The sequence below is a fragment of the Peromyscus maniculatus genome, chromosome 20 (assembly GCF_049852395.1).
Source record: "Peromyscus maniculatus bairdii isolate BWxNUB_F1_BW_parent chromosome 20, HU_Pman_BW_mat_3.1, whole genome shotgun sequence".
NCBI classification, from domain to species: domain Eukaryota; kingdom Metazoa; phylum Chordata; class Mammalia; order Rodentia; family Cricetidae; genus Peromyscus; species Peromyscus maniculatus.
Window position 1 is genome coordinate 57,011,671 of NC_134871.1, and position 288,358 is coordinate 57,300,028.

The 288,358-nt window shown below is 49.3% G+C and overlaps 1 protein-coding gene across 4 annotated transcripts; it reads left to right on the plus strand.

Annotated features, from left to right (window-relative positions):
- Positions 1-1,755: 1,755 nt before the first annotated feature.
- On the plus strand, positions 1,756-214,558 carry Tafa5 (TAFA chemokine like family member 5). 4 transcript variants are annotated; one of them, XM_042265520.2, is made up of 5 exons: positions 1,756-2,037; positions 138,347-138,496; positions 182,010-182,137; positions 198,097-198,138; positions 212,477-214,558. In XM_042265520.2, exons 1-4 carry the CDS (start codon positions 1,926-1,928, stop codon positions 198,133-198,135), a joined length of 429 nt encoding a protein of 142 aa, XP_042121454.1. In that variant the 5' UTR covers positions 1,756-1,925; the 3' UTR covers positions 198,136-198,138; positions 212,477-214,558. The 4 variants fall into 4 exon arrangements, with proteins under 4 accessions (XP_042121454.1, XP_042121458.1, XP_006986141.1 ...); XM_042265523.2 differs by lacking the exon at positions 1,756-2,037 and adding an exon at positions 78,640-78,862; XM_042265524.2 differs by lacking the exon at positions 198,097-198,138 and having other exon boundaries at positions 1,764-2,037.
- Positions 214,559-288,358: the final 73,800 nt, after the last annotated feature.

The window sequence follows — 288,358 nt, forward strand, 5'->3', positions numbered from 1 at the left end:
ACACCCCCTTGGTGGACATGATCATATTATAGAGAGAACATTGTCGGGGGCTGGGTGATCTTAGTGTGAAGCCTGCCTCAGTTCAATAGCACTGGTTTGTAAGTGTGTTTGCTTGTGAAAGGAAGTACTTGCACTTTCTCTGCATGTGTGTGTAGGTGGTCTTGTGGCTTGTGTAACTGTATGTGCATTCATGTGGAGGTGTGGCCATGGGACATGTATGCATACAGATGCATGTGTGTGGAGTGCAGTGATGTGTTATATATGTGTGTATATGTAAGTGCTTTGTATATGTGCATGCACATGTGTGCTGTATATGGCATTTATGTATCTGAATGTGTGTGTTTATATGTGCATATATGTGGAGGTGTATGTGGCCAGGTAGCATGCATATTCATGTTGGTGCCTTGTACATGTACATGTGGGGGGGGGAGGCCTGTGGCCCTGTGATGACATGTATAAATAGGCATACATGTGGGTTATGTGCATACAGGCCTGTGGCATGCATGTATGTGGAGTGTGTGTTTGTGGAATATCTTCATGCAGCCATATGGTGTGCATGTGTGCATGTACATGAGATCTAGCTGTGCATGTGGAGTACATGCATGTGTGCATTGCATGTAGGGCCTGGGTACCTGTCTTCCCTTAGCCCCTTGTTAGCTTTATCTACTTCCTAGTCCCTTTAAAATGCCACACTGGAGCAAGGTGCATGGTGAGAAGCTCATGCTGGGGACCACCTAGTTAGTGACTTGTGGGGTAAGGTCTCCCTTTCTAACAAAGGCCAATGAACCCCAAACTGTGGGTTTTATTAGCGTGTCCACTGATGTGTAGGAAGGCAAGGAGAGGAAATCTCATGGCCATGTACCCACAGGGCCATCTGGGAAACACCTGGATTTATGAGTCACCTCCTGGGCGTCAAGGGGCTTACTAGGAAAGGTGGAAAAGTGACTTCACCCAACTCAGCTGGTTTACAGGTACAAACCTCTTCCACAATGACAGGAAACGCACAGCAGAGAAGCCATAACCATTGCTGCCCTCCTCAGAAAACCGGCTCAGTGACTTTGCCCTACACATACTCTGGAAGATGGAGGAGGAGAGCAGGCACCAGGAACCAGAGCTTAGGTAAAGGCTGAAGTGCACTCTGGACAAGGAAGTGTTTCTGGGCAGATGTAAAGGAATGTCTTAGGGTGGACGCTAGAGTCCACAGGGTGGCAAGCTCTGGAGTAAGGGCAGGGCAAGTGCCCCCAGATGCTCCCTGGTGGGCCTAGAACATCAATGCACACCCTGGAGCCCTGGTGCTGGACACAAGTGGGCAACAGGCTCAACGCAGCATCCTTTGCTTGATCTAAACTCTGGGTTCACTCTCCCGATCCATACCAAACAAGGTCTGTGACCCCAGGGCCTTTGGTGGAAGACTCTGGGAGGGTCCCAAGTCCACAAACTTCCCTCTGGCCCTGTGGGTCCTGCGCACCCAGGGTCCAGGAGGCTATGGGTACGCTGGGCCGTCTCTGTCGCCATCCAGAGGCCCGGCTGGGGCTCGCCGTCCCCTCTGCCCGCCTCCCTCTCCAGTCCCGGGCCAGTGCGGGGCCCCGTCACGCCGGGCACGCGCTCCAGGCGCGCCCCTCGCACTGGTGACGGGGCGCGCCGAGCCGGGACGCGCAGCGACGCCCAGAGCCGCGGGCTGGCGTCCCCGGGCGGGCGAGCACGGGCGCGGGCGGCGCGGGCGCGGGCGCGACGCGGGGCGGGCGGCGCGGGGCGCAGTGGGCCGGGGCCCGGGCGCGGCGGCGGCAAAGGAGCACGGGGACGAGGAGGAGGACGAGGAGGAGGATGGCACGCGCGGGGCCCGCACGTGGAGGCCGGCGCGGGGGCGCGGGCAGGGCCGGCTGCTGAGACGCGCTGCTGCCCCCCGCGCGGGCACCGCGGCTTCAATGGCGCCATCGCCCAGGACCAGCAGCCGGCAAGATGCGACCGCCCTGCCCAGCATGTCCTCAACTTTTTGGGCGTTCATGATCCTGGCCAGCCTGCTCATCGCTTACTGCAGTGAGTACCGTGCACCCGGGCCCCAAACGGGCCTCAGATCCCCGGCTCGGCCCCTGCCCCAGCCCCGGCGGGGCGGCCCGCGTCGGTGCAGAGTTGCGAGCGCGTGGCGCGCGGTCCCGGGTCCTGGCCGCTGCTCCGCTGGCCCGGGAGGGCTGGGTGCAGGCAGCTCCGGGTTCCAGGCACTCCGCCGCCGGGCACACCAGCCCGAGCGTGCTTCCGCGGACTCGCCAGCAGGGCCGGCGTCAGGCCCAAGCCGGCACGGCGCGTCCCTGCGCGGCGGTGCCCGCTGCCTGCTGCCCGCCGTGCGGTCGCCGCTCTGACCCAAGCTGGCGACCGAGCGGAACTGCGCGCGCTGAGCTTCCCGCCGGCGACACTCCCTCCGGGGACTTGTGGGGACGCGGCAGCCGAGCCCGAGCGGGACTCCTCCGGCGGGAGCGCGGCTTGGGTTCCGACGCGTGGCGGAGCTTCTGCCTTGCTGGGAAGCGGGCTCGCCAGACGCTTTCTGTAAAAGGAGAAGTAAGGGGACGGATGCCACTGGAGGGGAGGGCCCGCTACCGCTACGAGGGTGGTTTGGAGGAATGAATTGGCGACCCAGTGGGTCTGGCGAGGGCTGCAGAGGGAGGTGCGGGTTGGTCGGTGCCTGGTACTGGGCGCTGGAGCTGGGTTGGGCTGGGAGCCGGACGGTGAGTGGTGGTAGGTCGCATCTGGGAAACGATTATCTGAGTCCTGTACGTACAGATTTGGGGCTGGTGTAGGGTGGGAAGGCATTGTCCTGGCTGGTGCCTGGTGCCTGGTGCCTGGTGCCTGTTGGTAGCTGGTGGGGTGGGTGGAGGCTGGTTAGCGTCCCGGGCACAGGCTCCAGCAGGGATGGGAGCTTGCCTGGTTACTGATTCTTGCCTTCCCGTCGTCTCTGCGGACAGGAAGAACTAGTGCCAGGGAACACCTGTCATGGAAAATTGCCACAGGCAAGGAGGGGTGGTGATGAAAAAAATATGGATTCTTTACAAAATTAAAATAAAATAAAAGGCCACCATCAAGCGATTCCTCCCACTCCCCCCCCCCCCCCCCCAGCCATCACTAGAGCCTGGGGCCTCCTCTCGCCCAATTCCAGCTCCTCCTGTCTCTGTAATGAGATTGCAGCAGCCTCGGAGACTCAAGTTATGATCAAATTTGTCGTCAGAGTCCTGGGACAACTCTGCTTTGAGGATAGCTTAACCCCCAGCATGGAGGCGTCTTGGGGGAAAGTCAAGTAGACCCAGAGCGGTAATTGCCCCAGTTGTTTCAACCAGTCTGCGTCCCCCTGTGTTGCTGTGGCACCTCCCACTGAGGATCAGCAAGCAAGAGGATGGCTGCTGGTAGCGGTCTAACCTGGTTGCCCTAGCTGCCCTAGGAAAGGAGTATGATGATGTGAGCCACAAGAGACTGCCCATTGCTCAGCCTTCTGCAGCCTGCTGGCTACTTTCAGGGGCTTCCCCGGGTACCCTTGAGCCTTGCTTTCTTAGTGATACGGGAGGAGTCAGGTAAACTCCAGAACTGGACAGGGGCTGCCAGATGGAACGCACTTTCCCGGTGCTATCCCCCAAATGGCCCATTCAGCAGTCTTCGTGTGTGTTGGGGAGTGGGGGTGGGGGGTGGGGCACAGGGAGCTGAAATCTGGAGCTGGCTGTACTTCCTGGGCAGGTTCTGTTAACAGTATCCTTGGGTCAGCATGAGAGTCCAGAGCTACAGACTGGGTCGGTAGAGGCAGTTCTGCCAGTGGGGAAAAGGACAGCTGTCCACTGCTGCTAAGTGAATGACAACCCAGCTCTTGACCAACACTCTGCACTTCAGCATGCCACCAAGCTGTACCTTGTATCCACTCACAGCCAGTATAGCCTCTGTCCCTCGTCTTCCAGCCCGCAGTGTGAATCAAAAACGTGTCCTTACTTCTTCATCCCCTTGATCTGACTGGAGGGGACGGAGTCTCATACACGCAGAGAAGGGGCAGGAGAGTCAGCTTCACCCTCCTCTGTCTTTAGCAGGCCTCCCTTCCATCCTGAAAGTTCGTTCTCTGCTACAAGGGCAATTGGTAAGAATGTCTTATCCAGAAGAGCCTTTTAATAGCAGAGCTTTGAGCAGCCACATTTTGATGGCTGTTTCCATCTCCTCGTAATGGAATAATTGACAGTAAGCTAACGTTTTTCAGACACACCCCATTACACCAGAAATGCAGTTGGAGAAATTAAAACATTTCTCTAAAATACAATATAACATCATGATAATTTATAGCTGGGAACTGCAATCCTGGGGGGAAAAGAATATTCCATTTTTCTTAGCATGGAAAATGATAATTAAATAGTTCCTGTGATTTCCAGCCTCTCGTTCAACATATCTAGGATGAAGGATAGTTAGCATCCTTGTGTGCAAGATGTTTCAGTAAGGACTTTTATTACCCTAAGCGTCTTTTTGTTACAGAGCAGATACATTTGGGAAGCTGCTTGTCCATCTTTTAGGGCTCGGGGATGTAGCCTATGGTGTGTATGTTTCTCTGTAACACACATGGTGCTCACTTCCTGGCACTAATCTGAGGAAACTGGATTATTTCCTGGCCTGGTTTCTGTTGGGGGGTTCAACAGCTCTTGCCCATTGGATGTCCTTTGCTAGGCGCTTGAGATTCATATTAAGGAGGTGGGCTCCACCCTCTGGCTAGAGAAAGACCTGCAGTCCACCAATTAGGCTGGTTGCTATGGTGACTCAGCCTTGTCATTTTTCAGGGATTGGGGAAGAATTGCCAGGAAGAGAGAGAGAGAGAGAAAGAGAGAGAGAGAGAGAGAGAGAGAGAGAGAGAGAGAGAGAGAGAGAGAGAGAGAGAGAGAGAGTCGTCAGTCAGTCCCCCGTGAGGCTGCCTTTAAAATGGGTGTTCTAGTTCGTGTGTGCTCAACGTTACTTGTAAGGTCCACTTCGTAAGCAAGCACCCAGCGTGCTTACCAAGGGCTCCCGGCAAAGTTAGGTGACAGCTGTTGTGAGGAAGGGGCAAGCGCTTTATTCTGGGGCTTGGGAAACTCCTCAGAGTGTGGTTTGGAAGGGCTGGCGTGTTTGAATTGCTCCAGTGTGTGGAGCAGGAAGGTCAGCCGGCCAGACGCCGCTGTTGAATGAGGTAGGACCTGGGGCTGGTGTGCCGTGTACCATGCTTGCACCAAAGAGTTCTTCTTTCCACACTGGCTTGTGCCGTGTTGGGGGATAATAACAACAAGGAGCGTGGAGAAAATGATGAGCTTTGTGACACCGAGCCTTGACTTTGGTGCTTGGGCGCAGCAGTGTTCAGTTCTGGAATAAAGGAGACCGCTTTAGCATAGACGGCAAGTTCCGTCTTCAGAGCCGCGTGGTGGACAGACGCTCTTGGCATGTAAATGCCGTAAGAATGGCCTCATTTCAGAGCACCGGGGAGTCCAGTGGAGGAGAGGCATGGGGGCTGCCTGTTTAACATAGTTTTGTTTTGTTTTTCCAAACAAATCCTGTTAAAATTGAATTGTGCCGTTCAGTTAAATCTCACGGCCGCAGCTGCGAATAGAAGAAATTACAAACAAGTTTTGAATTGTTTTTAATCCATTAGAATACTAACGGACCGTAGGCACTTTGATGGTCCCCAACATGCATTTCCTTTACAAATACAATTTGTGGCATATTTAGTGGAGATGACAATGTGCTGTATTCCTGCTGATCAAATGTGGCTTCTGGAGTTCTCAAAAATACCAGAGGCTTCAGGAAGTGATGCCTTTCAGGAGTCAGTCAGGTGCTTGCATTCTCTCTCTCTCTCTCTCTCTCTCTCTCTCTCTCTCTCTCTCTCTCTCTTTCTCTCTTTCCCCTCTCCCCCTCCCTGTTTTTTTGTTTATTGTTTTTTTTTTTTGATGAATGTCCTAGGGTGAAATGTGCTTTTCTTTCAGCCACGTAATATAATGGTAAACCATTTTCCCTAGCTGCATTCAGAGCCCCAGGAGGAAGGAGGCAGAGGCTGTTTGCCTCCTCCGAGGGTTTTCTGTTTAGAAACCTGCAAGGAGCGACTTGGACTTGACTATCCATCTCCTTCTTTTCAGAACCAGGGCTGCTCCTGGGCAGAGGGTCTGGACCACCTCTGTCCTTCCCCCAACCTCTCCTTGAGGCCAGTGTCTGCTGCCTTCTTTACACTTCCACACTGGGCTGGCTTCTTGCTCCCACCAAACGTGAGCTATCTGGACTTCAGTGAGGTCAGAGGCAACCGGAACCCGAAGAGAGCTTGACTAGATAACACTCCTCCCTGCTAAATTTTCAGACCTGGACCTGCTTCTACACCCAGGGCATAAAATATGTAGATCAACTTTTGTGGCGTGAAAGTACTTTCAGGTGACTTTATGGGCGTAATTATGGGGGAATGTTATGATAATGCCGCAGTAGAAGAGGGGAAAAAAAGCAAAACATTAAAATCCCCATTTCTTTATATAGCTCGGCAGCTGCCTCTTTAAAAGACCTCATTTTTGCTTTAAAACTTGGTGTGCTGGAGTTAATGACCTCTACAGATTGCCACCTGTCACCCAGGCCTACAGTGATGCCCAGCCCCTGAGATCAGTGTAGGAGTGGATGAGCAGCACCCTGGCTAGAATCTGGGCCTGGCTGATGAGGGCTCCCAGCTGCTTCTAGGTTTGTGTCACCAGCCACTGACTCAAGGCCTGTGAGGGCCAGGAGCTGAACTGGTTGGCATTCCACCTTCCTTCCTAAAGGCTCACTTCCATTTACCAGTACCTCTGAGCTGCCTCGGGGATTTCTGTGAACTGGGGTTTCTATGCAGGTCCCTGGCATCCCCCTGAATGTCACTGACTCCTCCTCCCTTCCGATGTCTCTGCTCCAGAGTGCACCAGCTAAATATGAAATAGTGTGAGCTGTCCTGGAGCTGAGCTATCCTGGCTTAGACTTAGCGTTGGCAGGGAGTCTGGGTGACTGTTCTGGGAGGTAAGTGGGGCTCCTTTGGGACCTTGCCCTTCCACATCCTGGGAATCCAAGCCCCAACTTAGCAGACTCTGCCATTGAGGATGGTGGATGGCAGGACTCCTTTGTTACTCTGTGGTTTGTCTCCCCTTTGCAAAAGACCACCTGTCCCTGGACTCACCTTCCAGGCTTCACAAGGGAGGCCAGAGTGGTGTGTGAAGCTGGAAGTGAAACCTCTGGCATGTGTGTTTAGTGTGTGCTGGGAAACTTCAGGCCTGTGCCAGGCTGTGGAGGACAGAAGTAGACGAGATGACTGCTGTCCTAGAGCTGACATCACTGTGGGGAAGGCAGGCAGTCTACACAGAGGAGAGACTGGAGAGCGTTAGGAGAGGCTCTCTGTCTACCACTGCATTCTCTAGGATCCTTGGGCTGTCTCTTCTCACCACCCACCACCCTGCACTGGGCACAGAGGTGCCACCCCATCCATGTTGGGGTTAACCAGTGGCCCCTCACAGTCAGCCTACTTGTTTGGGCTTTGTTTGCAGAGCAAGAGACAGGGAGGGCTATGACAAGCAGATGGGGCAAGCTAGTCCTCAGGGTCCCTGATGTCAAGAGGATTGTCACAAGGAATAGGATGTCCAGAGTGAAGGACCAGTTGATCATGGCTGTGGGGCGTGGGTGCTGTTCTCTGAATGCGTATGAAACAAAACACAGAACGCTCATCCTGTACTCCTGTTGAGGCAGGAGAATCTGATTCCAAGTTCAAGGTCAACCCAGACAACTTAGTGAGATCCTGACTCATAATAAAGAGGTCTAGGGATTCACAGCTCAGGGGTAGAGTGTTTGCTTAGCACAGCACAAGGCCTTGATTTCTATCGCTCCATTGCAAAGAAAACCACAAACCACAAAGAAGTCAACCCCTCAGATAGGCTGTAACAAGCTGCTTGTGTTTCTCTTTCATGCTGTGGAAGACACACAGACAGACAGACAGACACACACACACACACACACACACACATATACACATACAGAGCCACCCACTGCTACTCTCCCAGTCATATCCTGGAGCCTGAGTCTGTTTGCTAAGTCTGTCTGAGTCTTTCTGCATCCCTTGCGATCTTGGGATGCAGGGATTCGGGGTGCGCGTTGCTGGTCTACCTGATTATAAGTCTTGGCTCCTTCTCAGATGGCCATCTCTTTTAACTCTCCCCAGGCCTAGAGCTCCCCAACAAGTGGTCCCACTCACAGGAAGCCTTGCCTGTTAGTTCCTGAGGCCCTGTCCCTCTCTTCTCCCCAGTTTCTCCAAACAGCTCTTCCTCCTTTATGCTTGGGGTCACCCTTGCTCGGTGTAGAAAGAATAAACAGCTTTTTCCCAGAACGCTGCAGGTGCTTCACTGCCTTCTGCCGATGTTTGCAAAGCTAGAAAAGTCCAGAGAAGGTGCCATTTCTACCTCACCACAGCCGGTAAGCTGGAGGGAAGCGATTGAAGTAACTGGATAGTCCTGCATCAGGATCAGCTCTTATCTTTCTATGGCTTGGGAAGGACGGGAAGGACTGGATGACCCTGTTGATAAGTGGGTGTGTCTGTAGAGCAGAGAGCTCGGCCACAGGACTAAGGGTGGTGCTGAGGTGTAGCAATGGGATCTCGGGACTGGGGTGGACAGGGGGAGAGAGGCTGGAGACTGAAAACAGGCGCTGGCTGGAGCAAAGAGCCATTGCCTTCTGCAAAGGGACCGAGCCTTTCAGATCCCTGAAGACCCATGGTTCTGACAGTTTTATTGAAAGGAAAGCAAATGGTGGCATTCCTGTCCTGTGCTCACTCTTTTAAAAAGTGTACCTGGGGGTAGAGGGGGCCTTCTCAGGGTGCCAGAATACAAGACTCTTCACCCTCAGGTGAGTTCCTCATTTGCTTAGCTCTAACAATCAGCATATCCTTGTCATCTCCGAGGACTTTTCTTTGCTCTGTTCTCACTCTGAGTCAGTTTCTCAAGGGCATCTTAGACACCTGGACCATCTCAGTGCACTGGAGGGTATGAACAGCATTCCCCACCCCTGACACACACTTCCATAGCCCTACCCTTTCCTAGTTGTGCTGACCAAAGGTGGCCCCAGCCACTTGTCCCTTGGAGACTGGATGCTCACGAGTTTCCTGCCTGTCAGTCCCCAGTGGACAGGAATGTGCAGGCATCTCTCAGCTTGTGCGATTGAGACTTCAGAGTTCTGGACTACTGACTGACAAGGGGTGAGGCTGAGAACCCTTCTGAGCTGCACAGCCTGTTTGGGGTCCAAGGGTGTCCCACTGCAGGGACCTGGTAGGGCTTTCTTCTGCCTAGAAGGCTTGTGTGGGCTTTGTGGATGCTGTGAGGCCTCTTCCTGGCTGCCTGTGCTGTTGGAACCACTTTCTGCTACAGGGAAGGTGTCTCCACACGTTCCCTCAGCTGCTATTTTCCAGAGCTGGGACCAGCGCGTTTTGAAGGTTGCTTGCAGCCTCTTTTCCGAGTCTTCATTTTCCGTAGCTATCACACATGAAGCCATAGCGCTGATGGTGGTGAAGCCATTTAGAGGCAATCAAACATCCCGGGTCCAGCGTAGTGACAGAGAAGCCCATTAACCCTTCTTCATCCACCCACTTGCTTAATTATGCTCTTCTCTCTTGGAGGCAGCCCAGTTCCCATGTGTGATTTCACAGTGTTCTGGGGTGTCTAGAGCCCGTCCTTTTCTCTGTGGGAAGTTCTGACCCTGTTTGTGAAAGCTTGGCTGCTTCGTTTCAGTGTCTGGGAAGCTGTGGCCTGAGACTACATTGTGGGGATGGAGAGTAGGCGTGGTTCTGTTCCAGTCTGCCCCTACTTCAGCCCCAGGTCACTCTGCCCTGGGTAAGTGCAGCCTCCTTCAGGTGCTCCCCAGGGACTCAGACCCATTCATACCTGAGTATCTTCTCTCTGCCAATATGCTCTTTTCTTGTGGACACTTGGGTTGGGATTTCTATGTTTCTGTATTTCAAAGGCAAACATGACCCTTTCTGGTTTCCTATCATACATGGGATGGCCACATATGTCCCATGGGAGAACTGAGATGTGTGTTCTGGTGTGGTGACCAGCACCCCCCACACACACACTCACAGTCACCTGCAGTCCCCAGATCATCTACCAGAACTGTATATCTCTGCCTCATGTGTCCCATGGGAGAACTGAGATGTGTCCCGATGTTGTGACCAGCTTCACACACACACACACTCACTCACTCACTCACTCACTCACTCACTCACTCACTCACTCACTCACAGTTACCTTTAGTCCCTCTATCATCTGAGGGAACTGCACATCCCAGCTCTTCCTCCTCGATAGGGTGTAATAAACAAAATCTGTCTTCTCGGTCTCCAACCGCAGTAGCCTCTGGAGACCCCAGGTTGATAGAACAAGGGGAGACAAAGGCTGGACTGTTCTTATAGATCCCTCAAGGTTCGTCTGTTAATCTGTCCTTCGCCCAGCAAGGCAAGGAACTGTGAGTGTGGCCCAAGAGAGGGCACCGTGAAAGCCAGTTAGGAGGCAGTAGAGATAGACCCCGGGGCTCTTGATCCTCTGCACTAGGCCTTCCAGGGTCAGTGTGACTTGACTACTGTGTGTCCTTTGTTCATGTCACACCCCAAGCAAGGGTCTACCTTCCTTCTTTGGGTCCTGGTTCCCTTGCTTGAAATGGATGGTAGTAACTGACCTCCAGGGCTGAGATTTTACCATGGGTGGATTGGAGATCTCTCACTTGGACCTACAGAGTCTGTCTGCAGCCTCAGAATCAAGGTGGAAGGCCACAGTATGCAGCCACGAGACCCCCCCCCCCATACTCTGGCATTCTCCCTTGTCCTTGACCAACACAAGGCCTGTAGTGACAGCTGCTTACTTTTGGCTTTAGCCATGTCGCCTATGGGAATGTACCTGTCATTCACTCAGTGAAGCCGATTATTTCCCAATAAATATCTCTGCTGTGTTTCACTTTGATGATTCAAAATGAGCTCCAGAGGACATGGCAGGTATCTCCGGAGGATCCTGGCCATCCACGGATCTCCAAGTTTGTTGTTGAGGTGGGCATGCCTGGAAGACTGGTGGTGGCTGGCTGGATTATGGGCTCTATGCCTGCAAGATTGACATGTGAATCATAGAGTTCTCAGCTGGTTCCTATCTACCCTTGACCACCTCGTTGGCAACAGTATACAGCGGCACACCTCAGAACCCTCCTAGGGGCTTCCTTATGCCATCAGGGATGAGGGAAGGCAGTTGAAGCCCGGGCCCGTGTATATAGGCTGAGGTGTATCTGGTGCCTGAAGCATTTGCAGTGAGAAGACTTGCTGGAGTGATAGATGCTTAAGGTCATGCTGGGGACAGCCCAGAACGTCAGTCTCATTGTTACTTGGTTAAAAGATGGCTCTTTCCTTAAGTGGCACTGTCCCCTGTCACCCACACTCGGACATTCCCTCATCCCAGGTCAGCTAACCTAGAGTCTCAGAACAGCTGGTTCACTCCCTTCACATGTCTTGAGCTGAAGGAGGTTTCTGTTCTGGGCACGGCCACTCTGAGCTCTCCGAGGAGCTCAGGTCCGGGCCCTGCCTGGGAAGGCAAAGGCAAGGCCCGTACAGCACAGGCTTTCCAGGGCATCTTCATGCCCTTCAATTGTACTCACCACCTCTGTACCAGCCCCAGCCCCCTGTGGTGCTCAGCAGAAATGGAAAGACGAGGACAGCCATGTCTGCTGCTCTCAGGAAGCTCCCGTTTCCAGGCAGCACAAGGTTTGGGGTGGAGAGGAGAGGGTTTTAAAGGTGGAGGGACTTCCAGGGTAAGCTCTGTTGGCCTCACAGTCTTGTCTCTGCCACTGAAGCATCTTAGAGACACAGTGTGTGTCTGGTGGGAGGTGCTTTCCTATTAGACTCAGAGCGAGGCTGTGGATGAGCTGAACTGTCCGCCCATCAGAAGTGTAGATAAACAAAGTTGAAGGTGCTTCCAGCCTCTACCCGGGAACCCCCATGAGTCCCAGAACATCTGATGAAGTGGGGGATGGGAACTGAGTTCATTGAGGAACCTAGAAGGGCCTCCTTTCTCTATCCTCAGAGGCCGTGTGTGTGTGTGTGTGTGTGTGTGTGTGTAAGGGCTGGGTTGGGTGGAACATTTCTTGATTCTCTCTGCTCGCCTTCCAGGCATCCCAGCCAGCATACCTGGTACCTATGCACCGTACCCCAGCTGGTAGATGGCTTCTGAGGAATTTCTCAGGAAACAGAATTGAGGCAGTGCAGATGTATGTTCTAGAGTCTGAGGACTTTGGGACACCCTGTTAATTTCACTGAATGACCTCATCCACCATATGTTTTGGATCTTGAGCTTCGAATGGGAATGGGAGGGACTATGAACCCCATAGAAGCCTTTTCTAGTCTCATCACTGACAGCCATGACCCAAGAGTTATCTGCCTTCTGAAGTTAGGAAGGGCCATGCCTATGTTTTGTCCATGAATTCTTTTCTTCATTTCAAAAGCCACTGGGTAGCAAGACAACAGAGGAATGTTTTTTTCTGGCCTGACTGACCTAAGAATAGATTTTAAAACCCTGTTAATGTTTGGGCTGCTATGAAACATCCAGACTGAGTCAGAAAGGAATAGATGTGGCTTGTCTTGTATCTGCCATGCATTTGATTATATTGAACACCCAAGTAAGCCAATTTAGAGGAGCCTCAAAGCCTGGAGCCTGAATCTGGGTGGCTCATTTTATGGGATATTGGAGCAGTCTTTGGAGGTTTCCAGAGGCTCTTTGCTATGCTGTTTTTTTTTTTTTTTTTTATCAGATAAAATGCTAACAACTCCAAAGGATTCTTAAATGCTGCGTGGCCCCATGCTAGTGGCCTTCCATCCAGAGAAATACTTTTACTATGGTTTAAATGACATCTCTCCTGTAGCATTTTGCCACGTGATGGCATATCCTAAATCAAGTGAAATGGGTTCATTAATTGGTGCTAATTTATGTTTCTCAGCTCCCATGCTATGGTGGCTGAAAGAGCCAGGCAGAGTCGTCTGTAGCCTGAGGCATAGCTGTCCCCACTCTTTTTGCCCCTCTCCTCACTGGCTCATTTCTGGGAAGGACCTGCTGGCTGGGTGTGGAGAGATGAGTAGGAGGCTTGCTCTGTTTCCCACCAATTGTCTCCATTTGTGAGGGACATGGGGGCTTGGCCTGGGCAAAGCTCTCAGCTTCTGTGGGACTGATGATGTGTAGAATTCTATCCTTGGTGAAACACCTTTGAGTCTGAAACTCCACACGAAGCTAAGTGTGTGGAAACTCCAGTTACAGACCCTGAAGACAGATGTCTTCCCTCTGGGAACCTAAGGGACCCACTGGGGTTGATTCTGAATGGGGGACTTGACTGCTGGAGCTGTTGTAGATAATGAAGTTGGAGAAGTTTCTGAAGGCCAGAGCTTGGAATCCTGAGCTCCCTGGACTAAGAAAATCACCCTAACAGGTGAGTACATGCACTGGGACTTTGGAATTGTGTGATCAGCAGATTCAATGGCTCTGGCATTTTTCCTGTTTCAAGACGTGGGCTACTGTCCCATAGAGAGGTGGAGTTTCTCTCAGGAGACCACATTTGGGTCCGAATCCAGGCTCTTCCTGAGCACAGCAACATACTCTCTCGCTTCTATTTTTGCCCTGATGTTCCAGAATGGAGCAGAAGCCATTTGTAAAGGCACTTGGAAAGCCTCGGAGTCTTCACTGAGTGTCAGGACATTGAACTGAACCTCAGTCATCAACCTCTCCTCAGGTAGCTATGTGGCTTCTCTGGAATCCAGAAGTAGCCAGAATGCTCTGAGAGATGAGAGCACACCGTGTCAGGTGACCTGGAACACATGGGACAATGGCTCCGGAGGACAGATCCAGGACTGGCTGATCCTATGCTGAACAGAACAGCGGTGCAGGTGGGGGGAACCAGCCTGCCCATGGTTTCTCTATTCTTACCACATGAAGTGTATGTTGTAACTAAACAAACATGAATTAAACAAACAAACAAAAAAAACCCTGCCCTTTTGTAAAAAAAACCCCTAAGTGCCTGCCAGCATCCAGCTGTTCCTGGGGAATGTGACTCAGGGGTTCCCGTTCTCACCTGCCGCCATTGCCACACTGATTGTGGAAGCTGGATTTGCTTTCTGCTGTGTCCTTACCTGGACTTCTACCTGGCTTGTATGTACATGTGACTCTCTCTGTTGACCGAGCACCTCCATCTTGGCGTCTGAAGCCTCTGTCTAGGACCTACAAGGGAGGCTGTCTGCAAATTTTAACAGTATCCACAGTCTGAGGCTGTGGGCCCTGAGTGTATGCTTCAGTTAAAACCAATGCAGTAGCATGTACCCATGCACGATCCTTCACCAGGAGGTCACAGAGATCACTGGCACGTAGAACACATCTTGGAAGACGTGACAGCTGCCACTCAATGATAGAGCATGAGGTGGGATTTGAGGAGACGTGGACAGGGTCAAGAGGGAAGTCCACTTACCTCTCTGATGATCGACAGGAATGGGAACAAAGACCTTGAGAGAAAAGGCAGCTGGGCTGGTGTGGTGTGATGTGGGGCTTGGGAGCCTCTGAGCTCAGCTTACCTAAGCAAAACTCCCTGAGAAGCCCTGGCTCCCAGGTCACAGCCCAGGAAGACCTAGAGTCCATTCAGTCCTTTCCCCATCTTTTCTACTCATAAAACACGTGTTAGCTGTAGACTGTGTGGAGTGCTCTACATCTGCACACAAGGCTAAGAATCCTCAGCTTTTCATGTTCAGAAAACCCAGAGCCCCTCCACCCTACAGTGTGGTACACCAGTGATGGGTCTTGGCTATGTCCTCTCTAGGTGGGCCATGTGGCTCAACAAGACACATCAGCATTGCCTGGCTGACAGGTACTTGCAGTTCCCGAGGGAAAGACTCTTGTAGAAGGTCCACTCATTTGCTGCTGCTTCTTCTGGAGAGCATTGCAGGGCTTTTCGAAGTTTCAGGACTTGACCTCTAACGCCATGTGTTGGACCAGGAAACACCCTGTCTGACATCATCACCATGCTCAGGGTATGTCATTGGGTTAGGCCAGCTTCACTGCTGTGACAATACCGTAGTCCCCAGGGACCCACCCATTCTCACCAGAATCCTTTGATTTCAGTAAGTGTCTATGTTTTCAATTTCTTGTTGCAAACAGATGGTACCAGCCACTGTATGTATTTCACTGCAGTGACCCTCCCGGTGGGAGGCTAGAAGCCTGAATCCGCTTTCTATACACAGAGAAGCGGAGCGTCATAGAGAATCACTGTGGTGCCCTTTAATCTCTGTGTGAGATGTTGGGTTTTGAACACTCAGAACCCTCACCTCCACATCAGGCAAGGATGATAGCCTTTGGTCAACACCATGTTCCTAAGCTACAAAGTGTCTCTTCATTTCTGTTTTACAGCCACCCCTTTCTCTGGCAAAGTTTGGCAGACCCAGAAACCCTTGTGGCAACACCCTTACACCCTGCCAGGGTGAGGAACGGAAACTTTGTGTTTCAGTTGCTGTTATGAGGAGGCTCTTCCTGCCTCAGGAAGCCAGGGACAGCCTAAGAGGAGGGGGCTGACATGTGGGTGGTACATCACCCCTGTTCAGGTGAAGTTGGCTCTCCATGGGTAAAGGGCACCTGACAGTTGCAGGTGCTGAATAGTCTCAGAGAGGGAGAGCAGCATTCATGAGCATCCCCAGGCTGGTGGCCAAAGACTGGGCCCCAGGATGCAGAGAAGATAGGAGGGCTTCAGGGAGGTGATGCCACGGAAGGAAGCCAGGACTCCGGCTGTGATTTGGAGAAAGTGACCCCCACAAACTGTATGTTCTGTGTGTCTGTGTTTGTGAAGCCCATCTGCAGACCATCTGACAGACCCAGGCAGCAAGGTGGTTGGAGCCTGTCGAGGTGCCGTGTGGGAGGGATGCCTCTTTGTGGATGATGTGGGTTGAGGCATCCCTATCCCTTTCATGTGTCTTGGCCACACTACAGTATAGAATAATGAATAATGTCCTTCACTGTGCTTACAGACAAGTGGTAATTTCCAAGAGACTTTTAAGTAGAACTCAGGGCAAATAAAATCTGAAACTAAGACTCCCTGGGTGCAGACTGGCAGGGAGACCAGAAGGTAGGCCAGGGGGCCAGCCTGTGCTCACTCTTGCTGCAGAGGCAGCATGGTGGCTTTCAGCAAGCACTCTCCCCTGGCCTAGTACTAGCCACACACAGGGGGCTTCTTGGAGAGGAAGTAGTATTGGGCCTGGGTCCCCGCAGGACCAGCATGCATCCAGCAACATGCTTGTAGGGGGAGACCATGTTCCTTTGGTTCAGGTTGTATTTCATTTAGAGGGGTGGCTTTGCTTCTGGGCAGCATTCAGTACCAGCTATGTATGGGATTGGGAAATAGTGGGATTGAGAGAGTGTAATACACTCATTCCTCCTACAGCATGGCCAGAGCCACTGTGAACTTCCTGAGACTGGGTGGTTCACTCTGGTGCAGGCTGAATCCCTGAGTTGGTATGACTCATGTCTGCTGTATGCCCTGGTGCCCTGGCCTTGGGCCGAGTGCAGAAAGAGTGACCCGTGTATTGCGTGTTCCCTGCAGGCTCCCGTTTGCTCTGGATGTGGCCCTTCAGTGATGCTGATGCCTTTTGGAGAAGTCTGTTTGGGCTGTTTCCTTCCTTGGGACCAGAGCTTCCTGCTAAGATGAAGCTGGAGCTATCTATCAGGGTTCACAATACAATGGCCTCAGCTTGGGTGAGGTTTCCCAGCTGCCTAACTGGACAAAGGAGAGAAGGGATAGGGCTGAGCTCTTTTTCTGTTCTTAGAGCCTTTCATGCATTTCTGTGAAAAGGTCCCATGTGTCCGTCTTTCTGTTTGTTTCTCTGGGATGCCAGCTCCCGATCCTGAGGCCAGTTGCCGTGTGGTACAGCAGAAGGGGGCAGGGCAAGGGAATCTAGTGCTGGCCACTAGCTGCCACCCATTCCTGTGTGCAAATGGAGGAAATGCGCACACACTCCCCCTGAAATTCCACACTGAGAAATTTTCATCTCAATTAATGTAACAATAAGTTTTTGCAGGCTGCGGCAGTGGGCACTGGTAAAGTAAATGACACCTTCTTGGCACCTCACGTTGGTGAGAAGGCCAACTGATTATTTTTATATTACAATCCCCAGGCGTTGTCAAATTGATTAATAAATTCACTGAAGAGCTGTTAACTCTTAATAAATTCAATTTCAGTATTTGGGGGATGACTTTGTTATGACCTTTGAGTCTTGACGCTCTGCTGTGTGGGCATCGGCATGGGCTTCACATCCTGGGTAGTGGCCACAGGCTCTCCTCTGGACCTGCCTAAATGTAGGGAGAATGTCTATTAGCTATGTTCCAGTAGACGTGGTCTTGGGTGTACTGAGGTGACATGTTGGGTTCTTTGGAAGGCAAAGCAGAATAGGAAATGTCCACTGGCCACATGGTTCTCATGGTCTTTTCATGACTTAAAGTGTCCCAGAGTGTTCAAGTCACAGTCACAAGACTGTAATTCTGGGCTGACCCTTTTGTGGCATCTCTAAACTCAAAAACTGCAAGGCTTACACTTTAGTTGCCGTTTTGATGGTGAAACCATAGTGGCCCAATGCTGGATGAACCGTGGGCCTCCCTTCCAGGCCAACCTCTGTTAGTGACCTTTCTGCAGGAAGAGACAGAGGTTCCAGCAGGCTAGTGCAGAATTAGGTCGTCATCACGCAACCAGGGCATCAGGCAGACCCCAGCAACTGTAGATCCCTGTCCCAAGTCATTGTTGCCCTGCGCTTGGCCATATCTACTCTGCCACTCACTTTGATTCTATGCCCAGGGTTCCTCACTCCTTCCACCTGTCTCATCTTTCCTCCGGGTCACCTCTGTTCCACCCTGGTGGTCTTCTTCTTCTTCTTCTTCTTCTTCTTCTTCTTCTTCTTCTTCTTCTTCTTCTTCTTCTTCTTCTTCTTCTTCTTCTTCATCATCCTCTTCTTCTTCCTCCTCCTCCTCCCCCCTCCTCCTACTTCTTCTTCTTTTTGTTTTTCAAGACAGGGTTTCTCTGTGTAGCTTTGGCACCTTCCCTGGAACTGACTCTGTAGACCAGGTTGGCCTTGAACCCAGAGATCCGCCTGGCTCTGCTTCCCGCGTGCTGGGATTAAAGGTGTGCACCACCACCGCCCAGCTCCTGCTGACCTTTCAACAACCAATTCCAAGGCCTCAGTGTAGAGCCTTGGCCCTTCCTAGCTCTAGGGTCTCTCCCACTGTCTCCCCACACCTGGCCAGTACTCCATGGATGCATCCTTATGGCCTGGCAGGAGTTCTCTACACTTGCAGAACGTCCTATCTCTCAGTAGCAACTGAGCACTGCCTCCTGATTATGTGGGAGCGTCTTCCCTGGAGGACTGGGAGTCTGGCCTTGGAACCGGCACAGACACAGGACACTCTGCTGCCAGCCCCTTAGGTGTGTCTGTGGATGACACAAGGCATAGGGTAGTGGCCATGCAGATCCCAGCAGAGGAGGGGACATCTAGAGCCACTCTTCTGAAAAAAAAAAAGTTGTCATTTCAACCAGATGGGAGACTTTCTGGGCTCCTTACCTCAATTCCAACCAGAGCCATCTGGGCATCGCTTTGGTCTTTATGGATAGGTGTCCCTCCTCCAGGTAGGTTCACCTCCACCCTGCCAGGTCAGAGGGAAACCAAGGAGGCTACCTTCGGACCCCAGACTTTCCCTGTGTGATCGCCTAGCAGCACCACCACCCAGCTACCTCCAGCCTTGACCTCTTATCAGTCAGGAGACAGAAACCCAGTGACATAGGGCTTCACAGCCCGCCTTCTGATTGGCCCCGCAACATTCCTGCCGTTAACTTTATGGTGCACTACCCAAGGACTAATTAAACCAGATGGCGGTAAAACTCTAGTAGAAGCACAGAGACACTTTTACATTTAAGTTGATCAAAATTAGGTAGAACGGCATATGCTGGTGGAGATTGAGAATTTTTTAACTACATATTAATGGCCTCGCTTAATACCCTCCTGGAGAGCTTAGCACAGCCTGGGCCCATGGCACCACACACGTCACATCTTCCTGTCCTTGTCACCCAGCCGCGTGGTTGTGGTGCAATTTAAGCAAGTGGAATATTCTCCACAGACATCCTCAAAGTATCCTGGGGCATTAACTGCTGAGCGGAAGGGGAACATGCCCCACTCGCTGTCAGTGCTGGGGATGCCACCAGAGAGGCCATATCCATGGTGATGGGACCCCGTGACTTTGTAGAGTGAAGCCCACTGGCTTTAAGCCTTTGAAATGCTTTGGCACCTCAGATTTGTCCCTATGTCTGAGGTCAGGGGCTAGGGGCAGGGACAGTGCTGAAGTTCACAGTGTCTCCCATGTCAGATGGAGGAGGATTTCCTGTGGGTTGATGGCTGGGTCCATGTTGGAATTTACCTTCTAGGTGGAGTATGCCTCCCAGCCTGGGGAAGTGTGGTTACCTGTCTAGGCCTGCTCAACCCAGAAGATAAGACCCCCCACCCCCACCCCCCACACTTACAGAGAGATCCAGCTGTTCCTATAGCCTCACTGAGTTAGGTTCATTTGAGATGAATTTGTCCTAGTGCAACTCACCACTGCTACATGTTTTTTTAGAGGCATTTGGTCTAGCCATCCCCTATGTGACCATGGCTTACAAGTCCTCAAATGTCCTCCTTACCTCAAAAGAAAACTGTGCTGTGAGATGGTCACTCCTCTGTCCCTCTGCCCTAGAAACCCCAAAGGTTACAAGTGTTATGAGAGAGACCCCCCTAGATCTGGCATGTGGGACTTCTACCTCATGGCCCCTCCCTACATCATGGAAGGTAGCTAGTCTCTGACCCATATGTGTCTACATGTGTGTGGGGTGGTGCTCTAGTCCCAGGAAATGGACTCCCAAGTTGGCTTCATCTTCTAGGCCCACACTTCTTTCAGAGATAGGCTCTTTGGCCAGTTGACAGGGCATCCATAGCCATGTTGTTCACACCAGGAGGTACCCAGTGGAGGCCAGAACCTTAGACCACAGGCTTCCAGGCCGGTATAGTGTGCTGCCTGTGGCAGGTATTAATGGAAGTGACTTTTCCAACTCCTTCCAGGCCCTCTGCCCTTCCTCTTCTGCTACTTCTGCGCCCTCTGAGACCCATAGTGTGAGTCTGGATCTGAGAGGATGTCCCAGAAGCCAACTCTGGGTAGGCCCGGGCCCAGAGCATGCTCAGTGCGGACTAGGAAGCTTGTGTCTGCTCTGTCCAGCACACACGCACGCGCACGCACGCACACACACACACACACACACACACACACACACACACACACACACACACGCACATATTTGGAACTGCTGATCACTGGCTTGGCCCTGAGCTATCACAGGCCTTGAACTGTGTCCCAGGAAGAGGACAGGCCTATACTCAGGGAGCTTCAGAACCCAGTCCAATTTGTGCTGCCTTGTCCTGCTAACTCCCTGTCCCTATGTCCCGTGGCTACGATGAAGCCAGATAGTGTGATTTCCAGGGCCAGGCTCTCTGCTTGGGTGCCCAAGAGGCCTACGGTCTCCCCCATCCCTTCCTTCTGTGTGTTCCTCTCTCTGCTGTCCTCCTGGGCAGGCGAGATGGGGGTGAATGCTGGCAAAGGCCCACCCTGTTTTCCAGTCCAGTGACGCTGGCATGTGACAGCATGGGGGCAGTCCCATGAAAAGCCCCTTTGTCTCTTCTCACTAATTAAGAAATAGCAGCAGGCCTCAAGGGAGCCGGGCCCTGAGTCCTCTCTGGATGCCAGCCCTGGTCCTAGGGCTAGCAGCACAGCCAATGGTCGACTTCATGGAAGACCCCAGCCTAAGCCCCACCCCTTTGATGGCCAGTGCATCCTGAGTAGGTCTGTAAGACCTTTTGATTCTTGAGGGTCCATGGAGTGAAATAATGCTGGAGACTATCAGGACATTTGCCACCCAGGACAGGCCTGCACTCCTCCTGGGCTGTCACTGAGACTTTTAGTTCGTATCTGAACTGGGAGCAGTAGCCTCTGGGCCCTCACTGCTCACATGATGGGGCAGAGAACTAGGTAGACGAGCTGCCAGTATTGGACCCAGGACCTTTTCACTCTATCTGGATGCTTTATCCACACCCCGCCCCCTTAATCTGACGAGTCATCCCTCAGAGAATGAGATGGGGTGTCCTCTCATCTTCTCTCGTAAATCAGGTTCCGCGTACAGCCTTGGGAAGAAGCCGTGACTCACAGTGGCTCTCATATGTTCCCCCATGGCTGGATACACTCCAATCCTGTATCACAGGCATAGCTGTCTCTCCTAGAGCTGGGCTCCAGCTTAGTGGAGCTCCTGATGGAAAACTAGGTAGGTCCTCCAGTAGAAAAGGAACACCCCAGGGACGTCACATTGAGCAGGCCTCTGGCCTCTGGTTTACGTTCCCACACTTTGAAGGGGACAACCATGCTAGGACAGGCAGATGCTGTATGTCTCCCCGTTTTTGTCCTCCAGGAAGCTGGGCACACTCACAAGCAGGACAGACGGTAGAGCAGGGCTTTCTCAGTGTGACAAAGGTGTCAGGTTCCCACTAACACCTATCCCCACAGAGGGAGGACCTGTGGTCCCCAGGGCAAGCCAGCTCCTCCTACCAGCTCCTCCTGGACCCTGTGCAGGCAGCAGGCTCCAGTAGCTGACCCCAAGCAGGGAGCCATAGGGAAGTTTAAATTTGAAAATTAACATGGAATCAAAAGAGACAGAGTAATTTTTCATCCTGCTTGAGAGGTTATTTGCTTTCTCAACCGATGCTTAGTGTACTGATACATGATGTCAAAAGGTAAATGATTTTAAACCAGATTCAATTTAAATTTCATTACATATTTGTAAGAGATAGAGGCCCCAAGAATCCCTCGCCTTCTCTTTGAGCATCTTTCACTTTTAATAACTCCGGTGCCTAATACCCTAATCTATTTATTACACAACCGTGAAGAGGGGCCTGCTCCTAGGGAGCGGACTCCATGAGCCTCTGAGAAGGCCTTGTCTCTGAGGTGACCCCAGGACTGGGGGTGGGGGGTGGGGACTCTCCTGCTGGCAAGCCCATCTCCTCATTGGTCCTGGAGACGCACGTGCCATTCCAGGTGAATAGGGAGAGACATCTTCCACAGAAGCCGACTGGGGTGTGATACCTTCACCAAAGCAGACTGGAGCTTTTGAGATGGCTCAGTGGAAAGAGGTGTGTGCCTCTAAACCTGGCAACCCAAATTCAGTCCCTGGCTCCCTCATGGCAGAAAGAGAGAGCTGTCTTCAATGTGTTATCCTTTGAACTCCTTATGGGTGCCATGCAAGGCATGTACATGCACACAACACACTTAACAAAGACACACACACACACACACACACACACACACACACACACACACACACACACAAATCAAAACATGTAAATGAAGACAAAACAAAAAAAGAAGTTGGGGGTGTGGTGCCCTGTGTCCTGCTGTGTCAGGGACCGTGAGGGGACATTTGGGGAAGGCTCCTGTGATGGCTCACACATAGGGAAAGATGGGGAGTTACGAAGCTGCATTTGTGGGAGGATGTCCTGTGACAGGAAGTCTTTAGCAGCAGAGTAAGGGGCTGTCTAACTTGGCCAGGAGGGATGGGCAAGCTGGTGATAGGTAGAAGGCGGCCAGGGTACCTCAGAATCCGAGCACAAGCAGAGAGCCTGGGACAGGTCAAGGGTAGATTCCCCTCTTATTCCCAGAACGTGCCAACACTCTTTTCCTATGGCTCTAGGGTCTTAGGTATGGAGATAGTCCACCAAATAGGTCCAGTACTGCTTTCAGGCTGTGGTCTCTAAACATCCCACTGGCTAGGAGTGGGAAAGACCTAGAACTGAGGCCGGGATGGAGATGAGAGTGCCATTCCCCAGAAATGTTTGTCTACGTGGAGGAGGTGCATGTATGAGTGCATGGGTGGAATTCTCTTTTGAAATCTATTGCTGAGTGCATCTTCCCATTCTGGCCCTAAGAGTGCAGGATCCAGGCACCTCAAGAGCTGCAGAGTTTCTTCTGCCTTCTTCCTGCGCCTGCCTCCACTTTTACGTTCCCAGCGGGGAGTCGCTCTTAAATGCACATCTGGACACTTTCAGAACACAAAGCCAGCACCCTCAGGGAGTCCTTCTCTCCGATTTCGGGCTTGTTTTATTTCACAACATTAAACAGTGAGGAATGGAAGGTTCTAGATCATAGTGCAGAGACCTTTGAGGTTTGGTAACCTCACTTTTGCCAGGCATAGAGCTGGCTTCTTCTCTGGCTTTTTAGCTCTCCTTTATGCCTGCCCCCTATCTCCTTTCCTCTTGCTTTCTGCAGTGCTGATGATATTGTTTGTTCTCGGTGCCACACGAAAAAAGCACAAGATAATCACCCAGGCATTAGTCATCATTAAGCTGGTGATAAAAACAAAGCAAAACAAAACAAAACAAAAAAAAATCTGAAGCGCTGTTTCCAGGATGGGCGTTGTGTCTGCAATGAATGGTGTTTATTACGAATGTGGGTTCGGGGTATCCATCACCGCCAGAGGCACCCAGACGAAGGAGGCGTGCTGCAAACAGGTCTATCCATTAGGCGCTCAACATGACTACGTGGGGTTCAATCACCATGTGTAGTGGCCCAGTCTTGGTTGGGTTTGTTCTTAAAACATGGTGTTCCTGTCTGGAAGATTGAGGGGATGGGGAGAGGCCAGGCTGGACTCTGTCAAGGCAGAGTCCCCTTGAAGCTCTTCCTGGAGGACTTTAGTTTGGACTCTGCTAAATCCCTCTTTGTGCCAGCTCAAGACTCTCGGCTGGGCTCTTCAGTTAGACCTGGCTACCTGCTGCTCCAGGAGCAGGGAGGCCTGGCATAGGAAGCTGAAAGCCTTAATTTCTCTTATTCCTGAAGTCCCGGGGCTCCTGGAGCCAGGATCTGCATTTACCCCAGAACCTCCATCCAGGAACACACCGTAGGGTCTTGACTCAGCCACCTCTGGCTTTGCCCACTGCCCCAGGGTCCAAGAGACAGACTACTTCCCTTCCCCATTTTTAGCTATTCCAATCCTACTACCAAGGTGATTTAGAGGGACCTGCCCCCAGTAGTTGAAAACAAACCAGGGTTGTAAGCAAGGCCAAGCAGGGCATGGATGCAAGTCCATGCCTGGGAAGACTGATGGGTTAAGGCTTGGCATTGTCTTTGATGATAGCCCCAGCTACTGGGCACTGGGCCTGCAGTTCCGCAGCCCACGCACATTCCCCACCTGCTCCTCTCAGCCAGGCAGCCTTTGATGTGCGTTAGGGTGAGTGAATGGGAAGATGAAGCGATGCCGTGTGAGCCGTTTTCATTGTCACTGTGTTATTTTAGTCCACACTGGCTGCTTTTCCTGGAATCTCACTATGCCCCTCTGTGTCTCCTGTTTCCCTCTCCCAGGAGATAGCCCGGCTAGTTCTGGCGCTGAGGTGTGGACATTCATCTTTGCGCAGTGTTGTCTCGAAGGCTTGTGTGGAGACGGCATCTTGAGGTGGTGGTGGGGGTCCAGCTGGGTGGGCCCTCTGTCATTTTGAGTGGAGAGGAAGCTCAGCTGTAAGCACAGTCCTCTGGAGCTCCGTGTGCCCACAGGGAGTTGACCAAGATGTCCCTGCCCCATGTCCCTGGACCATGATGGCATTATCCCAGCATCCTCTGCCATCTGGAAGCCTGGACCATGCCTTCTGGACATCTGAGGATTAGAACAGGATTCCCTCTGCTTCTATGTAGCTCATGAGACTTCATTCTATGAGTATCAACTCTAGAGGATAGCCAGAACCCATGCCTGCATGCCCATTCACACATTCTTGCTCCCACTCTCCCTGAGGTCAGAAAAGCAGCACTTGGTGGCTGGTGGTTAATTCTATAGGGGATCCAGCTCTGGCACACAAGCCACCCAAACAAGATGAGTCTTTGCCTTATTCCCGGGCTCTGGGTGCACTGTATGTCTTGGAGCATGTCTCTGCTATGGTGACTCCAGCACCCTTACCCAGGAGGGTAAGTGGGCTGCACACCTATGTACCACTCCAGGGGCCAGGCCTCTGTGTGCCTATTCCTTGGAGACTCTGGATTCTGGGACTTCATTCCTCCCAGTGGCCTTCTAGGCTCATGGTTCCCCACCTGGGACAGATTGGAATTTAGAAGGAATAGAGGCAAAGAGAGAGGTCCTGCTGCCAGGGACCAGAAACCTGTTTTCCTAGAGTGTTGCAGGTGAAGAAGGTCGCTGTCCCATCTTCCCATCCAGGGGTCTACAGAGCTTCTCATTCACCCTGTGCTTCCTGAAGCTGAAGGAGGACCCTGCCCCGCCTCTTCACACAGCAATCTGCAGAGTTTCCCATTCACATGGCTTCTAGCATGCACCAGGGTCCTGAATATTCCCTTGACTTGATTCTTTCCCAACAGCGTGGGAGGTGGGATAGATGTGCCTCCTTCACCCAGGGTCTTGATGCTGCCTTGAGTGGGAGCATGTATGTGTGTGGGGAAATAGATGGACCAGGTTTGTGCTGGCCTACACTGTCACCTAGCTCTTAAGTGGGCACTTACTTACTCTTCGTGAGATTTGTGGATAAATGCCTACTCTTCTCAGAGATGGCTAGATATGCTGCACTTACTACAACCTCCTCTGCTTGGGAGCATGTCTTTTCCTTTGCTTCTCATTCATGACTTGGTTCCCATGTCCAACTGTGGCAGTTGGAGGAACATGTGGAAAGTAATTCCCATGGACTCAGTGCGACACTTCCATGATAGTCAGTGTCAGGATGGAGCCCATGGATCCTCTGGTTGAATGAGTTAGTGTCATAGTGCGGAGTGGCATGGAGCCACAGAGAGGCCTGTTGGATCAGAATGGAACTAACTCCGCAGGAAACAAAGTTGTCAGGGGCCCCTTTGTCCCTTCTTTTGGCCCAAAAGGAGGAGTGTGTGGGCTAAGAGAGAGGCTCAGACTTTGGACACCAGAATGTGGGCTCACACGATCCTCATATGACCATCAGGAGAAGCCCTGGCAGGATTTCTTCCTCCTCAGGACCCATCTGAGAGCCAGGGAAACAGATCTTTCCATAGGTAAGTGCCCTGTCCACCTCCCTGTCCTCCCCGTATCTTCATCATCACACTAATCATCATCACTGTCCTCTTCATGATCATTGGCCATCACCATCATCACTATCATTTTCATCTTCATCATCAACACCATCACAGCTGTCGTCTTCTTTTTTGTCATCTCCAACATCCTCATCATGGCTCTCTTCACCGTCACCATCACTGTCTTCATCATTATAACCATCGCCATCCTTGGCATCATCTTCTTAATTATCATCATCGTCGTTGTCGTCATCATCATTATCATCATCATCATAACCACCATCTTCATTATCACACATCATCACTTCCTTGCCATCATCTCCATGTCATCACCATCATCTTCCTTGCCATCACTATCATCATTTTCATCATGACATCAGCATCACCACCATCCTTTGGTTTACTGTCATCACTATCACCTTCATTATCATCAGCTTCATCTTCTTCGTGTCATCACCTTTTGTGTGTCACCCCTGTCATTGCTTTCCTCCTATGATCTTCACTACCGTCATTTGCTTCACTGCCATCATCATCATCATCATCACCTTTGTGATCATCACCTTCATCATCTTCATCACATTCATCTTCTCTGTCATCATTATCGTTTTCATCTGTCTTTTGCTTCTCTGCCATCACCATCACTTTCATGATCATCACCGTCATCTTCTTAACTCTCCTCATGACTGTAATTATCTCCATCAGGACCAGCATCTTCATTTAACCATCATCAGAGCACCTAGAGTGTTCACTTACGAGATCCAGGGAACAGAGAATGCAGGGGGAGTCCAGATCGAGTCCTTCCACTGCTCTCAAAGTCTCTTCTCATCAAGCTGAGGGCCATGACCGTTTGCTACTGTTGATCTACTTCTGTAGGAAGGGTCCTTTTTAGAGTAATGAAAAGGAATTCTTCAAGTTCTCTTAGGCTCCTGTGAGCAAGACACAGATTACCCCAACCTCCAAATAGTCCCTCCACTCTCCCTCTGCAGTCAAGCCCCATGGCAGGCCCTGGTGGCCACTAGTTTTGTCTGTATGGACATTGTACCTAGGGAACCTGGTTCTGGATCATTGATTCTGCTTCTCTCACTCAGCCTGGCATATCTGAGGTTTACTGGATGTTTCCTGAGTCCATCTCTCTTCCTTTCTCAGGCTGGTGCAGATTTTTTTTTTTAATCTATTCCACTATCAGAAGACATCTGCGCTGCTTCTAGTTTGGGTTGATTATGAGTAAAGCTGCTGTAAACACTTGTGTATGTGTTTTAGTGAGAATATACGCTTCCATTTCTCCAGGGATTGTATTTTTTAGATCTGTGAAATCAACAGCCCAGTGCAGAGTCACAAGGTGCTCTGTGGGTGGTGGGAACCAGTCTCTTGCTGAAATTTTCATACATAACCTGTGTGGAGAGTGGGGAAGGTGGAACTGTGATTCCCACGGTGGTTGGTGAACCTCCTAAAGCACCAGGTCCTCAGGGACGAGGTTGCTGCCGCTGGTAGCAGCAACAGTGAAGCCAGGCTTCTTCCACTTCCTAGGATCTGCATATCTGTTCACACTAATGGAGATATTTAGATAGGAACTCAAACTGGCTGATAAAGCTTTCCCGTGGTGACCCAGGCCCCACCGTGGTTTGTAGGAGAGCCTACCCCTGGAGGCATGAGGAGACCAAGGTGGCAGGCTCAGCTGGAGGTCAGCCTGTTGTCGATACAAGATGTCCCTGTGACCGTGTCTGTAATTTGAGCACTGTAGGACCTATCTTTAGTGAGGGGCAAACTTCATTTTTAGGGAGTGACTAGTCGGATCATTGTTCTGAAATGAACAGATATACCCCAGACAGCTTAGAGGTAACCCCTGTGCAGAGCTGCATCCTACCCAGCCTCAGGGGCTCCTGTGATGTCCACTTGGATATCCCCTGTGGACAGCTCACCGGTGAACCTGTGCAGAGTTAGACTCTACCCAGCCTCAGGGGCTCCTGTGATGCCATTTTAGATATCTCTGCTCTAGAGACATTTCTCTAGTACTTCCCAGGCCAAAAGAACTAGAATCTAGTGTAGGTAACCAGGTAGGTCAGAGCAAGAAGCTCAAGAACCCAGACACTGCCTCTCCGTTTGTGTTCTTGGCCCCGGCCACTTACTGTCCTAACACTACCCCAGCCCCCTGCCCTTCCTCCTCCTCCCTTCCCTCCAGCCTCTGGGCCTCTCTACTGTTTCTCTACCCACAGATGACATGCATGTCCTGGCTGATCTTACCCTGAGGCCAGCCGCCCTGACACGTATGGCTTTCTCCTTCCCAGGGGTCTGACTCTGTCAACTGCCTGCCTTTCCTCTTCTGTGGAATTTGTCTACTAACATCCTCCATCCGCTAGGTTGTTCTGTTGAGAGGCAGCGAGTGTCCATGAGCATTGTAGATCCATGTTCTCTGTTGCAGCTACTCACCCCTGCGGTGGAGTGAGATGATGGCCACAGATGGTACAGCAGCCAGTGAGCTGTGCTGTCAAGAGGGGTTGTCACAGGCTTACACTGTGACCTTATTCAGGAACACATATGGTCACACACGTCGTAATGAGCTGACCTTATGACGGTGTGAAAGTGACACACATTCAGTACTGACTGTACTTGGGACTTGAGTTTCGCTTCTTCCGGGCTGGTGGTACATGGCACTTGCAGCATTCTTTCTATAGAGCAGGCAGTGGCCTGGAGCCTCAGCTCTCATTCAGCAGTTTGTTCTAGAGGCTTCTACCTGCCTTGGGAAGCACAGTTTCATAACTTTTGAGCCCAGCCCAGGCACAAGCCAGTCCTCAGCCTTGTTCATTATAGAAGTGTTGGGGGATGGTCAGTAAAGACTCTAGGACTCTAGGTCAGTTGTGGCAACTCCTGCAACTGACAGACACCTGTATTCACTTCCATTGAGTGACAGATGATGAAATGTAGCTCTTGAGCCTGAGTCAGTGGCCCTGTGTGAGACCTCCTGCATCTCCTCACATTCTATGTCCCACCCCAGCACATGGACTGTCCAGTGGTCCCAGAGGAGATGTCCCTATGTTTCTTTCTGGTCTGAAGTTAAGGGCTCTTCTCTCTGGACAAGGAAGTGACTATTCTGGAGCCTGGGCTCCTGGGCTCCTGGGCTCCTGGGCTCCTTATACGTATCCACAGCCAACAGAATGGCTTTTCCCTTCCTCTCTTTCTTCCCCTCATATCTCAGTCTCTGAGGCTATTCCCACTTTTTATTTTATTTTATTTTATTTTTTTGCTTTGTTCTGCTCTGGTGGGCAAGGTCCCTAGCCTCCTCATTTTCCCATAGAAGCTGCTTTGGCTGTGGGAGGGGAGAGATTCTCAGTCCCAAGAGCAGGCAGTCCTGCCCCTCTGGGTGATTTCTTTTCTGACGCTGGCTGTCTTGGAGCTTAGTAGTTCCTGCCCTCAGAGGATTCTGGGCAAGTGTGGGCCAGCACAAGTGAGTGCAGGGATGGGGAGGAAATGTGAGGACTTATGTCTGTGTGCCCAACTAGGTGTCTCTGTCTTGCCCTCAGTGACTATCCTGATGACCCACTAGGGAAGGCCCATCAGTCCTGTGAGGCCCCAGGCCCTGTCCTGGTGGCATTTCATGAGGCCCCGGAGATGGTTGGTGATCCTTCTTCCCATATCTTGGTTTCGGTGGTCCTTGAAGGGCCTTCGAACACAGTTCAGGGATCTGTGGTCTGCTACCTGGAGGAGAAGACATGGCTGCTAATGCCTTCCCCAGTGACGCTACAGGCCAGTGCTAGGTGAGCCACCAACTTGGGGGGACTCATTCACCAGCTTGAGGGTGGCCCCTTTTGCTACCTCCTGAGTCTCCAGGTAAGGCTTCCCCTTGCATCTGCAATGGTAGTCAGGGGATTCTGGTTGTAGCGTAAGGTGTGCATACCTGTGAATGTGAGCCTGTGTGTATGTGTACATGTGTATGCCTGTGTGTGTATGACGAGGATTCCTGTTCCTGGTAGTCATTGGGAGGATAAGGGCACCAGGAGGGCATGGCCACAGCCATGCAGGACACACACTCAGGTTCTGGCAATGCAGGTTTGATGGACTTCTGCTCCCGGTGTGTCCTCTTGTTGACCAGTGGCAGTTGCTGTCCCCAGCCTCACTTAGGCAGTCTCACTGTCAGGCGGCCTGAGGGGCACCTCCTGTGGCCTCATACCGGTACTCTTGGCAAGATGGTAGTGGGCCTGTCCTAACTGGATTCAGCCTCGTCTCCTGTTCCCGCATTGGTTTCCTCCCAGTGTGGCCCACTGTGGCCCACTCTTGAGCTGCATTGTCTATGCCTGTGGTTGGTTTCCTGCAGCCATTGCCAGGGGACCTACACATCCCGTACTGACCCACGTACCCCATACTGACCCAGTATCATCAGCTGACTCCAAAATGCTTTTTGTGGGGAGGACGGAGCAGGATCAGGTGCCACCTTAACATCTTGTGCTCAGTGCCAAGGCCTGTGCCCTTGGAGACCAGGACATGCCAAATGTGGGTGCTCTTGTTTACCTCTCACCTTGGTACAGTGTGTCACATGGACCATCACTGCCGGGAGCTCCTGCGGGCACATCCTTATTGTTCCCTTCTTCCTGGTCCTTATAGGAAAGACAATGTCCCTTGAATACATCTGCATGCTGATCACGCTGTCATTATGTATCTGGGAGTTTTTATCGTGAGAAGAATGAGATAATCATGTTGGTATATACTGAATAGACTTAAAAAGATTGCAAGACGACACTTTCATTGGAAGAAGGGAATTAGTTTAAAAATATGCTGTCAAAATATGTTGTTCTAAATGCTGAGTTGATGGTTCTTTTGTTTTGCTTTGTTTCTTGGATGTGTCATTAGAAAAAATTAACAATGACATCGACCGTGAGATGGGACTGCCGTCCTCTGAAAGGGGGAAGATATGAAGTTGTCCTTGTGATCTTAAAAAAAAAATGGTTTCTTTGACTTTAAATATTATCTCTCTCATTATGAGGCCCATCATAACTTTGGTTGTTTCCGTTCTGTGAAAGTCAGAGGCATGCACTTGAAGAAACCTGGTACCATGTGGTAACCCAGCCCCAGAACCCCTCAGCAGGGTCCCTGGCCTCCTCATTCTCCCACAGAAGCTGGTTCAACTGTGAATGTGAGCATGTGTGCATGTGTACATGTGTATGCCTGTGTGTACATGACAACACTTACACACAGGCACATACATGCACATACTAACATAGACACACTCTCACACATGCTCAAGCAGTCAAGGTTCATACACATATGGTTACATGAACATACAATATATACTAGTGCGTACTCATAGGTATGTGCTATGTACATATGTACATATGCATAAACTTACAGCAGCCCATACACATGCAAGGTGTATATGCACACCATCACATGACAGTCACAGGCACATAGGCACACACATTCATAAGCACCTGTGTGTGCCTGTGCAGGGTGTATGTTGTGTGTACATGCATGTCCTCACATGAGTGAGCGTGTATACGTTTGTGTGTATGTACATTTATATGCTTGTGTGTGCTGAATGTAGAGAAGGCTCAAACACAGCACCAGCTTGCTTGGATCTATTCTGTCAAGACTCCACACCTGCATCTACTTGCCCTAAGTAGTGGCCTTCAGCCTCTGCCCCTTAACCCTTGCCAGCTGAGGACACTCTCCATGTGGCTGCTGCCTCCAGTATGAAAACACACACAGAAGAAGAACGTGGGGGGGGGGGGATACTTGGTTTTCCTTCCGGAAATGGGCCATGTGAAGGGTGAGATTTGAGAAGAAGTAGCTGTATACCCCCCTACCCCACCCCTCTTTCCTGCCTCCCTACGGCCACCTGCCCTCCATCTGTGTCCCACCACTGTCATCTCTGAAGACCCTGGGGAGGCTCAGCCTGGTCAGTCTGGGTTCTTTTGACTTTCTCACCATCGCTGATTAGCTGTGGTATCTGGAGCGTGAGTCAGAAGGTAACCGTGGGAGCTGGGAGTGTGGGGCTCTCCCTGAATTGGGATAGCAGCCTGGGGACGTTTACTGCTTCTACTCAAATCTTTTTTTTTTCTGGAATATGCGCAGTTCCAAGTACAAGTGTGGTAGGTCCCCTTGTGGAAAATCTTCTCTGATCTGCGCTGGTGTCTGCTGGCACCGCCTGAATTTTCTGACCGCTAGCCATGCTCTTCTTGGACCACAGGCTCTGGGCCTCTGATTGCTTAGTAGTATACGGTGGAGGCAAGACTGAAGCCAGCATTCCCTTGAGACCCAGGTGGGTAGAAGAGAATAGAGGTGGTGAGAGCTGGCCCTGGGCACTACACCCGTGCAGTCCTCCTGACTGCGCGTCCCCCCTTTCTTGCCGTGACCTTGAGTGGGCTCTAAGGATGCTGTGGTGACAGCGTACTGACGAGAATGCTAAATTAAAAATGCTTAGAGCCACCAAGACAGAGACCCTGTTTCCTCTCTGGCTGATGACATGGGAGATTTCACTGGGAGTGTGCTAAGGGACGGTTACCGTGAGTCCCCAGGGCAGAGGAAGGGAGACTGTACTCAGTGTGCCTTCCTGACTCCTGATGCCATCTTGTGAATAGCTGAGCTATCCCGGGGGGGGGGGGCTTCCTCAGTTCTCCGGGCATTACAGGATAGCCCCCACCCCACCCTGGTTAGCTTATAGAGCCTAGGAAAGAAGTTAGGGACCCTACACTCAGTCTGTACTGGCTCTGAAACTGGAGCCAGTCCCTGACTGCACGTTCGTTCATTCATTCGTTCGTTTGTTCGTTGGTTCATTCGTTCGTTCGTTCGTTCGTTCGTTCTCCTGAAGGGTCCTGTCTAAGCCACTGCTGGTTCAATCATAGGGTGGGGACTGCTCAGAGCTGACACTGTGCCAGTGCCCCTGAGATGGGACCATGGCAGGTGGTGCCTGAGGCGGTTACATAACTGGTAGTTAACTTGTGATGTGTCAGGTCAACGTGGGTGCATTGTGGGTCCTTGTGATGAGCCAGCCCTTCTGACTGACAGCTGGTACCTGCCAGAGAGTCCCGGGGAGAGGGGGGGGTCTGTGGCAGAGCTCTGGGTTAAGTTTGGACCTCAACAGCAGACTGAGACCTCACCAGGTGTCTCACACACACTTGGAGGGTATCTGCACTTAACCTGTTTAGAAGTTTCTCAGCGATTCTGAGGTGAGGTGACCATGCAGGAGATGAAGTCTACAGCCAAGAAAATAGAGTGGCCATGTGGGAAGGTGAAGCGTGTAGGCTGGAGACAAGTTACATATCTGTGAGAGGATGTAGCCAGCCAGCTAAGGTGACATGTCCGGGAGGTTGTGTCCATGTGAGAGATGAAACACCTGAAAAGGAGACTATGCTAGTTACTTGTCCCTTTCTGTGACAAAATCACCAACAAGAAGAAACTGATGGGAGAAAGGGCTTATTGTGGCTCACAGTCTGAGGTGCAGTCCAAGGTGCAGACCCTATCAAGAAGTGGTCATGGTGGGAGTCATGTGGCAGCTTGTCGTATCCCATGCACGGTCAGGAAGCAGAGGGAGATGAATGTTAGCACTCAACTTACGTTCTTCTTCGAATTCAGTCCAGGACCACAGACCATGGAAGGGTGACACCCACACACAATCTTCACACCTCAGTTAACCCAGTCTAGGAACTCTCTCACAGACACGCCCACAGGCCCGTCTCATGGGTGATTCTAGATACAAACGGTCAAATTGGCGATCACATTAGCCGTCACAGAGGTGACACATCAAAGCAGGAGATGGGACTTTTTTTTCCCCCCACAGCATGGTCTTTGACAGGATTGGAGTCAATGTCCATGCGGGAATGGTGTTAAGCATGGGGGCAGGAATAGGTCTACGTGTGTCTCACTGCTGCCCAGTTCTGTTCGGTGAATGGCGAGGTAGATGTCACCATTCTGTCACAGTGAGCGGTCCAAGTGAGTGCTGGACCAGCTGGGCCAGCTGCTCTTCCCTGGGGACTCTTAGACCACATCTGATCCCTAGTGTGGCCATGGACCCTGCACTTCTTGGACACTGTCAGGCAGTAGTTCTCTGACTTCCCTCCTGGGCTGATGGACCTGCACAGCTGGCTTGGTCACCATGGTGACGTGAGGAGGAAGAGGTGGGAGGCGGGGTTCCATCTACATTTTTGCCTGCAGAACAAATTTAGCCCGAGTCTCCTTGCTCCTGTGACATCTACACACATCCTCTGACAAATGGGGCAATCAAGGGGCTTTGTGCTGCCGCCTGGTGCTGCCGCCTTCCTGAGGAAATGCAGGGCTGAGCAAGCCTCCACAGCCAGCTGGGCCTGGTCAGCAGAGCCTGGAACCAAGTGGAACCCCAGCAAGAAACCCCTAGCTGAGCACTGGAACGCCCTCCTGGGAGGGGCATTCTGTAAGAGTGCTCTCAGTTCCCTCCTAAGCAGAGGAGCTAGGGGGTCAGAGCCCAGTGTGTCTTGCCTCTGTTTTACAGACAGACAGAAACAGACCAATGGGACAGGAAAGTTAGGGCTACCCCTCAGTGGCTGCTGCCCTTACTTCTTCCTGAGGCCACTGGCAGTGGGTCCCCATCCTTCCTGCCCAGTTGTTTTTAATCACTGGGACCTACTATTTGAGCTAGGTAGCAGGGTTATCTTGTTCAGCTTGCCATAGACCAGACTTTAGGGACCCCAGCAGAGCAATGCCCCGGGAGATGGCCTTGGCCAAGTGAGGAGCACCACTTTCCATGCTCCTGGATATAAGATTATGTCTTCTGGGGTTCCTAGTGAAAACAGGCCCAAGTTTCATGGTGTCCCGAGTGTGCCCAGTGGCTGGTCATTGCAGGAAGTCAGCCCGAGTGTGGCCTGATGTATGTAAGGATGATGCAGAGTGTTTGTATCCCAGGAGTATGGTTTCCTGTGAGACACAGTGTCTGCCTCTCATGGCCCTTTTGGCCTTTCTAGAGGTCACATCTGTAGTAGTAGGGCCACAAGAGCACATTCAGGTATCTTGAGTGACGGGGTCTGGGGCATCCATTGGTGGCTCTGCAGAGAGTGTGAAGAGGAGCCTGGGGCAGAGGAAAGATGAGGGGACTTGCTCTTGGCCCCTCTCTGGAGTTCACACTGAAAAGTACTTTTTTTCCTAGTCTAGTCTTCAGTCTCTGCAGGGGTCCTCCGCTGGCATGGGACCTGAGAGCCTATGGTCCCTGAGACGACCACACACCAGGGACCCAGGCAGCAGGGGCTCTGGGCTGGATGCTCAGGACTGACTGGAAGTGGCAGGCCTGTATCTCATAGCTGAGCCCTGTGCTGGATGCTGGTCCAGACTCCACCTCCTCACACTTGCAGGTGTGAGGTGACAGTGTCCCCTGAGGGCCTGGAGCCTGCAAACCATAGCCGCTGGTGGCGGGGAACGGGGAGGTAGAGAAGGATAAGGCTGTCTGGGACAGGGCGAGGACTGTGCTCCGTGCCCCAAGAAGGCAGCGTTGGAGAGGTGCCCCTGAAGTGGGGGGTAGGTAGCACAGAGAGCTCAGTGGATCCGTGGGTGGGTAAGTGGGAGAATGGATAGATGGATGGAGAGAGGCGTGGGTGGGCGGGTGGGTGGATGTGGGACCAGCCCTGCCCTGGTGATTGCGCTTCTGGGTTTGAGGCTAACAGGCCAAGCTTCTTGTCTCCAGGGTACCTCACTACTAGGCTAGGACAGTAGAGGGCAACTCCCTCCTGAGTTCTCCCTCCCCTCCCGCCAAGAATTCCCCAGCCTTCTGGTAGCTGCAAGAGGGAGTTTCCTTGTCTTCTTAGCAGATGAATACTCCCTTGGAGGATTTCTCTACAGAGATTATGCAAATGTCTGTGAAGTCTTGGGGCCTGCCTGCTAAGAGCTCTGTAGAGATTACAGGGACAGGAATCCAATCTTTACAGTATTTACTCCCTTTTATTTACTCTGTACATTTCCAGCAGCTCTAACAGCTGCAGGAGGGCCCCTGCCACCCCTCCCCAGTCTTTTACACAAAGCTCACATTTTGGAAATGGATTCCCCAGAGACCCTCTGTCAAGGGGGACATAGACTGGCTGGGCTTGACAGGAAGTTAGGTCTGTCAGGGAGATGAAATGGAATTGGGTGACCCCTGGAGAGGGAGCAGAGGAAGGGGTAAGTATGGGCTGGTTGCTGGGCTGGTCACCAAAGGCTAGGCACCAGCCCTTTACCAGCTCCTTTACCCCAGCCAATGTGACTGAGCCAAGAGGGCCCCTCAAGAATATTGTGAAAGTCCTGCCTTGTCCCCAGTTTTGACTTCCCCTCCCCACCCTGGACTGTCCCTTTCTGTTGGCTGAGGCTCTGTGCTCTGTGGGTCTCTGACTCCACAGTTCCAGCAGTACAAGGTGCTCCAGAAGGTTACTACAGCTAGACTGTCCTCCTTGCGGGAAGGTTCTGACTTTGTATATAAAACTGACCCAGAAGTAGGAACATGTTTAAGGTTTGAGGGAAAAATAACAGGTCCATTCTGTGTATATGAAGTATAAGAGTATATCTTGTGTTACCACACAAAGAAATGCATGCACACTGCTGTCCAATGGAGCCTTACACATATGTCTGTAAGATGGTCACTTATGACCGATATGTGCATCACAGATAGAAGGAACCCATTGACCTGTCAGTCATCTAGGAGTGATGTCAGATTTTTCATATTCCGTGGGTATGCTTGTGTCAGGGTGGGGCATGATACGTGTACACATGCACAAAGTCTGTGCGGATACATGCATATGAGTGTATGCTCACCTCACACAACCACAGACATGTGCACACATGAGGAACACTTACAAATGAATACTTAGGCACTCACAAATATATTCTGTATCTCTCATTTTTTTTCTTCTCTCCTTCTTCTCTACTTCCTGGCAAAACCCCCACGGAGAAGGATCTGCTGCTGTCTGATCCAGGCTAAGATGGTGCCAGTAGTGTGTCTCACAATACCGTCTTCCAAGCCAAATAGCCACCATCTTCTTGAGATCATCCGTGTCTCCTTGCTAGAGTCTATCACGGTCTGGCCTGTGAATGGTTGGCATTCCCTCCCGTTAGGAGGGGGTTGAGAAGGTCACTGGGCTCTTTACATGAGCTCTGCTCACTTCTCCCTGCCACTTGTATTCAATTTTGCCTTGAGTTCTGGGTAGAGTTCTAGAGCATTTAGTCTGGGGGGGAGACAATGGTGGCTATGGAGAAGCCTTCATCCATCCTGGGCTGCTTTGGGGTCACCCACACCCCTGCCAGTAACCCCTCACCTACACTCTGTAAGTCCGGTAAACCCATTGGTTCCCCAGGGGGGAATCTCTGGTGGAATCACACTTTGGTTTGCCATTAGGACCTTAGAAGGAGCACATAGACATTCATGTCTCCCCCAGGGAGAGAATTTTAGCAACCACCAGCATTATTTCTGAACTTCCAATCGGTTTTCTTCTGAAACTAACTTGGCAGAGGCAGCTGTCCATATGTAGGTGTGGGACTGTTTCTTGGTGTGTCCCCCACAGTCCCCCCCCCACAGGCCCTCACACGCACTCTCGTGCATGCACACGCACGTACACATTCCAGTTAATTAGACAGGGCTTGGAAACCCACCACCGCTGGCTCCGGGTGAATGCCAGCAGCACTGGGTTTTGTGCAACCACAGAGGGAGGATTGTCTGTCAGAGGGCTTTCTATCCCCCAGGCCAGGAAACGAGTGGATTCCCTTTGTTCACCCACAAGTTCTATGTCCGTCAGAGAGACGCGCCCACAGTGAGCGTGGTCCTTTGAGTGAGCAGCGTGTCAGCATGGGAGTGGTGCCGGTAACGAGCGAACACCACCCGGCGAGGCGGACATACGGCTGCTTGCCGCCCCAGACGTGCTGTCAGGGATTCGTGGCAGAGCTTGTTTTGCCAAACGCCGCACTGTGGAGGAACACGGACTCCAGCCTGCTTATCAAAATCTGACATTTCAAAATAGCCTGAGGGTTTTTTAACTATTGGGTTTCCATGTCAACTGGGTGTCTGGCTTCATCTGCCGCCTGGCTTCCGGCCTGGGTGTCCCTTCACCATGGAGAGGACAGAGTGTCTTTGTGTGTTGGCAGCTGAGGGCCACAGGCTGCAGCGCACACACGCTCACCATCCCTCTCTCCAGCCTCTGGAATGATTTGTCCCGTGCATAGAGGAGTTTCCTCTGAAAGGGGGCTGTGCAAGGATGTCCTGGAAATGGAGAAGCAGATCAGGGGCCAGGGCAGGCCTGGACATTGAACAGAACACCCCTGCTAGGTCTGTCTTTCTCTTCTGAGGAACCTTGGCGCTGGTGGTGGCCGCCAGAGGAGATGCCACCCCAGAGTGAAGCCCATTTGGCCTCCATTCTAACAGGGCCCAAGAGCCCTTGTAGGCTGGAGCCAAGTGACGCATTATGTAGACAGGAGGTAGGGATGCTGTGGTCTGCCTTCAGTCCCTGACTGTTCCTTCTGATGCTAAATGTTAGGGTTATGAAGGAAGGTTGCTACCAGCCCCATGGCCCAGTCCCCCAGGGACCTGAGAAGTCGAGGGCCCCTTCAGCCTCAGAGTACTTCTAGATAAGAGTGGAAAGTGACAGAGGTGTGTCTGGTGGGTGGGTGCCAGATAGCAGTCAGTTTTGGGGAGGAGGATAAGGGCTCCAGCACAGCCCAGTACTGAAGATAGCAGACCCTAAGGCTGGGCCCTCTGGATTTCAGGCATTGGTCTGAGAAGGTCTGCCAGACCTTCTGTGAGGACTGGGCAGTTTTTAGCTCCTTATGTGCATGAAATAAATAGCCACAACCTCCTACTTGCAGAGGGCTGGCACACACCCTGGTCCCTGTAGTCATGGACCCCTCCTCCTTAGATTACCCCGAGACTTAGTAGCTAGCTCACTCCTGGGACAGATTCCAGGCTGCTGGCTAAATGCTTTAACACTGAACATGATCCCTGAAGAGAGATGGTTGCAGGAACATCCTGGGGTACATTAAGGACCTTTGTTTTGAGAAGACTGTCAAGTAGGTGTGCTTTGGAAGCTGTTAAGGAGTTGATGGAGTCAGGACAACAGCTGGTGTGGTTGTCCTTCCATCTCTGCTAGGTCACTGATAGGTCTGAATATAGTGATCTAGGACTTGGGTAGACAGGGTCCCACCAACTGCATGGCAGTGATGCTTCCTTCTTCGGGGTTCCAGAGGGGCATCTGTGGTCTCCAGGCCCCATTTTCTGGATTGCTAGGCTTTGAAAAATGTGTTTGGCGATCTCGTAACAAAGGAGGATGTGTTAGGTCACAGACACGGGTGTGGCCTTCAAAGGATTGAGGGACTGAAGGTTGGACCAGGCACTCAAGCTAGCAGTTCAGGGACCAAGTTTCCAGGTATTTGGGACAGTTAGACCCTGATTGGTAGAATCTCCTTCCATTGAACTCTTTGAAATACCTAGTAGTGTCTGTGGTGTGTTGTGACCAAAGATAGAATCATGGCCTAAGTCAGCGTGACAATCAGCCAGTGGGCCTGCTACAGTGACATTGGTTATCTTTTTTTTTTTTTTTTTTTTGTTTTTTGTTTTTTTGTTTTTTTTTGGTTTTTATTATTATTATTATTATTATTATTTTACAACACCATTCAGTTCAACACAATAGCCACAGAATCCCCTGTTCTCCCCCTCTCGCCCACCCCTCCCCCCAGCCCACCCCCCATTCCCACCTCCTCCAGATCAAGGTCTCCCCCGAGGACCGGGGTTGACCTGGTAGACTCAGTCCAGGCAGGTCCATTCCCCCCTCCCAGACCGAGCCAAGTGTCCCTGCATAAGTCCCAGGATTCAAACAGCCAACTCATGCAACGAGCCCAGGACCTGGCACCAATGCGCAGCTGCCTCCCAAACAGATCAAGCCAAATGACTGTCTCAACCGTTCAGGTGGCCTGATCCAGTTGGGGGCCCCTCAGCCTTTGGTTCATAGATCCTGTGCTTCCATTCATTTGGTTATTTGTCCCGGTGCTTTATCCAACCTTGGCTTCAACAATTCTCGCTCATATAAACCCTCTTCTTACTCACTAATTAGACTCCCAGTGCTTCACCAGGGGCCCAGCCGTGGGTGTCTGCCTTCAGATTCCTCAGTCCTTGGATGGGGTTTATGGCACCACTATCTGGGTGTCTGGCCATCCCATCACCAGAGTAGGTCGGTTCCTGCCGTCTCGAGACCATTGCCAGCAGTCTTTTGAGGGGGTATCTTTGTGGATCTCCGTGGGCCTCCCTAGCTCTCTGCCTCCTCCCCTTCTCACCTTCTCATGTGGTCTTCATTTACCATGGTCTCCTATTCCTTGTTCTCCCTCTCTTTTCTTGATCCAGCTAGGATCTCCCACTCTTTCCCTCGACTGTCGCCCTTCATTGTTCCCACTCATGACCAGGCTATTCATGTAGATCTCGTCCATTTCTCCGTGTCTTTTGACATTGGTTATCTTACTTGTAGATCTCAAGGTTTGCAGAGCTAGGCTCCATACAGCTGGACAGTGGGCTCAGGTGTACTTTGTATCTCTCCACCGGCTCTTTGCTCATGTCCTCCTGACATGGTCTTGTCATGGTGCATTCCAGGCATCTAAGACACCAAACTGGAACCCCCCAGGCTCAGTCAAGAGTGCCTGAAGGATGCTCACCTACCACATGTCCTTTGTGAGGACAAGACCGGACTGACTGGCATTAGACAGGGAAGAAAAGAATGTCTTCTCATGGTGTGTGAAATAGAGACCACTAAGGAGGGATGGGATAATGCTAGGCAGTAATCTGGTCCACACCCTGGAGCATGGAGACCCGAATGCATCTATAAGGAAGCTGTCAGGATAGGGTCCCTCATATTTCTTGCTTTCTTATGTCTGTTTTCTTTAGGTCTCATAAAATCTGCGTTAGGTTTATATTTTAAATGTGAGTAATATATAGGTATATATATATATTAACATATATATGTGAGTTTATGTTTTAAATGTGAATAAATTATACACACATATATATTTGTTTATACAACACACATATATTTACACACACACACACACACACACACACACACACACACACACGAGTCAGGAAGGAAGGAGGCAAGTGTGTAGATTTGGAGACCTCTAGGCCAGAGACATTGCCTTCCTTCTTTCCCAGCTCTGATCCAGCCAGGCTGAATTCTACTGAGAAAAATACCCCAGGGCCTTCTGCTGACCTGCTGAGTAATTGCCATTTTCAGACCTTGCTTTCTCGGTAAATAATGACATTTCTCATCTCACGGAGGATGCTGGCTGTATGGAAATGAAGATAAGGTCAGTTCAGCCAGGGCCCTGGAGAGGAGGCCAGAAAGACCCTGGTGGGCTCCCAAATTGGTTTATTTGCCAGATAATCGGAGACGAAGAAGACTCCGTAATAGGACATGGGTTTCTTTGTAGACCTCATCTCTGTAGGGGGAGCGTGGTCCAGGCTCTCACGGATTCTCAGGCAGAAAAAGCTCTTTGATTTCCCTCTTGGCACCTGGAATGAAACAAAGAGAATTACTGTGTTGACTTTTCCTAAGACGAAGTTACCTTTACGTGTGTGTTAGTTTATCAGCTTGGCTTTTCTTTTCCATCTGGATGCATTCTAAAGCAGGCAGAGTTGACGAGAGGCTTGCATGCGTCGAGTGGCTATCAGGAATACTACCTAAGTATCTGGGGGTGGGGGCATAGCAGCTTGGTGCTCCTGCAGCCTGATGGCACCCATGCCCAGAGAGCACCTGCTTGTGGCAGAGGAAATGGTGAACAAGTCTGTGAGCAGGCCATAGGCCTCTGTAACCAGCTGCCACCACGGGATTACAATAGGGGCCTGGTGCAGCAGGCCAACTTCAGGGATCAGCTAGTCAAGAAAGGTCACTTCTAGGAAGTGGCATTTTAGTTGAGCCTGAACCACAAGAAGAGAGGTAGAGACTCTTCCAAGCCCCAAACTTCCAAACAGCTGTGACTGGACAGGCCTGAGTCAGAGTAGGTTGGGGGATGGAGGCAGGGTGGTGCCTAACCTGGAGCTCCAATCCTCTTGATCTGAGCTGATGCTAGGAGAGAAGGAACAGGGCCAGTCAGCCTTTGGGTGACCTTGGATCTGTTGACTAGTGCCTTTGGGTCTTCTCCAGCCCAGGCTGGCCTCCCTGGCATACTGACTCTCCTAGAATCTGAGCTCCAGGAATCCATAGCTCCTGAGAGATTCTGTTTTGAATGACAGCTTGACACAATCCAGTATAGCAGTGAGGAGGTAGGTCTCTCGGTTCTGTCACAGAGAAAAACATTCAGAACTAGGTCGACTGCTAGCCCCTAGCCTAGTCTCTGTCCTGCCATGCCTTTCCTGGGCTGGCATCTTTTCCATGCCCATTCACCCTCTAGTGCCAGGCTGTGTCTGTGCCCTCCCTGTACTGGAGACAGCCCTGAGTCATGGCCTGGCTGTGGAGACTGAGGTGCTTCTCTGGCTGGAGCAGTATGTGTCTAAAAGGTGACCTTTTGTCATTGCGACAAGAGACAGCATGTCGGGAGCAAGCAGTACCCCATACCGTGGCTGTGGTAGGTTGGGAATGAGGAAGTGTTGTTACTGAACTAGAAAGCCTGACAAGCGTCAGGAGAACTGGGAACGGAGCTGCCAAGCTTGGGAGACTCTCTACAGGCCACTAGTTTCAGGTCACTTGGAGCCAGATACTTCACTCCATTGAGGAAGTCAAGCAGCACCCAGCCCCTCTGCCCCATGCCCTTTTGTCTGAATGAGATGCTTACACTATTGACCCATAGGTCTCTTACAGCTCCAGCCAGGAGAGTCCCAGCATGAGGAGGAGCACCACAGCAGACTTGTCCCCGGGTTTGCATTTGGTCACCTCAGATGTACCCTTCATACTGTTCTGAACCCCACCCCAGCTAGGTTTTTATTCTTTGGGGGCCTTTCCAACCAAGTTACTGTGCTGAAATCCTTTCATTAACTCAATTGCTTCTTCTTCTCTTTAAAAACGTATTTGATCTTTCATGATTTAATACTTATCTGCAGTGTACTTTGATCATAATCCCCCATTAGCCTCTCATCCACTTCCCACTGAACCCCTCCTTTCCAAAAAACCCCTATGTACTCTCAGGTCTTTTGTGCGTGTGTGTCTCACTGCATCTAATTAGAGTTGCCTGTATGAGGATTGGAGGGGGTTATACACTTGAGCAAGGCATCTTCCAGCAGCTACATCACTGAAGACAATGACTCCCTCGTCCCCTAGTGAATATTAACTGCCTTAGCCCCTCTGGGAGGGGTGGGGCCTCGTGAATGACATGCCTCCTCCTTGATAGGGAGCAGATGGGTGGGAACTTGTGCAGACAGAGTCCATGGGGACAGCAGTTCTAGATATCTAGAAGACAAGTGTTTTGTAGCGCTCCTTCCCAGTCTCTCGCTCTTAGATTCTTTCCACGGCTTCCTCTGCCAGGCTCGTGACCTTTGGATGGATGTGATACAGGTGTCTCATTCAGGAGTGAGCTCTTAGCAGACGTTCACTCTCAGCACTTGGACCAGTTACAAGTCTCTGCGTTAACCAGTGCTCGCTACAAACAATTCTCTCTCTCCCCATGATACAACTCAGAACTTGGTCACCAGTGAACCACGGGACAGGTGGCCTCAGCCTTTGCTTCAGATGTCTAGAAAGATGGTCTACAGGGCTCCATGTCTGATATTTGTTTTCCTGGTCAGGCCATTTTCAACCTCAGTGACCAAAGCAGCCTTTTTACCAAAAGCTAGCCAGGTAGCTCCTCTCCTGAGGCGGGCTCTGCATGCCCTTATGCAGTGCTGGAATCGGGGAACCTGCAGTGGCGCTCACAGAAGGGAAGCAGAGACCCCAGGCATGGGACGTTGCCAAGAATATTTGGTATAGATGAGGCTCCAGGAGTGTGAGTCCAAACTGCAGCACTGTCAGCAAGTTTTGCCACCCCGAGACTCTGTGTGACTAAAGACCTGTCTTCAGGGACCCAATGACCCCAGGACCCTGTTCCACTGGGGTCATGTCTACAGGGACACCTACCTCAAGGCCCATAGGACACCTTGTCTTTGTCTATCCTCCAGAGGTGGACCCTAGTGAGCAGGCAGTGAGTGGGGGTGACCTACCCAGGAGTGTGCAGAGAGGAGAGTAGTGTGCTCTGCATCACACCCAGCCCTTGATCGTCCCTCTCTGGTACAAAACCTGCCCCGAGAAGCTCTCAGATCCCGTTCCCTGCATGGGCTTCTCTGAAAACCAGGATCTGTGAAGCATCAGTGTTTACTGCCAACCCATCAGCCAAGTGCATCCTTTCCTGGGGCAGAGGTTGGGCCCCAGTCAATTTTTTGTAATAACATTTGTGGAACGTAAAGACAAAAACCTTCATAAAAAGATCATAAAATATAATCATACCTATGAAACTGGCTGGAGTGGAGGGGAGGTGACCTTTCGGGCCATTCTCTGGAGAAAATGTCACCCAGAAGAGTGGGCTATGAGAGCTTCCATCATGGGGCAGCTTCCCCCTGGGCTGTCAGCCACCCTTCTGAGAAAGAAAAGGAGCTGAATGGTGCCTGGAGCAGGGCCTTTCTTAACATGGTCTGAATGAGGAATAGGGAAGCTAGTGTAGCCCAGCTGGTCAGGAAGAGCCCCAGACACCTTGGTCTGCTTGCAGGCCAGACTTGGCGGGGGGAGCATTCACATTTATGGAGGCCTCATAATAGCCTGCAAGCAGATCTGGAGGTGCAGGAAATAAGAACAAGGATCCTGCATGGCCACCCAGACTCATTCATGCCAGTGAGTCTGATAATAGCTATGTGGTCAACACCTGCACCACGTGTGTGTTCCATAAGACATACTGGGTGTTCTCCAGATCCCAGGAGCTCCTAAGTGCACTATACATATCAGATCCATCATCCAGGGCATGTGATGGCCTCCAGGCTGGGGACACCAGGACCATCAATGTGCCAGTGGATCACATGGCTTTCTATGATGCCTTAATGTCCTCTACTGTCTGAGAACATCAATCCCTGGACCTGGTCTTTTCCAGGTCATTTGACCTAAAGGTAAAATGAACTCTGCGGCCTCTCAACAATGGCTGAGATCACAGCACCCTGTCCTGTCTCTGCCCTGCTGCAAACCTGGAGCATTGCAATAACTCCAAGTTATTTGCGCATTTTATCTGAGGAAGGCCAAACCAGTGTGTCCACTGGGGACTGTCTCAGGTTCCTTTCCTCATGCCTAGGCCAATTCTAGGCTTGTCGGGGCCTCCATCAGATCTCAGTCGAGCAGACATCTGACAAGGCTTTGCATTATTGAAATATGCAGACCTCTGCACCGAATGCTAATTTGGGCTTTATTCAAATGAGCAGTGGCACCAAGAGGGTGGGAATAGTGTTAATTACATTAGCACCATGCCAGCTTTCTCCTGGGGCTGGAGAGGAGCAGGCACCAGCTGTGTGAGGTGGCTTGCATTTTGTACACACTTTTCGAAAGTCCTAGTGCACACTAAACAGTAGCTTTAAGGGTTTACCGGGTCCTGTGAGCTGCCTGCGGATGAGAACCTGTGTGCATATCAGTCTCCTATCTGGGCCATGGGGAGACCTCAGTGAGAACGTTACGACGTACCTACTTTTACTATCTTCAAGGGCCAGCAAGACGCAACTAAGAGTAGGAAGAGTCTGCAAAGAAGATAAACTTAGTGTTCTATGTCGCAGTCTGGTTGGAGGAGCATGGAGAATACTGGAGGAGCCTGCCCAATCAGGGCTGAAGTTCTGAAGGTCCCTTCCCTGCCTTCAGGTCCTGCATAGTCAGAAGTGGGGTGAAGCCCCCAGGACCTTCCCTCACATAGGGCAAGGGGCATTCGGTACTTTCCTCAGTGGGAGCGTCAGCCCGCCTAGCCCCAGAGTTTTGTCAACAAAAGGGAGAATGTTCAAAGAAATGATTGCAGTCACCTCCAAATGCACCTCCCGTGTTGCTGTGCTTCACGCCCCAAAGAGACTGAGTTTGTAGACCCCACCTTCAGATGCTTCCTTTTCCACCAGCCTTTCCCTCTGCCTACTAAACCCACCTTCCCAATATAACCGTGGCTTTCATTTTGCCTAATGTCCTGGGGCTCTGACTTCTTTTCTCTGAATTTCCTGATAGACAACTTGTCCAAATGCTTGGGGGGCCCTGTCTCGGCAAGGATTGCATGTCTCACTGGGTAGGTGTGTGGCCACTATTCGACAATCTTTGTAGAATGCAGTTGGGCATAGCGGAGTGTCCTGTGTTGATGGTGGGCTCCCAGATTACTCTGATCCAGACTTGTGTGTGCTTGTGGGGCAGATCAGGGCCAGGTCCTGGTGGGCTTCCAACTGGAAAAGGATCTCTGTAGACTGGAGAAGGAAAAGTAGGGAGCCTCATGAGATACGCCCAAGAAGAGAGTAAGGGGGAAGTATCTCATTGTCAGCAGACATCACCAAGTCTTAAAGACTAGCAGCACTTAGTCACTATGAGTAAGTGAATGAGAGAGCTAGGGGACGTGCATGAGTGCATGCCTCATGCTGTGCACTGGCCAGATTCTCCACTTAGCACCATCATGCTCCAGGATCCAAACTACCAGCAATACTTGGCCAGCGGAGTTCTCCCGAGGCTCCTGGTGGCTGGTGGGTAGATGGTGGGATGTAGCCTCTAGAGTGAGTGGAAAACCTTTAGTTTCCCTGGGTAAAATGTACCCTCAGTGAGCCTCACCTGGGCAGTGCTCACTCCTGGGTCTTACAGTCCTGAGTTCTCACAGGAAGTCCTTGCTGAGCATCTGTGACTTCCTCCCTGGTGCTCCTGGCAGATCACACATGGCTTCCTCTGAACAGCCTGTGCACTCCCTGGGCCTAGGCATGCAGAGTCACCAGGCTTGAATCAGGATTGCCCATGTAAATACATGTTTTCAGCAAACGCATTCTAGACACAGGATTATCTGGAGATCTGTTGGTTATTTGGGGAATACTGCTTGGCCTCCAGGAACCAGGGAGGAGGGAACTAGGTCCTTTGTCTTCATGAATTTACCAGCACATCTACATCCATGGTACCAGGGAGGCAGAGGCAGTGTTTATTATAGAACAGGTCACTGATGGAAAGAGCCAGGGCTTATAATCGTGTAGGCCAGGTGGTCCCAAGTCCTCATTCTGTGGTCAGCCTCATACATACACCAAGCACACATGACCAACAGTCAGAGGTCCACCAGGAAGTCTTAGGAGACACAACCGTGGTGCCTGCTAGTGAGTTCTGGAAACCTCTGGCTCCAACTGTGTGTGCAGAAAGACCGCACCATCTGCCATGAAATGCAATCTCTGATGGCAGTAGGTTGCTCCTGTAGGCTGCCCTGACTCAATTCAACAAGAATTGAAAGTCGCCAGTTGGCCAGACTCAGTCTTCATCTTGTTTGAAGGGTTTGTTTTTCCAGACTCCGTCCAAGTCTGTTTAAATCCACCCAAAGAGGAGCTAAGTTTGATAAATAAAAGAAGATTAAAAATGGTAGAGAAAAATGTGTTCCCCCCCACCACAGCTCCCAAGAGAGTACTGCCAAAATTGAAGTGTAGAAACAAAAATAGAAATGATCAAAATGTCTGATGGTATCTATATTTTCCAATGAAAAGGCAGAGGCAGCCTGCCGCAGAACTAGTTGAGGGGGGGATCCATGAGCCTAGCGGCTGACCTCATCTCCCAGAGTACGCGAGAGGCAGGTTGGAGTCCACCACCTCCTCCTCTGGTAGTCTCATGGGTCACCCTCCACAAGTGGTGGTGGTGCTGCTGTGTGGTTCATCAAGGGGGTCCCTGAGATTGTTCAGGGGGCCTGTTGGGCCTTGTGGATTGGAACTGCCAAGGGATTCCCTGGGGTGCTGAGGTTCCCTGTAACTGAGCCCATCCTTGGGAGGGAATTGGTGGAATCCTGGCCCACAGTGTTCACTTAATGCTGAGCCTGGAGCCTCTGTCCTGGATAAGAAGCAGGGAAAGAGGTGTGTGTGCTTGGCACAGGGATCGGCCAGCATAGAGCCCTGGGACAGCTGTGCTGAAAGAAAGGTGCCGAGCCGGCAGCTCAGTCAAGCCTGGGCCTCGCAGAAGGCTCCCAAATGGTCGCACATGGGTGATGTGAGGTGATTTAATTTTTAACACAGCCTCTGAGCCGGTGACCCGCAGAACCAGCCTTGGAAGCAGTGTCGCCAAGAGACATGGCTAAAAGTCCTGCTCTCTGGTGTTGCCCACACCTTTGGAGCTGGGGGCTCAGGCTCCCTTGTCAGAGCCATCATTCAAAGGGCTGCCTGAGCTTCTGCCCCATTCCTCTGTCCATTCGTATGTGTGCAAGTGCATGTATGCATGCATATGCATGGGTGTGAATGCGTGTGTGTATGTTTACATGTGTGCTCTACATGTATATGTATATGTGAATGTATACATATATGGTGTGTGTGTGTGCGTGTGTGTGTGTGTGTGTGTGTGTGTGTGTGTGTGTGTGTGTGTGCATGTGCACTGGCTGGCACATGCATGTGTGTTTCTCATGCACATTCCAATGTCCGAGAGGCAGGAACACTGATTCTTCAATGCTGGTAGACTAGGCCAGATGGCAGGAGAGTGCTGGGTCTAGACTCTGCCTCTTCATAAAGTCCCTACAACATTCCTGTTCCTAGTAACACTTGGAATTTTGACCTTTGACTCACTGCCAAGTCTGAGGATAGTCAAGAAGATAGATGGCTAACAGTGTCCTGTGCCATCATGCTCCCCAAAGTTCCCCTGGCGCTCCCACCAACAGGAGCCATGACCTTGAACATGACTTGCCGGGTTTAAGTCATCATGAGCTTGCTTGGATTCTTTCTGTCTGTGTGTGTTTTAAATTAAGCACCAAGAGCAGCTCTTCCTGCAAGATGCTGGATCCACACACCAGAAGGCCCTCTGTGGCTGTGGTCAGCTGGGGGCCTCGGCTGAGGTTTTCTGATTCAGCTATGAAAGAACTAGCCCTGGTCTGCACTCCAGGCTTCGGGGCATGAGTGTGGGTTACAATGGGCTCAGACTGTGGGATGTGTTCACGGCTGTACCTCGCAGAGCAGGCACAGCCTCAGAAGCCACCCCTCCCTGTTCCTACCTGACACCAGAAGTCTGACTGCCTGCAGCTGGCCGCGTGCCAGGGCCTTGTATTGGGGTGTCTGCCTTGTTTTGTTGCTGTGGTAAAATACCATGACTGAAAGCAACTTACAGAAGAAAGAGTTTATTTTGGCTTATGGCTTCTTACGGCTTCTGGGCTATGATGGAAAGGAAGGTATGGCCACAGGCGGCAAGAGCAGGAAGCTGAGATGTCCTACCTCCAGCCATAAACAAGGAACAGAGAGGACAAACTGAAAGTGGGGCTTTAATTCCCAGAGCCTGCCCTAGTGACCTGTGTCCTCTAGCAAGGCTCCGTATCCAAGAAGTCCCATAACCTCTCCAAACAGCACCACCAACTGGGAGCCAAGCGTTCGGATACCTCAGCCTATGAGGGAGATCCATCATTCAGCCCACCACAGCCACCATTCATGGGTGGGAGTAAGTATGCTTTCCATACTCAGCCAGTATTCACACCTCTTCCCTCTCTGCCCCTTTACTCCGTGTCCCACAACACCGGGCAGATAGCAGGTACTTGTTAAATGCCGGTAAAAACCAGTTCAAATCGTTTTCACCAAGTTCTTTGCCTCTCTGAAACGTGAGGATGCGGTGCCACGATACCCATGTTGCAAAGAGCTGACTGCTCCGAGAGTCTTTTTGGAAAGTAAATAGACCCAAGGAAGGGCTTTCAGATGTCAAGTACAGATCTGTTGGCCGGAAGTGACGCAGTCAGACGACTCATTGCAGACCCTCTTCGAAACAGAAGTACTGAAAGCAGACACTTCACTTGTTTTCTCATCTGGATCCAACATGATTCTCCCAGCTAGGAGCATTGTCCGTGGTCCCCATGCTTTGCTTCTGTTCTTTTCATTCCAACGATGAGGATAAAAGATGGTGTTATCTGCGAGTGGTAGATTATACAGCCCTGGTCCGATGCTTATACCCACCCCTAGTCAACATGTTTGACTAGCCTGGTCCCTCATCAAATGCCAAGAGTGACCTGGATTTGAGAGACGCTGAGACCCACTGGCAGAGCAGGAGGAGTGCTCTATCCCAGATCCATGCTAATCTGAACTTTGGTTCAGGGAGTGATTCTGCATGCATTTCAGAAGTGGCCCTGCTTTGAATTTAAATATCATTCATCTATTCATGCGGTGGCATTTGGAGAAGGGGACAGGATGGCAATGCCGAGCTGGATGCAGAAACTCCACAGAGGCAGAGGCAAGTACAGGTGCCTCTCGGGGATTCAGTGGCTCTTGGCCAGCCCTGCTGGTTCCATCCATCCCTCTGACAGGGGTGTGGCCAGGCCACAGACGAAAGCTTGGGGGCTCAGGCAGCCTAGATTAGCTTCCATCTGCACCTTAACTACAGAGGCTCTGAGCATTGGCCAGAGCTGCACCTGTGTGCGTGTTAAGGCGAGATACCGGCCCTGCCCAGGTAGGGGGGCTGCTCACTGTGACAATTCATGGGGCCAAGTCCCCACTGGAGTACCGCACACTCTCAACGACTCGCTCTCGTAGCTGGTGTTCACTGACAACCCACTCTGCCCTGGGCATGGATCCAAGTGATTTGTATACAGTGACTCATCCTTCACAACGCCCCCCCCCCCCCCGTCAGGTGCCACCGTGGCCCCTCTTTTCCAAGCAGGAGCTGAGTCACAGAGCATTTAAACAGTTTAGCACGTGAAACAGCCAGCGTGTGACGGAAGCTGGCAACTTGGCTTCTGGGCCGTGGGGATACCTGCGGGGTGGGGTACTCATCTGCGACTGTACTTTCTCTATGATGCCATTCCCCACCCAGTGCCACCTCACCTGTGGGCCTACCCTGTCCTCTTGTGCAGTCTTCTGGGAACAAGATGCTCTGAGAGTTGAGGGCCTCTCCCTAGCCGGATGTGGGGGATGGGGAAGCTAGAGGATAGGGAGAATGGTGCACTTGCTCTCTGCCCTAACACTTGGGCTGAATAACTGCAAGGTTACTTTATGCCTTTCCCTTGAGCTGCGCATTGTAACCACCCAAGAACTTGACTGCCACTTAGGAGCTGTTCAGTGACCACTGTGTGAGTGAAGGAAGCCAGGAGCGGAGACTTCCCCACAGGTCTCCTGAGGCTTCAGGATTGGATAAAGCCCTCAAAAAAAATTGCTAGAAGGAAGTTAGTGGCCGTTGAAGGTAGAACAAGCTCCACCCAAGAAGACTTGAGCACCAGTTTATTATTCTTTCTGGGTAGTCATCAGAGAGATGGGCTGCAGATCGGCTCGGAGCAGGGCTGGCTAGAACCCGGGAGTTGAAGGCAGCTTCTCAGGCCTTGTAGATGTAGCCAGGAGCCCTCACTTGTGAAGGGAGTGTGTTCAGGCCAAGGTCTCCAGCATGTGGAAGTCATGGCCAAACACTCCTTTCTCCGGCAGATTCCTAGAGTATGCTCCAGTAGGGGGCAGTATGCTGGCTCCTAGTGGCTCATACTGTTATTTCTGAAGTGGCCAGAGTCCAGTGTGTCCATAAATAGATCAGGTGAAGGCTGAGTTTTAGCCTTTGGGACATCATAACAGATCGGAAGGAAGGACATTAGGAGAAGGAGGGACAGAGAAAGACAGAGGGAAGTGGTCTTGGGTCTTGGGTTATTGCTATGATAAAACACTGTGACCTGAAGCAACGTGGGGAGGAAAGGGTTTATTTCACCTTAGAGTTCTACATCACAGTCCACCACTTAGGGAAGTCAGAGCAGGGCAGGGAACTGGAGGCAGGGGCTGATGCCGAGGCCTATGGAAAAGTGCTGCTTACTGCCTTGTCCCTCATGGCTTGCTCGGCCTGATTTCTTAAAGCACCCAAGGCCACCTGCCCAGGGGTGACACCACCCACGGTGAGCTGGGCCCTCCCACATCAATCATCAGTCAAGAAAATGCACCAGAGATCAATCTGGTGGGGGCATTTTCTCAAATGAAGTTCCTTCCAAAATGACTATAGTTTGTGTCAGATTGACCCAAAACTAGCCAATACAGAAGCAGGGGATACAGGAGTATGTAAGGGTCCCTAAACAAAAGGCTGTACCAATCAAACCATGACAATGCCAGCTACACCTCCAGGCTACCCCTCTCCCAGGGCATCTAAAACAAGGACTATTGGCCAGTCAGTGTCTTTCAAACTTGATCAACATGTTGAAAAGCTGACCTCAGTTCTCCTCTTGTGTTCACAGAAGATTCCTTGGTCCTTTTGTGGAGATGAGACAGAGCTGGGATCCAAGGGGAGAGAGCCATCCGCCAGGCCAGTGACTAGTCAAGCCAGTGGTGTAGCATATCTGGCCAAGACAAGGTGTAGGCATGGGAGAGACAGGTTCCACACAAGCCAACCTTGAAGGCCAGAGGCATGCAGAGGCTAGGGTGTTGGCTGGTGCTTCTAGGATAGCAAGGGATTGTTAGCTCTGCCTGTTTCTATGGTTGCTTCTCACCCTTGGCTTCCCAGGAGAAAAATCTGAAGTCTTGTCTGTGTCTTGGGGCAATTGGAGCCTGGTTAATTAGGGATGCCTGACCTGCTGCTGGTTGGAGGCAGGTAGGGGGCCATTGGTTACAGGGTGGGAGGGTAAACCCAGCCCTGTCTCCCTCCCTGAAAGCAAGGTAAGGAGGGTGAGGCTGGACCAAGGATGGAGTACATGGGTATCAAAGGACTAACGGAAACTTGTAGTCAGACCTCCAGTCCTAATCAAAGCTTGTGCCCTTTCCCCACCCACCCCACAGTTCCCGTCACCTCCCAGGCCTGATTGCCTAGGATCTCTTAGTATGCCAGACCCTGTGTCTCAGGGAGGTGAGATGGCTTTCCTAGGGCCACCCTGGAGGCAGGGTGTGGGACCTGGGTGTGCTAGGTCCTGGACCAGGGCTCCTTTCTCTAACTGATGAATGATTTGTTTAACCAGTGTCTCACTTCTGGACCAGGTGTCTCAAGACTACAAATGCAGCGTTTACCCAGAACAGTGTGGTTCAACCACTGCTGTGTCACCAAGGCTGGGGCAGAACAAGATGTCATGACAGTCACTGTCCTGAATTCCAGCCAATTCATTCTTCCACAGTCATGAGGTTGGTTGCTGTGGAGACCTTCCATCCATAGGCTACTCCGAGGACCCCAGTCCCTGCCGGGTCATCCCTATTCATACACTCTCACACTAACAACACTCTCTGCGAACAGGGTGAGTTCTAAACCTGTGGTGTCTGCAGAGCAGATGTGGCAGGCAGGACTGTGGCTTTTACTTGCATGACCACACTGCTTACCGGTGAGCCACCATCCTACCGTCAGTGGTTGATTTGGCCTGGATGGGACTGTTCCTGGGTATTCTGGTGACAAATGAGTCTGAGAAGTTAAGCACACACTGGATGAAAGTTTAACATCCAAGTCCCCAAAGGTCTGACCTTGGCTGGGTGGCCCTCTCAGCCTCCGTGCCAGGCCATACCATCTCCATAGCCTGGTGGAAATGATGGGTAAATGGAAGGGGTTCACAGGGTTGGGCAGCATGCTCACTAGCTTCCCATGCTCAGGATGGAGAGCCAAACCTCCTTGGTTGTATGACATTTTGTTGATGTTCTGACAAATAAAGCTTGCCTGGAAATCAGAGGGCGGAGCTAGCCACTAGGTAACCATAGAGGCCAGGCAGTGGTGGCACACACCTTTAGTCCCAGCACTTGGGAGGAGGAAGCAGGAAGATCAGGAGTTCAAGGCCATCCTGTGCTACACAAGATTGAACCAGTCTAAAAGAGAAAAGAGCCTGGTGGTGGTGGTGGTGGTGGTGGTGGTGGTGGTGGTGGTGGTGGTGGTGGTGGTGGTGGTGGTGGTGGTACACGCCTTTAATCCCAGCACTAGTGAGTTGCTTTCGGTCTGGGAATTCGTAGAGGTAAGAAGTTTCTAGTGGCTGCTGCTCTGCTTCTCTGATCTTTCGGCTTTCACCCTTGATGTCTGACTCTGGGTTTTCATTGTTAAGACTAATTAGGATCACACTTCACTCCTTGATACTCGAGTGGAGACCATGGGGCTGATGTCCTGTTTCCCCTTGGCTATGGATGAGTGTGGCCTGGTCCGGAGCAGCCGCGGGTTGTACAGCTTCCTTGTGCTCTGCAGTGTCTGGAGTGACGTGTGGAAGGGAGGTACAGGGGGCAGTAACGCCTCCCATGAGTGCTCCTTTTTCTGAAGACTCTTGTCCCCTGGGAACTGGCCTCGTATCACTGCTTGCCTAGCCTGCTGCGGGTGGTGTGGCAGTGGGGTGGGGTGTTGGCAGCAGCGTTGCCAAGCCCAAGAGAAGGGACAGAGGGGCTGTGGCCAGCCACAGGCAGCACAGGCCCAGCAGGGCAGCTATTGTTCCCTGGAGAGGCCTTGGTTCTGTCCCAATGCCTTTCCACCCAGGCTCTGTCCTCTTTGTCCCCAGGCTCTGCTCTGTCGCCCCTCTGCAAGTCCGTGCGCTTCCCATGCACCATGCGTGCATATTGGGAACAGAAGAGACCCCTGATGGGTTCTGGCTACTATAGGCCTCTTATTGCTTATCAGTGGCACAGGGTCCTCACTTGTCTTCATGCTACTCCCCCCTGTCATCCCTGGAGGGAGACTGTTTGGGGGGAAAGCTGAGAACCCATTTTAAGGAGGAAAAAGATGCCTTAGGATACCCACAGAGTGGCCTATTTACAAATAAATCCTTTAAGATTTAGCTAGCTACTGAACCCTAGGACCAACTCTAGTTCATCATGGGGTGTACGTGTAAAAACACACCTGTGCTGATCCCCAAAGGTCCAGAGAGACTGTAGCCTCCTCTGTTCAGGTGGAGAATACTGCCTTCCCAGGCCAGAGCCTGGAGCCCTCTGTGCTGCTCTGGACTAATTGGATCAATCATCCAAAAACCCCTCAAGGGGCTCTTGAGTCCCAGGCAGATGGGGACAACCCTTATGAGGGTCTCCCATAGATTAACTCAGCTTACTTGAGTCATTGATTTTGTCAAGGTCCGTTCATCATGCTGGTGTCTGGAAAAACCTTAAATAAATATTTATCATTCTCAGAGGGACCTGGCATCCAGGGACGGAACAGACAGTTCTCCTGGAACTCCCGAAGGCTGGCCATATGAAGGGAAGAGCTCTGTTGCACTCTGGCCCAGATCTGGGATGCCCACAGGTGCTCACCATTGATGGGGTCCCTATCAAAAATTCCAGAGACTAAGGCCTGCCTGGGACTACCTAAGTGTTGTTGGTTCATTGATTTACCCACCCATCCAGCCGTCTGTCCATCCGTCCGTCATCTGTCCCTCCCTTCTTCCCTCTCTCCCTCTCTTCTCCCTTCCCCCTCTGTTCTTCTCCCCCTTGTTCTCCTTTTCTCTTCACACCCTCTCTACCCACAACTCTCCATCATTGCTCTACTGGGGTATAAAGGAATCTGTGGGTATAACCCAGGAGGAAACCTCAACTGAAAAACTGCAGGTCCATCTGCCCCATGGGAAAGACTCAGTCAACAGATGCAGACCCATGTCTGCCTCCTGGATCGTTGCTGTCACTGCCTGATAAGCTACTCTGGTAGCCTGCATCCCACTTCTGCCCAGCTCTACTCCTGTCCTAACTGGCCTCCTGAAGACTGCTTGTCTGCATGATCTGGGGGAATCGCTTACTCCTCACCTGCATCCCTACCCCTTCAGACGCTCTTGTATGTCATCTCTCTTCTTGGGATATGAAAACATACCCTTGCCCCCAGCTCAGGCCTACGCCCTGGCTGCCCCCACCGTCCTCTTGTTCAGAGTTGCTTTTATTAGAGCCTTCTTCCCTAGTCTTCCTCTTGGCTGGTGGTGCAGCCTGAGACCACCCTGACGAGGGTCACCCCTGCTCTTACCTGACTCCGCTTATTCATGTGGTGCTTCCCTGTCTGATGAGGCTCTAACACACGGCTGGTGCATGTCTTCCCTGCCCTGGCTGGACTGAGACGTTCAAGACATCACAGGACCTCGTCTGAAGCTGAACACATGTAAGGTTCTTGGAAGGCGTAAGGGATTGGGAGGGATAGTGAGAGGACCAGATTAGCTTCCCTCCCCAGCACGCCCAGGGAATGCAGTAAAGAAGTTTGGATTGTATAGAAGATTTTGTCTAGGAGTTGAGCCAGTAAGATGGTTGGAGAAGACAGGTAGAGAAATCCTGAGGAGGAGTTTGTGCATGGATGTGGTAGGGTGTAGGTTGGAGCTCATGGTTTGGGGACCATTAGGCAGGAGAGAGGCATACTGAACAAGTGAGAGGCAGATACAGAAGAAAGGTTAGAGGTCAATCCTGAGGTACTTCTGTTTTGTACTAAGAGCTGGAAGGATTCCTGGAAAGGGTTAGAACAAGCCAATGAACAGGAAGACATAACTCACAGCCCCCCTGTGCTTGATACCAGAGTGGGCATTTTCCATGCTGTCCCAAGTCCTTCATGTGACTACATACTGTAAGCCTGCCTGTCTCCCTTTGCCTGGGCATGATGGGAAGACTAGCACTCTAGAAGCTTCCTAAGGTTGCCTTCCAGCCCAGGCCAATCTGGTACTCTGTCCAAGGTGTGCATTGGCCATCCATGTCTACCTGACATGGGCTGCAGCAGACTCCTGGCTTCCCTACCATGCACTTGCAGTCGGCCATGGGCTTCTCTTCTCCAGAGGGAGTGTAGACGTCAGAGAAGTTAGCACCAGTGGATGGCTTGTCCTCCTGCGTGGAACACACATGCCCCACTCCCGGCCTACAGTCTCTGTCCAGTGCGGACCATCCTGCTTGCTCCCACACCCAGTGTGAGCATCAGAGCAGACAGGGAAATTCCTCCAACGTGCAAATGAGGAGCAAAAGGCAGCTTCCTTTTCATCCAGTCTCAGCTCCTGGATTGCAGCTCAGAGGGGTTCACCTCCCACCTGGGCTTTGGGGGGGACCAGAGCGGCTTTGAAGAGTTGTAAAGGAGGCCCAGTGAGGCAGCTTCTTGGGGGGGGGTACTCCTTAGGGCCTGGGGTGTGCTTTGAAGGTGCAGAGCTTTGACTACCTTATTCCATCATTTTCTTTCCATTAATAAAACTTGGGATAGGAAAGAAATTAACACGATTCAACACTGACAGCTGAGCTTTCCCATTTTCTCCTCACTCTGAGAGGCTTTTTTTCTTTTTTCTTTTTTGGAAAAAAATCAAAATGAGTTGTGATTAATACAGTACATATTAAAACTTTTAACCTGGTACCTTTGTAAAGTAAAAAATGTTCCCAACATATTACATTTTTAATCACATGAGTTAATTACTCTTTAGGGAGGCTCTGAAAGTTCTGGAAAGGAGGGCATTGCGGATTTCAAAGAATGAGACAGAAACTGTCATTTTAATGAGAATGCAAATGAGGATCTTTAAGGTTCAATGAAGGTCACAGCAGCTTAATCATCAAATTACTATGGTCATTTATTGCCAGTAACAAATGAATATTAAAAGCTATTGTTTTAACAGATTAGACCTCCAAATTATTATTATTCCAAAATTTCCCAGGTGCCTGAATATAATTTAAGAATTATTAATGTTGGGACTCTCTTCAGACCTGCCGGCTTCTCTCCAGGGGTGTTAGTCCTGGAAAGCTATGGGCATCTCTAGTCCCAGATATCAACGCCAGGCTCTTCTCTATAGTCTTAGACACTGTGGCTACGTCTGTCTACCCAGAAGAGTACCCAGAGGTACTCTGCTGGCCTCTCACAGTGTCCTATTCTGTGTCCTCAGGAGTGCCTTAAGAATGCCCCATTGTGTAGCACAGCCAGTGAGGAGGTGGGAACAGAAGGATGCTGAAGACACCCTCAGCATCTGCAAGAGCAGGGCACAGGGCCATCCACCACAGAGCCGTTGTGTCCTGGCCGGCTCCTGTCACACTCACTTCTGTTGTTCTGTGACAGACCCAGGCCTGGCATACTGAAGGCTTTGTGGTGCCAACTGTAGGGAGGGATAAGTGAGTGTGTGTCACATGACTTTGCTGGGGGTGACAATAAGAAGCATCAAGTCACTCCATATAGGAAAGGCACCAAAAGACCAAAGAAAGGATTCTGCCTGAATCCTGCTTGGTGAACCAGTGACTAGGGTTATTTTCAGGAACATGAGTAGCTTAAAGACAGCTACAGCACTTGGAAGTCCCCAAACCCATCAATTCCTTCCCTTTCAAATACTCTCAAGCAGGAGTGGAGCCTTGTGATGGACTCCTGAACATCTTGTGGTCCCCTTGTGATGAATGTCATTTGATCTCATGAGGGTCTCCCGCAGGTCGTCACAGTGGCTGGAATTCGGGATTGAAATGGCTACAATAGTCACATTCATCTCAGAGGAAACAGCTACACCACAGTGCAGGGCTGGTACAAGGTGACTGCATCTCCAAGCTGTGTGGTACAGCCATTCTCACCTCATGGCCTTGGATCTCAAAGCAAGCTCTGCCTCTCTCCTAGCACAGCAGGTGGATCCTTTTGTATGTCTGGTGCCCAGCAGGGGCTCAGACCCTCCACCGGAGGACATCAGGTGCAAAGATGCTGATCCCCTAGGGAGATCCCTTTCTGGCTCTTCTCAGTTATCCTTCAGCTCTACACAGTGGATCCTCAAGTAGGAATGTATCTTTAGAAATTAAGATCATTACAAGAAGAGAGAGGAAACTTAACATCAGACACCCTGGTGTTAGCTAGAGTGTGTGCCTGCCCTTCTCAATGTCAGCACCCTGGAGTGTGAGGCCTTTGGCAGCCAAGCTGTGCCCATCCTTATCTCCAAGGTGCAGGGGATAGGAGAGCTGCTGCTGACTGAGGGTTCCTTTCGGGGTATCTGGGAGATGAGTATGCTTTGGCCTGGCTAGAGGTTGCACACATCCCCGGCACCTCTTGGGAATAGTGGCTCCCAACCAAGGCTCTGGCAGATAGATGAACACATACATATCAGGCATAAAGACTAAGACCCTCTGCTTTCCTCTCCCATCCTTCCCTGCGGGGGTATCCTCGCCTTAGGGCATGGGAGTTCACTGACAAAATTGGGATCCAGGGTCTTAACCAAAATTTTCTGAGGCCCAGTCCTGCTGGCAGAGAAGAGAAACTATCTTGGTTTTAGCAAGCACTTGAGCCATGGGGGCTTGAGACCTAGCTGTAGGCACAGGGGCATGAGTTGTTTTTTTGTTTTGTTTTGTTTTGTTTTTTTGTTTCCTGGCAAATGGGAAATGCGGTGTGGTGGAGAGGTGAGTCCCTGTCTCTAGGAAAGTACTCATTTCCTCCCCTTCCATGCCAGCCTCTCCCACTGAGCTATCCCTCTGGGGTTCTCCAGACTCCCAGGACTGTGCCATTATCACTGCCTCTGCATCCTCCACACCACAGGGAAAAGTAATTAAATGTAATAGATGCTGAGGCTTCCAAAATTGCATTATTTAGGCGCTGCTTGTACACACACACACACACACACACACACAGAGGCTTGCTAAGCTGCAGATAATTAATAGATTTATTTAAATCAGCCTCCGCCATCTGTATTCAGCAAGGATGAGTGCTTGCTTCTCAGGCCAGCCCACGTTGGAACACCTCAGCCTTGTGAGAGAAGCTGGGAACCCCGAGAGGAGCGGGTAATGCTAAAGCTCCAGGCTAGGGCACCGAACAGGTGTGATGTGGTGGAACCAAAGATACCAAAAAAAAAAGAGTTCCTACAGGGAGACCTGCTATGGGAGTGGGGCAGACAGGGCCATGGAGATGCACAGGCTGGCCTAGGGACATACCCCACAGGTAGACACAAGAGAGGCAAGATGCTCCTACCCTTTTGTATCAGTCCTTGAGGCCAGTGGCCCTGACCCTGTACCACCCGAGGGACTCTGCCTTTGGCATTTGACTTGAACCTAGGCTGTGGTTCTCTGTCCTACCATACACCTCTTCTCTCTTCCCAGAGTGCAGAGACACTTCCTGGTGCTGGTAGCTGCATGGGCGGGGGGGGGGGGAACGGGCAAGAGGTCCCAAGTCATGGTCAGCCAGATGCCAGTTAGATGCCTGGGAATAGTCATCCTACTGAGAGGGAGGTGGCTCTGCAGTGGGCGTGGGGACCCTGGCTGAACCATAGACTGGCAAAAAAAAAAAGTGTTAGCGATTTTGGGTGTGCCACTGGGGACCCAGCTCCGTCCTTGTATCTGGAAGGGAACAGCTGACTCATTGTGATAGATCCTAGCTGTGGAGTCCATAATCATCTCTGTTGGAAGAATCCTAAGGGGTAAAGTGCAGTGTCACAGTTGGGAGCGCTCCTGGACTTTGGGACTGATCACATCATGGGTAGCTGAGTTCTACTCTTGCTTGCAGGGCCCCTCAGAGTGGACTGACAGAATCTGACAGGAGGAGTTTCTATCAGAGGCCCTCCCCCAGTCATTCCAAAGCTGAGCTCCAGCTCTGTCTTCACAGAGCATGCAGCCAGTGGGGGTTTCCTGCACGTGAGGCAAACGTATGAGCGACAGGGAGGATGATGAAGGATGTGAGTTCTAGTTTTGCTCGATTCCCAAGTTCTGGAAAATTGGGGTGTCCTGGTAAAGGAGGTTATGCCCCCGAAGGAGGGACAGCTTTGTGCCTGTCACAGTGTCGCAGGTGGGGGAGCCCATACAGAAAAACGTTTCTCTCTCAGACAGAACTGGGGCCTCAGGCTCAGGTTCTCCTGTGAAAATTTTAAGAGCATGTTCTACTCCCCACCCCTGCCAAGGTTGCCAGAGGAACTGGGCCCTTGGAAGTGGGTGGAGAAGGCAGTGTCTGCCGTGTGCTGTTGCCGTGGCTGCATAGCCCCCTCATTCAGCACGGCTTCTTCGTGTGGTCATCCTTGTGGTTGCTCCTCAAGGCACACAAAACCGCAGGTTTGGGTCCAGTGCCTGAACGTGGCCAGGATGGAGTGGGGCTGCTTCCTTGTCCCCTTGGTGTGAACCTTTAAAAGCTGGAGTGACCTACTAGACCTTCCGTGTCCCTACAGACATGTCTATGGAGACAGCCGGGCCTGCCTCTCTGTCTCTTATCCACTCTTGGTTATGCCTTACAGAACAAGATCATAGGGCCCATTGTGCATAGGGGCAGTTACTTCTCCTGGATTCCATAGGAAAGCCAGCTCCAAGCACAGTCAGGGCCCTTCCAATGTGAGTGCTGGGGATAGGGAGGCTCCCAAGACCCAGCCAAAGGCAGAAACAGGAAGGCACAGTGGGGCAATGGAGACCAGGGTCCCCTCCTCAGAGCCCTGCTCAGACTCACCAGGCAGCTCCTGAGACTTCAGCTGGCTTCCCTCTGGACTTCCATGGGTTTCTTGGGGAAGTTGATGTGACAAGCTCCACAGCTCACTTAAGGATGGCTCGTGGAATCCTGGCTTCACCCACATTCCCTCCCCGCTTGGTCCTTGAATTAAAGGAGAAAGTGACACTGGGTTTATTCCTGGACAGAAGAAAAACTGTCGCTTCTAAAGCCCGGCATACCCATCACGTGTACACACACTTGGCAGAGCCTATGGAAGGAGGGACAGGAGCCCTGGGTCTGGGGACTCATGCTTTGTGACATCACCAGTATTTAGGGTAAATTATGGGCCAATTATGTATCCCTGTCAAAGGCATGTGCCACAGCCTTGCATTCAAGTACTTAAGACTTGGAGTATGTCTGAAGAGGGTCTCTAACAGGGGTGATTAGGGTACCATGAGGTCATTAGTCATTGGCTAATTCAGTATGGCTGGTGACCTTGGAAGATGAGATTGGAACAGGGCCAGTCCTGCGGGAGATGATCTTGAAGGACACAAGAAGAGCCAGGGAGAGGGGGCTCTTTTGACCAGCCTGCCTCACTCCTTGCTCTGGGATGTCCAGCCTCCTGTGATAGAAGAGAATAAATTTCTGTTTAGCTTCAGCTGCCTCTCTGTGATGTTTCACCATGGCCAAAACCCACCCAAGGAAGAAGCATAAGGGGCCTTGATCATGGAGCTTGAATTCCGGGAGGTCTCCTGAATTAATGCCTGCTCACTCAACTTCACCCAGCCCTCCAAGGTCATGGCCACTCACAGTCACTCCTAGATGCCAGGCACCATGGCTGCTCTCAAACAAATGGATCACCTCCAAATCCATAGCAGGGGTCTAGTCTCCATGGTCCCCCTCTAGGGGGAACTGTTCCTAGCAGGAGTCCTTGTTGCTTATGGGAAGGGTGACCTCCATTTCCCTCCATGCCTTTGCTGGATTCTGCACATCAGGAGGCTAAGTTCAGACTCTCGGGAGCAGGGAAGGTGACAGGAACTCCCAGATGGATAAGGAGCTGGCCTGTGCCGATTCGTTCGCATTCAGCACCACGGTCGCAACATCCCAATATAGTCATTATTGCGTTTTCGCTTTCTGTAGCCGCATTATAATGTGAGCTTATGTTCAATTTGCTGGGAGCCAGCAAATCGTCGCCTGCTTTTTCTCAGCACACACTCATTTGCTGCGTGCCCTAGGTGTTTCTTAAAGTCTAGGTTTTACACATAGACAAATTAAATCTTGTTTTTGAATGTGTCCCTCTCCAGAACCGACATAATGTGTTTTAATAGCCGCCGCACCTCTCGGGGCTTGGAGCTCACGATCATCTGCATTTTCAAGCAGCACATTACTTACAGGGACATGTCCTCGATGCCAGTAATGAACCCAGTGAATGGAGTGGGGTCTATGCAGGGCCTCGCCACTTCTCCTGCCCCTGCTCCTTGGAGGGTGGTATCAGTCAGAGCTCTCCTTTTGTTCTCTGCATTTTTTTTTTATTCATTCCACTGACAACCGAATATGTCTTCGTATCTTGCCCATGGGGCACCCTCAGGCAGGAGAGGGACAGTGTCAGCAGGTGCATGCAGGTGACAAAGGCCATACCAGCGAGTAAACCAGGATGAGGGTGTGGTGGGGTGGGCAGGAACCAGCTCATGAGAATGGGAGGGTAGTGGTTCCTGGACCAGAAACATGCAGATGCCTACTGTGTAAGATGGAAAGGAGTAGAGACATTCTGTGTTCAGTTGGCTACTCACCTGCTAGGATCCCAGGGGATACCAGGAGCAGGTGCTATTGATGGAATTATATCCCCACCAAATTAATCTGCCGAAGCCTTAACTAGAAAGTGATGGTGGTCAGAGGTGAGCCCTAAGAGGTGATTCTGGTCACATGGCAGGCCCTGATAGTGGGGCCAGTACCCTAAAAAGGAAATGTGAGAACACTTCTATAAGCTCTGTTTCTACCATGTGAACACAAAGAATGGCAAGGGTACTTCTGAAATTCAAGCAGAGAGCCTCTCCAGGGCCACGGCCAGAATTTTGATGTTGGCTGTTAGATCTTCATGGTTATTGGTGGCCTGGCAATAGCATCCAAGCTGACATGGACAGTGAGCATTTCTGCTGTCTCCCTTGCACCAAGACAACAGAGCTCAGATGTTGTGACAATTGTGAGGTGGCTGTGACATAAGCCTACAGGTGTGAAGACATCTGAGGAGGTCATCCATGAGCATGTGATCCAAGGCCTTTCCCAGGGAACCTGGGGCTTCCATACCCACTGGGTCACTCTTTCTGGACTTGATCTTACAGAAGCTCTGCGTGGACGTGGGCTTGACCACGGAGGATACAGACTTCCTCTTACCTTCATCTTCTTCAGAGTCATCCATTTCCGGCGTGGCAGCCTTGTGTAATGAGATAACTCATGTGGCAGAAGCAGGGAATCACAGGGGATGCCATGGGGAGCCATGGGGCTTACAGTGACACAAGACACGTCACCTGTCCCATCAGGAAAGCCAATGGGCCACCTGACCAAGAGGGTCACTGAGCTAATGACATCACACGAGTGGGACCTTCTTCCTTCTCCATATTTCTGGGATGTGTTCATGGCAAATCTGCCCACCACACCTGTCTACAACATCTTTTCTGTTTTAAAGAGAAATCCACCCAGCCTATGACAGATCCAACTGAGGACACATAGAACACAAAGCTTTTCCTTCATCTGGGCTGAGTCTCCTCACTCCTGCCCCACCCTGCGCCCCCCCCCCCCCCATCCCCTGTCTTTCCTCCTGACTCCCTGTACCTTTGCAGATTGTAATGTCCTGGGGCCTCTCCAGGGGAGGAGGCTGTCCCAGAAGTATGCAGGCTGCTGGCCTGGGAATGTGGGAAGCCTCAGCTTCTCCCCAAGTAGGTGGAAGCCAGATGTTTCTAGACGCAATAGTGGCTGAAAGTAAACTCAAGCCTGTTGTTCCTAACCGATCTGCTCTCTTGGGGCCAGGACACTTTACAGTTTCCTAACCAGTCACCCTTAATCTTCCATCCCCCCCACCCAGTATCTCCCCAGTGTCAGGACTGAGATGATTGACTCCTCTGCCAGTGGGGTATAATTGCAACCCACAGACCACATCCCTGTTAGAAAGTTCTGGATGCTAGCGGGCAGGAGTGAATTACTTTTGCAAGCTGAGATCCCCCATGGACTTTAAAATCAATAAGCTATTTCTGACGCTCAGGACAGAGGTGCGCGGTGGACTTGAGCTCCGACCTCCTTGGGAAGTGGATGTTCTCACGGCTGCTCAGGACTGATCTAACTGTCCACCTTCTGGGAGAAAGTGACACGGGGCCAAAGTCATTTCCATCTGTTGCTGCATGGTATGGGAGGGGCCCAAGGACAGTGGCACAGGCCATAGCTCTTATATCCAGACAGGCTCGAGAACTTGAGCTCTCTATGCCTTAGTTTCACGTCCTGGGGGATGACTGATTATGTGTGCTATGTCCTCTGCTAGTTCCTCTCATATAGTGAACCCCAAAAGATGTCAGTGATACAAACCACCATGCCTGCTGACTCCAGTCTCCTCCTAGAGAAGGGAGCCACAGGATGACTAGGGAGCAGCTCCACAGACCTGGCATGGCAGCCCGTGACACAGAGGGGACAGCCTTTCCAGTAGACCTGTGTCTTGGGAGGCAACACCAGGATTCCATTCCCATGAGGAACCCAGTGGTAGGGCTTCAGGACCCTCTAGAGTCTGCTGATAGAGCCCTTGTCCCGACATGCTTTTCCAAGGCTCTCAGAGGTCTCCCACTGCAGGACCTGGTTAAGTAGGTGAGGGTGATTGGGACCTGGTCCTCTACACTGCTTTTCTTGAGCACATACCAGCCACAGAGAAGGGAAATCCTTGTAAACATAGGAGATGCTCCTGGACCTGGTGACCTTTGCTGCTTTGATCCCCCTCCTGAGCTTGGGGATGTCTGGGTGCATGACAGACTGGAAGCTAGAGCAGCTCCTACACCAGACACCGGACCCATATACTCCCCTGCAGCCAAGTGTTGGCCCTTCACCTTCAGCCATTTCCCTGCCCTTCAGCCAGCAGTACAGCCGCCTCTCCTCGGTTCTTTACCCAGCCTTTGCATGGGTCCTGTGGGCCCTGCAGGCAGGTCGCCCACCACTATCCCTGGGTTTATCACATTTCTCCATGGGGACAACAGTGGGCATCTGTGCTAGAAGGAAAATGGGCTCTGAATGCCTGGCTTCACAAGTGGTTTGGGGCTCAGCACTGAATCCATAGGGGATGGGAGAAGCTGGCTTTGGCTGTGTGCAAGGGATCTCTTCATGTGAGATGGAGATGATATCCTCACTGGTCCTGAAAACTAAGTGCTAGTTCCCAAAGGAAATTGGCAGCAGCCTTTCAGGAAAGGTTCGTGTTCTTGCAAGATGGGAAGGGTGTCAGAGGCATGGAGCTACTGGAGCTACAGATGCTGGAGTCTTAGTCTTACAGGCTATATCCTTCAGACCCATCTGAACTGCATTCCCTCTAGAAGGGGTGGCTGGCTGCCTTCCTCAAATAACTACATGTCATGTGTGCAACTCACCAAGCAGGGTGGTAAGTGACAGAAGCTCCAATGGCCATGGGGTTGATCTCAATGGCATGGCGACTCTTCCCTGCTTCTTCTATGCCTGCTTAGCCTGACCTTTCCGCAGAGCCGAATGGGACTGCTCTCATGTTCCCTGGCTAGCAGAGTAGGTGGCTCTCCCAGTTATTAGTGTGGGTCTCAAGGCCCAGGAACCAGCATAAAGAACTCCAATGCCCTTGTAGGCAGCAGTGCATCGGGTGAGGATGCTGCCCCAGTTTCAGGAGTGGATAAAGCTCATTTCCCTGTGACATTTAAAGAAAGAATTTTTTTAAACCTAGAGCCACTGGTTCTTATCCCTTTGCTTAGCTACACCTACCTATTTGCACCCACTTTGGATAGAATCTACTGACATCCCCTTCATAAGTAGCTTTTAGGCATCTGCTGAGAAGCCTTGCTACTCCCAAGTTCTTGCTTCTGAGCTCTCATCTGCTACCTGAGAGCTCTGCCTCTCTCCCAGTCTCTGAAGGGTTTCCAGGGCCTGGCCCCATCCAAACCTGAGATCAGCCCTTAGGAAACTGCAAATTGCCCTTTCCACAGAGCTTGCCCTGCTAGGCAAAAATTGCCCCAAGCACTGTCCACTTGAGGTTGTAGTCTTAGTTTGGCAGGTGTATTATTTCAAGAGTGCTCCTTTCCTAGGTAAAGCCAGGGAAGGTGAATGGATGGGTGGGAGGGTAGATTGATGATGGATAGATAGAAGGGTTGGTGGAGGATGTATAGAAGGGTACATGGAAAGGTGAGTAGATGGGTAGATGGGTTAGTGCATTGATGGGTCTTGTGTGATTGCTAGAGAGATATGAGCAAACAGCTGCTCACCCCAGGCAGTGTCAACCATAGTCCAAAAATGAAAAAAAATTTCACTCAAGCCTAGCTTCTTGAGCCAATGAATTTCCTGGAGTTGCTTACAGGAGAACGAGCAACTCAAGAGTATCTGCATCATCCCAGTATAGGTGATAACCCATGAAAACTACATCCCTGGAGATACTGACCCAACTTGATTATCCACATCATCCCAGCACAGGTGATAACCCATGAAAACTACATCCCTAGAGATACCAACCCAACTTGATTATCCGCATCATCCCAGCACAGGAGATAACCCATGAAAACGACATCTCTGGAGATACCGGCCCAACTTGCAGGCAGCTCCACCAGAGTGTCTCCTTTTCCCCTGGTGATTGTTTGCTGTTTATATAATTTTCTGAGCTTGCTGGGCCTTCCTAAATTTCCTTAGCTTCCCGAGCTTTATGGATCTCCCATTTCCCTCCAGGAGGGAATGATTCAATTCAGATGGAAAAGGCAAGTTACAAAACACTGAGTGCATGTATGAATGAATGGATGGGTGGATGTATGGATGGATGAATGGATAGATAAATGGACCGATTGACAGTTGTGTTAATGGAGGGTAGATGGATTGGTGGACTGGTAGATGGATTGATGGATGGTGGATTGGCAACAAATAGGTGTGTTGTTGGATGAATAAATGGATTGGTAGATAGACAGTTGTGTTATGGATGGTAGATAGATTTGTGGAATTTGTAGATAGGTGAATGGATGGATAGAAGATGAATGAATGTTTAGATTGATAGGTAACAGATAGGTAGTGGATAAATGAGTAGTTGGGTTGGTAGATGGATAGATGGAATGATTGATCAATGAATACATGGTTGGTAAATGGACAGGTAGGTGGATGAATAGGTGAATGAGAAGAGGTCTGTAGGGACTTATGAAGACGTTTTGACTTCTTCTGAGAAGAGCACAATCTGCCCAATAGACTCAGCTTTGTCCTAGCCTTTTCTCCCTCCCCACCCTCAGGTGACCTGAAACTCCCTATATATTCCAAGCTGGCCTTGAGCTCACAGAGATCTGCCTGACTCTCCCTCCTAAGTGCTGGGATCACAGTGTGTTATGCCATGCCCAGCTCCAGCCTCTTCTTGTTAGCTTTAATCAGATTCTAAGCTCCTTTGTCCCAGTTTTCTCAGGATGAGGGGACCCTTGGCAGCAGGAGGTTGTATTGAGTACATGATGGAGGGAGTCTGTGAATATTATGCCCAGACTATGGGCTCTTCTGTCCCTCCATAATCTGGTACATTTAATGTCTGAGTTTCTGCAGCCCTGTTGCTCTGAGGCACATGTTCTATCTACTCACTGTGGCCTAGAGATTTATGCTTAGGCCTATTAGGTATGAATAGGCCGAGTTTATTCTTCTGCTGCCTTGTACACCACCTTGTACCCAACCTTTCCCATGGAAGAGTACTGTGTTGTTTCCAAGGCTTTGTTTGCTATCTGTGTGGGGAGGACTTTGCTTTTTTTGGGCCTGGCAGCTTCTGCACTCATGGTTCCAACCTCTCCAATTGTGTGACATTTCCTCAAGACATTTGAATGGGAAACAATTTTTATTAAAAAGCAAGCTGAACCGTACCTTGGCCACGTGTCCTGTTTTCTGTCTATCTAGACCGCAAGTGCTGATGGGAGCTCCCCATGTGTACACGTCTGTTCTGAGGACCAGGGTCACCATGGACCAAGTGGCTTCCTTTGAGCCTTAAGAAAAAAATGCTTTGAAAAGACAATCCGTACTTTGGTCAAAAGGGATCTATTGGGTCGAAATGTAATGTGAGCTCTTGTGCAGAGAGCAGATAAGCATTCTCAGGAGAGCAAGTGGGAGTGGCCATGGGTCTGGGCTAAAAGCACCACTGACACTGGCATGATAGGCTGGCTGGAGACAGAGAAAAGCAGGCAGCCTTAGGAGAGAAGGGCATGTGTGTCTTCTACGATGCCTCTTCCCAAACCCTCCACCTGCTTCACACTCCCAATCATCCCTGGTTGATGGCTTTCCTTGAGCAAAATGCTACACATGTGGTTAGAACTGAAGACAATCCAGATCTGGAGTCGGGAGCAGGTGTTCCATGTGCATATGTCTGTGCAGTCTCAGGATGAGTGTTGAACAGAGGGCCAGCTTGAACAGGACACAGACAGGTCGAAGTGTGAGCAGAGACGGTAGGATTCAGCCATGGGAGCTTTCCAAAGGCTGGGGTGCCCAACACACTGTGAACAGCATGTGGATGAGCCCGGCATGTGGATGTCCAGACGATGGCGCATTCGGGTCACACCGCCTCCATTTTCTGAAGACATAAGTGGGACTGCAGAAGAAACAGGAGAGTGCAAGTCCCAAGCTTTTGCCCGCAGGCAGCTGTCTTCAGCTGGGGGTGAAGCCTCTAGGTCTGCTGGTACCAGCTAGCAGCTGACCAGCATGGGACATCATACACTCTCCTCTCTCCAAACTGCAGGCCTCTCCTCCCTCTCCTTCAGCTGTTATCTTTTTCTCTTCCCCTCTTCCTCTCTTCTGCTGGAGGGAGACTCTGGAACTTACCCTGGGGGATCAAGGGCTGTTCACAGATCAGAGCAAGCCATGCTAGAGACTCATCCTTAGGCAGAAGGAACAGGAGCTCAGACAAAGGTCCCTGGTTTGGGTGACTCCACACCATTGCTGCCTGGGACATGCTTTAGATCCTCAGTAACAGTGTGCCTAGAAACCTCTCTTGGGATAGGACACTGCCTCCTATACTTAGGCAAAATGGAAAGAAAGGATGAAAGCGCACTTTGAAGCTGATGGCCTGGTCTCTTCCTGCAGTAGCCAGAATGCCAGTGATGAGTCTTAGGTGGGACTGGGGTGACCAGACAGTGACATTCCCAGTGCCAGGTCAGACATCTCTGGTCCCATGGACCTTCCAGCACCTCTTCAGCTGAGCACCAGGGAGAGTGCTCACTTTTCTGTCTGGGTAGTAGAGGACAGGTAGATGGAGGACATCCTCCCACTCTTGGGCGGAGCCAATGAGGCACAGTCTGTTCTGAACCCAGAGATAACCACGAAGGGGAACAGGGCTAGAGAACAGCTTGGGCTGGGGGCTGCACGCTTGAGTCTTTGCTGGACGTGGGGATAGATACCTCCATCTTAAGGTTCTCAGCTTTTATACCCCTGAAGTGAGCTACTGAGAACTCAGTGAGGCGGTAGTGACTCTGGAGGGATCTCCGAGGTGGAATACAGCAGACATGTAGACCCTGGGTGGAGGCTCATATTCTTGATCCTGAAGGGTTTAGTGGGACACCCAATGGTGAGTTACTGTCTCTCCCAGGCTTGCTTGGGAATGGTGGGCAAGATGGTGGCAGGGCTAGTCAGTGCCAAGAAACCTGCCTTGGGACAGGTGATTTTTAAATGCTCCGTGGACTGTGTCTCATACCTGTGTTTGTAGCAACAATTGGAGGAGTGTTCCAGCTATCACCAAAACTTACGTGTCCTCTTGAGGGATATGCTGGGTACCTAAATAGAGATAACTCTGAGCTAGCTGGAGGCTGTACTGGTGGTGCCCACCACTTGGACGTTGGTAAAAGCTGTGTGGCAAGGCTTTTCATTTTAGACAGCTGGCTGTATGATGTCTGCCGGGCCTTCTCAGGTCTAGACCTAGCTACTTGGGGGATGCCTCCTAAGTGGAGCTAGAGTGAGGCGGATTTGTGCTTGTTCTTTCTCAGGCAGAAAAATGAAGCCCTAGCCTGGGTTTGGGTATGAATAGAACTGAGTGTAGTGCTGGGCTTAGTGCTAAGTACCAAGCTCAATCAGGGTGAGGTCTGTCTTAGTATGATGACCTGAAGGCTTCACCAAGTAACACCTGGAGGCTGAATGGAGAAACTCCCTGTGCTGAGGGCTCAGTGCCCAGGGGTGGGGTGGGATGGGGGCTCTGCTGAAACCCGCCTGGTGTAGCATCCCTATCTTTTCTCTGAAGGAGATGCTAAGACTTGCTGCATGCCTGCTTGTTCAGCGGCAGGGGACCTGAGTACCAAACTAGATGTATACTGGAGAAAGGATGTTGCATTCTTCACCCTCCAACACTAGCAATATGACTGGGGAGACTTCTGGAAAGAACATTTCCAAGGAGGATAGAGTAGGGGACTTTGGGCATTCACTTGGGCGGGTGACGGGGCTAACTAACATCTGATCATGCTGCATGAGCCCTGCTCCTGAGCGATGGGGAATATGCAAGAGACCTCCCTCACCTCAGCAGTCTCACTGACTATACTATACGGAGACTTCATTTCTGGGTCTGGCTCCAGCCTTTCTTGGGATGTGCAGTACTTCATTCTTTATTGTACCAAAATTTCTGACAAAAACAATTAAGGGAAGATCAGGTTAATTTTGACTGACAGTTTAAGGGTGTAGTCCATCATAGCAAGGGGGTGTGAAAATATCTGGACACACTGTCTGTAGACAGGAAGCGGAGAGGAGAGAATGTGGTTCTTAGCTGGCATCCTCATTTCCCCTTCTCATTCAGTAGAAGACACAGTCCACGTTCAGGATGGGTCATTCATTCCTCCTCATTTAAACCTCTCAGGAAACACACTCCCAGAGGTATGTCTCCTAGGTGGCCCCAGATGCAGCCTAGTTGACAAAATTAACCCTTACAGGGGAAGATTGAGAGCTCAGAGAAAGTCCTATCAAGCTGTAAGAAATGGCGTATTTTAGAGCGAAGCCTTTCATTTCACTGTTTAATAGAATAATAAGCAAAACCAAGATACTGGCTTCTTTAAGTTCAAAGCCACCTGGGAAGGCCTTCTCAGCAAAGCAGTGTTTGATTTTGATTGGTCACGGGTATTATACCAAGTGTGACTACATAACTATCAGATCAGGGTATTGGCACGTCCAGCACCCCAGACGCTCCCATTTCTTTGTTCTGGGAACACCCCAAATCCTCCCATCCAGCTTTTTTGAAATGCACAGTGCCCCAACTTCATCTGACCCCACCTCACTCTGTCACAGTTCATCTGATCTCCCTGCTTCTGCCCGTGGCTTTGTACCCAGCCTGCCTTCACCCTGTCTGTTTTCTCCTGTTGTTGTGGGCACACTTCACTAGCTACTTCTGTGAGGTCAACTTTATTATACTCAAATGATCGGTAAGGACCATGTTTTTCTCGGCACCTAAGTGATTTCACTTGGTATAGTTTCCTCCAGCCCCATTCATTTTGTTCCAAATGTCAGGATCTTTTTCAAGGATGAGTAGTATTACATCACCTATATCAATATTTAATACTTGTATTAATGCACTGATATATGTATAATAGTATACAATTTTCTCTCATACACATGCACACACACACACAAACACAAACACAAACACACACACCATTCTTCCTTGATCTCTTAATCCGTACATGAAACATGCTAAATCTGAATCCTGGCTGTTGTGAACAGGGCCCCAGACACATAAGCATGTCAACATCTCCTCCGTCAGCTGATGTCTTTCCTTTGGATATGGACTCTGAAGTGGGACAGCTGGATCCTACAGAAGGTATGTGTTCCGTCTGAGGTTCCTTCATAGTGGTCTCCATAATGGCTGCACTAGCACACAGTCTTGAGATAAAATTTAAACTACAAGAACTGAACCATGTCCCTCCCTTCCTCCCCAAAGGTGTATTGGGGGTTTAGCCAGCCTGAAGGTGGACCTAGATACCACAGATGGAAAAACAGTCCTGGCGGATGGGTATCTAAGCCAGGTTCCTGGTAATGGGTGTTCTTTGCCTGTGTGCTCCATCTATCGAATGGTATTGGGGATAGCAGGTGTGTATAAGTGGGAGTTGACTTCCTCCCCACCCACCTTGCCCACCGTGGTTGTTGAGATACCATGTTTCTAGAACATTTTGGGTGAAAGAAGGGTGCAGAAATGTCCCTGGATTTTTGTTTAGTGCCAACAGTGGGCAATGGGCCACGACTTTCTTGCTTTTTGTGCATGCTGGCCTTCCCCTAATTCTGAGAAAGACACCCCCACACACACACCCAGTGCCAAGGAGATCGGGAGTGGGTGGAAGGATAGGGAAGGTACAAGGAATGATTATCCTACTGATGCCAACACCCTGTGGTTGAGATGCAAGGTCACAGGGAAGACCATGGTCTCCAGGTAATGTGTCTTTGAAAATATCTGAGTGGCTTTCTAGAGAAAGCATAGTGGCACACACATGTATAGACATAAGAGGGATGCACAATGACCTCTCTCCAACACAAACAGTAGCCACAGCTGTGCACATAGGAATATACCTAGACATGTGTGCACATATGAACACGAAGCTAAATGTTTGTGCATATTTGGTACACACATATACATGTGAGCACACACAGACACTGTGACTGCATACCTGTAGACATGCTTATAGGTAAAGATGCACATACTAATGAACACATGGCTCATAAGCTGCTTGTAAGCATATGTATACCTCCACATCAACCTAGATAGCCTGCTGGGCAGGAGCAACCCAGCTTCTTGTGTTCCATCCTCTGGATGTCTTCATTGGTCCCTTGTTCATACAAGGCCTGGACCTCTCAGAGGCTCATTATGTGCTGCTGAGTGGCTAAGCTGATACATCCTTTCCACTTTGAGGTTGCAGCACTTGCTGGGGAATTAGGTATGTGTCTTTTTCTTATCCAACCCTGCTCACTGAAGGCAGCGCCCTGCTGAAGTCTGCCTTCCTCATTTTTTTCCCATGTGACCTGCTGCCCCCCAATTTCCTGGCCTGTGTCCATGGCTGCCTCTCAAAGACAGCCTAGATCTCTTCTCTTCTCACCCTGCCTTTCCCTGGCTCTCTGGACAACTTGGTGTCCAAGTCACACCCACTTTTTCATTCATTCATTCATTCATTCATTCATTCATTCATTCATCCACTCATTCATTCATATATGTGTACTAATATGTTGTGTTGTATACACGGTGTGTAGTGTGTGTGTGGTGCATACACATAAGTGTGCAGGTGTGCATACCCATGTGTGTGCATGCCCATATGTGCAAATGTCAAGGCCAGAGCAGGATGCTGGGTGTCCTCTTCTATTCCTCTCCATCATATTGCCTTGAGAAAGGGTTTCTCAGTGAATCGGAAGCTGACTATCCCGGCAAATCCACCTGTCTGTGCTTCCAAACATGCTGGGCATTCAAATTTAGATCCCTTTGCTTGTAGAGCAAGTGCTGATACTCACTGAGCGGTCCCCACCGCCTCCGAGCACAGGAATCTTAATGATCGAAGTTTAGGACTCTACATTTAGAGAGCTGCTGGGATTTCTCTGAGATCTGTCTGCAAGCTGGTTTTCAGACTTGTATAGAAGCAGGGGCTTTCCAGTCCTGTTCCATCTGTGGAGCTTCCCACAGAAAATGCCAGTGACCCGAACCATAGAGAGAAAGAGAGAGGCGTGGTATTTTACTGTGAAGAGTTTGCCGCTTGAAGGAGATTCTTCCCAATTTCAGGGCCCAGCGCATCTTCGTGCAGGACTCCTCTGCATCTCAAAAGTCTCCTGGTTATTTTTTCTTCCTTGTAATTCCTTCCTCTGCTGGAGGCTGGGTCAGCTTTCCCTGTGGGGTGTGGGTGGAATGGATCCTCTGGCAGCCTTTAGTGATAGGACGCACTCTGCGGACAGAGGGGCTGGTCAGCACCTTGGTGCCTTGTCTTTTCCCACCAGCACAGGAGGACACTATTCTGCTCTCAAGGGAAAGGCAGCAATCTTGAAGAAAAGCCCATTGTCAGCTCACCTCAGATTTGGTGGGTCAGAACTGACTCACTCTTCTGTTTGATTTTACAGGGTTTCATGGCTGCTTGGCTCTGGGTCTGCCCATCAGATTGGTTTAGAATATAGCAAGCCCTTCCGTTTCTTACAACTTCCTCCCCTTGGTTCTTTTTTTCTGACTTCATACTTTCTAATAGGAAGCTTGGACATCTGAGTGTACAGTGAGGGGACAGAATGAAGTGACTGGTCAGGAGACTGCCTGTGTTCTCTGTAAATAGAGTGTGGGTATGCAGATAGGCTCCTTTGGAAGTGGGCATGGAGTCCAGGGGCAAGCGGCTTCTCCCAGAATGGACTGGCCTGATGAATTTCACATCCAGGGCACTGTGGTGCCCAGACATTTAGGCTGGTTTGCATTGAGGTCCTCCCTCCATTCCACCCCACTCCACACCAGTTATGAATGCAGCCCTGACTTTCCAGGAGGGGAGAGGTCATGGGCGTGATTGGCTAACTGTTGGAGTCTATGGGACCTGTCTTAGAATAGCATAAACATACGCAAGATTACTAAGAAAACCAATTATATTAAATGCAGTTATCAAATGGAAAAGAAAAAAAAACATTTTGATACAAGGGTATGTTTGCATCTTTATTAAAGCATTACATAAACGCCTAGCTTTAGAATGACTGTAATTTGAAATAATGGTGAACATAAGCAATGTACTATGATAGCCATAGATCTGTAACTTGATATGAAAATACCTGTGATTTCTGTTGGTGACAAAGTCACGGTTACAGCTAAACTATTGTGTTTACTGCCCACATGCCTAATTGAAGGCAATGTTCATTTTTTTTTTTATTTTTGCCTAGAGGCATGTAAAATAAAACACTCCCTTCCCCTCACCAGGGTTCCCATACCTCAGGCATATGGCATGTGGAGACTGTCCCCTCTTTGGACAGCACCACATAGTCTATTCAGGTAACTGTCCTGGCAGCAGCCGATACTGGGGTACAGAGCCTCACCCACATGAGCCTTTGGTGATGCAGCTCTTTGGCTAAGTACCCTTCCATCAGCTGGCTGGATGGGCCCCTTGAATGGTGCCAACTCTTTGGCATCCCAAGTGCTGTGGCTGGAGGAAGGAACAATCCTCATGACCCCTCTCTTCTGCCCAGACCTCAGCACCAGGATTTCCCTGGCTTTCAAGCTCTTGATCTACATTCTCAGCACTGCCACAGTCTTATGATTTTTTTTAAAGGGTCTTTTCCTTTATGTCCACTGCCCTGGTCTGGTGTCCTCCCCTCCTGGGGGCCTGCAATGGTTTCCTTTACCCGGCTGCTGTCTTAAGCTGAATGCCCAATGGGCTCCCCTGTCTGCACCGTTCACCTGCTCTTCCGGGTGCTAGACACAGGCTCTCTGCTTTTCACCTGTGGTTTCTGTGAAGGGCACCAGCAGCGCTGCCTGCCAGCCCAGTAGGAAAGCTTGGCACCTGGGGAAGGATGCCCTGGTCCTTAAACTTGGAGATACACACACTCTATCCAGTGGGAATGAATTCATCCGTGGGCCATGCATCTCTTTTGGGAACTTTCTTTCCATTTTATACATTCAGTTTCCAGAGAGACCCTTCAAAGGGTTAGTTCTTTTTAGATAGTGAACAGTGTTCAGGATTTCAATTGATGTGCACCTGATTGGGGACAGGGCAAATGTCAGGGGTGGGTGGGCCTTCTTTCCTGGTTGCCGTCTCTTTGGGGCCAAGTCTGTGTGCGTGATGAGCACCTGCCAGACTCAGAGCCCTCTGAGGCGGAGCACACTGTTCCAGGTGAGGTGTGTAGACCAGCGACCTTGGTGGAGGTCAGACTTCCTAAGACGGACAGGGCAGGATCCTGAGGCTGCCGCAAGGACGGCTTTGCTGGAAGATGTGTAGGAGGACATAAGTGAGTGGGGTGGGGGCAATTATTTGATGAAGGGGCTCCAGGGAACTGTACAAGAGAATGGCCAGTCTCTTCCATGGCAGATCCTGAATTGTTTAGTTGCTTGGTTGGGGGTGGGAGGGAAGCTCTGACTAACTCCTATCTCTCCGAGCTGTCTTCTGGGGTGGGAGAGGGGTGTTGGCAGCCAGAGAGACAAATTGCTTCCCAACAGCTCCTCCTCTGCCCAGGTGTGGGCATAGTAGTCTGGTCAGGCAGACAGCATCAAGTTTGGTGGCCAGTCTGCTTTACCTTTAATGGTGCTGGCCACCCTGCGACTGCAGACCTCAGTTTCCCCAAACGCACCCTAATAAAGTTCGATCTATCTGACCTCTAAGAGCCCTTCAGAACTGGCCTCTTTCCTTGCATATCACCTACTCACTTGTGCAGAGAGAAAGCTGCCTCTATGTGAAGCAGGTGAGCCCCAGACGTCAGCCAGTCCCCACCCCTGAACGACACACAGACCAAACACGGGCCCCTGATTCTTACCCGAAGCTCTGAACTGGGCATTTGAAACTCGATTCAGACAAAAGTGCTTTCAGGCCTACCGTGCTGGTCCTGCTGCGGTTAGCATGGAGGGACCCTCTAAAAAGGACAGCACTGCCTCCAGCTCTGGGCCTCCAGATACAAATACCGCTCGGCTCTTCCTTGCGGAAGAATGGAGGCGGCGGCAGGGAAATGCCTGCTAGCTTCTTCTGGGGCAGGCTGTGGGCATCCGCCGTGCCTGTGCTATTGGGTGTCCCGCAGCTGGCTGGAGGCGGGCGCACAGGAGGCCCAGGATGCAATGTGGTGATGGGGAAGGGAGTACTGTTTCCAAACCCCACGGAGCCGCCTATGGAGAGCAGCCTCCTCTAAACTCATCTAGCTGCTCAGTCAGCCCGCCCGCCGGTCCTCTTTCTGGTTCTGCATTCTTCCGAGGACCTGGGGTAGGAACGGGTTGGGGGCTGGGCTCGCTCTTCCCCCACTCAGCGGAGCCAACCCGGCCGCTCTGCAGTGAGGCCCCAGTGCACCTAGGTGGAGCCCGACCCGCAGTTTTCTGCTGGACCAGCCCCACCTGACCCGCCGGTACGCCAGACGGGGGCGCTGCAGGGCGGCCGGGTCCCCGGGGTCCCCTCCGCGGCCCAGTGCGCATCGGCAGCTCGGCGGCCCCGGCGCTGCACAGACGGCGGCAGGCGCGGGCCAGAGTCCGAGGCAGCGCGGCCTGGCCGCCTGGGCCGACCGAGACCCACGCCGCGCTCCCGTTCCCGCCGCAGCTCGCAAAGACGCCGAGCCGAGTGGCGGGCGCGCGCCACCAGCACCGGAGCAGCGGCGTCCCGCGGGCGGCGAGGCGCGCAGCGTCTCCGGCCCCACCTGTCGGCGCGGCCACCCTCAGCGTCGCCCCCGGCGTCCCCAGCCAGCGCGGGCGGCTCGCGGCAACGCTGGGCCCGGCCTCGTCCCGGCTGCGGCGGCGGAGGCGCGTTCTCCTGGCTAGGTGCGGAGGCCGGCACCGTCCCGGGCAAGAGGACCGGCCCGGCGGCTCTGGGCCGTGCAAGTTGGACTGCGGCGGACTCGGCCCGGCCGCGCGGGCGCCAACGGCGGCGATGGTGCTGCAGCTCCGCGAACGGTGCGCAGCCCCGGCCCTGAGGCTGGCCCTGCGCGGCGGTGGCAGCGGCGGCGGAGCGGCCCCCTAAGCCCCCCGCCGGAGCAAGAGCGGGCAGCGGCGGCGGCGGAGCCTGAGAAGGCGGCGGCGGCAGAGCAGCGGAGGAAGGCGACGCGGATTTCTGGCGCGGGGCGACAGGCGACCAGCGCCGGGGCCGCGCCGGACCCCCCAAGCCCGCCGGGCCGTTGCGCAATCCGCGGCCGGTCTGGGCCCTGCTGGCGGCGCGGCTCCGGGGGCGGCGGCGGGGCTGATTCATGGGGCCGCGGCGGCCAGTCCCCCGCGCCCGGGCCCCCGGCGCCCCGCAGCGCGCGATGGTGGCCGAGTGGCCGGAGTGGCGGCCGCCGCGGCCCGAGACTTTCTGCTAACCTCCCCGCCCCCGCCCGCCCCCTCCCCGGCGCCCTCCCTCGCGCCGTCCCCTCCCCCTGCCCAAAAGACACAGATCGCCTCCCGGAGTGGCGCCTCCAGTCGCGGCGGAGCGCGGCGTTGGCGGTGGATGGAGGGCGCGATCGGGCGGCCGCGGCGGCTGCACCCAGCGGGGCGCTGATGCGGCGCCTGGACCTTCGCTGCGCGACTTCGGGGGCGTCGGCCGAGTTGGCACTCCGCGATGCAGCTCCTGAAGGCGCTCTGGGCACTCGCAGGGGCCGCGCTCTGCTGCTTCCTGGTCCTGGTGATTCACGCGCAGTTCCTCAAAGAAGGTAATTGTCCCCGGCGCGCGAGGTCCCCGCACTGCTCGCGGCGGTCCCTGCGCGTGATTCTGCTTCCAGCACCTTCCACCGCTGCCAGCGTGGTGGGCCGAGGCTATGCGGGGCCGGAGTGGCCAGTGGCGCGAGCCTTCTCGGAGCCCAGCGCTGGATCTGCCTCCCCTGGGCCCATCGGGGCTCAGGGGCGGCGCGGGTTAGGCGCGAGCCCGAGAGTGCTGGGGCCTGGCCAGCTCCGGTGTAGTCCCGGAGCCCGGGCTTATGCCCAGGCTGCAGTTGTCATCCCCTGCCCCGCAAGGCTCGGTGGCAGTTGCGCCTACCCGCATGCCATCGACCCTCGGTAGGTGGCACCAGCGCTCCACTTTGGTAGCCTGGCTGAAGCCAGTGCTGAGCAGGCCAGGACTGAATGGATTGGGGGCTGGGGAAGGAAAGGTGTCAAGGGGTGAGGACTGCAAAACTGCGCCCATGTCCCAGGCTGCTTTCCGTGCTGGGTCGGGTACCCGCCAGACTCAGGCTAAGTAGGCAGAATTCAACACGATAATGCCTAAGCCACTTAAGTTCTGGTTCCTTTGCCCTCCTGGTCCCCTCTAGATTGCAGTTGTCCCATCCAGTTCTGGAGAGTCTGTTGAGACTTGTGTGGTACACATTGGACTCTTGTGGTCACACTGACCCTTGGAGAATCCTTCCTTTGGCTTAGTTGGTGAGCACTGGCAGGCAGCAAATGGTGGACAGACACTCTGTTGGAAACTTCCTGCCCTTTGGTAGCTCCTCTTGGTCTTGGTGCCTCTCGGATCAGCCTGCTCTGGTGGCATCCTCTGTAGGTGATTGCTGGTGCCCTTGTCCATAGGCCATGCCTGCCCTGGCTAGCACTCCTCTAGGTCGGCAGGGAACACTGAGCCCTGGAAAGTGCTAGTGCAGATTCCTACAACTGTTCTCACTTAGCTCCAGGTTCCTGAGGAAGACGGGTTTACAACATTCTGCAGCTTAACCTGCCTAACTAGTGAGCCCCTGGACACTGGGAGCTCCCTGGATTCCAGGGAGCACTCATAGTCTCCTGAACATTGTTCCCCCTTGATTTCAGGTGCCGCTTTGTAGAAACTAACTAGGTTTTGCTGCAGGCAGGTGAGCCTGCTCAGCTGGAGCTCCCAGACCCTTCTTGGAGTTGGAGGCCAGTCTTCCCTCAAGCTTAGGCAACTTACTTCATGAGTGGGCAGTTCTGCCATTGACTGCTATTGAGATAACTCTTTCTTGCAAATATGAGTCATTTCCTTCAGACACCCCCCACCCAAGAGAGCTGTCCTCACCTAGTGTCCTCTGCCAGGCAGCTGTGTGTGTGTGTGTGTGTGTGTGTGTGTGTGTGTGTGTGTGTGTGTGTGTGTGTGTGTGTGTGTAGCGAGGGGAGGGTTGGGGACCACCGCATGGTTCACCCCAGACCCAAGCCATGGGGTTCTTATACTTTAAGACCTTGTTTGGGCCACAAATTCTTTTCCAAAGCTTTCCACTGCTTCTTTCTTGCTTGGGGGTATTCATCTTCGGAAAGAGCATGGATGTTAAGGTTCCATGGCTCCTCTGAGTTAATCTAGCCTGTTGTAGTAGTAAGCAGCAAGTTACAGCTTACTACAAAGAGATCCTGGTCATTTGGAGTCATGTGACCCAGGGGATGGGCCCATTCTGTCTTGCCTGGTGGGAATAAACTAGTCACAGAGTCTTCTAAGCTATTAGATTCTGTCTTTTGGTCAAAAGGGAAGTAAGTCCCTGTGTCCCTGGTGGCCGGGTGTGAGGTCACACAGGCAGGATGCATTGGCACCTGTGTTCTGAAGTGGAGGGGGATGTTCCCTGAGGGTGGATTTGCAGGGCAGCCCTTTATAGAAGCCTGGGCATCTGGTGTGGATAGACATGTGCGTGTTGTGGCAGACGGCAGAGTGAAAGAGGAGTTTGTATATGCTGACCATGGGTCATTGGACCCAAGGCACAGTGTCTTGGAGGCTGCTCTTGAGGAAAAGCCCAAGTGTTTACCCTGCCCTTTGGGGACTTGTGAGCCCCCCTGTTGTCCACCCTGAGTTGTTTGCTTCTATGACCCTGGATCCCAGTGCCCTTTGCTGTTTCCTTCTGTCACAAAGGTCAGGGCTGGCATTCCTGTCCTTGTTTGCATGGTTGTTTTTGGTCTCTGGCACCCGAAGCAGGAGCCTCAGGATAGGCCTCAGGGTGTTCAGTGAGAGACTGGAGACCATGGTTCCCAGAGGAGGCACTGGGCCCTTCTGGGAGGATTGGACTGCAGACTGAAATCCGCTACGAGAGAGAGAGCTAGGCAGCTTGGACAATTGTTACTTGTTGCCTGGGGATGGAGTGGGAAAGAGCTGTATAAATAGCCATTTCCACAAATCTGGGTCCCCCCCCCCAGGGGTGAAGAATGAGGGGCCCAGGGAACCGTTTTTCCACACTTTGCCTTTTGTGTGGAGATACAGGCTACCCCGTGGCTAATCCATCCCGCTCTGGCTGGCCTGTCTCGCAGAGATTGCTCAGATGAATAGGGCTGTGGACCCGGAGAGAGGAGAATTGTGCCCCTAATTGCAGCCCTGGTTTGTCCAGTTTCTGTAAGAACCAGTCTTGCCCACCATGCCTACTCAGTGGTGGCAGCCGGAGGGCTGGGGGCCGGTGAGTGTAGCTAAAGCATGGGGTTCAGGTATCATCAGGGTGCCCTAACTACCCTGCTCAAGGGTCATCATCCCTGCTTGTTTGTGCTCTCTGGCTTCTTAGAGTGAGAGCAGGTCAGGGCAAGGGTGATGCAGTGTCAGGAACCCTGCTTGGCTCCAGCTGCCTCATGGGAGCAGAACGAATGTGGGATGGAAGGAGGAGGGAACAGGAGGCGATGCCCACAGTTCCTTATTTATGTGGGACTCTGGACATGGAGCTAGGGTCACAGCTGGGATTATAAACATCCTTAAAATCTTAGAAGTACCTGGGCCAGGGCACAGCAGTACAAACTGGTTTGGATACTTACCAGTATAGGAAGACAGTAACAGTCCAGTGAGACCTGGATTTCTGGCCTTTGGGGGTCCAAAGGCTACAGGACTGGGATTTAGCCCACAAGCCCTTTTGTCTGGAGGAGACATCCCTGTGTGTCTCCATTAGCTGTGGATTTTAGGTTTATCTCTCTGTCCTTGTAAATCCTTTTGATGGCTGGGCAAGTGTTGCATGAACTGAGCATGCCATTAAAAAAAAAAACCTCTCGGATTAATATCGAGAGCTTGTGGGTGAGCTGAGTGCGTGTGGCCCGGCTGCACGAGCACAGTGTCCCAGCATCTTAATTCCCAGGAACATAGAGTCGCCTCACCCAATGTTATCTTCCTCAGCAGCTCTGAGGGATGGCTGTTGATTGAGCAAATAGGATCCAACTTTAATTTATTTAGTTAGCTCACTACTTTGGAAGTCGCGCACATCCTGTGAGCCTGCATGGTGTGGCCAGGCTGAAAGGGGACACACTTAAAACCCTGTGCAGGCAGGCATTGGTACTCAGTTGTGTCTCAGTAGAGTTCACTAATTAGCACCATCAATGCAAGACCTACAGCCATCCCAGGACACTTGTCCATCTGTGACATTGACCAGTTTATTTACTTTTATTTTTAGGATGTGTGTGCGTGCGTGTATGCGTGCGTGTGTGTGTGTGTGTGTGTGTGTGTGTGTGTGTGTGTGTGTGTGTGTGTGTGCATATGTGTGTGTGTGTGTGTGTGTGTGTGTGTGTGTGTGTATGTTCATAGGTACCTGTGCTTGAAGAGGCAGAGGTCAACCTTGGGTATCCACCACCTTTTCCTTGAGACATGGTCTCTCACTGGCTTGGAACTCACTGACAAACTAGGCTGACTGGCCCATGAGCCCCAGGGACCATCCTATCTTTCTCTCCAGCACTGGGGCTACAAGCCACAATACCAAGCCCAGGTTTTAAATTGATTTATTTGTTTGCCTGTTGATTTCATGGTTTCTGAAGATCAAACTCAGGCCCTCACATTCACAAGGCAAATACTTTACCAACTGCCCCATTTTCCCAGTTGTGGACCATCTTTTAAAAACTGGACAAAGAATTCAAACAACATAACAATTGCTGGCCCTAAGAAATCATTAGAAAAAGTATTCATTGAGGGGGATGGACAGATTCTCAGTTGTTAAGTGCACTGGTTGCTCTTGCAGAGAACCTGGGACCTATAACTCCAGTTCTAGAGAATCTGATGCTCTCTTCTGGCCTCCATGGGGACCAGGCATACCCCACATGGCAAACACACATACATTCAGGCATAATGTTCATACAATAAAAATTTATATGTATAAAATTTATATATATATAATTGAATTTTAAAAGTTTAGCATGCCTGTTACAAATACTTGTGTCCCTGGAGAGGCTGTGGCAGTGGGTGGGGACTGGTGGGGACCACTGGGGTTGGGTAGGGGCTTGAGGCTGTTAGAAGAACCTGGCTGTTCTTGGTAGAGGCTGAGCTGTGCTCAGCCCCTCCATAGATTCTGAGATGTACTGAAGAGGTGAAGACTGAGTGTTTCAGGAAAGGTTTTTTTGCAGACCTGTGTCCTCCTAAGTTCCCACAGCTGGGCTGGATCTCCTACCCTCTGCTCCATGGCTCAGGGCTGCATGCAGAGAGAGGGCCTCAGCTTTTCCTGGGGACCTCAGGTATGTGATGGGACAGGGCTTGCGCCTTCCCTGTACCCAAGGTCTGTTTCTCCCTAGCCTTCCTGTATGCTTTACTGAGAGGCCGAGGAAATGGATGGCAGCTCGGGAGGGGTGGGATTGGAAAAGTGTTAAAAATAACCAGCAGCTCCTTTATCATCATTTACGATCACTTCTTGTGTCACGTGGCACCTAAATAAAACCCACACTCACCATAATGGGATTCTCACCGGCTGAATGTCTGACAACTGTAAAAGTTAAAACAGGAAGGAGTTGGTCATGGCGTTGGCTGCGCACTGGCTCTCCATAGCTTGCCAGAATCGGGAGTCTGGAGTCTGAATTTCCTGGTTCTGTAGCACAGGGCCAGGAGGGAGACCGTTGAGAGACAGGTGGCCATAGAGATGAGCTGTGCTAGGGTATCTGACCACACTGGCCACATCTGAACACAAGCTTGGAGCCTAGCTGCATAACCACATGACTGGTCTTCCCTGTGCATCTTGGGAAACCCCACCTTCTATCTTGCTCCGGCGTTAAGCTTGGTATTAGAAAGCCAGGTCCAGTCCTTGACTCTGGTGAACTGGCTGCTTGTTCAGCCCAGGTGGTAGGTATGTAGAATGTGTGTATATATGGTATTAATATCTGTGTGCACAGGGTGTCAGAGTGGGTGGCCTTAGGATGTCCACCGCTGACCTTTTAATAAGTGAGGTGTTTGTGTTTATGCATATGACTATATCTTAATTAAATACCGAGATGTTTATACGGTTGTATGTAATTTGCATAAGCATATAAATTCATGAACATGTATTATGAACTTGATTAAAAATACAGCTGGGTAATGAGGGTGATGGTGGGGGCCGTTCCCTCTCTGTGTTTAGCCGCAAGTGGATCCACGGGTACTGTTGAAATGCCTATGGCCTCCTGTGGCCTGAGCATCCATGAAAAACTCACAGGACCACAGGTCTGCCTGTGACACTGATGTCAGCTATCATTCTGTTTGCTGAGGCCCCATGTGATCTCCTTTTTCCATCCACAGGCCCCATCTGGCCTTTGTCGCAGACCCTGCCCCAAAGACTTGTCTTTACCTTTCTCTTGGATATCATGTGCGGCTTAATTCACCCTTGTCCATGAGGCATGATGCTGTACCACCCGACTATACACAGGCACTACACACACTTCATGTATACAAACCAAGAACACACAACACATATACACAGATTATGCATACCGTAATACGTCAAATGTACCACATAAACTCATGATCCATATTCACACATTCTGTTCTGTCACAGGACATATACATGTATATCCCATATTAACACCATATGTACTCATACTACCCACACACAGTGTATATATTCATGACATACAGCTACACTACATATGAGCACATATCACACATACATAAACTGCAGACTATATAAGCAAGCATATGTAAAGTTAACACACACCATGTATTAATACCTCATACACATGTAGCCTAGCTATATACATAATATATTGCCGTATCTTACACATACATGCCACATATAGACATAGTATATTAATACCTTATACACATGTAATGCCCCACACAACATAGGCACACATGCCATATATAAACCATGCACATAGAACATATACATACACCAGATAAGCACAACACATAAACACTGAACACACACTATATATGCATATCACATGTATATATCATACATACTGAATGTGTATGTATAACATACAGCAAATACACAAACATATCACACTCCCCACATACATACACATGCTATATATGTCGTCCTTGTACGCATACGGATACACTACAAACACATGTATGAATACTTCACATTTACATGCATGCTATACTTCACACATACGTTCATGTCCACACAGCATATACATTGTAGCAGCAGGGCATACACACTGGGCATACTACACAGATACTATACAAACAACATCTGTACATACTTTCCACAGACAGAACACATAAAAATACAGACTATAGGCACATCCATGTAAAACACATATATACCATGTGCCATACATAATACTATACCACATACTTCACAGACACATGCCACATTCCATTCATAATCAACATAAACACACACACACATGCATTTTATACAAGCATGTCACATGTGAAAACACCATACACATATCCTACACAAACCCACACCACACATGCAAATACATACTGCACACACATCCCATACAAACATAGGCAACACAAACACACACACACACCACACACACACACACACACACACACACACACACACACACACACACATCCCACACAAAAACACACCACGCTTGCAGACCCCATGTGTTCTACCTTCAGTGTTCCCATCTAGAGCAAGGATGGTAGAAGACGGACCCAGCCAAGGCATGTATTTGCTGCTGCTGCCCGTTCTGTCCCTGGCACCTAGCAACCAGGTCTTCCCAGGACATCCTGCATACCACAGAGGCTAGGCTGTGTCCAGAGGATGGGCAGACGGTATTTTCACAGATGAAGAGAGGCGTGTGGCTTCGTGAGAACAAAAGGCAGGCATTGGGTTCCTGAGTCTGGGCCAGAAGATCAATGGAAGACAAACTCGGTGGCCGCTGGGAAGCATGGCAGACAGGTGGTGCATAAAGTAACTCACGCCCTTTTAGGAAAGCAGGCAACCACGCCACAACGGTCCTGGCTCCAGCTGTTCCTCCTGGGTCCCTTTTGCTCCTGTCTTCTTCAAGTTGGGTGAATGCTCGAGCATCTATGGGAAGGCCTGACCCTGCCTCTGTCTCCTCTTAGCACTGTGATTGGCTGGCTGTGACCTGTGTCCTCCCTGGTCGTGTGTGTGTGTGTGTGTGTGTGTGTGTGTGTGTGTGTGTGTGTGTCCTTTAAGAGTGACAAATTTCCACAATGTCATCTATAGAGAGAGGATTCCTGTGAAGAAGGTGAACCCCTGGGATCGGTATGAGGGGCAGGTGGCCGGGAGTGACTACACAGGTTCACTGCCACACTGGTCCACTTCAGAACTGGGGCCACACCTGGGGTCTGGGGCACACGAAGGAACTAGAGCAGATGTGAGCGTTGGCCTCGTGAGGATGATGGGGACACCCTGTTCTTACGCTCACTTACTTTGGCTCTTAGGGAGGGTTTGTGAGGGAGTACACCTAGTGAACTGGGCGATGGAAACCACAGACCTCCTCCTCCACGAGGCTGGTGACCTGGTTACTAAGTGTCAAGGTGACAGCAAGGGCCACATCCATGTGGGTAGTGCTGCAAACACCATGCAGTGTTTATAGGTGAAGGACAGAGGGAGGGAGGGAGGGAGGGAGGGAGGGAGGGGGGGGAGGGGGGGAGGGAGGGAGGGAGGGAGGGAGGGAGGGTAGGAGGGAGGGAGGGAGGGAGGTCAGCCACCTGTGCTTGGCATTGGCTGCCCTGAGGTTGCCCTGCTCCCTGGATGGACCTTGTTCTAAATTCAAGGGTAGGCTTTGTCTGGAAGCTCACTCTGTGCCTCCGTGGAGATGACAAACCAGAGATACTGTCACCTTCAGGGAAGGACACGCAAATATTGGCAGTCTGGAGGAAGTGGCATCCCTCAGGAAGGCTTGACTTTTCTGGATGGTGCCTGCATCCTGCTCATCCTGGTGGCTGGCCCTGGCACCGCTGGATGCCTTCTTGAAGCCCCATCTAGAATCCACTGTACACAGCTGGCAACCTTCACAATTCCCAAGTGATCTTAGACCTTTCCTTCAGCAAACAGCCACTTGATTGGAACAGTGTGGCAAGAAGTGGGAAGCCAGACCCACCATACACATCTTGAGCCCCATCTCACAGTCATCTGAGTTCACTGCCGCAGACAGACTCCGAGGTCCCCATCTTTTAGAGAAAGTTTACCAGTGGGTCATATCAGGCTGGCTACCTTAGAGTAGCCATGTGACTAGACATGTGACTGATTGCATGTGATAATCAGTGTGACTGGAAAACAGAGGAAGACCTTGGGGCAGGGATGTCCCTAGTCACTTTCAGCGCCCTGCTCATCTGTCTCCTGCTCCTGAGGACAGGGCACATGCAGACATGGGTCTAGATCGGGTAATAGGACACAACTTTCAAACTATTCCAGTCCACCCACATGAGGACGACTACAGGCAGATCCTTGAGGAGATGCACCAGCTGTGTGCTGCTGTTTTTATGTCAACTTGTCACAAGTTAGAGTCATCTGAGAAGAGGGAACACCAGTTGAGAAAACGCCCCCACTAGATTGGCCTGCGGGCAAGCTTGTAGTGCGTCTTGTTGACTGATGATTGATGTGGAAGGGCCTGGCTTTTGTAGGCAGTGCTATCCCTGGGCTGGTGGTCCCTGGTGATATAAAAAGTCAGGCTGAGCAAGCCACACGGGGGTAAGCCTATAAGCAGGACTCCTGTGGCCTCTGCATCAGCTCCTGCCTCCAGGTTCCTATCTCTCTTGAGTCCTTGCTCTGACTTCCCTCAGTGATGGACTATGACCTTAAAGTTGTAAGAGGAAATAACCCTTTCCTCCCCAAGCTGTTATAATCATGGTGTTTTATCATAGCAATAGAAACCATAGCTAAGATGGGAACTGTACCGGGAGTAGGGTATTGCTGTGATTGGACCTGTCTTTTTGGGAGAAATTATGGGAGTATTTTGGCCTAGGAAAGTCATTGAGTTCTCAGAGCTTAATGAGAAGTTGTAGGATCTTGGAAGATAATGCTGAGAACAGTGCAAATGATGGAGGCCTGACTTGTAAAGTTTCAGAAGGAAGCAAAGACTCTACCAGGGCCATTTGTGTGATATTTTGAATTAAGAATTTGTGGTTCTGGTCATCTGGGGATGAAGAATCAGCTTGTGACTAAAAAAAGATCAGTATCATTGAGGCAGAGTCTTCTGAAAAGTGTTTCCTCAGAGTCAGCACATAGAGGGTAGGCCCAGAGGTGGCCAAAATCATACCTCATGCTGACAGCCAAACTTGGCAATGCATAAGAGTCTCCCGAGTGGAACCAATTTGGAAGAGGTCAAAGAGAGCTCAAAGTGAGACTTGACACCATGAGAAGCCAGGACAGGCTATTTGGGAATGTGAAGCCTTAAATGCAGGGCACTCCCCAGGATTGACAGACTCATGAAGAGAAGTTGAGGCTTGGCACCATGTGGAAGAGTGAGTTCCTGAAGAGAGGCCAGGGATGGTTACTGAGGAAGGAGAATCCCAGTTGCAGAGCCCCCAGTGTCTTTGGAGATGCTGGTACTATGGGATGACTGCCAAGGAGAAGAGTAGCCACAGAGTGGAGCTGGCCTGGGAGAAAAGCTGTGTGGGCTATAGAGGGCAGAGTTGGAGAAGTGACCCAAGCTCTATGGGGGAGCCCAGAAGAGAACTGACCCTGAACTGTTGGACTTTGGGTTTTGTTTTTGTTTTTTTTTTTTGGTTTTTGGTTTTTGTTTTTTTGTTTTTTTGGTTTTTGTTGTTGTTGTTTTTGTTTTGTTTTGTTTTTTTATTTGATTGTGACTGTGCCCTGATTCTTCCCTCTTAGAGTAAGGAAGTAAGTAACTTATTTTCATTCTTACAGAAGCCCCCAGTCAAGAGGTTTTGGAATTTTAGAGAAATTTTGGATATTTTAGAGAAACTTTGACCTTTGAAGGGAACCAGGCATTTTTAAAGAGGCTCAATATTTAAAGTATTTTAATTATTAAAGATTCCCAGACTTGTAAAAGTTGGAATGTTTTCCACTACGATACTATTAATATTGAGGTCTTAGTTGTGTTTCAACAGTGTTTGTGTGTCAAGTTGACGAGGGGTCAACTGTGCTGACTAGTTTGATGTTAACATAACAAAAGCTAGAGTCATTTTGAAAGAGGGGACTTCGGTTGAGAAAAGGCCCCCACCAGAGTGGCCTGCGGGCAAGCCTGTGGTACAGCTTCTTGATCTGATGATTGATATGGGAGGCCCCACTCATATCAACCGAGCGGTGCCACCCCTGGGCTGATGGCCCTAGGTGCTAAAAGAAAGTAGATGGAGCAAGCCAGTGAGCAGCATTCCTCCATGGGCTCTGCTTCAGTTCGCGCCTCTCTTTCCTGTTCTGATGTGGCTTAGTGATAGGGCGAGTTATAAGATGAAACAAACCTTTTCCTCCCCAAGTTGTTTATGGTCATGGTGGTTTGCCACAGTAATGGAAGCCCACACTAAGACCAGTAGTGTCTAGTGCTGTCACTATTCGCTCTCTTGATGTTTCTCTTGCCCAGACTTGTGTGTTGTCCTCTTCGTTGTGTGTGGCTCTTCAGAGAATAGAGAGGCCAGGTTTGTCAAGGAACAGCCTCTGCTGACAAGGAGCTGCCAACCCACCCCCAGTCTGGTGCAGCCATTGCTCCCAGGAGCTGCGAGTTGGCTATGGCAGGAGAGTACACAGGAGCTTACCCCTGCCATAATATGCCTTCTCTGTGGGACAGAGGACCCATTAGGTCCCGTTTTCTCATGCAGCTCCTGGGCTCCAGTGCAGCAGGGACAACTGTGGTAGGCCATCCAGGTGTGGGTCTCAGTGCATTGGGGGACTTCCACCTTAGGCCTCAGGACAGCGTTGCCTGTTAACTTAAGCTGAGCATCATCAGCTCCAGGTCCATCGCATGGAGTCCCAGAGGGCCTGGATGTGAATGATGTCAGCAAGAATGGCCCTAGAAGCAACTGGTCCCCTTCCTTGAGGGGCCTTTTTGTACAGTCAGGTGGCAAACCTGCTTCTGGGGTGTCCTCACCCCTAGGGCCTTTGTGTTTGTACTTTTACAGTCTGATCTGGGTGTCATGGTTCTCTGGAACCAAAGTGTGCAGAGGGAGCTTCAGCCTGCCTGCTTCCTGGCTCCTTGAGTTTCTCAAAGGTCGACCTTCCTTCCTAGCACAGCCTTATGGGGGTTGTAATGAGGCTTCAGGCATCCATTCCTTCCCTGGTTGTTAGGCTCTAGGAGGGAGGCTGATAGGCTGGACTTCTGGGGTCTCCTTGAGCAAGCTCTGTCTGCTCACTGGGGACCCCTGAGGGATGCAGGATCAATTTGTAGGAATCAGTTGGCTGCAGGGTCAATATTTGCCTTGAAGTAAGGGTGGGGTCATCTCTGCAGTGACAGAGAGGTGAGGCATAGTTCTGGGGGTGCTGAGCATGCACGTAGGTCTGGCAGGTGACCAAAGTGATGGCTCTTTTAGCTGTCACCTCCTTTAGTCCTCAACCCACCTTCAAAGCGACTGACTGTTTCGAGACTGCCCTTGAGGAAACTCCAGGACAGAGGCCCAGAGTCTTGGCCACAGCTCCAGAGGTATGAACTTGAAACTCAGGCAAGGGCCAGGTAACTATGCCAGGGCCCTTTCTAGACCTGCTTCTGATGCGGTAGACCTTTGGCTGTGTGCCATGAAAGATTACCGGCGTGATTGGGATGTGCCTGCAAGACATAGGGCCCACCAGAAGTGTCAAGAGGGTAGGAAATCCACCTACAAAGGAAATCCGACTCCTTGACCTTGAGGTGGGACTCAAATTGAGTCGTTGTGAGCAGCTGCAGAGTGATTCAGGTGCTGAGGCTGGCTTCCGGATAATGGTCTCTGGCTCTGGCATGAGGGAGCAGAAGAAGGAACAATATTGTTTCCCTCTGTGCTGCCCCCTGGCTGTTCCTCTCTTTGTCTTTGTTCCATCTCAGGCAACAGAGGGCCTGGTCTGTCTAGAAGCTCTAAGTTGGGGCAAATAAGCTATCCTCTAGGACAAGGCCCAGAGACTATAGGTAGACTTGTCCCCCCGGATCGTCCTTCATGGAGCCTGCTGGGCCCACGTGATCTTTCCAGGTATATTTAGAAGAGGTCATTCGGCCTTTAAAATACACTTTTCAAAGCCAGCTCCTGCTTTAGAGAAGGTAGATTTTATTAGCTAATTCCCTCCTTTCAAGGGAGCACAGAGGCAGTGAAGCAGGCCCTCCGATTCGCCTCGTTGATAAAGCCTGAGCCCTCATAAATAACTCCATCTTCACAGAGACCCAGAATGCATCCTCAGACCTCCTGTCCCTAGGGAACACCTGCACAGTAACAGCGTTTCCTTCCTTCTGCCTGTTGCCGTGGGAACAGCCTTACTAGACATGTCAGGTTCCTTTTAGTGTGCAAGTATTGAGTGCTTACTGTATGCAGGTTCCTGTTGCACAATTTTTAAATCGTCTTACAATAAAAACCCGGGAACCTGATATTGGGATAAATGCTGAAAGATCAGAGAGACAAAGAAACAGCTACTTTTTATCTTGCCAACTCCACAAATCCTCTGACTGAATGCCTCTGAGTCCTCAGCTGAAAGGGTGCCAACCGAAAAGGCCCCCAGCCAAAAAGGCCTTAGTTCCTGTCTCCTCAAGCCTTATATACCTTCCTCTGTCCAGCCATATCACTTTCTTCCTAGTGCTGGGATTAAAGGTGTGTGTGTGTGTGTGTGTGTGTGTGCTTCCCAAATACTGGTAGCAAAGGCATGAGATCTCAAGTGCTGGGATTAAAGGCGTGTGACTCCCAAGTACTGGGATTAAAGGCGTGTGCCACCACTGCCGGGCTCTGTTTCTCTTGTAGACTGAGTCAATCTTGTGTAGTCCAGGGTGGCTTTGAACTCAGAGATCCAGACGGATCTCTGCCTCCCGAGTGCTAGGATTAAAGGTGTGTACCACCACTGCCTGACCTCTATGTCTAATCCAGTGGCTTGTTCTGCCCTCTGATCCTCAGGCAAGTTTATTAGGGTACATAATATATCACCACAGGCTCCGGATGTATGTTGAGGGAAGGCATTGAGGGTGACTGGCCAGGGTTCCTGGGATACATGTGGAAGGGTGGAAGAGAAGGAGAAACTGTACTCTGAGAACAGGATGGCTTGAGGGGTCAGTGACTGGTTGGTTCTCAAACAGGGGAGCCCAGGAACTCAGTGTCCCTTTGTTTGGTTAAAGGTAGATGTGTCTAAAATCCAAAAGAAGCCCTTGTATAGACGACCCCCACCCACCACCGCCAAATGTACACACAGATAACACTCATGTAGACATAGTCTGTAGTGGGTAGCCATTCCAGCTTGGATCTGGAAGTTCCAACCCCCATTGAGACTCTGGCAACTGCCACGCCTATGAGGCGGGGCAAGGGGAGGCGCCTGGGGACCCGAGAGCTGGATGGGCCAGCGCTCTCTCTGTGCACTCGCTCGATGCCGGGACGCAGGATGGTGAAAGGTGGATTGTGCAGAGCTCCGGAGAACACCGCTGGATTGCAATACACCTTCCCCAGACCCTGCGACCTACCCATTACTTAATTTGTGAGTTACGCCCTTAAATAAATATCCTTTTAACTACGTGGAGTGGCCAAAATAATTTCTCCAACATCTGGCGCCCAACGTGGGGCTTGAACCCACGACCCTGAGATTAAGAGTCTCATGCTCTACCGACTGAGCTAGTAATTTCTCCAACAATAGTCATCGGAAGAGACGCATGAAGCCAGAAGCAATGTCTGGGGGGGACATGCTGCAGAGAGCACTGTCCCCTGGAGCCTGTGGGGGAAGCATTTCTCTGCACACACCTCATCTTAGATCAGGCCTTAGATATCCAAGGCAAAAATGTCTTGTTTTACACAAGGGGTTTGTGGGAAATTGTGGGCTGGATTCAAGAAACAGTGGCAGCATGCACAAATAATGGAGGGATCCTAAGTTCTAAGAGCTACAGTTCACCCGTGTGTGTGTGTGTGTGTGTGTGTGTGTGTGTGTGTGTGTGTCTGTGTCTGTGTAGGTGGTATGTATGTGTGTGTACGTATATATTTGTGTGTTGTGTATAGGTGTGTGTGGTGTATGTGTGGTGTGTGTATGATGTGTGTGTGTTGTGTAGGTGTGTGTGGTGTATCTGTGTATGTATATATGTGGTGTGTTTGTGTATATGGTGTGTTTGTGTGTGTACGCATGTGTATGTGATGTGTATGTCTGTGTGGGGGGATTGTATGAGTGGTGGTGTGTGTGTGGTATGTAGATGTAGTGTGTGTGTGGTATATGTGTGTGTGGTGTGAGATGTGTGTAGTGGATATGTGGTGTGTGTGTGTGTATGTGTGGTATGGGGGATGTGTCTGTGAGAGATGTGTGGTGTGTACGTGATGTGGGGGGGATGTGTGGTGTGTGGGATGTGTGTGTTTGTATGTGTGGTATGTGTGTATATGTGGTGTGTTTTATGTGTGCTCACATGCATGCTCTGAGCAGGATGGCTCATGGGTCAGGTCAGGGCCTGATCCATTTCCTCTTCTGCACCTCCTGGAAATCCTGACAGGGGAAATGCTTTATCTTCATAAAGGTGAAGGTATGGCTTCCTGATATGGAGATGGAACTCAACAGGAGTGACCTCTTGATTTGGGGCTTCAGGCAGAAGCTGGTGTTCCCATCAGGTTGGGTTGGGTTGGGAAATCCAGAAAATCCTGACATCCCTCCACACACAAATTCAGCCTCCTCTCAAATCAAGGGCGCATACTGTTGTTAGCCTGAAAGAGGGTTTTACACGGGATGCAGATGGCATTTTTCATTTTAATGGCATGAGTTTACTTTTATGGCTGCCTTCTATTTATGGAATGGCGCTGGCTCTATTTACAGGGTGATGGAAAGTGTCTTTTTCATAGTAAATTGATGCATGGACATGGCGAAGTCCCTGGTCACAGGGTGCGTGGGACTTGTTGGAAGAACATGGTTATTTGGCACCTACTAAATGCCTCTGCTCAGAATGGACTGAGCCAAGGTGGACAGAACAGAGGAGCCATGGTTTGATGTGGTAGACAGCAGGTCTTTGGCTGGAGGCAGTAGGTAATCTGAAAAGTGTTGAATAGGTATATGGAGGTCAACGTGGACCGTGGCATGAGGAGGTATGCTCCAGCCATAGCAAGCCTTCAGGATGAACTGATATCAAAGATACCTCCATACCATGGGAGACTAATAGATAAGGACTCTACAAGTACCTTCTGGAATGGAAAGGGGCATGTCCTGCTGTGGTGACAAATGGCTACAAACCAGGCAGCTTGAAAAACTAATCTACCCTCTTGCAGGTTGGAGGTCAGACATTTGAAATCCAAGTGTCAGCAGAGTGGGCCCTTCTAGGGGATCCTGTGCAAAGCTCTTGTAGGCCTCTTTCTTGGCTTTTGTTGACTGCCAGCAGCCACACATCTTCCTAGCTCCTGGCTGCATCTCTGCAGTCTCTGTCCTTTATTTCCATGACAAGGACATCAGTTATGGCTCTTAGGTCCCATTCAGTCTATGTTGGTCTCATCTCTAGATGCGATACTGTATTACAAAGAGAGCTGGATTCCAGGGTTGGGTGGACACATCTTTGAGGCTACTCTTTAGCCCACCATGTGGGAATATGAGGAAATTGTGCCTGTAGCTCGGGCCCCAGTCTGCTCTGGGGTCCCAGTAACATATGTAACCACTTTTCACCATAGGAGATTCAAGGCTGTCTTGTGAGGCCGGGTGGGGACTTTTACCTGCATATGCCTAGTGTCCCCTAAGTCTGATCCTGGCCTCGGGTCTTCTGCAATTTTCTGGCCACGGATGAGGTCATTTCTGTATGCTCTGGGCCTGCTAAATGGACTGACTACTCTATTCACAGGCCCAGGACAGTGCTTCTGGGAGCCTGGGACCCCAGGAGCCCATATCCATTTGGAAGCTTGTTTTCCCCCCGTTCTTGTTTTCTTTTTATTTTTCAAATCACCTTGCAAAAAGCAGCCTGACATTTGTATCCTGCTTCCCCACAGGCATTTCTGATTCCAATTGGACGAGACTGTGGCCAATTTAGGAGTTACTTGGTGTGTTATTAAAAATGTGTTCCTAATGCTTATTCTCTTTATTTGTGATTTATTCTTCATTCATTAATTCTCATTAATTGAAAGTGAGATAGTTCTCTTTTCCATTAAGCCGGCAGCCTGGCAGCGAGAACTAAGCATTTGGTGGTGTGTGAGTTATTTTCCATTATCTCAGGAAAGTCTGTGAGTGGGGAAGGAGGAGGTGGTTCCTGCAGCCCAAGGTCAATGTTCTAGAGTGACTACTGCCATCCACAGGGCTCTGGAAGTAGCGGGTGGTGCCTGGGGTTCTGAGTTGGGCCAGCCCTACCCTGGTCTTCCCTTCTTAGTCATGGATCCCCATCCCTCCTTTCTGCTTCTTAATTTCCTTTCCTGTTCTTGTGATAAAATACTCATACAAAAGCAATTTAAGGAGGAAAGGGTTTACTTAACCCACATTTCCATGTTATAGTCCGAAGTCAGCAGAGAGCAGTGGATGTGTGCATGCTGGTGCTCAGCACCCTCTCTGTCCTTAAACAGTCCAGGATCATCAAGCCTAGGGGATGGTGCTGCCCATAGGAGATGGATCTTCTCATGCCACTTCATATCTTTAAGATAATCAGTCACAGATATTCTGAGAGGCTCTTTTTTCCCCCATGTGATTCTAGATTGTGTCAAGTTGACAGAACTCCATCACACAGCTGTATTTGACCTCCAGGTTTCACAGAAGGGTGGAAGACGGGGTGGTAGAGAGAAAACCATCGCTCCTGAGGACTCTGATCAATATTGTGATCTTGAACTGTTATCAGGAGACACAGGCAATGGAGTATCCAGTTCATCATGATATTTAATGTGGGGTACCGGGTCTGAGGGTCCTCAGAGTTGGCTAGGGTGGAGGGAATGGCTCACAGGAGGATGGCCCCATCGGCAGCTGTGGGAATTATGATGTCCCTGTGAAACCTAGGTGAGAATGACAAGTAGTATCAGGACCTTGGGTGGGCATGTCCATAACCAGTGTTGCATGGAAGCTGTCTGTCACCCTCTCCCTGAGTGATCTCCTTGCTAATTCCAGCCTGGGTGTCTGATTCACATCACTCGTGGCCCATAGTGTGTAAGGCGTGGCTTTGGATCCTGTGGCCCTTTTTGCTTATCGGGTGAAATAAAGTGCTTCTGAAATGTTATTTCCTTTTCCTGTCTTAGTACATTGGCTGAGGCTTTCATTCAGAACAGCTATGAGAAGCCCCTAGATTATGAAGACAGAAGTGGTTGCCCTGTGGGCAGTGCCTGCATCTCATAAGGTCCAATCCTTGCTGGCTAGCAGCTTAGTTGGTTTTGAAGCTCCCCTCCCCCGCCCACACACATGCCAAGCCCGGTGTCCCTGGATATTCTGCTATCCTGATTGATCAGCTGTCTTGTACATGCATCTAGCCTTTGCATCCTTGTTGTGGCATCCAGAGGCCTCTGGAGAGAGCAGTGGGATGGATGGATGTGATGATGCTGCAATTTCATAGTCTTTGTTTCTTCATTATCTGCCTCAGGTGTGACAAAAGAAGGATGGGCAAGTGCTTAGTTGAATGAGTGGTGGATGGGTGGATAGATCTGTGGATAGAGAGATGAGTGGATGAATGGGTGGGTGAGTGGTAGATGGATGAATGGATGAGTAGATAAATGGATGGGTGGATGGATGAATGAGTCAATGTATGGTTGGTTGGTTGGTTGGATGAATGTGAAGATGTTTGGATGGGTGGGTTGATGGGTGTAAAGATGAGTGGATGGGTAGGTTAGTGGATAAGTGAATGAATGGATAGATGGATGGATGGATGGATGGATGGATGGATGGATGGATGGATGGATATAAGGATGGATAGGTTGATGTGAGGATAGATGGATGGGTGAAACCCTCAGTGCAGAGCTGTGGCTGCCATGCTCTCATATTCTGTCTTGCCTCTGAGACCTAAGAGATAGTTGACGGATGTAGTGGAGCTTGCCCCTCCCCCCACATTTGCCTTTTATTTGCCCAGAGCAGCCCTTGTGACTCTCCTATCCCATGAACACTATGTGGACTATATCATCTGAGGGTCTCTGTGAGACTTTCTGTTACTGGTCTATACTGGTAAGCACAGCTCCCATTGGATGACTCTGGGAATCAGCATTTCTACAGGTCCCATGGGCCTTGTGAGCCCTGAGTCGCATTTTTGAGTTACTCTGAGCATGACTGCAACTTTGTCCAGCTCAGTGCAGGGAGCCCTCAAGGTAGGCAGTTCCCTTTTCATCTTCTCAGGGTGTTGCACCCACAGGGCCTGGGGAAGCTCTGCCATCTTGGCTCTGACCTCAGGAGCACCTTATGCCTTTCTTCCCTCCATCCCCTGAGTGAATTCCATCTCAGCACGTGTATCCACTGGATTCCACAGATGCGTCTGCTAGTGGCTGGGCTGTCCTTGTCACCTTGCAGAAGTCTGAAGAAGTCAACCTGCATGTTCGATAGGTTGGCACACACTGCCAGCAGCTGGCAGAGTCTTGCCAAGCACCTTTCTGGACTCAGCTTAGTCTTGACAGGGCCTGTAGCTGCAGTGTCCCAGGGGTCATGCAAGGATCATGCCGAGCGCATGCAGGGCTCCAGGGGCTGCAGGGACTGGACAGGGATTGTGAAGACTGGAGGAGCAACTGCTGAAGCCACAGTAAGGAACAGCCACAAATGTCAGTATAAGAGAGCATCCCAGTGTGAAGTCTGGGAACAGGGTTGCTCGGCACCCATTCTGTGGGGGATGAGGCTCCTCTAGGGGCTGGTTCCCACCAGCCGTGGCGGTCCCCACATGCTGTTTAATTAGTGCCTGCACGGGGCCATGCTAACATTAATGTGCTCTAAATCCTTTCAGAATTGGGATTTTTCTCAACTACGGCTGAGTTGCAAGCTGAATAAATTAAAACTTCTCTTACATGAGATCTTGTAGCCTTATTAAGTGGCAAGATTATGCAAAAAAAATCGTTAAGTATGATAATGCATCTTTGGGCGTGATTTGTAGCAGGACATTCATTATCTCTCACTCGGCTCTGTTTAAGCTCTGTTACAGGGGAATTAGTGGTATTACTGTTTAAATCTTAACTTTTGTGTTACGCAGGCATGTTCCAAAGCTTTGAAACGTAGCTGAAAGCCGTGCCTGGATCTCGCAGGTTTTAAGAGAGTGAGCGGGAGGGTTTCAAAGCTGGGATCATCTGGAGAAATCATTCCTGCCCTACCAGTGGCTTCCATCTAATTAAAAACACGTTGCTTTCTTGAGAGTTAGACAGATGGAGTTGTATCGCGGAGCAGGGGGGAAGGGGGAGGGGGAAGAGATGCTGTTTCAGAGGCCCAGGGCCCACTGTCTGTTTCTAGTGGCCTCACTGACTAAAGGGCTCTGGGCCAGAAGGACAAGTGGCCAGGTGTCTGCCCTGCCGGCCTTTGCTAACTTACATGCTCTTTAAGATTCATACAGTCTCTCTCTGCACTGCCCCTCAGTTTCCCATCTTAAGCAAAGAGCCTGAGTTTGGTACATTTGTTAAAACTGATATGCCTGTGCTTATGTTGGGGTACTCTCCTGGTAAGGTATATTCTATGAGTTTGGACACACTTGTTAAGCTGTGTGCCCACCATAACCATCTCATGCAGAGCCATCTCTGCCCTGAGACTCCCCTTTGCTCCATACCCCATCCCTGAGATGTTCCCTCTCATTCCTCCACCGGTTTATGGGTGAGGGGCAGCAGCCCCCACATATGGTTCCTCTCTGCTGTGCTTCCCACTGTGGCACCTGGTTGGCACCATTGTCCCTGCCCCCATCATTTCCCCTGAAATTCTCAGGGGACTGGCTGCAGACAAACTGAGGTATGCAGGCCAAGCTATTTCCTCTGGGAATGTAGAACCTGTCATGGAGGAGGAGAGTCTGGGCTGACTGGAGAGCAGCTCAGAGTTGGGCCCCAGGCAGAACCCAGTTGAAGGGATCTTGGCTGTTCAGACATGTAAGACGGAAGATGGGTCACTTGACCTGGACAGCAGTGAGGTAGATGCAGGAGTTCCTGGGATGAGGGATCCTTGGGAGAGAGAGGGGTGGACAGAAAACAGGGAATGAAGAGAAAAACAATGACAGAAACAACAACTAGCCCCTGTGACGTGCAGGGTACACACAGAAAGAACTCTGTGGGACAGGTGGTAGCAGGCCTGGGTCCAGTGAAGGTCTCTGCTGGCCAAACTCCTTTGGCTCAGTTGGCTTGGCCTTGGTTCTGACAGCCTTCCACTGCCTGGCTGAGACCCACCCACATTATGGAGAGCCGTCTGCCTTGCCTGTGTGGAGTTGACCGATTTGAATGTCAAACCTATTCATAAAACATTCACACAGAAACATCAAAACAAAGACCGGATACCTGAGCACTATGGCTTGGCCGATTGAGACGTAAACTCGCCATACTGTTTCATAAAGAGGGCAGTGGTGGAAGGCTAGCACTGTGGCGGCCCCTGATGTCAAGGCATGAGGCTCCTCACAGCCCCTCTGAGTGCCAGCAATGGGAGATTGGCCATGCAGGAGCCTGGCAGTGGCCTGGTTTTCAGACAGCTGTATGATGGTCACTCAGGCCAGCAGGGTGTCCTGAGCTGATGGGTTCCCCAGGTTACAGGGTCCTCTCTCTACCTTCCCACACTCCCAGCATGGGTTTCTCACACCTGCCAACTCTTCAGATGTTAAGCCTTTCTCTAGCATTTCACTGCAGCACAGAGAGCAAACCTAGGCACAGCTACCATGACAAGGCAGACTTGGGTCCCATCCTGGCCTCCGCCTGTCCTTACAATTGGCTGGCTGGGACCCAGGGGCTGTACCCCTCTGTCTGGCTCCATCTTTGAATGTCTGAGAAGCCAGAGATAGCTTTTATTATAAAAGATGAACTCATACCCTCCAAGTAGGGAACCTGTGATAGAACAGAGTGTTTAACACTGAGACCTCTCTGGACATCCCCTTTCTGTACCGGTGTTCCTCCCATCCAAAATTCCTGGGACCTCTTACAGGAGTTTTATGTGGGTCAAGGGCCAGGATGTGATTAAAATATTGTCATGGTGACTAGCTCCAGGTCTGACGCCTTGCTTCCTTGGAGCTGAGCCATGGGATTGGAGTCCCACCTTCTTGCCTAGTTGGATCTCTTCTGACCAGCCCTGTCCGGGGGACATCTGGTTCTAGCCTCCTTGCCCCTCTCTGGCAATGCAGAGGATACGTGGGTGAGGAATGGGACACACAGAGAGAGTATCTGTTGCTTGTCTTATTTCAAGGGCCATGAGACTTATTATGGCCAGGCTAGCTTGTATACTCAGCAGAGATAGGACAGACTGGACATGGGATTTCATTAGCCACACAGCAAGGCAGGAGTCATCATCATCCTTCTGCCTCTTGAGTAGAGTTGGGTTGGGGCTATGGCTGTGTACCCCAATGTTTCTGGGATGGCATGCAGACATAAAAGGGAAGGTCTGTTCTCATGGGCAGCTCCTGGTAGGATTCCCCTGAGAAGACATAGTCACTACCCTTCTTAGACACTACCACATCTCCTAAGCCCTCGACTTGAGAGAAAGAGAGAGAGAGAGAGAGAGAGAGAGAGAGAGAGAGAGAGAGAGAGAGAGAGAGAGAGAGAGAGAGAGGAGGTGCCATGATCAGAATGCAGGCCACTGGGGAAAGAGGCACTGTGACTCAAAACACAGACCACCAGCTGCCATCCAGATCAGGCCTTCTGCCTGCATTCCCTTCGGGCCTTGCGCTTGTGGCTTTCTTTCTGTCACTTGATTTTTCCTATTTGGGAGTGGCTCCCTTTTGTCTCCCTATTTCTGCCACTGTTTGCGATCCCAGTGAAAATGAGGAAGCAGGGGATGAATGGACAGAGGGTGGTACCTCCTGAGCACCTCGGGCATCATGTCCTCTGCACCGTTATTTGTCACAGTTGGCTTCTCCCCCACACTACCTACCCTGTGAAACCCAAAACAACAGTGATGGCAAACCAGATGTTGCCAGTGGGCAGGGCAGCACAGAGGCCTCACCTACCTAAACAGTCAGCACAGATATACCACTTCCATTGTAGAAGTGTCCTCAAAATAACCCCCCTCCCTGTGTGTGTGTGTGTGTGTGTGTGTGTGTGTGTGTGTGTGTACGTGCATAGATGTGTTCTTGAGTGTGTGTGTGTGTATTTGCATGTGGGTTCTCGTGTGCACAAATGTGCAGTTGCTTGTGTGAACATTAATGGTCAGAGGTTGCTGCTGAGTGTCTCCTTCAGTTACTCTCTACCTTATGTTTAGAGAGATGTCTTTCATTGGGACCTGAGGCTTGCAGATTTGCTAAGAAGTCTAGCAAGGCTTTGGGATCTGTTTCCACTTCCCCAGGACTGAGATTACTGGTGTACATTGCCACACCCAGCCTTTTATACAGGGGCCGGGGGTCCAAACTGAGGTCCGTTTAAATGTGGGGCAGGCACTTTACTGACTGGGCCACCTTCCCAGCCTCTGTTTTTGGTGTTTTAAAGCATATGTGTTAGTGTACATGCGTGCTTCTGTGCAAGTCTTTTAAAGGCATCTTGACACACACATTTGTGTTTACATGCCTGTGTTTGAACAGGTTCCACACCGAAAGTAAGTGAGACTTTTACTGTTACACAGTTCAAGAGATGCCTGGCAACATTCCATGGAAATGCCCCAACACCTGGTTGTCCGATTCAGGACCAGTTGCCCTATGGATATGTGTATCTTCTCTACCCACCAGCTTTGGGTGTGCTAAGTCAATAGCACACAGTGAGCTCTGTGGACCACTTAACCTGTCCCCACACTCAGAACGGTGGAGTGACTTCATGAAAGACACATATTGACTCAGAGATCCTGGTGCCCATGCCAAGCCAGTGTTTCAAGAGCCTGCATGGTGCACTGGCCTGCTACTGTCTTCGGCATGGTCTGTCCATCTCTGGTGCCCATGTTGCCAACATGTTCCCCATCAGTAGGACCTGAATGCCTGGAAACTGTTACTCCCAAAATGCATTATTGAGGATCAGCCACTCAGCTCTGAGTCTTGGCTTCTCAGATGCCCCTTCCCCACAACCGGTGACATTACAGAGCAGCTGCAGCCCCACTGAGTTAGGCAGAGGGCCATGATCTTTGAGATATCCCACATGTCTGAGCTGGAGTCCCGACATAGGGTCATGCCAGCTTTTGGACAGACACATGCATATTGTTGCAGGATTAGTGTTGTTCTGTGTGCTTAGACTTGTGGGTCTGGATCAGCAGTGGTGGGGAACAACAAAGAGATGAGTCCTCCATAGTTAGCTTTTATAGAAGATCCTCAGCCTGGACCTACTTCCTTGTCCAGGCTACCCTGACACTGCAGGAGTCCTTCAAGCAGATGTATGTCTGTGTCTGGGTTTGATTCTAATGCCTCCACTCACTACATGGTTGACCTTGAGGCAGGGCCTGTTCCTTTGTTGTCTCTGATCCCTGCCATAAGTCTGGGAGTTATGGGAATCCCTTGGCAGATTGTTTGTTCTTTGGTCTTGTCAATAGCCTAAGGTTAGTCTCTCTTTTCCCTCCTCTAATTCCCTCCCAGGAGGAGAACCTGCAGAAAGTTGAGGGCCCTAGGCAGGCTGGAGATCCCTATGGAAGGGATGCATAGGAAATACATTTGTTTGGAATGAAAGAGCTATCTGGACTTGGCCTAGATCAGTGGTTCTCAACCTGTGCGTCATGACCCCCTTGGGGGTCAAATGACTTTTTCACAGCGGTTGCATATCAGATATCCTGCAGATCAGCTAGTTACATTATGATTCATAGCAGTAGCAAAATTACAGTTATAAAGTAGCAACAGAATAATTTTATGGTTGGGGTTACCATGAACTGTATTAAAAGTTCACAGCATTAATAAGGTTTAGAACTACTGAAAAATAGCATGTTTTCCTGTTAGTCCATGAGGTCACAATGATGTTGGTCATGAGGGAGATGATTATGACAGTGATTGTATGATTGTGATGGACATAGTGATGGTGATAATGTGGATAGTGAAATTTGTAGTAGTGGTGATATTGATGGCAATGATGGTTATCTTGATGGTGATGTTGGTGAAAGAGATGGTGATGATAATCATAGTGATTGTTTTGTTGATGATACTTGTAGTGATGATGTTGATGGTGCTTATAGTGATGGTAGTTATAGTGGTGATGCTGATGGTGATGATGATGGTGACAAAAATGGCATTGGTGGTCATATTGATAGTGATAGTGGTGATATCACTGTTGGTAATGATAGTAGTGGTGATGATGGTAATGATAGTGTAGGTGATGCTAATAATCATGACGACGATGATAACAGTAATGATAGCATAGGTGTTGGTGGCCATGATGATGATACTCACAATGTTGATGGCAATGGTGGTGAGGGTAATGATAGCATCAGTGTTGGTAGTGATGATGGTGATAATCGTGATGATAAGGTCAATGGTGGTGAAAGAGTAGGTAATGGTGACGATGAGTATCATGATGCTGATGGCAATCATGTCCATGATATAGATGGTGATGATAGTGTGGGTGATGGAGATATGATGGTTTTAGTGGAGATAAATATGGTAATGGTGGTGTGGAACTGGAGAGGAGTGAGTTTTAATCCATTATACTTACCATCTCCTCTGTGCCTAAGAATATTTTGAGGCTGGAGGCAGGCGTCTTACATATAAGACATTTTTTAAGGCTTAAGAGGTAATATACTTGCCCCACATCCAAATCCAGGAGATGATACACCCCCATATCTGAACTTGAGCAGAACTACTTCCAAAATTAGGACCGATCTCTCACCCAAGATCTCACAGGGCTAAGTGATCAGCTGTCTGGCTGGTCACCCGTGTTCCCACATTACCACCTGGGGTAGAGGTGGCACTAATTTGGGGCTGTAAGGTCAGACTCAAGGAGCCCAGGGTCCAGTGAGAGTCCTCCATTCACAGTGTTCCACAGCATGGAGGGATACCATTTCTCCCTGGTGGAACATGAGCTTGGCATACTTAGGGCAGGGAGTGGAAGGAGTGGGCAGTAATGATGGGATGACTCAGCCCAGCGAGCCTGATGAGTCAGCGCAAGGTGAGACCCTAAGGACTCTTGTTCCTTGTGTGACAGCAGGTGTGCCCTCCTTGGGAGCCACCTTGAGTATCAGTTACAAGGGCTCTTCTCTACTCCACCATCTGAAGGGCACTTGAGTTCTTCATACCAAAACCTTTAAAATTACTAGGAATCCCAAAACTGGAGAACTGTCCTTGGGACAGAATGAGCAGGAGAGGTAAAGACAAGTGTCTAGGGAAGGACTGTGGGACCATCAGAGATTAGGAACATTCCAGGTGCTGCTTGGACATCTCAGGGTTCACCTAGGAAAATGCCCTATGTCCCCAGAACACCAACAAACCTGGGAAGATTGCTGATGTGTCAAGGACCGAAGGAAATGCACTTGCTCAACACGGGGTGGTCCAGCACCTCTCTGAGTGTGCCTGCTGATGTGAACATGAACATTCCCATCAAGACCTTTTAAGAAGAGTTGCAAGGCGTTGCCGCAAAACTCGTAGCAGCTGCCAGGGCAGTGGGGTTGTGATGTCATTGATTTCCTTTCCTCTTTGTGTCCCTTCCTTGTGTATACAGCTGACTGATAGACATGGTAGCACATTGTGAGGAGGTGCATGTGCTGCTGATGCTCTTTGTGGTAGGATCAGCTCTCCCCTCATCCAGGAGTAGTGACTATCATGACGTATCTGTGCAGTTTCCCTCTGCCCAGCTCCTACCCTGTGGGATGAACACAGTGGAGACTGGGGCTCTGGAGTATGGAGAGATGCAGTGTTAGAATCACCATTATGTTCTCAGTGTCACGGAGAGATGCAGTGTTGGAATCACCATTGCCCTAGTATGTCCTCAGTGTCATGGGGAGATGCAATGTTGGAATCACCATTATGTTCTCAGTGTCACAGAGAGATGCAGTGTTGGAATCACCATTGCTCTATTTTGTCCTCAGTGTCATAGAGAGATGCAATGCTGGAATCATCATTGCCCTATTGTGTCCTCAGTGTCACGGGGTAGATTCAGCCCAGGCTCCTGATCACGAGGAGGGAGCTGTGTCCTCACATTCTATGGTCCTTTGTCCAGCCTCAGGAGTAAGGTTTTGCCCTATTACTGAAAGGCAGGTACAACATGGTACTCAGCCTACATAAGGTCACCCAGGGTACAGACTAGGGTGCTTGCCCATTCCTGTATAACCCACAGGCTATGTTCAGTACATCAGAAGAAAAAGAAACTTCAGTTCTTAGTTAAAAAAAAAAAAAAAAAAAAAAACCTGTGTGTTACACTTCTGCCCCTCTCTGGACATCCCAGATATTCCAGGGAGGGCCATTAGGCTAAATCCTTGAAAGAGTGTGTCAGTCTCCTTTGGAGGACCCTGCCCCTCCCTGGACTCCAAGGGATGTGGAATGTGTAGGACAGGGAAGGGCTTGTCAGAGCTTGTCAGTTCAGGGCTGAATCTTAAGGACAGCCGTATCGTGTGCAGGGAACTGTACAGACTGTGTCCAGAGGGTAGAAGGTCCTACTCACAGCCCCAGGGCTATAGAACCTAGCATCTTCATGAACTCTTGCCTACCATCACGGCTGATTCTTTTTCTTCTCTGCTCTAAAGTCAGTCAATGTTACTATGACTTTGAAAAATCTAGAAACTTCTCAGCAGAAGCCATCAATATACCATTGTTGTAGAGTGGTCATAGACACCTTGACTGGGTCTCTGCCTCTTTCTTCCATTCTTTCTTTTTCTGAGTTTCTGTGAAATTGAATGCTGTGCTAGAATAGTTTTCCTGTTGTCTTTCTGTACTAACCAGCACAAAACACAATTAGATCATGTCCCAGATCCTCCTAACAAGAGAACTATCTGTGTCCCTCTTAGATGGAGAAGCTGACTCATGCCCTTTTCTATGGCTAACCTGGTTAGTGGCCCACCCATGGCCCCTTGTGAAGGACCTCTGTCTGTCAGGCTTCCCTCTAGCTTTTGGTAGCTCTAGACATCTCTTGACCAATCTCAGTGTCCATTCATGCAAAGCTGTGTTCCCTCTGTTGCTGTGTTCCATGTAAGGTTACCAGTGATGCTAATTTAAGATCCTGGTGACCTCATCCTAACTTGACTACATTCAGGCATGTACTACATTCTGCTGTGTTGGGGCTTCAGTATATAAATCGGGGGAGGGTGTGCACAGTCCAATCCATGCACTGGAGGGGAATCTTTGGGTTAGGATGGAGCATCAGAAGTTCAATTTGGGGTCAACTGAGTAGTATCTAAACAGGAAAGCCTGCCTATGTTTGGTGGCTACACGGGCCTCCCAACTTTCCTGGAGAGAGGCGCCCCTGAGGAGATCCTAAAGACAAAGCTAGAGCCTTCTCCTACAGCAGCACACCCATCCCCACTCTCACTTCCTTTTATTTATTTGTTTGTTTGTTTGTTGTCTTTATGGTGCCAGGCCTTTGGCTTCGCCTTTTGTGGGAATTCATTGCTTCATGTTTATGTGATCCCATTCTCACACCACATCAGTGAATGAGCAAGTGCAGATGGGTTAGATGGATCTCAAAGGAATCAAATGAGCATCCTGCCAAGGGTCAAGAGCAGGCAGGCCTACCAGAGCAAGTCGAGTCGTCCTTACAGGGGCACTTGGGTCAGAGTGACTTTACAGGTGGGGTCCACTCTCAGCCCAAGTCCTGCCTGCTGGCAGCTTCCATCAGCAAGTGTTTTGTGAAGATGGCAGGAGAAAGGAATGAGCAAAACTACCAAGCTTGCACTCTCCCTTCTCTCCCTGTTGGGGTCAGCACGTGGTTCTCGTGTTCTGGGGTCTCCCGTGTGCATGAATGAAGCTCCGCTAACTGCTGACAGCCAGGCCCTAGCATACTTTCTCCAGTTCTTTCTCCTTCACGTTGGCACACTGTCCTGTGCTACATCTCTCACACTCGGCTTTTTCGTTGTTGCTATGTATCAGAATCTCCCCATTCACTATTGTGAGTAGATAGCTCTCAGCTCCAGTTCAGATAGACGTTGCAGCTTCTGGAAGTCTCCATTATCACTATTACGATTTTTGCCTTAGAATTTGTCCTTGGGAATCTATGACTTGATATGCCCAGTTGGGCAGGGTTTGTAGTACGCACTGCCCTGGTCTTGTGGGTCAGAGGCCTCCTACACGGTGATCTTCCTTTCTCACTAGGGCTCACAGGAGGCTGTGCTGTCACCTACTACTCCCGTTGTGTGTTCCCCAAGACTGTCAAGACTGTCTGTGTGGTGTCCTGATTGCGTCAACGTGTGACAGACGCCATGGGTTCACTGGTAGGGCGTGTTGGGATCCCTCTCCACTCCTTCCTTCTCCTTTCTCTTCCTCCCCTCTTCTGACTCATTCTACAGCAAACCATCTGCAAGCTTCTTCCATGGGTGGACATCCAGGCATTAGGTCCATTAGAGGTGGCAAGTCCCCCACCCTAGAACAAGGCAGAGCAACTGCCTGTATGTGGGAGCTAGCGAGGCGAAGAGTGTACCCCAGTGGTTCTCAACCTTCCTAATGCTGTGACCCTTTAATACAGTTCCTCATGTTGTGGTGACCCCCAGCCATACAACTATTTTTTTTGCTACTTCATAACTGTAATTTTGTTACTATTATGAATCATAATATAAATATTTGATATGTAGGATATCTGCTCTGCAACCCCTATGAAAGGGTTTTACGCTCTCCCCAAAGGGGTTGTGACCCACAAGTTGAGAACCTCTGGACTACTCTGTGATGAAGCAGGGCATAGGGTACTGGAGGATCTGAGACCCACATCAAGTGCCTGACTTGATGAAATGGTTGGGCCTCAGTCATCAGCCCTATCTGCCCAGGAGCCCTGGGACTCTGAGTCAGTGCTTGGTGTCCCCAGCCCAGTGAATCACTCTGGTAGAGTTAATCACACGGATTACACTGCCCAGCACAGAACAGTAATTAAAATTGTGTGAATCAGAGCAAGGCTGTGGACTGAGGCAGGCACCTCTGGTCGGCAGGTCACCACCTCCTGCCACTGTGGGGGAATGTGTCACCAAGGCCCTGATGGAAGAGGCCACATTTGATGGGAATAGATGGAACTGTGCCTCTCTGTATGCCTGCTGTGATTAGAGGAGCTCATGGAATGCAGGGGGGCTGGGAGCCACAGAGGGTAGCTAACCTATCAGCGCTAAGTGCAGGGAGCTTGCAATGGGCCTACTCACCATACCCTTACTGAGTAGTGTGTGTGAGCATGTTCCAAGATGCAGGCTGCTCTGGACTGTTTCTAAACTTGTTCCTGTTCAAGGCCTCCTGAGATTCCAGCCAAAGACCTGTGCCCCCTTGAACCTGTATGGCCCTGCTATAAACTCTGAAATTATTGTTGTTACTGATGAGGCATGCTGTAGGCCTGAGAAAGCATGAAAGCATCTCTACCAGTCAGTTTCTGTAGCTCATGTTCCCTCCTGTTGAGGGTCTTTTCCAGAACACACAAAGGCCTTGCATGGGAGAAAGCCTGCCACGCTGTCTTTGTTCTGAATGAGGATCACAGACCAGTTGTCTGCCTTTCCTGAGGTATCAGCAGAGTTACACTGGGGGCAGTAGAAATCCCACTTCCCAGGGTGAAAGGCAGTATGCAGACTTGCTTCAGGGTCCCAGCTTTGTGGGTCAGGTCAAGACTCACAGATTGTAGAGAGGAAGGTCAGGGGTGGCCTGCCCCTTTGTGGGGTCTCATCTGACCTTTCTCACTGAGTCTCTGCTCTTTGAGCTGTGGTTCACTCTGGCCTGCCCACACTGGCTCACTCTGGTTCACTCTGGATACCCTGACACTGAGGGGACTTATGCTTTAGGATCACCTCTCTCTGTCATACCTACTTCCCGTGGCTGCGGCCTGCTAAGCATATCGAGCAGGCCTCTGTACACTTGACATAGGACATGTGGAGTGGGCCTCTGTGCACAAACTAGCTAGTGGCCTCTATACAGTCCCCCTGGCTTGCAGACTGTCAGACATGTGCGGTGGTCACACTCCTGAAGACTGCTTTATAGCAACTTAGACCAAGGGGCAAAGGGAAAATTTGAACAGGGGGTTCCTTATACCCCCATGAGGGAAAGCCTCATGGTGTGGCAGAGTGAGGAGCATATACAAGAAGCAGTGGGTACCAGCACCAGAGTCTCCTCCAAGAAGCACCCCCCCCAGACTATCAGAGATTGCACAGGTTATGAGGCTGGCATCCCAAGTGTACCACTTCAAGAATCACTAAGGTTTGGACTCACAGAGCCTGTCTCTCTTGGAATGCTAGACGAAAGGGAAATTGGGAGGCTAGGCAGCAGAAGCTATTCTGGAATCCAGGCCACCGGTTTGTGGCCTCACGCTTCTCTGTGCCTTGGTTTCTCCACTTAATGCTCCCTTCTTCACACAGTGAATTTTGTGTTAGGGTGGTTGGCGGGGCATCCCAGGGAACTCTGGTATCCAACTCTCTACCATTTGCTGGAGCTGCCCAGGCTTTCAAAGGTGGCCCTTCCGGCAACACCTGGCCCAGCTGAGTGGGTCTTAAGTCCTTAGGTCCATTGTGAGGACTCTTCAGTAGCCTGTTTCAGAAAAGAGAAGGTCTGGGCAGCCTTAGAACTTTGCCAATCTCATTCCCATTATGTAACTCTAGGTTCATTGTAGTAGCCACATCTGGCACTGATTCCAGTGGTCAGACAATGTTTTTGTTTGTTTGTTTGTTTGTTGTTTTTTGTTTTTTGCTGGCGTGGGTGGGTTGGGAGATGCCTATGCTGGTGGCCAGTGTGATGTGAAGCCAGGAGATGGCCCTGTGCCTTGTGCAAGAGGCTGCCTCCTTCCTCCTGCTTGGGAGGCCAGGGCAGCTGAGCACCAGGCATCTGTTTGCCCCTTGCGTTAACGATTTGTAATCTTTATGGGAACAAATCCCCGGGCCGAAAACAGGCGTGACTTACAGTGCACTCTCACAGAAGCATATTGTTGCTTATTTGCATCTTAATGTGTAATCAAAAGCAAGAGTATAAAATTCACGGCAGGCCAATCATGTTTTACAGTCCGCGTAAATCTTGGGAAACTTGAAGGGGGATTAAATCGTACCCTGCCTTCCAGCCAGCGCTGGCAGTTCCAGTGTGTGCCCGTGTCACGGGATGTCACCTGCAGCTTTGCCAGCAGCCAGGTCCTGTGCATGAGCCTCCCAGTCCCCTTGTGCAACAGGCGCGTGGTACAGATCTCAGGCGGCTGTCACTCCACAGGAAAGGTATCATATCCCCCGTGTCTGCCCTGCCCATGTATCTCTGTCTCTGTGTCCCTACTAGCTACATCCGTGACTGACAGCTCACTTGCCTATCTCCTCTGACTGCCCTGAAAACTTCTCCTGGATGCAGCATCTCCTGCTGTTTTCAGGTCCACGAGCTAAGGTCCCCGATCTAGGCACTCCAGGACTCAGGGGTGCCTGGTTAGCTCTTATAGCCATGTCAGTGGACAGAGGACGGCCAAAATGAGCTCAGATAGTGGCCCTCCGCAGCCAGAACCATCACTCACCCTCAGATTTCCACTATGAAAATCCTATTGGAATTATTTTTGAGAATTTCATATATGGATACTGTATGTATATCATTTCTATTTCATCTTCTCTGAAATCCTTGCATGCCTCTCAACTCCATCTCAAATTCATGACCTCTTCTTTTATTATTTTTATATATAAATATATACGTATGTAAATATAAATATAACCTGCTGATCCCATTTTGTTTTGCTCATATGTATGTGTGTTTAGGGTTGATTGCTCATCCCTGGAGAAAATTGATTCCCCCCTTAGCAGCCATTATTTGCCTATCCTCTTCATCTAGGGGGAAGCCTTCTGAAATTTCACCTACATTGTCAAGTTAAATTGTGTTGTCATTGGGCAGGTCTTGTTTAGGCAACCATATTGTTGAGATTTCATTGGTGCAACTTCCCCGTCATATATAGACAACACTATCTTCCTGGTCCTCTGGCTCTTATAGTCTTTCTGACACACTAAGAAATTCTTATGGGAACACAGTCATGGAGAAAATAGCATCCCCCACAGGCATCTGCCCATGTGATAACCTCATGGAGGAATTCCACAGCCTTTGAACTGTTGCTGGACTTGCTTGCTTTCAATGCACTGACACAGGTACATTCATAGACACACGTGTGGCACTTTTACATGTCTACATACAGTTAGTTACTCATTCTCCATAGATAACCATATTGAAGAGACCCACTTGCCCCCATTTGTTGGAGAACTTTGGTTTTCAAAACTAATGTCCCTGATGGCACCTACTGAGTCCCAGGCAGAACCGAGGACTCCAGGGCAGGAGAGCAACTGCCTCAGGCCCCTCAGCCATGCCAAGGGAATCCTGGCAAGATGGAAGCCTGAGTTTGTACCTGGCTTCCTCTGCCCCGGTGTTTTATGAGACCACTCAGCTGTAGATAGGCTTTAGGTGAGCATGCCTGAGATCGCATATGCTCCGTGTGTCCTCCAGAAATCCAGGGGTGGGCTGTCTTTGTCTTTCTGCAAACAAGTACTGCCTCTGTACAGCAGGGCTGAGTGGGCTGTGTAGTCACCCATGCTGTGCTTGAGGATGCACACAGTGTGTGGGATGTGGTACATATGGGAATGCAGGATCCTATGGTTATCACAACAGGCCATGGTCCCCTGTGGCCTCATGGGGAATGTAGGCACTATACATGGGTAGATCCCCTGTGGGTGAAGGCTCAGCCTCATGGAGAAGGCAGGCACTGTGCATGGATGGGTCTCCTGTGGGTGAAAGCATGACCTTGTCAAGAAGATACGTGAATGCCTCCCTAACCTGGGGGAATCACCGCATTTTAAATATTCATCTTCTGGCTTACAAGCAAAACCACCAACGCAGTTCTGGGAAGTTTAGATTAAAAACCGTGTGTCTCCCAGCTGCCCCCCTGCAGTTGGAGGCCCCGCTGCACCTCAGGCCAGGCTGTGCTGCGTGGGGTGGACAGGTGCGTGTGTTTCCCCTGGTGACGGAGCTGCCGGGAGGAAGATGGAGATGGTGATTAGAGCGTGGAGTTTGGCACGTCTTCACACTGTACCCTGCTGCTGACGGCACACATGGAAATCGCTCTGGTTTGACTTGTGAGAGGAGGAGGATAGGGTGGCATGCCTGCCTGCAAGAGAAGGCACTGACGACAGTAGTAGCTGCCTCAGCTCATCCCAGTTGGCCCTGGACTGTTCTTCATCGGCCCTGCTGACCTCCTGAGCGGCTTCCATGGCTGTCTCTGAAGGGACTCGCGTCTCTTTCTGGTTTCACTCGGTGCCGTTACAAATGAATCCCATTAGTCACCCAGTGATCTGCCTTCAGTGTATAAGGACAGTCCCCACAGCTGCTCCTGGGACCCTTTCCTCCTGCAGGATGCTATCCTGCTGAGACATTTCCGAGGTTCACTCTTGAACTCAGTGCAGGAACTTCAAGGACATGGGCCTGCCTCATTCCTGCAACCCCCTTCCCTCATTCATCATTGGGAGCCCTAGAAACAGGCCTAGGACAAAAGATGGGTACCTGGGAGTCACTGGGATCCTTGGGCACTGAGGACGGCAGCTGCTCAAGAGTGGCAGGGGCATGGCTGCCTGGGAAGGGTGTCCTGCTGTCTGGGGCATCAGTCAGAGCAAGAAGAGAGGGCTGCTGGCTCTGGGCAGAAAGGCCAGCACTGTCATGGTAATTTTTGTTGACATACCACCTATGAGGAGCAACTGTTTCTTTTCCTGTTACTGGGACAGACTACCCTGACAAAATCGACATTTTTTTGTTTTGTTTTACAGTTCCCGGGGGATGGTCTATCATGGTGAGGAAGGCGTGGCAGTAGGCAGGGAAGGTGACTATCTTTGGGACACCGGCATCTCGCCACCATCTGTAGTAAAGGTGGTTGTTTACTTGGCCGAGAGACAAACGTTACAGTATTCCAGAAGTGTTGATTGTTGTGGTCACTCTGTGTGGCTCTTCCTGTAGATTCTGAGTGTGATCAGCCAAGTGATACACCACCCCGAATAATCAGCCCACATCCTGACCTCTGACCTCCCACGGATGTGGTCTTACACTAGGTAAGAACTAGTGTGGGGGACTAGGCTGGGGACTTTGCAGCAGTCACTCTTGGGAAGGGAGCTATATGGGTGGTCCCAAATGCAGTCACGGGGTCCTTGTCAAAGGGGCACAGGAAGGTCCAAGGAGAAAAGGACAGGACAGAAGGCAAGGAGGGAGTTGTTAGGTGAGGACGCAGCAGCCCTTGGGTGTCTTCCTATGAAAAGCAGGACACAGATTTTATCTGCGTCTTCCTCCAGGAGCCAGACCCAACACCTCCGATTCAAGAACTTCAGATCTGTGAGGGAGGGACTTGCTCCATCCCACAGGCTCCAGCTGTGGCCACTGTCTGTGCAGCTATAGGAAGTGCGCACACTGTGACTCTGTAGAAGGGGAACCAGTAAGTCTCTAAATGTTTCTTCTAGCCCAGTGACCTGTCACTGTCACCCTCACGCTGGTCCAGCGACTGGCAAGCCAATCACAAAACTTCAACATGAAACGAGTTGCCCACAGCACACCTACTGTAGCCGTGGCTCCCCAGGCTCTTTCATGGGAGCCTGGGGATTCAGATTTAGCCCTGCTCTTCTGGTCAGTGTTTGGAGTGTCTAGGAGTGTTTGGCAGTGTGCCTCCAGGGACTACCTGGCATCAAGACCTCCTCCATCCCACAGCATACTTGGAGGCACAGGTCCCCCTGGGTCCAGTGCATCCTCATGCATGCTCCCTGGTGAGCAGCCTTTATGGGTCTTCCATCATCCATATTAAGAGCACTGCCCAGTGCTATGACCCATATCCACTTCTCAGCTAGGCTATCAGTGGCAATTGTCAAGCAACAGAGCCAACACCTGAAGAGTTGTATCATAGCATCTGGTGAACCACCAAGTTGTGTGCAAAGGGAACCAGCATTGGACACACTGGGCTTGTATCTCAGGAGAGGTACTCTCTGAGTTCTTTCAGGGATGTGGTCAAAGCAGGTCCGGTGTGTCCATCATTGGGATCTGGAGGGTGCACAGTCTCTAGATGTCTCTCTATGGGGGTCCTGTCCCTTTTGGGCCTTCCATGAGTAGAGTCACCTTTCCAGGACCCAAATACAACTGTGTGGGCACACACCATATATGCACACCCATCTTCTCCAAGACGTCATCATTAGCTTAGAGGGATGGATGAGCTAGAAACAGACTGTTTACATAGTTTTGAAACAAGAGACCTCGTAAATACTTTATTGGAAGGAGCTTAGGATTTAGTTGCTTATAAAGTTGGCCTGGATGGCTCTGCCTGGCATCAAGTGACAGGCTGGCATGGCTTCATGTTTGTCATTCCTAATCAGGCAGTTTGACACCCTCATGGAGGCTGGGAGGCCCTTGTGGCACAGTGTGGAAGGATTCTTGCGGCTCCGTGGGGTGTCTCACAGAGCCTCTGGCCACCAGGGAAGAGGCAGATGGCTAGTGTAGGGCATCGGATGGCCGAACAGGGAGGACCTCTAATGATCTCTCTCTCATTCACTTCTTTCCCACGGAACCCCCAGCAGCCTGTAGTGACTAGCCAAGGGGAAAAGTCTCAGCTGTTCATTGATTTTGAAGAGGCTGGTCTTCTCTGGGCCAGCCATGTCGTCTCCTCCTTTACAGATGTAGCCAGGGGTTGCCAGCTGTGCCAATGCTTCAGGATCCAGGCCTTCTAATTCCCTTGGTCATGGAGGTGCCACAAGGAGATGTTCAGCTCCTGTAGGAAGGAACTGAGGCAACTCCAGACTTGAGGCCCTGATCAGGGAAGCTGATCAGAAAGAAGGAAGGCATGGTCACTGTTTCTGTCCCTTTCTATATCCAGGTCACACCTGCCTTTGCTACCATTTTACACAGGTGTGTTTCTTCGCTCTCACACCTGTCCCCAGGCTGCATGCAGCAGTGTGGGTTTTGACCTATAGCCTCCACACGGCCCAGTCGTCACTAGACCCAAACACTGGGGCCAAGGTTCTAGAACTTTCTGTCCAAATGGGTTCAGACCAGTCGTGCAGGCTCCACACCACATACCACTGGACTCCACCACATCCCTTCTACCTCTGGCTGACCTGAAGTTCCATCTTCTACCCCCATACTGATTAGTGCAGGGAATCCTAGACCCCAGCTTCTTCCCGGGAGATGAACTACATGCTGGTAGGAGGTGATATGCCTCCTGTGGTTGTTGGTGCATCTGAATATTTCAGTCTAGGTTTTAGGAAGCTAGGAATTGAGATTGCTGGTAAAGTGCTAAAAGGAATACAGTGTTGGGGCCAAAGGACAAATGCTCCTTTATCCAGCAGCCTCTGCCCTGGCAGGCTCGGACGTGGCTGCTGCTAATGGCAAACCATGTAAGAAGGGCCTGTAACTTAACCATGCTCCTGGGCAGTGGGTAACAGGATAGTTTTCTTTTCCCTCTTTGACTGATGAGTGGCCCAGGACTGCAAGTAGCAGGCTATGATGAGCTGCATCTCTGTGTCTTCACTAGTCCATGGGTACACCGCCCATCCTCCACTTTCTCTCCCAGCAGGTCCCAGGTTGGTGCATGTTCCCACCTTGTTGGTCTGTCTGGTCACCTCACATATTCTCCTGTGTTCCACAGCCCCCAGCATCTGCACACAGTTCCGGGCCCCAGACCTCATTTGCATCTCCGGCTTCATCTCTGGAGCTCTGTGAGCCCCTCATCATCAGAGCTCTGTCTTGCCTGGAGCTTTCCTTTCCTTCCCACATGTATGCAAATCAATGCACATATTTTGACTTCATTATCTCAAAATGGCCCAGTTTGGAGTTGGACTTCTCTGATCCTCATGGAATCTGGGAGGTGGTTTGTAATCAGTTAGTTCTGCAGCAGCCGCCTCCTCAGAGAAGGAAGGGAACACTTTTCCCTTATTCTCTTGTTTTTGTTATTTTATTTTATTTTTTTGCTAAGAACAATTTAACTTGATCTCCAAATGTGAGTTCCAAAGCCTGTGTTTGCTTTCTGGTGAGTGTTCTCAGCTCCAATGTGTGTCCCAAAGCTTACAAGGGATGCTGGCTTGGTCTCTAGGGGGCAAGACTCTTTTCCATGGGTGTCTTGGATCCTGCAGGGCTGGAATCCTGTTCCCACATATGGTTCTTTATTCAGCTTCTATTTCAGGACACTTACACCATATTAGGTCCAACTTCAGGATACACAGAAGTGAATGTGGAATGGCCTCAGTACTTGAGTGCTTGATGGTCAGCTATTGCTCCTTCTATCCACTGGCCCGACTATTCTTCTAGCTTTGTGTCTTTGCTGGCTCACAAGCAGTATGAGAACTTTCCTCTTTATCTGCTTATCCTTTCCATAATTGTGCTAAACTGTACAGATTTATCCAGCCAGCCAGCCATTGATCTATCTACTTACCCAGATATCTGTTACCCATTCACAAATTTATCTATTCATTCATTTATCTAGTCATCCATTCTTTCTTCTATCCATCCATATATCTGCTACCTACTCATCTATTTGTCTATACACTTATCCAGCTATCTACTATCCATTCACACACTTATCCATCCATCATCCATGCATCCATCCATCTTTCTATTTGCCTGCCCTCCCACTCATCCATTCATTTGCCCTCCCATCCATCCAAGCATCCTTCATGCATGAGTCCTGTATCCACTTGTGGTTGCTATGTTCCATTGATGACAGCTGCTGAGAGCAGTGGTCCCTGAGGTGGGCTGTCACACCCACCTGCATGATGGGATGGCATTGAATGATGATGGCTTTCAGGATTAGAATCTTCTGAAGCCCTACTAGCTATTCTGCTCGAAAAGCCTTTCCTACCATCATCAACTCTCACTGCTCCAGAAATCAGGAGATACTTGGCTGCAGTGACTGGCAGCTTACACATGGGATGAGACCAGTACACCTACAATGGCTGTGTCCTGTCGCTTTTGTGTTTAAAAAAACTATACCATACTTGTATTATTTTTGGTTGACCTGAGGAACATGCCCCCCACCCCACCCCACCCCCACACACATGCACACATAGGGAATTATTGGATTGTCTTGAATGATTGAAGGTGAGGAAGCCCTGCAATATCTGTATGTATGCTGAAAAGTCAGAGAACTTTGTAGTTGCTTAGGAGGTTGCAGGAACCTCAGAGCATGGTACAGCCTCCGAGGCTGAAGGGCTTCACCCTCCCTGGAGTTGTTGAGTGTCCGTCCGTGCTCAAGAGCTGAAAGAGCCAGGGTCTGATGTCCATGGACAATGGTGAGACTTGCAGGCCCTTGGTTGGCTTCCCCCTTTTTCCATTTTTTTCCGCCCCAGTCCTCGGTCTGTTGGATGGTCCCTCTCCCAGCTGCTGATCCACATGCCAGCAGTCTTCTAGAATGTCCTCACAGACCCACCAGGTACACAGGTGACTGATCGCCAGTCAAGTTGACAGCTGAGATTAAGCATCATAGAGCTCTGATTAAAGGAAAAAAAATGGCTCTGATTGTGACTCTGCAACGGGGGAGCTGGAGTTTAACCTAATATAGTGACAAGTGGGGCTTACAGGATTAGGGAGCACATGGACACTGAGAGGGTCCTGGATGGCTATAAGGTGGGAGAAGAAAGTCTTTGATGGACATCAAGGATGTGGGAAGTGTGCGTGAAATGAGTGTATTCATCCAGTGTCTGTTACTAACAGGAAATACCTGAGACTGTGTGCACAAAAGGGGCTTATTCATCGCACAGTCTTAGAGACTGAAAACACAAAGATTGCTGTCATCTGATGAGCCTCATGGCATTGAATCATCATGGAAGCACATACAATAGGTCTTATAATGACACATGGAGCCAGAGAGGAACCGGAGGCCTGGTCCCCTCCTCTGTATTGGCTCACTTTTGTGCCAAGTAGCTCCAATTACATGAGAATTGCTTTAGTTCCCTTCAAGGGTCTCTCCTTCATGACCTACCCACTTCCCACAATGCACCACCACCTCTTAAAGACTCTTGCTTCCAAACCACCACATTGGGAATCAGCTTCCCACCCATGAGCACACCACCCAGCCTGGGGCATTGGCTCTGTGGGGTGCAGAGCTGACACTGGGCTGGGCAGGCTGAGGCTGAGGCCTTGCTAAGGGAGATCCAGGATCTCCCTGGATCTAATCAGAGCTTGATGCTGTGAGGCTGTGGTTATGGCTTTCTAGAGCAGTGGCTCTCAACCTCCCCAATGATGCGACCCGTGGACACAGTTCCTCATGTCACGGTGACCCCCCCAATCATAAGATTATCTGTTGGTAATTCATAACTATAATTTCGCTACTCTTAGGAATCATAATGTAAATATCTGATGTGCATAGTAGCTGATATGCAACCTCTGTGAAAGGGTTGTTCGAACCCCCAAGAGGGAGTCGCAACCCTCAGGTTGAGAACCTCTGATCTAGAGGCTGGCTCTTCCATAGGCCATGTCTTGGAGCAGATAAGAAAGGCTGAGCAGATGGCACTGCTGTTTCCATCCTGTGAGCTGCCTGGCCATCCCAGGATGAGGTGGGCAGGGTCTGGTCTGATGTCTTAAACTGGACAATGATCTGAGCTGGAGTCTGGCTGCCTTACTTTAATGCTAGCAACAGGTGCAGAGAGAGGACCTGTGAGTACCTCTGCACACTCTCGGCTCCATTCCTTGCTGTGCTCATTAACAGAAGGTCTCATCTCCAGACTGCCCTCCCAGTGTCTCCCTAATTACCCCAGCAGAAGGTAAGCCCAGCTCCATGGAAACATGTTGCGGAAGCTATGTGGGGTGGCCAAGGTGAGCTCAGACTGCAGCTGTCACCTTTGACCTTGAAAGAAGCTCAGATAGTACAAGAAGGGTTCCTTGTTTTTATTTATTAACGTGTGTGTGTGTGTGTGTGTGTGTGTGTGTGTGTGTGTGTGTGTGTGTGTGTGTGTTACAAAGCCATATCAGCTCCCTGGAAGCCTTTTGAATGGATCTACAATGTCTGCTATAAGCTAGTCATGGGCAGTATCCCCATGGACTTGGTGTGTGTGTGTGTGTGTGTGTGTGTGTGTGTGTGTGTGTGTGTGTGTGTGTGTCTGTGTGTGTGTCTGTGTCTGTCTGTCTGTCTGTCTGTGTCTGTGTGTGTGTCTGTGTCTGTGTGTTACATAGCCTCATTAGCTTCCTGGCAGCCTGTTGCATGGATCTACAAAGTCTGCTATGAGCTAGTCATGGGCAGCAGCCCACCGGATGTGGGTATGACTGGCCCTGCCTTTTGAGCAGAGGTGTCTCATCCAGGACTCCTGGTGCATAGGAGAAGGGAAATGGGCCTTTTGTTGCTAAGCACACAGCTGATGTGAAATTCCCAAGGCTCAGCATATTTCCTGGAAAGCCAGAGACAGGTGTGAAGAAGGAACAGGCCAGCGGGCCCGTGCATGCCCCATTTAACCGCATCGGATGCTGGCACAGGCCCCGCAAGGCATCCGCTGTGCTCCCCAGCATGTGCACCACAGAGGCCATCATCCTGCATGTCGTTGTGGATTTTTCAATGAGCTTATTCCTTCTTCGGAAAAGTTTGAGGTTTATAGAGAAATTGTGGAGATATTTCAAAAAGCCCCATGTGTCCCACACTGAAGCCCTGGCCAGCAGTCAGCAGTGCAAAATCCTGACCTTGGTGTGGCACGTGTGTTGCCTTGGAAGGAAAAACACCAGCGTGTTGTAATTTTCTAAGTTCTGAATCCTCATTCCTTATCTGGTGTCCTCGTGTGTTTGGATCCCACTGAGAGCACCATCCAGTGTTTCACCATCCTGTCCTGTTGGCTCCTGGGAACTGTGAGCCTCCAGGATATCCTGATGGCCATGACCTTGGCAACTGTGGTGTACTGGTCAGAGCTTTGGTAAAGTCTTCTATGGTTAGTCCGCATCTAGTGTTTTCCCTTGTGGTTGGACTGGGGTTCTAGGGTGTTGACAAGAAGAGGGTTGGACTAGTTTTGCCCCACATACATTCCGTATGAGCTAGTTGACTTGACTCCCTGCACAAAGCCCTGCTTGCCGGGCTTCTGCACCAGGGAGCTTCTCTTTTCCATCCCACCGTTTGCTCTGTGTGGGGAAGTCACCAGGTAGTCTCACTGGAGGTGATGTTGGCCTGGCAAGGGTGTGAGTGTCTACAGAGGATGTGGATTCTGCAAGGAAGACGTCATCCCATCCCTGTGTTGATTGATTAACTTATATAGAGCAATGTGGCATCATGCATCTTGGATCTTTGAGTGTGTGTGTGTGTGTGTGTGTGTGTGTGTGTGTGTGTGTGTGTGTAAATTTATTTACTTTATAATATATAAATCTTTGGTCTTGAGAGTCTGTCCTGCGGCTCCTGGATCCCCTGATACATTCACCACAGTTCTACTCAATCTTCCAAACATTTCTTGACTTTGGGGACAACCAGGTCTCTGGGTTTCTCTTCCGGTTTTTCTGCCCTTCTCCTACACACAGCCACTTTGCAAGAGTTCATGTTCCCTTCCCTTGTAGAGGAGCATTGAAGCCAGAGGGGTAGGAGCCCTACTGCTGATGGAGTGTCACCACCTCTCAGCCCTCTCAGCTGCCAGAAGAAGGAACCTGTCTGATACACGTCTGTGTGACTGTTTGCATCCACATCACACAAATATGACCTCACCCTGCCCACTCTGATTCTAACCTGTCACCACCAGGACCATCCTGTCCCTTCCTCTCGCCTCTCTGCCACCTCCCACTCCTGTACAGAAGGCTGCCTCCCACTGCCGCCATCCACTTATCCAATTGTGTCTTCAAGTATGCACACGCAGGGGTGTCAGACCAGTAGTGTGTCCCCATGGAAACGGTTCTGTCGGGCCAGCTCATTTGCCCCCAGTCTCACAGGCTCCGCTGGCTTCCAGTGTGGCTTTGTCATGGAGGTGGCTCTGTGCACCACGTGAGTCCTACTGTCTTCCTCAGCCTACTCGGCGATGTGAGTCTGGGCACGTCCCCAGTGCAGTGCTGTGTGTCCCCATTGCAGTGCTACACAGGAGTCACACAGTCCCCACCCTCGGTGGATTCTGCCTCTTCCTCCCTCCTTCTGTGCACCAAGCCTGTGGTGACCACTCATAGTTTGGCCTTTTCTGTGGCTGTGCCCTTTGAGGAACGTCATACAGTCAGACTCCTGTGGTCCGTGGCTTTCTCCCATGGCCACCCTCATGTAGAGACAGATTCGTGGCTCCTCTGTGCCCTCTTTTGGGTCTATAGCTCTGCTCCCTTTACTATCAAGCAATGTTACTCAGAAGGACTGATCCCCAGGTTGTTTTTTGGTTTTTGTTTGTGTTTTTTTAATGAACTTTGCCTGAGATCCACCTCCATGGTTCCAGTGTGAGAAATTATGGGCAAATCTGCTCTAAATGTTTATATACTCTCTCTCTCTCTCTCTGTGTGTGTGTGTGTGTGTACCCAGAACTTTCCGCATCAATTGGCTAAGTCCCTAGGGGCGTGGTCTTGTCTGGTGGGAGAATCTCGCTCCGTCAAAGCTGCCAACAGTCTTCCAAGTGGCTGCACCACTCTGTGTTCCCAGCAGCTGTGGCTGAGGACTCCTCTGCTCCACACTCTGCCTGGCATTTGGTATTTGGGGAGGACTTGGAATTTTTCCATTCTAATCGGTATGTGGTGGTTTGATGTTTCCTGGTGGCTCGTTTGCCACTTGGGGTGAGGTGTCTGTTGCAATCCTTTGTCTGCTGTGTTTGATCTCTCGCTCTGGCATTTTAAAGGCTTCCTTGGAATATCTTGGACACGCATCATCATCAGCTTCGTGGTTTGCAGATATCATCCCCCTGTCTCAGCTGGTCTTTTCATTCCTCCTCACAGCATCTCTGCAGAGCAGATGTTTCTGTGTTAGCAAAGTCTAATTTGTCACATTTTCTTCTTTCAAGGATCTTGAATTTGGTGTTTTATCTAAAAACTTGTCACCAAATCCAATCTCGCACAGACTTTTTTTTTCCTCCTGTGTTACTTCTAGAAGTTTCACGTTAATGTGTTTTATATTTAGGTTTCTTATGCATTTTGAATTTCTCTGTGAAAAGTATAAGGTCTGTGTCTGGATTCAGTGTTTCTCTTTTTCTGTCCCCGGGCTCATAGCTGCCTGAGCTTGTGGTTGACAGCCCTGTTTCTCACGGGCTTACCCTCACACCTTGGTGGAAGACCTTTCCCAAAGGGCTGCAGGGTCCTCGATGTGAGCAGATCAATCCACCCTCTCTTCCCAGGCCATGGTCTTGGAGATTCTGTTTCTTTTCATCTGCAGGACACGGGTGGGCTAGAAGGCTGGCTTTTCCACCAGCTGAAGAAAGTCCACCAAGGAGTCTGATAGTGCTTCAGTTCTCCAAAACTGGCCAAGCCTCCTACACTTGTGGACTCCCCAAACAGAGAATTTGCCACAGCTTCCCAACTTCTGGCCCCTGGCTGCTTATGCTGAACAGCTGTTGGCTCTAAGTACAGAGGCAGCCTCACCAGCAGAAGAATATGTGAGAAAGCATGTTCCCAGAAACAGAACACAGGCTAGACAGGTACCTGGCTGCTGGCTTCCCCTGCGGGGTTACCAGTGGTTTTCCGAAAACCCTTGTCTCAACCTTGAACATGGCATGCTCCCATTGTGGCGCTCTGAGAATAAGGAGGGTAGGAGGCAGAGCAGAATTGAAACAAAGTGGGTACTGAAGTGAGACTTTTCTGTGACCTGAGACCCCCCAAAATGCCACCTCCCACAAAGCTCCTCCCTATGCTTATCCAGCATGGGGGTGACAGGACTCCGAAAGCATTTCTGCTGTGCAGCTTAACACAGAGGCCATAACAGGCAAGAGGAGGAAAAGCCAGATGACTGGGTGCTGCTGCCGCCCATTAGCCCTGTCAAGCCTGGATGCATGGGCCCCGGATTCTGGAGCTGGAACCTATGCCACGTGCTCCCAGGTGCATGGGCTAGCCTTCCTCTTTCCACTGCATAGGCAGGAAAACCAGGGCTTCAGTATGGTAGGTGCCTCAGCCACAGTGGGAGACATGATGCTGGCCAAGGTCCTTTGCTGTGCTGGCAGGGAGGGAGGGCAGTGAGTGACAGGCCCCACTGGGGTCTGGCCTGAAGTCCTTTGAGGGGTCCTCAGGATCAAGGACCACCTGGGAAGCGACACAGTGCGCAGGAGAGTGATGGGACCACTGCCATTGTATGTTATCATGTTAGTTTCTACAGTGGCCTGGGCAAAACTCCTTATGATGCGGGGATGTCCAAGCTACAGGGATGCCCGCAGGGTCTGTTTGTAGCGGGCCTTCCCAAGCCACCTCTAGGTCCTGCAGATGTCTGGATCCTTACCCTCTGCCTCCAGAGAATGTCCCTTTACCTTCCCTCTTCTGGGATCCTGGGCCCTGCCCAATCTGCCTCAGGCCAACTGTCCTCTGTTCAGAGTCCCCTGCTTCCCCTACTGCCTGTGTGTGGTTATGAAATGCCATCAGTGAAAACAATATAGCCACAGCATCTTCCCCTGCCCAACAGCCAGACAGTGACATTGGAGGAAGTGTCCCCAGCTGGCCTGTCAAGCATAGTGGACAGGAAGAGAGGATCCCCCGTCCCTTCCTGGAACCAGAAACCGAGCCAGAGACAAGAACGAGGGCTAACATTTCTAGTTCATCAGCAGGGCATTGCTTTCTCAGACAGATACCCATTGCTGGAAACAGCCCCCACCGCGGCTGGCATCTTCAGGAACTGTCAGACACATTAGTGGGTTTTGCCAAGTGTTCTGTGTGCTGTGTGTCTACAGGGTTGAGGGCTCTAAGTTAACTAGACAGAGGCAGCTGGCTCTGGAGTGCCTGGGCTAGGAGGCAGGGCCACTGTGTTACCAAGGAGCAGGTGTCTGGTAATGCCCTCCTCTGATAGCCAAGTAACCTGAAGCAGCAAACCGTGGAGGGTTTGAAGAAAACTGGCAGCTGGGGCTGCGGAGATGGCTCAGTGGATAAAGAGCAGGTGCTGTTCTTCCGGGGAACCCAGGTTTAATTTCTAGCATTCACATGGTAGCTCAGAACAGTCTGTAACTCCAGTTTTAGGGGAACCAGTGCCCTCTTCTAGCCTTCACTGGTAACAGACATGCAAGTGGTATACAGATGGCCATGTGGGAAAAACACCCCAGTCTTAAACAGGCAAAAAAGCTTAGAAAACTGTCAGCTACAAGGAAAAGGGGGAGCCCTCCATGCCAGCATGGTCAAGCTCAAAAGGACAGACTGACCTAGGTGACATGTCTTGACCTTCCCATCTTGCAGATTCCTCTACATCTCTACCCCTGGGTCCTCCAGCTCATGTCTTTGTGCACAGTCGGCCCTCTTTAATACCTACCCCAAGCATGCAGCTTCCTGTGCCTTGGCCCTGGCTACTGTCTCATGTGTTAAATGAATTTTGCTTAAGCATCGTTATTGCTCAGAAATGTCTGAAAGAAGACTGAACTGGTTTTTATCAGAGATTGGTTTGATTCCATGCTGCTGTGTAGAATCAACACATGCATGTTGTGAGCACACCCTGGCCTCTTGTCTCTACTTTGGCCTTGGGACTGACGTTGCCTTTTCTGCCATATGACCTTGATTGGTATCTCTTTGTCCTGTGGTCATTGAGGGCTGCCCAGGTGGAACACCCTGAACATGGAAGAGGAGGGTTCCAGGCTCCATCCCTTTCTAGACACACAAGGTCTGTGGCCCTCCCCTCTGGCAGAGGTATGCTGGGCAGCTGGGAAGATAAGAGTCGGAGCTTCTTCCTTTGCTTAAATCTCTTGTTCCTCCTCTGGATTGTGAGAGTGTCAGGGTACCCAGGCAACCAAGAATCTCTGTACCATGCATATAAGGGGCCTGAAAGTCGCCTAACTTGGGGTGGGGTGCAAGGCTAGGGGTAGGGCAGGCTGTGTGACCTCCTGGCTCTCCTAAAGAAGCAGCTTGGGTTGCGGGATGCTCTGGACACATTTTTAGCTGAGTGTTTGTGGGTGACACTGTCCCTTTTACCCAATGTCATTGCCCATGGCTTGTGCTTACAAGTGGAATTAGAACATTCTAGGAAAGGCCTGTTACTGTAGCATCAAGATCAAGGAAGTGCCCTGCTACCTCAGGTCAGATGTCTGTGCCTTCCTGGGCTCTGGTCCCTAGTTGCCCACCATGAGATGCTCACAGCTAGCCTGCAGCCTGTCATTTATTGACCTTGGTGAGGTCGTAAACTGAAGCATAATGGCTGTGCTTAGGATGTTGTAGCAACAGCTTTCCAAGACTATCTCAGGATCGGTCTTGGGCCGAATGCTGGACCTGCCAAGGCAAGCAGCAGCACCTCGTTAATATACACATTAAGGGGATCATTGAATGGAGGCCAGCTGGCCAGGCACATCCCTGTGGACATCTCTCTGAGCATTGGAACAGCCTCAGCCTGTAGAAAGCAGGAGTCAGCAGTGTGTCCCAGTCTTCCCACTGCCTGCCACCAGAGCCTGAGGGGACTGCTGGGCACTCACAACACCTCCTAAGCCCCAAGTCACTGAACCGACAGTGCCAGGAGAAGCAGGGAGTTTGGGTTGCCTGTGTGGGCGGCGACTTGGGGTGTGCTTTGTTTTCAATCCAGCTAGGCCCTAGGGGCAAGCTTGAGTGGGAGCCCTAAGTGACACGCTTTTACTCTGATAATTAATTCAAGAGAATGGCCTGCCTGCTGAGGTGTGGGCAGCACATTGGGGGGGGGGTGCAGACTCACTTATACCTAGTTTTAAAAAAAGGCTACAGGGGCAGCAGGGTACTTGTGAGCGCCCCCCCCAGCCCCAGCCTATGGTTTGAGATATAAGTAGAACCCCCTCCAGAAGGATCTGGTCCCACTGGGGCACTCTGCCTTCCCACGGGGATCAGCTCATAGACCAGGTGAGAATGCTATCCATCACTCAGGAGGATAGGTACTGGGATGAGTAGGTACCTACTCGGAGATGTACAGAGCTCATCAACCTCTAGGGACTTGAACCCCCTCTTGGGAGCTTATATCCTGCGGTCCACTCCTAGGGGCAGCCTCATCCATGTTAAGTGCCCTGCGTGGTCCAGACAGAATATGCAACAATGCTATATTTCTGGGGAGCATTGATGGCTGGTTCCTCAGGGAGAGGAGGGGTCCCCCTGGGCAGCTGGTTCTTCTGGGACTCCTGAGGTCAGGACTCCCCTATGTTGGCGAACACTGTCCTCAGCATAACAGCCGTCATCTTCATCAGAGTAGTGTGGCTATTTGAAAGGCACCCTGATACGGGCTTGCTACTGTCGATAGTTTTTCATAAGAGGTAGGAAAGTCGCTGGACTTTCATCTGAGATTCTGGCTGCTCCCTCTTGCACCTCCTGGGCAGTTATATGTAATTCTGCCCTAGTTGTACATGGCCTTTAGTCTCGGAAAGTTCTAGAGTATAGACTGTGGGAGGTTAACTGAGGGGAGACTCCATCTATGCAACTGTGGAGACATCATCTTTTAGACTGAGTAGTATGGCTGATTTGGGATCACGCAGACAAGACTCCTGTAAGCAGCACCTACTGTAAGTAAGCCCAGTCAACTCATTGGCTCCCCAGGGTGAACTTAGGTGAAATCATACCTTGTCACTGGGGCCTTATAAGGAGGGATAGATGGTTATGTTTCCCCAGGGAAGAAATTCTCAGAACACCTGGGGACACAGTGTACCCTGTCACCTAATGGGTCATGAGGTGATGGGATCTGCCCCTTGCACTGTCCTTCTGCTGTGCTATGCCACAGAATGCTTTGGGTGTTCTAAGTGTAGACCAGACAGTTGGATGAAACCCTTAGAAAGAGAGCCTTTATGCCTCCTTACCCAGGCTCAGCTTCATCTTGGTCCTGCAGGGCACAGTAACTGCTCCCCATGCTGGGAGCAAGGTCATTTGTTACCCTTGAGAGAGATGTGCTGGGAGTGGAGGTGGGGGTTCATGCCCTTGGGGCATTGGATGCTAGTCAGATTCATGGCAGAATCTAGTCTGTGAAGATGATTGGAAGGGCATCCAGGGTTCTGATTGGTGACTCCGGGTGCCTGGGTTTGAATCGAGTCCCTAGGTGACAGGGACCAGCCAGAACAGCTGGTATGCCAGGCTGTGGTCCAGAAGACCCATGCTCACAAAGTCACTGTAGCTGTATAGTGACATAGAAGCTGGATTTGGAGGCCTGGGCTGGACCTTGTCTTGGAGATTTAGTTAGAGTTTACTATTGCTGTGAAGAGACATCGTGACCACGGAAACTCTCATCAAGAAATCATTTAATTGAAGGTGGCTCCCTTACAGTTTCAGAGGTTCAGTCCATTATCATCAGGAAGGGGAGCATGGTGGCTGCAGGCAGACGTGGTGCCGGAGCTGAGAGCACTCCATCTTGCTGGCAACAGGAAGTCGACTGACTGTCACACTGAGGGAAGCTTGAGCAAAAGAGACCTCAAAGCCCACCCCCACAGTGACACCTTTCCTCCAACAAGACCACACCTCCTAATAGTGCCATTCCCTTTGGGAGCCATTTTCTTTCGAACCACCACAGAGATCATCTCTGACCTTGAAGTCTAGAGTGCTGGGGGGGGGGGGATGTTTGGGAAGTGTCTCAGGAGGCAGGAGACGTAAGGTCTAACAGGAGCCACTCTGGTGATATGTGATGATGCTTGCAGCCCCTCAGGGACCCTCCTCCTCCTCAGCCTGCATTTACCTGCCTTGGCACTCTCCCAACTCAGCATATATGAGGCCTGACTCTTCTGAGCTCATCTCAACATCTATGCCAGGTAGAAGGTGGGAGAACCTTCTAAAGCGACCAGGCCAGCTCTGAGCTACCCTTGGGTGTCAGATCTGAGGCATGTGGTAGCCACTGAGGTCCCTGACAGCAACCACTTGTCCATGTGGCTGCAGAACTGATTGCTACATGCTTGAGGTTGAGACTGTATAGTGAATTCCTCTCACACAGTCTTGGGGGTGCATAGTGTGTCAAACTCTTTCCTTCCTGAGAAAAGATCTGATTATCTTTCCTGGCCTTCAAGAATGCAGTTTCTGGGCCCCTGACCATCCAGTCCAGCCACCAGCCTGTCTCTGTTTCCAGCATCCACCACCTTCTCTCACTCTCTACTCCTGAACAGGATTCTTGGGATTCCCTGGGAGTCCCGGGGTCATTCCCATGGAAACTGTTATTCAAGTCATGCTTCTTGCTGTCTGTTTGTGGTAACATGCCTTCATATCACGGAGAAGGTCTCTTCAGTTTAAGAACAGGAGCATCTACTGCCATTCCCAGCCCTCTGCATGGGGGAACTATTTATAACTCATTTGTCTGAGCCATCATTTTGCTCTGACACACTAGAGACCCCATGATCTTAGATCCTGTGTGGAGGTAAGCTGTCTTCCCCAGGCAGGGGGAGACAAAGCTACCCACCTGATCCCATTACCCTCACCTCAGAGGTTCCTGCCTGTTTCTACCCCATCTCTTAGATCACTCTCTCTGTGTCTCTGTCTCTGGCCGCATCCTCCCATGTCTGTCCCTCTCTGCCTCTATACATACTTCTAGAGAGTAGGGACCACTTGTCTGTTGTGATGTATGAATAGGATGGGCAGTGGTGGCCTGGCTGTTTTGTGGCCTTGCCCTTTGGGAGTTCATCTTAGTAACCAATCATCTTTGAATATTGTGTCGGTCAGGAGAAAATCAAACTATTCGGGCAGTGTTGCTGAAAAATTAAGGTGCAGGGATCACACGTATGGCCTCCACTTCCCTAATATGGTTTATCAGACACAGCAGTCCTGGGTGTGAATGATTGGCCTGGGCATTTGGGTAGAGCTTGGTGCATGTTTCCATATCAAAGAAGGGCAGTATGTCTGGATAATACAGGTTGCAGGGCCTCCAGTGCTGCTAGACCAGCCCTGTACCTGTGCCTGGCCTATCACTTGAAGATAGGCCAATGAAGGTTGAGGCCTTGATTCTTGGAGTCAAACATACTTGAGGTTGGGCTCGGAGAGGGCAGGAGCACAGCGTTTTCCCACTAGTGTGCACGAGGCAGGGCTCTGACCTGGGCTGGTTCTGACAGAGCTGAGTGCCCAGGTGGGCAGAGGCCAGGCCAGGAGGGCTGGAGGACGAGGTTAGTTGGGCCACTGGGGCAGCAGGGCAGCTGGTACAGCCAGGATCAGCAGGCTACAGAAACAGAGCTGGGGTGGGGAAAAAAGGAAGGACTGGGAGTCTGGGGCCTGCCCGTCCGAAAGCCTGGAGGTTCCCTTCCATCTTATGTCTGCCTCCCATTGCCCTGGGTCAACCATGCACTCACGGGTCCAGAACCTTCTAGAATAGCCACCCCACACCCTACTAAAGGGTCCATATTCATAGGTGTTGCCTGGAAAAGCTTCTCAGTGCCCTTGATAAATGGGATTATGATCCTGTCTCAGACCTTCTGCCTCACTCCCTTGTTATTGTCTTGGTCCCTGGGCATGTGCAATGACCCACAGCCTGCCACTGTACTTGCCGTCACTCTGATGGTGTTGGGAAAGTTACAATGACTGTGTGCAGGCTTTGTGTCTGCTGAGCTCTCTCTTGGTGATATCTGTGGTGAGGCTGTGGGGGAGCATTGGCAGGGCAGTGCCAGGGAAGCTGGTAGAGGGAACTTAACTGTGGACACTGGGTTCTGGGAGGGCCTAAGCAGCCCTTCCATCAGCACCCTGCTAGCCACTACTCCTTTCTTCCGACTGCTGAAGTTCAAGTTAAGGGCGGGAATTAAAGAAGCCGCTTTGGAAGCACTGGACTGAGAGGCCTTGGCTCTGGGTGCCTCTCACCTCCCATAAACATTCTGACCCATGCACATCTACAGTCAGTGGTGGTACATGTTCCATGCGGCCTCCAGAGCCAAGACTGGCTATAGGGATCTGTCCCCCGTGGAGAGGTGAAGGGACACAGCCTGAGCTCGTGGGCACCTTGGGGAAACTTGATGGGCTTGGGCAAGTAGGTACTGGTTCTGCAGATAGCAAACAGGGACGGACAGGTGCAAAGCCTGAAGAGCATTGCACACACATCCCCGGGCTGTACTTATGTGCCTGAGTGTAATGTGCAGGTGCAGGCTGTGGTGTGCACAGCCTCTGCTATGTCGTGTTTATATGGTATGGCCATGTAGCATGGTGTCTATGTACAACATGCCCTGTTTATATATGTGTGCATGTTGTGGTCTCTATATACATGTGCTTTTGTGTGAGTATACATGTGGCTTATGGTATGCAAAAGTTCATGTGCACAAAGCATGGTCTGGATATGTCTGGGCGCATTTGTATATAGGCAGCACAATGTGTGTATATATGTGCATACGTATGTGCATCCCAACCATGAGCCTGTTGCATCCGTGAAAGACTGGTATAGGCTGCATGTGAACATATGTGTGTATCTGTATGGATACCTACGCAGAACTTTGGGCAGATTGGGCTGGCTTTGTGGTTCTTCAGTGTCTCTGAAACATGTCAAACATGTTTATTCAAGGTTCCCTATATGTTCACATGGGACTCCAGAGATGCCACTGTGCCTAGAGCACTAGGAGGTCAGTACCATCTTGCTGGCTGTCCCTCTGTGGTGTCCTCACTCTCTTATTCTGAGCCACCATCCCAAACAGCTAAGCCCGGGACAAGAGTGTCCTCAGGAATCTCCCTGAGATCTGTAGGTCTCACTGCATATGGAGTTCTCTGAAAGCATGGCTGGGCCCAGGCAGAGAAACGGTTCTGAAACTAGGGGCCCTGCCAGCAATGCAGGGCCAGTGAACCTGCCTTCATGCTTCCTGGCTCCTGGGCTTGGCTGTTCTCCTGGTGACAAAGCGCGCCTTTCCTTGCCCTCTGCAGGGGTCTAACCACTGGCTGTGGGGTGAACCAGGTCTTTCCAGAGAGGGACAAGGCCTGTGGTCTGCTGATCCAGCCCTTGCCAGCTTCTGCCCCAGCTACTTATCTAGGTGGATAGCAGACCAGCATGGCCCATCTTACTCCGTTTTTGAAATATCTCCCCCTCATGCTTATCATGCAGGGATAATCCGCAGCTGGTCTGCAGAATTAGGCTTTGTGATCTGTGGCACACACTTAATTGACTCAGTAGTAGTTGGAGTGTGAGAGAGAATTTGATACTGGGATTTAATTGAGACTTGATTTCATTCCATCTCAAACATTGAGATGGATTCTCCATTGGATCTTAAGAACATTTTTTTCCCTGTACTTTTTAATCTTTGTACTATGTGTCTATAGAACTGGGGATAAAACTAAACATTAGTAGCTTAATTTGTGAGCACTGTGCGGGGCTGATGGTTTAGTTGTCTTCATTTTGAAGTTGAGGTCTTGTGCAGGGTAGGGAGATGGAGACACCTGACTTAGATTGGTCCTGGCCACTTCCAAACTTCAAATGCCACCAAGCTTACGTGGAGTCCCAAGTTGGCTGGGTATGAGGCTTGCCCTTGATGGGTTGGGGCTCCAGGGGTTTAGGTGGTGCCTAACACAGTAGAGATTATCATACCTTCCAGGAGTAACAAGAAAGAGAAGGGTCTGTCTAAGGATCCTCTGATACAGGGCAAGGGACAAATGGGGCACAATCCGGGTCTTTGGGCCTGTCTAGATCCCCTACGCTGTGATATGGGCAATGGTCAGGATAGGTAAGTCAGATCAATAGCCCTTTGTGTTATTTTGAGCAGATTAACACTTCACCCTATCAGGACCAGCCCAGGTTGAACCCTTCCTGCAACTTTGAGGTCCAAGGCACACGAAAGTGAGAGCCCCAAATAACAGCTCACTTGTGGTGCATGTCACTCGTGGGAACTGACTTAGGTCAGTGACATGGGGGCCCGGAAAGGATGGTTGTGGAGGCTCCTCTGGTAGGGAACTACCTCCATGTCACCAAATCTGGAGTTTGTTCGTGATTGTGTACAAAGCAGTCTGTACACACAGTAGGCATGTATGCCCTCAGCTGCACCTAGGTGACCACTGTTTTGACCACATGATTCATTTCTCATATCCTCAAAGTCTCAGATCTTTCCTGTTGTGGCCCTCTGGGGTCTCTGTCCTGATAACTGACTGGTGAGGTGGAATAGTGGAAATGCCTATACAGGGAACGCAGGTGTTTTAGGAGTCATGAAAAAATGCTGTCTAAGGGCGTGTTCCCTGTGCGCACACTCATCCACTCACCAGCTGCACATTTTAGAAGGGTGCTGCACGATATGCACGTGACACCCAGACGTGACCTTCTTCTGCGGTCTCTCCTTTGAGTTCCCAGCAATTAGCGGGTCATGACAGATTTGCAAAGCCTGGACCTCAGCCACTACTCCCCGCTCGCATGCCTAAGCCGGATATTCTGTGGTGTTGGCTGGCATCCTCTACTGAGTAGCCTGTCCTTGTCTCCAGAACCAGCTCCGTCTCAGTCTAAAGAGCCACTAAGTCTTTGTTCCTGATTGTAATGAGGTGGGTGCCTGGGAGCATTAGTGGAAGTTGGCTTCCCTGTAACCAAACAAACTGTCACCACCTTCCAGGGTCCCTGGAGACCCAGCAGGCTCACAGTAGATCCCTAGCCCTGCTCGTCTGGGCCAAGGACACTCCTGATGAATCTTCAGGCTTTCTGTTGAGCCATATGGCCCTCAACTCTCCCTTGTCACAGATAAGAAAAAAAAGTGTGTGTGTGTGTGTGTGTGTGTGTGTGTGTGTGTACACATTATACATTATATATTATATAATGGTTACCCTGCAATCCTGTGTTTCTTCCTCCTGGTCTTCTCAGGCCCATGGCCTCTATGTCCCGTTTGCTGTTTGAACAACTTGTAGGTTTCATGGTGCTGTCTACACATTTTGGAGTAGATCTGAGCTGGGGCCAGCAGCCATGCCCTGCATACAGTGGGCCAAGGACCAGACGCCTCTGTATCTTATCCAAATTGTGAACCATGGGCTGACCTGGGAACTCCAGAAGGGTCATGGGTGCCATGTCTCTCCTTACTGGCCCGACTTGATCCCCATCTTCTGAATGACAACGAATCCCACAGCCAGATAAAGCCGGCTGACACAGGCCCCCGGGCCTCCCTGGCCTCCTAACTCCGCCTTGTTTTCATTCTAATCCAAACACGGAGCTGACATTTATGATGGTTAAATGCCACCCTCTCGCTCTGCACCTGTCAGAGTCACTTTGAATCTTTATTCTGACATCCATCGTCTTATCCTATATCCTCTCAGATACATGTCAGAGCCCCGTGGGACGAAACAGCTTCTCGGTGTGTGCCCCAGGTGGAGTGGCACTGCATGAGAGAACCTGGGACCTTGCTTCTTACTGATTCCCAGGGCTTTCTGCCCACCTGCCCTGGAACCCCTGTATACTGGCTGCTGAGGACTAGTCTTGTCACCCTATCTGGAGCCAATGGCCTCGGCTATGTCCGCACTAAATCATGAACAGGTGTGGAAGCTGTCCTGCCTTCCTCATCCAACATTTGGGACGGGGTCTGCAAAATTTATCTTTAAGACACTCTGTTCCCTTCATCAACCTGGCCCTAAACCTGGTGGTCTGAGGGATGGCTGGGCATTCGAATGGGACCTGTCCTGTGCCGTCTTCTCCAGTCTGATGTTCCCTGGACCTGGCTGTGTCCTCTGGGCAGATTGTGTATCTCTCAGAAAACAGGAAATGGCTGGAGTGGATGAACATCCATGGGTATGTGGCCTTCATTGTTGTTCCTGCCCGTGGCCACCAGGATCCTAGAGACCTAGGAGGTCAGAGGGCTGAATGTGGCTCTGGGAATCTCTGTGTAGATGTATCCACTATGGCCTTTGTCTTGTTGCAGCGTTGGTGACATGCCTGTGTATGACATGATCTGAGAGAGGTGTTTCTTCTGGACTCATAGACACAGGGGAAGAAGGACAGGGCAGGCCTGGTTTGGAAGTCCAGAGAAAGTGTAGCCATTGTCTCCCCTAGACCAGTGTCATCACTGGGGTCCCCTCTTCAGTATTGGGCTGACTTCTGAACCCAACCTGTGCAACGGAGGACCAGATCCAGATCATAGTCTGTGTGGTATGGAACCAGTGCTGGGATTCCAGCATATGGGAGCATCAGATTCCGATAGCCCACGATGCAGTGTCAGCTCTTGCCTTGAGGAAGTCCCAGGATTTGATTCAGCTGTCATCAGCACCCAGCAGAGAACAGAACATGTGTGTTTATCATACAACTGTGCCAAGGCCTCATCCCAGTGCTGAGCTGGCAAGCAGAGCTGACATCTGAGCAGGCATCGAGATACACCAATGCCCACTATCCCTGCTTGCCGGTGAAGGGCATGAGTGGGCTGTGGCCCAGAGCCTAGCCCTGCAGAAACCCCTTGCACCTGAAGACCAGGAACTGAAAGTTCAGTGCACTCAATAGTGAAGTTTGCTTATCTCTCTTGCTGAAAGGGACACACTCCTGCATGGAGCTTCCCAGAGATCCTCAGCTCAGAGACCACCCTGGGCAAACAGGACAGGCTGGCCCAAGTGAAAGAAGGCCTGTTCCGAGGATGCTTTCTTAAAGAGACAGCTGGGGTCCTGAGTGGACAGGCCCTTACCCCTGCTCCAGATGACTCAGGTCTGTAGGCCCTAACCTGGCTCTGCAAATCACAACTCTTCTGAGCCCAGATTTCTCCACTGAGAATCTTTCTTAGACAGTACAGACACAGAGAGAAGTGGTATGATTGACAGTGTCCATCTATCAAACACTGCGGGGGCAGGGTTGACATTACCATGGATTCCCATGCAGGACAGTATGAGGTAGCTGGCAGTATCATATGGACAGCCACAATCTCAGAGCAGTGGAAGGTCATGTTGCTTGTATGGAAGGGTGACTTAGGTACATGTTGAGCATGTTGAGTGAGGTCAGCTGATCATGGAGGGAATTTCTTGTCACAGTCATGTGCACCTGAGTGCAAATAGAGCCTGGTAAGTTGCTGGGATTGGGCTTATCCTTGGTGATGAAGGGACACTTCCTGGTCATGTGATTCTTGCCTAATCATGTTGTCTCTTTCTCCAGTGACAGAACACCTCAGAGTTTTGGTATCCACAGTCCCTCCCACTCCGGCTCTTTGCAGACAGGTGCATGTGCATGACCCCTTGACCATCCCACATGACCTTAAAGCTTCTGCTGATTGGGACCTGGAAATGGGGCCCAGGGTGGTGCTGCTGCTGGCCTAGAGCAAACTTTCCTAGTGTCCAGGAGCCACCACAGCTGTAAGATATCACTGACTTGGTAGTATTCCCCCACCTTCAAAACCCTTGTTGGGACAGACCCTAGCTGGACAGCTCTAGTCACCTGTCCAGGCCTTGCCCAGAAAATCCATATGCACTAAGGTGACCCAGAGACTGTAAGCCTTGGCCAGAGTCATGGTGTGTAAGTCAAGTTGGTCAGGAATAGTGAAGTGGCTGGAGCCGGTCTGCTGATCCTATTTTAAAGAGGAACGTGGGGTGGTACCCACATGGCTGCCCATCCAGACATTGCTGTGGCAAGCACAAGAAGGGAACCACTTCTTTCTTGTGTGCTGCAGAGATTACTGTCCGCTTCCTGCCAGTGTGTCCCTCAGCTCCCATCAGGCCTGGTGCTCTGGTTCTGGGGTCCATGCTAGAGCTGATTGGTTGTTCCAGGTGCTCCTCCTGCCCTGCCCATCTCCTCACTCGTGTGCATCAGTTTGCTTGTGCCTGCTCCTTAACAACAGCGTATAATTCAGGATGTGATTGGGTGGCATGAGTCAAAACTCACAGCTTGAGGAAGGCAGCTCTAGCCGGGACCTTGCGTTCCGCTTGAGAAGGAAGGCATAGGCATTTGCAGGAGGGGTGGCTCAGAGTCCTGTGGGAGGCCCTAGCTGCCCCATCCTTCCTCTGAATGTGTCCGATCCATTCTCCCAACATGAACTTGACACTCCAGCCAGGAACTCTCAGCATCCTGCCTGGATACGAGCAGCTGAATGTCCGTCACTCTGGACAGTTCCTCCCAGTCCTGCCTTGCCATTGGCCTTGCTGGGCTGCTGGAGCTGAGCCACCCTGCCCATACTTCCTGCTAATGTGTGTGATACCTGCTCTAACCAGACTCTGGGTAAGGCTGGGGAATCCAAGCAGCAAGGCTGATACAGGGCAGGAGCCAGTTTGTTGCCTGGAGAAAGGGTGTTTGGGTGACCGTAGCCAAAGGATCCTTGTGGTAAGGAAGGACACCCTGAGTTGAAGGAACTATGGCGGAGAAGCCCTGAGAGGTACCTGCCAATCTGGCTACCAGTCAAATGGCCACTCTTGTGTGCGCCGGTCCCACTTTCTTTCTAATGTCTGTCCATGTGACCCTGCGTTATTTCCTACGGACACCTGTATGGCAATCATCCAGGTGGGTGGCATTCTCACATCCAGCATCTCTGTGATGTGCCCTGTCGCCGGAAGGAGCTCCAGAGGGTGGGATACCATGTGTGGGGAGGTCTCCTAGTACCCACAGAGGGCAGCAAGTAGTAGGCGCTTCCTGTGTGCTGAGTGGATGGAAGATCCTGATGATGAGTGAGAGACATATGCCAGGGTTTCTGTGAATGGGGCCTAATGAGGCCGGGAAGCTGCATGATAGAGGGGCCTTGGGCTAACCATGCCAGGATGGATGTGGCAGCACCAGCCCAGGCTGAGGGATGCCCTCTGTCCTCCTCCAAGGTGGCCAGTTTTTCATTTTTATGGTCCACTGTGAGCATCGCGCTATCTTTATTGGACAGCATTACTCGTTAGTACTTACTGGTTTGGCCATGCAGTGACAGCTTAGACTGCGGGGGTTTATTTCCCACGGGGATTCCCTCTCCTGAGGAGAGGTTGTGGCTTTGGAGAAGCATGTCCCTTCTTCTAGGGTTAGTTCAGGGCCATGTGTGCCTGTCCCGATGTACCTGTGTGTCCACACAGAATGATGCCTGGAACATGCGCAGCTGAGTGTGTCCATGAGGACCTGTGTGTCTACATGGGAACTTACATGTAGCCTGTGGGAACCTGAGTGCAGTGGAGCATACCTTGTGTAGCTTTGTATTTACACAGGAACATACATAAAGCATGTGTCTAGCTGAGTGGCCCCTATGTACACACATGCTTACCTTGGCATATCAATGTAGCCTGTGTGCTTCCGAATGCAGACACCCATATGAAACTCTACATGGGCACACCTGTTAGCCTGTGTGCACATGAGCATAGTTGAATGTTCTCATTTGAGTTTGTGGGTGCACATGGACATATCCATTTAACCTATGTGCACCTAGGTTAACTGTAAGTAGGTATACATGTGGGAACTTGTGTTTACTTGTGTATATGAGAGTATCCACATGGCACGTGGCATCTGTGCAAATCTGTGCCCATATGGAATGCATGTTCTCACTTGATTATCTCCTGTGTATACCTGTATAGTCTTCCCCATATCTGCCAGCCAGGCAAGCAGCTTATAACATCTGTGCTGTGTGTCTGTGTGTCCTCTTATGTATGTCCATGTGTATTAGTATCTGCAGGCCTTCAGGAATATATAACGTGGTCCCTGGCTCTCCTGGCTTCTGTGCCCATGTGGGGATGATATTTTTCCTTGCAATATGGTAACCTGTACACTGTTGGTTGCCCCATTTTGTGGCTCCAAGATAGCACATTCTGTGGGCAGTGTGCCGGTATATTGGGATGCAGGCTTCAGAGCTTGGCTTGATTTGGGGACCCTGTGCTCTGGGCAGCTGGTTTCTCTGTGAAATCCAAGTGTGTGGAGGAGAAGCAGGAGGGAGCACCTTACTCTATAATTCTGAGATTTCATTTCCGTGTGTGGCGGAGATGGCCACATTTAATTTCCTGTCCATTGGGATAGGCTGACTGGAATCTCTGGCAGAGCATACAGAAGATGGGTTGCTGGCTGTCACAGAGAGCTCTCTCCACATCTCTTTGGCTGAGCCAGCTGTGGGGGACCCTTCTCTAGATGGGTGCTGGGTGGGCTTCAGGGCGTGAGTCTCCAGACGGTGGCCACTCAGCTTGTGGTTATTTCTTCCTTGCAGGTCAGCTGGCCGCTGGAACCTGTGAGATTGTGACCCTAGACCGGGACAGCAGCCAGCCACGGAGGACGATCGCCCGGCAGACAGCACGCTGTGCATGCAGGAAGGGGCAGATTGCAGGCACCACTCGAGCCCGGCCTGCTTGTGTGGACGGTAAGAGCTCCCGGCCTTCTGGTGACACTTCAGGGTACCGAGCCCAGTCTTGGAGGGCTTCTGTGCCAACAAGCATCACTCTGAAGGAGATTTCTTCAGAATGCTCTGAGGCCAAGACCTCGAGGTGTATTCCTAGGGTCAGACCTCTGGGCAATCTTTCACTTATTTGGCTTTTCACAATCTTTTCACTTATTTGGTATCCATGGGCAGCATGTCCTGTGCACATGGGGGTGGCCACTGACTACATGGTTCCAGGTATCAAAAACCTGAAGTCTCCAACCAGATACGGTTCCTGTTCTCAACCCACGAAGATGTTCGTTATAACAAGCTGGGCCGCATCAGTGTGATAATTGTTCCCCAAAGCCAGGAAAGCTCTTGAGAAAGGGATCAGCAGAACCTGGGGAATGGTCAGAACAGGGCTGACAACATCCTGAGCTAGATTCCCAGATGGTACCCACTGTGGATCTCAGATCTGGCTGGGTACCTTGCCAGGCTTTATTTTGCCCAAGACTTAGGCAAGAGGTTCAGACCTTGGATTCCCTGTGTAGCTTTGGGGTTCAGAGTTAGCTCTGCTCTGACTGGGGTCCACGGGACTCCTCCATGGGAGACCCAAGGGTATAGTAAGGAAGCATCCTAGGCTTACTGAACCCTGGCCTCTCTCAGCTTCTTCCATAGACCTCCATGGCTGTGGGTACCCCACACTCACTCCTGCTACCTACTTGGGAGGGTTTGAAGACTGTCTGTAGCACTCAGAAAAGTGCAGAATGAGGCTGAGCATGCTGACCGAGGCAGATGGCACTGGAGCAACCATAAGCTGCTGGTTCATAGCTAACCCTATACACAGCTAGGGAGGGGGGTCTTAAGGATTGAGTTCTGTGCAGCCTAGTTTCCAAAGGGCCAGCATTTTGATCCCTGGGGGCAGAGAGGAAGCAGCCTCTTGGTAACATAGATTGATTTTCTGGGACCAGGTTGGGGTGGTGTAAAGCTCACAGCCACAGCATTTTCTCTTCTCTCGCTCACTCCATCAGCCTGGGGAGATGGGGTCTGGACTGATGCTAATTGAATCTGCATCTGCCCAACTGAAACCAAATCCCTGCCCCTCCTTCCCCCAGCAGCCCTCCTGGTGCCTTAGGAGCCTGAGTCCCAGAGACTCAAATGAAAACCTCACCATTTTCAAGGGAGGCCAAACAAATTAGTTTGCTTGAGTTTTCTGCACAGTGGGCATTTTTCTGGCTGCCTTCTAATTTAATTTTTGCTTTTCTGTTTCCTTGCGCTGTGTGCATAATAAGTTTCCTGGTATGCCGTTGTGTCTGCTGCAGACAGTCTGGGCCATGGTAGCCCAGCTGACATGGAGCACTGGTGATGTTTTAGCCTGGATTTGGTCTATGCTGACCCTGAATTCGGGAGCAAAAGTGGTAGCCCATGGCTGCTGCTGGGTAGTCACATGTTCTCTTGCTGGCTGACTTTATAGTTATTGATAAATTTGCTCACATGCTCATTTATTCATTCTTAATTCATTCATGCAAATGAGGTACATCAGGTGTAGGCAGATATAAGGGAGATCAAATCTCAAAGTACCTGGGCCATAGACCCCCACCCCCAACATACACACGGTGCTGTGAGAACTGGGGTCGCCTCACCTGAGCAAGGATGTATCCCTGAGGGAGTATTTGAGTGGGGTCTTGAGAGATGAAGAGATCACCATTGAATCTCCTTTCTGTGGAAAGACAGAGCTGTTGGTGAGACTGACTTCATAGGTGAGCTCTTCCCTGGCCTTGAGTCCGAGCTGAAGCAGTTTTGCCGAAACCAGTCTCCGGCATCATGACCCAGTGTACCAGCAGGCATTGATCCACCGCACAGAATCCACAAAAAAAGAGAGCTGAAAGCAATAGGGGTCACCTGCCCCAGGGCTTCCCATTTTAACACAAACATCAACAAGCAGACCTAACCTTCGGACTGTGCTTTGTGGGCTATGGAGCCAGCACTAGCTCTGTTTGTTGTTGCTCTATGTTACCTGACATGGTCCTGCTCCCTTCGTGGTGCTGCCCTGTGGGCGGAGACTCTCAGCAGAAAACTGTCCACGCTCCCTCTGGTCAAAGCAAAGGCCTCCTTCCCCTGTGCGTAGTTCTCGTGCGATCCGTTTGGAAAGAAACCCAAATCAAGCATGGCTGTTAGGTGTCTGTGGATGGAGGACGAAGAGACGCTTGCTTGCTTTGGAAGAGAAATGCCCATGGGACTGAAGTTCATCCAAGAGCAATGACCACAGATGTCCCATCTAGACTCAAGGAAGCTCTCCCGAGAGCCTTGAAGGAGGGCAGGCTGGGGTGGACTTGCAAGCAGTCCCAGCATGAGGGGAGTTCCCTCAACTGCAGACAGGTGCCCCATAATTGTCTTATCTCTCTTCTGTGTGTGGCCAATGTCATTCCCCCCAGGAAGCTTTCAAGGTGCCCGTACGGCTGATGTTGATGACTCTGTCACCTGCCTGGGTGAACGTACCAGTCTGCACTAGGAATGGCAGCATGGGCTGGGAGGCAAAGCAGCTCCAAGGTTCTGGCTCAAAGCTCCATCTTCATCTCTGCTCACCACCCAGAGTTCATGAACAAAACCCCTACCTTCCTGAAGTGATGGGGACAGCAGCTCAGCAGTCTCCAGCCCTGGGAGCTACCCAAGACACCAAGTGCTCCATGATAACAGTTCGGGGACGACCAGTAATACACAAGACTTGCACACAGGAGGCAATGGGGAACTGTGCTGGGAAGTGGGGAAAGGGAGACATGTCTGCAGAACTGGTCCATGTGAAGAAGGCTACTATGTTTCTAGGTCAGGATGGGGCCCCTGATCTTGGGAGTTGATCCAGAAAAGCTGAGGGAGCAAGGGACCTCAACCCTTAGAAATGGACAAGGGATTGAGAATGCAGAAATCAGCCCTCGGCGAATGAAGAAATCAGCCCTTGGGTAGGTACAGTTAGCTTATTTCCCACTAGGTCGTCAGAGACCCTCCTGAGAGGTCTTTCAGCATGTGTCACCAGGGCAACCAGATCTCCACATGTTGGAGAGTCGTGTCGGGCCTGTACCTCACATCCCTACCGCACACCCCTACCTCATACCCGGCACAGGCATCAGAGTGGATGTGAGGAGCGAAAACTGTGCAACCCTCAGAAGATCAGTAAATCTTCATGCTCTTGGCTTTGGCTAAAGAGTCCAAGGTAGGACTATCCAAACAATAGCCAGAAAAGAAAATAAAAGAAATTGGACTGCGCTGAAGCACAAAGGCCCTCTTCATCCAATTATCCTGTCACGAAAGTGAAAATCCCACTTGTGAAATGACTTAACGGTTAAAGGTGCTTGCTTCTAAGCATGACAGCCAGAGTCTGAGGCCTGGGACCCACATGATAGAAGGAGGGACCCAGCTCCTCAAGTTGATGCCTGACCTCCATACTTAAGCCATGGCATAAGCTCCCCCAAACACACACACACACACACACACACACACACACACACACACACACACACACACACTCACACATGCGCGCGCAAATCAGTAAGTAAATATAATTAAAAAGAATAACTTTTAAGAGAAAAGGCCAGGGATATGACTGAGCAGGTAAAGGCACATGCTGCTAAGACTCACATCCTGAGTTTGATCCTAGGACCCAGATAGTGGAAAGAGAGAAACAGTGTTATAGGTTGTCCTCAGACCTCCACATCCATCCATGGCACCTGCATGAACACACAAAATAAATAAACAAACAAACAAGTAAATAAATGTATGTAATAAAGAAAAAATAAAATGAAAATTCCACAAATGCAAGAAAATAGAGCTCTTGAGTTCCTTAAATGTCTAACACAGAGTCAAATTATGAACACAAAGCTTGCAAAAGGAACACAGGTATGCACACAGATATCCAGAGCTTCAGGAATGGTAGTAGCTGACAAATGGACACAGTAGGGTGTCCATCATGGCCCCGGGGAATAAGCAGACTGTGGTTATCCACAGTAGCTAACCAAGCCAGGCCAGGTTGACACTGCAGTGCAGGTGAAAGAAGCCTCTCCCCGAGAGACTGCACACTGAGCCTGTTGCTATGAAATGGACTGCAGACGTTCAGAGACGACGATTCCTGGTGGTCTGACTGTAGAGAGGTGTTTCCTTGGATGACAAATCAGCCTGCCTTGGCCAGTCTAGGCCTGCTTCAGCCATGGTCAATCAGCAGTGGTCAGTCGGCGTTCCCGCAGGGGCCCTGCCCTGGGAGAGGTTGTGGAAGGGCCTTCTTTGTCACCTCCACATCTCCTTTGTGGAGAGACACAACCAGATTCTGGATGGGCTGTCACTTGACAACTCTGTGGTTTTCTCAGAATTGTTGTCGTAGATCCCAGCTAGCCTGTGGGTCTGGTCATGACCAGCATCTCCCCATATGGATCTCTGTTTCGTAGTGTAGGTTGCCGGCTTGAACAGCCTAGGGCTCCTCAGTTTCTCAGGTGTAGCACGCAGTGACTAAATCCAGTGACATCTAGCCAAAATCCAGTGACATCTAGCCACGCCTGAGGTAGGCTGTGCTGTAAACTCCTAGAAACTGAGAGAGAGTGAGGAAATGCTTACTACACTGCACCTTCTAAGCACAGCCATCATGCCTGATGATCAGCCTGGTCCAGGTGGAGCTTGGGTCTCTCTCTGCGTCAGGACCTGGCTAGCTTTGAGCAAGCTGTGACTGGCATCTGAGAGGGAGGTGACATGAGGAGAGTCTCAGTTCCTTGGATATGAACTTTCACTGGGTCCACCAAGGGGAACTCTTGACAGAAACATAGTCTAGTGGCTTGCCCAGCTTCTGTTGTGGCCACAGGGTTTGATGGCGACCACATTGATAACCTGTGTGCCTCCTCACAGTTCAGCACTTTTATAGAGATCATTTAGGCTCAATGTGCTACGGATCCTTCCAGATCTTTTTGTCCTCAATGTCAGAAACATGGCACAGCAACCCAGTGGCTGTCTGATATTTGTACAGAGCTGAGAGGATCGACCTCAGGACTCCTGCTTAAGACTTGGGCTTCCCTGAGTGTGTCCACTGCAGAAGCCTCTGCTCTGTCTCTGTGGAACCCTGATCTGGGTAAAGGAATAGAAACCACAGAGTGCAGAGGGCCTTTGCTTGTGTCTCCAGTAAGCAGCTTGAGATGCTGGGATTTGCTGGCTTTCTGTGCACCAAGGGAAGTAGACTGAGGTACTATGGGGTGGAGTATGCTTAATTTTCAATATGGTGACTCCAGACATGGTTGCCAGGCAACCATGGAGGAAGAAGGGACAGGCAGGCAGTTTTCTTGCTCAAGTCCCTTCCTTTCATGAAAGAACAGGGTCTCTGTGTCATCCAACTGTGTCTTTTCTCAGAGGTTCCCCAGGGCAAAGTGTCACACCATGGGCTTATCGGTGGCAGTGGGATGGGGTTGGAGACACAGCTCCACACGGCCTCCTGTAGCGATCCGAGAAGCTCCGTTCAGAGACCTCCACTCAGGAGAAGCCAGGATTCCTGACTCTGCTGCAGAGAAGAATTTCAGGACACGATGGTGTGAGGGAGAGCCGGAATTCATTAAGAACAGGGTTGACTTAGATTTAGCAAGGAGGGTGACTAGAACAGCATGCAAGTAAGGAAGGGTGAGACACCCAAGTGTGGGTGTGGGTGTTGCAAGAGAGGGTGACAGGAAGATGCCTAATTGTCTTTTCAGTAGCCGCACAGACAATTACATCACAGAAGGTGGCGAGGGAGTTTAAATGAGGCCATAGGGAGGGTCCTCCCTTGGACAGCTGGCAACACACTAGATCACAAGGGTTGCAGGGAATAAAGGTACCTTTACACTAAACAGAATTTACTTTATATCTGACAGTTTCAGAAAACAAATCTGGAAAAAAGAGTAAGGCCATGTTCAGGTTCATACAGGCTTGGGCTTCACACATGAATCTTTGGTATTTTGACATTTTCATTTGGAAATATATATATTCATATACATAGATATAAAGTCATATAGATATGAAAGATCATATATATATGTGTGTATGTGAAGTTCATGTATCTATGAATATATATATATTCCAAACTGAACAACTGGGTATATGAATGTTATGCTTTATTAAAAATATATTAGAAACAGAAAAGAAGGAATATTCTCTCTATGCTGGCAGCCTTCACAGCAAACGTTAGCTGTACTGGAAGTCTGGATTCTCAGCTGGCGGGAAACTTCAGCCAGACTCCGAGTGAGGGGCTCCTTTTCCCTTCATGTCCCTAGAATCCTTCTTATCTTTCTGATCTGCCCCAGGCTGGGACACTGAGCAGCCCACATAGCTCCTCTATGGTCTAGATGTTTTCCAGTGTCCATCGGTGTGGAGCCAGTTGTGAAAGTGGGCCTGCTGTGTATGCTGAGCCATGCTGGAGCCTGTGGTTTTCAGGAACACACACCTGCTGCTGTCATAGTTCTACAGAGCCCACTGTCTGTTAGCCCCCAGTGAGAACTGCTGGGTGATGGGCAATGAGGGTCCATTCTCTAGAGGGTGGAGTTACAAGATCCAGACAGAGTGTACAGTCCCTGATCCCTGATTCCCTGTATCATGTTATCTGGGGACAGAGAGATGATGATGCCTGACCAATTCCCTCCTTGGTCCCTTCATCCTCAGAAGGGGACCCTGTATTGGTGTCCTCATCCCCGGTAGCTCCAGGGAGTTTGGAGCTATTTACTACTTCAGGTTCTGGTGTTGGAGCTGGTAAGAAATTTAGTTTAATAAAGTAACTAACGGTGTGGGAAAAAAATAATGGGAGGGTCTTTAGGGAGTTGCCATGTGGATCTGGCTGGCCTCCCCCCTAGCACTGCACCCTTATGGCAGGCAGAAGGTTCTGGCAGCAGCAGGGATCAGGCATAGTTCGTCATAACCGTAGGGCATCCCTGCCTCGCCTCACAATGCAGCAGAAGCATTGGAGATGGAGGAAGCCGCTGTAGGCAGCATTGGGTCAGGCCAAGGGACACTGGCATTGCAGTGTAGGAAGGCATCCTGCCGGGCTCTGTGCCTATGGGGACCGTCCACCTGTGCCCTCTCAGTTGTCAGGGGGTCACATGCCAGCAGCGTCCCAACCCTCGCTGCACCCTGAGAGCTGACGGCTGTGTAGGGCAGCAGAGGGCACAGTTGGCAGCAGGGCCTCCTTTCCCAGGAGAGGATACTTTTCCTTCTCTTTCTCTTCAGCCCACTCTGTGCTGCTCCAACAAAATCCCTGTAACTGGGCAATTTATAAGACACAGAAATGCATTTTTTTCCCTCTGTCTCAGAGGCCAGGAAGGCCAAGTCCAGCATTGCCTGTGCAGCGTCAGTCAAGGCCTCTCAGAAGCTGAGAGTGCTATGTCCTAACATGGGCCAAACTCCCTCTGCCAGAACCTTGGCGGACAGCATGAATCTGTTGATGAGAATGCAGTTCTCATGACAGAACTTCCATGGGTTAACATACGGTCTCGGGGTTAAGTTTTCAGTGTGAACACTAGGGGACAGTTTCAACATGTGGCATTTTGGAAATGTGCAGACTCTGAATGCCACTGGGCAGCTTCAGGCAGGTCCTCTGAGTTGTGGGCAGAGAAGCAGCAGAAAGCTGTTGTGTGAAACCTTCCTACAGCCTGGTTCCTCCTTTGTGTCTTGGAATCACTGTCTCCCGGGAGCCTAAATCTGCACCGAGGATCTGCACATCTGGCTCATACTAGGGAGAACCCCAGGTGAAATTTGCAGGTTTGCAAGTTGACAGGTATGCACAGCCATTGTTATTATGTATATGAGCTCATCTGTAATTAAGCTATGCAGACAATAGTAGCCTTCTGACCATGCTGGAAAGACAAGAGCAGATCACATCCAAGTCAAGCAGCAGAAAGAGAGCAGTAAAAGTATGGATGAAAGTAGTGAACTAGACCAAGAATGAATGAAGTTAGCTAACCTGAAGTTGGGAGATAGATAGAAATCAGGGATGGGGCAGGAGAGGAGAGGCAGAAGGCTCAGACCATCAATCACATCGGGAACAGGGGGCAGGTCTGTCCAACTTACAGACATCAAGAGGGTTAAAGAGAACAGTGCAGCCAGCTGTCTGCAAATGTATAAGATGACTTCAGGGAAAAGGACACAGAAATCCATAGGAAGACACAAACAACCAATCAGAGTTAAGTATGACCGGAAGAATCAGAGGATTGATGAGCACAAAGCCTCCCAACAGGAAAGTCCCAGGCTGATTTCTCTGGTGAATCACCAAATCTTTAGAGAATTAGAACCAATTGTCTCCAAGCCCTTGGGAACATGGACATGGTGAAACCACTTCTACACCTCGCTCTGTGTCAGCCAGAGTCCTCTAGAGGAACAAAACCAATAAAATAAAGATATATTAAATAGCATTTGTTAAATTTGGCTTACACAGTGTGTCTGAGTCGTCCAGCAATGGTCATCTTCACACTGAAGAGGCTGAGAACCCTCTAAGTGCTCCGTCTACTGAGGCTGAATGCTTCAGCAGTCCCAGTCAGCTGCTGGAAGCCTGGAGGATTCCGGAGAGCCACTGGTCTTCAGTCAACATTGGAAGGCCAAGAAAGCTGTTCTGATGTCATCAAAAGGTTGCCGGTGCAGTGGCTGGCCGTGGGGACAGCAACAGCAGAGCAGCCATCAGCAAGCTGGGGGGGGAAAAAAAAAAAAAAGCTTTTCTCACATTTCCATCTCTCTGAGTCACCAGTGAAAGGTTCCTCCACATTCAGGCTGGACCTTCCCATTCCAATTAACATAATCAAGAGACTGATCACAGGCATGCTCAGAGGCTAACCTAACCTTGACGGTCTCTCCAGGGTGTACCCAGAAGCCAACAGACAGTATTGACTACCACCTTCTGTGAATCTGGTAGCATCCTGACAGTAGAAGAATCAGCAGACATTTCGAGAAAAACTGTAGACCTCAGACAACACCTAAACACATAAGCTCTTCATGCTGTAAGAAACCACATTCAGTTGGAAGGACCAGGTGCCATGTCCCCTGGAATTCCTCTCAAGAACTCAAGGTTGGCCCAACACGTGGCAGTCGGCCACTGTAATTCCCTCTGACACAGGGATGTCTGCAAGCAGAGAAAGGTTTTTAATGAAATCACTAATCTTTCACAGTGAAGGTGCTAGACAGACAAAGAAAGGAAGTGATCTTCAGCATGGTGGGGCCATCTCTGAAAAACCTGTGCCATGCTGCCATGCGGGGTGGTGAGAGATGGGGTGCTGTGCTACAGATCAGAAAGACATGGTGTGCTCTCTCTGTACTCTGTGAAATGTGTATGGGAGGGTCTAACTGGACCAACCAGGTAGAGAGAAGATGAGGAGGAGGAGGAAGACAAAGAGGAAGAGAAGAAACGAGGCAACCTTCCAACTGGAGAATGGACAAAGTGAAATTGTCCTTGTTCACAGATGACCCATAGTAAGAACATTTTGAACCCGTGCACTCTGCCTCCACATACCCTATGGAGTTAAACAGTAAGCTCTACAAAGAGTTTGGGGCACAAAATTCATAGATACAAGTGTGTTGTGTTCTCTGCAATGGTTGCAAACAGTGATGTTAAGGACTGGTGGGGGCGTGACTCTGTTACGAAAGTGCTTGTTGCAGAGATGTCAGGGCCTTACATCTGATCCCCAGCAGCCATGTTTTAAAAAGCAGGAGTGGTAGCATGTACTTGTAACTCTAGCGTTGGGCAGGCAGGTACAGCAGAATCTCTGGGCACCCAGTCTAGCTTACTGGGCAGGGTCCGGGTCTTACTGAGAGACCTTTTCTCAAAAAAAACAGGGTGGACGGCTCCTGAGGAGTGACTCCTAAGATTAATCTCTCACCTGAACATGCAGAGACACGAGCTTTAAAAAAAATCATGCATAGTATTACATGCATAGTATTACCAAGAAGAATAATTTAATAAGCCAGTGTGGTGGCATATGCCTGTGACTCCAGCACTTGGAAGAAGAGAGGCATGAGGCTTAGGGATTTATGGGCAGTCTTGACCACATAAGATCTTGTCTCAAAAGTAAAAATAAACTAATAAATAGATAGTTGGTTTACCAAGAATAATCTTTACACCAAAATCTATGAGATAATTGAGGCTGAGGTTAGCATGGGAGCTTCATCCCTCCAAGGTTGGTTTCTTGGTCTCTTGCTGCTTTACATGTTTCTGTTAAACTTCACAGTCTACTTCACCCTTGGTGTGTCTCTTCTCTCCAAGTAGCCCTGTCTTCCACCTGGAGAGACTGTCTCTTTCATTCAGCATCTCCTGCAAGGAGCCTATTTCCTGGTTCTGACATTGTTCCAATGGGTGTTGTCCGATCCACCTGGCCGCTCTGTGATACCTGACTGGAGCTGGGTTCTAGGCAGCTTGGTCATGGGCAAGGCTGGTGAACCTGCTGGATTATAGCAGGGACCATGGGGATCCCACCATTCTGGTGTTGCAGTGAGGCCTGCCCTGTCCTGATGCTTAATGTGCCCAGCACACACTGTGCTGATAATGCTGCTCCACCGTCATGGTTTAATCAGTGTGGGGGAATAATCAGCATGTACAAGAAGAGATAGCTTTGAGAAGTCTTTGAGGAAATTCTCTCCAGGAAACCCAGAGCTGATGGGCCCAGCATGTGGTGGCAGCCTGTGTGCTCTGATTACGGCCAGCCATCGGTGGGGGACACTCTGACGCTTCCTGGGGAAGGATACAGGAGGCCTACATGATGCCACAGAGTTGCACGCCACTTGCATGCTGCTCCACCCACAGCACTCCTCACTGGAGTGGAGGAAATCTGTCAACAGTGTGCTTGGTGATGTCCATGGGATGCTTGGTGCTCTGTTGAGGATGGGAACAAGCATGCCACCCAGAAATGGCAGATTTGTGTTTCTTGGCTTCTATTGGGTGGATGTCCACAGCTCCATCAACCTGAGCAGGTGGCTCCAATGTGTCCAGTCCTGTAGTTCCTGACTCTCAGAATGAAATATCAATGTGGGTGATGCCCAGGTAACCCAGACCATGGTCACATCTAACCTGGACAACAGAGCTCTTTATACTGTCAGTATCTAGCCATAGCCAGTATGGAGGTGATGTGGCAGCCCCAGTTCCCTCCTGATCACGAGAAACCATTTTCATACAGTTTCACAAGTGCCACTTGGGAACACCCCACTGGCATCTTGGAGGGGCCCTAAGTTACAAACAAGGAAACTGAGGCTCACATAGGGTAGAGTTGGCTCAAAGCACACAGCTGGAGAATAAGGCCACATGGAATGCCTGTTCCCTCACAGAACCATCTGAGCTGGCCCAGGCCTGAGACATTGGGGTACAGAAAGAGATGGAATGGGACCCGTGGCTTCGAGCAGAGTAAGGGTCTCAAGGTTCGTGAGATGTTCAGGAAATAGAGTCTGCACTGTGACATGAGCCATGAGGAGGAAACAATAGACTGAGATTGAAGTACCAATGGAGAGCTTCCTGGAGGAGGTGGCACCCATGTCTCTTCTCCCAAGGAACAGGTCACATTTCCAGGCACCAGTGAACTCGGCAACACTGGGCAGCTGGCCCAGTCAAGGACAAGCCTGAGACCTATACCAGGAACTTCCACACTCAGAGTGAGGCGGGACAGGTGTCCTGCTTCACAAGGACTGTGCCCAGCCCCTCTAGCCACCCATTCACACACAGTCCCTGGTGTCACAGAACATCACCAGCTTTGGGCAGGGGGAACATTTTGCCATGGGCACTAGGTCGCAGAATCCAGGGGTCTTGGGAAATCATTTCATGGAGAGAGTTCAGCCCCACCCCACAGGCCTACTGAAAGCTGAGTCCATCATTGACCTCTTGGGTTCTGTCCACATTAATACATTCATATTCCAGGTTACAGTGATGGTGAAAAGGTAGCAAGCCACAGTGGCTTCCTGGAGGAAAGGGCATCCTGTTCCTGCTGCTTACATGCCCACTGTGCTGTGAACCGTGCTGTGAGATTACTGCTAGGCCTAGGATGAGGTGTCCCACAGGGCCGGTGTGGCAGGAACTCACTGGTCAGTAACTGAGGGTGGAGATCTGCCTACCATAGCTTGGCCTCACTGCACCCCCGAACCCCGGCTGGCTCAAGCCTCAGTGTTGACCCTTTCTTTGAACCTGAATGCTGTCTTTGATGGTGACAGAGGTTTCAGACCAAACTAAACAGTTTGCTGAAGAACAGATTAAAGTCGGGCAGCCTTTCGTTTTGATGTTTGAATCAACTTTCATCATGTGATGTGGCTGAGTGTAGGATGGGGGCATGCCTGTCTCCTCTCCATTCCTATGATTGATGTAGGTGTGGATGGTGCCAGTCGCCTCTGAGGTCGACCTGACTTTGTGCTCCTGGAATCTATTGCTCCTTGGGATTGGGAATCCTTTCAGCAGTGACCCCAATTACAGGCTCAGCTGTTGATTGCCCCAGGATTCTACCCCACCCAGCACCCCTGTGGAGCATCCCTGTGGAGCACTCCTGCTTACCAGAGGGCTTGAATGTGACTCCAAGACCTTGAGCTGAACTTGTTCCTGAACACATTTGGGATCTGATTCTGATGCAAGTTCTATGGTGTTTTGTGGGGTGCGAAGAGATTGCTGTGAGGTACACCAGAGACGTCTTCTATCAACCCTGGATGGATCATAATAGAGTTGTAAATCAAGGGAGTTCCATAAGAACTTTTCCTCTAGAGGCATTTCCTTCTCTCGATGTGATGCTCTCCAGCCCTTCAGTGTGGAATGCCTAAGCTGGGCTGTTGAGCTCAGGGTAGATAAATATGTGAGCTGACATCATAGCTGGAGGTCTCAGGAGCCCTGATGAAGGCATCTGCTCTGTTCATAGTCTAACTACCTGAGCAGCAGGGTGAAGGAAGGTCAGCCTGTCTGCCAGGCCTTGGTTTCCATGCATATAACATTAAGGTGTTCTTTGCAAATACATCTGTACTGCGCATGTACCAGTGGTTTCCATGCCTTTATTCCCTAGACATTATGGAATAACAACTAGTTACGTGGTGTTTATTTTGTGTTCGGTATTATAAGTAATGCGCAGGTGATTGAAAGCTTAGTGGTGGATTTGCATAGATCTTGCTGCCAATATTACACCTTTTAATGTAAAGAATTTGATCATCTAGGGATTTAGGAGTGTTTGAGTGTACGGAGGGACAACTGTGTCTCCTTTGAATGGTGTGGAGATCATTGGTGATGAATATGTCAAGGTGTCCCCAAGCACAGCATCTCCTGTGAACTGGTTTCCCTCTTGTGTGATACAATTCCTGGAGAGTCGTGAACAAATGTCTACTCACCCTAGCTATGGAACCGACAAGAGACCTGAGTCCAGGTACCACTGAAGACCAACTTAATGAACTGGAGTTGGGTCACATACAGTATCAGGGGTGAGGGGTTGCTTATAGGAGCAGAAATCCAAGACAGCAGCATCCTCAAAGCTCACCTCAACATAAATAATGGCTCACAAAAACTGGAAAAATGTAGCAGTTCACTGTGCAACATTCAGTCAGCAAGACAGGTTGTGGAGGTTTTCTTCCAGGCAGCGTGAATTGTCTGGGAGGGTCTTTTAATGTGAAGAATGAGGGGCATCATGAATCTGATCTGTTTTAGGGACTCCATAATGCTTTTGAGTTGCTTATTTCTGAGTTTGATGTGCTTCCCTGCCGAGTGGATGTTTCACCTCCCTTTAGATCATCCACGACAGAAGGTTTCACCTGGGAGGAAACAGTTATGTAAGAACCGTATTCCCATTTCTTCAGATGATCTGTATGGAGCAGCGTCTCCATACACCATTACACAGGCTCACAAACACACCTGGGTAGACATGTTTAAAAGAGAGATTGGTGCCACAACAAACTACAGACTCAAAAATAAGTGATTACTCCGTAAAAAAAAAAAAAAAAAAAAAACATGGCTGAGGCCTATGACAGGCATGTGTGCTCATGTGCTGTGCTTTTGAACTCTGACCTCTGGCAGTCTCTGCTGTCCCATGTCTGCTTCCCGGGATGTGGGGGTTGCTGCTTCACGGCTGGACTCAAGCAGCTCGTCTGCCTCTGGTGTCGCCGTGTGCCATCTGTGAGAGCCATCCACACGGCGTGTAGCAATGTTTCTTGAAGCCTTTTCCAATGCCCAGTTTTGTTCTGGGACCACACTGTTGTGCTTGTCTACTCTACGGAAGACCGGCGTGTAGGCTGTTCTGAATTCTAGGACGTGACGGACCAAACTGCCGGGAACGCGCACCTGCATCTTTTGGTAGCTCATTTCTCTCTAGGAATACCGACAAGTGGTAGAGCCGTGAGTCAGTGATGATCAACACTGCCAAATGTTTCTCAAAGAAGGTGTACTGTTTAACATGCCACCTGCAGCCACGGACCGCCATTGGCTCCAAGTCCTTGCCAGCACTTGCCGCCATCCTCAGTCTTTAATTTTAGCCACTCTCTCAGAAGCGCTTGAGGTATCCTGGTGGTGATGACTTGGCTTTCTCTGTGGAGTGCTAACACTGAAAGTGGTCTCGTGCCCTGTTGAGGAATTAAATGGTCACCTCCACAGACTGTCCACCTGCCCCTGCCCATTGCTGGCTCCTGGCCCTTTCTTAGATGTGTTGCCAGAGGCCTTCTGCCTTCTGCGTTGGAGTCCACTGCCTGTGCCCTCACTTGATGGGTGGCTAGCCTTGCCCTTTGACTAATAATAGGACAATTTGATCAAGAGAAATCTTCTAGGTCTGATTCACCAACGTCTGGCCTTACAGGCCATGTACTTGTCCTGTGTGGGAAACACCATCTGACTCTGTGTGGAGAGGGATGGCTTCATTTGCTCTGCTTAGCCTGTGCCCGGGTCCTGTACTCAGGCCCTGTTTATCTCCGATCCCTGTCCTCTGTGGTAAGAGACAGAGCTCACGTTTCCCCCTTTCTCTGCCACTGAAAACCTGACAGATCCGGTGTCACTTGTTGGAAAGTTCTAGCAATTTCCTTGAGATGATGATTTTGTGTAACATCCCAAAACACTTTTTTTTTTGAGGTGGAATGGAGGAGATGGGCCTTTTTCTCTGATTATATTATGTCTAATTAGCTAATCATCTTGTACTGTCTAATCAGCTGCAAGCGGAGGCTGCCATCACTCACAGATTGCCCTGTGTATCTGGGTTCCTCCCTCCCCTGAAAAGCTAACAAACCTTTCTGTTTCCTTTTTCCCTTTCCGCCTCTAGAAACATCCGGGGTGGAGTTGGCAATGTGTGTGGGGGAGGGCCGGTGCTTTCCCTTCCCCATCACCCTCCTCTACCCAGCACGTAATAACACGGGGTACTTTGACCTGTGAACGGGGCATTGGTATGTGATCTGCCTTGAGAAGCCTTTAGCCTTTGCTCTTGTGTTCGTGAGAGCAGAAGTGAGGACCAATGTACCCCTCCGTGTGATAGGGGCCACAGTGTGCCTGTCTGGAAGGGAGCTCCTCTCTCCTCTAGGGACTGCAGCTATGCGGTGAGCCCCTGGACCCCATCTTGCCCGCCAGGGGAAGATGCTGAGCCTTAGCTGAGAGACATGCTGTGGATCACCTGGTTTGTCCCATTGTGTCTGGGTGGGACCAGTGTATTTTGTTTTAATGATAGACTTTATATTAGGGGAGTTTTAGGTTTGTAGAAAAAGAGTAGAAAGCCGGACAGATTTCTTTGCCCAACCCATGTTCCCATGCACCAGTGAGATCAGTTAGGTGGAGCTTATCATTATACTAGCCAGAAGCATAGTTTGCATATTTCCCCTTAGTGTGATGTGATGGACTCTGGGCTTTATCAGTGCCATAGGTCACCATTGCAGTATCACAAAGCATAGCTCCTCAGCCCCCAAGCCGCCATCCCTGAGGATAGCAGTAGGATGGTCCCCTTGCTACCATGGTGAGAAACAGCTGAACTGAGGCTGCACATGCTCTGTCGACACTGAATGGGAGGTACTCCACCGGCCCTCCTAAGATGAAGGGTTTAACTGATGTACCCTGGCCTGACCCACCACCACATGTCTAACGGCTGGGATCTTCATGAGAGGAAGGCAGGACAAGCTTAGGAGTCATCTCCCCAGGAGTCGGCCAGATGTTCTCACCATGTAGACTCTTTTCCTGGAAACTGGATCCTATGTGGCGAAGTTGAGCAGGTTACTAGGAAAGCTGTTGGTAGGGTGTCCCCGCAGTTGTGGGGTTTGTAGGGTGTCCCTGCAGTCCTGGGGTGAGGCAGCCGCTGTTGGCAAGGGTGTCTGGTGTCACAGAGGATACCTGCTAAGAGCTAGTCTCATACCTGCCCAGCTTGGTCACTGCCACCTAATGGCGTGATTATCCACCTGTCTTGTCCAGCTACCTGTGAGTCAGTGCATGATGTAGTGGAAGGGGCCCCGGCCAGCACTGGGAGACAGGCTGGGGAGAAGGGAGGAAAGATTGGAAAACTTCTAATAGAATTACATTTCCTGAAATAGTGTAACTGTGAGCTTGATGTATTTGCAGCCTTATGGGTTCTGACACGGGAATTGCATATTGGGTGTTAGGAGTCTTCCACGTCAGTGCTCCCCCGCTTCTGCGCCTGCTCTCTCCCGTTGATGTTTATTTATCTTGTGGGCTCTGCTTGAATACTGATGCTCCCTGGTGCTCCGCACTGCATTATAACTGCTGCCCGCTTAATTCAATTTCTCCTCCATTCTGACTCCTGACAAGAGCCAATGGCTTCCGACTGCCAAGGCTGCAGAGTTTTCTGCCTGTACCCGCTGGGGTCTTTAGCAGAACAGGCCCCAGCATAGAGGTGGAGGCTGAATTCTTGGGCTGGGCACTTGCTGCTGATCCACTTTGTCTCAGCAGCAGAGGAATGGAGGAGAAAGAGTGAGTCACCCAATAGGCTAGCCCTGATCTGAACGTTTATGCTTCGCCTATTCCAAAACTGAAATTCTAATCCTTCCCCCACATGATGGGATTAGGAAGTAGGGTCTTTGACCCAGCAGTTAGGTCCTAAGTTCTGACCCTAATGAAAGAGAAACCTCTGAGTACTTTTACCCGTGAACCAGGAGACAAGTCCTTACCAGATGGCAAATCTACTGATGTCTCATCTCTGGCCTCCAGTCTCTGGAATCATGGAAAAGAGCTGTGCCGTTTGCAAGGTGCCCGGTCTAGGATGACCAAGGCGTTGCCTCATCTCCAGACTCTTAGGAAGGAGGACGCAGCTGTGGGCTAGATCAGCATGTGGAGTTCCATCTGTAGGGAAACATGCAAATTCACTCGGGTATGGGTGCCCCCTACTCCTTAGCATTCCTTCTTTTGAAGCCTGCATAGCTGTGGCCTTCAAAATGTAGAACCTCACTTTTGTGGCTGTCTGTCAATGGTTCACATCCTACATCCCTGGTAGGGGCAGAGCCCCCCCCCCATCCCCATAACCTGGTGTCTCCAGTCCTTGTGCCTCAGTCATTGGAGTGGAATTTACTTCTCAGTGAAACATCCCTTGTGGCCAGGGGAGCACCCTGCCTTTGGGATTTCACAGTTAGATGGACATGCTCTTTAGAATCACAAACTAGTCTCTATTCCTCTCTTCCTCGGAGGGTTTCAGTTTCTCTAAACAGGATGTCTTATATGGCTCAGAAGCAGGTCTCATCATGGTGCCTTTGACACGGAGCCGCTATGAAAAGCAGGGTATCTGCTGGATGCTCCCACTTCCCTCCTCCATAGCCCCTGCTCTGTATGCTCAGAAAGCCTGCTGGTCACCTTGAAGGCTGTTGCAAAGCTGAGCTGTTGATCTGTCACTCCCATACTCCAAGACCAGGCAGCCTCTGGTTAGTAGAAACCAGGAAATAAACCCCTAGACAACAGGCCCCTCCACTGCGTCTCCAGGCCAGGCCACCTCTGTCCTCAGCTTACAAGCAGCTTGCCTGATCTGGCCATCCAGACCTCCAGCAGCTCATTCTATAACATTGGGAGGGGGTGAGTCATGGTGAGAGGCAGGAGGTTTGGTCCCTAGAACAGATAATTCTTCTAGAGCCTCTTAGGGTGGCTGAATCTCACCCACATGACTGCTCTGAACTGCTAACGTGCTCTGCCCTAGCTCTGCCCACCCATAATCCTGTAATTGCCCACTAATCACTGTGTGCATTTGCGGGTCTGCCGTCCTTAATAGTGGCTTTTATGGAAAATAAGTGCAGTGTTGGTTACAGCTCCTTTATCTAGGGCAGTTTTCCTATGAAGAGGTTATTATGATTTGGTTTACAGAGAGGATGTGAAATGTTCTCTTAACAAAGGTTCTTGCGGGAGGGACACTTCAAATACAGACCCCCTTAAAATGCTGTCATAGGCAGGTTTGGGGGCACTTCAGCTGTACACCCACATCAGTCTGTGCTTATCAGAGCCTGAAACCTGTGTGCTGTGAGCTCACGCTATAGGAGGATCTGGACTGGGCCAGCCTCATGCTGCAGCAGTCCCAAGATGGGGCCCTGGAGCTCAGTGATAGGAAGGGGTCTGTGGATGGGGTTCGGGAGAGCAACCGATATAGCCCAGTTAAAGTGGAGCCCCAGGTGAAGTGCTTGGCACATTAGGAGGCTGTGGGATCCGTTGGTACTGACCTGACAATTCTGCTGTTTCATCAGTTAATGCAAAAACTCTGGGTCCAGGCATTTTGTCATAGCCCAGACGGCTGTGAAGCGCCTCCCAAGTTGTATGAGGGTGATTTTCCATGATGGAAACCATTATGAACCATGGCTTCTCCGTAGCAGGCTTTATGGGCCCCTGGCGACTCTACTCAGGATAATAAATAAGGCCAGGAAACGCCATTTCCAAAGACCGGGACAGCCAGTGCTAACTTATCTGTTTGAATGGAAATCTTAAGCCTTGTTAAGTCAAACTGTCATTGCTCATTACCCATAAATTAAGAGGCCGGGGGGACCATTGCACACAGGTATTTATCAGAAAACACTCGTGAATCGTCTGTATCCCAGAGACACGTAAGCCTGGAGGAGCAGAACGTGCTTATTAAATCACATCTTTGAATCCAGTTGCACAGAAGATGGGAAAATTGCCCCCCTCCCGCTTCTGCCAGGCTTCCTAGCCCCAGAAAAAACAGCCTATGACAAGTAGATTCCGAGTCCCGGTGCCCTCCAGGACCAGGTGGAGCCTGGGCTTCTGTCCTCTGTTGGGCATTTCCAAATCCTAGTGCCCATGTCTACCTACAAGGTGTGACTGGGTTTGGGCCTGGATATCCTTCACTCTCGTTGATGGAGTCTACCCTACTGTCTTTACCCATAGCAGAGATGCCTCATGAACACCAGTTTGGGAAGAATGCTGATTGGCAGAGGAATCTTCCAGATGCCAATAAACCTTCACCTAACTCATTCTCCAGCAGACAGGCTGCTCTTGGCGATGACCTTGGCCTCTGAGGCTTGTGGAGACTCAGGAACCTCCCATTCTACAGGACAGGACATGGTTGCCTCCTATACACATTTCCCTATACTGTCTTGGTGCTAGTCCCACCCAGAAGTGAGAACATTATCAGCTCAACTGCCTGACCCTAGGCCCAGGTCTACAAGGGCAGAAAGAGGGTACCTCCCTCCATGAACTAAGCTACATCTGATGAGGGGCCATGGCACGGACCACTTGGATTCTGAACCCAAGTCTATACTTGGAGGTGCATGCCTGTGAAGTAATCACTACACCTTCTAGGGTCTAACTTTTCTCTCTGGTCAGGTGGGGTACCAAGGTCAAAGGTAGCATCAGTGAGGCAACTTTCGTGAATAGCTAGCACTGTCTCCTGGTGTTTCCCAAGATCAGCCAACACGGAGAGACTTCATCCACAAACCCCCCTTGAACCTTGACTAAAACCTCTGACTTCGTTGGTTTGAGTTCCTAGATATTCATCCTACCTGGGGAAGACAGCTTATGGGAAGTTGCCCTGCTTCACACACATTTGCTCCTGGCTTTACCCTGCAATAGTGTCAACTTTAATTATCTTAACAATGAGCATCCAGTGTTAAATACTCAAGACAGAAGGGAATGAATGATAGGGTGTGGAGAAGAAGAATGGAAATAATTTTTATCACCCAAAGGAGACTGCTGTTGACTGTTGAAGCATCATGAGCATCCCTTAAATTCGTTTATCATGGAAGGAAAGAGGAGTGTAAGGTTGGAAAACCTGCGTGACCTGCAGAGTATGGTATTTTAGCTGGGTATAGAATGGCAGCCCTACGGATTTTCTTGCAGAGCTGGAAAGATGGTGCCTCCCTCTCACAACTACTCCATGGCCACTCATTCTGGTATGTTATGATATCCCAGGTATTCCCATATGCCCCAGAACATGTGCACCATTCATCTGAATGTTCCCATTCAATAGCATCACTGGGTTGCCTCTTTGGGACTAGAAGTTATAATTGGACTAATGGATTTTCACCTGATATCTCTGATTTTTTTTTCTTTCTCCTGTGGTTGCCATTCTTGAAAGGCCCACAGGGAAGTTGTCAGTTGGCACAGGGGCATGTGTGAGCGATTAACTGCTATATGGACCAGAGTGCTCAGGGCCCTTTGTGTTCTGAACTGTGGTTGCCAAGCCCTGACATGTCTGCAAGGGGTCATCACTTTGTCAATTCCACCCCTCAATTGGGTCCTGCATACTGAGACTCGTATCCTCTATGGAAGTTCCAGTGAGAATCACAGGGTTCTTCCCTTTTCCTTCATTCCTGGCCCCTCAGTTTCCTTGCTAATATAATGACCCCTACCCTCTGATCCCCCCCCCCCCGCCCCGCACATTTCTAGGGCCCTCTTTGAAAGGCTCAGATCTTGCTGGAATCAGTTTGCCTACCCTGGTGCTCAGCCCCTGACTGTCTCTTTTATTTCCGGATGAGAGAAACTCAGGACGATGCCAAGCCAGGTTGCTCAGGATCCGCAGCTCCTGCAGCAGGGAGTGTGGCACAGCCAATGCCCATTACTACTGGATTGAGAAGGCTCTATGTTCTGGAGGTGGACGTCTGTCCTATGTTTGTGAGTGTGTGGGTGAGTGTGAGTATATGTGTTTGTGAGTGAGTTGTGAGTGTAATATATGAAGTGTGTGTGTGCACAAGTGTGTGCATGTGAATGTGTGTGAGTGTGCACATGTGTATATATGTGTGTGCGTGTGTGTGTGTGTGTGTGTGTGTGTGTGTGTGTGTGTGTGTGTATGTGTGTGTAAACATTTGATAATTCCTTTCGGGAGAATGTTGGGCATTAGCTGCCCTTTACAGTCCCCAGGCTATTTGAAGGCTCATTCCTGCTCCCCTATCCCTTTGTGACTGTCACTGTTATAGCTTGAGCCTCTGATAGGACCGTGCTGCTCCTATATCCTGAAGGTGGCTCCCTGCCTCCTTACTCAGGTGGTGGGAAGCATCTCTAGCCCTCAACCAGCTGCCCACATGGATCTGGACTCAGGTTTTTATCTCTCTTACTCCTTGATCTTTACCCCAGCTGAGTGAGGTCGTCTGGGACAGAATTACAAGGAGACCATCCATTGCACAGACACAGGTGTGGTCTGCCCCCTTACCCGAGTAGCCTGTGGGGCTCCCAGGACAGGAAGAGGACAGGACATCTCCCCCACAGAGCTTCTTAGCATGCTTGCTAGGCACTCAGGGGGTATAGCCGTAAACCGACTCACTCCTCCTTGGGATTCTTGCTGCTCCCACAGGCCAGCCTCAGCTTTCTCACTGGCGTGGCAGAGTTTGCAAAGTGTGCTGCTGTCTGGGTATTGACTCTGAGCTAATCCATATCAGCATGAGTAGATGCTCCATTTTGACCTTAATTACTGTCCTACAGGAGTGACGGGACACGCTGCCAAGGAGGGTGGAAAGGGAGAGCCGCAGAAGCATCAGGGAAAGCATAGCTGTAGGAGGATGGGCCTCTGTGCATCTGACCCCAGTATGTCAGGGCTCCCTTGACTGGATCATGCCCCACCCCACCCCCCCAAGTTTGTCTGCAGAGATCAAGACAAAGACTTACGTCTCAGATTTCAAAACTCTGCTTTTCATCTGGGGTTTAGTGGTGAGTGGTGCTGGGTGGGAGGCAGAGTCAGGGACCCAGCTGTTCAAGTTACCTCCTGGCTGCTGAACACCAGAACTGGACTTCACAACTCCTCATAACTTCCTTACTTTGTGTCAGCTCTGTTTGCCTCTTGTCTTTGACCCACTACAGTTCCCAGGCCAGTGAAGCTATGGATAGAACCAGGCACTCGGCCCTTGACAAATCCTCCCTGTTGGTAGCAGTGCTGTGGGAAGGGACTCCTCATCTGCCCAACAAATCTGCATGGGCTGTGGTCTGGCTTGATCAGTGGCACATGTTCTGCTGTGGATGGGCCAGCCTGATGATCAGTACTTCACTAGGACACTTTTCACAATCCCATGCCATGGTAGCAGTGAGGGTCTGAGATGAGACCTGCACAGCCACGTGGGGAGACACTCTCCTTAAGGGTTCTGATGCCCCTGTGTCCTGGCAAACGAGCTCTCTGCTGGCTGATAGAGTTGGCAGGTGGATCCATCAGCCTCCTCCTTCCTTCAGGAAAGTCAATGGATCAGAGCAATTTCAGGGCCTGTTTGCTGGTTGAGGGAGATGAGGCAAGACTGATTCTTTGCTCTCTAGAAAGCTAGGGAGCAGGGATATGCCTTCCTTACTTCTGGTGGGAATTCCTGTCATTCCGTGATCCTGGTATACCTCCCTTCTCCCTGTACGTTTGTAGAGATGAGGATGGTGGAGTTGGTGGTGGTAGGGATTGGGGCGGGGAATGGTTGAGGAGGACAAAGGAGCATGGAGTTATAATAAGAAACAAATGTTCCAGCAAATACTGGATTCCTCTGTGCAGAGGGCCCAGGCAGGAGTGTAGGCGTTGGGGATTTAAGCCACAAAGGGCACAGACCCAGCCCTACCTCATAGAATAGATCTTTCAGTGCTGGTCAAGGTGTCCACATGTTACTGGCCATATTGGGAGGAGCCAGGGCACCAGGATTCTGCTAGGCCTGTGGTCTTGGGAAGCCTCAGAATTGAATGAATCTTGAGATATTGGTGGGAGGCTGCAGGGCATGGTCAAGCTGAGCAGGGTGAAGAGTCTGGTCTGTGCCTATCAGGGCCTCCTACCCCAGGAAGGAAACTCAATGCTCATCTGATGACATTGGGGGTAAGTGTCTCTTGGGGCACGTAATCACACAGCAGAACCAAGAAGAAAAATAAAGCATGGGCACCAGATAGACCCTTGCAAGCCACAATGACTTTGGGGTATAAACCTGGACAGATGAACACAGGGCTCTCCTCGGCCATGGTTCTGGAATCATGATTATGGAATCACATGATAGACAGGCCACCATCTGAAGAAAGCTTCCTGGCTTCTGCACTGTCCAGAACCTCTGCTGGCTCCAGCATTCCCTACTGTTTTACAAACTAGTGGCAACCAGCTGGCCTATGTGCTGGGAACTTCTGGACCCATCCAGCTTTTTGTTCCTCTCTCACAGCCCTGGGCAGTCCTCTTGAGCCTCAGATTCCCTTCTGTAAAAGGGTGGTTGTCTGTAGGGGTCACAAAGGCCTTCTGAGGCTACCTGTAGTCTCTCCTGTAGCTGCTGCAGCCATGGTGGATGTGAATAGTAGTGACAACCCAGCTACCCCATGGGAGCCAGACATGGTGTCTCAACTGAACTCTACCTCCACCATGAGGTCCGAGACCTGCTGGAGTCCTGCCCCTGGTAGAGGCAACACTGTAAATAATGGATTCACAGTGGTGCTGATGCTGGTAGGAGGCTGCTTGTCCCACTGCCCAGGTCAATGCCAGCTATACTGTGTTCTCTACAATAAATACCATAAGTAACTGGGAGGGGAGAGAAGGCCACAGACCAGAATGTGATAGGGAGGGTGTCCGGAAGGACCCACTGGAAAAGGAAACTAGGAATCAGGTACAGAGCACGGGGTAGAATAGGAGCTGGGGGGACCATGGTCTCATAGCCCAGAGCCACCCTGAAGACATCTTTTAGAGAGTTGGTCTGCAGAGAGTCTTGCGCATGCCATTCTGCCATGGTACATGAGGAAGAAATTCCCATATGGGGAAGCCAGTGCAGTGGTGGAGAGAAGGCACTTCCCCTGGGCTCCTGTTGCAGCAGCTATCAAAATACCACGTCAAAGGAATCCTGGGATGCAGACACTGTGGAGTGCTCATGTGATCACAAAGTTGTGCTCCAAACTGCAGTCAAACTGGTGTGCAAGAGTGGCTGGAGACAAGTGTGTGGAAACATGAAATAAGAGCTCTAGGCCCAAACCAGACTCCATCTTCCAGAAGGACTAACTGCCCAGAGTGACAGGGAGCTACCTCAGCTGCTGAGCCCAGCTATCAGGAAACTATATCCAAATACAATCTCCTCCAGTTTAGAGGCACTCAAGAGAAAATGGAAAGTAAGCCAGGAAGGGCTGAGCAGCACATGGTAGCAGAGGCCCCTCATGTGAGTCTACCAAAAGCCAGAAGCCAGAAGTTCCCGGTGGAGACAGCTCGCTTTGGTTCTAAGGCTATAGTCCGCTGTAGCCCTCTTAACTTGGAATGGCCTATCCTTTCTGAAAACAGGATAGATCCTTGTCTGTGAGACAAACATAGCTTCTCCCTCAGGATTTGACCAAACGGCAGCACCCTGTCCTGGGGTCAAGAGTCGAGGGAGAGCATTGTGGGCTCGGCACAATCCAGTCCAGTTTTCTTATTACCATGGTGTCTTCCCAGCCATTCACAGGCCTGCACTGTTCTTTCTGCAGAAAAAGCATCTGTGTTAAGTGGTATTCAATATAAAGCATTTGGAGTTAGAGGTAGGATGGGACAGGAAAGATGGCTCAGTGGTAGAGCACTGGCTCTTCTTACAGAGAACCTGGATTTGGTTCCCAGAACCTACATCAGGCAGCTCACAACCATCTATCTGTAGCTGTAGTTCCAAGGGATCTAACATTCGACCCTCTTCTAGCCTCTGATGGTACCTGCATGCGTGTGTTGTGCAGACATACGCTCAGGCACATGCACATCCATATGTAAAAGATAAACCTTTAAAAACAGGAAAAGAACAGCATGCTGAGAAGTCCTCTGCAGATGTGGTCAAGTTCAATGAAGTCATATGAGAGGAAGGTGGACCCTCATCAGTTATAGCCACTGTCCTGGTAAAGGGAGTCTGGACACAAATGCCCAGGAATAAAGGCCATGTGACATAGGTCCTGTGGGTGATACATCTACAAATCAAGAACTTGGGGATTGTCCTCAAACCCCCAGGACCTCAGGAGGCAGGGCGGCCTTCAGCCTCTCCTAGAGCCTTCTGGCAGAGCACAGCTAAGACTTACCTAGATTTACATGCCTGATCCCCAGAGCCATGCATCACACTTCTGTCTGAGCCTCCAGCACAGTACCCATTGCAGCCACCCTAGAACTCCTGCAATCATGTCCCAAGGACCTGGCTCCTGCCACATGCCAGGCAACCTAGGCCAAGTCCGCTTCTCCCTCTGCCTCCCCTCTTCCATACAAGCCTGAGCTTCAGTTCCCCTGTGCTATATAATTGGGCCTCCTTGCTAGATGAGACCCCAGTCTCTGTCTTGCACCTTTGTCCCTGCATGTGACATTTACTGTTTGGGACCTTTAACCACACACTGGCTGTCAGGGTCCTTGAAGCCAGCAGAGTAGCATCAATACTCCCATCCCTGATGTACACTGACCTCTGAGCCCAGCTGTGTCCACTCAGGCAGTATCTAAAGCTCTGGTCATGAGCTGATGAAGTGTTGGGGTCACCTTGGTATAGTAAGTTCTCGGACTATCCCACCAGAGAGCTGCCCAGGAGTAGTGATGGGGTAAAGAGGAGGAGGGCAGTACTGTAAAACACCCCCTCTTTGTCTTGGTGCCTTCTGGTGTATGTCCATACCTGCCTTCCCTGTACCTTCCACTCCACTCACAGCTCTTTGCTGCTGATGTGATGGAGGATCCCGCGGCAGGCAAAGGCCCTCTCATCCCTCAAGCCTTGATATTCTGGTTCCACAAGTTGGTGAGAGCAGAGAGCCACATGCAAGATGTCTGTACTCAGCATGTACTTTCCTGGTGTGGAAGCTCACAGTCATTGGCAGCATCCTGACCTGAGTTGGCAGCCGGGGCGGGGAGGGAGGGCTCTGCTATAGGCACAACCTGTGGCTTGTGCTATTGTGGCTGTTTTCAAAACCTGGTTCAGTCACAAGTGGCCACTTTTATGTTTTTGTTACCTTGGGTTTGAGGAAGAGCACTGATGAAAGTCCCATTTTCCAACCCACCCCCAACAAATGTGGCCATCCCAGAGGCACAAGAGGTTTTCTCTAAGTTCGTGCTTCTGCATCTTTGCCTAATGGTGAGGTGGGTTTTGTTTTGTTTTGTTTTTGTTTGTTTGGTTGGTTGGTTTTGGTTTTGTAGGAGCAGCCCCTTACATTCCTACACAATTCATTCATTCAGCAGTGGTCACAGTCCACGGTCACAGGCCCCTCTAGGCTTGGGAAGGCACAATGCTTCTTGAGTGAACACATTCTGGGCTGAAGTCACTAGAGGCTGAGATGGGCTGTCGATGTCAGTGCTGGGTGTCGGGATAGCTGGTCAACTCTCACACAGGAGGCAAGGGTGAGGGCTGATGGTTTCTACATGGGTTAAGGAGGGGACTACTGACAGAAGGCACATACCACCAGCCCTGCCAGCTGGAACAGTAACCCTGCACTCCAGCAGTATTCTTCATGCTTCATTGCTACCTATAGATGCTGTTCAAAACCTTGTTGCTATATGAGGACACAGGACTCCGTTTGCCAAAGGGACTTTACACAAGAGGAGACCCATAGATGGGTGGCCAAGCCTCTGGCTCACACACTGCCTCTCTGTCCCATGCTAACAGTGTGCACTCCAGGATGCTGGGTGGCTTCCTGTCCAGGCCATCCTCAGGTCAGACATCTCAAAATTCCTTTGGAGCGATCTTGAACTCCCAACCTTCTCTTGTCATACTTTAGAGCCAGGGATCTCAGTATTTCTCTGGTCCTTTCTTGTCCTTGGCAGAAAAGGTGCTTGGAGGACAGTAACCTGTAATTTCCTGGGGGTGGACACAGGTCGAGAGGGCCATGGAGACAGGCAGAGCTCAGAAGAGGTGGCTGTGATGCCTCTGACACACTGATGGGGGAGGCTTCTGTCGGCTACTTTCCAGAGACCAAGTGCTTCACGTGCACAGAACAGTGGGAGTGAGGTGACTCAAGAGGACACAACCAAGACCCAGGGACAGTGCAGATTGTGTTATAACTAGTGTCTTGTGGCCATAGGAACAAGCAGGTAGCTCTGTAGTTAGGACAGAGTCTTCCAGGAGGATCTAGGTACATGCGATGGTCCCCGGCTGCAGCCAAGACTGCGCCTCCTACCTCCTCTGCCCTCTCATTTCCATCTCTGCTTGCCAAATTTCCTTGTGGCCTCAAGGAAATTTTCAGGGCTTCTCATGGGCTATGCATGCAAAGGTCAGATGGGGTCAGAACAAGCTTCCTTCTGCCCCCTTGCAATGTTTACTAGAGTTTAAGAGATGAGGCAGGTCTCTAAATGGAGGGCAAATGGCCCCTCCCCAGCTGCCAGGGTAGAGCCTCTGACCTCTGTGGGATGGAAGGCAAGTCCATGGCTGCTTCATATTCCACTTAGTTCAGTCTTTAGTAACAGCACCATATACCAGCGGCTTCATGAGCAATGCTTCATCCCTCATACGCTGTGCCTAGAACTCAAAGATAAAGGAGGCAGATCAAGAGACCAGGCAACTTGGGTAGAAGAGAGTTTTCTATCCAGGAATGATGGCTTCATTCAGATCAGAGCACACTATTGCCCAGACATTTGAATGTTTGGGTGGGTGAGTGGGTGGATGGGTATGTAGGTAGGATGGATGGATGGATGGATGGATGGATGGATGCTATGTGGAGGATAGGAGATGAATGGATGATAGGTAAGTGGTGAAAGATGTAAGTGGATAGAAGGAACTGGTTGGTAGATAAATGGATTGGTGAGTGATGAATAATAAATGGATGGATGGATGGATGGTGGATAGATGATGGAGAGATGCGTACTGGAGTACAAGATCAGTTATAGGTAGATGATGAGTATGAATGTATAGTAAGTAGAATACTAGATGTATAAATGGATGAATGATGATTGTGGGGTGAATGGTACTTGCTAATAATAAATGGTTGGATAGGTAGTAGATCCTTAGGTAGATGATGGATAGATAGATAGATAGATAGATAGATAGATAGATAGATAGATAGATGATAAATGGGCAGATGGATGAATGGTTAGAATGATAGATGGGTAGATGGACCAACAGATGGCAGGGTACAAAACTAATTCAAGGACTTGCCAGCGCTGTTTCCTCTAGACCATGAGGTGTCTCAGTCCTAGTGAGGGCTCCCTATGGAGGCTGTCAGCATTATTATCCTCAATGATCTGCCGTGGTCAGTGTCTCATCAGAAGAATTGTCATTCACCTGTAGGTAGGACTACTCTCTACCCTCCCACCCCAGTCTTAGGTGGACAACTCTGCAGTTCCCAGTTTAGCTCCTGAGGTGAAGGAATGTCCCCTCCCAGTGCAAGGACATGTGGCTTTCCTGCAGAGTGAAGACCAATGTTCCCAGATTCTGCATGCTCCAGTGGTCTGCTGCCCCGGCAAACTGCACCAAGTCTGGAAGCAGAAAGGGGGCGCTTTAGTTCTGCACGTGGGAATTAAAGCCTGCTTCCTTGGCTGTCTCCGCTCTTAAACACCCCCTGTCAATTCAGTAGAGTTTGCCCGAGCAGAATGATTGGAGTAGTTTCTTCCCCCTCCACTTACCTGCCTTGATCCTAATGAACTAATGAAACAGGCACCCCATGACAGCCGTGGGCTGTGCTTGCTCCCTCCTCTCTCCATCTAATTTGATTACCCGAATCTGGAGTGTTTTGCACTGGCGTGGCGTGACGTGCTAATCATAAAGTGGGGCTCCCTATTCTTGAGGGCTGGGGGACAGTTCCAGGCAGCTAATGAATCACTGTAATCAGAGAGCCATCTTGAAAATTAATCCATTCTACTGCAACTATTTAAAGACAAAATCATTATCGAGGCAGTTCTCACTAAATTATGTTGTCTAAGGGTTGTGGGAAGGAACTTGTCATCTCAGGATGCAATCCTGGTCTTACAGATAGTTTTTCCCCAAGTGATGAAAAGATTTACAGTAGAGTGTTCAGGAACACACCCCCCCCCCTGGTTAGTTTCCTCATCCCCCCACACACACACCAGGCCTTTTGTACTCCTGGGCTGGACCTGTCTGGCATCTGCCCCACGAATGGTCACCAATATCTGTAACTCAGCCCCTAGCCTGCCCCGATGTGGTTGATGTTCCTCCCACCAGACCTTTGTACTCTTCTTAGTGGCAGAGCTGAAGGGAGATGTCCCCACCTGGGAAGCAGTGTCATGGTTTTTAGAGAAAAGGGATCTTCTGGATGTGCTGCAGTGGTATAGTTGTTGAGCAGGTTGTGAAGTGGACTTGGGTAAGATGTCCTTCTAGCCTCATGCATTGCCTTGCTGCGCATCTCTGGTCCTATACCACGGCTTGTGACAGAGGCCACTGGCAGAATGGGCTCAATGCTGTCACTCCAGTCCCCCTTTCCCCACTCATGAGGGTTTTTTGACCAAGTGGCACTATACCTATGCCCACCAAGGACTTTGATTTGATTGGTTCCACATTCCTTTCAAAGCAAGAACAGGTGGCCGTGGGCAGGTCTGTATCTGTGATTCACAGCACCTGAGCCAGCAAACTCTGGTTTACCTCCTGTTGCTGCTGTGGCAAGAGACTGGTCCCCCAGGATATGGACTGACCAATGTACTCTGGGCACACAGTGATGTCTGTGAGCCCACCTGCTACCAAGGCCTCTGTGTCTTCCTGCATTCCTTCCATCAGCCCGAAGTGTCCACTCAGCACAGTTGATGTGGCCAGTTTTATTCTCCAAGCTTCACCTCTTTCTAGAAGCACTCCTGACCGTCTGGGGGCAACCTGTGAGCCCCTCCACTGCCTTGTGAGATCTGTATGCTGACCCTTTATGTAGTACAGTATAATGTAGTACAGAATACCCGGGGTAGTGTGCTCAGAACATTCCTGAGGACAGACCTGTATCCTCCTGAGCTGGGTATGCCCCCAAGTGCTATGGTCATGGTCAAGGCAGCCTGAATCAGTGACCCTGCCCTACTCTGTCCAGGAAGCACAGAGTGAACCTCCTCAGCACAGGTTCTGGGTGCAAGGTCTCTGCCTGGCCTTCCTCATGGGTACTTGGGCCCTGAGCATCTAACAACCGGTGGCCTCTAAGCTCAGCCCAGTATGTCTAGGACATCTTGAGGAGGCTCTAGTAAGCTTACCCACAGTATTCACCCATGGCTGACAGTGCTGAGTCAGTATTTTCTCCAAGTACAGCCCCTTAGGTAACCAAGGAGACCAATAGCAAATCTGGAAGCAGGACCTTCATGGGTGTTAGGATGGGGTTGAGGGGAAAGGCTAACCCAGCCCACCCAAAGGGCTGGGCCTTCAAAGCCTGGCAAGGAGGCATGGCTGGATCTAGACTGCCCTAGATGGATGTGCCTCTTCTAGACCAGCAGTCTAAGCCACCTCATCAGATAGAGGTTCCTGTGGACCTGGAGGAAGGAGGCCTCAGTGGCTTCAAACTGTGGAGATGTGTGTCCATTCATTTCTTCAATGGAGTGTCTGTGTTTTGGTGTCAGACCACCCTCACTGAGGGTCCATGCTGAAGAGAGTCAGGGTTCAGCAAAGGACCCGGGCCTGTATGAGAGGAGAGGGAACAGTATGCGAGCACCACACGTGAGCACAGTGCCTTCTGTTGGCCACTGTGGTCATGGGAACTGCTCAGACTGTGAGTGCTTCAGGAGAGGACCTACCTCAGGCCAAGGCCACGGAGGAGGAGAGAGGATTCTTGAAAGCTGAGGTAGCCGCTATGGGTGACCCATCTCTGTGGCCTCCCTATGGCATCTGAAAAGCAAAGAAGAGGGCACATCCATCTGGGGCAGTAAGGCGTGGGCTGGCTGAGTTTCCTTGGCATGTACTTGTCTTCCTACCTTCAGCCTGTGGTGAGCCCAGGTCTTGGGGCCATCATTTCTAAACTGTGGCAAATTTCAGATGACAGGCTTTGGGCTTGGCATGGTCTGTGGACAGGAGTCTCACGGGGTCTTCCTTCCGAGGATGGAAAGACGGGAGGTAAACATTGCCCAGAGAAGAGGCAAGGATGGCACTGTAGCTCACTGCTGAGCCCAGCATGACCTGTGAAGCAAGGCAGCTCTGAGCTCCCTTCTCCCCTCTCTTCCTCTTCCCTTCCACTTGTCCTCTGTCTCCTACCTCATTAGGAAATCCCCGGGATCCTTGTATGATCTGGCCCAGGTATAGTAGTGATCTGGGGAGCCTTAGCTGTTGGACCTGTTGGGTCTCCCAGAGTGCATTGAGCATTCATAGTTCTACTGCAGGTCGGGGCCCTCAACCAACCACAAAGGGTGGACCCAAGAGAGAGGTGACCATAGAGGCTCTAGAATCCAGGCACCGGGCACTGAGTGCCTGATACCCCTTCATCCCAAAAACCATCCATCCTTCTCCCCACCGTTGCCACTGCCTCCTCGCTCTCTAGGACAGTGAAGGTGGAGTAGTGTTGGAACCCAGGCCTCCATCTCTGAGCCCAAACCTCTGTTGCATGGGGTGGAGGCTGCTTGTGTTCAGAGCTGGCCTGCAGAGCCCCAGCTTGCTGCTACCAGCACAGCATAACCAAAAGAAAGCCGTAGGGTAAGACCAGGAGGCTCTAGCATCAAAGAGACCTCAGAGCTCACATCACATTTCTCTGAACCCTAGCTCTGTCTTTCTTCACAGTCTGTAGTGAAAGTGAGCATGGGGAATGGGGATGGTGGTGATGGGGATGGTGGGGATGGGGATGGTGGGGATGGGGATGGTGGGGATGAGGATGGTGGTAATCCGATAATGAGCATAGCGATGCTGGAGGTGGTGCTGGTGGTCATTGTAATGATGGTGATTATGCTGCAGGTGACAGTGATGACCATAGTGGCAGTGATAATTATGATGATGATGCAGCCCATGATGATAAAGGTGGTGGTGATGCAGGTATCGGTGGTGAAGGTGGTGGACATGCTAATGATGATAATGTTAGTGATGGTGATGATTATGAGAATCATGGCAGTGGTGGATGATGACCGTGAAAATGGTGATGGTGACAGCGGTGATGATGATGGTGATGTTAAAGGTGGTGGTGGTGGTGGTGGTGGTGGTGGTGGTGGTGGTAGTGGTGGTGATAGTAGTGGAGATGATGATGATGAGTGATGGTATCAGCAGGGTGGCTGTGGGGTCAATGCTTCCTGCAAAGGGAACTGTCTCCCTGGACTTAGAGGATAGAGTTCTTGGCAGGCAGCAGAGGAAACTGTGTAGCCTGATTCAAAGGCTTTGAGGCCTCAGTAATATGTGCTGGAGGGACTCCAGGCTCAACATGGCACCCTTGTGCATATCTCTTCCCAGACCTGCTTGGATAAAGGAGAGGCAGCCTACCAGGCCCAGCTGTGAGTGGAGTAAATCAACACTCAATCAAGTTCTCTGCCTTGATTACCTGGAACCAGTATCTGATTACTGCTTGAGACTGCAGGTGACAGGATGCCCTTCCTCCAAAGGGACTAAAACAACCACAGGGCTGTCAGAATCTATGTGATCCAGCATGGACCCCTGACCGTGGGATACAAAGCTGTTTCTTGATTCTACCTAACATCTCATCACTGGGCCCAGCATCTGCATCCCTTATGTGTCTCTGCTGGAATTCGAGCAGGATGAGGCCAGACCTGTAGGAGGAAAGCAATGGCCATGTGTCTGGGGACTGGAGGTAAAGCCTCCCCAGAGGTTTCTGGGCCCAGTATGAGCACCTCAGCTCTCTCCTAAGCAGAGCTGCTCCTTATCTGAGCTCCTGAAGGCCAGTACATGGTAGGGCTGTGTCCCCACTAACTGGGAGAGCCTTTGGCCCTGCCCTGGGGCAGATCAGGCTTCTCTCCAGATAAACCCCACCTCAGCTGTGCCTCCTGCTCTAGTGACCAGCTCTCTGTGGCCTGGAAATGGTCAGACAGGAACGTTCCTTAGCCTCAAACAATGTAGAATGCCCTTGGATGGGTGGCTCCCCCGCCGCTGCTGCTGAGCTGTGTCGTTTTTATTATAATGTTGTAGGAATATGAGCTCAAGCCAAGCTAAGCCCTCCCAGACTGTAGAGTAGGAATAAACCAAAGCCCATTTACAATTAAACACAAACAAAACTGCAAAGCCAATAAAATTGAAATTTGCAGCATTAATTTTACGGGGCAGGTGTTTCCCAGAGCCGCAGCTCAGGGAGTAGACACCAGGGTACAAGAACTACCTGCTGGTCCTCAAATGGCTTCTGTGTTCATTCAGGGGATGCCAGTTCACACATACGTAAGGGCAGCTGCCTGAACGGTGCTAATAACAGTGGCTTTGTTTGTTGTGATCACACCTTCCATTTAACCCAGAGCCATCCCAGAAGGCATGTTTAATAGCTGGTTCTTGATAACTCGTTTAAGCTGTCGCCTTCCCATGCCAACAGCTCTGCCTTGCAGCCTGACAGGGCGCTGCTTTAAATGGGAGTAATCCAATTACTGCAGGGCCCAGGAACAGCATCTTCATCGCTTATTTACTGCCGTGCTTAGTGCCAATGAGCTGCTGCAAGGCAGGGAATGGGAGGCAGAGAGCCAGCCGTGCATGGTGCTAGCTGTTGTTGCTGCAAGTTGGCATCAGCCTTTCCCGGAGCTGTGCCACACTGCCCTTCCTGTGGGGCTCAAGGGGGAACCTCTGCTCCATTTGAATGCATGGGCGCACATGGGTACTCATGGGAGACAGGCTGGGTGGATAGCACGGGGAGCTTGTGTTAGCTACTTTGCTCCTTGCTGTAAACAAATGCCTGACAAGAGGCAAGTTAAGGGAGAAAGGGTTTCTTTTGGCTCACAGTGTGAGGGTTGCAGTCCATCATGGTCAGGAAGGCATGGTGGCAGGAGTGTTGAGACAGCTAGTCATATTGCATCCAAAGTCAGGGGGCAGCAATGAGTGTTGTTATTCAGGTCACACTGTATCCAAAGTTAGGAAGCAGCAATGAGTGTTGGTACTCGGGTTACATTGTATCCAAAGTTAGGAAGCAGCAATGAGTGTTGGTACTCAGGTTACATTGTATCCAAAGTCAGGGGGCAGCAATGAGTGTTGGTACTCAGGTTACATTGTATCCAAAGTCAGGGGGCAGCAATGAGTGTTGTTATTCAGGTCACACTGTATCCAAAGTTAGGAAGCAGCAATGAGTGTTGGTACTCGGGTTACATTGTATCCAAAGTTAGGAAGCAGCAATGAGTGTTGGTACTCAGGTTACATTGTATCCAAAGTCAGGGGGCAGCAATGAGTGTTGGTACTCAGGTTATATTGTATCCAAAGTCAGGGAGCAGCAATAATGAGTGTTGGTACTCAGGTTACATTGTATCCAAAGTCAGGGAGCAGTGATGAGTATTGGTACTCAGGTTACATTGTATCCAAAGTCAGGGAGCAGCAATGAGTGTTGGTACTCAGGTTACATTGTATCCAAAGTCAGGGAGCAGCAATGAGTGTTGGTACTCAGGTGACAATGCATCCAATGCCAGGGAGCAGCAATGAAAACTGGTACTCATCTTTTTTCTCTCTGTTTTTGTTTGTTTGTTTATCACAGCCCAGACCCCAGCCTACACATGGTACCTCACACATTCCTACCTCAGTTAACCCAGTCTAGATAATTCTTTATAGACATTCCCACAGACTTGTTTCCATGGTAATCCTAAATCCCATCAAGTAGACAGTCAAGATCAATCATCAAAGAACTGAACTGGCCCCTCCAGACCACCAAGGAAATACTGCACATATTCTTATCGAGGACAATTGGGGTCCAACCTTTAATTGTCTTCTTCCCAGGGTTACCAGAAGAGACACTACCAATGGCAAGAATAATCTAAGGGAATGAATCTAAGCACACCGAGCTCTTCATTCCATTCACTTTATTCTTCTGTTAAAAAATTTGCCACTCCTCTTGTGGAACTGGTCCACAACCTTACAAGCAGTCACTCTTTTACAATACAGTGCAAAGCTTCCGAGGTCCCCACAAGAGCAGTGATAGTCAGCTTCATTTGCAACCCAAAAAGGGAGTGAATAAAGGAGGTGGGGTCAAATAAGGCCTGGAATAAGTCTGAAAGGAAATTTATGTGCTCAAAATATAGTCTTATAAGTGGTTAGGTGAAACATTACAAGTTTATCATAAATGTGCTCAAACTACAATCCTAAAGGTGGTTAGGTAAAATCACTAAAACAAAACTGCCCCCCCTTTTTTTTCTATGTGGCCCTTTTTTTCTGGCTGGGAGGAGCACACAATAGCTAGGTTACTTGCATCACAGTTTCAAGCACCTGATATGAAAAAGAAAAACTTTTGTTCTAAGTAAGTTGCTCTAGGAGGCCACTTGGGTGAAAGAAGGGGAGGTTTGAGCTTAATTTACACAAGAAGCAAAGCTATGTACCTAATGTCCACCTGGCCTAGGCAATGCCTCCATATGGGTGTTTACCTTAATTCAAGAGACTAGTGGGTGGTCGGACGAGCTATTCTGTCTGCCACTTATCCTTGGATGCTTTGTCCAGAGCTGGCTCTGGCTCTGGATGCTTGCCTAATTCTAATGCTAAAAAGGAGCAGAGAGCCTGGAAGCAAGAAGCTTTGCCTGCATAACTGTATCCAAATACCTTAATTGTGTATGCCCAAGGAATGATCAGTCCACACTGTTTAGAAGTTTTGGGGGAAGCTATGAGAGTGCGCATGAAATTCATAGCAGAAAACAGCTGATATATTAAAAGCCAAATAACACCAAATACTCCTTGAGACTTAACTTCCTCTGGAAGAATTCCTTGATATGCCCATAGCATATTCTAGTCCTGGATCCCTGTTGATAAGACACACACCAAGAAAAGGCAGTCAAGAGAAGGCTTGTCTCCCGAGTCTTGGCCTGAGTTTTCTAGCAAAGAAGACCTGGGAGAAAGTCCACAGTTCCTGTGGCTCTCCTTGTCTTCCTGTGATGAGAATAGCCAGGACTATAGAGGAAGGCCACAGGACATTCATGGCCCCAAGTGTGGGGCTTTACCTCTTCATGATGGCCATTTCCAGTGGACCCTACTAGGCAGGTGTTCGTGTTCTCTCTCTCTCTCTCTCTCTCTCTCTCTCTCTCTCTCTCTCTCTCTCTCCTCTCTCCCCCACCCCTTCTCAGAGATGAGTTCAGGAGTTTGACTGCAGACAATGGGTCTCACAGCTGGGCAGTTACCAAGTGTTGTTCATAGGGGTATCAGGTTGCCATGCAGTTGAGGAGTAACCCCAGGCCTGGGGCTGTAACATACCTTGCCAAGTCTTGCCTGAAGCACAGAAAGCAAGGTCTACTTATGACTTGATCTCCCCAAACATAGTGTATCATCATGGGCTCCTGTGCTTACAGAAAGTTGTACAGTACCCTCATTGGTTGCAGGAATGAGCTTGCCAGCTCCACTTTCCTGGGAGCATCAAAGATGTGCCTGAGCTGGCACAGCAGAGGACTCGGCCAGGGAAGTGAGGAATATTAGATGGCTTTGGGCTTATTTTAGCAAAAAGAATATAAAATCATTTTATAACAAAGAGAACTAAGGTGACTGGCTGCCCCTGCTGGAAGTCACATGGTGGTGTATGACAGTCCTGCCAAGAAGGTCCACAGATTGGGCCAGACAGAAACGTATCTGCTCTTTGCACAGGTGACAGACCTGTTGCTCTGGGGTCCTCCCAGCCTGACCTATCGGCACAAGAGAGCCTGGGCCCTCTAGCGCACAATCCCTCTTTTTCTAAGCACCACCCTGTGGAGAGCATTCATTCCCCTCAGATCTGTTTCTCCCCTGACTTTGTGGTCCGTTGTTCAAACTCTATCCTCTGCCTGAGTTTCTGCCAGCTAAACAGCTGCTTTCAATTCCATGTAAGGTTGCCAGGCTGTGGCAGATTGCCCAGGAGCCTTCAGGACCTGTGATCCTTCCTAGTCCCGAAAGGCCCCAGGCCCCTATACCTTTGCATTGTTCTCTGCGTTCTGCCCGCAGGGTTCTTATTCTTCACCAGTCAGACCAGGGTCTGGGCTCCAGCAGCTGCTTCCTTCTGGGTCTTGGGACATCTGGGACAAGATTCTGTCTCATACCAGCCAGTGTGCCCATAAGAGAGGCGTAGTGAAGGGAGCAAACTGCTCCACTGTCCTCAGAACTCTGCCTGAGATCCTGGCCCTATGGGCCTGTCTGCTGTGGACATTGGTATGTTGGTATGGGTCTGTGTGGAACTGTGGGAGGGTTGTGGGTGTGAGTTTTTGCACTCCTTGAGATGTGCATGTGAGTGGCATGTGTGTGTGTGCTCTTTATTTGCTTATGTGTGGTAGAGATGTGTGCGGTGTGCATGTGAACAGCATGTTGTAGTGCAGGTGTGTGCAGCCCTATGGTATGGGCATGTGGATGTTGCTGTGTGTGTGTGTGTGTGTGTGTGTGTGTGTGTGTGTGTGTGTGTGTTGTGGATGGGTATGCTGTCTACACAAATGTGTATTGTGTGATGCAGACAGTAACTGTGGAGAGGAGATACTTGCAGTCCACCATGCTACCTTTGGCGAAGCATGTATGTGGAGTTGCTTGCGGCAATGTCTCTGGGTCCTACTCTGCAGCCCTGTGGAAGACTCAGGCTCTGGAATGTTCTTCTCCCTCTCAAGTGCAGCCCCTTTTTCTTCCCAAGCTGGAGCTCACATACTTGCTCTTTCTCCATCTTTTTAGACTATCCACTTTCTTCCATACATGAGACCCCATTTCCTGTCTGCCACAGGCCAAGGGACCCCCATGGTCATCATATGTTCAGGCTGTGGCAGCTGTCTACCCAAACTCGGGCCACTGGCCACCTCAGGAGTGCCCTTCAGCCCCTGTGCTGAGACGCTTTGTGCCAACAGGGCCAGAGAAGGACCAGCTCAGCCCATGCTCTGGGTGAGATGAAGTTGTGAAGTGGCAGCATGAAAGGCCCCTTTGTCCCGAGGATGTGGTAGCCCGGTGCTGGCCCGGCACTGTGTCTCCCACCGCCTCCAGCAGGAAGTAGGCTGGGCTGGGTGAGCTGAGTTCCAGCAAGCAAACAAAAGGACCTGTGTGTGCAGTGCTATTCCAGTGTCCTCCGGGGCTTGGTCCCTGGGTATGCCCAGGCTCTGCTTGTCTGTGTGCTGCTACAGACCAGCCCACAACACGGCGTGGCTGTGTGTACTTGTGTCCTTGCACACACACGTGTGGGTATGCATATGTGTGGATATGTACTTGCATGAGTATTCATAGAGTGCATACATACGTGTGGGTGCATGCGTGTGTGACACGTGTGGTGTCTGAGTGTGTGTATATACTTACAGTGTACATTGTGTAGTGGTATGTGCATCTGTGTACCTCTTGTTTGTGCATGTGTAGATATGCCGTGTTTGAGATGCACAGTGCGTATATCTGTGTGAATGTGTGCTTGTGTATGTGCACAGAGTGCATGTGTAAGCATATGTGTGTACCCGTGTGCACTTGTACATGATATATGTATACATGTGTAGTGTGGTGTATACACATGTATGTGTTTATGTATGTGTTAGGTATCTACCTGTGTAAATGTATATATGTCATTATTTACATGTGTATTTGTGGTATGTGTATGTGAGGATTTATACATGTATGTATAGTGTGTGAATATGTATGTGTGATGCAGGTACATGTGGGTAGGTGTCCTAGGTTTACACATCTGAGTACATATATGAATGCATGCTCTGCTTGCATGTATATCCACATAGATTGCTTTATGTTGCATGATGTTGTGCTTACACCATGTGGGGTATGTGCCATGTGCTTATGTTTGTGTTCATGTATTCTATATGCACACCCGTGTTTGCACACAGGTATGTTTGTGAGGATGTGTATGTCATGTGGTCTGGACAGGTACTCTGTTCCCTCCCATATCCTAAGGCCAATAGGACCTGGTCACTCCCTTCCTGGCCTGTGCACATCTGTGTATGTTGTCTTGCTGTGTATGGGCTTTCCCCAGTGACAGAAGACTGCATCCCTCATCCCACTTCTCACAAAGTGTTCACGGGTGGAGGAGGCTCAGGAGCCCCATGTGTGTTGCAGGAAGGTGGCCTTGATACAAGATAGGATGGGACCTGTACTCAGACCCGGCTTCCTTTAGCCCACCAACCGTTTTCTGCTCCCAAATCCCACCCATTCTTGGTATGGCCTGCAGACAGGCAGGCTAGGGCTGGCTGCTGGTGCTGCCACCCTCCCCTAGCCAGTCCATATCGAGTGCACCCAGGGCTCTGCCCTGGGTGAGGTATATGTTGACCTTTGATCTTGCTGTCCTCCTCCTAGCTGGAGGCTTCCTCTTCCTACACAATCCAGTCCTTTTCTTGGCCTGTTAGGCAGGCAGAGACTGAGTGAGTGGGACTGTGGCTCACTAACATGCACACCCACCCTCTCTGAGCTGCTTATCGGGACAGGTTTGTGCATGCAGGGAAACTTCTCATGGCCATGTTTGAATCTATCCCTTGCATCCCTCAGTGGCTGAAGGCAGAGAGAGAGGAAGAAGGAGGGAGAGGGAGAGAGAGAGAGAGAGAGAGAGAGAGAGAGAGAGAGAGAGAGACAGAGACAGAGACAGAGACAGAGAGAGACAGAGACTTCAACTTGTTGAGAGAAAATTCTCAGGCATTGCAAACAGGAGTTTAGGGGCTGAGGTGTGGGTGTGGATCCCCAGGCAGCTGATTTGAGGCTTTCAGGCTTATATTTGTTGGCGACTGAGATGGTTTCCATACCATCTTTTGCTGTCACCAGAAATGACACATCAGGGCTGGGAGAAGCAGCTGCTGGTGACTTTGCACAAATAATGAACAGCCAGGGACAGATGTGTGACACAAGCCAACTCTGTTTGCCCACCAGCCACCTGTGCTGTGATTAGTGGGAGCCCAGGAGAGTGGCTTGGGCCCGACCGCCTGGCTCTTTGGAATGTCTTCAGCCTGGGGCAGCCATTGTTCTTGAAGCTATTGCCCAGGAAGCCAAATGGTTTTCTCCCAGATCCTTGAAGGAACAGCTGCCTGCACGGTCTCTTCTTCACGGGGACTCCGTAACTGACTTCAGATAAGCGTGGGACAAACCTCACTCCATCAGTTTAGGCTTCTATAGCAGAATGCCTCAGACAGGTGGCCTAGTGGCTTAACATTAACTCTGGGGAGGACAAGTTCAAGGCCACAGTGCTGGCAGGGCCAGTTTCTGGCTCGCAGATGTCTGAATCCTTCTTGCTGTGTCCTCACAGGTGGTGTGTTGTGAAGCGGGGAAAGGGGAGGGTGTATCTTTGGGTCCCTCATAAGACCACTAATCCTTTCAGATCAAAACTCATACTTGTGGCCTAGCTTGAATTCAAGAATTACTTTCTTAAGGTCCTATCTCTAAATATGTGGGTCAGGAGTGTAAATGGAGGTGGAGTTTTTTCTGTCCTGAGCACTCAGTCCCAAACAAACACACAAAAGCTTTTATAATTACAGAATGCTTGGCTGATAGCTCAGACTTCTTACTAACTAGCTCTTACATTTAAATTAATCCATTTCTATTAATCTATGTATTGCTACGTGGCCTGTGGCTTTACCGGTCCTCTAGCATCTTGCTTCTTGGGTGGCACATCTCTCGACTCTGCCCTTTTTCATCCGAGTCCATGGTTTGATTGTTCCACCTAACCTTATCCTGCCTTGCCATAGGCCAAACAGCTTTATTACCAGCCAATGAGAGTGATACATATTCACAGCGTACAGAAGGATCATCCCACAGCACAGGGGCTTCAGCATGCAATTACAGTGTGTCTCTAACAGTAACGTGAAAAGAGCTGGCCTACGATCCTGACTGATGCACAGTCCACTTTGCTGGCAACTTATATGAAGACCCTCATATGGGATGGGATGAGGCAAACAACATATCCATGGTATTCTCTACTGTATCGCACTTACAAAGCTCCTGTCTCCTCTGCTGGATGTACTTCATCATAGAGCCCCTCCTGGTGTGTCAAGCCTGCTAAGAAATGTCCATTAATCCAGCTAGGATACCCACCTTCATGTCTTCCAAACTATCCCAGGTCCTCTAGACCCATGCTCCTTGTAGTGACCCCGGGGCTCAGCCTTTACTGTGTGAGCTCTATCCTGTGTCTTTGCCACCCATTGCCTACGTTTGTACAGAAACATCACTGCCTCCAGAGCCAGTTCTCTGGTCCTATGCAAACGGTAACTATAGGATTGCTTGTTCAAAATCAAGATGTCAAGGAATGGGGAGCAGAGCATTGCCGGTTGTACCTTCCTCTGCCGGGTCATGGGCACATACTGTCTCAAGGCAGTGAAGCCCTCGGATCACCCAGCCGAAGGACTGTGTCTCAGCACACTCCACCCAAGCTCATATGTCTTTGCAGAGCTGTTTACTTGCCAGCTGTCACCCCTCACTGGGAGAAATTGTAGTGTACATTTTCTGTGGAATTGTACTTCTAGTTTAAGCAAATCTGAAGTCCTCTTGTTTCAATATTTTTTTTAATAGTGAAGTGGAAAAGAAAGCTTAGGAAAAGGGAGGAAGCCTAGGAGTTGGAAAGGTTGTGGTATGGGACCAGAGATGGAGCTGAGTTGGGTGAAGGCTGTAGTCCCCTCTTTCCTGGGATGGAAAGGTCTCTGTAGCTATGTCTTGTGAAGGTGACAGAGAGGGACTCTCTAACAGAGTTGGCCAATCCTGAGGCTCAACCACCAGCTCTTTGTACCTGCTGGGCCATGGGGCCAATCAGAGTGTGGCAGTGCTTCAGAAAGGAGCACAAATAAAAAAATTGGTGGTTCTCCATGTGCACATCCTAGATGTCCAAAGGAAATGAATTCAAGCCCATACTTGAGGCAGTGACCTCTGCATGGGTAAGCAGTTAGTCCATGCTAGACCCTTCCTGTATGGGGAAAGGTGTATCACACATGGAGGTCACAGAACATGCATGTAACAAAGGTATAGCCCTATTCTGGTCTTTTGCCACCTCAATCCCAGAGGTTTTGTGGTTGTTGTTTTTTTGTTTGTTGTTTTTGTTGTTTGTTTGTTTGTTTATTTTTCATGAAAGATTTTAAGTGTCCTCCAGTCTCTGATGTTGGGGTTAAAGTTGGGTGTGGAATCCTGCATAACTGAGTCTTCCAACAGTGCCCACGGGTGCTAGTGTCTAACTTGGCCACCTGTGTTTATCATTCCCTCACTGCTGTGATGAAATACCTAGGAGAAATAGTATGAAGAGTTGATTTCAGCTCTTGGTTTCAGGGGTCTTAGGCCACGCTTACATGGCTCACACCAGGAGGCAGACATGAAATGCCCATTGTAGGCTGGCTTTCTCCTTCTTTGCTCTGCTGGGTGGTGGTTGCTCAGCCCTGGATGGTGCTGCCCGTGTCCAGGGTAGGTCACCCCCCTTTGCCTAACCCTTTCTGGAAAAGTTCTCACAGACACCCATGGGTGTGCTCCACCATCTCCTAGGTGATCCTAAGTCCCATTGCGTTGAGCATGACTGACCTTCTCAAAGACTTAGCTTTTACTTGGACCATAAGCCTTGTTTATGGGTCTCTTGAGTGAAGCAACAATAGCAAGAATTGCCCCAGGAAGGAGGTTAGCAAGGTGAACGGGTCATAGAAGATTCTGGTAATAAGAATACTAACTCCATTATGGACCTCTTCCTCATAGGCTTCTCACAGCCTTCCTGTCTACCAGGCCTGACCACCAATCCTGGGTGGGTTTCCAAGGGAGGAGACGGGTGGTTTTCTTCTGTGTAGACTGTGACATCCTTGTTCTGATGAATACCGTAACCACCTCCTCACTTCCAGCTCTTCACTAGAACACTGCCCTGCAGACTCCAGGGCTCAAGACAGAGACTCAGGCCTGCCAGCCTCAGAGCCCTGAGTCAGGCCAGTGTCTGTAGATGAGAGGCGGTTGGGGGTCATGGTCTCTATAGAATTGCTGACTTCCTGCTGGGCAGGCCTCACTCCTGCCACTGCGTCCTCATCCCAGCCAAGCTGTCCCATGGATAACCACTTCGATAGACCTAAGACATGCCCTATCAGTTTCTGACAGAGCAAAGAGTGAGACTTTCACCCCTCAGGAAGGGGAATGACGCTGTTTTGAAGATGTTCTAACACCCACAGTGACTACTTGCTGTTGGAGGCTGATGATAGAATACCCAGGAGAGGCAGTATGTGGCCCGCCCCCATACAGAATGTCTCTGAATGGTGATACCTGCTCACAGGGCTACCCACCGTGCCAGGCCCAGCTTTAGGGTGCAGCCATTCCACTCAGTGAGGCCTGTGTGTTGGGAGCAGCACACTGACCAGCTCTCTCCTCTCTCCCACAGCACGAATTATCAAGACAAAGCAGTGGTGTGACATGCTCCCTTGCCTGGAGGGGGAAGGCTGCGACTTGTTAATCAACCGGTCAGGCTGGACTTGCACACAGCCCGGAGGGCGGATAAAGACCACCACGGTATGTGGCCCCTTTCCTTTCTCGTGGGCATGTTGGGGAGAAGTGAGCAGACACCACAGCCCATTGATGGATGTAGATTCTGTGGGATGGAGCAGGGACAGGTAGCAGCTGGTGTCTCCAACCCGGTCACAGCATCTCCTCACCCTCTGGCATTAAGTCCCAGAGAGCCTATGCCTAATCAGTTGGCCTTTGGGTGCCCAGGGACTGAGCCACAAACAGAACTACATAGATTGGTCTGCTGCGCTGGTCATCTCAGAAGTGAAGCTAATACATTGCATATTGCTGGCACTGAGGCTGCTCAGCTTTGTAGGGGAGGTGTAGGGGTACATCAGTCACCTCAACCTGAGGCCAAGTTTCTGTACCCTACCTGAGGCCAAGGGGGCTATCCAGATTCAGGCCAAGGGAGGGAGCTGCACATGGTTCTGCTGCTGCCCTAGATTTCATCTGGTGACTGCTAACAGACCCCGAGAGTTCCCAATACCCCACCTTCCTCATCCTATGGAGCAGGCCACACTGAGTCTTTCTGGAGGCCATGGCTGTCTTGATCTCCAGAACCACTCTACCCACAGGTGGTTGAGTGCACAGGACTCTAGGATGTTCTTTGATTTTTTTTTTTTTCTTGTTGCCAATGCTTTGAAATTTCTGAGGTGTTATGGCTCCACACACGGCCCAGGCACTGCAGACAGTTATACTCTGTGATATGCAATTGAGAGGTGAAAAGTCCTTGGGCAAGGCAGGTAAGCCTCCTTGGGCTGGTGACTGTTCCCTTAGCACTAGCTTCTTTGAGAACATACAGAGGCCGAGACAAGTCCAGGGTCAGTGTGGGAACCTGTTGGGCTGCTGAGTGGATGTAGACACAAGCACGCTGTGAAGAGCCTTAGGCTCTAAGGAGCCTGGAGAGATGCATGGAGGGGGGAACCACAGGTATAGGATGTTCTGTGTCTGCCTCTGCCCTGTGCTCACCACAAGTGCAGGTTGACCTTTTGAGCTCCCAAGAACCGCCCCCCACCCCCAGGCAGGGGCCACAGATAGGTGTGAGAGATGACAGATAGAGATGAGCCCCATTACCCATAACCATGCAGAGGTCTGCTGATGGCTTTCCCAATGCCACATAGTGACCTCCTGTAGAAGGTACAGCCTTCCCATCCACACCTCAGGCTTTGAACCACTTGGGTAAGTGCTATAATGGTGAAAACTGTCACCAAGAAAGGAGTCATATATTCATAGTCACCCATGATTCAAAGGAGAGTCATGACAAGGCCAGAGAGTCTTAACTCCCAAGCCTGTGTCCTTTTGGGGACCAGAGGTAGCCCTAGGCTTGGTTCCCTACTTGCTGGGATCACACTTGGAAGGGATGGGCAAGTAAGGGCAGTGTGTAATTGCAATTGGACACCACAGTGGACTGGGTGGGTGTGAGGGCCCCCTGAGCCAGCTTTACCTCTTCCAGAGACAAGAAGGGAGCTTGACCAGCTCTGCAGTCTAGTCTACGTAGTGTCCTTGAGTTCAAAAGGATGAGACCTGACTCCTATTGGAACCTCTAGCCTAAGGTGACATGTTTGTAAGTGTCTAAAATGTTGGTTCTCAAGCCAGATACTAAGAAACCACAATTTAAAGTCCCTACTATGCATTTATATCATGGCCTCTTATAGAGTAAATTAGTAGCATAGGTTTCACATGTTGCCATAAATTGTTTTTTCCAACATGACAGTCCTGTCGCCCATTACCTCTAAGAGGCCTGGAGACCATGTAGTGGCTGTAATTCCTTTCCAGTGTCACTCATCCCAGATAGGGCCTTCATTCAGCCAAGACCCCTCTCCACTCTGTACCCCGATTGTGCCAACTCCGCATCCAAACTCCACTGTGACACCCTAACCCTGGCACAGTGTCACTTGCTGATTATATCTCTGTGTGTGTCACCAGAATGGGAGCTGCTCAGGGGCAGGTCACTGGGCCTGGGGATCCCGTAGCCTGTCCCCTCATGGGGCCTCCTAAGTATGTGTGATAAATGGATCCATTGATTAGCCCAATGCAGACCCCCAGATACATGCTGATGTTCGCATTTCTGGAATCACTGCGTCTCAAAAGCGTGGGTCACCACCCCATTAGTGGGTCATGAAATTAATTTACTGGCTCATGATCAGCCTGTAAAAAGTGGACGAAAGGTCATAAAAATACTAGAGTGCCTCTCGGGTCACTGGGATGAGTGCCACTTAGAGCAGCATGGGCATAGTGGTGATGTGGGAGATGCTAGTGTCGCTGTGCAAAGTGGGAAGTCCATGGCCCTGACGACTCTGGAGACAAACGAGGCCCTGGGCTAGCTTTGTTAAGGGTTGCCTCTGAAGTTGCCCCTTAAACTTTGCTTTGTGAGTATGCATCAGCACTGAGCCAGGTGACTAGTGAACGCCGAAGGTTCTCCTTGGGCATGGAAGCAGCACCCTTTCTAGTACCCATCCATGATGCATCGTTTTTTAGAGATGGTGCAAGGGGTGGAATCCCCTTCCTCTGCTGCAGCCCCTGGGCTCTTGGTTTTCACTAGCCCTGACAGCAGGACTTACAGGGGACCTAAATGAAAAGGGCCAGAGGATCCCAGGTGGGGACTGCGGTCCCTCATAGCAGGCCAGGAATGGATCCCAGAGCAGATGTTGGCTGGCTACGGCTGCGCTGCGCACTGCACATGTTAGTGGCTTTCGCAGATATTCTAATCAGTGTTTACTCTGCGTTTCTGTGATGTTTATGAATTGCAAGATGCTCAACGGTGAGCCATACCGTTCCCTAAATCAGAATAAACCAGATGGACTGGGATCCAATTAGCTATTAAGCACCACATTTTAATTCTGTATGTTTGTGGGGGTGGGGGATGCTTAGGGAGGGCTTCCTGGGAGTCCTGCTTAGGAGTTAGCACTTACACGGAAGTATATACACCAGAGGACATAGACTCAGAGATGTCCAAGCGCCAGCTGCAGGAACACATGTGAGGGTGAATGTCTGACCTCTGCACCCAGTGTTTTGGGGGCCTCTATTACAGGCAGATGTAGAGTCCACTCAAGCAGCCACTCTGAGCGGCAGGTCCTCTCAGCTTACCTGACACTGCCTGCTGATTCAAGCTGAGTAGCCTGTGCCTGGACCCACTGGGGCATCTGGAAGTCAAGAGCACTGAGCACAGTCACATCCCCGAAGAACACAACTGTGGCTGGTCCGCTTCTCAGCCATCCTAGCCTCATCTTCTGTCCAATAGAGCTGGCCTGGAGCAGGGAGGGCCCTTCGGGTGCACAGCTGGCTGTTGAGTGGACTCTACCCATTCCATTCAAGACTCTGCAACTACAGCTTCCTGCCAGCTTGGAAGTGGGAAACGGGTTGACCTCAAGAGCTTCTGCAGGTCGGGCTGGAACCTGGAGGTCTCCATCATGAAATTCTGAAGGCTGTGTGTGGTCTGATGGCCATACCAAAAAAAAAAAATCATAGAAAACTGGACTGGGCTCCTTCCAGGAATCAACATGGGTCCCTGAATGGCTGTGTGCCAAGCCACAGGTGTGCCTAGGTTCCCACCAGTGTTGGGTAATCACGACTTCACAGAAGAATGGAGCACCTCCAGGCACCCCCATATTGGGCCAACAAACCTCAAAGGGGCCTTTGTGGAAACTTACCAAATGCAAGTCTCAGCCCCCAGCTAAAAAGGACCAGATCCCTGTGCTGCCTACCAGCCTTCTGGAGACCCCTGTGAGGAGACAGGGATGTGACAGCATGTGTCTAGGAGGGGACTAGTGGTGGCTGTAGCAGAAGAGAAGGGCTGAAGAAGCTTCAGACTCCAGAGAGATAGCACATTGGTAAAGTGCTTACCACAGAAGCATAAGGACCCAAGTTCTCCCCCAACCATCCATATAAAAAGCTGGATGCGGAGGCATGCATTTGTAATTTCCAGCCCAAGGAAGGCAGAGACAGTATTTTGGGTTTGACAGCCAGCCAGACTGGCTTGATCAAAGGTCCTAGTGTAAAGGGCATCTGAGGGGTGACACAGGGGCAATCCCTCTGCCCCAATGCACACTTGTATACACACACACACACACACACACACACACACACACACACACACACACACACACAATTTGCAAAACTGGAAGGTGTGTGTTTTCCATGTGAGGCCACTTACCAAAGCCCAAGGGTGAATAGAGAGCTCCATCCTGGAACTCCAAATGAGATGTGATGTAGTGCGAGTTCGCCAATATCTGCCTCCAGGTGTTTATTATTAAGACCAACTAGAATTCTTGCTACAATATGAGGCCCTGGTAGATGGGGGAAACAATCTCAATTTCAGAAGGATGAAATCAGCCCCACACTGTCCTGTCTTGACACTGGTTAGATTTATTTGCTCTAAAGGGGAGTCTCAGTTGAGAGAATGCCTTCCTAAATCTGTAGTGCATTTTCTTAATTAGTGATTGATGTGGGAGGGTCCGGCCCGTTGTAGGCTGTATGGCCCCTGGTCATATATATGGTCCTGAGCACTGTAAGAAAGCAGGCTGAGCAAGTCATGGGGAACAAGGAAGTAGTAGCATTCCTGCTCCATGACCTCTGCAGCAGTTCCTACCTGTGGCTTCCTGCCTTGAGTTCTTAGCCTGATTTCCTTCAATGATAGACTGTTTTCTGAAGTATATGGTGAAATAATTCCTTTCCCTTCCCAAGTTGCTTTTGGTCATGGTATTTATCACAACAATAGAAACCCTAACTAAGACACACAGAGAGACACAAGGGGGGGTGGCAGACCTCAGAATGCAATGTTGCCTGGGGGACTGCTCAAGCAGGGACTGGCATCCAGGTGCCCCCCCAGGCATCCAGGTGCCCCCCAGCTCAGGTGTTACAGGACACAGGTGCCGGAGACCAGATGTGGCTCTTGACCTCTAGTTCCCTAGCTGCTGGAATGATCTATCCTTGTGGAGGGAGAACAGGCCTTGCTCTGCACCCCTGCCCTCTCACAGCTAGAGATGAAGGAGTCTGGAACCTCAAGGGCATCCCCCAGCAACAGGGGCAATGAACAGGCTCCTGGGTTACACTTATAGTAGGAATCTGGATGAATTCCAAAGGCTTGAATCTGGAAGAAGAAAATGGGATGGTCTTCTAAGAGGTCAAATGGGAAAATGAATCCCTGGAGATAGAAGAAGCAATCCAGCCTAGCTTCAGCCTGAGTTCATTTGTCCACCATCAGCACTATAGCTCCATCTAGACAGGTTCAGTTGCTTACCATGAGAAGCCGTGTGTGTGTGTGTGTGTGTGTGTGTGTGTGTGTGTGTGTGTGTGTGTGTGTGTGTTCAGCTTAGCTTCTAAGGGGTGAGGGCTTAGCTGAATCATCCAGGGGGCAGGCAGGAAAGCATGTCTACCTTGGATCTGCTCCCTCATCCAGCACCCAAGACAGCTGATTTCATAAGGGACCAGGAAAGAGCCTATAGCTGGTTGACTCCTCATAGTAATTCCACACCCGGCTCCCTTCCCGCCTGGTGAGGTCATTGGAAATCCGGAGGCCTTTTCTGAGACTGACGGCTTGCTGATTGTTAGATGTTCCATTGTTCCCTGGTCCTGGTGGCTGTCGCCATCTGGTTCTCCTCCTTCTATCTGAAGCTGGGAATCTCTTAAGCCTGTGCAGGCAGGCAGCTCCCTAGCTCTGAAACTCCGAGACGTTGGGGACATGACATGCACATCTTTTCTTGACTTAATGTCCTTCATCCTCCCAGAGCATTAAATTCAGTTAATTACACAGAGATGGGACTGGGGAGCACAAGGTTGTTTCCCCCCACCCCGCCCCACGTTACCTGTGCCAACTACCACTGAGCCACTCCCCATGAAATTGACATCTTTGGCTCCAGAAGCATGGCAAGCCAACCTGGGCTCTCATGCCAGGTGTCCTCTGAGTTAGTCCTGATTCCCAATGACACCTGGTCTCTCGAGAAGCCACCTTGGTAGAAAGATGACGGCAGGAGACATGTACGGGGTGTGTTTAGCCAGTGATCAACAGAGCAGGCGGGACCCTCGCCAACTTGATCTCTGCCTGGGCAAACGTGCTTGCGGGTAGAAGAGACTTCCTTAGCCCAGATGAGGCGGACCCCCAAAGAGGCACCAGAAACCGTGAGGCTAGGAAGGCAAGGCTGGGGACCTGGAGAGCCCTCCCTCGGAACACAAAGGGGACGCCACTGGAAAAGAGGTGGCATGTGAGATCACCTCAAGGGACACTGCTCCCCTGTGACAGTCTGACTTAGATAGTGGCTCCCGAGAGGGCGTCACTGTGCCCTCCTGCATCTCACATGGGCAGGAGGAGGGGCTCGTGGTGATGGGCTGCCTTCAATGGCACTGGGGTGTTATTGAGGGGATTCTTTGTTTGAATCCCACATCGGGAGGGAAGTCAGTGAGGCCCCTGCCACGCAGCTGACCTAAGCATTCTTCATTGACCTTCCCTTCTCAAACCTGCGTGGTTCCCAACGTCCCTCTAGTCCTGATGCCAGACCCAGTACTGTGAGGATCCTGGGAACCAACCCTTAGGATGCAGATCAGCTCTCTTGGCCACCTTGGAGCACACACCCACAAGGAGGAACCTAGGCCAAAGGTCAGCGGCTGCTGTCCCCACCTCCACTGTGATCAAAGGGTGCCTGTGGCATCTTGCCAGTGGAGCCTAGACCAGACACACAGGGCAGCAGAAAACCACTGTAGAAGACAAAATACTTGCAGCAGGCAGACTGCCAAAAGGAACGTCGGAGGAGAAAATCCTGCTTTCGACCCTCGAGCTGGGATGGCCTCTCACCCAGCAGCCCTGCACCTCAGATCGATTTAGATGCTCTCTGGACGTGACGTCCTCACAAGGACAAAGCAGACTGGATTAAAAAGTCGTGTGAGCACTGAGGCGGGCAGTACAGGCTCAGTCCGCACGCAGGAGCCCGCTGCCTGCACCCTAACCCATCTTTGTTCGGCGCAAGTGATGAAAGACCAGAGTCATTACTTGGATCCATTCTGTGCTCCTCTGAGTCACCCTGTTCATCACCACGGTAATAGCTGGACATTTTAATAGATTCCGTGCGTAAACAAAAATGTATATGGCAGTGCTGCATCAAGTAGTATTGTAAGCAGAGGCATTCTTCATGCTCTTGGTGGATATGAGCCCAGAAACAAACAAAAAAAAAGATTGGTTTGACCAAGCTACATTATTTCCATCGGCATTTTTCAGAAGGAGAGGCATTCCTGCTGGTCCCTCTTTTCTGTAATTGGTCTGCATTCATCTCAATTTTCCTTAAAGCGTTTGTTCTTTGAATTGTTTTAAATACATAAATGGCAAAGGGTTGAAACTGGGGGAAACGGGCCCAGTGGGGAGTGGGAGACAGGGCCGGTCCTATAAGACAGGTGGGTGTGGGGTGAGCCACTGACACAGGAAGGGTACTCCTCCTGATAGAGGAGATGACCAGCATCCGAGCCAGTACTGAGCATGCCTGAAGGCAGCACCAGAATGGCTAAGGGTTCCAGTGAAGTAAAAGATGAGGGTTCAGGGTCTGTGTAAGGTTGTGTTCCCAAAGTGTCGCCAAGGAAATCTAGCTCCGGCCCCCGTGAAACTGGGACACATGCTCACCCTCTCCATGTCTCCCCAACTGTCTCCCTCTCTGTCCCTTGGCACACTGGTTGCACGTTGGAGGCTAAGGTATAGATCTGAAGCATATGGTCCCCTATGTTAAAGACGGTGTGGAAACCCTCACAGCTCTGTATAGGGATCGGTCTTTGACGTTCAGTGGACACACTTGACTATCTTGGTGCCTAGTGCACTGCTTAGAACATAGCTAAGGTGGCACCTGTTCCCGGTGCTGAAATACTTGTGCCACATAGACACAGCTGAGAGAGACAGAGGGCCTCCTGGCCAGACAGTCCTTCACCCATGGAGGCTGGTAAGGAGACACCGCCAACTGTGAGATCTTGCTCTTGTAGCAGTGGCACCCCCTTAGACCTCATCCTTCCAGCCTTCCGAGCACTTACTATTTTTACTCTAACCTTGGAAAAGGTGAGGCACCTGATTGTAAAGTCTTTTCAGGCCCCCATGTCCTGAGCAACCCTCTTCCATGGCCTAAATGCCCTCTAGACTTGAAGAAGGCTGCTTGTGGGAGGCAGGTTATGGAATGTCCCAGAAAGTTGCATTAGAGACCTGTGAGAAGGCCCTAGAGTCACCCCTGAAGTGGAACCCAGAGTGGTCAACTCCAATATAGCCCTTCTAGCTGCCCTGTGTACAGTGAAGTTGATACCTAGGTGGCCACCCTGAGATGTGCCCTCCCAGGCCACTGCCACCTACTGGGCCATGCATGTGTCTGACAGATAAGTCTGCTTTCACCAGGAAAGGGCCAAACACCACCTTGACAGGTAATGTTGCCAGAGCGCTCCAAGTGTGTTTCTCTGTGTTGGTTTAATTTGGCCTTAGACTCTCAGGTAAAAGCAGTGTTGTTTTTATTCAGGACAGAAGTAAATGCAGGTCTCAGCTATATCAGAAATAGTGGGCTATTACCGAGTGTAAAGCTGGAAGATTAGTCAGTATCTGTGTGTTCATCATGGAAGCTTTTGGGGCCAGAACCCTCATTAGTTCTGCCCCTGAACCAGGCTATCCCTTAGTCCCAGGCTCCAGGCTCCCTGAGTTGGTCCTCATGGTTGGGGTGTACAGATTTGACTCGCTGTCCTCAGCCAGCTGAGATAGCAATAGGCGAGCAGGAGTGGCTTGGATGGAAGTGGAACCTTTCCAATGGCCTCTGTGTGCTCTAGAGGTAATGAAATGTGAGCCTTTGGCATTGTCATTTGTCTTAGGGTTTCTATGCCTTTCACAAAACACCATGACCAGAAATCAAGTCAGGGAGGAACGGGTTTATTTGTCTTGCACTTCCATATCTCTGTTCATCATTGAAGTCAGTCTGGACAGGAACTCAACAGGGCAGGAACCTGGAGACAGGAACTGATCCAGAGGCCATGGGAGGGTGCTGCTTACTGGCTTGCTCCCCGTGGCTTGCTCAGCCTGCTTTCTTAGAGAACCCGAGACCACCAGCCCAGGGATGGCACCATCCAATAAGCTAAGGCCTCCCGCATCCATCACTAACTTTTAAAAGTGCTCTACAGCCAGATCTTATGGGAGGGCATTTTCTCAATTGAGGTTACCTCCTTTCAGAAAACTTGAGCTTGACATAAAACTCTCCAGCACAGTGTTTGTAAAACAACTTTAAAACAAAACAAAATCAAGGAATTTGTGTCTCTAGCCACACTGCTTTAAGTTGCTCTATTAAGCCAGACACTTAGCAGGTGCATCAAGCCCTAGGACAGCATCTACTCTATCACCAGCACCAGCATAGTTGACCCTGAAGATCTGCCACCAGGTCCCCACAAATGCCCCACCCCCTGCACTAGAGCATAAATCTCAGCCTTAGCCTGCAGCATGCATAATAGCACCCAGGCACATCTTGAGAGAAGAGCCCTATTCAAGGACTTATGCATGTTAGCAAGTGAATGTTCTGGGTCAGATCTGATCATGCCTAGCCTAGGAAACTGACAATTCTTTGTTTCTGAGCAGATGACCTGTGGCAGTCTGTCCTCCTAAACCTTGGCTTTCTTATCTGGAGAAGGAGGGAGGGTGTCCTCAGCTGGATTCCCAGGTTATTGGGGTGAGAAACTAAGGGATGGAGGGAAAAGGCTTCTGAGATACTAGGGGTCTCTGTGGGGAAAGGCTCTTGTCCTTTTACACCCAGCATATCCTGGGGTACTCACACCCCATTGGCTGTATAGGATGAAGGAGTCTCTTCTGGGGAGTCCTCTCTCTTTAATGTGATAGCATTCATGCAGTGGGAAAGGTCAGGGCACTGCATCGCTCAAGGATGCTGTTTTGGTTCTGGTTGGATCTGCTATGCAGAGCCATGGCCTTCAGGTTCTCACCAGGCATGTGGCCAACTGGTGTGTAGGCTTCCAGAGGTGAGGTGAGAGAGAATGGTATTTTCCTTCCTTGCAGGAGAAACGTAACTAGTGAGAGGAGAGTCCAGCGCCTCTCCCAAGTCCTTGGAGAAGCATCCATGATTTGTAACTTAATATAGTGGCTGGACGCAACATGCTGACTTCATCCTCTGCCCAACTTCAAGTTACAGAGGCTATTTGAAATAAGGACTCTCGATATCATCGAGACTCGAGGGCAAGAAGAGAATCCCCATAGAAGATGCTCTTGGCTCCTCAAGAGAGCAAGCAGCCCATGTCACCTCTGAACCCTGATTTGACTATGAGTCATTGTGCAAAAAATCCTAGGACATCTTCCTCTTCGTGGGCTTGGCGTCAAGACATGGTGATGGTGATGGTGGGAGCACAGGAAGGCAGAGGGCGTTTTGCAGGGACGCTTCCTGCAAGAGGAGCAATGGCGGGACTCAAGGCTGGCAAAGCTTACTTGGTAGACAGCATCCTTTGAGGAGCAGGAGCAAAGAAAGGGCCTAGTTCAGACCCTGCGCTCATTCTTTCTGCTTCCTGACCAATTAACCAAGCTGAGACAGAACCCAAACTTCCAATAGCAAACACCCAGCCCTGAGGCCACCTCTGGCTGGTGGGAGCCTATGGATGGTCACATGAAAATGAGTATTTCTTCACATTTACCAGCACCCAGGTCCAGCCTGGAAGAGGATGGAGCAACCCATATCCAGGGGAGCAGAGAGAGTCTGAAGATTTGACATCCAACCCTGGGCAGATTTGGTCTCTGCCTGATGAGACCTAGGTCACAGGCTGGACCCTGGAAAAATGAGCGCTATCTGTGAGGAAGAGGGTCCTAAAGAGAGGGCCAGGTAGCCCTGGAGCACCCCACTGGGCTCACAAAAAGGTAGACTCAGAGATGTTGACTGGATATTGTGGAGCTGAACTTGGCCGTCTATTATTCCAGGATGGCATGGCAGAGGAGAGCCTAGAGTGAAGGTAGACACTTGTGCTTTCTCACAGAGACACGTGACGCATGGAAAAACATTGAAGACCCAAGAGCAGAATTCCCATGTGTTTTGGAAACTATGAATAATAGAACTGTCGCTGCAGAAAAATGGGAGCCACGGCGTGAGAGCCATCTTAAAACTAGAACACAGCCAAGAAATGGGACAAAGAAGGTGAAGGAGGCAGGTTGGGAGGCCAGGAAAGGGACATACAGCCTAAGAACAGGGGTGCTGCTGCCAAGGAGAACCCCAGCATCAGGAAGGGAAAAAGATGAGCTTCCTGGTAAAGTGAGATGTTAGAAAGAAACACTCGAGCCCCCTAGGCAGAAGGAAAGTCCCAGCTTGAAAAACTTGACTGGATCTGACATCACAGGATGTGTCTGAGTTTGGTAAATGAAGGAAACCTGTCTGACAGCCACTTAGATGATAGTGAAGAAGAATAAAGATGGAAGAGCATGAGTCCACGGAACCAGCAGAGACAAACAGTCTTGTGAGCCCAGAGAGTCCTGAAGCCAGAAGATAAAGGGAGGATTGTCAGCAAGAGAGACCAGAACATTATGAACTCAACCCTATTTCTAATTACTCTGTACAAAGGGAGTACCTAGGAACATTTTCTGTGACTGGAAAAGCATACCCCCACATAGTGTTCCTAAAATGGTGAATAGAAGATACACTCAGATCAATAAAGCAAGACACTGAAATCAGGAGGGGAAGATGGAAATGTTCATGTGTGGGAAAATTGATGTTCACCACTGACACCAGTCTCAGGGGGCATGATGAACATAGGCCTAAAACCTTAGCACTCAGGAGACTGAGGCAGGAAGATCTCCAGTTTAAAGCCAGCCTGTTGCTATGACTACACAGTTGAAAGCAAACTTGCAGACCTGTTCCTTAATTTCCTCTGAATTATACAAAAGCTCTCCTTATGTAAACGACACTCCAGTGTCACCTGTGGTTGATTAAGGATGGCCAGGAAGCAACCAACAGCAGTGTGGGAAGGATCACCCCAGCCCATCCTCAGTGCAGGGTCATCTCTCTTTGTGGTCCAAAATTATCCAGGATGGCTTGCTTCAGACCTTTGGGAAATGGTCTCCTGGATTTGACCAACATTAAAAGCTACCAGTGAAACTAAGCCTGCTGTCTGCTAAAGCACCACAAACGAAAGAGTGAAGGGGATCTGAGCACGTGTGCAAACTAAGTGGAGGCAGGAGCAGCATAGGGTAGCAAGAAGACAGTACAGAGCATTGTGTATAACAGGGCCTTGCTGCCTGTGACCACAATAAATGTAAATGGACCAGCTGTCTCTATCAAAAAAGCAAGGACTATCAGGGCAGTTCTTCAAGATAGCAACTTGATTCAGAACTACCTGAAAGTACTCGTAGCAACACAGGAAAGGTTTAAAGTGAAGAGTAAAGAAAGCTATACCAGGTGATGGGATTGGAAGGAGTGTGGTGATGTCCTGTGTCAGTGCAGATACTTAATGACATATATTTGTCTGTACACTTGTAGTTCAGGTTGAAAATGAGCCGTCATGTTTGAGACCCCCACAGCTGACAAGCATGCCAGGGACACAGATGAGGAAAGCAGGACTGCAGATGAAATGGCCAGAATGGGTGTTTAAAGTTGAAGGTTACATGGGGCTTGAAAGTTAATGTGTCCAGCAGACTGTGTGTAGATCAAATAATCACCACCAAGAGCAGGAGGAGGGAGAAGCAGGGCGCAGGTCCCGTGAACCCCACCTTCCCACAGATGCTTTGGTAGTTACCTATGGAAATTGGTGTACAAGCAAGGCTGTTCTTCATGTGTTCTCAGTCCCAGACAGAAGCGGTGTGCCAGCCTTCCTTCTCAGTCTAAATCATGGAGCTGAGCTTCCTTAAGGCCACAGAGAGTTGAAGTCAGATTGTCTTGCAGCAGGCTAACGCAGAGGTGGCCTGGCTCTCGGGGCCTTGGTTTGTGCCCATATGAAATTGGCAAGATGCTACTTCCAGGGTTAGTGCTACAAGGGAGCCATCATTTGTGAGGTCATTGATGTGATCGGAATAGGGTGGAGCACACCGGATAGTCACACGTGGAATTAGGGTCCCAATTAGGATGAAGCAGAAAGAACTCAGCTTGGCTAATGAAAGATGTTCTTGGAGTAAGTGTGTCTACACAAATCGGAAACAATGAAAATAACCTAGATTTGGAGAAAACAACCCTCCAAAAAGAGGAAAACTTAACATTGAAATTATTAATTAGCTTAAAAAGAAACACCTGGAATTGGTTGCTGGAACTGGTTGATTATTAAAAATCATCTTTAAATAATTGTATAAAGACGTGTTGTTTTGTTTTTAACCTCTGTTTAACCCACATTTTTAAGGCCAAGAAGTAAATGTAGAAGAAGAATGTCAGCCTCACATTCAGACTGTTCAAATGTTCAAGAACTGCCTGTGTATTCATCAGGACATGGGAGCTTTGACTATATGCATGATTTTTTTTTTTCTGTGTGGAAAATGACCAAACATATCAGAGAGGAGAATAATGTTAATAATCTCCAGTAAGCTTTCTAGGCTGAGGGAGTTTGACAGGCACATTCTTTAAAGTATTTAGCATGCAGGACTCTTCCCCCTAAATTCTGAGAAAATGGAAAACTGCTGGATTTTCAGGAAGCCCTGATTGCGGGTGTATCCCCAAGAATGGAAAAGCAAGGTTGCTTTGTGTCACGAAGACTGAGGCCGGTGTTGCAGGGGTTATGTACGGGACTCACCCAGCTGAGTAGCCCTGGGGCCTGAGCCCTCCCTCAGCTGTCTGAGGCACTACAGAGACATCTGGGTTCCTGCTGCTGCGGCATGCCTTTGCCAATGACACTGTCAGATGGGACACACGTCATCTAGACCTGCAGGAAACCACATCACCCTGAACTCTGCAGTCCTTGAAAAGTAAGACAAAGCCAGTGCCTGTACAGCAGGAGGTGTATAAGAAATGAAGTTGTACTTCAGTGTTTCAGAGTTAGGTAGTATGAGATACCACAATAAGTTGTACCCCCCCCCCAAAAAAAAAGTTTCTCCTATAGCCAATGCACCTAAAAGACAGCAGGCACACAGTAATTGTACTTGTAAACAGAGAAAATCAAATGAGCAGTACTAAGAGCCTCAGGCCACAGCCTTAGCACAGTGGGTCTGGTGTTCCCTTTCTTGTGCTCTGTCCACCTAAAGCCAGAGGATTGATTGTCCTGCAGGGAGGCCCAGCCCTGCAGGGAGGCCAGTCAGGAGTTTCCACCACCACCACCACCACCACTGATCACTCACTGGACATTCTTGAAAAGTCAGTGCCATGAATACCTGAGATGAGAACTGCAACCTTCATGGACCTCAGAAACTCAGCTGGATGCCTCACAAGTAATAAACTGGACCTGCCGTCAGGGTATTCAGCTTTGAGTGTTTTGTGTCCACACACACCCTGTGGTGAAGGAGTTAGACAAGCAGCGGTCCTGTAGACCAGACCCAGCTAGCTGCCCTGTTTGTAGATAAAGCCTTAGGAGGGCTGGATCCCTTGTGCTCACTCACACATCTGATGCTATAATTTCCATGAATTTTTCCAATGAAATTTTGGGACCTTACCTATGATTTTACATTTTATCAATGTAGTCCGATCAGCGATTTGTGCAGGTGCTTGCCTCGCTGCAGCAGACACATGACTCCAAAGTTGGCATGGAGGCAAAGGTCCTATGGGGGTATCTCGTTTCTGGGCTTGAGGATCTAGCCAGGCCTGAGCTCTGGTTCTTCCACTGGCCCAGATGAAATGAGGTAGGAACTGTGTTGACAAAGTTCCAGGCGCTCAATTAAAGCCTGGCAGTGCTTAGCACTTGTCACTACTGTCTCCCAACCCATGGAACAGACCATGTGTCCCTGACACAAAGCTCAACGTTCCTGAGAATTGCGTTTGGGCCACGCCAGCATTTCGGAACGTCAGCAGTTGCTGGGAGGAGGATTGGCTTAGTCTTTCCGGGAGAGGAGGAAAAAGTCAAGTTGTATCCGGGGGAGCACACACTGTGTTCCAGATGAAATTCCCTAGGGATTGCGGGATGGGAAGAAACAGGGCTGGCGGAGACACAGCATGGATGAGCACTGAACCAGGTTCAGAAGGAGGAAGAACGGAATCCTGCAAGCTCAAACCCAGCCTGCAAAACCCCTAGCAGCAGCTCACGCTCCCTGGTACCGTGGGCTGGGCAGAGTTCTCTCTGAACACAGGAAGTACCAAAAAGCGGCAGATGTGAGAATGCACTTGACCTCTCTTACACCCTGGCTCCCACGGCATGGCTTACACACTGCATCTGCCAAACATTTCAAGTCCCACAAATCTCCAGCCTGGGGGAGAAACCCATGGGCTGGAGATACAGCTCCATGCAGATCATATACGCCTATGATTCATAGCCCTGGGTTTTAACCCCTAGGCCACTGCCCCTCCCCCTCAAAAGTCAGTGTTCCAAATATGTGTTCTGCTGAAATCATTTTGATCCATAACCCATCATGAAGCTCAAAAGCTATAGGTAGAACCACGGTAATCTGAAGATGGGTTGGGACAGTTGATGAGCAGACTTACTGCGTGCAGCAGAGACTGCCCACAGAAGAAAGGGGGTAAGATGTGTGAATAGTGAATTTCCACGATAAGAGACAGGAATGCCCAAGAAAATGTGGAGATTCCTCTTAGACGATAGCAGATAAAAACACAAGTGAGGGGCCAGTCATCAGAGACATTGTGGTTGGTTTTATTTCCTTCCAGCTACCTCTATAGCCTTCTAGAAGATACTAGTATGTACAGACCCATCAGTCTTCTGGAAGGTATATGGACAACATCCATCTGGATAATCAGAGAGAGGTGCCCAAGGCACTTGGAACCCAGTGTTGCCATTGCTCAGAAAGGTGAGCCTAGAGTTGGCACAGGACCCTCAGTTCCCCTCCTTGGGTCTTTCTACCCACAAAAGAGGAAGTACCTATCCTCACACGTGCACACCTCTTCATCGTGACATTGTTCAAACAGCCAGCAGATGGAAACGGTCAGGTGTCCATCAGTGGCTGATGGGTAAGTACCTGCAACCCTGCCCTCAGCTGTGAAGAGGAAGGGGTTGCTGATGCTTGGTGCATGTGGTGCACTTTGCACGCTTCGTAGTGCGTGAAAGAAGCCAAGCCCGAGTCCTCGCCGCATGCCTCTGCTTCTGTAAAATGTCTGTTCTGAGCAGACCAAAAAGATAGGAGAATGCTCGGAGCTTGGAAGGGAAGGTGGGTGATGGCTGATGGCATGGTGTCTCGTTGAGGAGACAAAGTTAAGCTAAGCCAGACTGTGGTGGTGATTGCCCAGCCCTGTGACTATGCTAACACAATGCATGATTAAATACCATGAGATAGTTAACACCATTTCAGTAACACACAGCTACAGTGGACATATTGATGTTGTGTGCTCCACCCATGGAGATTTGCCCAGCATCATCTCACTAGCCTGAACTCATGACCCCTTTCCTGATGGACTGCACTGTTGCGGGACCATAACATCTCTTTGCTGCCTTGTGCCCTGCTCAGAGCCTAAATCTAGCCACAAAGAGGTGACCACACCACTCCTAGTGGCCGTCCTAAGTAGAAAGGGTATAGGACATGAGAAGGGACCTTGAAAAGTGGCTATATTGATGGTGAACCACAGAAGAACATTGTCCATGCAACTGAGGAGTGCTTGGCCACAGAGGTGGGCATCAAGATGCCTTGGGGGATGGCATCTCTGGTTCTAATTCTGTCCTTATAGGTCTTAGGGACTCATCAGTCTGTGGGCAGCTAATGGCTGAGCAGCCTCAGTCTACCTCTGTGAGGTTGGTTGAGTCGTTTTCAGGACTGACAGAGGGGTCAGTTGTTAGGATCTGTTCCTGCAGAGTAATAGGAGCATTAAAGTTGCATCATGACTGGAGACAAAAGGATAACAGACCAAGTCACAAGGCATGTCCAGTCACTTGTCATGGTTCCTTGGGCCATCCCCAAAGGTGTCAAGGTATGTGTAGGTTGGAAGCTGACCCAGCCCAGGGAGTGCCAGGTTACCTGAGGCATAATGGAGATAAGTCTGAACTTCTACAGCAGTGGATCACACCCAAGTCAGGGAAAGCATCGACCCATCCTCCCTCTCTATGGCTACTCCTGAGGCTGGAGCCCCACTCCATAGTCAAGGTAGGAGTGTGTAAGAATAAGTGGTGAGGGAAATGGCCTCAGCCTAGAGGAACCAGGGCCTGCCTCACCGTGGATGGCCTGCTTGTGGCCTCCAGACCTCCTGAAATAGAGGAGAAAAACCTACCTTCTCCCCTACCCAGGATTCAGTGAGGCTGAGGCTAATAGGAGGATTAGGTAGTAGGTCACAGTGGACCTGAGGGTGACCTGATAACTCAAAGCCACCTGGCCTGCCTACTGGGGAAACTGAGTTCCCTTTCGGAGTGTTGCAGAGGCAGGGGTTGTCATTTAAGAAGACGTGTGGGGACTACACTCAAGGCCTAGGCCATGGGCTTACTGTCAACACAACTCTTAGAGGAAGCAGGGCAGCCCAGCTGTCTGGCTCTTCTGTGGGTTGAGGTACAGCTGACTCTCTCCGTGAAGTACACAGATCTCAGCCACACAGCTTTGTGGACCCAGCAAACTGATGGGGCCAAAGAGATCAGAAGACATTACCCAGCATCCCTCATCCCCGAGGCTTGCCGCTGGGCTGGGAGCTTTTATCCTTGACCCTGTGGCTCCAGACCCAAGATAGCAAAGGTGAACCAGATACCTGCCCTTGAGCCCCCCTCCCCCGCCCCCGTCTCAACTCCCTTGGGGGTCCACACCCCTCGAAGGCAGCCAGAGTCCCTCAGCGTCTAGCTCTGTCCCTCCAGGACCTTCTGCTGTGGATCCTGTGGGGAGGGATGTCCCCTCACCAGGGACCATCCTCCCTGCTGACAGTTACTTCATTAAGTGAGAAAGGAGACTCACGCTAGGGGTGTGACCGTTTGATGTGCTCATGCCTAACCTCATTCCAACTTAAAATGTGTAAGAAGCTAGCTCGTCCTAGGCAGGGTGGATTAGTTTTCTACTGCTGCATAACGAGTTCACAGACTTAGCAGCTCATCTTGGCATGCCTCTGTGGCCAGGGGTCACACTGCCGGCTAGGCTTTCTAGCAGGTATACACTACAGCTGCACGCACACAGATACATGCTTCCCTATCACGTACATATCCGCACACACGCCTCACCCATATACCTGTGCATGTGCTGTCTCACAGTTACACACATGTATATAACACAGCCACATGCACACACAGGCACATGCGCACATGAACCATACACGTGTGCATCATATCGTCAAGCACATACACACACATGCCACTCTCACGTGTGCACACGCGTGCACCACACCTGCTTTCGCCCACAGATACATCCACATACCTATGCCCACATAGCCTGCACCACGTGTACATATACACTCACACATGCACATACTGTGCTGATATTTTTCTATAGATACTGTGGTCAGCTAGCTGGGTGACTCGTCAATACCGGCCTGTTAGCCACTGGGCAGATGGGTGAGGTGTTGGAGCAGGTCAAGTGCCGAAGTTCAGTCAGATCTACAGCAGTTCTGAGGGGTGAGTGAACCCCCCTAGAACACTCATCTTCCCTTATTGATGGTCTTCGTGCTGACAGCCCGTTTCCCTGAAGAGACTCACAGTGTGGCTTCTGACCTCTTCACTCTTGACCTTTTCCCACCCAACTGATGTCAGACTTTGCCTTGAAGATATAAAGTCTTCCTCCGGGGTCTCCTTTACCAAGAGCCTTTTTAAAAAGCAGACCACCCCTTGAATGGGGACCGGGCCTGAATCCTGCCCATAGTGATGGAGAGCTATGCTGGTGCATAGAACAGGGAATGGCCAGCCTGGAGCTTACCTGGGAAGTGGAGTGCAATAAAAAGAGCCGTCAGCCATGACTACCCAGCACTCCTGAGAACTGCCCCACATTAGGGCCCAGCTTCCAGAAGTTTCTAGGAACCCTTCCACGAGAACAGACTCCAAGAAATATAGATACGAATTTGAGATGGGTTTTAAGGCATTAAAAACAGAAGTATGCACACCAGCATTCAAATTCAGCAAGAGCTCAAGTTGATGTTCAAGGGGACCGAAGTTATTTAGCTCTCCAGTGTACATGCCCGTATAGCTTGTCACCCGGCTTAAAACAGTGCTGCAGCTGCTCTTCTCTGTAGAAGTTAAGTTGGGGACAGAACACATCTCCCTCAGAGGGCCCCAACCCTGCCTCCCTGCAGTTCTCTGCCTCCTGGCGTAGAAGGGCTTCCCAGTTCTTCCGTTTCTACTCTCAGTCAAGCCCAGGTTGGGTAGGACATGTATCCAGCCACAGTGACCTTCCACGCTAGTGGTACACACCACGGCGGTGACAGGGCAGACCTTTGCCTCAGCCCCACTAGTCACATCCACCCCTGGAGCTCCCAGCTCAGGTTCTAGATGGCTCATGGTTGCCGGGTAAGGAGGATCTAGGGAAGAGGCATGTGGTGTCCCGTCCATTTCCCTCAGTGTATCCTGGGCTGCCTCTCATGGTCTGTCGTGACCTGTTCCTGCTCTGTCCCTGTCTTTGAGTGAGGGTCAGGTTCTCTGTCACTGTGGTCTCTGCTCCGGGTCAGGACTAGTCTCCTGGGATTTGAGCCCATCTCTGCCTTTCCTCAGTGGCCTGTGTGGGGTCTGCTGGGAGGTGGGCTGAGGACCTAAAGGTGCTGATTCTTTACCTTCTCATCCCTGTCCTCCTGCGTGTGGGTGGAGGGTGGCCTCCCACCCTTCTGCTGGCTCTTAATCAGCATAGCAGGAAGTTCACTTCACCTGCCATCTCCCTTAGTCCAGAAGGGTCCATATTAGAAGACCAAAGGGAATCTTGGGAACTAGAAGAGGATCAGGTAGACATGGCGGGGGTGGGGAGGATCCTATGGCTGCAGCAAGGAGAATAGGAAACAGCTGGTTCTGTACACAGTGGAGGTTGGGACCTGGGTTGTCCATGTCTATGAAGTGGACAATGTTCTGGGTTCTAGGTATTAGAAGATAGGGAACTCCCAGGTGTGGTGAAGGCCTCTACTTTCTCTAGGCAGCCTGCCCACTGGGCTTCAGTGTACAGGCTAGCAGAGGCACCCATGCCCATAGTCAAGATAGAGACTCTGGAGTGGTGCGTGCTAATCTAATCCGGCAGTGATACCCCAGTCCATGTTAGATGTGGGTGCCTGTGGCACCTGGGTCCTGCCTGGTTTTGTGGGGTTCATGTGGTGACAGTGTGGGAGCCCCCTTGGGCACAAGTAGGTGGGCTCTAACAGCAGAAGCTTATCTTGTTAACAGCTCTAAATGCAAAACTCTAAGTTGAGGGTGTGCCCGGAGCCGGCTCCCTTCGTAGCCTCCAGGGAGGAAGACTCTTCCGCCTTGTCAAGTCTCTGGTGGCTGCAATGCTCCTTGGCTCATGACTGCACCATTTTAGTCTCCGCCTCTGTCTCCATGTGGCTGTTTCTAACTGTCCTGTCTAGATCTGTGTTCCGAGCTCGAATCCTGCCTTTGTACCAATGCTAGTCATTAGATTATCGTCCTCTGTAATCTGGTGGGACTCTGTGTTGCCTTGATTACATCTGCTAGAACCATCAAGGTCAGGGTAGACAGGTCATCCCTCCAGAGGGGACCAAGAGTAACTGGGCACAGTCTCTGCTCCCAGTCATGGAGGCATGAGAATCCAGCTTTTCTCCTAGACTAGCCGCACATGCAGAGCCCTCTCACTGAATAGAGTCCACCTCCACTCCTCTCTGGTTCCATCCTTATTAGGGAGTTTGTTTATGGAAGATCAATAAATATTTGATGGAAGGATGAATAACCGTGGGCGGATTCCTCAGGCAAGCCTAAGGCCTTCCGCTGAGCCTCCTACGACTCCTGAACATAGCTTCCGGGTCCCAGTGGGCTCTGTACTGCTTCGGCGATCACACCCCATTTTGATTAGTTTGGGAAGATGTGACTTGCTAATTTGGTCAGGGCTGCTGTTTGCTCTTGGGCAGTTTGAAGGTACAGGCCTCTACTAGGCTCTGCCTGCGCAGCATGATAGCATTTTGTCTGGATCACTTTCCAGGGCTCTTGTCTTCCACTGTTGGGAAGGGCTATTCTGAGACAACCTTTAGTCTCTGACACTTCCTAGGTGAGGGACTTGGTGTCCTGGAGGTGGGTACTGGCCTTCAGGTGGCAGGGTGCTGCTGCTTACCTCCGGTCTCCACTGGACTCAAAGCAAGGCCAGCTGTGGTGCGGCTTCACCTTTGAAGATGTTTGAAGATGGGGGAGCGGGTCCTGGGAGCGGGAGCCAGGCATGTAGACCCAGTGCCTTTCCTGAGCCCTGCAGTTGATTTTGCTACTGTGTCTTGGGGCATTCCCATTGAGGTAGCCCTAAGCAAAGGCCCTCTAAACAGAACCCAGCTTAACTTAGCTAAGTGTCTTGCACAGCTGTTGTCTGAAGGTGCAGATCTGATCAGACTCTGCCCCACAAACCATGTCCTGCTGCCTTCTCAACCATCCTGGAGGGGCAGGAGATAGTTCTCCTGTGTTCCTGGGACCATCGTCAGCCAGAGAGGAGATCCTGGATGCCTTGAACCTGAGTACAAATGACTCCACACCCAGCACTTTCACTGTGCAGGTTCATTATACAGGAAGGCATCTTTGCCGCCTACAGTGATCCATCAGGCCCTTCATCCAGCTACCAGCATGCTATCAAAGTGCACATGGCACTTATTATTTCAGGGCCCATTCCTGTGTGTTGACTGCATAAATGACCAAGGACCTTTGAATGAACCCCGTTTCCATTCTCAGCAAATGCCTGTCCTATTACGTTGAGGCAAGGCCATACCTGTTGCCATGTGTCCCTTCAGCCCAACACAGTCACTGTGAGGGCTGAGCTGGAGTCTCCAGGATGTCAGAGTGATCTCATGACTACTGTGTGGCTCTGTTATCCTGAGCCTGCAGTCAGACTGTGACCCCAGAAGTGTCTCTGGGCATCAGCACTGTAGGAAATGGTCCAGAGAACTGCCACCTGGACAGCTGCTTGCTCCTGGTGGCATCTCGCTCTGGCCTTTCTCCCCTGGGTGAAATGAGCAGGGCAGGTTGCAGGCTGGCCTTCCTTGTCCTCATCCCACTAGGGTGTCCTTTGTGGCCTAGTATGTGTTCTCAGGAGCTGAGTCATGGTGGTGGGTGTAGGACTCCCTGCTTGGTATCCCATTAGGAAATGGTGCATTCTGAAGGTAGGCAGACTTGTCTCCTAGAGACAATGGTCTTGTTCCAACTGGCTATTGCCCCCCTTCCTGGTGTGATTAACATGCAGGAAAAACTCAGAGTGGAACTCTCTTGGCCATGAAGGTTTGGAGGCTGGACTCCCTACTAACTGCCACAAGACTGTAGGCATAGCCAGGACAGAGATACCCTCAGAACATCAGGTGGGACAGAGACACCCCAGAATGTCAGGAGTTACCTAAGGATGTTAGGCAGGCAAAAACAAAATGTCCACTATTGTCTTTTTCGTCATGGACTGCCCCCTTCTGCCGACTCTCAGATCTCTTGATCGGTAAACACTAACTCCTGATGTGGATATGTTTGAACCTGGGGAAATTGAGACATCAACCAGATATTCAAAAAACATTATGCAGTACAGCATTGGGTCTGGAAGATACATTCTGCCCTGGGAAGCGGGCTAGCCTTTGGCCCCTCCTTTATAGCAAGATAGCTCAGCTTAAGAACAGAACCAGAGGAATGCAGAACAGATGGGGAAAGTCATGAAAAGGTATCCTGGTTCTCATCTCTGAAGCCTGGTGGTCACCATGATGTTGGGGGCATGGTGCTTTATACTCAGATAAGTTATGAGTTGGTGGGTTAAAGACAGGCCATGAACATGATACCAAAGGACCCTCTCTTGCTGCTCAGACCTGGCCAGATGTGCTGTACCACCCAGACATGAACAAATAGCCTGAGCAAGGCAGGGCCCTGAGCTTCCTGATTCCTCACTCTTCAGAGAATTCCTTGGTTGCCTAGAACTAATCTACCTTGGTCCATGTTTCTAGTGTTTTATGATTGCCAGGATTTAAAAGCATGTGCCACCAAGCCTAGCCATGTTTTACAATTTTAAATTGAACCACAAACTGTGCCAGCCCTCTGTGGATGTGAGACTTGACAGATGTGAGACCCTGGCTCCTTATGAGTTCTATTTTCCTGCAGGAAATGGAACAATCTGGAAAAGAAAGGAGATTGCTGGGCACAGGCTACTGCCAAGTGCTGCTCATACTTCCTTTCTGATTTTACCAGGGTCTTCCTGTGGGGTCTTCCACTCAGACCAGTATGCTCCTCCATGAGGCTGACATATCCTCACCACAGTACCACATGAAACTCTTAATAACACAAGCCACACCTAGGGGTGGAGCAGAAAGGTTGTTTGATTGAAGCAGATTGAAGGCAAACCTTGCTGTCCACCTTAAAGAAGATGATTGGCCGCAGCATCCTCACTGGGATCCAGGTTGTAGAAGTACCCAAGTCATGGCCTTTGATGTGAGCCATGTCCATACCTCACCATACTATTAACCATCACTCAGAATGGAGCTGCATTCAGTCCTACATGAGTGGATTGTTCCAAGCCAGTGGACTCAAGGATTCATTCGGATTGTTCTTGGATCCATTCTGACCAGTGCTCAGTCTGAAAAGCAAGAACAGCCACACATGGGGAAGACAGCAGATCACACCCTTGAGGTTGTAGGTATGACTAAACCAGAATGGTCTCTATAGGTGGAAACATGGGGTCACCACCCTGCCTAGGCCAGTCACAGAGGGAAGTCTCATGAATCTTGGACCTGGGACTTTTATAGCTGATGCCAGACTAACTAAAACCTGGGTACATAGTACAGGACAGCAGTGCCAGCCCCAGGAGTGCTGCTGTGCTCCTCATTAAGAAGGCCTGGTGTTAGTTTTTATCCTTGTGCTTATTCACCTTGTCAACTTGATGCAACCTAGAATCACCCAGGAAGTCTCATTGATAGATCATCTATGTTGGATCGGCATGAGGCCATGTCTATAGGGGATTGTATTAAAAAGTAATTGGTGTGGAAAGATTCAGTCTACTATGGGCAGCACCACTCTCTAGGCAAGGAGTCCTGAACTCTGTAAGAGGAGAAATTGAGCTGAGTACAGCAAATGGGCCTCAGGCACTTATTTTCTTCTTTCTCTTCAAGTGGAGGTAATGTGACTCACTGCCCCAAGTTCCTGCCTTGACATCCCTAAAGTAATGAACTGTGATCTAGAATTGTAAGCTGAAAGAATGCCCTTCCTCCTGACGCTGATTTTTGTCTGGATATTGTATCACAACAACAGATATGAGATTAGGAGAGGTCTCACCTCAGCTGGCATGGGCTGTTTTACCTCTAAGCGGAGTTCTGTTCCCATCTGGGCACTAGCTGACTGAGCCATGGCACCATTGGGCAGCCGAGAATTCATCAGGGCCACAGCAGCATCCTATGAGCTGTGGCAGCACACGGTGGAGCTCAGGATATGGGCACACAGATGACCTCCCTGTCTGGAGTGCTTCCATGGGGTCAGGAAGATACTCAGCACCACCACTGGTTTAATTCCAGGTCAGACCTCCAAAAAAGAGCATTGTAGTCAAAACAAAGATGTACCTATCCGAGAGGTGATATCATGATGGGCTGAGTTCCCAGTTATGCCAGCACCCCTGGTCTGAGTTCAGCTTGCTTCAGCCATAGGTGGGGTGGGTATCAGAGGGAAAAGGCCTCTGTAGTACCCTTCTTGAGGATAGGGCAGAAAGTAAGGCCAGGTAGGGTAGGGCCAAATTGCTGAGTTTGAGCAGAAGATAGGCCTGAAGTCATGCATGGTACTCACAGGACATGTACAGGTCAACTGGAGCCTTACAACATGTCCAATAGGACCCCAACAAACCTGGAGACCCTGGAAAGTCTGTTAGCTGAGTGGGAGGTTGGTGTCTGTTGTGGCCCAAACCCAGCATGTGGTGCCCAAGTAAATAGAGAAGGATGTCATATAGAGCTAGGAAGGCTCCCTGCATATCCCCTAGATCTGTCCTCATAATATCATGACATGGTGGTTCCTAAGGGATAGAACAAGGAATATGCGGATGTGGCCATGTGTTCTAACATGTCACTATGCTAGGCTTAGATGTGGAGGTGACCCCACCATTCATTTCTTGTTGGGCCAGGCACCTCCAAGCCACAAGCATGGGCGAGACAATTCCCAATTCCTGGACTCTTCCTAGCCATGGGATCTGTGCCACAGTGTATCTCCGTCATAAGGTCCTCAAACTGCAGATACTTCTCTGGGGCCCTGTGGATTCTGCCATCATCTCAGTCCCCTCTGGACCTTGCTGTATCCCTTAGGGCTATAGCACTGAATGCCTGGGCTATACATGAAAGGGCCAGGGGTACCAGTAAACAGTCACTACCACTGGTTAGGTCATCAAGTGGCCACAGATTACTGTCTGGGACTACCACTCACTATGTGCTAAGCTTTGCCATATGCCTACCTTTTTCCTATGGTCTGTCTTTGAGTGCAGCCTCTGAAGACACTATAATCCTCATTCAGTGTCCAACATTCAGGAGAGTACCTGGAGATGCTGGTACCTGAAGGCTTCCAGTCCAGGGCTGAGCACAGGCCAGCCTCCTATTACTCCTGGTGTCCATACCAAGCAGAAGGATTCTGGGCTACCACCCGCTTGTCCCCACACAGTTTGGGCTTGGGGGCAGGTTTCTCCATCCTGTATGGCAGGACATTTGGTCTCAGATCCAGCTGAAAAAGGCAGACCTTGGATTGTGCTGACCCAATAGATAGGACTTATAGCTACGCATCAAGGGACACCCAGGACACCCTGGGGACACCCAGGACCAGTGCTCAGCCAGATGGCTGGGAGGGGAGCATGAGGTAAGGATGAGTGGGAAAGTGAGTTGTGATGTAGTTAAAGGTCTAGAGTCCCAGAAGTTGGGGTTTGTAACCAGCTCTGGGCATGCCTGGTTGTACAAGTCAGCTATCATGGGCACACACGTGGGACACAGATGGCATGCTGCTGAGATGGCAACTGTGACAGTCAGTGACATATGAGTCACAGACACTTGGGACTCTAGGACACGGCCAGCCAAAAATCTTTGGCTCTCGGGCCCTCTGGCTGGCCTCCCCCAACAAAGACTGACATTGGAAATCCATCATAGCCTGCACGACAGGAGCCCACAAAGGCTTGCAAGTCCTTCTTTGTGTGGCCACATAGTTAGGTGTGGTGCAGACCAGGCTGCTCTCCCAGAACCTTGTCCAGTCACCCTGCCTTCCACTCAATCCCAGAGTGGTTTGGGGGCAGCTAAAAAGAGTCCTGTTCCAGAGGTTCTGGCCTTGGAATCAGGCCCTACAATGGCCATGCTATAATGTTAGATCATGTTGGGCATTGACATCCAACCTGGGAGCTGGAGACACTGTGAAACATACAGAACTGGTCTCATCCAGTGGTCACTGGAGAGCAGCAACCTTCTGTGTCCAGCATACATGTGAGGACCCTTGTCAGAACGACAGTTACCTTCCTGGAGGAGTTCACAACACCTGTCATTCCCAAACTCTCTAGAGACTTTTGGCATCTCCTTCTTGTACTTGAGGCCCCCTCAAAGCCTGGAAAGGCAGGTGGGATCCACAGTGCCTGTACTGGTGGTTAGGCATTCCAGAAGATCCCAGTGCAGGTGGTAAAGAAGCTATTGCAGGAAGAAACCTACAGAATGAGTGCTCACTGTGTCTGCCATGGAAGAGGCCCACAGGAAGAACTAGTCGAAGCCCTCTAGAAGGGTGAGCCCAATGAAATCCACAGGAGAAATCCCAGCACTCAACACCCAGAGGCTGTGACAAGGAGGTTCAGCCCAGGCTGTGGATAGCAAGACCCTGTCTCAAGAAACAAGTGAAGAAAGAGGAAAGAGGGACTAGCCTTTGTCTGGTGTTGGCCTACAGTAACTGTGCTGGGGAGACACAGAGGCAAAAGTAAGAAAAACGAGACTCAGTGACACCCACAAAGGATTGGTTTACCCAGTGACCAGAAAATGTTTTAGGCAAATTACTACTACTATCAAACACACACACACACACACACACACACACACACACACACACACACACACATACACAAAGTGGAAAGGGAAACACAAAATGCTTGCTTTGCCCCTTGTCAAACTAAATGTAACATGTGAGCCCTCACTTCATTAAAAATAAAATAAAATAAAACACACACACACACACATACACACACACACACACACACACACACACACACACACACACACACACACACACACACCGGAGACTCAGTACCAGGAGCAGGGCATTTTATTCTATGGCTCTGAAAAGCCAGACATCAGCACAAAATGGCAGGCATACTGATTAAGCATAGAGCACTTTTTACACTGCTAATGAAGATCCCTTCTTCCCTTCCCCCATTGGCTCAGTTATCAGGAGTGTGAAATCTTACACATCACCTATGTCTTTCACTCTGCTGCTTTGGGTTTGTATATTTCTCTCTCTTTCATTTTTAAGATTTATTTAATGTACACAAGTGTCTATCTGCATGCATGTCTATACACCGTGTGTGTACAGTACCCAAGAAGGTCTTTCAGAGGGCATCAGGTTCCCTAGAACTAGTTAAAGATTGTTGTGAGCCGCCGTGTGGGTGCTAGGAACTAAACTCTGGTTCTCTAGAAAAGCAGCCAGTGCTCTTAGCCACTGAGCCATCTCTACAGTCTATGTTTCCATATTTCTTTTTTTTTTAATTTTTATTTGTTCTTGGAGAGTTCATAAAATGTGTTTTGATCATATTTATGTTCTAAAAACATGGATGGACTCATCTCTGTTTTGTATTCTATTTTTTATCAATTCTTAAATATTTTCATTTTTATTTATCTTTTAAATTAGCACATAAAGTAAGGGATTTTATTAGAGCATTTTCATGCATATGTATCATTATACTTCAGCACAATAAAGCTAATACATGACAGATATGGAGCCAATATTACATTAAGTGAGACAGCTGAGAGCGAGGAACAAGGATCTATGTTCAATATTGTGTGTGACACCGTGGCCCCAACAGTATATTAGTCACACAGCCCTCCAGGAAAAGTCAACTTCCATGCCTAGCACGTCCAGTGGCAACTCCTCTAACTTGAGCTGGGTTGGAGAGGTAGGGACATGGCCCTGTCACCATGAGGCTGACACCACAACCAACCTCAAGAAGATGTAGGCGATCCTCTGCATTTGGAACCAGCCCTGCCCAGCTGCCCACAAACGCTAGCCCCGGAACTGTGAGCTATGGAGCTGCTGTTGTGTGAATTATCCACGTACAGTCTTCATGTCCTGCAGACCCAGACAAATGCAGAAATGGGCTCAGTGGGGAGGGGCCAACAGGGATAGCCTGCTGGGTGGGGATGAGGCTCCCAGTGAGCTATGTCTCAGCAGGTCCATGTCCAAGGATAGCCCTCCTAACCATTGAGTGGCCTGGCCTAATGAACCCTGCTTTGTGATCCTGGCACCTAGGGGCAGGGTCTGGGAGGAGACAGCCAAGAGCTTTTTGTGTTTTGGAAAAGGGTTGGACCAGCCATGCACTAACAGGCAGAAGGCTTTGGGGTGCAGGGAGAGAGAGCACATGGGACTAAGCATGGCCTGCCTTGGTCCCTCACCATGAGGAATCTTGATGGTGCTGGAAGCATGGGAGGAGTTTACAATGGAATAAGATGAACAAGGACAGAAACCAGTGTGTGTGTGTGTGTGTGTGTGTGTGTGTGTGTGTGTGTGTGTGTGTGTAGGAGGCAGGGGATCTTGTCCTCCAGCACAGATGGAGTAATACTAAGACCTTCCTCGTTGTTCTTTTCTAGAAAGAGCAGAGACTATTGCTACAGAACAGTGGTGGGAGAGCAGCCCCCAGAACACATCTAGAAAGACTGATTTTTTTGATAGCTCAACAATATATTTTTCTTCCAAAGAAACGTCTCACCAAATAACAAATGTGTATGGTTTCAGCTGTTGGTTTTCCTGTGTTTGCAGACAGCCCCCATCATCCTATCATATCTAACAATCACCTTCCAAAATGTGCTGCAGACACAGACCACAGACCCATCCCAGCTTAGTATGACAGTAGGGGGAGGGAGTGGACATCCCTGAAGCCCACACCAAGCCTGCCAAGCCACAGAGGCAGGCAGGATGCTGTGGTCTTAGTCAACCTCTGGTAACTACAGTGTGAATACTGTGTGAGCTGTTACTAACATTCACTGTAGAGTGATATTGATAAGAACAATCGGAGCTTTGCAGATGAAATTTCTCCCATGTATTTGGTAAGTACATGAAGATACAAAGGACCGACCACACACCTATAAACTGGCCCAGCCAATGGAGTGTGCCTGCCACCATCCACCCATAGGCTCCCTGAAGCCCCTCCCATGGCATGTGGCCTGGAGAGACCACTCAGAGCTGGACCTCACTCTATGTATACAAATCATGGGGGTTTGTCAATGTTGGAAGGATCCCATCTTCTGGAATTAGTCCCAGGACACTTCCTCAGTGTGACAGAGCTGGGGTTGTCACTGGGGGTGTTGGAGTCATAGCTTGAGATCTGGCAGCTCCAACCAGCAAGGCCCATCATCCATCCGAATATAACAGAGACCAGCTTTGGTGAAAAGCAACGAAAGCTGACTTGTTCCACATGGACACACTGGGAGGAGAAGTCAGAGGTCCGGTGATCCCTAAGTCTGTAGGCTACTGAAGAGCTTTAGGCGTAGAGGATAGGGGGTATATGTATAACTAAACAGTCTCTCCCATGGCTAACACCAACCTTCCACCATTCCCCTCTGCCGCCATAGGACTCCTGAAGGTATTTTATTGTTTGTTGTCTCGGTCTGGTTGCTGAAAGGTGGGGGATGGGTGCATCCCCTCTCCTCCCAGAGCTGTTAAAGGGTCCAGAGGTGAAGTGCCTGCCTCCTGGGCCAGTATGGGGCACATGCTAAGTATGCAGATTGGTGCCACCCACTCTTAGGCAACTAAGTGGACCTAGACCAGCTCTGGCCAGCACAGGCTGAAGCGTGTACAGAGGTTCCTCTGGGTCCCCAGCAGAGGGCAGCCTCTCCTGGAACACAGACAGGGTAGTGCTTCTTAGGCAGAGTGCCCCCCTCCCCCACCCCACCTACCCAGCACCTCATCATCCAGGTCTGCAATCTGTAGTCTCCAGAAGATGGTTGACTTGCCCACAACAGGCAAGAGGGAAGGTATATGTGTCAGGGAACATGACACTAAGTGGTTTCCGTATGAGGCTGACCGCCCTGTGTTTTTGCTCTCCAGGTCTCCTGACAATCGCAGCCCCTGCGGTGCCCCTGGGAGTGGCCGTGGCTCCCTGGAGACTCTACACCTCAGCCGCAGCCCTCCATCCTTCGTGGACACCGCCTGTTCTCCACCTACCCACAGTTTCCCAGAGGCCTGACAAGGACAGCCCAATTCCTCGGAGCCCTGAGCTCAAGTCTGTCCAGCTGAACCCAGGAGGCCAGGACTCAGACACACAGGGGGTGGTGCCAGGAATCAGCAATACCTGGTACGTGGAGCCTGGCCGCACCCACCCTCCCTAGCCACTTGCTCCCTGGAGTTGGAGGACAAGAACAAGGAGGCTGCAGCCCAGCCAGCTGGGCCACAACGCAAGGTCCGGGGACTGTTGGGAGCAGAAGCCACCACTTCCTGTGTCCCAGACTGTCTGAATCGCTTTTATTTTCTTATACTTTCAGTATACTCAATAGACCAAAGAGCAAATCTATTTTAACGTGGACGCGTCCCTGCTGCCAAGAGTTCCCGGGTTTGATTGTGGGGCGGGGGAGGGCACAGTGGCAGACATGCTGGTGGCCCAGGCAGCATGGAGAGGGCATCCGTGGCCAAGACCCCCGCCCCACGAACACTGCAGCGTGCTCTAGGAGGATGGCTTTGCCCAGAAGGACACCACTGTGGTGCACCTGCAGGACCCAGCCGGGGCGTGGCCGGCGACGGCCTCCAGCGGACAGCAAGGGCCCCGGACACAGACCCTTTGCCCCTGTGCTTAGACCAACTCTATCATACTAAAATCACTTTCTGTTTTAACCAGTTAGACATGCCTCTTCCACAGCTCCATTTTTGATAGTTGGATAATCCACCATTTGCCAAGAGCATGCTGGGTCTCCCGTGACTGCTATCTCATCTGATACGCCATTCAGCACCAGAAAGCAAATTAAAGAAAACTGAAGTAACCCTGTTTGAAAGAGATCATTAAATGTATTTTGCAAAAGCCTAAAGTTATATATTTAACAGTTTTTATATGTTGTATATTTGTAGAAAATCCTATTTAACATTTGACGGCAGGTCTGACCATCCCAAGAGTTGCGGCCAGGCCCCCTGTGATCCTGGAGACTCTGGGGTGGCCATGGAGGACCTCAATGCAGGCATGGAGGGGCCAAGCTGTGGGTGAGGTGCAGAGGACCTTGCCCATGCTAGGAAATCGTGTCTCTCTTTGCTTTGGTTTGGTCTGGTAGCTCACGCCTCCTGTGAGTCTGTGTGTTGGTAAACAGCGTGTACAATATTTTGGTCATGCCTCCTCTGATGGGTTTTGGTCCCTCTCTCTCTCTCTTAACCCCCTTCGCCATCCATAGATCCTGAGTCCATGTTCGGCCAATTTGCCTTTCCCAAGTAAATGCCCCCCCTTCATTCTCAGAGGTCCTTGTTCTCCACATCAGGAGGCTGAAAACAGCAGGGCTGGAGAGGGTGGAGGAGCTGGGGAAGAGTCACCTTCCTTGGTTGCTCTACACTGTGGTGCCAGAGGCCAGCGGATAAGGAACACACATGGTCCCCATTCATTCTCCTGAGTTCTTCTAAAAGTATACTACCTACACGTCCAATTAACATGACTATCATGCTAGTAATATGCTACTAAAGAAAAAAGTAAAAAAAAAAATGTATTTAACTCCAGTATATAGATGCCGTTCCAGCAACCATAGGCTAAAGATAGGAAAGAAAGCCCATTTCTGCAAGACCCATTCCAGTATCCACGTGTCCTCCCTTCATTCATGCAGAGGGATGAGCATCCTGGGCAAAGAGATGAGGCTGAGATGAGGGGGTTCTCGTCAGAGGAGGTGGTCAGGCAAGGCCACTGTGCCCCACAGTGCCAGGCTCCGACAGCCTGTGTTACAGGGGGTGAGCAGGGCACGAGGGCTCATGTCACCTCTGAACCTCAACATCCATGCCACCTCCCCTCGGCTGTTTCTTTTGAAAGCTAGCATAGTCACATCTGAGGGCAGAGACCGGGAGATTTAAGATGTTGCAGCATATTTCCCCCCTTGTTTTACGGTATCCAATTTTGTGTTGATTCAGCTAAATTATGAAAATAAAGAAAAAAAAGTCCTTTGATAAGCATGGCTTTTGTTCCCTGGCCGTGGTGTCCTGGGAGAGGGGAATAGTTTGTGTGACTGGTGGGGACAGCTGGTGGGCACCATGCCCTGAGTCCTCCGGGATCACAGCACCTGAGACTGACGTCATCATCAGCTCACCCTTTGCAGTACTCTCTGGGAGTTGAGTGCCAAGAATTTCTTGGGCTTTGTAGCAATGGACTCAGAAGCCATCCCTGGGGTCAAGGTTGTACCCAGGGTTTCTGTACTGTGTTGATAGTCCTGCTCAGGTGTGCTCTATACTGCTGGGATGAGCCCCTGACAGCCACCCCACCATGCACACACAGGGTTCTCTGCTCATTAAAGACATAATTGTCTGCTTTTCTTCACCCCCATGGGCCATAGACATCCCAGGTGCCCCAAGAAAAGAAGGACTGCCATATGTATCTGCTTGTTCTCCCAGTTCTTGTGAGCCATAATAGCCAGGACACAGAAGAGGAGTCCTGCTCAAAAGTCCATGCACCCCAAAGGATTCCCTTTTCACAGAAATCTGCTCAAGCCTCCAAAGAGCAATCCTTGGAGATGAAGCCTAGAGTCACCATCCAGTGCCACTTGCCAGCTCCTTGTGACAAATACCAACCCTAGATAGCTGTGGCTGTTGGGTGGGATATGACTCTCTGATAGTCTGTTCTTTGTTACAAAGAGACTCCCGTTGATCGTCAAAGCCACAGAGGCAGGTAGACAAAACCCGTCTGCCTTTAAGGATCTGACTTGTGCTGGGCCTGAGAAGGTAGCACAGGGCAGCTTGCATCAGCCTACAAAGTCTTCAACCAAACCCTGTCAGTTCTCATGTGAAGTCTGGATGCCCATGTCAGGAAGAGTAAACCTAGGCTAGGGCACCCTCTGGCTTCTCCACAAAGGTATAGTGTATGTGATAAGCTGCCCTAGAGTATGGCAGTCAGAGCATAGTCAGTATGAGACAGTGGGACAATTCCAGTGTCCCCTCCTCCATCCTCTAATCACATGCATGGCATTATTCCCAGGGGAGATGTCTATTACACCCCAGATAGAAAACTAGCAATAGACTAAAGCAGTACCACCAAAGTCCTACTTGATGTATCAATGAGTGTATTGGGGTTACAGGACATGGATGAGGAGTTACTGACAGGTCTGTGATCAACTCAAAAGTAGTTGCATCACCCAAAACCACCCAGCATAGGTGATAACTCATGAAGAGAGATCTTGCATGACTTGCAGGCAGCTCAAAAGGTTTAAGAGTCTCTGCTCTGCATCTTTATGGCTTATACAGCCTTTGAGAGGGAGGTTTTTGTGACTGATAAGTTTCTGGGATTTTTTTGAGACTTGTGAGTTGCTTACTTCCTGGGTCTTAAGGCGCCTCCCCCTGGATGGAATGTTTCAGTTATGATGAATTGGTATACACCACTGCCCCTAAGGAGTCATCATGAGGAGAGATCCAGGAGTCTGGTGCAGAGAGGAAGATGAGGATGATCAGCTCCCTCTCCAGCATAGTAGGGCTGGTGTGTGCTGTGTAACAAACAGCCCTTCCTTCCAGAACTGGCCACAGGAGGGCATGAGGGATTTTCTTTGCATGAGGAGCCAATACAGGCCTGTGGAAATACGCCGTTCAGGAAGCTTCCTGGGCAGGCAAGCTCTAAGGAGTCTGGTATGGGCTGGAAGTCCATCCGTGGCCTAGAGGCACTGAATTAGGTGGGGGGTGTGCTCCTCCTGAGTAAGGACATGACATGCACAGGCTTTTATTATCTCTGGCGAGAGAGATGGGCTCTGTGGTCAGTCTGTAGTCTTTGTTTCATCTTCCACAGAAGTCACCATGGGTGCTCTTCTTTGCTTCTCATGCCGATGCCCTGCAGGCACCTGTGGGTTAACAGCAGCTCCTCCACACATGAGCAAACACCTCTCTAAGACTCTGTATAGGCCCAGATGCCACCTTACAGGGGAGAGTAAGACTTTGGGCACAAGTCTTAGACTCTTCTCTCCCCAGATGCAAGTCCACCCCAGGACAGCTCTGCTCCAGAGCTGATGCTAGGCAGTTTCAAAAACCAAAAGATGCCATGATCCCTCTGGCCACTATGGCAGCTCAGCTGTCCAATGGGAAAGGCTCTCATACCTCCCACCAGGTCCCTGCCAGGTAGATAGATTGTAGTGGAGTCATTCAGGCCTAGGCTGATGTCACTTGATGGTATTTTCTATGGATCATTTGGGAAGTCATAGTTTCTGCTGGAGCCTCAGTTTACCCAATAGAAGAATGACAGGACTTTGGGGAGGCTTTCTGAATCAAGAACATGCTGCAGTGTTGGGAACCACAATCCAAGCACTGCATCACCTTCCTTCTCCCCTTTTGGGACTTTCTGAGCATCAGTGCCCACGCCAAGTTTTTGCCTCCCAGAATCTTACCAGGAACCTAGACAGTGACCCAGGACAAAGTGCTCTGAGCCTTATCTCCAATATCATGTTATGGAGATCAATTGAGTTTCACCCTATGGTAGGTAGGCACACCTGTGAAGCCATGCACCCATGCATTGGGACGTTCATGAGTCAGTACATGTGCTCACAGATTGTGCATGGTGGTATTCTTACACTAGGAGGTACCACTCTGTAGATAAACCTAGAGTTCTAGGACCCAGAGCCGGTGGGAATGAGGTGGTGGGAAGAAGGCAGGTGAGCAGGTGGGCATTGGTGGTGATGGCTGAACACCAGCATCAGAATGCAGGTGCTTGGGGTTGGCATAGAGTATGTGTCAGAGTGTGTGCACCCATGTTCATCTTCATCATTGCTGAAAATGTGGAGCGAGCACTTCCCGATCTGGAGTCCCAAAAGGGTCCCTGTGGTGTTTTCCACCTCACTGAGCACCAAGATTGTGATCAGAGATGTCCCTTAAAGGTAGGGGATAGCTGAGGTAGAGTGACAGCCACTGTCACCCAGAGAGCACTTTGCCTCTCTTTCCCTGCAGTGTCTGAGTCTCCCCTGCCTCCTGCTAGACACTTGACATCGGAAGGGGAAGCACAGGAGACCTGGTCCTGAGCTGCCCCTCAACTCGAGAAGTGAGTAGGCATGCAAGACTTACTCCTCTTAAAACTATCCCTAGCATGGAGAAACCCCAGATCTTGGGGGCGGGAATCTAGAATGCACTAGATGGGAAGAGATAGGCTTCTGTACTTCACTTGGCTGGGTCATTCATAGGTTCTTCCCTCCTGTCTGTCTGAGCTGATGGTGGATATTCAGGGCCAGCCCAGGGGTGAGCAGCAACTGGGGAAAGCAGGTGGGGAAGGGTAGCATAGGCTTTTAAATGGAGTGGCCACACACACCATCTTTCAGGGATGAAGGACCAGATTAGAGGGTCATCTGTGTTGCTCCACAGAAAAGCCAGTACCTCAGGATCTCAAGACAGTGACCCATTGTTGCCCTAATACATGTTCAGCCATCCCTATTTCAAGGTTCTGCCTCAGCTCCTGTCCCTATCTGCTCATGCAGATTACTCTGCGTTCCAATCAACTCCCCAACAACATGTATGTGGGAAGCGGTGTAGGATTTAGTCCCTCCTCACTCCTGGCTGGGTACCTGCCATGGAGACAGGATATTGCCAGACTCAATCACCTAGTGCACCCCTCTTTGCTCAGCACTGGCGTTGGTGCTCCCTCAAACCTGGGGCAACTATCACAGTTTCATTTTCTCAGAGCTCCTGTGTGCTGGCTCCATGCAGTGAGGGCTCATCTCATTCTATGGCCCCACGTACCTTCATCCAGAAGTCAACACCTCTGGGACATGCTGCATCCTAAATATATTTCATTTCTTTGTTTGTGCCTGCAGTCATGGTATTACTCTGAAATAATAACCACATTTGTTTTCTGCTTTTAAGAATATCATTTGTTTATTCTCTCCACCAACGCTTCAGGGAGGGAATTTGTCTCCGTCACTGGTCGTGGGTAGCCATTGGCCCCACGAAGCTGAGGTGGCCTTTGGTGGCTCAGCTGAAGCTTTTGCCTCTCTTTCTTGGGCTTTACTCTGAGAAGACTTTTTTCCTGGACAAAAGCAATCAGAAGATCTGATCTCTGTCTAGGGCACAGACCAGGCCTGTTTCAAATGAAGCCAGGGACTGTAAGGAGGGAAATGGCCCTTGGCTTCAAAAGTGAGTGCTAAAGAAAACGTATTTGGATTCCCATTCATCAAGACAAGAAAGGAAATATTTACTCAAAGACCCTGGTGGCAGGAGCCAAGACCAGAGACACATGCAGAGAACCTTAACTGAACTCTACTCATAGCAAATGACATGGCCTTCCAGCCACCGGCCTGAATGAGGGGCTGAGCAGGATGAAGAGGACACATGGGGATGTGAATAGCAGATTTCCTGTGGAAGGCAGGACAAAAGCACGGATGCCCATGCCAGGGAAAGCAGAGCTTGATCATCAGCGGTTTGGGAATCCCCAACTGCACAGGGCTCTGAATGCTAGAGCGTAGACGCACAGTAGCATGAGTTTCCCCGTGGACAAAAGGAGACCCCAAGTCTGGGCAAAGTGTGATCAAGGGGTGTCTTTATCATGAATGTTCTTCGGACACAGCCTTGAAGCCTGTGAGAGCACCACAGTCACCATCCTGAGCAGCGGAGAGGAGGATGCTCTGAGATGTGAGGTCACTGACATGGCATGAGGAAGTCACAGATCCTCTCGAGTGACACAGCTCTGTGATTCCCAGAGCACAGGGGTCTGCAGAAGAGAGAGATGGAGATAGATACTCTGGAAATCTGCCTTCCTATATGACTCCAGTTGGTGTCAAGCTGACAAAAACTAACATCACAAGAAAACTCTGGTATGATGACAGAGGCCATCCTGGCACAAGCAACTCCAGTCAGTGCAGGTTGGGTATAGCATTCATTGGCCCAGTATGGAGTCAGTGCTGCAGGAAGCAAGAGCTGCAGAAGCTTCCAGCCTGTGGCTAAAGGGTAGCTTGGCAACTCAGTTAGGCTCATGCACAGGCAGAAGCCTGCATGTGTCTGTTTCTCTGTCTCTCCATCTTCCTGTCTGTCTGTCTTTGTCTCTCTGCATGCCCCCCACTCCTCCACCCTCTGCCGTGCGTGTGTGTGTGTGTGTGTGTGTGTGTGTGTGTGTGTGTGTGTGTGTGTGTGTGTGTAGACCTTGGTCTATGGCAAAATGGTACAGGGTGGCCATGAGATGGTCATGCTTCCAGTAACAAGCACCCCCATTGACTCAGGAGCCCTACATGATCTTTGTGGGAGAAAGCAAATACCATTGCACTTCCTACCAGTGGCAGCAGATGATGACCATGGGCAATTCTGAGTCACCAAGTCTCTGTTATACTCTTTCATCTGTGTGATTCCCATTATCACCAGGCAGGTTTGCTCCAGCCAGGGTTTCAGAATGAAGACAGCCCTGGGGACTAGATTTCCCTGCCATGGATAGACACTGGGACCAGGGTAAAATATTTCTTTTGGAACCTCTAAGATTTAGGCGTCACCTTCTACCACACTATAATGAATCCTCATCCAATGGTGACAGAGACCATGTATGAGATCTTGTCCACCTTCTTCAAGTATTGGGTGTAAAGTCTGGAACTGTAGGCATTTCTCTTAAGAAGAGCCACATCTGCACTGGCTCCCCTGCAGCCTGCTCAGGGTCTACAGCTGAACCTGCCCTAAATCAGGGTCCCCATCCCAGGTCAGTCAGGGCTATCCAGCTCCTTGGGGAATCTAGCATCATTTTCCAAAGATGGGAAGCATCCAACCACTGCCTCTCCCCTTCTTCTGTGGTAAATGAGCCCATGGTCTATGCATGATGTGTGCATCCTTGCTCTGTCACACCTTAGCAGAGGCATATGGAGGCAGCCCAGGGTGGTTTGGGCCAAACAAGAAACTTCCAAGCCTCACCTCTAGGCTCCTGCACCCATTTCCTGACTCCCCATGGCAAGTGCAGTCCTGCCCAATGTGAAAGGGCTCAAAGAAGGCCCCTCCCCTCTGACACAGGCTAATAGAGGTCACTGACAAGGTTGCAGATCAGATAGTGCAAATCTGGGTGGTCATGGCCCCCATGATGCCCAGAACCTGGGGTTCTCCTCTGGAAGGCATGTGGAAGTCAGAAGCCTGTGTGAGTCACCCTGCCTTGTGTAAGCATGCAGCAGGAAACTCTGATTAGTGATATTTTGTGAGGTCTTGAACCCTGAGTGAAAGTACAAACTTCAGGTGTCATGACCACACACACACACACACACACACACACACACACACACACACACACACACACGTAATACACGTATGTGCATATACACACATACATACCATGTGCATATATATACATGCACACATACACACATACACACATTTGTATCAAACACACATATGAACACATTCATGCACACCACACACATACAAACTTATACATGCACACACATTCACTTGCATTTGCATCATACATACATACTAATATATGCACACATATATAAAAACACATGTATACATATTTATACACAATCTCTCCATACACACAAACACACCGCACATGTACACAGACATATATAGGTGCATATCCATGGATACATGCCCATACTACATATACATGCACAGACACATGCATAGACATACACACATACACATGCACATAAGTGCACAGATATGCAATGCAAATGTATGCATGCATGTAACACACACACACACACACACACACACACACACACACACAGGGTGCTGTCCGTGGCAATGGCTGTTTTGGTTTGTGAGACTGTAGTAGTCACATTAAGAACCTGTTGTTGCTGGGCGGTGGTGGCACACGCCTTTAATCCCAGCACTCAGGAGGCAGAGCCAGGTGGATCTCTGTGAGTTCGAGGCCTGCCTGGGCTACCAAGTGAGCTCCAGGAAAGGCGCGAAACTACGCAGAGAAATCCTGTCTCGAAAAACCAAAAAAAAAAAAAAAGAACCTGTTGTTGTAAACCTTGTGTATAAACAGAACATAAAACAAGTCACAAAGAAGCTACCATGAGCAAGATAAGGGAGGTCCCAGAGCAGAGATCAGGACAGCATCATTGCACAGGGTATGTGCTCCCATTGCTGCACCCAGCCAGTCTATTTCCACACTGTGCATGTGTTCTCACACTCTCACATGAACTCCTTTCTGCCTGCCACACCCCAGTATCCCATGGTCTAGATCCCACTCACTCTGTGGGTGTGAACTCATGCTTGGCCATTGGAAGGGTGATGAAACCCAACTCTCTTCTTTCCTTTCCTCCACAGCTACAAAGACCTGCATCTCTCCTTATCTGCCTCCCTCAACAGATGGGAAGCTTCCTACAGGGAAAGGCTGAAGTATTTGTCTTCACTATACAGACTTTCACCTAGAGTTGCTAATCTGTTTATGTGTGTGTTGGAATACAGTATTTCCACAGAAAGGGATATAGGTGAGGTGGTGATGTGTGATATCCCCCAGGAAAGTTCTGTATGAAACATGATGGGCACAGAATCCTGTTCTGTGCCCCAAGACCTCAGTGCTGGGCTCCATGGGAGGGGGTGCAGCTGTCACTGTGAGACTCTGAGTGAAGAAGGGTTCCTCTTATGTGCAATGTGGACTAGTTAGTTTATTTCAGCCTGCATTTTCTGGAAGGTTCCACGGTGCATGTGTCACAAGGCAGCTTAGCATTAGCTGTGGATCCGTGTCATATGGCTGCACCATCCTGGACACTAGTGGCATGCAACTGATTAAGCCCACCAAGAGAAAAGGCATGCTCACAGATGCAAGTTCATGCACCCTCTGAAAGAGGCTCTGAGTTGCTGGATTGTGGGAGTGACGTGCACCATGATCCTACACCTCCCTGTGAAACCCACACTGCCTCTGAGTTTGGCCCCAAGACCTCTGGCTAAGTGGACAGCTGTAAGTGTGCTGCTGCAGTGAGGTAGGAACAGCTGGCCGTACGAGGCTGCCTATTCACAGTACCTTCAAACAGACCACCCTGGGGCCCCAACTTCACAATTCTACAAGAGAAGAAAGGAACACAGAAGAAAGCTGCCCACCCCAGGACCCAGCTAGCCAAAATCATGAGACACCAGCCAAGTCAATGCTCAGTCTGCTGACCCTGGGTATGGCTGTGTATATTTGATGTTCCATGGCCCCACAGCAACAGCCTACCTTGAAAGCTCTGATGGGAAGAAAAATCAAAACTTCCCAACTTAATATTCTAGATCTGATAAATGAATGTGAAATGGAGATACTTAGAATGTACTCCCTCCAGATGCTCACCTCAGAAAATCCCTAAGGAAGGGGCAGAAAAGATATCCCCTGGCCACAGGAGAATTCTCGAGCCTGGGGAATGAAGAAGGATCAGTTGACCATGAAGACCCAGAGGGAAGATGAAAAGACCAGGGGTGATTCTTCCTGCAGGCAGCAATTAAAGAGTCTAAACACAGCTCTGCATGAAAGACACTGGGAAGCAAAAAAGGCAGAAATTGAGCAGAATGACTCTGAAGGGAGGCCTTCGTGTCTGGTGAGGACCACAGCTTTGCAGCTGCTTGCCGAGGCTGCTCCTTAGAACCCCACCTGCAGTGAAAGCCAGAGCCCCGCCAGCAGAGGTGGCAACAGCTCCCTGAGCAACAGAACAGCTGGAAAAGTGAAGGGACATCTGAAGCTTGGAGCACAAATGGGTTGAGATCTGCAAGCTGAGAGAAACTTTACCTAACATCCTTGTTGACTGCTAATGGCATGCATGCATGGTAGGCCAGCAGAGAAAGGCAGAAAGAGCACAGGAAATGATAGGTTGCATTTGCAAGAGTCCTCCGTCCCTGTCCAAGCTTGCTTTATCACCCATGCCTTCCTCGTTTTGAAGGAGGAAGTTTCTGCCTTGAAGATGGAGTAAACAGTTGAAAAGGCATCCCAGAAGCAAGCATCTGGAGGGTGGTTGAGCCTCAAATTTAAGGATGAGCTCTGACCAAATACCTTTAGCAAAGCCAAAGATATTTCAGAGCACCCATGACATGTGAGTGAGCTTCTTGACAGCATTTATTAAATACTCAAAGACACAGGAAACCGGAGAGCTGGGTAGATGGTTCAAATGGTAAAGTTCTTATTACGCAAACATGAGGACCCGAGATTAGATCATCAGCAATCATGTAAAAAAGCTGGGTGAAGCAGCACATACCTGTAATCCCAGTAGTGAGAAGGCAAAGGCAGGGGGATTCCTGGGGCTTTCTGCTCAACCAGTCTAGGCAAATCCGTGAGCATTAGGTTCAGTGACAGACCCTGTCTCAAAAAATAAGGTGGAAAGCAGCTGAGGAAGACACCCAACACTAGCCTCTGGTTTCTATGTGCACACACCCCTGTGCAATCATGCAAACATGTAGACACACACTGAAAAAGAAAAGGAAACTAGCTGGCACTCAGGAAAAGACCCAAGCATAGAAACCATCCAGAGACAGCCTTATGTTGGCTTTGGCAAAGGTTTCAGAGTTAATGATAGTGTGTATTATTAATGTGTATAGACATTTTAAATAAGCCCAAATGATTAAAAGAGAAGGTGGTATTGATGAGTGAATTTCAACAGAGAAATATATATATGAGATAGTTGTTCTAGAGGTGAAAAATACAATATCAGAAAAGAAATGGAAATAATTACCAGATGGCTCAACAGCAGATTGAAGGGAACAGAAAGAGAACCAGTGAACCTAAGACAGATCAATAAAACAGGCTTCATCTGAGAAACTGATAGAAAAATGATTGAAGAAAAATTTGAAAGTTTCAGAGACCTTTGGGCCCACACCAAGCAGTCCAACCTGTAATCAGAGCTCCAGAAAGTATAGTATGGGGGAAAAAAAGATTTAAAGAAATCATGGCTCAAATTTTCCAGCCTTAGGTAGTAGAGTAACAATCAGATCTATCCAGAGCCACTCCCAAAGAAGGCGGAAAAAAAAAAAAAAAAAAAAAAAAAAAACAGAAAACCAAGCCAGGTAAGGGAGTCAGAGCTGCAAAGATGAAGATAAATTCTTGAAAACAGCAAGAAAAAAATGACACATTTCATAGATGGGCAATGGTGAGATTAATGGGTCTCCATCCAGAGTGCAGGAGGCCAGAGATACTAAGACTCAGTGAGAGTGATGACAAAGAAAAATACCTGCCAGCCAAAAAGGATATCCAGAAAAATTCATCTTCGAGAATAGAGATGAAACAAAGGCTTTTCCGGGCAAACGAAGCTGAGAAAATCACGGCCAGAGGGTTCCTGCTGCAAGAGAGGCTTCACAGTCTCTTAATGTATTTAGAATATGCATGACCATTTAAAACAAAAATCGTATTATGATACCCTTGGGTTTAAAGTGTTTAGACATTATATATTATGTATGTCTATTGTTAAAAGGGTGGGTGACAAAAATAGGAAATTGTTTAACATTTTTATTCTTTTCAGAATTAATTTAATTTTAACCTTAAGATTGGCGTGGCATCCTGGGATCTGTAGCATTAGAAAATCATTCCAAACATTCTATTTGACAACAGAATTGAAGTAACATGCTTAAAATGTTTTATGACCACCAAAGAAGACAGAAAAGAGTGAGGCAAGAGGACTAGGCTGGCACTAGGACTAGGAAAGAAGTATGTCCAAGTTACCAATAAACTAGTAAATACGATATAAAAAAAAAAAAAAAAAAAAAAAAAAAAACACCGAGAGACTGACAAGGCTGGTGGAGACCTCTGGTCTTCCAACCTAAGAAAAAAATCTCATTAGAGGGGATAATTAAGACATGGGTGGCATGCAAAGACAGGAGGGATAGTCAGGAGATTAAAGGTTTAATTGGTGACGGGGGGGACTGGGATGAGGAAAGGGTAGCAGGTGGGTTAGTCATGACTAAGTATACATGAAGAAGCTCTATGGAAGTCTAACTTGTAGGTAATTAAACACACACACACACACACACACACACACACATGTTTGTATAGTGGGAAGAAAAAGGGAGCTGGAGAGGACAGGAGAGGACAGTGTTGCTCTCCTGTCGCAGACAGGATGTTGTTGACGATGGCAACCCGAGTTAATGAAATGAAAATATCAATGCCAGGCATAGGATAAATCCCTATGATTCATTGATTATGGTGGCCCCAGAGCACCCAAAACAACATATGGCCATTGCTCTTGGTTGCCCAACCACAACTGCGTGGTAAGACTCCATGACTCCAGACACAACTCACTTTGGATGCAGGGCATAGAAAACTCGATCTCAAATTGACTAGGAAACTTCCTCCCTACTGGTTAGCTTTCCCTGTGCTGGAAGGTGCTTCACAAGCTGCTGGAGGAGAAAAGACATCCGTGTCTTACCCAGTACTAGACCCTGCATGCTCTAACACTGCCCTACTAGCAAGATATGACCATTTGTGTGATAGTGGCGTGATGGATATGGGGGTAGCCAAATGCTTTCCGACTGGATAGGAAGCCTGCTCCCCAGGAGGAATTTCATGCTTGATACTGTAAGGCTAGTCAAAAGCTTATGATTATGGAGATCACAGGCCCTGGGGTGGTGTGGAAGGAACCTATCATTATTATTCCACTGAATTGTCATGCTATCCAAGTGCACTCTAAATATGTATGTTTGCACCCACAGATTTGCGTTGCTCTCAGCTTTGGGCAGAGGAAACTCTTTGTTTGTTTATTTATTTGTTTAGGGGTTTGTTTGTTTGTTTGTTTGTTTGTTTTTGCCGTGGGTAACAGCTGAAGTGGAGATTTGTAACTGGTCAAAATGCTGAGGATAAATGTCCCCAAGTACCCAACTGTGCAAGAGTCACCTTATCCACCTCCCCTTATTGAAGGTACAGGGTATTTTGTTGTTAGTTTTTTTTTTTTTTACTCCTTTTACTTTGTTCTTTTTGGGGACCCTCTACCCAGCTCCCTAATAAATCATACACAGAGGCTTATTCTTAATTAAATGCTCAGCCTTAGCTTAGCTTGTTTCTTGCCAGCTTTTCTTAAATTATCCTGTCTATCTTTTTCCTCTGGGCTTTTTCCTTTTCTTCTGTGTACCTTACTTTCACTCTTACTCTGTGGCTGGTTGTGTAGCTAGGTGGCTGGCCCCTCATGTCCTCCTCTTTCTTTTCTCTTGCTCTTACTTCTTTTTCTCCCAGATTTCTCCTTCAATTATTCTCTCTGCCTGCCAGCCTCACCTTATCTTTTCTTTTGCCTCGCTATTGGCCACTCAGGCAAAGCCTCACAGCTTCACAGAGTTAAACAAATCCAACATAAGCAAAAGTAACACGCCTTAAAATAATATTCCCCAATGGAACTTTGTGGAAGAAGGGGCAGCAAGAATGTAAGAGTTCGAGGATGGAGAGGGGAGCAGTGAAATGTTGACTTCAGGGTGTAACAGGGCTGCTGCAGGCATGAACTCACAGCAGCTGTAGTTACCTGCAAAGGTCTTGCACAAGATCAAGGCAGGCATGGCAGGGATGGGGGAGAGGCTCCCAATACAGGAATAATATCAGTTGATGGCTGGCTGATAAGGGAGGGTTTGTGGATATGGCCCCTGGTAAGCCACTCATGCCCTATTGGATAGTCGCACACCATATGCATAGAGATAGCGCCCACTAATAATATATAATATATAACTAAAGATACTATTAATAAAAAGGAAAATAAAATAAAGAGAGGACATGAAGCTGGGAGGGAGATGGAGAGACACTCTGGTGAGTTGGAGGAGGGTAATAGTAGATGGACATGATCAACATATATTACATAAATGTATAAAATTTTAAAGAAAAAATATTGCAAAAAATAAAACACTTAAAATTAATTGTCACAAGCTACAATTTTTAAAAGAGAAAGATAAACTTAAGCTTTGTGCAGTGAATGTATTAAAATATTTGCATTTAAATGACAAAAACATAATTTATTAAAATCTATGCATGAAAGTGAAAGGAGGGGAAAGAGATGTCACCTAATTGGAAATGGAAAGTGACCAGGAATGGCTATTCCTGTATCAGAAAAGCAGACTTCAAAACAAAAATTATAAAATGGGACAAAGGTCACCACATAATGTTGAAGGAATCCATTGGATGAGAAGATCTAGCAGCTGGGAATGCACCCGAGGCAGGGGCATCAATCTTGTCAGAAGCAGAAGGAGTGAACAGCTCTAGCCTGGCAACAATAGGATCTCTGGCATCCTAGTCCCATTGGTGGATAGATTGTATAGACAGAAAATTAACCAAAAAACATCAAAGCTAAACTGACCATAGAGCAATGGGCCTAGCTCACGTGTGTGAGATACTGCGGCCAAGACTGCAGAGCACATTCTTTTCAGGGGCATGTGGAACAGCCCCTCCACCATAAACCAGATATTAAGCCACAGAACAAGCCTCAAACATTCAAGACATAAAAATCATACCATATATCGTGTCTAACTACAATGGAGTATGTCACAATCAACAACATAAGACAATTTAGGAATTACACAATCAGGAGCAGACAGATAAAAGTCCTTGAATGAACCCTGCGTCATTGACTGAATCAAAGGGAAATTAAGCAATTCTCAAAACCTGTGGAGATGGAGAGAGCATTCCAAAATGGATGGGATATGAGCAAAGCAGAACTCCAAAGAGGTGGGCAGCAGTCAACACCCGCCTCCAAATACAGGAAAATTTCAAATAATCTAAGCATTTGCCTCAAGGACCTAGATGTGTAAGAATACACAGAACTCCAGAGGGGAGAAAAGATGAAGATCAGAGCAGAAATAAATGAAAAGCAAAAGCACCCCTCCAACATCACTGAAAGGATTCTTTTTGAAAAAATGACATTTTGAGCTACACTAACAAGATGTGTCGGGGGGGGGGGGGGGAGGGCAGATAGGGAGAGAGAGAGAAATAACCTGAGATAAAAACAAAACAGAACTTGGGAGACTGATGCCACAGGAAAACCAGCATCCACAGTGTCCCACACAGGCTGTGTTGAAGGCCCAGTTCCCTGGCTGATGTCACTGCTGAGAGGTGAGTGAATCAGGGCATTAACTTCAACAATGAATTAATCTACCTGTGGATTAATGGCAGATAGGGTAGTAAGAGGTGGGGCCTGGAGGGAGGAAACAGTCCCCTGTGGGTGCATCTCTGATGACTTCATCTGGACCCCAGCCCCTTGCTCTTTCCCTCTTTCTGCTGTCTGGCCCCATGAGATAAGCAGCCTCCTGGTTCGAACGCCTCTACCACCGTGACTTTCCACTTCACTTCAGGGCCACAGATGCACAGACCATGGAATGAAACCCCTGATACCATGAGCAAAAATAAATCATCCTTGTTTGTCTCACAAGTGTTTTTGACATGGTGACAACAGTGATTAAGACAGATCATCTGGAGTTATGAACAACTACTCACCAATAAGCTGAAAATGTCTAAGAAAGGGATAGAATTCTGTGCATATATAACCTACAAAACTGAAACATGGAGAGACCAAAAAAAGCTAAATAGAGCAGTAATGAGTAATCAAGTCAAAACAATAGCAAATTCTCTCAACAAAGAAAAGCTAAGAGCCAGAAAATTTCACTGCTGAATTCTGTTAAGTCTTTTTTTTTCTTTGTCTCTTGTTGCTCCTTTGTTGGTTGGGTTGGTTGCTGGATCAGCTGGTTGTCTGATACTAGTTCTCTCTGTGTAGTTCAGACAGTCTTGGGATCAGCTGGGTGGCCCAGAAAGATCTTGACTTGCAGTAACCCTCCTCTTTCTGCCTCTCAGTGCTCATCAAACTACCATTCACATACATTAAAGCTTTTCTGAAGGAATAAATGAAAGTGTCAGAACTCGTTGTAGCCCATTCTGCAATGTCAGCATTACCTTGGTACCCAAAGCAGAAAATTACACAACAAAAGGAACATTATGTGCAGTGACCCTGATGATCATACATGTAAAAGTTCATAGGTAAATATTAGCAAAACCATGTCCGACAACACATCAGAAAGATCATTCACCACGATTCTGCTAGATTTGCCCCAGAGATGCATGGATGGTTCAATATATGTAAACCAATGGATGTAATTCATCATACCAGCAAAATGAATAAAAATCACATTATCATCCCAATAGATTTTTTTTAAAAAAGTGTTTGATAAAACTCAATGTCCCTTCATGATTTAAAAACAATGGAAAACTTAGGTATGGAAGGATTGTGTCTTGTTGATGAAGGATAGATGTGTCAAACAAACCACCACCAACATCATACTGGAAACTGAAAACATTCATCCAAAGCTAGAACCAAGATTAGGCTACCACCAGTGCACTGACTCTGCAGGGGACCAAGCCTAATCTAGAACAACTGGGATAAACCAAGGGCATGCAAATAGAAGGAAGAAAGTCAAATTACCCTTGTGTACAGATGATAGGATTCTCTACATAGAAAAACCTAAAGACTCTATGTAAATATGGTTGAAAATTGTACCTTGGCCTTGGGGAATAAGATCAAATATAAAAGACAAACAGAATTGACAGATGAGTTCAGGAAAGCCGGGGGATTCAAATTCAGCATTCAAGGGGCTGGAGAGATGGCTCAGAGGTTAAGAGCGCTGACAGCTCTTCCAGAGGTCCTGAGTTCAATTCCCAGCAACCACATGGTGGCTCACAACCACCTGTAATGAGATCTGGTGTCCTCTCCTGTATACATAATAAATAAATAAATCTTTAAAAAAAAATTCAGCATTCAAGTATCAGTAACATCTGTAATGAACTTATGGGGAAAAATCATGAAGCAAATCCCTTTAATAGTTTCATAGAAGAAAAAACTTAGGATTAAATTTAAATAAAGAAAGAGTTCTCGTCGATGCTAGATACCAACCATTGACTAAGGAGGCCAAGAAAAGACACATCAAAAGGAGCTGTGCCCTGTTCGTGGATGGGAAGAATTCATGTTAAAATGCTCAGATTACTTTAAATTACTCAGGGAGCCTTTAAAGCTCCCATTGAAATGGCAATAACATTCTTCATGGAACTATGAAATGCGGTCTTAAAATTCACATGGCAGTACAAAAGATCCTGCATAGCCAGGGCAATCTTGAACAAAATAATAGAGTACCAGCAGATGGCCCCTTAACCCATGAGTATATGGCACAAATGTGACTTGGTGAGTTATTTGAAAGAAGGGACATGGAATTGGGAGGGGGCAGAGTTGGGGAGGTGGGATTTGGATCTAGGAGGAATTAAGTGAGGAATGGGCTCAATATAATCAAATTACATAGTATGCATGTATGAAATCACCAAAGAATTAATACAAATATTGTATTAAAAAATGTAAAGCTGTAGACATCAAAACATACTACAGAGCACAGTAACCAAAGAGCAACGTACTGGAATAAACATACTGGCAACAGATAGATCAGTGGGACTGAACAGAAGACCAGGAAATCAACTGTTGTACCTACAGCCAACTGGTTCATTGCCAAAGTACCAAAGCACACAGTGGAGAGAAGACTCCTCCTGTGTGTTTTTTTTTTAAGTTTTATTTGTGTTTATTTTATACGTGTGGGTGTTTTGCCTGCATGTATGCCTATGTAGACATGCATGCAGTGCCCAGAGAAGCCAGAAGAGGGCGTTGGACCTCCTGGAACTGGAGTTACAGGTTAAAGGTTGGGAGAAAACATTTCCAAATGATTCATCCGATAATTAACTAACACGCAGAATCTGTAAGTATTTGTTTTTAGAGCTTCCGAACAGACACCTCTTAAAGTAAGGAAAATAATGAATAAACAAATGGAAAAGAAACTCATAACTATCAGCCATGGAGAAATGCAAATTAGAACCCATGAGTGAATGGCCAGTATCCAAAAGACCCAAGGAGAAAAGGAAATGATGTCGAGCGTTTGGAGAAAGAGGAACCTGAATATGCTGCTGTAGCAGGAATCTTAAAAGTTCTTATTAATAAAATCAAACCCGAGACAAGTTATTGGGGTCCATGCTGGTAGACCAGAGAAACAGAACAAGCCACAGCTATCTCACCTTGCCAATTCCTCAGCTGGTCCTGTTTCCTCAGACTGGAAGCTTCTGTGTCCTCATCCCAATAGCTCTCAGCTGAACTGCTGCTTAAAAGCCTGAATGCTTAATCAGCCACATGCTTAACCAGCCAAATGCCTCTAGTTTCTGGTCCTCACGCCTTATATATCTTTCTGTTTTGTACCACCACTCCCTGGGATTAAAGGCTGGCTTTCTGGGATTAAAGGTGTGTGTCACCATGCTTGGCTATTTCCAATGTGGCCTTGAACTCACAGAGATCCAGAGGGATTTCTATCTCTGGAATGCCAGGATTAAAGGTGTGTGCTATCACCGCCTACCTAGTGGCTTTTCTGTTCTCTGACCCCAGATAAGTTTATTAAGGTACACAATATTTTGGGGAAAACAATACCACCACATCTCCTCTCTTTTTGTCTAAAATTAAAGAAAGCTTATAACTAATACAAGAAAAACTATCTTCAATAAGTATATGCAATATACAGTCAAGATTACATTAACAATGTCTAGTCCATTAACATTTGACAGATCCAGACAAAAAACTCCATTACATATATTAACAATGTCCAGTCCAGTAACATCTGATAAACTCAGACCAAAAAAATTTCATTACTTATCTTATTTAAAACAAGTACTTCCTTTTTAAAAGTAGATTCCATAATCTCCCTTTTTATCTTATCATATCCATATTTTCTCTTTTTTCTTTTCATAATAGATTCATTAGTCTACCTTTTGTCATTTTTATATCTTCCCCTTTTTCTTCAGTGTAGATTCAGTGATCTACCTATTTATCCTATTATTTCTTTATCTTTTTTCTCAGAGTAGATTCGATGATCTATCTCATATCTATATTCTCTTTTTCTTTTTGCTTTCTAGGGGTGAAAATATCTTTAGGGAATCTTGAAAAGAAAATTTTGGGGTTAATCATCAAGTCCTGTATCGTTTGTCCAGTCTCTGCATAATAGGAAAGTTCAGGGCTTGTTTCAAGTCCTTGTTTGAGTAGTCTGTCAGGCTGGATCATCTCAACTAGTCCTCTCGAAATTGTCCTGACCAGTTTGTAGTCCAAAGTCGATTCTTCCATGGTGTTAATTGGCTTAATGGCTTTATCATAGTCCATGTGGAATCATCGTTGTAGGATCCTGTCATCTGCATGCAGACTTTTTTTTTTTTTTTTTTTTTTTTTTTTTTTTTTGCCTCCTCTGTGGTTTGGAGCAATCATAGTCTGATAAATGTCTGTCTCTCGGAACCATGAACATTCTTCCCTAGAACAGAAAATCTTCACAACAATTTCTCCCCACCATTTGTCTTGCCAAACTTTTCCAAACTGACCTTTGCCGATGCTTTCTTGTAACACGATGGTCCTGGCAATTCTTCTCTGAACCAGCAGCAGTAAACCCTTCGTCCCAGGTAGCAGCATCACCGCAGTCACCAACATGATGAGAAGGAGCTGGCAACGTGGAGCAGTAGCCACTGCTTCCATGGTCCCACCACTTTTTGTGGCTCAGTCCAGGCCAAAGCTTCGCCAAGCCTCCTAGGCCGGCTCAAACTCGGGATCCTACTGCCTCTGTCTCCTTCAGCAAATCCTACCGGTGTGCACCACCACAACTGCCTGAGTGTAGCTTGGGCCTGAGCTGGGGCTCACAAGGCCACAGGCAAACAGCTTTTTCATGAATTCATAACACGAACGTTGGGCGCCAGATGTAGCAGGAATCTTAAAAGTTCTTATTAATAAAATCAAACCCGAGACAAGTTATTGGGGTCCATGCTGGTAGACCAGAGAAACAGAACAAGCCACAGCTATCTCACCTTGCCAATTCCTCAGCTGGTCCTGTTTCCTCAGACTGGAAGCTTCTGTGTCCTCATCCCAATAGCTCTCAGCTGAACTGCTGCTTAAAAGCCTGAATGCTTAATCAGCCACATGCTTAACCAGCCAAATGCCTCTAGTTTCTGGTCCTCACGCCTTATATATCTTTCTGTTTTGTACCACCACTCCCTGGGATTAAAGGCTGGCTTTCTGGGATTAAAGGTGTGTGTCACCATGCTTGGCTATTTCCAATGTGGCCTTGAACTCACAGAGATCCAGAGGGATTTCTATCTCTGGAATGCCAGGATTAAAGGTGTGTGCTATCACCGCCTACCTAGTGGCTTTTCTGTTCTCTGACCCCAGATAAGTTTATTAAGGTACACAATATTTTGGGGAAAACAATACCACCACATGCTGCTGGCAGACACAAACAGTACAGGAAAAATGAGAGGCTAGGAAGGGTCAAGGAGGGAACGCTGAGAGTTTGGATTATGGGAACCGTCATGGCAAATCTTGGCTGCCAACTTGACATATTTAGGAAGAGGGAACCACCTCAAATAAGGAATTGCCTCCCTCAGATTGGCCTGTCAGTACGTCCATGGACATTTTTCTTGATTCCCAGTTGATGTGGGATGGCCCAGTCCACTGTGGGCAGTGTTGTTCCTTGGCAGATGGACCTGGGCTTTTTAAAAAAGCAACCTGAGCAAGTCATGGAGAACAAGCCAGTCAGCGGTGTTCCTTCGAGGCCTGTGCTTCAGTTTCTGGCCCACTTGGGTTCCTGTCCTGATGGGTTATAACCTATAATACACCCTTTCCTCCCCAAGCTACTTTGGGTCATGGTGTTTATCACAGCAACAGAAAGCCAACTCAGAAAGGGACCAAACAGTGAAAAGGAGCTACAGTTTCCATAGCACAGCATGTGAGTATAGTTCCTGGTGCCTATTCTCTGTCTTCCTAGGAGCTCGTAGCCTCTGAACAAAGACAAAGACAGAGAACACTAGATGCCCTGATTTGATCCATACAGGCAGTATGCATGTGTTCTGGTACACATACCTCATTAGCATGCATGACTGTGATGTTGCTAAAACAAAATTCAAGGAAACAGAATCTGAGAAACAATACACAGCACACCCTGAGCTCTGTTCCCAGTGCAGTGCTGGGATGGGGGTGGGAGGAGTAGGTAGATGGACCACGCAGAAGAAAAGCATAATACAGAAAACAGACTGTGTACAAATGATCAGATGGAACATGAATAAACACAGAAGGGTGACAAAGCCAAATTTTTGCTTTTAAAGATGACTCTTTTGAAGTATGACAAATAGGTAGTTACCAGCACACATTTAACACATAAAATTGTGAATTTTAACATACATCCACAGTCTGCCACCCTCCCCACTGTCCCAGTCTACTGTAGCCATCTCAACAACATCATACAGACTGGGCAGGCTAATCAACAGTTCCTCATTGTTCTGTGGGCTGAAAGTCCAAGCTGCTGGTGGAGTCTTTTCTGGTGGGTGGTGCTCTCCCATGCACAAGGCACAATCCCCCGCATACACACCCCCACACAAAATAAAATCCATAAGTAAATATGATAAATATGTAATAAATTTACACAAGTGTATACTTTGCAACGTCAGGGGTAACACTTTGTGTATAACACTTTGAGCAAAGACTTAAGGGCTGTCCAAGTGTTCTCTCCTTATAGAACCTCTGTCCAGTTTTTCTATAAATTGCTGGAAGATGTTAAAATGTGCTGAGTATGACATTGAGCATTTCCATGTACCTTTTACAGTTTTCTTTAATGTGGTCAAATAGCTGTTTGAGCAACACGTCTAGATAGTTCTTTAAAATGCTTCGTGTTTTCCCTCATTTCTTGTTGAGTTATAAATCACCAGGTAGACACAATAACTTTCATGCTTGAGGGATTGTCTCTTACTGTGGTTTGCCAGTGTTGGCGTCACACACCCCAAGTTCTTACTGCTGGCAGACAGTTTTATTTTATTATTCCTCATCTTCTAGAAAGCTTAGCCCTTTTAAAGATTTATTTTTATTCTTATCCATGCATGTGTGTTTGTGTACATGTGTGCATGTACCTGATGAGGCCAGAAAAGGGCACTGGACCCTCTAGAACTGGAGCTAAAGGCAGTTATGAGTTACCTTAAGTGGGTATGGGGTATTGAACTTGGGTCCTCTACAAGAGCAGCAAGTGCTCTTAGCCACTGAGCTGTCTCCCAGCCACATGCCTATTTTTTAGATCTGCCATTGTAATTTGGGGGTGTTGCTGTTGTTTGTTTTATTTTTGTATATTTTTCTGCATTTCTCCTCCTCTTACATTTTTAAAACAAACATTTTTTTTTTTATCCTCTGGTTTGGAACTCTGCAAGTCTGCATTGTACTCTAGATGCTTTTCTGTGAGTTAGGATGCATGTATCTATCTCAGCCTACTCTTGAGTTGACACTGTTTTGTGTGGAATGTAGAAAAAGCTCCTTGCTCTAAGGCCTCCCTTTCTTTCATCATGGTATTTTTATTCTATCCTTACGGAGACTTCTTCAAACACTGAAAAGCCCCGAGACAATGCAATCATCTTCGCTTTATTTCATTAGACACATTCATTTCAAAGGAAAACAGTCTTTTTCTCTTTACTCGTTTTCATCGATTCTGGCAGCCTTCACTTGTTCCCGGGAATCTGAGTTCCCTTCCCCGAAGGATCTCACTGTGGCCCAGAGGATGCCCTGAACTCCTCCCGGCTTTCCTCCTGGAGGTCTCCTGGCAACAACGGCTCCTCTTTGCTTCATCAGAAAATGAGGATGCCTTGCCTTTGTTCCTGAAGGATTTTTAGATCTAGACGATTTTGTTTTTCTGTTTCATTTCCCTCTCTCTCTCTCTCTCTCTCTCTCTCTCTCTCTCTCTCTCTCTCTCTCTCCCTCTCTCTCTCCCTCCCTCCCTCTCCCTCTCCCTCTCTCCCTCTCTCCCCTCCTCTCTCCCTTCCCTCTCCCTCTCTCCCTCCCCCCTCTCTCCTTCTCCCTCTTTCCCTCTCCCTTTCCCTCTCTCCCTCTCTCTCTGAGCACTTTGAGGATGTTGACACATGTTTTCCAGACTCTGCTCCTCCCAAAAGGAAGGTGTGTCTGCCAACTTGCTCTCTCCTGTTCTGATATGCCATTTTTCTCTAGTTAATCTCAGAGTTTTCATTTTTACTATGTGTAGTCATATCAAATGGAACCCAAAATTTCATTTGATATGACTACACATAGATTTTTTTATTTTATAATTTAATTTAATTTTACATATCAGCCACGGATTCCCCTGTCCTCCCTCATCCCGCCCCCCCTTGCCCTCCTTCCAGCCCACCCCCCATTCCCATCTCCTCCAGGGCAAGGACTCCTCTGGGGATTCAACTCAGCCTGGTAGATTCAGTCAAGGCAGGTCCAGTCCCCTCCTCCCTTCACCCAGGCTGAGCAAAGTGTCCCTGCATAGGCCCCAGGCTCCAAAGAACCAGCTCATGCACTAAGGACAGGTCCTGGTCCGACTGCCTGGGGGCCTCCCAAACAGTTCAAGCTAATCAACTGTCTCACTTATCCAGAGGGTCTAATCCAGTTGGGGGCTCCTCAGCTATTGGTTCATAGTTCATGCGTTTCCACTAGTTTGGCTATTTGTCCCTATGCTTTTTCCAATCATGGTCTTGACAATTCTCGCTCATACAATCCCTCCTCTTTCTCGCTGATTGGACTCCCAGAGCTCCACCTGGGTCCTGGCCATGGATCTCTGCATCCACTTCCATCAGTCATTGGATGAAAGTTCTACCAATACAGTTAGGGTGTTTGGCCATCCAATCACCAGAGTAGGTCAGTTCGGGCTTTCTCTCAACCATTAACAGTACTCTATTGTGGAGGTATCTTTGTGGATTTCTGGGGACTTCTCTAGCACTTTGCTTCTTCCTCTTCCCATGGGGTCTTCATTTATCATGGTCTCTTTTTCCTTGTTCTCCCTCTCTGTCAAGCACACATCTGACAGAGAGCTGATATCCAGAATATATAAAGAACTCAAGAAATTAGACATCAAAATGCCCAACAGTCCAATTAAGAAATAGGCTATAGAGCGAAACAGAGAATTCTCAACAGAGAAGCTCAAATGGCTGAAAGACCTTTAAGGAACTGCTCAACATCCCTAATCACCAGGGAAATTCAAATCAAAATGACTCTGAGATACCACCTTACACCTGTCAAAATGGCTAAGATAAAAAACACTGAAGATAGTTTATTCTGGAGAGGATGTGGAGCAAGGGGAACTCTCCTCCACTGTTGGTGGGAATGCAAGCTTGTACAGCCACTTTGGAAATCAATATGGCACTTTCTTAGAAAATTGGCAATCAATCTTCCCCAAGACCCAGCTATACCACTCTTGGGCATATTCCCAACGAATAATCAATCATACCACAAGGGCACATGCTCAGCTATGTTCAGCAGCATTATTTGTAATAGCCAGAACCTGGAAACAACCTAGATCCCCTTCAACTGAAGAATGGATAAATATAATGTGGTACATATACACAATGGATTACTATTCAGCAGAGAAAAACAATGACATCATGAGGTTTGCAGGCAAATGGATGGATTGAGAAAAAAATCATCCTGAGTGAGGTAACCCAGACTCAGAAAGACAAACAAGGTATGTACTCACTCATAGGTGGATACTAGATGTAAAACAAAGGATGACTAGACTGTTACTCACAACTCCAGGGAGGCTACCTAGAAAACAGGACCCTAAGAAAGACACAGGGATAGACCAAAGACAGAGAAATGAATGAGGTCTACATGACCAAACTGGACATGAGAGGGGGTAGTGAAGGGCAAAGGTCGAGGGAAAGAGAGCTTAGGGGAGTGAGAGATCCCAGCTAGATATTTTTTTTAAGTCTTTCTGAAATTCATTTTTTTCAGGACAGGTTTTCTCTGTGTAATTCTGGCTGTACTGGAACTCACTTTATAGATCAGGCTGACTTTGAACTCACAGAGATCTGTCTTTCTCTACCTTCCAAGTGCTGACATTACGGCATGCACCATGACTTCCAACTGTTTTTGGAATTCTTGCATCTATAAATTCATGCATTTCACCTAATGTATTAGTTCTGATTCCTGAATATTAAAATGCTATTTCCTGTCCTGAAAATTCTTTACTCTTTAACTTTAAAAAAAGGCATTTTATCTCTTTTCTTAATTTCTATTTATCTTGACTATTTCTTCTGTCATCTCCTTTCATCCAGTCAATTATGTGTTTCCTTTGTTGTATTTTTTTTTCAAATGAAATGTTATGCTTTTAGAAGAATTTTTTTAAAAATTATGTGTATATGGGGTGTGTGTGGAAGGAGTGGTTGTATACATGTGCATGCAGTGCTTATGGAGTCCAGAAGAGGGTGGTAGATCCCCCGAAGCTGGAGTCACAGGCTACACCACAGTGTGGGTGCTGGGAGCTGAACTCAGGACTTCTACAAGAGAAAATGGCTCTTAACCTCCATTACCTTATGATTTCATATATGCTATTTCTTTGATCAGATTTTCTGCCTTTTACTTTTATTCAAACCATGTGTTTACCCTTTAGTGACATGTATGACTTTCCCCATCTGGAGATTTACATCTTAGGGTTTGGGTTTTTTCATTGCTCTTGTTGTTTGTTTTTGTTTTTTGTTTTGTTTTGTTTAATCACACAGAGTCTGTGGGGGTATTTTGTTAATTTGAATAATTTCAGTTCAGTAAAGTAACCTGGTACTAATGGCAATGACTAGCCTCTTGCACGTCCCCTATTTTTCTTGTCTTACTTCCATGGACTGGAGTATCATTAACTGGCTGCAAATTTTAAACAAAAAGTTTCTAGAAGGATCATCCATGCTGCAAAGTTCACAGATGACCTCCTTCGGGTGAGGAATGCTTTCTTCTGTGCATGCCAGAGTTTCTTAATAAATGTGGAGATACATTTTTAAATGCACCACCAATGAATCTACCCCAATAATTGTGTGGGGTTTTTATGTGGTGAGCAATAGCATGAGGGGTTAATGCACCATTTTACTCCTAAGAAAATCTAATTTGCTCATGAGTCATTTTTTGATGGGTTACTGCACTTGAATTGTTAATATTTTGAATGGTGTTTAAAAGTCTATGCCCATTAATTATATTGACCTGTGATTTCTATTCTTATGATGTCCTTGCCTGGCTGGGGATCAAGATTAAACTCATGTCATAAAGTAAGTTTGTTCATTTTTTTATTGTCTGGAAAATTCTTTATGAATTGGAATGATCTATTTCTTGACTACTTGGTAGATGTCATCCATAAAACCACTCATGCCTTTAAAAAAACCATACCATAGATGGTTTTAAAAACAAAATTGTTCCATTTATTTAATGGCTATAGGTCTACTTAGGCTTGCTATTTCTTTTGAGGTCATTTTTTTCTTTGAAGTTATCATTTCCTAGGTATAACTTTAAGTTTTCACATTTATCAGGGCAAAATCTGTTTATAGAATTACCCCAACTTCAGTGTGTTTCTGTGAACTGTGTTATGCATTCAAAGTTGTGTGTGGACAGCTTACAGAAGCATGAAACATGAAATACATGCACACCCCAGCCCTGGATGGAGAACTCCATCAGGACAGCCCATGGTATAGACACAGCACAGCTCACTCTGCACCAATGTGTCTCCATCTTTTATATTTTTCAATGGACTTCATGTTCACAGACTATATTCCGCTTCAAGCTAAAATTTTGTTTGCTTTACACTATACTGAGATCAGAAACAACAGCCTACAATTTTGTCATAGAGCATTGCATGGTCTGGATTCCCATTTATTCTGTCTGTCATATTTCTCAAACTTCTTATATGTTTAAGTTGCTTGTACTTATTTTTTAGATGTGCTAGACAAATACAATCTGTCCCTGAATGGTTTTCTCTTTTTCCCTGAAAAGTGGCCTTCCTCCTTTCAATAACTTTAATTTTGTATTTAATTTAATGACACAAGAATGACTTCTTTCTCTCACACATTTGAGAATTGTGTCCTGCCATTTGCTTTCAAAGTTTGCTTTCTTATGTAATAGGTGTGTTTTCAGTATTTAGCTTATGCCTTCTTTGCTAGAATTGGCTTTGTTGGAATTGGTTGCATTGAATGTTTGCTTTGCACATGCAATTTCATGGTAGCCGATCCTGTTTCCTGTGTCTGAATGTTTTATTTCCCCTCATTTCTTGTTGCCTCTGGAAAGCAAGTCTTCCATGCTACTACTAAATAAGATAGCCCTGTCTCTGTTGTTTGAGTCATGAGTCTTATACAATGTCTATTGACCTGAGCTGACAATGGCATTGGGTCTCTCTGTCAATGCCATCCACTTCCATGTGCCTTTCTAGACACCCACTGTGTAGTCACATGGCTGTTTCCACTGCACTATGGCTCAGCACATTTACTTCCCACCCCAGTCATTATTTCTATGCATTGAACCTTAACAAACTCACTATATATTCATTTGCTACAGATTCTTTATAGAGCTCTTACCTGGCTAACGTTCTTCATTTTTGTCTTTAAGAGCTTGTGGATACCCTTGTTTTTGATAAAAGATCTATCTCTTCACTTTTTACTTGGGGAATAGCTTAGCTAGATATAAAATTATTGAGTGCCATTTTTATTCCACTGAAGTCTTTATGAAAGTTATTCTGCACTCTTTGGACTCTGAAAGAGCCTACAGAAAATTTCAGTGATAGTTCAGTATTGTCCACTGTATCGACTAAATGTTTGGGGACAGTGAAATCCTGTAGTGGCATTTCTTTATCTCCCATTCTTAATAATTCCATTCTCCTTTATGGCTAGTGATTTAAATTGTATATTACATGTTATATAATTGTGCCCATATAATGTAAAAATGTAATTATAAATATATTCTATATGAGAATATATGTACACTTATCTATGTATACAAATATAAAGACATATAAGCAAATACAGGAAATGTCTTTTTCTTTTGGAACTATCATGTAATTCTTACGTGCGTCAGTCCCCCAATATTCTCTGTGCCAATCTTTCCCTGACTGTAGCCATCCACCCGCAGGATGCACCTAACATGGCTTCCATGCCTTTCCCCTTCTGTCACAACTAATTTCCGTCTCTTTCCTTATTGCCTTCAGGGCCTCTGCTGTTTTGTTTTTTAAGACCCCAATTTCCTGACTCATTATAACTTAAAAATAAAGCTAGTCTTTTTATTTCCATGGGATGAGATGTCGCCTCCTAATGTTTTTCAATCTGATCCGGGGTCAAATATATGGTTAATTTCCTTTTCTACATTGTTTCTGTTTTTTTTCCTTCTTCTTATCTCTTTCTATTTTTGTTTAGATGAGAGGAGATATTTTCAGGCCAGATGTTCATAGAGACAGGGTAGGAAAAGGGCCTAAAGTTAGGACTTAACTATTGTTCACCTTCTTCCTCTGGCTCACAGTCCTGTGTGAGTTAGACTGTGTGTGTGTCTGTGTGTGTGTGTCTGTGTGTGTGTCTGTCTGTCTCTCTGCATGCTTGTGTCTATATGCACACGGTATTCTGTGTGAATTCTACCTGCACTCGGCCTTCATACCTGTCATCAGCACTTCCAGGCCTTGAGAATCTTCCACAGCCTTTCTAGGTCCCTGACTGAGGACTAGCCATCCTTGTTGAGTTATCAGATTTGCTTTCCTCATCCACCCCTCTTTCCAAGTGCACAGTCGTAGGGAATCTGTGGCAACGTGCTCTCCAATGCTATCTGGAGGAACAGCAGCAGAGCACAAGGCCTGCTGGGGGACACATCGAGTTCCACCACCCTCCTTGGGACTGCAGAGAGGGCCTGGGTCTTTCTAATTGCGCCCTCTTTGTGTTTTGACTTCGTAGATACATTGAAGTCTAAGGGTCAATCATGTCTGATCTCGCAATGGGCTGTGCTTTCCACTTCTTCACCTTTCTTTTCCTTTACATCATCACTCAGAGGTGGAGGGAGCGAAATCAAACATCAAATCTCATTTGGGGTGCCCTCCTTGTTTCTAAGGCAGGGTCTCATGGACCTCCCAGGAGTTCTAGGTGAGAACACAGGTTGCTCTTTCTACAACTGCCCTGGGTATTGAAGGTAGATCATAGAATAAACACACCCAGAGCCCTTCATTCTGGAATTTGCCATTTCTCAGTGTGTTAGTGGCAGAAAGTACCACAGGGGAAAGAGAATAGGTAAAGGTTCTGGGCACTGGGGTGTGAGCAGTGAAGTGTGGGTGCTTAGGAAGGGATACTAGCATGCTGGGTGCTGAGCTGGGATGTGGGAGATACGAGGTACTAGTGCACGTGCTTGGATGGGTACTGAGCTGGGGAGTGGGGGGTGATAGTGCTGTGTTGATGCATGCATGGTGGTATGTGGATGCATGCATACTGGGATTTCTGGGGCTTCACTCTGCAGGAGGCCAGGGTGGGCACTGGGGGTGATAGTCACTAAACTTGCTCTGGTTTCCATGGTGCTCTGGAAACAGCCCAGTCCCACAAATACACTCCTAGCAGATAGTGAAGCCTTGGAGATATGTCTTTGTGGGAGGTACTTTCATCATAAGTCTTGAGGGTGTGCCCTCAAAAGAAATGATACACTCTTTCCATTCCCCACTCTATGGCTTAAGTCATGGCATTTGCTAGGGGGGGCTTTGGTGATGCAGCTGTCTTTCTGTCATTTCTTTGTGTCCTCCTGTGAGTAAGCCCTCACCCACATTCCTGTAAGGAAGTCCAAGTGAAACTCCTGGCTCACCAAGTTGGACTTTGGTGGTACCTGTACTTTGATCTGTTTGGGGCTCCCTGTCTCGGATGAGTAGATATGTGTGTTGCCTCTCCCCAGGAAGAGTCTTGACACACAATACATGTCACTGTGGCAGCATGAAATGGACACTGCATAGGAAGAGGGAGGAGAGGCGTAGGAGGGGGTGAGCTGGAGGCAGAGAGGGCTTGGAGGATCTCCTTACTTAGCACAGCTGGGGCGCTAGGGGGAGCAGGGATGCCAGGGGTTTGGGGTGGGAGCTGTAGGTGAGATCAGTACAGTGATGGAATATGAAACCATAGAGGACTGAGGGTCACTGAGAACCCTGGCTGCCGCTGGGAAGGAGGGGAGCCACTGTGGGACTTGCAAGAGCAGTGGTATGTTCTGAGTAAGGACCACAGCCACCTTTGGCTACTGTGGGGTCCTTGGCTGATAGAGAAACTAAAACAAATTGGAGATTCCCTGAATAGGATCAGGACAGAGTCAGGGGTTGTCCAATGTCCAATGTCTCAAAAGATTGTCCCCTAGAAGAGTACACTGGTTCTTGTGACCATTGTCCAATGTCCTAGGGAAAAGAGCCCGGGAGAAGTAATGGACAGGGCCCTCCTCCATACACTTGGAAGGAAGAGGGTGTGGGGGAGATTAGCCCACCCATTTCCACGCTAAGGTGCCCACTTACCCATGGATGGTAGCTGATGTCAAACCATAAAATGGACCATTTGCCTTTATTTTCCTGTAACCTTGGACACTGCAAAACTCTGAGCAACTTGCTTGAAATTTAACTGAACATCAGCAAAGTGCCTGGCTCGACTGGTTTCACTGACCCGAGAGTCTGGTTTGGTCATGACTCGGGCTCTTCCCACCCCTGAGCTGAGGTGGAGAGATCTTGCAGGGTGGAGCCTGGAGGGGCTGGGGCAGTCCTGTCTGCAAGTTCCCTCTCTCTCGCTCCTGGAAGCAGGAGGAGATCTTGCCTTGCAAGGCTGTGATGAGGCGAAGTTAAACTTCTTGTGTTTGGGTGCTGGGGTTACAGGTACGAAACACTGTACCTCGTTTCCACATGGGTGATGGGCATAGAACTCAGGTCCTTGTGATGTGCAGCAAGCACTTTACCAACCGAGACATCTCCCTAGCCCTCAAAGTGTATTTCATTCCGACCCTTGAAAGCAAAGTGCTTTCGAGGCCAGAGGTACCAAGTAAGAGAGGAAAGTCTAGCGGTGTGGACCTGTACCAAGCAGGCCGTCCCAGAGACAGGTCGTTTTGTCTATAGAGTGTTTCTTATACAGGGGCAGCCTACGTCTCCATTCTACAGAATAAGTTTTCACTAACCGCGTGGGCCTCAGTGACCAGCTGGCTGCAGAGACCAGCTGGGACTTGAGGGAGAAAAGAAAGAACATAAATATGAAAGAATAGAAATAAGGAAATACTGATGCCAGACACTTGAGAGGCCAAGGAAGGAACATTGCTTCAGCCCAGGAGTTTCAGGCTAACATGTCTACACTACATAGAATCCTGGTCCCACAAACAGGAGGGGAAAGCAATTACTTTTTAAAATATTTTTATGTGTATGGTGTTTTGCCTTCATGTATGCCTGTTCTGTGTATTGAAGGTGGTGCTGTGAAGACCAGAAGAGGGCATTGGATCCCTTGGAACTGGAGTTACAGACTATGGTGAGCCATCATTTGGGTGCTGGGAACCTAACCTGGATCCTTTGCCAGAGCAATCACTGCTCTTAGCTGCTGAGCCATCTCTCCAATTCCTCAATCATTTTTTTTTTAAATGAAGCAGAAGTAGTTAATGGGGTGGTTGAGTTTGGAGGGAGCATGAGCTGGAAGGGAGGCTGAGCTGGGAGGGAGGCTGAGCTGGGAGGGAGGCTGAGCTGGGAGGGAGGCTGAGCTGGGAGGGAGGCTGAGCTGGGAGGGAGGCTGAGCTGGGAGGGAGACTGCAGCCACAGCTGTGTCTGTAGAGCTGCTTCAGAAAGCATGACAGACCGCAGCATCACCAACGTAAGGATTTTCTCACAGTGAGGTCAGAGACGGCACGGCAAGGCATCTACAGGGCTGGCTCCCCTTTCCTTTCCTGGGTCTTCACAGGGGGTTGTTCCTCACTGTGTCTGTGTCCTGGTCTCCTCTTTGCATAAAATCATGGGTCCTGCTGGACCACAAAGCCAAGCCTGATGACCTCACCTAGCTAAGTCACCTGCCATAGTGATCCTAGCTGTGAACGATCTATTTTTTCAGGCCCTGTGAGTCAAGATTGGACACCTGACTCTGGGGATACCATCGCCCTGTAGCAGCAGGTTCATGTCCAGAATGCATATGTCTGTTGACATGCTCCCTTAGAGGTGTAAAGTGTGAGGAGCATGGTTCACCCTGGTTCTCCCAGGCTCTAACCTGGGATTAGGTTCACTTGCCAAAGGCCTTGAGTCACTGAGGCAAGGGGTTATAGCTGTGATGGTGATCCACTCTGGGGTTAGACAGAGTGTATATTGATGTAACTCTGGAGCCCAGGATGGAGGTGCCATGTGTCTGTGTCACTGGGCCTGGGGCCATCTGCCACCTGTTCTTTGCTGTCACTTAACTGTTTTTCCCAAAGTGGCTTTGATTTAGGGTGACATCAGTCTTGGCACATCTATAACCAGTGCTGGATTCACGCCCTGTTTTGCATCCTGGGATGAGAGGCAGGGACCCAGTCAAGCCCCTCACTACTCACGAGGTGAGCCCAGTGAGGACCCAGGCTCAGAGTCCCTGGGGATGAGGAAGGGCTGAAATACACCCCTTCCCGCTCCCTCTATTACTTTAGTTTAAAACACTGTAATCAGGGTCCTTCCCTTATCCATGAAGGTCTCCTGACAGTGCTGAACTCATGTTCAGTTTGTCCCTGAGCACACATGTACAAAGTTTAAGCTATAAATTGGGCACAGGAAATAGCAGCGGTAACCAATAATGGGGTAGAATAATTCAGATAATATCTTGTAATGAAAGAGAATTAAAAGTGTGAATTATTTATTTCTGCAACCTCCTCCTTCGTCTTGTGGGATGAAGGTTGGCTGCAGTTAACTGAAACCTGGAGAGTGAAGCCATGAGCAGGAGAGGCCTGCATCTGAACTGCTTTATGAAGATTTATACAGAATCTAAACACCCTGTGTAGCTGGTGGGATGCCAGCCTGGCTTTCCTAGGGAGTGGAGGCTGCGACAATAGCCCCGGGAGATGAACACATTGCATATTTGCATCTCATGGGCAAGACCCTCGACTGCTTGTTTCCTGCTGTCACCTCAGAGCCTGGAATTTTATAGCAGTAGTGTCTGGGTTGACTGGGTATGTACCATGAACCCTGCTTACACTCCATGGTCTTCATATACCTTTCTATCATTGAAATGCTGTTCCATGTCAATAAGTGGAGGTCATCTCAATACTTAAACCTATGGGAAGGGCCCATCGCATGTGAGTCAATCCCCTTTCGTTGTATGTATAGCTCCTTTGTTGTGAGGACCCTGGTAAGCACGTAGCATCTTAGTCCTTCAACCCCACTTAACAATTTTTAGAGGATAAACTCTTGGCAGGGGCATCACTGGGCACAAAGGCATGAAAGGTCTGTGTGTTCTAAGACCAACAGTGTGCTGCCAAAGCACCCTCCAAGAAGAGGCACTCTGACACACCCACCAGCCATACAGTGGGCGGGAGGGTGCCTACTCTTCCACTGGTGCCAAATTGGGGATTATAGTTCGTCTTAATCTTTGCCAGTTTATAAAACAGAAAGGATCTCCATCTCTCCGTGGCTCTGATTTGCATGTCTTTGATCACTATTGAGCTTGAACACCTTTTCATGCATACATCTCTTGGCAACTTATGCAAGTACACTCGAACATTTATAATGCCATTTTAAATGCCAAGTGATTCAGAGGTATCCAGTTCAGGGGTCAGGGCCAGCTTAGAGAGAGGGTTCGGGCCACTGACTGCTCTGTAGTCCACTTGCCACAATGCCCCTAGTTACTGGGCCCTCTCCCTTTGTGTTACAGGGCCAACCTCTTTCCCTCTCAGGGACACAGGGCCACAAGACACAGCAGGGTGACCTGGCAAGGCTTCACTCCAGGAAATTTGCATTTCAACAGGGAGCTCTGCTTCAAGACCAAGAGAGACTGCACAAAGGAAGTGAGCGTTTGTCTCTGAAGCTTTTGAACTTTGGTGCTAAGTCAATAACGGACAGCCATCGTGGCAACAACTTAGCTGGTGTGTTCAACAGCGCTCCCTAGCGGCAACTCCACTAGAGTGTGGGTTGGTTGGGGAAGTAGATGAGGCTCCTTGCCCACCTCAGTACTGAGTGCTGGGTCCACGAAGCTGTGGATATTTGGAAGTGCTGCTAGCAAGGAAACGACTCTGGAGTGCTCCACCACAGGCCTTAGCTATATTACTCCATGGAGGTGTGTGGGTTGGGGGGCAGCAGGGCCTGCAGGACCACCCCATCTAGGCATCCACCTCTGAACACAGCTGGTCTGTCACAGTCTCCCTTTACACCTTCTTTAAAGCTTGGCTTCCACTCACCCTGTCTTCAGCCATCTTCAAGGCCAACTGCAGCCAACTGCAGCCTCTCTCCTCCTCTCCTCACTCTGCAGGCCAGCATCCCACTTTATATATTTTATTTTCTGATTAGTCGCATAGAGTTCATTAAATGGAAGATAGGGTTTTTCATAAAATATGTAGCAGGATCTTGGATTATTAATTTCAAAATTAAAGAAAAAGAATCATCTTGGTGAAGCAAGTATCTGATTATAAAACTTACCAAGTGTCTGAGGATAGAGTTTATGACCCAACAGAGGAGCCCAGAAAATGCCCAGCGGTCTGTTGATCCCTCAGCCACCTCCGAGCAGGAGCACACCAGTCACTGGGTACTCATATGAGGTAAGCCATGTGCCTGAACAGGAAGGCTGTTCTGGGAAGCCACCAAATCAGAGACTGCTCTCAGACAGACAGCAGAGTTCATTCAGAGTCTTTTCTCGGATGGTCTTTTCTATGTCCATCTCCTCTCTATCAAAACAGTGGTCTTCTCTCTGTCCTGCATCGTTCTCTGCAAGTCTTGGTGTCTGCTGTGTCTGCTCCACTTTAGAGAGTGCCCTGAGGTTGTCCCACTCCTCCTTGTCCCTGTGGTGTATCAAGTGTATAGACTCTGGGTGGAGCCCGGGCAAGGTAACCTAGGGTACTTCAGCCAGGTAGCAGGGCCTCCTCAAAAGTCTGAGCTGCTGGGAGCTGGACTAGAACATGCAGTCTCATGGTCAGGCAGCTCCTTTGCCTTGTGACACCTTGGACATATCACTTCCTGGGAAGTGAGGATTTTGACACCCAGTCAAAGCAGTGAGTAGCAGAAATCAAACTGAATGCCGAGCCTGGTCTGTGCCAAGAAATAAGCCCCTTTGCCTCCCTTCTAATATACATATTGGGGTACAGGGAGAGACACACAGGTGGAATGAACTCAGGTCCTCTGTGATTTCCTAGAATCATGGAACTAGCAACTCTAGGACAGTTGGATACTCCCCTCAACTTATGTACTTGAGTCTTGAGTCTGGACCAAAGCCCAGCTTTGGTAAGAATGGCTTCACTGGACGTGGGTTCTGTTCCACTGGCTTGGTTTTCCTCGTTCTGGAACAAAGACTGGGGCAGAAGGCAGCAGGACAACTCTCCATTCTCTCCTAAAGTTGGAGATTTGTGGGTCTATGGGCAAGGGCATGGAAAAGACCAGTTTCTTTGTGATGCTCTCAGCCCCTCCTTCAGGACCAAGGTCAGGGCAAGGCTGGGATCCATCCAGGCCTGGATGCTTCTCAGTGGCTGGATCTCTGCTCTCTGGAGCAGGAGACAGCCCTTAAGTTCTGCCACAGAAGGTGGAGAAGGTGGACATTTGGAGCTAAGAATTGACAAGCACAGCCTGGGCATTGTCTAGTTAACCATGGTGGGAGCTGCTTTGGCTAATTGCTTACAAGCATAGGAGATACTGTCTTTCAGAACAAACATGCTAGATATGGATCTTCCATAACTGCAAGTTAGCAGACCTTGCCCCCCATATGCAGCTGAAGGTGAGCCATTTATAACAGACTGGCCTGGCAGCCAGGAAAGCATGGGGTCTCAGTCCCAGAGTGTTGCTCCCAGGGAGAATTTGTCTTCTGCCACCCACCTTTGTGGTTCACTTAACAGATAAAGTAAATTAGCTGTTCTTAATAGCTTCACAAGCCTGAGAGGAGGACCAACTAGCACACTGAGGCATGCAACAGAAGATTGTGGGGATTAGGTGGGTACCAGTAAGTCTGGAAGCAATAGCCAAACCATGAAGGTCCAGCCAAGAGAGAAGTGGAGTCAGTCTCCATCTCCACAAGGCAGAGCCAAACTCATAGGATAAGAGTCTGCTAGCCTCCTGCAGTCCTGGGGTCTGGAAACCTAAGAACCTAAGAAGGGTCTGTCAATACAAGGTGGTACCCTGTGGGAGGACTGGATGAAGCATTGCAGGTATGTGGAACCTACTTACCTCTTGGGATTGGGGTCACCCGGCCTCCCTTCTCCGTGGTCTATGTAATGGAGTGGCAGTGTGTGGCCCATGTTTTAAGGCTGAGACAGCACTCCACTTCACCTGAGGTGAATGTGAGAACTACAAAGATCACCTGTAATTGCTCTGCACAGATCTGTCTACTCTCCCCTATGCATTTTTTATTTGATATTTATTCACACCAGCACAGACTCACGGATATTTATTTTATACTTTTAACTAGTTCTATATGAACTTTACTCCACAGTTCAGATAATTCTAACTCGGGCATTAGGATCTCTCTTAGTTGCTTCCCCTTTCACACACCCTCCTTATTGTATGTGTGTATATGTGTATGTGTGTGTGCACACTGTAAAAGTGTGCCGATGTGCTCCTTTAACAGGGGGAATCTGGAGGGCCTTGTGCAAAGTGAAGTAAAGCATGCAGAGAAGGACAAACACTGCACATCCTCACTGGGCTATGGGAGCCCAGGCAATCAAGGTCACAGAGGTGACAGTGGGGTGGGCTTATGGAGGCTGGGCTCAGGAAAGGGAGATAATGGTCAGAGGGTCTGTTGCTTCCAACAGGAGGAGTATCCGTGTTTGAGATGGCAGATGAGTTAACTCCATTGCCTCAGTCTTCCACTGTGTGTGTTATACCGCATCGATATATCTACTGTAACTTGTCATAGTCAAAACAGATGAACAGCTATATTAACCTTTGATTTTTGTGCTGTAGACTTATATGCGTTTCACTGAAAACCCACTCTGATGCATCCCATCACAGTAGCTCAAGGAGTAGCTATGAAATCCTGTGTTTAAGCCATTCAAACTTCCTCTCTTCCCACCAAGTCTCTGGTGACTTTATTTGACCAGAACTTGACTTGGTTGGGAGTTACACCCATGGGTCTGTCTGTGGTAATGTTTCCAGAAAGGATTAACTGAGGAAGAGACCCTCTCTCACTTGACTCAGATATAAAGAGATGCCGGGGGGGGGGGGGGGGGGAAGCAATATTGCCTGCCTCTCTGCCTTCTTTCCTGATGGTGAGTGCATCTACTCTGCTGCTGCTGCTGCTGCTGCTGCTGTTGCTGCTGCTGCTGCCATCAGAACACAACCTCTTTTGCCTTCCAAACATGGACTGAGGACCATCAGTCCCTTTAGGTCTTCAGTGCATCACAGAGACCACTTAGGCATCCGGCCTGGGGACTGAACAGCTACTAAGTTTTCATTTGCACACTCAGTCAATGAGAGCCACTGTGGCTCAGCATCCTTGGCAGCACTTAATGGTTATCACCTTGTGATTTAGTTAGCTTGACACCCCCTTCACAGTTACTGGCACTCAGCCTCCTCTCCCATGCTCACTGGCCACCCATGTGTCTTTCAGGCACAGGCCCTCTTCTATTCTGTAACTCGTATTTTAGCTGGGTTACTCTCTTGCTGAAGTTTAAAGGCCTTCTCTGTATTTTGGGTGCAAATTCTTTCTGCACACAGTTCTCCTGGGGTGAGGTTCATCCTTTTGTGTCTCAGTGGTGTTTTCACAGATGTTTTCTGTAGATGTAACTGTCTTATTAAATAAGGAACACAGAGCCAATACAGAGATGAAAGCCAAGAGGTCAGAGCAATAGCTAAGAGCTAAAAACCTTACCCTTCACTGTCGCTGTTGTCCTACCTCTCCGAAAGAGACCTACTTCCTGTGTGTTTGTGCTTTTTATTGACTTTCTATTCTGCCTTCTCTTTGGTTGTAAACCCAGCCACATGAGCTCCTCATCACTGCCCGTCTGTACAGACCTCCAGGTCTTCTATGGTTGGTATTGAGATTAAAGGTATGTGTCTCCATGCTGGCTGTATCCTTGAACACACAGAGATCCGCCTAGCTCTGCCTCCCAAGAGCTGGGATTAAAGGCATGCTCCACCAATGCCCAGCTTCTGCTATGGCTTGCTATTAGCTCTGACCCCCAGGCAACTTTATTTATTAACATACAAATAAAATCACATTTCAGTACAAATAAAATATCACCATAGTTTTCATCTGAGTGTAGTCTGGCCCTTCTTTTCTTCCATGGACAGCACCAGTATCACTTGACTTAAAATTCATCACAAGATACAAAGCAATCAAGATTCTTCTCCCATGGTTTTCTTCTCCTAGTTGCATGGTTTGCATTTTGTTTTCATTTAAGAGATGTGGTAAACTCAAGTTGGGCCATATGACTGGTAAGAATGTGTGTGTTTCAATTCTGCTGGCCTCACAAGGAAGATAGAGGACTGCTACTTCTGCTCTCTAGAAAAACATGCATATGAGGATCACATGATATATATATATATTTGGCTCATTTTAAGAGTGAATCCTGCATCTTTTTGTAAGATTTCTTTCTTTTCATTTCTTTTTCTTTTTTCCAAGACAAGGTCTCTCTGCACAGCCCTGACTGTTCTGGAACTCACTCCGTAGACCAGGCTGGCCTCAAACTCTACATACCTCTGTCTCTCAGGTGCTGGGATTAAAGACGTGTACCACTAGCAAACAGCACAAGATTTTTTTTTCATGTTGGACCTAATCCCTTTATACAATTGAAAAAAATAATAATTCAGATTAAAAATTTTTCTTACTGTGCTACTTTGAATAACTTCATTTCTAAGGAATTTTTAATTGTCCTCTGGACTGTTAAATTATCATAATACTCATCACTATGTTTTTATTTTCATTTTAAACAACAAAAATGAAAACATGTCCATATGTGATTATATGTGTGTTGCTGCTGGTACCTGTAGAAGCTAGAAGGATACTCTGGAGCCTGAGTTACAGGCTGTCATGAACTGCCATATGTGGGTGCTGGGAACAGAACTTGGGTCTTCTGGAAGAGCAGTACGAGACCCTCACTGCTGAGCCATTTCTCTAGTCTCAATGTATTTTTTGTTTTTGTGTCTAAGACAGGTTTCATTCTATAGTTCAGACTACCTGAAATTCAGGATTATGTAGCTCAGGCTGACCTGGACCCTGGGACCATCTTCAGTGGAATAACACCATTTTTGTCGTCCATTTAATGTAACTGAAAATGTCACAGAGCCCAGACAGAGATTTGAGCTGTCTTTAATCCCAAGGAAGGATGAACAGTCCACACAGAAAGTTCCAGAACTGAGTGCCTCCCTCTGTCTCACCTGCCAAAGTCACTGATATTTCATTTCCCTTCTCTGACTGCCTGGGGCCGACACCATGAAAGGCCCTGGGCAAAGCTCTCTGGAGTATTTCTCAGTGATTCACCATAGCTGAGGGAATAGCTTGGGTGAGGCCCTCGCTGGCAACTTTGATGTCCTTGTTGAAGCCATCTATATGCTCTGGCCATGCAAAGCTTGGTTTGAGGCTGGTGCACCATTTGCAGGTCCTGAAGGTTCATCCCATACTCATACTCAGGAGCACATTCTGGATTGGGAGGCATTGCTCTCAGTATGAGGAGGCAGCGTGTTCAAGTCTCCACACAGAGGAAGGCTAGAGCCAATGGATGCAGTGGGCCCCAGCTGCCTGCATCTTTTCCACTTTGTGCAGCACTGGTGAAGACATCCTGGGCTTTTGCAGTTTCCCCAGTGCCATCAGAATCACCACAGCTCTTCTGAGCAATGCAAGCCCTTGGTCTGCATGCCAGACTCAGGATGAGACTCCAGAGGAAACAGCAGGGAGGGAACATGCTCCTGGTGGGAGCTCCTAAGGGTTCCTGGCAGCTGGATCCCTTGAGGAGTTTACAGAGTCTTGTGTAGGATGGTGCATTTACATTTTATCAATTTACTCTATTTTGATTAGTTTGTCTCTTTAATTCTACTTACTGTCTATTTTGATGGCATTGAGCATCTAAATATCTATCACCTACCTATCATCTATTTATGTATTTATCTCTCATCTATGTATATATCTCTCATCTCTGTTATCTATCAATCATTTATCTCTCACTTTTTGTCTATCATCAATCACCTATTTATTTATGTATCAATATATCTATCATCTGTCTCTTTGTATATCTATTTATCTACCATCAATCTACCATTTATCATCTGTTATCTATCTGTCTGTCTGTCTGTCTTCTAACTGTATATCTATCTTCTATCTCCAGTTATTCATCCATCTTCATCTATCTACATCTGTCGTGCCTCTTATCTGTCTCAGCAGATTTTTACTGTCATCCTGGCATTTGTTCCTATGCCCTGATGTCTACAGGCTGATGGTATAAGAATGAATGAATATCAAGAGTCATGTGCATAGTTGCAGTTACTTCCTATGGGCTTCATGGCTGTGTGTTCTGTACACTCACTACACCCAAGGCTGATGCTCTAAGAAGGGGGAGTAGGGTGTTTTGCATTTCTGAGAGATCTGATCCTTCGAGGATAGCATCCCACACTATAATGTGAACTGTACACCGGGGGCCCTTCTGCCATCTTGAAAGATGTTTACCTGTATTGGCTTCTTGTGGTTGCCAGGAAACATGGTGATGCATTAAGGGAATCCGGAAGATGAGCAATTAGCTGTGATCATGCTGTGTCTGACCTCCATCTCTTGTTCCTCATTTCTGTCCTAACAGCAGGTGGAGGAAAGGGAGGACCATCTTCTGAGCATAATCAGGCCAGGGAGGGTTCCCATGACTTCTGTGAGTATCCATGTGCCAGCCATCACAGCTCCTGTGAAATATGTCTATGCTCTAAAAATAGTAACACTGACTGTCTATTGCTGGTAACATTTAAATTTCTGAGGACCTTACAGGGAGTGGCCTGGGGTAAAACCTACTGTGATGTCTCTATGATGGAAACCCTGTGTGGAGTCCCATGGTCTTGCCGTGACTAACCATCCTTTGGTAGCTATGGTGGCCTCAGTTGCTCACATGATGTCAGCTCACATGATGTCCTGGGCATGGCCAATTTCAGGAGGCCATGATCTCCCTAAGTCATTGCTGGGACAAGGATTCTTCTCACTTTCTGGCTTTTTTTCCAAAAGCAGATTTCCATCATGGGCCTCACAATTGCATCATGAGCCAGAACTTATCCCGTCCTACTAGGCAGGCTTTGTGCATGCTCACCCCACTCTATTTATGGAGATCATGGAGTCTACATCAGTCCAGGACACTTAGCTATGGTACTCAGAAAATCCCAGCATCCCTGGAAGACCGGCCACTGTCTACTTCAGCAGACATGAGTTCACACACCCAGAGTACATCTCACTGAGTGCTGTCCACCATAGTCCTACAGAGAGGATCCTGCTCTAAGTAGACCCTTCACCCAAAACATTGAACCTGAATCCTGGGGCAGGCCAGGACCTTGGGGGCTAAACTGAATGTATCAGTACTTCCTCTGCTTCTTACTTTTTCACACATTGGCTGGGTTGCTCCTGCTAATTTAATTTGTGTGGCTCCCAAGCTTCTTACAAAAAATGAGCTTATCCAGGCCAAAGGGTCCATTCAGCACTCAAGATTTCCTCCCAGAAACTGTCTAGAGGCATGTCCTCTCACCCTCCTGGGGAATTCCATAGTCATTGCTGTGTTCTGGGCATCATGTGTCATGTAGGGGCCCAGGAGAGATGAGTCCCTTTGTGCAAGATGTCCTGAATATGCCGGCATGATTTACAGCATTCAGGTTCCTGCCGTCCCTCTTCCTGACACGTCCTTCCTGCCCTCTTATCCATGTTCCTCATGCAGCCATGTTTCCTCAATCCTTTCTCTGGATGAGTGTCCCCACCCCCATGGCCAGCTGTGTTTCATGCCAACTTCCCCTCCAGCATCTCTGTCCCTGCTGTCCTTGCTGCCTGCATCCAGTGATCATCCCTTTTAGCAAAGTGTCACAGAACTTATTGAAATGAAAGGAAGCAACAGCACACCAGATTCTCAGGAGACTGACAGGTATCAGGAATCCAGTGAAAGACCATCCTTGAAAGAAGCACTGTGACTGGTTGCTGATGATGACCCATGCATCACCTGTAATTTGATTGGTAGAGGCAGGGCTGGCAGCAGCCCTTATTTTACAATTAATACAGTTCATATGTCCCAGAGTCTGGAGGCCAAACCACTTGGTAGGGTTTCATGGTGTGGAGCTAAGACTGCCTGAATCCTAAGACAGTGATACTGCCATGTCTCCGGTGCCAAAAGCAGATGATGACCAGACACCAAGAGACAGTCTTCACTTGGCATCATAGTCAGGAACCATCGATAAGGTCTGCACTTCTGGCCCCTGCCACTTACCTGGGGTTTCTCACAGCTCATAAGAGGGCACAGTCTGTCATGACCCTGATAGCTCCATGTCCAGCTTAAGCAGCTAAGAGTCTGCCTTGACATGACACCCTTGGCATGAGAGGCAGATACTGCCCTGCATCCTTTGGAACCTTCTGGAAGAGCTAAGGGAGAAGTGACATTTCCGAAATGCCTCAGTTATAAAGTAGTGCGGTGGAACTGAGGACACTCCCTTGAGCCCTGCCCTGTCCTTGGCTCAACCCTCCCTTGGTCCATGCTACACACCTGTCTAGGCCCAGAAGCAGCCATCTCCTTTGGCCCAGGCAAGTCCACGGATGTCCACGAGCCAGGGCAGACATAGCAGGGGAGGTGGCAGGTGACCCTCTGCTGGGAGCAAAAAACAGACCAGTTATGGAACTATATTGTTTAGGGACAAATGGACCCTGTTCCCTACCTGGGACACCTTCAGAAATATCACAGCACACTGCAAGTGGGGCGGCGCTAAACAGTCTGTTTGCACCCAACCACAGCCTCATTGAAGCCCTTGACCAGCCAGCCTGTGGGTGATCTCCAACTGGCTGGGCCTGGCTTCCTTTTGTCCTGGCCAGAAGAGGCCCATTGAATCAGGCAGGCCAACAGTGACATTTGCAGTGACAAATGGAGTCATTAAGGAGATAGATGGCCAGGCCACTGCATTCATGTGCTTCCTGGGCAGGGCATGAGGAGCTGGCATCTTTGTCAAGACAGGGCATAGAACACAAAAGCTGGAGGAGGGCAGCCTGCTGCTCAGCCTGCAGTATATGACTCTGTGGGAGGCTCAGGACATTGCAGGATGGAGCTTCGGGTGTGGCTGGAAGGGAAAGGAACAGTCTAACAACAAGGCAAGGTAGCCAGGTTGGACAGGCAGTCGGTGATCCAGACATGCTCCATGCCTCCTTCAGCACTGGTTGCTGCCTGGCTTTCTGGAGTCTAGGATTCCGCACTAGACAGCCTGGGAAAGAGGTGAACAGAGTCAGAGCCACTTCAGGGACAGATGGGCAGAGCTGCCCTCATTATTGTGAATGGAACATGACACCCTGAGCTGTATGACATGTGAGCTCAAATGACTCCCCAACCTTACCTGGCACCCACTCAGTGGGGATCCAGGCTCACTGCTGTGGGAGGGACTAAATAAGGACAACTTTGAGGGAACCCAGTCACTCAACATTGTCACTCAAATGTGGGGTTCAGATCCTGAGATCCCAAGCAGATACTCCGCAGGCTTGGTGTTGTGCTTATAATTCCAGCATGGGAAGGCTGATACAGGGGATCTCCAAAGCAAAGCATGAGTAGCCACATCACTGAGCTCTGGGTTTGATTGGGAGAGTCTTCTTTAATGAGTAACATGTAAGAGTACACACACACACACACACACACACACACACACGGGGGGGGGGGATGTACACAGGTATCCACACAAACATATTAAAATGGAAAAAGAAAAGGACAAGTTTGGCCTAAAAGAAAAGGACAAGTCTGACCTCTGACTCCAGCTCTCTGGGTGGTTGGGGCTTCTTGATATATCCTTATCTGAGGGTCACCCCTCCCTACAGCTCTGGAGGGGAGCTGAACTCAGCATTCTGCTTTGCTCTTGGAGGCTCAGCAAATAGCACATCACTGGGTGACAGGGGCCAGTCCCCAGCTTGATGACAGTGATGGAGCATGCTGACACCCAGCGTGGTCTTTTGTGAAGGTCCCCATAGTCTCTCCCACTGTGACTTGGACACAGAGGCACAAGGTACAGTTCCAGACAGGCCTAGCTTTACCTTTGTGTAGAGGATCCCTTCCCTCCCCTGCAGCTGGACCACACATGGCTGCTGGGGACCCAAAGGCTGTCCTGGCTGCAGATGTGCTCCTGAGCCCAGCCCACCTTGTCCTCTCTGGTGAAGAGTTAGATTTAGACCTGCGGGGCCTCCCCTGGTGCCCTCCACAAAGCTGCCTAATCAACCTCCTTCTAAGTGGAGGATAAGCGGGGATTTGGCTCCTTAGGTGTGCTCGCAAAGTGTCGTGCCCACGGAGGCCTCTTGGAAAACATTAAAAGATTATCTTCTACTCGAAACGCCCATTAGCATCCTGTGTGCTTGCCACCGTGGCCTCAGGCAGGGAACAGTCTCGCTGCTGAGAGAAGTAAAAAAGCAATGCGCATGCACACTGGGCCAGATAGAGAGATCTCAGTGGCTGTGCAAAGCCGGAGGGGGGGGATGCAAGGGGGGGGCTGACACTGGGCCACCTGGGAGGGGAGACTTTGCACACTGGGACACCTGGGAGAGGAAACTGCGAACTGAGACCATGTGGGAGGGAAGTTCTGAACACTGGGATCACATGGGAGGGAGACTCTGCCCAATGGAACTCCTGGGAGGGAGGCTCTACATAATGGGACACCTGGGAGTCAAGGCTCGGCATACTGGGACCATGTGGGAGGGGAGGCTCTGCACATTGGGACCACCTAGGAGGGGGGACTCTGCACAGTGAGGCCACCTAGAAGGAAGGCTCTGCCCACTGGGGCCACCCTGAAGGGATGGTTCTGCACACTAGGAAACCAGGAATGAGCACACACATCGGTTGCCCCTTCCCTGTCTGGGCATAGCCTTTTGGATCGCTCACCAGTGTATCCTTCTGTAGATGCCTCTGTGACTCCCTAACCTTCAGGAAGGTATGCTTTCCCACCTGTGCTTCAGCCACAACTGGCTGGACATTCCAGCCCTGGTGGGAAAGAATCTCCTGGGACTGTCCTTGAAAGCAGCTGGAGAACAAAGACAGACCACCATGGGAACATTCGGGCAAGGGAAAGGGGACATGATCAGAGACCCATTATATGTGTATGTTGAGGGCGGGATCTTGGGAGGCCTGCATGAGGCTTGATCCTTCCATCTGTCCACACAGATGTGTGGCCCAGGTCGGGAGGTATCTCTGTGGAGTTCAACACAGGTGTCTGTAGATGGCCCTCTGCTGCCTAAGGCCTCAGTATCCCCATTAGCAAGGTAAAAAAGCAAGTCTAGACTCATCTTACAAGTTCAATCAAGCTACAGGCATTTATTGAGCACCTACTGCATTCAAGAAATATTCTTTCTACAATGAGTTGGGAGAATGTTCCAGAGTCTGATATTTTATGGTGAGAGAGTGGGGTGAAGGCCACTAGAAAGGCTCAGGAGGTATCATGGGTGCAACGTGAGGGAAGGCTGACACCCCACCTTACAGAGGACTGTGCCTTACTTAGCTTGAGGCCCCACATGGTAAGCTCATCCTGGCCCCTAGAGCATATGGAGGGATGTGGACTGGCTGTGGGAGGTAGCTCAGCACTTAGGTCCACTGTGGGGTTGAACAGGAAGGAGAAGGCTTGTTTCTTTGGCTTGGTGGGGGTTGCTCACTTGGGCAGGAGCCTAGGCAGCTCTAGGTCTTTGAGTGTGTCATAAATGTCACCTGGGCTGGGTGGGGCTTTAGAGAGCATCTAAACATGCTGGGTTGTCTTAGTCTCCTCCATCCAAGGTCTGGAATATGAATCTGTGTGGAAAGGGTAAAGAACCCTTTGTAGTCTTCCTTTTTCCAGTATCTTATACAAATGAGTGGTTGCCCAGGCAGCTTCTATAATTGCTGTGGACTCACTGTTTTTATGCTACACTAGGAACACACAGGCTTTATGTACCTGAGTTGTGTGGTCCACTGTGGTCACACCTGGTGTCTAAAAGAAACCAGATCAGGCAGGTTGGCAGGAAGCCTGGGACTCTTCAGGATTGCTGATACAATCCCACTGGTGTCACACAGCCTTCTGCTTTCTAATGTCCCATCTGTGCCTTCTTTCCCACAGTGGTCCATCTCTCCCACAGCTTCAACCACTTGGGAAGGAAGTAGCTTCAGAGATGGATGGATGGGCATGAAGTATCTCTCACTGCCCAGATAGATAGAAAGATAGATAGATAGATAGATAGATAGATAGATAGATAGATAGATAGATAGATAGATAGATAGATAGACAGGTATACAGGTAGACAGATAGACAGATAGACAGACAGATAGACAGATAGACAGACAGACAGACAGACAGACAGACAGACAGACAGACAGGCAGACAGACAGACAGGCAGACAGACAGACAGACAGACAGACAGACAGACAGACAGACAGACAGACAGACAGACAGATAGATAGATAGATAGATAGATAGATAGATAGATAGATAGATAGTGTATAGTAATAAAGAAAAGTGAGGCAATGGCAGAATCTGTTTTAGGTCATTATTATATATAATAAAACCCGACTCAGAGCCATACTCATGGTGATAATTTTTAAGCAGATAAGAAGACAGCACAAACATGGCATCGCTTCTTGCCATTCTGAAGAATGCCCTGAGGTTGTGCTCTTGATTCCCACCAGCTTTTATGAACATCCTGACATCCTTTCTGCTCTAGAAGAACATACCTGGCTTTCCTACAGTGTACATAGTTGAAAATCACAGCCGTAGTACTGGCCAGTCAGACAACACTTTATATCAAGTTACCTCCACCTCTCTTTTGTCAAAACATTGTGCTGTAATCCTGTGTACTTAGTTCAGTTGATACCTTGTTCTTGTCTGTTTGTTACAAAATTAGGTTCAGTGTTTTTAGCTTGCTTCACGATTATTAGGACTGTTTTTCCTTTTGATTTGTTATTCCACAGAACACTTAACTGGCATTACAGTCGCAGTTATAGAAATCCCTCCACCAGTCCCTTTTCTGTTTCTGTTCCTTTTGCCTTCAGGTTCTATTTGATGGTGACATTACTCCTTTCAGAAAACATGAACATATTGGAACATATATTTGTGCCATCTTCTTTGTATAAAAATTAGCTTCTGCCGGGCGGTGGTGGCGCACGCCTTTAATCCCAGCACTTGGGAGGCAGAGGCAGGTGGATCTCTGTGAGTTCGAGGCCAGCCTGGTCTCCAAAGCGAGTTCCAGGAAAGGCGCAAAGCTACATAGAGAAACCCTGTCTCGAAAAACCAAAAAAAAAAAAAAAAAAAAAAAAAATTAGCTTCATGTGTGTGACTCTGAGTCTGGATTATTTATGCATAATGATGAACTGAAACAAAAATTCCTCCATCATCCCAATTACAGTATCTATCTATCCATCATCTATTTATATCTGTCTGTCTATCTATCAATCTACTTACATATCCATCATCCATTTCTATCATCTATAATCTGTCTGTCTGTCCATTCATCCATCTACCTTACTGATAGGATGGCTGGCACACAATTTTATAGATGGTGAAAGACTGTAGAATATTTTTCACTGTTCTGTCCACAAGGACAATTCTCATAATAGTTCTGTGGCTTTGGACAAAACACTTAGATCTGCAGCCAACTTACGTCTGCAATTTAGTGATCAGTTGACAGAACCAGTCTGTGAATGAGTGCCTGATTGTTACCAGGTGTGTGGAGAAGTTGCTGATGGATAAATGTTGTTCTCATATGGATGTTGGTTGACATTTTCATTTGCATTAATGAGAACCACAACAGAGAAACAAGACATGTGTCCCCTTTGTTTCCTCTCCTGTACTAGAGTATGCAGCTTTGTCTACTAGCATGTGGCATCTCATCATGAGGGCTGTAGTTGTATCCCAAAGATTTATGTGCTGGAAGTGGGGTGTCCAAGTTGGCACCAAGTATGACACTGACTCCTTTAAGAGACAGGGTCCCAGGGGAATGTCTACTTCACAGAGGGATTAATATAGCTCTCCAAGGACCCTGGTTAGTTTACAAGTTGCTATAAAAAAAGCAAACTTGAGCTCTGAATTCTTCACTGGCTCCTTGTCTTCCCAGACCTCTCTTTATCTCATAGGCTTCCACCTTGTTATGACATCCATCCTGGAGCCCTCAGAGTTGAGCAGAGCTGGTAGCATGCTTTGGGGCCTCCAGAACTCGGAACTACACAGACTTCTTTTCCTTACAAATGTCCTAGCCTCTGTTACTTTGTTAGAGCCATGGAAAAGTAGAGTGCTCTTTTACCACCTACTGCATCAGCCCCTATTGCTGGTCTTCCCACACTAGGTTTTGCTATAGAAAGGAATGCCAAGGTGCACAGAGGCGCCTGTCATTGTTGTGCCGTGGCAAACATGCTTTGGAATGTAGTGGCACGGGGGCCCTTGACACTTCCCTGTAGTTCGCTGATTTTTTTTTTTTTTAGTACTTTCCTCCTTTTTCTGTGTTTTCCTTTGTCCCCTCTCATTTTTTATTAGTTTTTTTTTTAGAATTTTGTACAATATATTTTGATCACACACACCTGTCTCCCACACCTCCCAGACACCCTCACCCCACTGAATTCTTAGCCAGAGCAATAAGACAAATGAGGAGAGAAGGAAGTGCAGATCAGGAAGGAGAAAGTCAATGTACGCTCACTTGCCCGGGATATGATCCTATACATAAAGACCCCACTAGAAAACCATTGCAGCTGGTGAACACAAAGTAGCAGGATACAAAATCAACACATGAAAAACAGTCGACTTCCTATAAATAAATAGCAAACCTCCTGAGAAAGAAATCATGGAAACAGTACTATTCATAATAACCTAAAAAAAAAAAAAAAACTAACCAAGGAAGTGAAAGACATGTACAATGATGTCTTTAAGACTTTTAGACACCAACAAAGGAAGTTAAAGAGGATACCAGGAGATGGAAAGACCTCCCATGCCTGTGGATGAGCGGGGTTAATGAGAAAACAGCCATGCTACCAAAAGCAGATTCGATGTTATTATGCCTATCAAAATCCCAATTCAGTGATTCTTCACAGAAATCAGGAAAAAAATCTTAAATTTCATTTACAAATATGAAAGACCCCAGTATATTTAAAACAATCCTGAACTATAAAAAAAATATGGCTGGAGGTGTCACCATCCCAGATTTCAAGTTACACCACAGAGCTATCGTTATAAAAAACAGCATGGTTCTGTGTGGTTTCTGAATATGTTAAAATGTCCATGAGCTGAAAAACATTCATCTTTTCCTTTTTAATCACTGATGGTGGGGTTAGATTCTTTTGTCTAATTTATTTGGCTCTCCCCTGCACAGCAGTGATGGGCAGGAGTGAAGGGGTCGGTGTTCTTGTCTTGGTGTATTCATAAAGCTGCTTCTGCTGTTCCCCCATTAAGCTGAAATGTCCAGCTTTGGGTTGGCTAGTCTGCATTAACCTAAAAAATATGTCAACTCCTTTGATACTGAATATTGCCTAGAATAAGGAATGAGTGTTGAACTCTTTCACAGGCTCTCTTGAATTTTGTAGAGATGGCCATATTAACTTTTTCTGTTATGTCACTTAATATGATGATAAGTCACTGAACATTCCTCCTAATATTGACTGGCACCTGTGCTCCCGGGATGAACCCCAGTTGTCATGTCAGAGTTAATTTTCTGTGACTCAGATGCTGCTTACAAACCATCTGTCACATTTTTTGCAGATTTAAAAATATTGTATTTGACATTTCGAATTAATATGCACAAGTTGTCATTAATTTGCCTTTTTATTGTGAATAATGTTCAAATATTGGTATTAAAATATCAGATACCTTGCTTCAGAAAGAGAATTTGGAAACTAATTAATCCTGAATAATGAGATTTTTTTTTTTTTAGAGGGAAAGGTTTGGTGAAATTCCCTCTTAATATTATGTGAGCATTTGGGGTTACTTCATGGGGAAAGATCTTTACAGCTTTTCTTTCTCCCTTCGTTCTTTATATTAGTTTTATAAAAATTAAATATAAGAAGTCATCACTATAGAGTTTCATAATACCTTGCTTTTATCTATCCTCTTACCCCATTTCTTCCCCTTCCTGCTGCCCCTCCCCCCACTAACCCCTGCTCTGTTTGCACAAGTATCCTGTTACTGTGCTGGTCAGTTCTAATTGTCAAGAGTGGACACAACCTAGAATATCCCGGGAAGAGACTAGCAGTGAGGAACTGTTTGGAACAGATTGGCCTGTGGACGTGTCTGCTGGGATTATCATGATCACCTTAACTGACGTGAGAAGACCCAACCCACTGTGGGTGACATCATTCCCTAGACTGGGGGTTCTGAATGAGTGTAGGGGTGCGCTGAGCATAAGTGATCATGCATGCATCCGTGTCTCCTTGTTCTCAAGTGGACATGTGAGTAACTGCTTCTGGTGCCACCTTGGCCTCCCCACTATGATGAACCATAACCTGGAATTGTGAGCTCACATAATCGCTTTCTCTCCTTGCTTTTTGTCCCAGAACATTTTATCACAGCAGCAGAAATGAAATTGTGATAGTCACTCTCTTTTTTTAAAATTCCTTTTCTTTTTATTTCCCCATACCCATAAGATCTCCTTTCCCTCTTTGATGGCCCCTTTCTAGTTTCATGATCTATGGCCCCTTATGAATATTAAAATCTAGGATTCACATAGACAGAAAACATTGTATTTGTCTTCCTGAATCTGGGGTACTCTGTTCAAGACAATAATTGCCAGCTCCATGCAATGTCGTGCATATATTTCATTTTTCTTTACAGATGAATAATATTCCTGTGTGTGTGTGTGTGTGTGTGTGTGTGTGTGTGTGTGTGTGTGTGTGTGTTTACCATAATTTTTTTACCCATTCATCTGTTGGTGGACATCTGGTATGGTTGTAAACATTGCAGTAATGAATGTGAATTTGGAAGTGTCTTTGTGGCAGGACTTAGATCCCTGTAGGTATATCATCCAGGGTGGGTGGAATAGCTAGATTGTATCGCAGGACTGTTTGTGGCTTTTTGAGAAGGCTTTATACTGATTCCCATAATGGTTACACCATTCCATTTCTGCCAGCAGCGAATGGGCCCCCTCTTTCCCTGCATCCTCCTCATCATATTTCATCTTCAGCTTTCTTCATGTAAGCCATTCTGACTGAGACGAGATGGAATCTCAAAGTAGTTTTAATATTCCTTTCCCTGATGGCTGAGAAAATTGGACACTGCTTCATTTCTTACAGAAACTTGGCCTTGCTAGACTGCCTTCCTGGACTTGAATTAATTACCAACAATTGCAATTTCTGAGTATTTTCCCTTTTAATTCAGGGTTACTTTTTATTTTCATAGAAATAACTTATTCTGGTGTGTGTATACACACATAAATGTGTGTAACTTGAGTGTGCATGTGTGTGGAGTCCAGCAGTTGACATCAGATGTCTTCCTCATTCTCTCTCTACCTTATTTTTGAGACTATTTCTCAGTGATCCTGGAGCTTACCAATTAGCTAGGCTGACTGGCCAGTGCTGTCTGGAGATCCTCCTGCCTCCACCTCACCAGCTCAGGGGTTAGAGGTACACTTCACATCTGACCTTTTGCATAGGTGTTGAGAATTCGTAGTCAAGTCTCCATGATTGTGAGGCAAGAACTCTACCCCCTGAGCCAACTCCCAGCCCTGCCTCATTCTTAACATTAAACAGTCCTCTATGTTAGAAGCTGTTGCCTCTGTCACCTCCTACTTAGTAGATTCATGGTTCTTCCTTTAAAAAATTGTGGTTGACATCAAGATCTCTTTACTGATTCCCAGGATGAAGAAGCAGAGGAAGGGACCACACTCTTTATCAGACAAATTGCCATGGAAAGTTGGGGCAAGGGGACCTGTAGGGGAAGGAACGAAGAAAGGAAGTGCATTTCAAACAAGGAGATCTAGGCCATCTCTCCCAAGACACTTGAGTGACACACATGGTCATTTTGCACTTTTACAGCAGTATGCAACAATTTTCTCTTTATTGATTACACACTACTGTTTTCCTACAGGTATTTGACGGACACATTACCACTTATTGAACTGCGTATTTATTTTGTTCATTTCATAAAAAACTATTTTGTACACTTTCTTCAGAGCACAACTGTGTTCACACATCCAGAAGCCGAATTTTCTTCTTTGGTTATTTGTGAAGTGCCGAGGTTTCGTTTTGAGTTTCCCTCTCTGACACATGATAACCACATGGCCAAAGTTGCAGGCTCAAACCGCTCCGTCTGAGTTACAGCCCCTCTTCATCTATTTTATGTGCTTTCACACACATTCATATCTAGAATGCTGCACTCTTATTATGACCTCTTTACCTAATGTTTTGGGTTGAATTACGTTGTGTCAGAAGTCAATGGTGTGATCCTTGACTCCTGGGGATGCTCTCTTAGGACCTCAGCCCCTGGTTTGGCTTATTCCTCTTCCTCTGTCTCAGGCACACCCCGTGTGCCTAGGATAGATTCAGTTTCTTTTTGCTAATGTGGCTGTGTGGGAGGAGGTGGAAGGGCACACAACAGTCCACACAGACCGTACAGCCGCCTCCACTGCCATGCACACCCTTACTACCATCTCTTCTTTTGAAATAACATCTGGATTTCTATCGTGTCCATCTGGTGTCTGGGGAGACTTTTATTTGTCCTGCCAGGACTGCCCTCACATATCTCAACCTCTGCAACAGGAACTCAGAATCAGCTAGCCACTCTTTTTTTCTTCCCACCCTTTGGCGGCATTTAACAAATCCTGCCCCAGGAGCTGTGAGGCTGCCATCCACTTCCCCTGTAGTCTGTTTGTCCCTGAAATCAGTTACTTCTGTCATTATTTTGACATAGCATATTGTCATCACATGGTAACTATAAATCTGTCACGTGATGCAGATTCTATAGTTAAATCTAGTGACCCGGGTGGCAGTGGTGGCACACACCTTTAATCCCAGCACTCAGGAGGCAGAGCCAGGGGGATCTCTATGAGTTCGAAGCCAGCCTGGTCTACAGAGCAAGATCCAGGACAGGCACCAAAACTACGCGGAGAAACCCTGTCTCAGAAAACCAAAAACAACAAAAATCTAGTGAATCTGGGGCTGGGAAATGGATCAATAGATAAAGTGCTTGCTTTGCGGGCATGAGGACCTGAGCTTGGATCCCCAATATCTATTCAAAGCGCTGGGTCTGGTGGCAATTCTCACGTGTACGCCCAGAGTATGGATGGCGGGTGGAGGGGTAGATAGTGTGGAGATGGATGGATTACTACAGCTTGCCAGTCAGACTAGACAATTGGTGAGCTCCAAGTTCTGTGAAGTTTTAGTGCCTCAAAAATAAAGAAGAGTGACAGAGGAAGCCTCCTAACAGTGGCCTCTAGCCTCCATGTACACCAGCACATGCATACTCATAGGTAAATTTGCACACGCTAGTGCTTGCTTCTCTCCTGGATCTCTGACTGACCTCAGCAGACCTGTCTGGTGCTGGCCCCTGAATGGACCTGTAGGCGATTTGGGACTTGTGTTCATACTTGTTCAGAACTGTTCTTCTGTGGCCTCGATAGCCCAAGATGTGAGATTACAAATCCCTGGGCTTGTGTATTGTTTTACTGAGGTTCCAATGTCTTCTGGTGCAAGGCTTTGCTGATCATCAGGTCTGCGATGGTCTTGCTGTTATTCCTCATGAGTGTGCTGACCGTCTGTCATCAGCTCAGCTTACGTCCACACTGCAGAACACATGCAAACATCACTATCATTTCTCAGATGTCTCTACAGACAGACACACTTGACCCTTTAGCCTCATTGCTCTAGAAGACCTTATCATTGGAATCCAAAGGTGTATGGAATACTGGTCTTTCTGCACCCACAGACATGCCGACCCCGCCTGCCAGCCGCATCTTTCTTTATAAGCACGGTGAGCTGTGTTGCACCCCTTTGCCCTTTGGGGGGTCCACTCCCAAACCATCCTGCATCTTCTTTGCTTCAGTTCTCGGGCGATCCATTTCTCTATAATCTCTGTTAAAATTGCCCCCATTTTCTCCCCTTCCTCCCACATATCTGATTGATCTCTGTCCATTTTCTCTTGTTGAACTGTCATTTCTAAACTGTGCTCTTTCTTTGGAAAGCTGCCGTCCGAGCTGTCAGCCCTTCTCCGCCTCTCCCTGCTCCACTGGCTCATTTCCTGGCTTCTCTATGCTCTGCTTATCAGAGGTCTGTTGCCTCTCTCCCTTCCTTCGGCTCACCAGCTGCACTGGGCTCTTTTTGTGTCCACTCAGCCCACGGTTACCCAGCCTGTGGTCACAATGGGGCATCTTTTCAGCCCAGTGTATCTATTGCATGGTCGCAGTGGGGGGATCCTCCAGCTCTCTCTGTTTGCTTTCACCAGGGCCGCTCTGGACAGTCTCTGACCATTTTTTTTTCTTGCCCACTTTTCAGTGGGAGCCATGCCCCTGTGCTTTAGAGGCAGTGCCCTGTGTGGGAGGCAGTGGCCCAGGGTGTCTCCCAGCCTCCTAGTGTCCCTTGGTGTAGCCACTACAAGTACACCTGCCCCAGATCCCTGTCTCCTTTCCTACCATGTTCTTGCCCTTGGTAAGTTAGACTGTTTCCCAAGAGACAGGTACCTGCCTTCTGGGAGGCCACCTTTTGGGGGATATTTGGTACTGTTGGAGCCTTGGCTGTCTGAATCTTCCATCTTCTTCCCATAGCCCTCATAGTCTCCTGTGATCACATGGAGGTTGAGACTTAGAGATCTCTTGGGCTTGACACTGCTTCTTTCTCCTTCCTGCTTCTGGGAAGGATTTGTGTGGCTGTCTTGTGACTCCTGGTGGAGATGAGCCCTCAGCCGGCCATCTTCCATCCCCTAAAGGTCCCTGTGATCCTGATGCCCATCTACCTATATTCCCCAGTGTTGGGAATACCAAGTTAGGTAGATTTATTGAAGGTATTGTTGGAGTGGGGTGGGGGACTGGTTGGTAATTATCAGTTTCTTCCATATTGCCTTGAAGGGTTAGTAGAGAACACTAACACCATGTCATCATATGTGGCCTGGTTTCTAGGGCCTGGGGTGGCAGAGTTCTTAGGTTGTTCGTTTGTCTGATGTTGATGACAATAAAGGTTCTTGTCACCACATGTCCATTGCTGGCTCTGAGGTATTATTCTACAAGGTCCAGGCACTGAGGGTGCTGTATAGTGGCACCAAGAGCACACAATCGTGCCAAGTTCTGCAGAGACTACCTGGCCAGAGAGCTGCATTCTTTGGAGACCACCTGGCCTGAGAGCTGGGTTCTGCAGAGACCACCAGGCCTGAGAGCTGGAACCTCCAGAGACCACGTGGTCTGAGAGCTGGTGTCTCCAGAGACCACGTGGCCTGAGAGCTGGTACCTCCAGAGACCACCAGGCCTGTCTGCCTTTCCCGCTGTTGTTTGTTTCAGCTCTTAGCTGCCCACAGATACTTTCCATGTCTTTTCCCCATCAGTAAGCCTGGCCTGATAACAGCAGACTTGCCCTGGAGGTATTGCAAGGCTGAAATGTGATTCTCTTTGATGCAGTGGGCACCACCAGCCCAAGGGGAGTGCTCTGTAATCCTTGGCTGCTGCTCACCAGGAGCCTGCTCCCTCTAAACTCTATCATTTTACTCCAGTGTATCCTTTCCTGACCCTTTATGGCTAGGGCTGCTCTCCTTGGATCTTGGTCATTTTCTGACACTGTTGGGTTGGTTAGTTACTACTTTAAATTCTCACAGAGGGACACCTATGTAGTGTCATGCTCTGCTTGAGGGTGTGGCTGGAGCATGTAACAAGACCCAGGTGGAAGCTCTGCCCACTTCACGAAGGAAGAGGGGGGTTCTCCATGGGATGAGGAAGAGTGTGGATGCAGAACCCTGATGAATTGCTGCAGCAGGTGGTCTGTACTCTTCATGGGAGTCCAACCCCTCTCTGCAAGGTACCTTCCCCTCAGTTTTGTGATATCAATTTCTGCTACTGGAGAAGCCACAAGGCAGGGACACGTATAATGTGAGAAAAAAAATACAAGGCGTAGAATGTGAGGTCATTTGATGTGTCTGCAGAAAGCAAGATAGTTGAACATCCCCACTGGGCTCTCTGATCTTTGCTCCTATTTCTGTAGCTGGCTTGTCATGTGACTTTGCTTTGGGAGATATGGTCCAATGTCTATTGGTTCTGATAGGGCAAAAGGGACAAGCTAAAGAAATTCCCCACCCAAGTCTGGCGTGGCAAACCAGTGAGCTTATTGGGGTTTTTGCAGGGCCATGAGTGGGTCAGAGGTAGCTGCGTCATATAAGAGCCCACCCAGCATAGGTAATGATCCTGTAGCTCTCTATACAACTTACAGGCAGCTTCGTGAAAAAGTGTCCTCCCTGAAGCAGCTGTTATGACCTTGGGGAGGGACTTGACAACATTGTGTCTCTCTGAGCTTCCCCAGGCAAATGTATTTCATCTATTTGGTGAGTCTTAATGAGTCCCCCTTCTCTTTCCCGGAGAGAATGCTTCTATTTAGAGGAAAGAGCAACCAAAACAGCAATGGCTGGTATCTGGCTCTCCCAGGCATCATTCGCTCCAGCACCAGTCCCTGCAAAGCAGCCCCCAGGAGTTGACCATAAAGACAACAGCTGTGTCTTAGAACCAAACAGGTCTGGGATCCAGTCGCGGCACAAGCGCTGCTAACTGGGTACCACTGGCTGGCCACGCGTGACCTATTATTCCCCGCTCCGTAAGGCGGACTTGGTAATGTCTCTTGGAAGGGTTGTAAGGATTAAGTGAGATAGTGGCATGATGTCTTCATGTGGGAGTCTGGCAGGAGCCCTGGTGAGGCTCCCAAAGGTACGTACGGTCCATGGTGTGGGGTTATGGGACTCTGCATTGAAGCTTCTCAGAATGCCTTGAGCCTTGAGCTTCCGCGTCTCTCTGGGGAAAAGATGGGTCTGTAGCTCCTTTCTCACTCCCCGCCAGGAGGAGTTCAGCATCTGAATCCACCCCATCCCCTGAGTATTTGGGGCATTACAGTTACAGGGCTTCTGCTCCGAGCTCTGGCTTCTCCCCGGTGTGCTAGGGAAGCGTCACAAAGCCTAGAGCAGTTCTGCACCCTACCGGGTCCCCTGGTGTGCAAAGCCAGCCGTTCTGAGGACGCCCCCTCGCACCTTACTCAAACCAATAATCTCATGTTGATGGACAAAATTAGTCTCTGAATTCTAATGAGACTGCGCACCCAGGAGACAGACAGCCCGTCTGGAATTAAATGAGAGAAACTGCCACTTCCGCGGCTTTCTTCAGAGGCGCATTTGCATTCTGTCAGCTTCCATTACTAGGGGATGGTGGACACCAGGAAGGAAAGGAGCCCTCTGCCAGGCGGGCCAGCGCACTTGCAAAGCCTGCAGAGGGGATGGGCACTCAATCAGGCCTTCTCTCCTGGTGACTTCTCTCTGCCCCTTCCTCTGTTCCCTTCTCAGAGGCCAGTACCTCTAGAGTCTGTTTGAGGGAGACGCAGACAACCAGCCCTTCTCTCCTCTCAGAGGCTTCTGGTCCAGTCCTGAAGTGATGACAAATCCCTCCCCAAAGCCCCCACAACCTCCACTGTCTGGGTTGCTCTTATACTGATCTGGCCTGGGGTATGGGCCTCAGCCACAGACTTATCTTCCCTTTGTACATCACACACACACACACACACACACACACACACACACACACACATACAGAAATATATATAATTGTATTTATTCGTATTATGTATATTATATTTATTAATACATATATAATAACATTTTTTAAAAGTGAGTCTTGCCTCGGCATGGTGATGAACACTTATAATCACAGCACTTCCTAGGAAGGCAGAAGTAGAAGAATTGCCAGTCTGAGGCCAGCATGAGCTCTATAAGGAGACTTTGGATTATATGTAAATGACCTAAAGACACGCCCACTTATCTGCTCTCTGCTGCTGGGACAGGGATTTTCTGGTTTTGGAAGATCCTTTTATGCCTCTAGTTTAGAGAGTCTAGATCTTCCCCTGGGCTTAACAAAAAGTCGCATGAAAGACAGCCAGCCACAGAAAATATCTGCAAACCCTGAAAGTCCTCAAGGCCCGGAGCTTCTCATGACCTGAGCAGCTATAAGGGGCCTTGTTTGTTTGTTCATTTGTTTTGGATGGTTGGAACAGGCTGTAGTTCCCTAGCATCCACCATGAGTTGATCAGGGAGGGCCTTTCTGTCCAGTGTGAAATGAAGAGACCAGGGTGTGCCAACCTTGGGGACCTGAACAAAGTTCTCTCTCACAGCCTGCTGAAGATGCTGCAGAGTCCTCATGACCAGTGTCCCTCTTCTGTGTCTGGCTAGCAGAGTGGGCTTCGAGCTCCTGGAAGGAGCTGGCTGGCACATGGGGAGATGAAGGTACAGAATTCAGCAAGTGAGTGAGGTCAGGTCAGGGCCTGTTGTGCCCAGTGGATAGAGTGTGAGCCATGCTGTATGAGGTTCAGGACAAAGACATCCACATCAGACGAGGGAGCTGAGTGCATTTCAAATTATTTCACTGAACACCCAAATCACTGTTTGCCCCAGCGACCTCTCCCTTCAAGTCTCACGTCAGAAGTATAATACAGGCAGATCATTAAGTCAGCCACCAGAGCTAACAGCTGACATTGGCACTAATTGTAATTAAAAATTAGCATAGAAATGTGCTTTTAGGAGATTAAAATTATTGGTGGGTCCTGACCCCCGTGCATCACCCTAAGTGATGGACAACAAATGAGCCCCGCATTAAATAAAGTCCGTCTAATAGGCTTCTGAGAGAGAAAAGATGCAGATTCATTGATTTTCCTTTCTCCTTGATTTACAAACACATCTCTTGCATAGATAAACAGCACACACCGGGACTGTTGGTACAGCAGACACCACACTGCCTTTGAGAGGCCGTATCTTCATCAATTTCCATACAGGGCCTCGACCTCTAGTAACAGCTTTGTACCGTAAGCACTTTCTCTACTCAGCAAATTGCATTACATATTAGAAATATTATCTCCGTGCAGCAAAGTATCAGTTAATGATTAGCCGAGTGGCTAAAATGCGTGTCAGGAAGAGGATCTGGATTTCACGGAGCAATTACCGCACGGCGCTGTGTTTGCATTCCCGTGCAGGATTTACGTCGTGGGTACCGGAGGCTCCTGTCAGAGGCAAAGTGACACGAAGACAGATGTGTCATGGGGACATTCAACACCTCCAGCTGCATCTTCTCCATTGTGTCCGCTAGAGTTCCCAAGCTCTGTTGACAGACAGCCTCCTGGGTAAGTTGGAGGCTTCTGGACCCTTTAGGTAGATGGAGGCTCTGGTGGCATGTTGGGAAGCAGAATCATGAGGCAGATGGCTGACAGGCTGCATGGAATGGAGAGAAAACAGGCATGGCCTCATGCTCATGTAGTATATAGAGATGAGAGAAATGCAAGAAGCCATTGGGGTCAGACAGATAAGGAGCAGGAATGGGCTAGGCATCATGAAGAAATGCAAAGCCAAGGGTGCAGCAGGCACCATGAGGGGAGGGATAGCTTCGCTGCTGCTACCAGGCCCTCTCTGAAAGGACAGCCCGTATCACTGTCCCTAAGGAGATCCTGGGGCAGGGATATGTAAAGGGTGATTCCAGACAGACTGCTGGCCATGGAACTTTGGGGATGACAGGATGGCCAGCTCGGCTGGAGGAGAGAGGATGGAGGGAGAGAGAGTGATGGCAGGCTGGGAAAAGGTGCATCAAACCACACTGTAGGGATGCTGGGACTCTGTGAAGTGAAGTCACACTGCAGAATCCTAGGTCAGAGAGGCCTGGTCAGACCCTGCTTTCCAAGTTTTCTGGCTTCTACATGGACCTTAATAGAAACTTGAGATGGATACCAGGGCGATCTGGAGGAGGGGACTTAGAGAGGAACTAGATTCTGCACATGTACCGAGCATCGCCTAAGCATCGGAGCTTGGGTAGACTAATGGGGAGAGGAAGACCTCAGGAAATCTCTAAGCCTGGGTTGCAAAGGGGCAGCTGGTGGAAGGTGTGGACATGGGCAGGCCTTGTTGGGGGCTGCAGTCATGATGATGGCCCAGATGCCCCTAAACTGTCCCATCCCTCCAAGTGGAGCCAAGGGAAGGCATTGACTTGTCCACTTATGGACCACTATGTACTGATGATTTTCATTCATTTTTCCTCATTATCAAAAATGTTGCTAGCTAACCAGACCAGGCAGGAAAGGTTTGCTGATTTTAATATTCCAGGCCAACATCAGGCTTTATGTGTGTGTTTTAGGAGGTGGTCTGTTCCCTGTCATCCCTGGCCAGCCTCCTAGAGTCCCCAAAGACCATGTGGTTTGATATTTGTCTTTTCTTCTGTAGTGAACATAGTTTTGATGCCCAGGGCTCCTCTAGAAGAACACACTCCTGAGCCAGGCCACAGATTCCCACAGCCTTGGCCTAGCAGTGACCTTCTTCTGACTCCCCAGCAACCTGGTCCCTGTGAGGTCTTCAGCCTCAGCATTGGTGGACAAGATGCCTTCCCTGCTTTCCTGTCCTAGGTACTTTCTCTAGGGCAGGACCATCTGTCTTGCTCAGGGCCACCCACTCTCACAGGGCCCAGTCTCTCCACAGCCTCTGTCCAGAGCCACTCAGTACCAGAGTTGGTCCAGGCTAGCAGGCATCAGCTGCCCATCTGTTCTCCAGTGCTGCTGGGCCAGTGAGTACTACTCAGTAGGCTGGGTCCAGGCAGCTGCCTGGGGCTGGGGAGCAGGCTTCAGGATCACTAAGGTCCATGGGGCTCAGTTTTGTCTGGGCTTGGGAATCAGTGGGCAAAGCAGGATGGAGGGAGCTCTTAGGATTATTTCTTGCAGTGAGGTGAGCCAGCACCTGTGGCTGCTGCCTAGAGAATGCCAGGTTTGGGCTCAGGGCCTAAATGCCTAGAGATTAATGGACAATGCAATCATATTCCTGAGAATTGGGTCTTGAAGTCACAGAAAGGGATGATGATGGGGTCACAGGAGGAAGGTGCTTGCTGGCAGTTTTATTAACCCTCTATGACCTCCACACCCTCTCCCCAGGCCCCTCTGCCACGGGCAGCAGGAATCGGCTGGTTTGAGTGGGGCATCTCAGACAGAGATCCCAGGCAAACCAGAGGTTCAGGCTCCTTGCTTTTCAACCTGCTCTTTTAGGCTGTTTGAAGAATATCCACTGTTCCTTTTTGGTGTCAGAATGAATTATTTAATGGGGAGTGAAAACCTGCCCTCAGAGTGCCTTTCAGAACACGGAGGAATTAGGATCTTAGATTTGTTTTTCTTAATATCTCTCTTTGTTTTTCCCGGAGGTGCCCTGAGAGAGCCAGATCTTGGCTCTGTGCAGCTTAAGAAAAGGCAATCTGGGCTCTGTCTTCACTTCCTCCTGCCCTTCCCACAAGCCACATAGCTCCCGGGAGTCAGTTTAACTCAGCACACATTGGCGTTGTTCAGCCTGTGGCGATCCATCTGGCACCTGCCCTCAGGCTGACTTTGGGGACCCCACAGTTCATCCCATTCCCACACCCACCCTTCTGCTCCATCAGGCCTCCTCTCCCCCACAGACCTCAAGGCTTGAAAGTGAACGCTGGAAGGGGTAGATACCTGTTCTCCATGCTTGTCCTTTCTCTGGGCTGGCAGTGCCCCTGACTTGGTGCTGCCCCCACTGCTCTGCAGACAGGCCACCAACAACCTCCTCGCTTCACTTCACAGTGAGCTGTTCTGCCCCAGGAGATGCAGCGAGGGCTAGAACCTGGAACCCCATTACCAACACACCCCAGCTCTACAGAGTGAGGGCAGAGGGTTTTGGCAGTCTCCAGATCTCTAGGGCATGGGTGATCTAAGGAGAAAAAGTGGGAGTCGAGCTAGAACCCGGGGCTCCAGTGGAAACATTGTTAAGTCATGTGACCATCACCTTACAGAAGTGGCCCCCAATATGTGTGCAATCTTGCCCAAGTGTGGGTCTCTCTGGGTCTTTAGGGCACCCAGGCCTACTTCCTAAGATGGAGATGGAGGGCTAGTGTGGAGGAGCAGATCCATAGCCCAGCCAGGCTTCTGGGCTCCATACAAGCTTCTACTTACTCTACTATTTGCTTTATTCTCAGCCCTTGGATTTCTCTGGGCACAGCCCTGGATGTCTAGGGATGGTGATGGTGCTTGATTCTCTCAGGCTAAAGTGAGTGAAGACATTTGACAAGGGAACCCAAGTGTGCTGGATCCCAGGATGATGGTAAGTGTGATGGTAAGTGCAAGAACAGAGTCCATGCTGAGAGCTCCCCTGAGTGTGTGTGTGTGTGTGTGTGTGTGTGTGTGTGTGTGTGTGTGTGTGTGGTGATTGCCCTTAGGGAGTGGCACTATTAAGAGGTATGATCTTGTTGGAGTAGGTGTGACTTTGTTGAAGGAGGTATGTCACTGGGTGCAGGCTTTGAGGTCTTGGAAGCTTAAGCCAGGCTTAGTGGCTCACGGCCTCTTCCTGCTGCCTGTGGATCCAGTTGTAGAACTCTCAGCTACTTCTCCAGCACCATGTCTTCCTGCGTGCTACCATACTTCCCACCGTGACAATAACAGACTAAACCTCCGAACTGTAAACCAGCCCCAGTTAAATGTTTTCCTTTATAAAAGTTGCTATGGTCATGGTGTCTCTTCACAACAATGAAACCCTAATTAAGACAGTGTCTATATATGTCTCTGTGTTTATTTATATGTCAATATGTATGTGGTGTATGTATATACATATGTGTGTTTGTGGTGTATGCCATGCATGTGTGCATGCCTCTGGAGGACAAAAGAGAGCATTGGACACCCTAAAGCCAGAGTTACATGAATTTGTAAGCTGCCCAATGTGGGTGCTGGGAACTGAACTCAGTTCTTCTATAAGAGCATCAAGCACGTCCTAAGACTGGGTGCTCCTCATCCATCGGTACTCAAGATTCATGGGTGGAGTGAGTGAGGGATCAAGTGAGTTGTATCTCTTCCACATACACTCCTTTCTTTGGGGGAGACCTCCCCGCGGCTCCCAAGAGCCAGCCTTGCCGCAGGTTATGCTCCAGCTCAGCTTCTCAGCTGGACTCCATCTCCATTTATGCGCCACTATTCTTGCTTCAGAACCACAGCCTTAAGCTCCTGTTCCTTTTTCACTGACAACTCTTCATACCTAATGGAGAGGTCCCATTGTCTAGTCCTTATTTGTTTGTCTTATCTAATACAGGACAGTGGGGTTCACTGTGACATCTTCCTGCATGTGCTTAGCATGCTTTAATCCCATCTAAGCCATTTCCACTTTTTCTTGCCTCCCCTCCCCCTGACCCCTTCCTCCTCTCTAAAGGCCCCTTCTTCTGTCACATAGCCTGCATATAAGAGAGCATAGATATTCATCTCTCTGGGTCTGAGGTATTTCGCTTAATATGATTTCCAATTCTACCCATGTGTCTCAAAATGGCACTCTTTTTTGTGCTTCTTTTATGGCCTAATAAACCCTGCTGTGTTGATATACCACACCCTTTGGTGCATTTTGCTGTGGGGGCGGGGGTGTCTTCTTTTAAACTTTTTATAGGGCTACACCATTAGTAGTTTAATCTGTCTTAGTGTCCTTATGTGGTCTATTGCTTCCCATGTTCCCTGCCCTTTGCTCTTACCCACCCATCTTATAAACACCCTCTGTATCAGTTACTTCCTGATGCCATAATAAAATGCCAGAGCCAAAGGCAGCCTATGGAAGAAAGGATTTATTTGGGCTTAGGATCCCTGAGGGATGGGAGTCCACTGTAGAAGGGAGGATGGAAGCAAAGTATAGGCATGGCAGCCTAAGCAGGAAGCTGGGACCTCTTATCTTCTACCACAAGCATTAAGCAGAGAAAGCAAACCAGAAATGGAGCAAGACTATGAACTCTCAAAGACTGCCCGATGACATAGTTCTTCCAGCAAGGCCATACCTCCTAACCCTGCCCAAACAGCATCTTCAGATGGGCACCAAGTGTTTAGATACCTGAGCCCATGGGGCAAGGGGGTGGGCATGCTCATACAGACCATCCCACTCTCTGTATTGGAGTCATGTCCTCTTCAGCTAGAGAGTTTCTGGCCTTACCTAAGGAACGCTTGACTCCATTTCATTTGATACAATTAAGTGTATGCTAAGGATTAATTATAACTTCACATGAATGGCCTGCCCACTCAGCCTGGCTTTCTTAGTCACTCCTTCCTTTGGATGGTTATTTTCATCATTTGTCCTCTTTCCTGTTATCTAGTTCACTATCTCGTGTTCAATGTTAAGTAACACTGCATCCTGCACTTTGGATCAAGAGGCACTAACAATGATGAATACTCTAACACAAATCCCTAAAGAGGCAGGATCCTAGGGCATTTGGTCTCTCCCCTGTACCTATACCTGTGCTGCCCTGCATTTAAATTCTTAGGTTATATGCTTCAAAAATGATCATAACTGTGCTGTACAATTACCATAACTGTCCTAGAAGAGGAAACCTCGCTTCTATTTGTCTTCAAGATTACTCCCTCCGCCCTTGTCTCCAGTCACCCTCCAGTGGACCATGGCTTTCCAAATCCAAACAGCGGTGAAGTTACAAAGAATAATTTCTGCCAAGGCAGCTCCTTGACCGTTTCCAGTTCCTCTTATTCTGACTGTGTGGTGCCCGTTCTTGGGAGGTAGGATAGGCATGAAGTTCTGTGACGTTCTGGACCCTTCAAGTGCTACCCCGTGCTCCCTTAGCTCATTGCTTCTCAGTTACATTTTTAGAGTAAATTCTCTCTTTTTTTTTGTCTGTTTGTTTTCATTTTTTTCTTCTTCTAGCATTCTTAACATTCCCCCAGATCTCTGGCTGTCAACAATCCTTATTCTTACACAGTTTAGGGTTGAACTCCACTTTCCACAGCTCCTCGAAGTCCATTGAACCCCTTCAATCTCTAGATTAATATCTGACAATGGAAACTTTTTCTTGTCATTTTCCTTTCATAAAAATGTAAAACTTTATCTTTTAGAGATCTTTTGGGATTGCAGAAAAATCCCAAAATGTAGACATTTTGCACACAAACTTTGTCCCTCAGCCCCTTCCCCTCTCTGCTGATATCTGACACTCCAAGAGCCTTACACTAATAGGTCATGGTCATTCCACACCCCTACCAGCATCACCACAGTGACAGGTCTTCATCACTGTGTCTGTATTCACACTAGGGCTCACTCCTGGAATGGCGTGTCCTGTGGGTTGGAATGAATGATGTAACCCATGGTGAATTTATTGACCTATAAATCCTCTATGTGGCACCTGCTCATCTCCTCCTCTGAGTTCTGTAATAACCAGTGTTTTGCCTTTTCTAGAGGTGCAATCATATAGCATGTAGGGTCTTTACATTGCCTTCTTTCTTTAATGATATACTGCTAAGTTTTCTCCACGTGTTTCTGTGTCTTGGTAGCTTTATTTGTCCTATGATGAGTAATATTCCATTTTATGGATATATGAGAGTATTTGTCTCACATCTAATGGTTTAGGGTTGCTTCCAAACTTCAACCAGTAGTTATGAAGCTGCTGTAAACATCTAGGTCCAGATGTTGTAGGGACATGAGTTTTTTGTTCATTAGGGTACCTAGCAAGGGGTACAGTGCTAGATTACATGGTGAGAGTCTTTAATAAAAATGATGAATTATCTTTCCATGTGGTTGTCCTGTTTCAAATTACCACCAGCAGGGAATGAAAGATCATGTTTCCCCACATTCTGCCCAGTGTTCTGTCAGCATTTTGAATTTTGAGAATTCTCATGGTTGTACATCTTGTTTTAATCTGTAATTAAACATTTTCACATATGACTCTTTACATCCTGTTCATCTTTTCTTCTCTCTCTGTCTCTCACCTCTCTGCCTCTCTGTCTCTCTCTGTGTGTCTCTTATCTCTCCCTTCCCCTCTCTTTCTGAAGACCCCCATCTCTCTTTCTCTTCCTCTACCCTGCACTCAGGCAGGGCTTACTCTGTTGCCCCACCCTCCTGAGCCTAAGTGATGCTTTTGTCTCAGGCAGGTGTATGTTGCCCTGCCTGGATTTTGTAGTGTGATGTTTCTATTGGTAATAATCTTATTACATGTTTCCTTACTACGAGTCTAAGAGGCTTTTGGCCATTTTGGATCAGAGCATTTTATCTAATGTTTCTCCCTTAAACCTTTCTCCTAATCTTCTTAGTCTTTTGATGATGTTTTTCACACAATGGAAGTATTATTTTTGGTGACAGCTTATTATGGATTGCTGTCATGGATTGTGCCTTAGACACTGCACACAAATGGCAATGTGGTACCCAAGGTCCTCAAAGTTTTCTCTTTGTCCTGTTGAGAGTTCTGTTGTTTAATGTGGGTCTGTGTTATGTCTTGGTCTCATTTGTCAACTCTGTATCTGGAGTTTACATAAAGTTCTGTTTGTGGATATCCAGTTGTTCCAACGATAAGTAGAGTTTGTGCTTTCTACATGTGCTGGTCTGGGAGAGAGACAGTGGTCCCCCTCCAAGTACCCCACCAGACGCTAAGGAACCAAAGGGCCTAGACACACTTGTTCCCCACACACATCTTTCAGATAGCTCAAGGAGAAGCATGAAACCTCATTCCTGGTCCCACATGCTGAGCTTTCTCCTTTTGCCTAGTGCAGCTAAGCCCTTCATGGTGAATCCCCTGGGGATCATGGTATGTACACGAAGAGGGAATATAGCCTTCAGCACACTGTCTATATAGGGTGTGAAGCTGGGGTCAGGAGGAAAATGGGTTGGATGACCCAGAGTGGGCAGTGTGTGTCCTGGATTGTAGTGACTCCAAGCACCATGGGAGCCTAGTACCTCAGTGCATGCTCTATGGATCTGAGGGACTAGGTTTTCCATTTATCCTTGCATTCACATCCTTCTTGCTCTGTGCATAGGTGGTATTGGTCTTTTTGATGCTACCATTCAGTCTCAGTCCTTGGAAGTCCAGTCTGTCCATGGAAACATCCTGGTTATCTGTCCAAACTCACAAAGCCCACAACCCACATTGCTGCTAATTTCTTAATAAAAGGTTGTGCTTATAAAACCTGACAACATCAAAGGAGGTTTCTAAGCCATGTACATCAGGCCTTTCATGGGAAATAGTGGGGAATAGCTAATGACAGGCAGGCTCAGTGGAACAGATATTTCATCTAATACCCGTTTCGAGAAAGTCAATTGCTGGGTGATTTCTGCAGATTAAATTACCTTTATTTGGAGGTCACCTCCCAAAGCTAGATTGAGAGAGACAGAGTCACAATATCAATGCCATCAGCAAGGTGTTAATTCACTCCACAAACAAGGGTGTCATGCCTCCCTAGCACTCTGAAAGGGAAGGGTTTTAGCAACCCTTTCCAATCTTTAAAGTCACATTGAAGGGCAGATGTGTAGGTTGTATTGGGACTGTGCACATTCATTTAAACAACTCCTTGGTATTGTTAAAAAAAAAAACTGTGCCAAGAGAATTGGTAACATTACTCCAGCTGGTGTCCATACTGAGAGTTCAGGTGAGCAGGGATAGCAGGATATTGTGGGTAGGTGGGAAACTGGGACTCAGATAGGGGGCCAACAGCCAATTCCCAAGGTCAGAACTGCTGGGGGCTGCACCCTCCCAGGCTGAGGCAACATTGTTCATGCTGGCACTGCTCTGGCCTGACCAGAAGCCCTTATACGATAGGATCTGCCCCTTCATGTGCTGTGGGAGAGGCAGGGCTGTGACCCTATTCTTCTATGATGACTTCTATTTGGTTCACTTTTGCTTTCTTTAATTTTCCATGACGCAGAATCTGATTGGCTTAAAGAGTGAGTGAATTCACGGTCAGAGGCTGTCTCAGGTTTCCCAGTGGCTAGAAACCATAAACTGACCATTAAAGATGCCCAATGAAGTCCCTTACCCAACACATAGTCTGGTCCCAAAGTCTTGGTCCCTGTGAGGCCACATGCCTGGCATGAGGGACACACAGTACCACTGTGGTATGTGTAAAGGAGACGAAGGAGTAGACAATTCCCAAGGATTCTCATGCTAGGACACAACATTACCCAGATTCAATGTGCAGGGAAACTTCAGCTCTCATAGCCATATTTGGAAAAGCTGGAGCAGAGGCTACTTATAGGCTGGAGCTGGCATTATCCCCAGGGCTTGGGGAAAACTCCCTTCATGGTCATCCTCTCAGCCGTTCCTCCCTTGTGGCTATCCTGACTTAGTTCAGTCGGCCTGGTGCAGGGCAAGTTCTATCAAGCCACCGAGACTATCTGCTGTAGCTCCTCCTCTTTCTTATGCCTAAGTGAATTGTCCACCCCTGACTTCTGTTTCAATCACATTGCCTCCTAATCAATCCTTATGCAAAGCCCCCATTATGGTGGTATTGTGTTCCCCAAAATATTGTGCACTCTAACAAACTTATCTGGGGTTAGAGAGAGAACAGCCACAATATTAAACTTAGAGGATAGGCAGTGGTAGCACACGCCTTTAATCCTAGCATTCCAGAGGCAGAAATCCATGAGTTCAAGGATACAGCCAAGCATGGTGACTCATGCCTTTAATCCCAGGGAGTGATGGCAGAAAGCAAAAAGGTATATAAGGCGTGAGGACCAGAAACTAGAAGCTTTTAGCTGGTTAAGCATTTGGCTGGTGAAGCTTTCAGGCTTCTAGCAGCAGTTCAGCTGAGAGCCATTGGGATGAGGACACAGAAGCTTCCTGTCTGAGGAAACAGGATCAGCTAAGGATCCGGTGAGGTGAGGTTGTTCTGCTTCTCTGGTCTTACAGCATTCACTCCAATAACTGGCCTCAGGTTTGATTTTATTAATAAGACTCTCTAACATTCCTGATATACCCCAAGCTTCATGACAGCCCTGGCCAAAGCTCAGTCACCACCCATCTGTCAGACCAGGCACAAGCATGCATTACCTGGGAACGTGTCTTTGGATGGAGTGGGTGTCTTAGTTTCTTTTCTAAAGCTGTGATAAAACAATACCCCTACAAAAGCAACTTAATGAAGAAAGACTTTGTTCTGGACCATAGTCTGTCATGACAGGGAATTCAAGGATAGAGCTGGCTCTTCCCTTTCTGCCCCATTTTTCCTCGGCTGCCCTCAGTTGCACTCCTGGCAGAGAAGGCAGCCCACCACTGTCTTTATTGTCATAAGATGAAAATGACGCATCACCTTTCCTAGAGTCCCCACCTCACTCTGCTGTTCCCCCAGGTGTAAATTTATATCCACTCAAATTTGCTTCTGTTTTTGCTCACGTGTGTCTCATGGTCCCACGCAGGTCTTGCACAATGCTTGTCCAATTTATTCATGGGTGTTTTGTCTCTTTTGTTGCTGTGTAAATGGGATCTGGCCTCCTATTGTATATTCTGACAGCTTGAACACATTATCACACTGTCTGTGTGCAGGGCATTCAGCAGGAGCCTCATTTGGGTTTCAAGATTAGATTCCTTAGGAGGCAAAGACCCGGCTCCTTCCTCTTCAAATCCTCGCCATGTCTTGCTGAAAGTCTTGCCCCTAATAGAAGAAAATGACTTTGGAAGTGGATTAGGAATAGAGAGTATGGATCTTAAACAACAGGCTGGTACCTGCTGCCTCTTGGTGTTATAATCCCCAAGCCAGGAGTGCAGCTTCCATACACCAGAGGTTCTGACTCTGTGGATGTGGAGATATACTTGGAACATACTCAACCTGTGTGGTACTGCCCTTGGGAAGCTTGAGGGTAGTTGAACAAGCCAAGAAGGTCCTCAAGAGTTGAGGCCTAGGATGCAAACAGTCAGTATCAGGGTTTCTTACCAGGCTGGTCTTGCTTGAATGCCCTTGGGTGATAGCCAATTCTTAGATTCCCCTGAAATGTCCCATAGAGAGATGGAATTAGTCACATTCCTGTGTGCCTCCAGCTCAGAAGTTCTCAATCTGTGGGTTGTGACCCCTTCAGGTGGAGAATGATCCTTTCATAGGAATTGCCTAAGACCATCAGAAAACACAGATATTTACATTGTGATTCATAACAGTAGTAAAATGACAGTTATGAAGTAGCAACGAAAATAATTTTATGGTTGGGGGGTCACCACAACATGAGGAATAAAGGGTCACAGCAGTAGGAAGGTTGGGAACCACTGCTCTAACTGATTGTTTGAGTTTTGTTTTGGACTTTAGTGAAGGCCCCACATCTCTGAGGTGAAGGGCACACAGGGGATGAAGAGGAGCATCGGACCAGGAAGAGCCTCACGGAGTTCCCTGACACAGTTCTGTTCTTAGACATCTGTGATCCCCCACCATGAATCCAGGTCCCCTTGTCTCTGGCAGGGGGTAGGTTGGCCTCCATCTTTGTTGTCTCTTGGGACCTACAAAGACAGCAATAGCAATGAGTGTGTCAACTGCAGAATTCCCTTCGATGAGTTCCCTCATCTTCCACCATCCTTATCCTCCCTCAGGCATGGGCAGTTCCTAGAGAGAAGTCTCGCTGTGTTTGAAAAGGAGGAGAAACTAGGGCTCAATACAATTACATGGGTCATCCAAGTCGTGAGACCAATCATGGTCCCTCAGACAGTGACCCATGCAGCAGCTCATCCCTAAGTCTGACTGGGGGATAAGCCCTATCCTGCCCTGGCACTCAGATATACACATACATACATATACATATGCATATACATATATATACACATACACATACATATGAGCATGGCCATGTGTGTATGCACAGCTGTGAGTTCTCATATGCAAGCACATGTGCTTGCGACACAGAAGTGTGAACTTGTCTGCATGCACTTGTGTGCACTTTCATGTGTGTGTCCATGTGTGCACACAACTTATCCATATGGACACGTGTGCATGTATGTTAGCTGTGCTATGTCTCCTCAGCCACCAGTTTTCTGGGAGGTCCCCTTCTGTGCTCTGGGTGAGGTGGGTGTGGGCTAGACACAGGTCTCCTTAGGCCCCCTGGAACCTGCAGTCTCAGAAGACAGTTGGTGTGTACGGTCAGATGATGCAGTGGTTTGGCAAATTTTCCAAAAGCCTGGACTTAAGGCGGACAGCCAGGCAATTGTATCTCATATGGATTGTCTGTGGGGGAGGGGGGAAATTAGTGGCTTTGTTGGCTCTTAAATGGGCATGGTTCTTTTTCTGGCTTCCTGCTGTGGCTGCTCTGGTCCTCTCAGGCCTCTCCATGCATCCAAGGATGTGTTAGGAAGCACTTGTGTTCTCCTGGATGTTTAGTGGTAGATACCCAGAATCAGCACACACAGACAGACTCTACTGCCAGAGCCCAATGGTGTCTTGGTGGAATATTAGGTTTGACACTTCAAGGTGGGCATGTACCTGAGGAATGGGCCACCTTCAGATCCCAGGGTTCTTCATGCAGTCTGTGTGGCAGAGGCCTCTTCTGCCTTCAGGCTGGTAGAAGCATGTTCCCCACAGGGAATCTGCATCTGTTGGTCCTATGCCATTGCCTGCGCAGCGTGGCTGAGTGGGTGATTTGTTCCACTTAGCCTACAATGTGCTCAATCCTTTGGCTTCCCATCCAATCCACTCCATCATATATTCTCCACTTTTTCTTTGTTCAAAAACAAGCCCAACCAGAAGAGTACATTCTAACCATTTTCTAGAAATTACCCAAGCTTCCTGAGAAATGACAAGTGCCCAGGAATTCCATTCATCACCAGCCCACCGCTGATGCTGGGCAGCCAGGCTTTTCCATTTTATTTTGGGGTCTGGGGGAGGTCTGAACATTACTTTCATCTTCTAGTGCCTGCCATGTGGCCTAGTGAACCCAGGCTATTTATTCCTTCACTCTTGCCTTAGCTGTCTTTCTTTGAGAGGCCTGTGTTCATGTGTCTATGTCTGAAGAAGATTTGTTCAAGATACTGGTGACCAGGAGTCTCATGAGCCTCCACTCTGTCTCCAAAGGCAAGGTGTGGATTCTTGCTCATGGCATCCTTCCTATTACTTATTCTTACAGGTCACAGAACAGGGAGATGTAAGATGGATGGGTGATGGATGGATGCATGCATGCATGAATGAATGCATGGATAGACTGATGGAAGAATGGACCAGTTGTTGGATGAGTGGGTGGATGGATGAATGGATGGATGGATGGATGGATGGATGGATGGATGGATGGATGGATGGATACTGGATGGTTAGGTGTGTTAGTGGATAGGTGGGTGGGTAGGAAGATGGATGGAATAGGTAGATAGGTAAGTGGGTGGGTAGGTGAATGGGTAAATGGCTAGCTAGATGAATGGAAGGACAGATTGGTGGATGGATGGATGGATGGATGGATGGATGGATGGATGGATGGATGGATGAATAGATTGAAAGTATATATGGATGGGTATGTGAGTGAGTAGATGGATGGAAAGATGGATTGATGGGTTGGTGGGTGGGTAGGTACGTGGAAGGATGGATGAATGGAGCCACAAAGCAGAGGAGAGGGGGCTTTCTTTGGGACTGTTCTGTAAAGTCCATTCCCAATATTGTCCACCTGCTCATACCCTAAATGAGCAGGGCCAACCGTTGTTGTGGAACCAGAACATCCAAGGTCAGCCTGATCTCAAGGGCAAGAGATGGAAAGGCATGTTTCTGATGCTCTGAACAGCTTGACCAAGCTTCAGCAGGCTTGCCTGTGTCCACACACCTCTGAACACAGGTATCTCCCCACAACAAATGAGAGAAAAGTACAAAATTCAGAGGCCCCTTTAGTATTAGTTGAGCACTGGGACACATTTGCTACCTGTCCCATCATGCTTTCTGCTCATCTCATCCCCAACTACCCTTTATAAGCCTGTCTGCTGCCACATGTACAGTTTTTTTCCTGTTGGGCCTTACCAGGCTGGCTGATGTCAGCTTGGGCATGGTTACTGCAATAGCCTCTTGACTATCAAGGTGTGATTTTGCTTGATAATCAGTTCCCAGACAGTGAGACCCAGAGATGGTGTTGGTGGGGTCCCTGGACCCCCAGGAACATGTAAACTTGAAGATAGTTGACACCAACAGTCTCAAAAGAGTGCAGGTTATTAACAAATTTGCCTCGTGGGTAACCTATGGGCAAGCCTGAATGGGATGCCCATCCTGCCAGTCACTAAATGCTGGTGATAAATATTGTGTCATAGTTCTTCACAGGCAGACCCATCAGTCTCTGAAGCATCAGCTATTGTTGCCGGGTAGAGCCTTGCTACACCCTATTCAGTCTCTTGGATTCTTAGATTTACTAAATTATTCTCAAATTTTCAAATTTGTCAGTCAAAGTCTTTTCATAATGATCCTTCTTTTCCTAAGGTTAGACTGGCGGGGAGGCCAATCCATCTGACCACTTGGGTTCTGAAAGACCCTGATAGGTACACCTGTCCCTTCCAGTGAGCAGAGGATCTGGGAGCTCCATGGGATGGTGCTTAATCATGTGGATGCTAACTTTAGGATGTCCAGACCCTTCAGACTCTTGGCTACTCTTATTCCAGGTCTACCTCTTCTAGCCTGTGTCCCCTTTGTGGACATAGGGTGACCTCTCCCTCCTGATCTTTATTCTTGCTAATCAATATGGAGACTTTTATAACTCCCACAAATTTGGAGAAGGCTGAGGCTTCCTGGGGCTGCCACTCCAGGCTCCTTGAATTTTTTTTTAATATTTTGGGTGTCTTGGGGCCTTGATGTTCTTAGAAACCAGCTGCATCACAGCTTTTGTTCCTGATCTGTCCTTGTCATGTTAGCAACTTTGTCATGTGCTCATAGTAGATTCTCGAAGAGACCCCTGTAGGTCAATGAGGCCCAGGAGACTGCCTCCTCCCCTCAACAGCAGGGTGCTTTCAGTGAACACAGCTTCCATGAATAACACGCTCTCTTTCCTCCCTCTTTTTGTCCTTTTTTCCCTCCTTCTGAGTTCCTCCCTCCTTTCCCCTGTCCATCAGGACTAGGGGTCTCTACTTACCATGTGTGGAATCCCATCTGCTTGGGATGCTGGACAAGGCTGAAACTGTCCTGTCTCAGAGCCTAGGACCCAACCTTGCCTATGAAACTCAGGCAGATGGGTTTTGTGAGACACTGGATGTGAGAGAGGCGGCTGCTTTGGCTGGTGTGAAAATTTGGAGAGAGACAGACCAGAGGATAATCTGGTCACGATACTCCCTGTATAAAGACTCACCCTGTCTTTGCACCACTCTTCCGTTCCCTCTCTCTCAGGCAAAGACACCTTGAAACGGACCCTGTGCAATGTTCATTTGTCAGATGTTGACTGATCACCCGATGAGCCTGGAGCCTAAAAAGAGACCAGCAGCCTCCCTGCTGTTCCAGTAAGGACTGTCAGGAGGACCCAGCGTGAGGACTGCAGCCTGTGTCTCCCAAGGCTCCCCAGGCCAGCATCCCTCCCTCCACTGCCCGCCTAGAGTATGAGAGACAGTTGCTCAGTGCTGTCATTAATTTTTATTAAGAGCTTGAGACACACTGGAAGCCATTAGTGCCAGAGAAAAGAGAGCAGCGGCAGGCAGTGCTAGGGGAGTCTTCCCCTCCTGCGCTTCAGAGTCCATTTGTCATCTAGAAATGGATGTGTAGGTAGCGCAGAAGGAGACGTAGCTCACGAGGAGGTGCTCACTGAATGCTCTAAAACACCCTCAAAGTGCTGTTGAGCCAGAATAATCCAGACAGCACCAGGCTGAGAGCCTGGGGGATCCAGAAAAGCCCTTCATGGAGCTCCTGCTGCTGGTGGGCAAAGCCGATCATAGATGGCCTTCTGTGAAGTCACCAGGACCCACTACTGCAGTTGTGCTTGATTGAGACCACCTTTATGGAACACACACACACGAAAGAG

Coding starts and splice junctions, on each gene's coding strand:
- Tafa5 (XM_042265520.2), top strand. CDS start 1,926: ATGGCGCCATCGCCCAGGACCAGCAGCCGGCAAGATGCGACCGCCCTG. Junction 138,497..182,009: donor CCGGCCTGCTTGTGTGGACG/GTAAGAGCTCCC, acceptor TCTCTCCCACAG/CACGAATTATCAAGACAAAG. Junction 182,138..198,096: donor GGCGGATAAAGACCACCACG/GTATGTGGCCCC, acceptor TTGTTCAAACAG/CCAGCAGATGGAAACGGTCA.